The sequence below is a fragment of the Drosophila bipectinata genome, chromosome 2L, assembly GCF_030179905.1.
Source record: "Drosophila bipectinata strain 14024-0381.07 chromosome 2L, DbipHiC1v2, whole genome shotgun sequence".
NCBI lineage: Eukaryota > Metazoa > Arthropoda > Insecta > Diptera > Drosophilidae > Drosophila > Drosophila bipectinata.
The window spans coordinates 8,068,809-8,277,606 of NC_091736.1; the positions used below are offsets into that span (position 1 = coordinate 8,068,809).

Sequence of the window (208,798 nt, forward strand, 5' to 3'; positions counted from 1 at the left end):
TCCATCCACTCCAGACTCTCCATTGAATGGAGAAAATGTTGAAATATGTTACATTATACATATTACAATTAGTTGTATCAATCTTTATCTTTTTTCTTTATCTTCAAGTTTTATAATTTCAAACAATTAAATCAATGATTAATAATGTATAATAATATAATATATTAAGACCAGACGGGTAACTTCCATTTTTACCAAATGAATTAAACTTATTACTTTTGATACAGAAACATTTATTCGTCACATTTTTCATACGGCGAAAGATATAGAAATTCGACACTTTCTGGGCAGGAAATCAGCTAGAAATAAAATAAATAAAAAGCGGAAAAGCAAAAAAAATAGCCACTTCAAAGCCATAGTCGTAATTTGGGGGAATAAAAAATCCGAATTGGACAAAGTTCTTGCGCAATCCGACGATCGAGTGGTTTTGTCTCATTACATAAGATTTAGGGAGAACTGGAGGATATGCGAGTTCTTGGTAGGGCAGGAAACTCATATAAACAAAATAAAAATAATAAATTCAAGATCAGAAACAGACAGAGCCGCAGCCGCAGTACAAACACAATCTGGAATGCAATGAAAATAAACAAAGTTAAAATTTTATTAATGGATAATTTTTACAGAGCAAGAGGGTCCAGCTCAGGCTCGGACCTCAGATGTAGCGACACTATACCGAGTTACGCCACTTGGCTTTAAGCTCAATCCGTCGGATTGCCATGATCTCGATGTTGATCTCCATGTTGGCGACTGTAATTCAATGCTGCAGCTAGCCCGCCTCCTGCTGCTGTAGATTGCTTCGTTACGCGACCGAAGATTATTTTTTGTCGACACAATTCTCTGATCCTCATCGGTCGGGGCGATGTTTGTTTTGATTTTTAAAGTGTTGCTGGCGATGGTGGTCGTCGTCGCTGGAAGCCTATTTATCGATGCCGACAGACCACACAAATAATGCACTTCTCCGAAATCTGGTGGCGTTTTTGTAATCCTAAACATACAACCAAAGATTGTGCTTAGCTGAGATCAAAAATTGTGTAGACCTAAGGGTGTATATTGAAATATATAAATACTAATTAATCAATTTAAGCTGTATAATATTTTTAATATGTCTGTCTATTTGATGTTTCTTCGCCATTAAAATAAATAGTATTTTTAAACCAAGTAAAAAAGCTAGCTTCGGGTGAAGCAGCAAAATCATAAATTTCTGGTATAGTCGGATAATAAGAGGATGTTATTTCAGCTTAGATAGCTTGCAGTGATAATATCTCAGGAGAAGATCCTGATTAATAATATAAGTAAGCTATAAATTAATGTTCTTAGATGATTTCACTTCTTTACTTTTTACACTTGTACACTTAATTTTAAAATACCTATTCTTACCCATTCTTATTTCTAAAACCTACGTAACAGACCCATAGGGTGTCCAATGCTATTTTATATGGAATTATTTTTATGTAAATAATTAATACATTTTTAATTTTACTTACGTGTTTGCCATAATTCTTATAATCGAAACCATCAAACTCGAAATAAAAAGACAACTATTTAACTATTACTTTTAATTTAGATTTATTTATTGCTAAATTGTTTTATGCACACTTATCAACTACTCACAATTGTTTTTATTTAATTCTTTATCATTCGTTTAGTTGCATTCAGGATTCATGATCCTCTTCTGATTTCAGAAAGAGCGATATTTGAATTTGATTTGCAAAAACCTTAAATATATGTGTAGGTGTATGTACATTTGCCATTATCATTCTCATCGAGTGCTCGTTACATAGTATAGGATTTGTTTGCTTTAGTTTACTTCAGAGTTGAGATTTGCTTTATACATACGTTCGGATTCTTAAGTTTGAAATATTTAAACATAATACAACCTTTAGTTTTGGTGATTTTATTGCTTGCTTGACGTTTGACGGCTGATGGCTTGGCAACGGGATTTTAAAGCGGAAACGGAAACACGACCTTTGAGAACAACTCTGCGTGCTACTGTCGCAACTATGATATTTATTATTATTATTCGCTTCTGCTCTCGCTTAATACTAGAAGAGAAACTAAGGCTAGAACTAATTAACAAATAAGCGTGTGTTACTAACTCGTAATTTGTAATAAAGTAGCGATCGTTAATCAGAAGCAGCAAGTGTGTTTCACTTTTCTTGTTTTTGTTTCTTTGTTTTATACAATGTTTGTTCTCTATACATACGAGTTTGAATAAATATTCTCATAATCGGTCCTCGCTTTAGTCAGACTGATAATCAGCAAAAGTTCCATCCAAACGTGCACTCTCTCTCTATCTCAATCTACCTACATGTACATCAATCTCTATCGATCACTTTAAAAGTACGCAAACTTAAATTCAATTGAAATTTATTGTCACAATTAAAATTATACGGAATTGGTAGCTGGGGGTGATTTTCCGGAACTACATTTCTTTCAAAACCCTTATTGTTAATACACATATTTGTAATGGAAATGTTTTTAAATAAATGAATCAAATGATATGCGATTAATTAGGATTAGCGTCAATATTTTTCAAATGATATTGAGAACTGAGAAGTTTTAAAGCCTAGCTTATTGGGAACATGTTTTAAAATAACATATGTGTAAGTTATATAAAATTATAGGAAAAGTTTAAAAGGTTGGACCATTTTGTATTGAAACTAATTTTTCATATTGTCGTTTGTAAGAATAAAAACCTCTAACCAAAGTTCGGCAAACTAAAAAAACTATGTTGCAAGCCTTCGCAAAAAATAACTGTCCTAGGGAAATACCTTCCTACTACCTGAAAGCGCTCTTAGTTGACCAGCTGCTGACTGTTCCATTGCGGTCCCCGATGCTGAAGGTGGAGCTGCTGGTGGTGCGATGCGGAGGAGGATGACGAGGAGCCGCTGGTCGCCGCCAGCTGGCGTCATAGGTAGAACTCCTGGGAACTCTGGCTATCACCAGTGGCGCCTGCGGCGCCATTTCCAGCGGCACCCACCCTCTGCAGACGCTGCATCAGTGCGTCCCGTTCCTGGCACACCCTCGAGTACTCCAACTTCAGCCTATGCAGATCCTGGTTCAGTTGCCGGTTGGCCTTCTCGAGCTCGTGCCGCTGGTGTAGCCGTTTGGATCGGCAATTCTGGGCGTAACCTCGATTCTTTAGGGTACGACGCTTTTGCTTCAGGCGTACCACTTCTTCTCTGGGACACCCGTGAAGTCGTTTGTTCAGTTCCCGCACTGTCAGTGTGGTCAGCATGTCATCATTGATGCAGTCCTCTAGTGTGGCATTGCTGTAAGCTCCGGAACACGTTCGTGGCGACATGTTGTTTGAGGATCTCGTCGAACTGGCGGAGAGCGGTCGGCATGGTTGAAGCGAGGCCCGGGTAATCATACATGATCCACCCCCAACGCTGCCGGAAACGCTGTTACCTTGTCCCGCTCCTCCCCCAACACCGCCTCCGCTGCTGGTGCTACCGCTTCCATTGCTCGGAACCTGAGGCAGGCAAGTGGGCGTGAACGATCCTCCGTTGGAGCCAACGTAGGAATTCGAGTGCATGTTAATGGGCGTCAGTTCCAGGTTGTGGAAGTGGTGATGGTGGTGATGCGGATACTTGGCTTGCTGAAGCACCACCTGGTGCGGATGAGGATGACTGGTGGGTCCGTGCGGATGGTGCTGTGCCTGCATCAGCGGCTGCCCGTGGTGATGGTGGTGAGCCGCCGCCGCCTGTAGAGCTAATTCTCGTTGCCGGTCCCATTCCTCAGCTTCCTCCTGCGAGCCTGGATATGCTAGGGGCCTTAAATCCAACGGCTGTTGGTCCGCACGAATGGAGTTCGTCAGCCACATCATGTCATGGCTCAGGCCGGCACTGACGGCCGCAGCTCCAGAGGCAGCAGCTGCCGCTGAGGCGGCGGATGCAGCAGAGGCGGAAGCGGATGCAGAGGTACCCGGCGTCCGGGAATAATGGTGGGCATATGTTTGAGCCGGACAGCTACTACTGCCCGTGGGAGAGCCTACTACTGGCGGGGTTTCCGGCGGAGTAGACGGCACACCGCCAGGTACACCGGTCGCCGTGTTAGTGCCTGAGGATGTGGCCACTAAAATAGCCTGGCCTGGCAACGGCCCGTACTGTTCGGGCGGTGGGGACAGGGGCTGCAGGCGGCGCTCATCCATATGCCACTGGTGATGACCCGAAAAGGAACGCAGCTTTATGTGCGGCGACGGGGAAACCTCCACGGCCCCGGCGGCTTCTGGTCCTGCCAAAGCCAGCGGCTCCGTTACATCTTCCGGGTTCGCCGGGTCCCCATGAACTGTGGTCCACTTGACCGGCACAGGTTGGGGCGGGCTATGATCCTCCCGCTTTACATGACCGATGGCAGTGATCGTGGCAGCTGAATTCGGGTGGCCGCTTGCAGCTCCATTTCCTGGCCCCCCCGCCACCTCCAGGTGGTGCAGATCAAACTCCTGGACGTACGTGTCGGCTATGGTGGGATCTTCCATTTTCATTGGATCGACCAGGGACCGAAGAAGGTCGATTGGGGGCCTCACATGCAAAGCGTATGCGCGGGATGCGGGCGTAATCGAGGGTCAACTACACGTTCCGGGACACGGACACTTGAAATTTGAAGTTTGTTTTTAAAAACTGTTTGGAATTGATGCTGTCAGAGATAGCTAGTAAATACCTATTTTAATTGTTTTTTTTTCGGGTATTATTATTGTTTTCGTTTTTATGAAAAGTTGTTCATTTGTCTTTAGAGGACTTCTTTCTTTTCTTTTGTGACAATTTCAAATTTTTTTTAGTTAGATTTAATTATGGTTTTATTATTTGATTCTGATAGATGCAACGATCACTATCCGCACTATTATTTCGATGCAATATCCATAGGCAATATCTCGCTTTCGCTCTAACTATTCCTCTCTCGCTCACTAGGCTTGGCTTGTGTCGCGAACGCGCTTTCGCCGCTCGCTGCGTCCAATTTGAAAGAGTTAACGGTGGCGACTGAACTCCGGATCCGGCGCTGGACTGGACTGAAGGGTGGCCGGAGCCCTGTTCCCTGGATTGGGGCTGGCAGAATGACTACGACGCGCGCATCGTCCGACCTCAACGCACACACACAACTTCACGGCAAGTGTCACAAGCCGACACACAAACGTCGGGCCAAAAAACCGACCAACACAACAACAACCAATCCAAGCTCGCACGCCATTCGCTGATGGCTTTTTCCCGGAGGGCTCCTGCTGGAAGTGGAAGCGGAATGGAAAGCTTGTGAGAGCGGAGAGCAATAAGCCAGAGACGAGCTCTCGAGCACCCTTTGAACCATATTGTTGTTGGTTTATTGTGCAAAAAGCAACCAAAGTCAAGCCGAGAAAGCTCTCAGTACTGCACTGCACAGTGTCACTTAAGTCTGGGATCTATTTCTATAAAATATTAAATCTTAAATCTTAAAATGCCTCATAAAAATATTAAATTAGTGAATCTATAGGTAGAGGAAATAATGAGTATAATAATTTTATTGTATTAAAATATTTATTTATAACTGTGTCATTTTAGCCCTCTAATGTAGGCAAGGAATTCGACAAAATATTTTCAGAACGGTTTATTTGCTTAATTAGACTAAATTAATTGGTAAAAAAAATATATACGACAAAGAAATTAAAAAATCATATAGTTTTTAGGCTATTATCCCAAATATTAACAAGCACTCACGAGCTACTGTGCAGAAGCTCATAGTTATGTCCCGGATACCCGTGTTGGCTTTCGTCTCCCCCATCTGAGTTTCGTTGCCTCCTGGGATCTCATTTTGGTGGTTGGTCTGTTTTTTGTTGCAATTGTTGTTGTGGCTGTTGTTGTTCAGTTCATTTTGGCAGAACTCTTGAAGTAGGCGTTTTTGAATTGCCATGGAGCGCATAAAAAATGGCAAACACACACACATACCACCCATAGTTGTACAGATACCCATACACCTTATGCTGTTATCGGCTCCGCCCACTTGTCCATGCTGTCTGCTTGTGTGTGCGTGGCTCTCTTTGTATGTATGTTTGTGAATATTTATGAGTAGCTACCACAGAAATTCCTACATAGCCAAGCGGCATTCGCAACTTCCAGTCTTATTTGGCTGGCCATTGCTTTAAGAAGTTGGCGGTACGGGAAGTGGCAATGGAAACGGATAGGGAGATGGATATGAATACAAAGAATAGCGGAAAACACACTCAGCCATGCTCATGTACTACACCCACACAATCACACGGCCAGACATCCTGTGTGGCCTCGTCCGCTGTTCCATTTTCCAGTGCATAAGTCAATGTGAGATGTTTTAGCCGAGATAAGTCGCTCGATTTGTTTTGGCTCGTATATAATACTCTCCTCACCAGCTGCACGTGTGGTGGGCAGTATCTAAGTATCTGTGTGTTTGCTCTGGGTAAAGGATTCCACAGTGCACAGGTGCACTTACTTGCTGAGCCAGCAAAAACGGACTCGGGACCTTACCAACCTCGATCCCATCTTGGACACGGGGTTCTCTGGTTTTATTGTTTTATTTTAATTTGGAGTATGTTTTCTTAGCCATAGTTTTTTTTCGTTCTTATTTTTTGCATTGTTTTGTGGAAGTGTTTTGGCCTCAATGGGCAAACAGAATTCTCTAATGTAATAAACTCGAGATTGGTGGGCTGTTTGAGCAACAAGTATGGTTTGTCAAGCGGTGGGGGAGGGTAGGGTACCTATCGGAAATATGGACCCCCAAGATTGTTTAGAAACAACATTTAGGTTAAATTTTAACAAGCTCTTGAGAGATTTTGGGCTAAAAAATAGTTTGTACTAAAACAATAAATAAATAAAATTATTTTTTAAAATATTACGAGTAATTATAATTACTAATTATGAACATATTTGGATTTTGTTTGACTAACCAATATTTTGCCACCAAAAAATCTTCAATAACCTAGATATCTCCCCTTCCAATAACTATTCAGATTTGTTTTCTTGTAAGCCCATGGAGTGACCACAAAAACTTTGTTTCACTTTCTGCTCGTGGGGGTAGTGGCACCCCACTCCCGGCACACCCATTCTGCACGCAATTGTTGTGTCGAAAAGAATTGGAAAAAGGGCGGACAAGGGGGCGTTCGAGGAGGATAAAACATGCTGCTTCTTAGGATCTCCGCCAGCAGGAAAACATAAAACAAAATCAAATCAACTGCTGTGGGTGGAAAACTCGTATGACTAAAGCAGTAGCGAGGGAAAATAGGAAAGTACCAGGCTTCATTGAAGCTTGTCAAAATTAAATTGAACACAATCGAATTATCCTCTGTATGCTCCATTTGACAGTCTGCACTGATTTCTAGTCACTCCGGCGGACTGGGGGGATTACAGGGGCAGTGGAAGCATTGAACATCGAAAAGGAAATTGTAGATGAACTTTGGTCAGGTGTGAGAACCACTTCTGCCTATTACAAAAGGGTTAAAGGTGTGCAAATATTTGTTTGAGGCCAATTAAAAATATTTTTAATAATCGACTCGAGAAGTCAGTGTTTGCTTGTAAAGGCCTTTCAGACACGTGCTGGAAAGTTTATTTAAATCGTTTATTTGCACAAAACTCCCAAGCCTAAAAGTATGCAAATAAAAATACCAAAAGTTCAATATTTAGGTTTTTTGCTGTACTTTTTTAGAAAATACTAGGATGCTTGATAGAATAATGGAGTTTTTTTTATTATATAGATTATTATTATAGAAGGTTATTACACATTATTATTACACATGGTTCTGGCCAGAACTTTTATTAATATTTTAATGATGCTATCGGGCTGTGTTTCCCGGTACCTTCCTAAATTTTCATTCATTTTCGCATTATGCACGATGAAAACAAAATAGAAAACAACGAAAAAAAAGATTCGAAAAAATTATACCTTCATATTTTGTTCGCTGTATTATGGATCTTAGCACTCACCGACATTTATCCTTTCTCATTTGCATTCCTTACAAAGGGCCTCCCATTGTCTGTCCCTTAATCCAAGTACAAATATTTGTACGCGATTCTTTTCAATTGCATTTCAATTGTTGACTAAGATGACGATGTGGATTTGTATGTTGACGTCAATAATGGTTTCCTCCCGCATCTATGTGAACGCATTTGACAATGTTTATTACGCCGGATTAGGCAGCATTACAACTTCCCAGCGAAACGCGAATAAAATAAAAAGGCGTTCGAACTTGGTCGCAAGTCTGGCATGTGGTGATGTGATTGATTGCGCCAAGTCTATCATGGTGCCGGCACTTGCCACACGCTTCCTCCATATCATCCCTCAGTCTCTCAATTGAAGTCGTGTTTTATCGCAATAATTTCTGGTAAATCAAAAGCAAAAAATCAATTTTGAAAAATACAAATAAAGGACTAAAGAGGCCGAATCTTTGCATCATTCTAGAGGCTCAACCCGTCACATTTCACTGCACATCACAGCACGAGTGCAGTCTTCCCTGTGGAGGTCGCCAATGACTCGGGGGTATTGACATCAGAAAAGGACTTTTCGACAAAAACAGAGTCAGAATCGATGAAGCCCTCTATTCATGTGACCGCAAATAAAAAGTGGAATCTTCGGCTAGAATATTAAGGGCTTTAAACTATTTTTATTTAATTTACTACATAATTTAAAAAATAACCCTCAATTATTTAACCACACTTTTGCCCGGCTTTGATGTCTCTATCTCACATAATCCACAATGATTTCCTTTGGCGCACCCATTCGCAGATTCTATTGTGTAAGGAAAATATATTTCCCAGCCATTTATCATCTTGGGTGGTCCTTCGCTGAACAAACAGCACGCGTCCTGCCGCAGGACCTGCGGTAATCGGTGTCTGCGCCACAACAACAATGTCCATAACGAGGAGGTATTTATGCGGCTTACACCTTTGCCTCGGGGCCGGATGCGTCTTCCGGAGTCAACAAATTGACAGCAAATATTTCAATTATTCTGCCCTTCATCTTTATTTATGGAATTTAACCTTCCAACTTTGGAGATGGACTGACCCCTCTGGAACCCGTTTAGAGTCGGCCTGGTAGTTGTTTACAAATCGCTGGACATAATTTATTTGCTCCCATTGTTTTGCTTTTTTTGGCTCAGCCTGTCAATCGCTGAATGATAAACTGCTTTCAGTGATAAGACAGTGTAATGTCACTAAGGGGGAAGATCACATTTGGGGTGTGAGTGAGTGAGGGTTGCAGTAGTTGGTCGATCACCCTTGTCGGCTCATTAGGAAGCAATTATTCGTTTAGGGTTGGGAACCCACCCCACTCCTCCTTGCCCTGGCTGGAAAAATTGAAGGTCAGGTACTCTGTCGGATGTCAACGACTGTCAGTTTGACACAGCCAACTGACAGTTGTCACCGAAGAAAAGAAGGAAACGCCCACAAATGTGTCGTCTGGATAATATGGCTAATTTTAGGATGAAGTTGAAGCTGGGTGCGAAGTAAAGGAGTTCTTGAAAATAATATTGATTACAAAATAATAACAGTTGGCCAAAACAAAATGGAAAATTAAATAAATAAAATAATTCAAGTTAATACAATTTTAATTTAAGATATTTTTAAGCAAGATAGATAGAAAGGGTAAAATTTGGTATTATGTTGTACTAAAAAGGAATGCAAACGAATCCCTGTCACACAATAGCCCAATAGATCTCCCCTTTTTTTACTTTTCAATAAAATTCGAATAAATTCAGTTTGTTAGCCATAAATTATGTCCAGTTTGCTATCGACACGGCATCACACGTGTTGCCAGAGGCCAGAAGTCAACTAATAACGGGACAGAGACCGTGCCTCCCAAATGTAGGCTATGGGATATGTATTTTTTGTCTTTCCGCTTTGTTTTTTCTATTTGGCTCTGCCTGCCACTCTTACTGTCCCCCATAAATATTTGTGCAATAAATTTTTTAATCTTGTCGCTTTAATCGCACAAATGTCGCTGCCTTTTATACGCACTCATACACAGCCACCGGACACTGGCAACCCAGAAATCCCCCAGTAGCCACAGTGCCAAAACCTAGACCCCTCGGTAGCAAAATCAATTTCACTATCGTTGAACAGAGGGCGAAGCACGGACGTATGAAAAGGGTAGAAAGCGCGAAACGAAGCTTTAATACCCTGCAAACAAATTTGTTTTAAAAAATACAAAAATCAGTTACCAGATCTAAAAAACTCCTTTGTTATCTTATTAAGGTAGACAATTCTAAATAAAGTTATTTTTTAGAGAGCAAGTGTTTAATTTTCAGATTAATAAGTACGTTTATCTGGTATCCCAAACGTTTTTTAGCGTTTGTTTGCAAACTGGACACAGACGGCAGCGACTTCCGGTGGCAGGGGATGATGGTGGGTCATACGGGATTCAATAAAAAATATCAAACATATTTGTAACGGTCAGAAGAAGTGTCCTGCTCTTGCCTTCTCCGACAGCATGCCATCCCTCTCACATCCTGTCGCCAGACGAGAGTGCAAACATATTTATGGCCGCCAACTGCATTTTATGCGTTGTCCAACACTCAATTACCATAACGACGAATGGATGTTTTGCTCTGGCACCTACACCCACACACATATGTAAATACCACTTTGCATACGAAACGCATAAAACGAACATGGCCAAGATGTTCGAGCTCGCTGTTTCCTTGACCGGAACAAATTTTTCTGTGGGTCCTGTTTTCGCATTTGATTCGGTTAGACAAAATTATTATTGCCCGATTCCATTCGAGCTCGTTCACAGGCGGGCTGAGCTTAAGGGATTATGTGGCCGGCAAATGTGCGAAACGTTAAATTTTATGTCAGATTTAACCTCGAATTGCTATAGCCAAACCTCAAATGGGGAATCAATTTTATAGAGAAAGAACTTAGACAGAGATTTATCTTTTATCGTAAGAATCTCAGGTATTATAACCTCGTGGCTTGAGCACATTTACCTCGTAAACACCATTTAAAGAAAATCAGAGCATGTTTCCCATTCTTCTTATTTATAAAATCTAGTGAGAGACCATCAGTGCCAAATGGAACACAATTTTATAAAAAAATATTAAAATAAATTAAATCTGAGTCCTAGTCAAAAATGAAGCCCAATTGTTCCATATCCTTTTGGACATTGTTCGAAGAACACTGCTCCTTCAACATATCCAGCCAGAGCGTATAAGAGTAATCCTCGTGCAGGCCACCGTAGCTATTAAAGGAGTACAATTTTTTGGCTTGTAAGTCACAGGATACTCGAAGACTTACCGCTTGGGAAGATGCTCCGGATTTATGTGGTTGTGTAGGGAACTCATATCACTTCCATGAATATACAGTTTTTCGCGCATGGCAGCATTGAGAAAAGGCTTAAATATCTTAAAAGCTGCATTAAAAACCCAATTCTGGTTCACAATATGAAGTGCGGATGTACGAATGGGCATGGAGGTCTACAAAAAAGTCTTAATGAAATAAAAACAGTTTTATATGAAAGTTTGAATTATTACCACAAGAAGTGCAATCATTTTCTGGGCCACGCTGGGACTCAAATGAAGTAAGTGCTCAAAGCCCAAATCTTTAAGATCGAATATTCCAACACCACCCACAATCTGAGAGATCGGTTCCAAGCTGCCAAGCTCTTGAAGAATAATTGTAGCCCGAAAAATATCATCGACAGTCACTTGATTGGGTCGCCACAACCCGAACCGGTAAATGAGTATCCTGTGGCCATGTTGATCTCGATACGGCGTCACTGTCAAGATGTCTGATTCTCCAACATGGCGTAAGTCCAAAGGGCGAACCTTTTCGTAGTAGTTTTTATTTTGTTGCCGGAACTTGTAGTAGCTACATAGCTTTAAAAAATTGATAAAGTATATTTTTGTTAAAGTTCTTTTGTTTTTCTTAAATAAACATTCTTACTAATTTATAGCTATTCTCAATTTTCCAGTATCGTGCTCTCAGAAACTTTTCCAGATATTTGTCGTCGTTGCGATGGGGCTGGCACTCATTTCGTTCTACGGGGTTTTTAAGTTTTAAGGGGTTTTCCGTAAATATTTAAAACTTTTAGCTTGGATAACCCACCTAAAATATAGCTGCGGAATTGTTCAATGGTCTGGACCTTAGTACTCTGGCACTCGCCCTGCTCCTGTGCCAGACTGCGGATGTGCTCCGGGACCTCGTCCTCGGTGACGTTTAGCTTGTGCTCTATAGCGGGCATAGTGCGCGGATTACTGCTGATGTTCGTCTGAATAAAACAAAGTAAAGCATTTAACATTATTTTAGCACATATCACTCGCACAATTTTCTCAGGGGTTTTCACACAACACAGGTAATTATTCAAAATTAATAGAGTTTCCATATACGGGACTGCGTTTATAACCGTATGCGACCTCACGTGCCTCATTGTTAGCCACTACTCAACTTTGACATTGCAATTTTTACACTGTATATTATTAATATTAATATTAATATTAATATATGTTCTCTTTTAATGGTCTTATAGAGGTGCTCGATTTTTTGTTTACCATTTGATGAGCTGCGATCCGATCGGATTCAAGTCTGAAACTGAGTCCCCGGACGGAATGAGGCCAAATGTTCCCAGTCCCATGCAAAATGTTGTTTGTCGTTACACATGTATGGGACCATTAAATATTAAGTAGAAATCGAACAACAATGGACAGGACAGAGTTTTGCGATAGCGGGAGGGAGACAGCTAATCAACCGATAACGATGTATGACAAAAATTCAGTTACTTTCTGATACAAAATTCAATTTGAATAAAAATAAATTTCATTTTTATTTAAATTTTATTTTATTTTTTTCACTTTTTTTATTTATAAAAATTTTATTTTATGTGTGCCTGTCAAAATACCACTTATTTTTTAAAAATACGTGTTTTAAGACCCTTTAAGATAGTTTTAGAGTATTTGAAAATAATTGTATTCTGGCTTAAAAATCGTAATTTATAAATCTTTACAAAAAAATAACTTTACAAATATAAGTATTAAGTATAATTAACAGAATAAATGAAGAAACTATTTTTGATTCCTACTGTAATTGTTTGCTTCCGTCCCATCATCCACATCCCAACATTGTTCGAGTCACAGACCCAGCCTCGCCCTCGTCTGATCCCCGCAAACGAAACGATTGCGTCGTACCGGCCCCGGGTCGCTGATAAGCGGGCGAAGCAAATCGTCAATTCCTAATCAGGTTGCTTGGGGTTCGGCGTTGCAGTGTTGCGAATCCAACACGTACTCCGCAGATTACGATGATGACACCCCGATTTCAAAGTGCAACACACTAAATATACAACACGTGGGTAGATGTGCAAAGTGCCTGGGTCAATATTTAATCATATTTACGAATTCCGTCTTACAAAAATGTTTTCACGCTTTTCTGGGGGGTGTAGCCGATATTTTCTAGCGATACAACTTTAAAGTGTCGACTCGCCCACCCTTTGCATGTCTCTTCTCGGGTTCAAATGTTAATGAACCCCCTCGACACAATTCTCCCCCACATAAGCGAAAATACTTTGTAGAATTACTATCTCAATTAATGTGCTAAATAATAAGCAATTATTTGTGAACCCCATCCGTCGGGCAACACCTGATTTATCACCCCATTAGTTCGGGGTCTCCACTTACATTACCAGGTAATATCTCGAACCAAGTTGTGGTTGTTTTTTCTGATCCGAGATTACCGGCTATCACGCTTATTTAGCTTATGGCCCGACGCGTAATCCAAGTCAACAACGATCGCTTTCAGCTGGCACAAGTGGCATCGCAGAAGTTTGCACTAAAACTGAGCCTCAGATACTTTAGAACAAAGCAATTTATGCGCCCCAAGCTCAGGCCAGAACTCTCAATGGATATTTCCGAGCTATAATAACTAGAAACCAGTACGGGGAAAATGAGTAACCAGCATCACTGAGCAGTTTTTTACCCGGTACTCGGGGAAAAAGAGGGTATATTATTTTTGTGTGAATTATGTAATAGTTAGAACCATTTTTTTTATCGGCATCAACAGTCGTTTGAATCAATGATTCAAGGAGAAAATTAGACGTAAAGCTAAAATATTTTGGATTTAGACTTAAATAGTACACTCCAGATCCCAGTTAGTCATCTGTACAAAACAGTAAAAAGATATTGTATTTTTAATTTATAAATAAAACAATAGGTTATAATTAAGCCAGAATTTCTTTCATTTTAATTCTAGACAATCTCTAAACTTAGGGTTAAGTGAAGCCAACGTTCACATGCATTCATTTACAGAATAGGGTACAACTTAGAAAAAAGAGAGATGTTTGTCGAACGAAAAATTATTTGTACTGTGGATGCGGGAGAACACTCTGAACGTGATCTGCTGATGGACAAGTTCAATGAGCCCTGTGACGTCAGACCATGAAGGGTATTCTTGCCCCTACGCTCAAAATGCGTAAATCCAGAATGTTCCTTGAGTAGTTTTTGCAACAATAAAAGACTTGTTTTTCTTTAGCGAGATAATTGTAAGAGGAGAGTGTGGATGAGGGGCCTGCCCATTATGACATCTTGTTGGGCAAGGTCAGGCTGCTGGTTTCAGCAAAACCTAAACCTGTTCACGTTTAGTCATGGATAAAATCAACTGATAATGGTTAATATTACCAGGTGGTTAATTGAAAAGCAATTTGCAGCTATATTATTTATATTATAATTTACATATTAATCTTTCCTCATTGCTTTAAAAATAATATGCGCCTCTTATAGAATACCGAAAAAAGAGAAAGTATTTTCCAACTTCAAACCCGTCTCATCCAGTTTTGAAAATCCATTTAATTTTTAAGAACTGTACAAATAATATAAATAATTTTCAAATCAAACTGCTTTACATCTGTGTTTAGTGGTCACTTCGATATCTGGCAGCGCTGTAAGAATGTAGAAAGATCACACAGATAGTTGAATTTTGTTATTGTCATTGTCGTTTTTTTTCTTTAATTTTTACATAGTGTTTAAATTGTTATTTTTTTAACATCAGCTTAAACTGTAAGGTTAAAACCTTTCCCACTGACTGGGCTGCTGAGCTTTAAGAGGCGATTCCTCTGCGTAAAAGATGTAATGATAGCTATAAGATAATCTAGTAAAAATCAAAAATAAATACAGGAAATTAAAATTTGCGCCAACTATCTGGATTTAAAATTTATTTTAAATCGAAATTCAAATTTGGTATTTTTCCCGCTTAATTCTGACGTTTTTCAACTCTGGTCGACTTATGTAAAAACATGTATGTAACAGAATTCATTTGAATTTAATTTTCAAACTGAACTTAGGTATATATTTAGGGTAAATATTTAATATTTTAATCATGTGGCAAACGTGAATCTTAATCTGTATATGTGGACATTTTAAAATATTGCTTCAAGCCAAACAATATGTAGTAGTAAAATGTAGAAAAACATCTCATTTTCGATACACATAAATATATATTTTTTTCGTTGAATATCGATATATTACAATATTGTACCTTATATTCTGTCGATATTTCGATTTATTCCCTACTGGTCACTCTAATCGTCTGCTTTTTTTGTTGTCGGCTTGCTAATCCTCGGGTGAAGAATATAAATGTTTCAATATAGTAACTTGGTGTAATCGCTAAACATTTTTGTGAGAAATCGGCCAGACGCAGGTAATTAGTGAAAAGCGTGGTGCGTCGACTCATATATCGCCTGCGAATTTCGTCTTTGCCGCCCTTCGTTTGTCGGCGGCACCCAACGAACGCGACTGAAAAAATCGTGCAACTTTTAAATCAGGTAAATAAACTCAATAAAGAAAAATCCACATGGAGTAAAAATTATCCGATTCCCATGTCGGTCAGTTCTCCAGTACCCAACACCTCGTTTCCGCAAGCGTCGTTCGTTGCAAATTAAAAATGGCGCTGCCGGTATAGAGACGCATTGCTGGATTAAGCCAAAGAATATTATTACGCGTCCCCGTAGGCCAGACTTAAGAAGGAACCCGGTCTAGTCCAAAAGGTATAATTGAGAAAATGTCAATGGTTTTGTTTAATTAGGGCCGATACTACCGGAAAATTATAACGCGGCACACACACACACCCATGCTCAAGCGCACACAGACACAAAAGCCGGTCGAAAATGCCGCGAAAGTAGGGGTGTCGTGAAGCAAGGCCATCTATTTAGGGGTACAGTAACAACATGCAAAATATTAGTTTAAAGTTTATAATATATTTTTAAGCTACATATACATATGTACATAAGTGCATTAATAGCGTTTAGATTTTTCAGGCGTCTGCAAGATTCAAATCAATGCGCGCGCGCGCGTCTTTTTTTTATACGTACTGTACTGTAAACAGTAGTCATTCGATAAGGATAATTTTTAAGGAAAATAATTTGATATTTTTTTGTAAGAAACGAGCAACAAATATTTTTTTTTTCAAAAAAGGGATCAAATAAAAAATTTGAGCATCAAAAGAAATCTTTTGAGGGATTTCTACTGTATCATAATAACCAAAAAAGAGGTAAATAATAGACGTGAAAAGACTCGTGAAATCCACTAGTGATTAATAGAACGCCGGAGGTTATGGCTTGGTCTCGATTTCGGAGCATAGACTTACATTTTGTATTCTTTTAGTTCCAGCAAAGGCTCAAGAGCTGCGGCAGCATCATGGAGAACGGCAACAAGGCAATGTCCATCGAACAGATGTACCAGAAAAAGTCCCAGCTGGAACATATCCTGCTGCGGCCGGACTCGTACATCGGGTCTGTGGAGTACACCAAGGAGCTGATGTGGGTGTACGATTTTGAGAAGAGTCGAATGGTGCAGAGAGAGCTCTCTTTCGTGCCGGGTCTGTACAAGATCTTCGACGAGATTCTGGTCAATGCTGCCGACAATAAGCAACGCGACAAATCCATGAATACCATTAAGATCGACATTGATCCGGAGCGTAATGTAGTCTCCATCTGGAACAATGGCCAGGGTATCCCTGTAACTATGCACAAGGAGCAGAAAATGTACGTGCCAACGATGATTTTCGGGCATCTGCTGACCTCTTCAAATTACAACGACGATGAGAAGAAGGTCACTGGTGGCCGAAACGGCTACGGTGCGAAGCTCTGCAACATATTTTCCACCAGCTTCACTGTGGAAACAGCCACGAAGCAGTACAAGAAGAGCTTCAAGCAAACCTGGGGTAACAACATGTCAAAGGCCTCCGAGGCAGCGGTAAGTGTTGGTAAAATCATATTCGTAGAACGAGTGATTTATCTTTTTCGAACCAACAGATTAAGGACTTCAATGGCAGCGACTTCACCCGCATTACATTCAGCCCCGATTTAGCCAAGTTCAAGATGGACCGTCTGGACGAAGATATTGTGGCTTTAATGTCTCGCCGCGCCTTCGACGTAGCAGCTTCTACTAAAGGTGTTGCTGTGTTCCTCAATGGAAATAAGCTGACGGTCAAGAATTTCAAAGACTACATCGATCTACACATTAAGAATCAGGATGACGATGCTGGACAGCCCATCAAGATCGTCCACGAAGTGTCCAACGAGCGCTGGGAGATAGCCTGCTGTCCATCCGATCGCGGGTTCCAGCAGGTCTCATTCGTCAACTCGATTGCCACTACCAAGGGTGGTCGGCATGTGGATCACGTTGTAGACAATGTTATTAAGCAGCTTATCGAGGTCTTGAAGAAGAAAAACAAAGGTGCGTAGATGATCTCCAAGTGTGGTGTTTTTAATTTGGAAAAGTATATTTTTGAATTTCTTATAATTTCTACAGGCGGCATTAACATCAAGCCATTCCAAGTGCGTAACCATCTTTGGATCTTCGTCAATTGTCTGATTGAGAACCCAACATTCGACTCTCAGACTAAGGAAAACATGACGCTGCAGGCGAAGAGCTTTGGTTCCAAATGCACTCTCTCCGAAAAGTTTATCACCGGCATGTCCAAGTCTGGTATTGTTGAGTCGGTCTTGGCGTGGGCCAAATTCAAGGCGCAGAACGACATTGCCAAGACAGGAGGGAGGAAATCAAGCAAAATCAAGGGCATACCCAAGCTGGAGGACGCCAACGAAGCTGGTGGCAAGAACTCGATTAACTGCACTCTCATCTTAACGGAGGGAGACTCGGCCAAATCCTTAGCTGTCTCAGGCCTCGGTGTGATCGGTCGCAATTTCTACGGAGTGTTTCCGCTTAGGGGTAAGCTGCTGAACGTGCGTGAGGCAAACTTCAAGCAGCTCTCCGAGAACGCAGAAATAAACAATCTGTGCAAGATTATCGGGTTGCAGTATAAGAAGAAATACCTAACCGAGGACGATTTGAAGACATTGCGGTACGGCAAGGTAATGATTATGACTGATCAGGATCAAGACGGATCTCACATCAAGGGTCTGTTGATCAACTTTATCCACACCAACTGGCCGGAGCTACTGCGTCTCCCTTTCCTTGAAGAATTTATTACGCCGATCGTCAAGGCTACCAAAAAGAACGAGGAAATCTCGTTCTATTCGCTGCCGGAGTTTGAAGAGTGGAAAATAGATACGCCCAATCACCATACGTACAATATCAAGTACTATAAGGGTTTGGGTACTTCGACCTCCAAGGAGGCAAAGGAGTACTTCCAAGACATGGAGCGCCATCGCATCCTTTTCAAATACGACGGCTCTGTGGACGACGAAAGCATCGTGATGGCCTTTTCGAAGAAGCACATTGAGTCTCGAAAAGTGTGGCTTACCAACCACATGGACGAGGTAAAACGGCGCAAAGAGCTGGGTCTCCCCGAGCGATATCTTTATACCAAAGGCACCAAACACATCACCTACGCGGACTTCATCAACCTGGAGTTGGTTCTCTTCTCTAACGCCGATAACGAGCGCTCCATTCCCAGTCTTGTGGATGGCCTGAAGCCCGGCCAGCGCAAGGTCATGTTCACCTGCTTCAAGAGAAACGATAAGCGAGAAGTGAAGGTAGCCCAGTTGTCCGGTTCAGTGGCCGAGATGTCGGCCTACCACCACGGAGAGGTCTCACTGCAGATGACTATCGTGAATTTGGCACAAAACTATGTGGGCTCCAACAACATTAATCTGCTTGAGCCACGAGGTCAGTTCGGTACTCGCTTGACGGGAGGCAAGGATTGCGCTAGTGCTCGTTACATTTTCACCCTGATGTCCCCACTAACCAGATTGATTTACCATCCTCTTGATGATCCGCTGCTCCAGTACCAAACCGATGACGGGCAGAAGATTGAGCCGTTGTGGTATCTTCCTATTATTCCCATGGTTCTGGTAAACGGTGCCGAGGGTATAGGCACTGGTTGGGCTACTAAGATAGCCAACCACAACCCCCGCGAGATAATGCAGAACTTGAGGCGACTGATAAACAGCGAAGAACCGAAGCTGATGCATCCATGGTACAAGAATTTCACTGGTCGGATGGAGTATGTCTCGGATGGTCGGTACGTGCACTCTGGCAACATCCAAATCCTACCCGGCGATCGAGTAGAGATCACTGAGTTGCCGGTTGGTGTGTGGACACAGAACTATAAGGAGAACGTATTGGAGCCGCTTGCCAACGGCACAGAGAAGGTAAAGGCCGTGGTATCAGAGTATAGGGAGTACCACACAGATACCACAGTGAGATTCGTGGTCAGCTTCGCTCCCGGCGAGTTCAACCGCATTAGATCCGAGGAAGGAGGATTCCATCGCGTGTTCAAGCTGACCTCGTCGCTCTCCACCAACCAGATGCACGCGTTCGACCAAAACAACTGCCTACGTCGCTTCCCATCAACATTGGATGTTCTAAGGGAGTTCTACAAGCTCCGGCTCGAGTACTACTGCCGTCGGAAAGACTATTTGGTCGGACAACTGACAGCGCAGGCCGATCGACTGAGCGACCAGGCCCGCTTCATTCTCGAGAAGTGCGAGAAGACCCTTGTGGTTGAGAACAAGCAAAGGAAGGCCATGTGCGATGAGCTGGTTAAGCGTGGCTATCGGCCCGATCCTGTCAAGGAGTGGCAGCGCCGTATCAAGTTGGAGGATGCCGAGCAAGAAAACGACGATGAAGATGAAGAAACTGAAGAGGCAGCTCCCAGTGCCAGCTCGAAGGTCAAAAAGGAAAAGGATGTGGATCCGGAAAAAGCGTTCAAGAAGCTAACTGATGTAAAGAAGTTCGACTATTTGCTGGGCATGTCCATGTGGATGTTGACCGAGGAGAAGAAGAACGAGTTGTTGAAACAACGCGACGCCAAGCTGGCAGAACTGGAGAATCTTCAAAAAAAGACTCCCGAGCTTCTTTGGTTAGACGATTTGGACGCCTTGGAGCAGAAGCTGAACGAGGTGGAGGAAAAGGAAAGACTCGAAGAGATGGGAATTAATCTCAAAACGGCCAAGTCGCTGAAGAGCCAAAAGGGCGCCACCACAGCTAAGGGGCGTAAAGTAAAAGGATCAGCAGCTCCAGGCGCTGGCGATGTATTCCCTGATCCCGAAGGCGAGCGGGTTGAGTTTAAGGTTACCGAAGAAATTGTCAAGAAGATGGCTGCTGCGACGAAGTTGGCGGTAGCCAAAAAGGAGCCAAAGGAACCCAAAGTTAAAAAGGAGCCCAAAGGGAAGGCCGGTATTAAGGCGGAGCCCGACGCCGAAGAGGTGGATGAATTCGATGCCCTTGTGGAGGGAGGCTCCAAAACTTCCCCCAAAGTCAAGAAGGAAGTGGTCAAGAAGGAACCAGCAGAGAAGAAGCCTCGCCAGAAAAAGGAGAACGGCGGTGCCCTCAAGCAGGCAAAACTTGATTTTAGCAAATCCAAGGTAAGTGACGATTTTGAAAAAAGCTATCCAACAATTTCACATGTACCCTTTTTCAGGCCAAGAAAACCAATACCCCCCCGGATGCGAGCGATGATGAGGTTGCGCCACGTGCAGAGCGTCCTGGACGTCGAGCGGCCAGCAAGAAGATCGATTATAGCTCACTGTTCTCAGATGAAGAAGGTGGCGGCAACGTGGGATCCGACAATGGAGATAACAGCGATGCTGCTGATGACGGCGATGCTAATGAGAGCGAGTCCACCCCCATCAAGCCCCCATCAACTAAAAAGCGGGTTAGGGAAGACGACAGTAGCGGAGGGCCTAAAAAGAAGGCTGCGCCCAAAAAGCGACGTGCCGTCATCGAGAGTGATGAGGATTCCGATGTTGCATTCGTCGATGATGATGATGATTCGGATTTTGAATGCTGAAGATCTAAACTACCAATTACGCATATACATATGTAATTTCTCAACTCATTTCTCGCCTAATTCTAGGAAAAGTATTTAGCAAGAAACGAGCGATCGCAATCGGCATTACAATTAGGAGGCATTAAGACCGAGGAGGCATACACATAAGCACATTCGACCGCTCCAATTGTTAATAATTTCACAGCCCTCAATCACTCTTTTTTTCGTCTGTTTTATTTTTTCGTGTTTCAAGTTTATCTTAGATTTTTACTTCGATACATTCATTTATTGTTTCTGATCTCTGTCCCAGAGCAAAGAGTATATCCACCAACAGGAATTGCTATTTCCGTATTAACATGTTTTATAAAAGTAGTCTTAGGCCCATAACTTCGTGTAAATAAACCAATTTTACCCAATAATATGAAATACATTTTTTTTAGTTTATATAAGACATATTAAATATAAATGGTGGATGCCAAAGTACATTTCCCATCTAAAATTTGGAACTTGAACCGAACTACAATAAATAAACATTACTTGATTTTAAATATATTTATATTCTTCACCAAAAAAGCCAAGATTTGGAACGTTTTTAATATGGACAATAATCAGTTCTCTCTTAAAAGAGCCTAAAAATCATTATTTTTAAGAAAGATTTTAAAGGTGTTCTTTATATTGTCGTTGGCGAACTGCGGCTTTTTGAGGACCTCACCCAGAGCAAAGCGACAGCTCTTGACGTTGTACTCAGACTTGAAGGACTCCTCGCACCGCAGCAGCTCCAGCTGTTTGAGGACATAGTTCAGCACGCGCTTCTCCTGCTTGGTCTTTATAGCATAATCGAAGGTGGCTTGATATAGGGACTCTGCCAGTTCTAGGGCTGGCTTCGACGACTGCGCCAGATGTGCACACTTCAGGGTGGTGAAGACAAGCAGCAGCAAGTGATTATCATCAGTAAATTGCTGAAAAGTAAATGAATTATAATTTAATAAATTGTCATGTATGGAATGGTTTCAATAATTGAAACTATGTAAAAGAAACAAAAGTATTAGCCCATATTTTTGGGATTTTTGACAATTGATTGGAAGAGAAAAAATGTTTAGAACACTCTGCCTCCATTTAAAAATACCAATTGTCAGAGATTAAAGCGAACAGAATTATAGGCAGAATAAAAACAAGCAATAAATATCTTTAAAAAAATTTAAAACATATCAATTACTAAATTATAGACCACTTACGTTAATAACGCCTTGCAAGGCTTGCAGTTTGTTTTCCTCATCTAGCGCGTCAAAATCTTTCTGGGAACAGGGTTTTTGGTTGAGTACGAAATCTTCTGGGGAGCATTTGTTGCTGATAGTCTTGTTGATGGCAAAGGTATCGCCGGCCCGCGAGTTTGTGGTCTCGTTGAAGAGCTACAGAAAGCATTAGAACAAAATCATTTCAATAAATTAATGAAATGAAAATCGAAAAGTCTACCTTAGTTGTGTATGCACTTGTGGTGACATATGCCGTTTCCTCAGCATAATCATCTTCGTTTTCGTCTGCCTCTTCTGTGGTATCGTTGCCATGTTCGTGATCATCGGTTTCCTCTTCCTCTTCTTCATCGTAATCTTCTTCCTGTTCGCCGCCTTCGCCTTCCTCTTCGTCGTCCTCTCCGTCACCGTCCTCCTCATCCTCGGAGTTGTCTTCCTCTATCGGTTGCAGGGCCTGAGCGTTTGGTAATTTAGACATTTCCGCAATGACCTGTTCGCAGCCATCAGCTCCAAAGCAATTGCCGTCCAGGTTTAAGTAACGAAGTTTGGGTTTGTTTTTCATGGCGCCCACCAGTACCAGACCACCATCGCTGTTTATCTCATTAAAGCCTAAATCGATGGACTCCAGTTGTTCATTAGAGTTCTCCAGGGCTTCACCTAAATGATAGGCGCCATTCGTCTTGATGAGGCAGTCACCAAAGTTTATTTCCCGTAGCCTGCAAAAAAGAGTACAAAATCGTACATGGAACTCGAAATAAACTGATAAATTGTAACAACCTACTCACATAGGTAAACTTGGCAGAATTTCGGCAATTTTAGCCGATCCCTTAGGTCGGAGGATATTGTCGTTTAAATTAAGCACGCGAAGGTGAACGTTCTCCTTGAAGGAATCAGCCAGGGATATGATGCCCTCGTAAAATATCGAGTTCTGCATCAGAACAATTTCTTCCAAAGTCTTAAGAGTTTTAAATGCATTTGACATGGCTTTAGCTCCCGTATTCTCGAGACGATTTCGACCGCCAATAAAGCCACGTAACTGCAACGGCGATCCTGCCTTTTGGGCATTGGCGTGTAGGTCGATAAGCGCCTTGGACAGCATAGTGCCGCCCTCTGGACCAAGCCCGCAGTTAAAAAGAAGCAGCTCTTGAAGGGAATAACACACAGGCGAACGCAAAAACTCTTCCAGACCACGCATGCCGTTTGGACCCAATGCATTGTCACTTAGGTCCAGAACCGTGAGCTTGGCTCCGGCTGCAATCAGACCAGCTCCTAGGTGTTTCAGAGCTAGCGGGATCTCTGTTTTGAGGCGCCTTGTGAAGAGGTTCTTCCACTGCGCCTTACGAAATTCCGGGTGTTTTTTTAATGCCTCACCAATCGCCTCGGCCGCATCCACTCCAAGTGTGTTTCCATCCAGATTGAGGTAATGCACTGTGGTCTGCTTGTTCAAGGCGTCCACTACATCCTTAACTATTTGTAATTGCATTATTAGCCATTTTTAAAGATAGCGTCACTCTTCACAACTTACCATCCTCTGCGGTGTTCCAGGTGAGCGCTTTGTCTTGGAAGGAAATTCCCTTTTCCTCGCCCAGCAGGGCTGCCATACTAGCGAAGTTGAAGGTGGTCGCGGCCATGGTCGGTTAGTAATATATTTATGTTACTTTATTTATTTCCTGAGATAATTACAGCCGGTCTCGAAATTTTAACCTCGCAAAATTAGGCGCTAGAATGGCATTTATTGGAATTTCGCCGGGCACACTGCTCTCGATGTATTTCGATATAACTATCGATATATTTGTATAAAACTTTCAAATTTGACCAATAAATAACTTTTTAGTTTTTAAAAACACTTGGGAGTACGAATAAAATTAAACAATTTTAGATAAATTTTTCATAGTGAATCGGTACCTTATTTTTTCGCTAACGGCCAATTTTGAAATAACCGGTACGTTAATAGTGAGACCAGCCTCTTTAAGCAAGCAGCTGTTGAGACCGCCAAAATTTCGCAAAATATACAATCGAAGCCGGCGACGCTGCGCCATTTTCCATTCCCAAAATTTGCAAGTGAGTGTTCAGTGCGTTCATCGAACTGCCCAAGTAACTAGTTAACTTTATTTTCTGTAGATGCCTTCAATCATTACCGACCACATTCCAGCTGCCAAAAAGATGAAGATCGACAAGTGCGTCCTGCGATTCGCCAAGCTTACAGAACATGCTCTGGAGCCGGTCCGTGGATCCGCTAAAGCTGCCGGCGTGGACCTTCGCAGTGCTTACGACCTGGTGGTCCCAGCCCGTGGCAAGGCCATCGTTAAAACTGACCTACAAGTCCAGGTCCCGGAGGGCTCCTATGGACGAGTGGCTCCGCGGTCTGGTTTGGCGGTCAAGAACTTCATTGACGTGGGTGCCGGAGTGGTAGACGAAGACTACCGTGGAAACCTGGGTGTTGTGCTGTTCAATCATTCCGACGTGGACTTCGACGTAAAACGTGGGGACCGCATTGCTCAGTTTATCTGCGAACGCATCTTCTATCCAGAGTTAGAGCAAGTCGATAAGCTGGAGGATACAGAGCGCGGAGAGGGTGGATTTGGTTCTACCGGCGTCAAGGATCTACCGCCGGCCAAGGCCCAAAACGGCAACGGCGAAAAGGCGGCCGATCCTGAGTCTGCGGCCTCCACTCCCATTGCCACCTGAAAGGGAATCTGCTGTTTACCTTTAAAACATCATCCTAGTATTAAGCGCAATGTTCAACATTCGGGTTTCGCATATCAGCGCCCTCCATATATAAAGTTTCATAAGCATTAATAACCATTTCTGTTTTGTATTTTCGTGTTGGTCTTACACAATTGTAGGAATACAAATATCTAATACCATGGCTTGCAAATATGTTACATGGTACATCTGAATCGGAAAGTATTTGTTTTGGGATTACACTGTTTATTGAAACATTTCCTTGATATGCCTCCGTTTAAGATATTTAGTGAAAGCAAATAATTGATGATGAATCGATGAATGAACAGTTTAAGGTACATATTCTGCTTCAAATTTTTATTGTCGAAATAATGATATGATAATGACTACAGCCAAACCCCAGATCCTGGATCTAGATTTGAACCCCAAAACTTCCGAAATTGATGTCTGTGGGACATTGTAGGTCGAATCCAAAAGTCCGAAAGAAGAGGATCCAAAAAAGGATGAACGTGTTTCCAAAGCCTAAATCATTATTAATGGTATCAAAACTAGACATCCTCTATTCATAATAGTTTTATGCAGTTTAAAGGAAGACATTTATATTTTTAATTGAGTGAAAAAGTCTTTATAGATTAACAGGGGATAATTACAAGTAATGCCGCTGCTGTGAATAATAAAAGCAATTATAATTCTGCACAAATAGAAAAAATTGAAAAATAGAGCTATAGGCCTCGCCGCCTGGGTTAGGGATACTTGAACCGAACGGGTGCAGTGAGTTATGACAGAGTAATGAGAGCCAAGAGGCGCCGATGGCCCACAATATCTGTTTGCGTGTCTCAAGTGCATTGCTGCACAATTTACGCGGCCGATTTTAATAAATTCAATGACTCCAATTTGTAATTAGACGCTGGAGGTGCGCTGCGTGCTTTTAATTGTTTTGTAGCCATCCTTGGTTGCCTTTTGGCGCAACGGTTCCGCTCGACCCGCGGCGCATCGAGCACTCCGGAGGTCAGCCGCGTGCCCATAACGCCCTAGAACGCGGCGACTTGGCTTGCATTTAGAGCCACTTGCAACCTGAAAATGTGAAATGCGGTTGCAGAGACAGGTTTTGGTTTTGTTTTGTATGGTAACTGGTATAATTTATTTGCTTCAGCTTGTGAAAAATAGCTATAGTTCGTTAAATGTAAATAATAAATCAAATTTATTTGCATTCCGATTCTGTAGGAATATGCTTCTTTCTTTAAGTCCTTGCATACGGCCAAGGGTATTACAAATTGTTTCTTTCTATTGGACTTACAAATATTTAAATAAACAATATATACATTGAAATTAAAAAATACCTTTGCTTTATCTTGTTTCTGTGTGTTTTTTTCCATTTTGTTTTGTGTTTAAAGTCTTGGAGCTCTTAAAAAGGACTTACTAATAGTTATAAAAGTTGAATTTGGAATTCCTCTGTGCATGGCCGCAGAAAAGTATACATTAATAACTCAAGTTTGAAAGAAAAGCCGGCCCCTGTGGGGAGCGTACTTTAAGGTAACATACAAAATAAATAGCCTTTTACTTTCGATTTGCTAAACAATATGGTAAAATGAATTTTAAGTTCGCTTCACATTTATCGGAATTCTATAAAATATACATTACTGACTAGCAGTTAAAACGAAAAAAGTCATAGAAATAAATAAAATCAATGCAAGTTCACGTTGCACTTAAGTACGTACGTAATCGAAAACGCTCATTAAATTGACTAATTAATTGATTAAAGTTATACAAGTACAAATATGATTTGTATTTTGCCTGTGCATTCAGTGTCTGTGCAGTGGAAGACTTTGCGATTATTGTTGTTGTCACTTATAGTTTCTACAATAAGTTTAGCTAGCCATTACTACTAGTATACTATTTATTATTTAATTTACACAATTTTCTCTCTCTGTCTTCAATCTTCAATCAGTTTTCTTGTGTTCCTTGAATTTATTTTTACCTTTTGTGTATTTCTTTTTTGAAAGCTCTTTTGGTACAACAGTTTTGCAGTTGAAATGCAATTAGTTAGCATTAATATTTATGAAATCAAACATAACTAGCTGGTGTCGTTGCACGGCAGCTCGGGCAGCGCCAAGATGCCACTGGGCGAGTTGGACGCTGCTCGCTGAGCAGCCATATCACTAGCAACGCTCTGATTGCTGTTTCTGCTGCTGCTCCCATTGCTGCCGCCATTGAAAATCTCCGACTTGAAGCTACAGCTAGTTATGGCTGGCGTGGCTCCTGTTGCTGTTGCTTCTGTTCCTCCAGCTGCCGCAGATGACGCAGCTGCTGCTGCTGGTGGTGGTGCTGGTGCTGGTGCCGCCCCACCCGTTTGCAGTGCCAGTATTTGCTGCGCCTGCGCAACGCATGCAACACACGGACACGGCCCGCCCAATTTCTTCGCCAATATGGAGCGCAGCTTGAGAGCCGGCCCAAGCTTCATGCCCAACGAGTTAACCAAATGATCCTCGGTCAAGAGCGGCAGCCCGGTGCCGTCGATGGACTGATCACGAAACGACTGCAACGAGAAGAGAGCGCAGAAAGAGAGAATTAGTGGATGCGAGTGCAGATTTATGTGGCACCTCTGGAGCCTGGTGGCACAGTGGCTTTACTCGTGCCAATAGTGCCATAAAATTTTATGACTAAATTAGCTTGGCGAGCTTATTTTGAATTATTCCATAAATAAAGTAGTAATTATTAAGAAGCAACCTTTTATATCCTTACATACTACTTATAACTTATATCTGCATCTGTTTGGGGGATCTTTGGGGCTTAATTCAACAAAAAAATACTACATTATATTTACATCCATAGGATATAGCTCGCTTGTAATGAATAGTGACCCACCCAGCATTTTTTAAGTAATTGCTCGAAATATTCCCCATTATTCGGAACCATTATTCCTTTTCTTCAGCCACAAGAAAGATTCGTGGTCAGGGCATCCTCCCTTCTTGTTCAGTTTGCTCGGTTTTCCGTTCTCGGATCTGTGTGTGCTTGTGATTAATGCGCGGCTCTTAAAAATTGTTAATGAAAAACGATTTTGGCCAAAGCTGCCTGACTTGGCTGCCGGTCTCCGCCGGCCCCTGCAGTAGCATTTTCATATTTGCAACGCACGATCGATTGAAAGTGGGCAGTAGAGAGTGGGCTTTACGCCTCCTTTGCCGCCGCTTCATGCTTCTTATTTCCTTCCTCCACGCCGATCTGCCACGCCCCCCGCCGCTGCTTCTGCAACCAGCTCCAACTCCAACTCCAGCTCCAGCTCCAACTCCGACTCCCCTTTGGGCAAAGCGAAGCTCGCGCCACATGAGATTTCTATTATAGATTGGCCCTGATTGAATTCCACGTAGCTCTCTTCCACGGGGAACAACCTGTTTCCGCGGCAGCTGCTGCAGTTGCAGTTGCTGATGCCGATGCTGACACTGCCACAGCAGCCTTGCAACTGGATGTAAGGTTAAAAAATGCCACCGTTTTCCCTCCACTTGGACACGCCCTTATCGGGATGCATTTTTGTGTATTAGTTGTGGACGGCAATCGATTCGATTCCCGGGTGCCGGGTCACATCTCTATATATAAGGGACGGGTCACCCAGCCGGGCAGCTCAGCGTTGCAGCGATGTGGCGGATGCGGATGCGGCTACGGCTACTCACTGGCTACCTGGTCCTGCTGGCCCTCGGCCACCTGCCGCAGGAGCGCTACGGCGTTGGGGCCCAAAAGTACTATATGAACTTCGCCTTCAACAACAACAATCCGGACGCGAACGGGGGTTCGAACGAAAAGGACGGCACCACGCACGGCGACGCCGATCACGGAACAGGGCATGATGATGATGGACATGGAGATGGAACGACTGAAGCTGGCAGTGACAGCGGGAACAAAAGCAACGGGGAGGGTCACACCAGTAACGGTGGCGATGGTGGCGGTGATGACGAAGCAACCACTGACGGAGGTGATGGGGGCGATGGAGGCAATGGAAGCGGTGGCAACGCCGACGGAACACACACTGTGTCTAAGCACAATCCTGGCGGGAACGATGACGATAACGACGACAGCGACAGCAAGGACGCCAAGGACCGGCGCCAAAAGCTCCGCGAGCACGAGGAAAACGCGGCAAAGGGCAAGCGCACTGATCACAGCCACCACAGCAGCTACGAGATCAGCATCGACGACAGCTTCGGCGGGCGGTACGTCCGCTCCATCTACGAGAGCAGCGAGAGCCATGGCCACTCCGGCAGCAGGGCAGACTCAAATCGGCACGACAGCGCCAATGGACGCGACAGCAGTCAGGAGAAGGACAAGGATCATGGTTCCGGGGCGGCAACCACTGAAACCCACGCCGGCGACGCCAATGGCACCGTGGCGGATGCCTCGCACGGAGATGTAGCTGCCCGGGCCAAGGACGATGACTACGAGGAAATGTAACACCACAATACACGCAGAGTGAGTGTAACCTTTGTCTTTAAATTCACTCATGATGGGTTCTATCCCTCTAGCTTGACCTGACTGAGGAACCTTTGGGGGATGCAGCCAGCCTCAAATTGAATTTTCGAATAAAATGCCAATGACATTTTTAATGATAGCTTATAGGGTTTTATCTTTACGGGAAAGTGATGTGAAAGTTAAGACAAGGGGCTGAAAATCGGGATGTATTTGGTAGATAAAGCTACTTTTGTATCTATGTATTTTGAGTTAGTTAAGGAGTTGTTTTAACGACAGTGGCGGATTTAAGGAAAAAGGCCCAGTGGGCAAAATTTTATCAGGGTACATTGAAGGGTATTTTGAAGGGTACAGCCCAGAAAATTTGACAAACAATCTTAAAAATATTTTGTTCCCAGATTTTGATGCAGATTTATGGAGAATCGATCCACAAATCGTTTAAGGTATTCCGTTCAAGAATCGGATGAATATTTCCTAAGATATGGCCTTCGCAGTGGGTCATATGGGGCTCCCCATACATTTTGCACATTTTGAAGGGGACAGCCCAAAAAATTTGACAAAAAATCTTAAAAATATTTCGTTCCCAGATTTTGATGCAGATTTATGGAGAATCGATCCACAAATCGTTTAAGGTATTCCGTTCAAGAATCGGATGAATATTTCCTAAGATATGGCCTTCGCAGTGGGTCATATGGGGCTCCCCATGCATTTTGCACATTTTGAAGGGGACAGCCTAGAAAATTTAACAAAAAATCTTTAAAATATTTTGTTCCCACATTTTGATGCAGATTTATGGAGAATCGATCCACAAATCTTTTAAGGTATTCCGTTCAAGAATCGGATGAATATTTCCTAAGATATGGCCTTCGCAGTGGGTCATACGGGGCTCCCCATGCATTTTGCACATTTTGAAGGGGACAGCCCAAAAAATTTGACAAAAAATCTTAAAAATATTTTGTTCCCAGATTTTGCTGCAGATTTATGGAGAATCGATCCACAAATCGTTTAAGGTATTCCGTTCAAGAATCGGATGAATATTTCCTAAGATATGGCCTTCGCAGTGGGTCATACGGGGCTCCCCATGCATTTTGCACATTTTGAAGGGGACAGCCCAGAAAATTTGACAAAAAATCTTAAAAATATTTTATTCCCATATTTTGATGCAGATTTGTGGAAAACCATTTAAAGATGTATAGTTAAGGACAATGACATGGAAGGCACTACCCATTCATATCTACAAACCATTATATTTTATTAAAAAACAGTATGGTGAAAAAACACAGAACGGTTGGAAAATCAATTACCAGCCAATGGAAAGTCACCCGTAACTATCACCGGTTAATTACATTGGCAACGACCCATTGAAGCGAAGGTATATAGGGAACCCACCAATCATCGAGAGACTTCTGCTTTGGGTGTGACGAAGGTGGCTTCCAGGCACCATGCTGATTCCCTGCCTGTGGACAACTCTTCCGTGGATTGTTCTGGGCCAGACCTACTACCTGAGCTTTGTTTTCAACAACTTCCGGTATTCGGACAAGCCGGCTGAAATATACGCACCTGATCTTGGGTTGCCCAACAACAAAAATACCAAAAGCCCGAACAAGGAGGAGAAAACCCTGGAGCTGGTATCGATGGAGCGTTCGGATGAGAGGAAAGTCAGTAAGCCCATTCCAGATAGGGAACCTGAGGACGATGATACTCTAGAACTTAGTTCTGCAGAAAGGTCTCACGATTCTGAGGAAGACGAGTCCATATGGATAGTGGCCACGACACCGAGGAAGCCAAAGAAGACCACTAAAAAGAAGAAGAAAACTTCTAAGAGGCCGACGACTCTCTCAACGGAAAAGGACACCCCAGAGTCTCCCGAGGAGATAACCACAGAGTCCACTAAGGCCACTCCGGCGGTTGGGAAGCCAACTGCTGAGATCCCCAAGGAATCTCGAGAGGATGATGCCAGGGAATCAAACAAAAACTCAACCAGTGCCACTGAAAGCCCCTCAGGCAACCCACAAGGCGAGAGGCCCGAACCCACCCCCAAGGAATCCACTATTAGTCCTGAGGAGTGGAACATTCTTCAAGGCATCAGGTCCCATCCGCCGGAGTTCTTTAGCTATCCCGAGGCCAGATGCCACGAGGATATGGACTTGCACGAAGTGTTCGGCATCAGCCTGGAACGAGACCGGGGCCTGCCCAGCAAGGTCCTGTGCACGTTCAACAACTCCTGGGGAGGACCCTGGCTCCTGACCACCCGCATAGAGCTGCCAGTGCGCCTCCACATGCGTCAGTGGTTCTTTGGCTACCGGCCGGAGGACTACAAGGACTTGAGTGCCAACTTCTTGGCCCTGGCCCACATCATGAACTCGATGCGTACGGCCATGCTTATCCTTGGCCAGGACAACAGCAACAGGCTCGTGTACAATCTTTACGACGACGTCGTCATATCGAGTATCAACGACCTGTTCCTGCTGCGGAAGGCGGAGTTGGTGGAGGCCAATACCCCGGATCTGCTATTCGGCTCCGTGGGCAAGGTGTTCAACCTGTTTTCCGGCCGCAACCGAACGTGTCCTTTGCAGGTTTTGGGCGGCTGGTGGGCATCAGAGGCCCAGTCTGACTGGTAGGGATGAGGATACCTTAAGACCTTAAGGACCATCCGAATAAAATGCTTACACTTTCAGCGTCTTTCCAGTCAACCGAAATGTTACGCTGCCCGGCTACATGGCCTTCTTCATCAAGCCCAGCCTGTTTCCGGTGAACCACACGGCTCTGTACCACAAGCTGATATCCACGCGGCGTCCCTGGATGCCCACGGTGAACGCGGCCCTCTGGTCGAAATCCATAAGAGACAAGGTCCCCTACAAGACCCTCAGGAACAGGGAGTACGAACGGAGCAAGATAGAGGTGGGGTTCCAGCTAATGCATCGCGCCAGCCAACTTCTGGGCATCGACAAGGACAGAAAACTGGAGGCCCTGCGACAAGGGAAGCTGGGAAGATAGCAGAGTTCGGATGTGGGGTCGGAAGTGGGACAGAAGCTGGGGGGCCTTCAATTACTCAAACGGAGACAAGAATTCTAACGTATAGTCTAGGTCTAAGAACTCACTCAATAGCTTAGGGATTAAAAGATCAAAATTGACCATGAATGGCTTTTCTTTTATAATTGAAGGCGAAGTTTTCAACCTCCGCGAGTTGAAGGGAAATAGGAGGAAACGAAAAACTAAGCCAACTAGATGGAAACCAACTATCTAACATTAAGCAAAAAATGTAAGTTCTAACCGGAAACTTGTGGCTTTATTCGAATGGATCCCAGTCATCATTTTGCTCCAACAAGGTAGAAAAAAGTCATAACCGAGAGAGATTCGAGGGCCAGCAACTCTGATTTGGGTGGCTCTGTGGTTACGGTTATGGTCAACCAAGTGCATTCGGAATTCTGTGCCAATAATTGACAGAGTCAACAATTGCAAAAACAATAGAGGCCCCAGAAATGCCAATAGCCGGCCAGAACAATACCGAACCGAAACCGACTTGAATTGTGGCTCGGCTCTTGACTTTGAACTCCTTTTGTGAAAATGAAGCAAAAAACTACGTCCGAGGCAGACACGCAATGTAATTGGAGTCCCCGCTCAGTTAATGGCAATTTAGGCCGAAATGCGAGGGAAATATGGAAATATGCTAGTCATAGCAGGCCCCAGACCTAGGACTCTATTTAATATTTTCGCCCGTAAACCAGATCATCGAAAGCGATTAATTAGGTAAGTCCGTATGCTCCAAAGTTTGATGACTTTGGCAGCTCATATCTATTTGTCCATCACAATAGACACACGATTCTTTATTGAAAATTAGCATATGTCCCAGAGTCTCCGAAAAGCACAAGATAGAACCCAGGAGTACCAGTCAGCAGCGTATGTCGAGATAATCTTTGAACTCCACCCAAATCCAAGACTATTTTTCAATATAATTAAACTTTATAGTTCGAGTTTGAGCAGCTATTTGTTTTGGGCCCAGGCCATGGTGACCCGAGGTAAGCATGGACGGAAGATGGTCAAATATCAATGAACGCCCGGGGATAGATTTGCATACTCAGTCGAATGATTCGTCAAAAGTTGGCCCAAAGTCGAGCCAAAGAACTCGTAAATATTTGTTCGGTTTCTTTATGCGACTCCCAGCTGGGCCAGTTCGCCTTTCTGCCTCGTTAATAGAGCTATAAAGTTTAGGCCCAATAAAGTTAGTTTGTTGCGCAATATTTACATAGAATTCAAGTGGGTTTCAATCATAAAACAGACCCATAAAATTGATTCTTGTTTTGCTTAAAATATTCGGATTAAAAAAGACATCAGTCTGAGCCTTAGAGATAAAACTATCGGTTAGTTTAGAGAGTTATAAGATCTACCAAAAATATCAGATCCATATCTCTAAATATATAAAAGGCCTATAATTTTAAGCCCTTCTAAATTTTGGGGTTATATTGGCAATATTCCCCTCTCGCACCCATCTCTTCGGTGAATACCAATGAACCCAAATTGAAAGACCGAACATGTGGGGATAATCCAAGGCCCTGGAATGTTTTTGCAAAATAAATTAATAGCAGGTTCGGCGTATGGAGCGTCAAATTCGAAACGTGCCAGGTCCTCGTCCTCATCCGTTTGAAGTCCAGAATCCAAAACCAGAATCCCATCTCTTCCAAATCCAAGACGGGCCATTTTTTGCCCAAAAGACACATCACACGCTAATAAGCAGCTACGAAAGTGCTTCTGGCTGCTTCTGGTCACCCCGATGGGTATTTTGTTCTCCTCCTGGAGCCCCTGCACCCTGCACCCGGCACCTGGCAAATACATTTTAATTTCCAAATCCCGGCTGGGTGAACAGCGAAAACAAAATGAATTCTGCCGGCCTGGCCGGGAAAAGAGGTCTTTTCTCTTTCGCGGCCGGTTCGCGAGTTCGGTTCGGTTCGTCTCAATTGTATTTCTGGGCTCAATTTAGTTGTACGGATTTTGACCTGCTTAACCCTACAGCCAGCCGAACAACCGGCCAGAAAATGGTGGGCCCCGGACAGAGAAAGGCGGAGGGGCCAGTGCCCAGGGGAAGACAAGAAGCGAAGACAACAATTTGAATTCTAAATTGAACAGCTTTTTGTGCTACCTATGCCCGGGAGCTCGCCCAGCCGCCAGAGTTGAGTGGAGCGCTGATCGCAGAACGTGGGCCGACCTGCTGCCGACTTGCAGAGGTTGGAGCTGTTGTTTCTTTCTCGATTTTTAGCCGAAGACCAGGCCACGGTAGGGGCTGAGCCACCGTCAATTGCGCCCAACTACCTACTCATTGTAATTCTTCATGTCTGGCCACGTTCCAGCCGGGCCAAAACCCGAACCCAAGCTGGCCGAGAGAGGCTGAGACGGCGACCTGATTGCCGGCAGTGGCAAGTACCAAGTTCCAGTTGCCCATCAGCAACCTTTGGCTTGTATCGGTGTCTGCCCACCAAAAAAAAGCAACCAGCCTACAGAGTCAGAGTCACAATTCAACAAAAAGACTGAACTGTAGACTGAACTGGTTACTATCCATTAAAAAAAAGAATTATAGATAAAAAATATATTATCAATAAATACTAATTGTTAAAATATAAAAAGTGGGAGGATATAATAGTTGGAGGAAAGTGAATAGATCATTCAATTAAAAATTTATAAACTTCCATTCTTGGGATTTAAATGAAATAAATTTTAAAATACAAAGTATTATTATGATACTAATATATACTTATATACACATAATACTATTATATACATTTTTATTTAAGACCTTTCAGTGGATATCAAATGGCTGATATCCCCTGCTCACCCTACACTTGTCTCTTTGGTACCCCAGTACCGAGTATTTAATGATATTTCTCTCTCCTGGCTCAGCCCAGCAAGCCAACAATTACGCTTAATGCCAAACATCCTCCGCTGCGCGACAGCCACCTGTCCGCCTGTCCAAGTGTCCGGCTGGAGCTTCAAGCAGCGTATCCGAGTGCGGTAGCTCTGGTTTGATCTTGTTACGCATTCAGCGCTCCCTGGGTCTCTTGCTCCCTCCGACTAGGTGGCCTTTGGATTGGGTGCTGGGATCTATCCGCAATCTTGTGTAGGATTTGATTGGCATGTGGAGCACAGCGTCTTTGGGGGAAAGGCTTCCTCGCAGAGAAGGATAACCGGGCAGTGGTGTCTTTAAATTGCTGGTCAAGATTCTTCTTGATTGATTCGTTTGCCAAATCCACCTTAATCGGTGCCTGCTTTGGCCAAAACTGTATTCCATCAACTGTTTCGAAAACGGCCGCTTATTATTTTAAAAAATTGTGGAACCGCGGCCCTCGGGTCGGGTAATGCTAAGCTATCTGTCTTGGACAATGTTAAATGAGGTTTATTTTTATTCAAAGCTACATTGCCTCTAGAGCAATAAAAACCATAAAAACAGTGGCCTAATACTAACAAGTATGGGTATTATATTATTTCTTTGTTTTAGAAAGTGTGCTTATTTCTGCCTTATACCTTTAAGAATAAATTAAAAATGTAATTATTTTAATATATTTCTGAATATTTTCTATAGCCTTGTCCTTTTCGTCCCACTGTCCCCATTGAGGCCAGTGCAGATACTGCATCTTAAGGTCAAAATATTAGCAAATTTTATGTGACCCGCTCGCCGATGCCTGCCCCTGGGGAGCAACGAAAAGAGCTCCAACCAATCCAATCCAGCCCAATCCAATCCGATCCGAACCTCGGGGGTCGGAAAGAGGAATCTGCAGCAGCAGCAGCAGCCGCAGAAGCAGTGGAAGCCGTAGAAGGAGAAGCCGGGCTGTTAATTTCGTTGCAGAGCGAGCGGTAGGCACATAATCAGTTTATTTTGTTTGGGGGCTGGAGGGCTGGGGGTCTGGGGGGCGTCGGACTTGAAGCCGAAGCTCAGGAAAATCAAAAAGAAAAAGAAGTAGTGCCTCGGGTTACACGCCAAAGATACAATTTTAGATTATATGGCCAACTGCGCGCATGCGCATAATAATAATGCATGCAACAAGAGGAGGGCGAGGACGAGGATGAGGATGAGGACGATGGCGACGAGTAGCCAATTGCATCCGAGCCCCGAATCCCGAACCCCGAACCCCGGGACCTAAGACTGCAGACCGAAGACTGAAAGACCCAAAAGCCGGGCCGGGTCGTCTTCTGGCTTCCTGTAGGGGCACAAAAAAGGCGTGCAAGTGGGTATAATCATCATCAGCTTTGATAACACACCACAAGCGACGTTGGCTGCAACGACCTGCCGGGGTTCGGAGAAGACTCCCCGACCCCAGACCCCATAGCCGAGACGAGACCCTATACTGCTACACTCCAGACCTGCAGACCCGGCATGATCTCCTGCTTGCCATTTGACTTTCGGGCTGACTTCTCTTAGCTTTACTTTTTTGTGGCACTCTGGCCTTTTTTTCAGCTGTGTGTGAGTGCTTCCAGTCATGCGCCGACTTCAGCTGCATAGTCCGAGTCTTGACTTTGGTCCCTGGTCCGAGGTCTCTGGGGTCTCAGTGGGGCTGCTGCTGCTGCTGCCTGACTTGGCTGCCGACTGTCAGTTAAATGGCGGCTTTGTTGCCGTGGCCACCTTCTAACCTGCGCCTGCTGCACATTTCATCTAACCTCTGCTCCAGTCTGGTATGCACAGTGGAGCATGTTCGCAAATCTGTGGCCTGGAGAGCGCTTAGACCCCAAAACCAGAACTACGAACCACTGTCCCCGCCGAAATTAGAAGCAGGAGGATGGCAGGAGCCTTGCAGATCCCCGTCGATTGCGATCATTTGCTTTCGTGCTGTGATTTCTGCCCCGAAACCTTCGAAGGACAGAACTTTCCTTCAATGTAGGTGCTCGGCCTGGCTGGGCTGGCTGGTTTTTCCTCCAAACTTCAAGGCCCGAGAGCAACATCATCAAACAAACGACATCATTATCGTGCAACATTATCGAAAAAAGACTACAAACCCAAATGCCAAACGCGAGGCAAGAAATGGCTTGTCGTTGGTCAATTTTTCGTCCATCGGAGGCGACTCCGAAATCCCTGCGACGTCCCCGAAATGTATTGAAATATGGTGGTAAACGGGCAATTTAAATGCTGCCCCTGCCGTTGCACGGAATGTGGTTTTAAGTAATTCATGGATTAATGGTAGCATATTGGTCTTGTGGCAAGAAAGGAGGCAAATAGTAGGGCCGGGTCGGGCCAGTGGCAGGGGCAGGGGCAGATCCGAGCCAGTGGCCGCTGTCTCTTGAGTGAATGGTCGTGTCTGGGGCCGAGGCTGCCACTGCTGGCTGCCTGTCTGTCTGTCTGTCTGCCTGTCGTGGAAAGAGTAGGAGTTGCATGTTTAGCACGTGCCTCCAGTTCCTCTTGCTGCACACCCAAATGTTTCTGTTGCTTTTTTTTTCCCTCCGATTTGTTGTTGCCGCTGCTGTTGATAATGCGTTGACCGCCAACGCCGCAAACTAGATTGTTACGTTTATAATCATTAGGCGAGTCGGCGATTTCCTTTCCTTTGGCTCCGCAATTGGTTCTCTGGGCTATGAAAGTTGCCAGTTGTTTTCGCCACGAAAAGCACCGTTAATATGTATGGGCCTTCCAGAGGTGGCCATTTCCAGGAGATGCAGGAATCTATTATAATATCAGAATGGGAAACATCTACAGAGTTACATCACGGCTGAAGTGGCATTGAAGTCTCACCGATTTCTTTCACATTCGATACTCGGCTTGGCCGAAAATTAATTTGTTTTCGGGCCAGTCATACTTCCTGTTGGAAGTTGGAGGAAAGAAAAACCCAACTCAGGGGCCGCATAACAACACACTCGTCGACCAACAAATTGCATTTTAATGCAACTTTCCAAATCAATTTCCGAAAAGCAAACAGCCTCTCTGGCGGCGAGGGGCACGCCAGTTCCCTTTTAGAAAATCAAGGGAGTGGAGGCGAGGTGGAGGGGCGAGAGGTCGGAGTTAGCCACAAGAGTGCCTGGCCAAGAGGCCAATATAAAAATAAATAAAACCCAAGTCAGCCATGTGACAGTTATGGATGAGACTGCAGCCGCACTCTCCGACCGGGATATCCACTTGGAGTGGAGCTCTGGACCCGGTCGGGACCAAAGCCTAAGTAACGAGTTGGCAGTGCGATAAAAAATCTAACTTTAATACGAATTAAGATAAACAAATAACGAGGAGGCGGCAGGGTGGCGGAGGGATCTAATCGAATGTTTGTGGATGGCAATGGAGACCTCCGGGCCCGAGCTCAAGTGACAAGTGCGGGCCTAGCCAGGGCTTTTGACATTTTGCTGAATATGAATATGAAACTGCAACGAAAACGATAGTCGAGATCATGACGGGGACTGGGGGCTGGAGACTGGGGACTGGGGTCTGGGGACTGGGACGATGATGATCATGACTACGTGAATTTTCAGTCAGTTGTTTATGTTTACTCGAACGATGAACGAAACCTTATGCCTAATAATAGGGTCGACTTTGAAATGCATACGAGCTGGAGAAGAAACTGAGGGTCGGAGGAGTATTACTGATGGAAGTGGAACTGGAACCGGGGGATTTAGTTTGCTTCGGTTTATTTCTCGGGGGCGTTAGCCATGGTGCAAAATGTAGAGCTACGAAGCTGATCTCCATGTTGCCGATGCTTGACATTTATGTGAACCCGAACCCAGGCCGCCAACTGCCGCCAACGGAACTGCAAGCCAGCCTAGCCAAGCCAAGCCGGGCCGGTGTCAGAGTCTCGAGCTCTGATCCAGAGACAGCCATCGTGGGCTAGCCGCGCCAAGTCAACTCTTTCGAGTCATGAATCTTATGACGCCTACGTGTACTTTTGGCATTTGGCATGTCAAATACAATAAGTACTAGGGGAGTCGCGCACCGAGATCAGAGCAGTCGGTACTTCGGGTCCAAGATGGAGATGGCGGGTTCAAGATTCTTCTCCCCATCTCGCCGCCTATCTCTCTCTTGAGCAGCTTGGCTCGTTTTTTGGACCTAGACGAACCCGTTTTGGGCCAAGGGGAACATTCCTGGCTTGTCATTAACCGACAGAAACTAATTCGTTCCAAATAAGTTCAAGGTGGAATGCTGATGGATTGACAAAGCCATTGGGGTTTGCAGATGTTTGTTTAGGTTCTTGATCTAAGCACTAAATTAGTCATTTCGAGATTCCTCAGAACTCTGATGGAGATTGCCAACCGAGATAGCTATTTTTGAATCTCTAAACTTTGCTTAGCGTTGAGGTTACTGAAATTAAACTCGGAAATGTAATATTTATTTGTAACTCATCTCCATGCTATCTATCTCCATGCTATAGGCCAGTGATCTGGTCCAGCCATCTTCTATCGATCATGTTACTGGCCTCCCCGGGCACCAACCCACCTGTGCTACCTCAGAACACAATCAGAAAAGCCATTTGGCATTCGGGCGGGCAGCTCCCTCCTGTAGCTCGTGTCGCTGATCACGCATAGAAATTATTATTGTGCCTTAATATAGCCATAAATCTGGAAATTTTAAATGCAGAAAATATTGCATCCTGCTGCGCTGGCAGGGGAGAGAGAGCGGAGTCCAACTTATGACTTCATCTGCATTTTTATGGCGAATCCACTGGCCTGATAATAAACCCTGGCATCGCAGCCGAGATCGAGTGCAGGGATCGAGCCACCCATGCGTGCCCCTCCCAGCGAAGGCGCGGAGGCTCTCCTCCTCTCTGGCACATACCCTGGCAATATCAATAACACTTGCAACGACTGCAACATGATGCGACGACGACGACAACGTTGTCCCCGTCGTCGGACAATGTCACTGAACCAGTTCTCAATGTCTTCATATAGATTTCCACGGCCCGGCTAGAGTCAACCTCTGCACTAAATATTTACAACCTCCACAATATCTCAACGACCGACAACGACCAAGAGCAGAAAAGGCTAAAGCGAAAAAAACCCAACAAAAAATGAAACTAAAATGAGGCTGGTCTTTTCTATTACTGGCCTGGCGGAACAAGTTCATGCAACTGCAACACCACCACTCCACAAAAGGTGTTCAGGCGACCAAGACCGAGCCCAAGACCAACAGCCAACAACCAACAACCGACAGACGATGGCCGACAGCCAACATTCAGCGATCAACGACCGACGACCAAAGCCGGCCAAGTGTCGTTGTGGCCATAAATTCAATTGAATATTACGCCAATTGCCTTTTTGTCTATCGCGGACTCGAACTCGGACTTGGACTTGGACTCGGACTCGGACTCGGGAGGAGTCAAGCACCACGTCAGCCTCCAAACTGGTTCCATCATCGTCGTCATGTGTATGTCGCTTATTTATTTTTCCCCCATTTTTTCTGAAGCAGATTTAGTTCATCTTCGAATGCACGCTAAGCCGCTTTCAGCGCGCTAATTAGACGCCTCTCCAGGCCCACACCCCACACCCCACTCTCTCAATGCCGGCTAATATGCATCAAAATGTGTCATCACCTAGAGCTGAAGTTGTGGATGGGGATGGGGATGGGACTGGGGCTTGGCGTCCTGGCACCGACCGGCTTAATTGTTAACTCCTTGCAATCGAATCGGACTTGGACCATGTTTTCACTCCATTAACGCGTTGCGACGACCGGGCCGGAGGGTGGCGGCATCTGCAGATCCTGAACTGGGTCCGGTAATGATGCCTGACGTTGACCGATCGTCGACCGCAAAAGCCAGTCAGAGGAGTTGCAACAAAAACGCGAGCCTCAGAATCCAGAGCAAGAACTAGAGCTGCAGTGAGTCTCCAGCCAGCACCAGCACCAGCACCAGTTCCAGTCTCAGGCCCTGACCGACCGATCAAAAGTCGTTCAACTTGCCGGAACTGGTCGTAAAGATCACCTGGCCACCATTTCATTCCAGGCCAGGCCGAGCAGGCTATGTGGAGTGCCAGTGCGGAGCTCGCATGGCTGGCATTAATGGCCGTCAGAGAGTTCAGACCCGGCCCCGAGCGGGTTCAAGTCCCAAATCATAGTTAATCTTCTCGTTTTCGGCAGGAAGCCCCACATTTAGACGCAAAAATAAGTGCGATCTGCCGATTGCCTCTGGGTGGATGAACTTTGACAGCCGGGAGAGAGCTCTTCCCATCTAGACTCTGGCCTAATTTAGTTGGTAATCATTAAGGTACGCTATCCTCAATAAAAGACCTGGAAGGTTGGTATTTGTCCCTGCCATTCCAACCATAAAACTCAATTAGTTTACTCCGCGAAAGCTCCTTTCTCCAAATGTAGTCCCCTCCTGGCTTAATTCTCTAAAAGTGGCTTAAAAGGTAGCATGTTTCTGGGGCCTACCTGGACGTATTCGGCGCATATATCAATTCCACCCACAAAGCCGCACACATCGCCCACCGACCAGGAGTTCACCTCCTCACTCTGTGCTTGGCACCTCTTGCGGGATTTTCCAGCTCCCGGTCCCGTTCGCGCTCCCGAGTGGGCCTCGTCGTGCTGGTGGTGCTGCTCCAGCGGTGGCGGGGATGGTGTGGACGTGGACGAGGCTGTGGTGGCCGTTGTGGCCGTGGTGGCAGTGGAGCTGGCACGACGCTCGGCCTTAAAGCGCTTGGCGGCCGGTGGCTGGGAGCTCAGATCCAGTGGCGCCGCCGACGCAATCGAGGAGGGGGCCCCGCCGACCACCGGCGCCACCGCTAAGTTCTCAGTTGCGGAACGAGGACTAGACTGCCGCGAAGCGTGATGCGATTGTTGTTGCTGTCGCTGGTGTTGCTGCTGCTGCTGTTGCTGCAACTGGGCCGAGTAGATGAGAGCGGGTGTTACAAATTGGGCGGCCTGCTGCAGGGCGGCGTTCAGTGTGGAGCTGGAACGGGGGGTGCCCGTCGCACTCGCGTTCGGCGAGGAGGCATTCGACCCCGAGCGCTGCTGCTTGGCGCGCAGTATCTCCTGGATTTGGGCGTCTTTTATAGCGCGTGCCTGGAAAGTGGAATTTAGACAATAGGATTAGGCATTAGAGGGGCTAGGGAGACACTCACCAGAGTCAGCAGCGCCTGGGTGCTGCTCATGTCTATCAGGGGCGGAAAAATGCCGGACGAGAAGGGCAGAAAGTTGCTCATGAACGGGGAGACACTCGCGGCGGCCACCACGGCGGCCATTTGGCTCTTGGCCTGCTCCGTGGGCGACGGTGCGGCCGGAGGCGGGGCCAGTTGAGACAGGGACGAGCCACTGCCCGTGGTCGAGGCACTGCCCACGCCCCCTCCGCCGCTCATCTTGCTCTCCTTGGACTGGCCTCCGGAGGGCGTAGCACTGGCAGAAGCTGCAGCTGCCGAGGAGGCCGATTGCGAGAGCTTCTTGGAGCTGCTCGGGCCACTGGAGCTGCCGCTGGAGCTGCTGCTGGCTGACTTGAGGGCGGAACTGGAGGCAGTGTTTGCGGAGCCCGGCCCGGCTCCTGTCGCGGCCGCTGCCGAGGCTCCGCTGTTGCTGTTGTCGTAGTACGAGTTGCGACGAGTGGCGTTGTGGCTGAGGATAAAATTGTATTTTAAAATTTAAAAAAATAATCAAATTTCTTAGCAAATTATTCAGAAAAGGGCATAGCTTTAGCGACTCACTCATTGGGATTGGAGTTGTTGTACTTGGCCGCCAGACAGCGCATTATGTCAGAGTAGTTGCGGGTGGAGAAGTCCGCGGCACTCGACGCGGCACCTCCACTGTCCGCCTGCCCGGTGCTGTTGGAGCTGCTGCTGCTGGTCCGATGCTGCTGCTGTTGGATGCTGTTCAGCAAATTCGTCGACAAATTGTGGAGCGGCATGTGCGTGGCGGTGGCCGAGGATGTGGCAGCTGCCGACTGGGCACTGGGCGGACTCAGGCGCTGCTGTTGCTGGGACTGTTGCTGGTTGGGTGAGACACCTCCACCACCACCACCACCGCGGAAAGACGATGAGGAGGGCGTGGCGCTGCGAGATCTACAACAGAATTGGAAACCCATTAGTTATGTTAAGTAGAACATTTAGCAGGTTTTGCATAAGTGGAAGATCTATCCGTGGTGTGACATCAGCCCCACATATTTGAGAAAACCAAAGACAGGCCAATCATAAATTTGCATTAAAAATTAATTATCTCGCCCCGAAAGGTGTCGCATACAATTGGATTATTTGTCATTCCCCGGAGTGGTCGGGCCGGCATCTCAGCCAGCTCGGGCTCTCGGCTTTTGACATGCTAATAAGCGGCTTCCGTGAGAGTTCTTCTCGGCTGGAAGAAAGAGTCTAGATCTCTAGGCAGCTGCCCGGGAATGAGCTTGGTTCTTGGCCAAGTGGCAAGGCGATTACGAGTGCGATTTGACGTGAGAACCCCGTTTTCCCAAGGAGCTTGTGCGGCGGAAGCGATTGGCTGGCAGGTTATCACAGCCTGGGACTCGCAGGTGAAAGGCATGGGAGAGTTGGCGCGCTGGGGGATCGCTTCCATCCCATATCCTGCCTGTAGTCTAACAATTCTCGAGTAATCTTTTCAAGGCCTTTGTTGTGGCCTCTTCGTGAACCCCTTCTTGGCTTAGTAATTCATACTTTCCTAACCATCCTGCCTTGTTCTCTAAAAACATTTTCATTTGGGATGCTCTCCGATCGAGTCCTGGACTCATGTTAACCAATGTCGAGCATTTGCGGCCATAACTCATATGCAACTACTGCCCGGACATGCCACCAACCTGGTGCCGCTCCCCCCGACTCTCTGCCACACTATCCGCTTTCGAAATCTCAACCACTGGCTATTCCGCAGAGCTCTCCCGAACACGAGCCAAGCCACGCAAGACTTTGCAAAAAATAAAATAATCAGCATAGATTTCAGGCCAGATCGGCAGTGGCAGTGGCTGCAGCAGCGGCAGCGGTCACCTCCTAGACCAAAATGCTTGTTGCCACAGCCAGTGGCAGCTGCAAGTGCCTGCCTCCATTTCCAATGAGCCCCAAACTTTGGCCACAGCTCTGGCACTTTGGCTATGGGAGGCTGATTTAGCGTTTTGCGGCCAAAAGCTAATAGCTAATGGCCGACAGCACTAGGTGGCTAGGTGGCTAGGTGGTGGTGGCATGCCCCAGCCACCGAAGGGGAAAACTCGTGCTGCACGTCGTCGTTGCAGTCGCTGGTCGTTGGTCATGTCGTGTTGTTCTCTGGAGGCTGCGGCCCAGACTTATATATTTAAGCCGGCCGCCCCGCAGCTCCCCCTGACCTGCCCCACCCTTAACCCACGGCGCCCCCCTCCCTCCACCGGATGGCAACCCTCCTGTGTTGCACTTTTTGTTGCCACTGATTTATCGTGATCGGCTGGATGTCGATTTTTTCGGATGCTGGTATTCTGTTCGCCGTGTTGCCTCCGCTGCTTACAACTTAGTTGCCCCTTTTTGTATCTTTTTGCCAGTTTTTGGGCTTTGCTAAAAATGTTGATTATTGCAAATTGCTTTGGCGATTGGTAGCAGCTACTTAGTTGTGTTTTGTAGCTTGTTCTCGGTCTCGGCGATTGTTTGAACAGCCAACCGATCAGCACAAAAAATGGTTTTATGGTGGCGATTATGCTCACTGCTGCTTACTGCCACTCCGCAGTGAACTCCGCCGAATCGCTCCAATCTCGATCTGTGTGGCCCGTGGTGGGCCCGGAGATCCTAAGATCGGTGGCATGCCTAATTGGTTTTTATTATACAACTCGGCCGGCATACTATACAACATGTGCCAGCCCCGGTATGCAAATGGTGTCTATTGTTACGCCTACACTCGGCCCGGTAAGTCTCCAATAAAAGCCAATCTATCTATCTAGGTTTGGAACTCTTTTTTGGCTTGCAAGCAGATCAAAATATTGTTTTCATCAACAAATTTAAGATTTGAAAATTGGTTTGTCAAATTTAGCTTCAAAATTTTGAAAAGGCCAGTCTGAAGATATCTATCTTGGAAATGTATATGGGACTTTTTCCTCCACTGGCATCCACTGTTAAGGATTGCTAAGAAAATCTGGGATAATGAAAGTGCAACCTTTCAATCAGAAATAAACATCAGATCAGATGCGACCATGATCAAGACTATCACTGCATATATGTATGACCCATATGACCCATAGTTAAAAATAAAATTTACGTAAAAAGGCTAGAAAAATATCAATGACGAAAAAGACAAACGATAGAAAATTCATCATAAAGGTAGAATATTTTTAAGTTAAAGAATGAATGGAGGGAGACACGCATTTTTGTGAATGGAACCAGATATGATAAAGTTATGCATAGATATAGATATAATACCAAACAAACACTTGAGAAGTTGGAATAAATTTCCATTAATGGGCCCGAAATGCCCAAATTTATGATATAAACAAGGCTCCAATCCGAGAGCTATCTTCTCAGTTCCTCCCGAGACATCTGCCCCCTTCTCATCTGTCCCTAATAAGCCTCACTAATTTGTGGATTAACAATTATTAATGGTGGAAATTATGCGTCTAATCCGATGTATTTAATCGGACGCTCTGGGCGGCGAAAGGGAGACGAATATGCCGAGTCCGAATCTACACCTGAATCTGTCGTGACCACTCAGTGTCTACAACTAAGGTGGCGATCGACTGGCGCGGCTCATTAATATTAATATGGCCAGCCGTTTGGCCAAAATGTATCCACCAACTGGCGGCATTGTATCTCGCTGTGTCCATCTAAGCTTCGTCGGAGGCCTAAGGCTGTTTGGCTTCGCATGGGCTGGTGGAAGATAAATTGCTTTTATTTATATTAGTCGGAATATAATCTTTGACGCCATTAATTTAGTTGCGCGTATTAATTGCCGATGATTTTGGCTGTCAAATCGTATTCGGTCTCTATCGCTCTGTCTTATTAGTTTTTGTTTCTATTTGTGCTTAAATTTCAAGTTTTTCAAGCCGTTTTTCATTCCTTTTCATCGGCAGTGGGTTCTTTGTTACTGCCTCTTTCTGACTTCTGACAGCAGAAGTGTGCTCTCGGCCGAGTCGGTTTCCCTTTTTCTTTGTTGGCTTTTGATTAATCTGCTCGGCGCTGAACAGAAGCCAGATCGGTTTGGTTTCTTCTCGGGGCATTCATTTATTAAAATGTTAATTAATTTGTCAGGCGCCGACAGCCATCGAACTGGCTTGACAAATCGCCCAGAAATCGGCCGTTCGCTGGGAAAATGCTGGAAGCTGCTTTCCCCAAAACACACGTGCTTTGCGATCAGTGCGAGTGAACAAAATCCCTGAAATAATAAAAACACAGCTCCCCGAAACATGTCTGACCAGGAAAGGGATGGAGGGGTCTCGGACTCGGACTCTGAGGAGACGGTTGCCCCCACGGAGAGCCTCGACAGCTCCACTGCCGCCATGCCGCTCAGTGGCATTCCCTCTATTCTGCGCTCCAGCCAGTCCAAGACTGTAGAGGTCGCCGACGCCCCCTCGATAACCCTCACCATTCCCGATTCCGACCAATCCCCGCCTAACGAATCCCCCGAGGAGCGAGTCCGGCGCAGACTCCGCTTCCTGGAGCTGCGGCGGGAGCACTACAACCATATGTTCAGCCACAACACCGAGGTCTGCACCATGGCGTCCTCTGAGGAGCTGGAGGACCCGCTCCGAGACGGGGATTCCATGTAACAGGACTGATGTTCAAGGAGCGGACCAACAACTCGCCAGTCGCAGAGCAACGGCACGGGGTTCAGTGTTTAAAATATTTGCATAATAATTTACAAAAATTATTAAGAATTTTTGTTTTAATTGAAGACTATCCTGTCCCAGACCTGGCTACTTCTAATAATTCATGGTTTGGAAACTATAACCCACCTGGCAAATGAACTGACGGTGACTTCGCCGTTGTGGCTGCTGCTGTTGCTCCCCGGACTGAGGCGCTCCCTTTTCACGCTCAGGTGTTGCTGCTGGGAGCTGGAGTGATGGTTGCTGCTGCTGCTGTTGTTGTTGTTGATAGCATTGTTGTTGTTGTTGTTGTGAATGGTCACCATGGGCTTGGCGTCCATCATGAGGGCCTCCTTGTGGTTGTCCATCTGCGACGAGTACTTCTCGTTCTTTACCTTCTCCAGGTAGAGGGCCGCATAGGCGGCGGCCACTGTGGCAGTGTTGCTCGCCGACGCGGCGGACGTGGGAGCCGAGGAGGTGGACGTGGAGGGGGCGGCGGACATGCCCAGGGGTGTGGTGGTGGGCGTGATGGCTGACTGACTAACCATGCCGCCCGCCCCACCACCGGAGCTGGCTTCGCTCAGCTTCTTGGCGCTGCTCTCGATGGCTCCATACCCGCTGAGCAGGCTCGACCGCGCGCTGGGCATGTTGCGGGCGGGCAAGGATTCGAGGTCCGTGTTGTGGCTTCTGTCCTGCCCTTTTCCCTGTCCCAGTTGCCGCAGATCGCTGGCCAGGCGCTCCAGGTGCTTCCGTTTGGTGGAGGCCGCGGTCTGGTGCTCGTCGTGGGTCGCCGTCGGTTGGGCTGCACTACGACCGCCCACAATGGCGGTGGTGGCCTTGGCTGGCTTCTGCTGCAGAATGTCGGTGGGTGCGTTACCTGGTGAGACAAAGAGAAAGCAGGTGTTAGTCTAGAGTTGCGCAATATAAGCTGATTTAAAAGTGCGTAGAGTTCAGAATTTATCGAAACACCACATGGTACCTCACTTCCCTTGTACTGTGCCACAACCCAGCTCGAAAAGCTCGAGTCTCGCGCCAAAGGTTAAAATATGCTAACAAATCATTGACCCGCAGTGCTGAATCTTTAAGCTAATTACCGGGGTGAGCCCGGGTCCGGGAAGTGCACATCGCACCACGTACAGTAGGGCAGGCAGCTACGCATTCCAGCTCAAAAATGTTTCAAAATGGGAAGAGTGAAGAGCTCCATACATTTGCACAAAAGTGGCTTGTTTTTCTGGCCCTCTCCAATTATTTGCCTTTGGTCAGCCATACATAATTAAGTTTTAATTCGAAATCCATGTAGCGGTGACCTGTACTTGCCCGAGGCCGAATGGAATCGTGTCTCCAAATCCCCCGCCTGAAGGTGTAAATTGACGGAAGCCCCGCCAGTCCAATGCCTACAGAGCCGGGGCTAGATCCATTCCGAGCGCCGGCCGCCAGGCGCATGTTCAGCTGCCAAAGCACACAGCATAAATAATTAAATGAAATATTTACAACCAAAATTAACAACAATTTGTAGTTTAACGCTCGTTACCTACAATCGGACCTCGAATCGACTCGAAATTGCAGGTGGTTCTGGCTGAGGCTGAAACACTGCCTCCCTGCCGGCTCGTCCCATATCGGATTTCACCCTCTGGGACTCGACCGGGCGCGTTCAGAATATGCGTATATATATGCTTTTTAATAAGTTGGTCGGGCGTTATCATAAAATTAAGTTTATCATTGGTTAGCATAGAAATTAAGTGTGTGTCTATGGAACCGAAAATAGATAAAACCAAAACCAACCGCCACGGAGTGGTTAGACCGTGGAAGAGAGATCAATAAACCCTTCTTCTACCTCTAACAACTATTAGATTTTAGAATCTATCTCGAGCTGAAACAAAAGTATATAGTTCTTCAAAAATATGCCAAAAACTGGCCACTTCATCCCACGGTGCTGGGCCGTTTAAGTTGGTTTGTTTTTTGTCGCTCGGCCCGGTCAGCTCTCTCCCCAAAGACCTCTGATTGGCATCGCTTGGTGCCAATGGTGCTAAGTGCCGAATGTCGAATGTCGGAGCCGATGATGACGATCATGATGGGAGGCGGATACGGTAGGGCCAAGGGGTTTGTTTATAAAATAGGAAAGAGATAGCCACAGAGCGTTGGAAACAGAGACGGATAGAGAGCGACCCAAGCAACATGTGCCATGCGCGACACTGTTGACTTTTTCCAGTTGGATGTGGATGTGGATGTGGTATGTCTTCTCCCCCGGCGCGGCGTGCCCATACCTGCGAGGTGGTGCGAGTGCGGAACGGGTATCTCTGTGAGTCTCTCTGTGACTGATCTGCACAGTGACAGGCCGCATTTCGGTCACCGCCGCCGGGTCGACAAGTGTCAATAGTACTAATAGACGACGCCGACATCGACATCGACATCGACAGTGGAGCTTAGGACCGAGCACGTTCACACCATTTAGTGGCATGGGAGTGCGGGCATTGGAGGACGGGAAGTTCTGAAAGTTCATTGCCATTCGGTGCAAACACAGCTGCCGACCTGTCATGTGACCATCCATTTTTCAATCATCGGCAGCAAATAAAATATAATACATACTCCGCCAGTAATAATTACTATAAATTGCCTTAGACTTTTTGTCGTTTCTGACCCGAAACAGCTGCCCCTGATAGGTCACATGCACTGTCGACCGTCTGGAGTCTAGACTCTGGGGACCTTGGGGAAAAATACCAGAAAATGGGTGGAAAAAAATCAAGCTTAACCTCTGACGCAAGCAATCATAGATAGTTGATTTCGGCCCTCACATTTGACTTGCATGAACGAGTGTGGATAGCCAGTCCATTGTGGCTTATCAGCTGTATTTTATTATTTCTTTTGACCTCATTTGAAAACCAAATAGCTTCCCCCTTAGCCTTTATGCAAACTCTGCGTGTACCACCGCTGCCACCGCTGCCTCTGCTGCTTTGTGGCCACAAATGACTACAGGGTTCAACCTTTGTTCCCTGGTCTCGAAGAGTACACAACCCGAATGCCTGCCATACACACAAGTATCAGAAAGTCAAGAAGGTATTATTGAAGCACGCTGATAAATAGGGTCTCTGGTTCGGGTTCTGATTCTGATTCGGATTCGTATCAGGGCACTGGGAATGGGAGCGATTGGGTCTATCTTATGGCACAAGACCCTGAACCGATTGAGGTGGCCCCTTCAGTGCTTTGGCCTTTTCCAGTGCCCAGTACTTGTGCGCTGGGGAGTGCGCTGGAGAGCTTCAAGCAGGATCATAATAGTATTATTGCACAACCTTCCCATAGATAAACCCCTAAGGTATCTCTATCTGCATCGCTCTGCTCAGCGCCGGGCAGCGGGTTCGAGTTCGAGTCGGGTGTCGGTGTCGGGTTCAGTTTGGTTCAGTTTCAGTTTTCTTTTTACGTGATTTCTTGTATCTCAAGTGCTGTGCTCTGGCCGCGGCGTCTTATCGCCTTGTTTGTCCAAGTGCCAGTTGAACTATATATGTATGTTTGTAATGATCATGGTGATATACGTATTCCTATATAGGGGGCTTAGTGCGCGTATATGGCCTTCTCATGGTTCACGATGTTTTCGTCGGCGGCATGTGTGCTTTTCCCCCCTTTTGCTCTATTTTGTTGCTCTCGATTCTTTGGGACGTTTTTCTGGGGCTCTGGGCTTTTTTTTTTTGAAAATCATGTCGCATTTATTAGATCATCAAAAGGTGTTAAAGATTGTGGGGAACGTTTCACTGATAATTTCTAGCCTGGCCTTTTGTGTGTTGGGTCTCTGTAACGTCAACTTTGTTCAATTACTGCTTTGCTTCTTTTTGGGTGAAAGTTTACTTCTATAAAAGAAAATACTTTAAAAGAGTATTTTTGTTTTTATTCTATAAGTGCTTATCTCATCACCTAAAACTTTTGGGATTAGCAACGATGGATCTTAACAAAACAAAATTTTTGATAAGATATAAAGAATGTTATGAGAAAAAGATTATAAAATATGAGTGACTTTTGAACTGAGAGTTATTATCCTACTAATCCCCTTGATACAATAACGACAAGGAAGTCTCCATCTTGACATTTATTTTCACTTCCCATCCAGAGTTGTAAAGCTTAAAGTGAATATTTTTAACCTTTACAAATTGGGGTGTAAAAACCAATTTCTTTTTTTAGAGAAATTAAATTTACAACAAAATATTTCATCAGATACAACCTACCAAAATTTATAAACACAATATTATTTATTTTGGCACGAGCACCAGTTTTAATGATTTTAGTTTTTTATAGAATAAAAAATACACCCCCTTTAATTTTTTAATTACTTGACTTTTAAGCTTAATATTAAAAAATTAAGTTTAAAATTTTGAAAGAAAAATATTGACGGACTTCCTCTAACTTTAATAAGATAAACACAAAAAACTGCTTATTTATACATTGTAATTAAAAAATAGCGGTATTTGTACCAAAACAACAAATAAGTGAAAACTTTCGAATTGAAAATAATTAAATATTAAGTCATAGAAACAAATTGAGAACAATTAAAGAGAACATTGTGTGTTTTTATTAGAGGAGGCGAAATTAAGCCCTTGTCACGGTTTAAGGGTTAACCAGTTGTATTAACAACACACTTGTTAGTCAAGACTGTTTCTCTCACAACCTGTCATTTTGATAACAGACTTTATGTAATAATTCCTAATAGTAATTGATCCAAATTTGTATGTCCCAATATCCCAATATTTCAAGTTTTATTCATCTTTCAAGTTTTAGACATCTTTTTTTTTTTAGAAAAACTGACAGCTGATATTAAAAGATGGCGAACTGAAACCAAAACGGCGACCAGCTTTAAGTATTGGGAAACCGCAAAGAGCAGAGCGATCTAACGGTTTATGACACTCTTCCCCGCAGGTCTACGGCAAATTGAAATTTCAAATCAAATCAGAGCGCAGCGCAAGGCGGAAATGGCAAATGGTTTTCATCCAAGATTTTGCAACTTCATAACGGGCATATCCAACGAAATAAAAAAGGAGAAAAAAGTGGAAAAAAGTGGCCGAGAACCGATGAAAAAAAAGTTTCATAAATTATTAACACCTCTGCCATTTGAACTGGACAAACTGGTACTCGGGCTGGGGGCCGCGGTCCGAGCGTGTGTGCCAGTCGCGCCTCTCTTTGCGCTTCTCATTGAGGTAAGCTACTGCTGCGGTCCGTGTCCGCAACCTGCATAATTGCTGTAATGGAATTTGATTCTGCCCAGCCTCTCAACGGCCTGGCTTTGGGCTCAGAGGCAAGTGTCAGAGCTGGCGGTCAAAGCATAAAGTTTAAGTAATGATGAGTAGGGGCGTGACTCACGAGTATCGTCTTAATTGTTGAAAGAAGCTGCTTCCAGAAGAAGACTTTAAGACGTTCCAGTTGAAGCTGCGACTTCTGTTCTGTCCTCAAGTCGTTGTCACATCATCAAAAATGTATTTTTTCCAAAGAATTAATTAGCATACCAAGATCGTGTCACGCTGCCATCACTAGACCCCACCTTGTCGTTTTTTGGTCCATTGCAGATGATGTACAACCACTATTAGCATTAAAGTTTATTATCGACAACGACGCTGGTTCTGAATTCCTGTAAAACAGGTGCATCGCTGCTGCACAAGCACCAGCGCAAGCACAAGCACCTCACTGGCACTCGACTGCACAGTGAGGCCAACAGAAGAGGCCTTTCAACTTTTAGCTATAGATTTCTCCACCTCAAGCCGGGCCAAGCCAACCGATCCAATCCGATCCAAGCCCATACCATGCCACACCGCACTGCACTGCCCCGTGTTGCATGCAAGGCAGGCGCTGCTGCAATGCATTTGGCCGCTAAAAGCGCCTTATTTGGTTAAATTGGTGCAGATTGCTGGCAGGCCAGCTCTAAATAATAATTAGCACAGGTTTTTTCATCTTCTCGTCGTCGCTATCTCACTTCTGGCTGGCTCTGGCTTCTCTGGCTCGCCTCGCCTTGCTGCGCTTTTGGTTTTGGTCATTCACCACCACTCCAGCCACCAGCACCAGCCCCAGCACCACCCGGCGCACCACCACAAACCAAAATCTAAAACAAAAAAAAATTGGACACAAAAAAAAAAGTAAACTAACAGAGAAAATACATCTTGTTGCATGCCACATACGGGGTGAAATTTCCTTAGAAATTTCGTGCTTGCCTGCTCTGGTTTTAATTTGATTTCTGCTCGATTCCCCGCCACTCTCCAGCTGCTCCGTTCTCCTCCGGCCGCATCTGGTGGCCCAGGTTCAGGTTCATAAATTTACTAGATGTTCGCCCGATTTCTGGCTCTGCGTTGCATGTTTAATGTTGCTGCTCCGGTGCATATTCGCGTGGCCGCTATGCCTTTATGGATTGCCCAGACTTGGCTTTGTGGGTAGCACAGCCTCGTCGGTGTTTACAGCCCTTGCCGCTGATCTGCCACTGGGTTGCTTTCGAACCTGCCACCCCTTGAAGTCTGGATAGTATTAGTTTAGTTTTAATAATCAATGAATGCGAATTAATAGATCTTGCATCATAAAACATGGCGTTTTATATCCCACATTCTCGAATTCTTGGTGATAGAGCATTTCTAACCATTTTATTTTATTTGAAAAACTATATAGGTATGTAAAAACAATTTGCCAATTGATGGCGATAAGATAGTTGGAGCGAGAAGTGGGCTCTGGCTGGGCAGCATCTGGCGCGCATGCCCCAAAGGCACCTGCCACGACACACACTGCCAGTCCGGGGCTGAGGCGAGGAAATCAAGTGCAGATTAATTAAATTCGATAATTAAATGAACGGGCCTCTCCGGGACTAACAGATCGTGTCTGCCGCTAGCCTCGGAGCCGTTGCTGTTGGTTTTAGATGATAGCCGGCCAGACAGCCACCGCAGCAGCAGCAGCAGCAGCACCAGCAGCAGTGGTACAATAAAATGAAAAAAATTTGCACATTGGCTGCACATTTGGGATTGAGGTTGAGTCTTTCGCGACGGGTGATGACGATGTCGGCGGACTACCACCGACTTCTCGGAGCGCCCCTGTCTCCAGTCTACAGTCTACAGTCTCCAGTCCCCATCCCGGTCTTCGGCTAATGCACTTCTGTGATTTTAGGCGCTGCGATTTAATGTGCATCGCTCTATAAATTTGTCAGCAATTAAAAGAGTCAGTCGCTCGACTGAGCCACTAATTCGGCCAACTATGGGCATTGGAAGACATCGAGGCTTTCAGTTGCAAGGTGTGTTGAGGTTTATGCACTCTTTCTATTTAATATTTAACATTTTACTCGCATACTTCTGGAATATTATTCACAAATATAAATTTTAATGAAAGTTTACTTCAGCTTCCTGCTTGACTAGCCATTTCCGATCATGGCCAACAATCGGTTCAAGCCCATTTCTGTGCACTGTTTTATGGATTCGGAGTCGATAAAAGCCACAAACTCCCGAACTTTATATAGTCGAGCAACCGAACTCTCCGGGAATGCGCAGCGAATGGCAACTGACTTGATTGATATTTGGCGATAAAGAAAGCCGCTAAGGAGCCTCTAGATTCGAGGCCCCTCCCTCCTATTCTCTATTCTCGTCAGCCCCGTCCATGGGCTTCACTATCTCCGTATAACATGTGTAGCAGTTGTAATGTATAGCTGGCAAAATCGCTGCATGTTGCACATAAATTTCATACGAGTTCAAGCTCAGTTCGGCACAAATTTATGGCCAGAGCGAATGAAGAGTCTTGGACGCGGACGCGGACTTGGACTTGGTTAGAATCCATGGACTGGCAATGTTTTGGGAGGAGAGCTGCCAGTTGGCCAGTTGGGAGGGGTGTTTTTGGGGCGCGTTTCCTTGTGCTCTGTCCTGTTAACATGTTGTGAGTGTGGCAGGAGCATCCGCATCTTGTTTAATGTGTTTTGGGGGCCATATGTAAGGCCGTTGAAAGGCCAGAGATTGATGGGGCAAGGTTACAGGGCAAATAGAATTGAGAATATGTTATCGACAGGCTATAAGAAGTTGAAATAATAGTACTTGATCTGTTTACTGTTCAGTACTATCCAAGTCTGTCTATTTTTCATTCGGCATCTACGACGGCCAACATGGCGTATGCTTAATGTGCAATTATAAAATTTAAACACGATCGCCCAGAAGGCAGTCAATAGTATAGTTTCCTGCTCTCTATGTGCCTGGCTCTGTAAATGGGTTGTAGGAAGCTTACATATAGGCGTTGACGAGCATGTAAGAGCAAAGGTTTAAATATAGAAACAGATACACTTGCTGTCGCTGGCCGCTTCGCACCAGCAAGTTCAAGCAGTTCAGAACCTTTGTACGCGAACTTATCGCCCAAGGCGACAGGAAAGGGGGTCTAAATAGTGTAAAAAATACTAAAACATATACTTAATACAGCAATATAAATAATACTTCCAATATTACTCCCAAAAAGTATTCCAAAGTGTAACATTGCTGGCTGCCTTTTCCGATTCGTGTTGACTGTTCCCATTTTGCCCCCAGCTTGTTGTTGTTGTTGATCTGTATATATTTAAAACAAAATACAACAAAAACACTCAGAGAGACGACCGACCGCAGAGCAAAAAGTCAAAGCAGCGGTCGACGCGTACAAAATTCAGCAACAACAACAGCAACACATAGTAAATATAGTACACAGATCAGTCTCAGCAATAGCAACAACAACAATTGGCACGGCAGAGAGTGTATACAGAAACGTCAAAAAAGTCAACTGCGCCGCTGCCATTTGATAAGAGGCCACAAGTGTAAATATAGACGACGTCGACAACGGGCAGCCACAAAAACAACACGAGTAGCAATGCCCGCGACCGCTGCCTCTCTTCGCGAGAGGGCGCCCGAGAGAGGCCCCTCTTTGCACTTCTCCAAAAGCTCCTGGCGAACGGCAGGCATGGCGACTCGAATTGATTGATATTGCCATTTCGCCTTTGTCGCCATTTCTCTTTTGCTTTCAGCAGTTCACCAGAGTTCACTGCAAGTGTGTGTGTGTGCTGAGTGCGTGCTGTGGGCGGGTAAGAGAGAGAGGGAGGGAATTTATTTATTTTCAACTACGTGCTGCAATGCGACATGCGATGGGGCGGGGAAGGGTGCTATCCAGATGCAGTTCACCAAAAAGGAATCTCCTGCCCTGGGCGTTACCCACGAAATAGGTCAACACACTTGTCCGGGGGTATTGAAACCCCAAAGGGCTTATTCTCGTAGACCGACCGCAACCAACGGGGAAAAATGAGTGAGTCAGGCAAATAAAATCTGAATAAAGTAATTCCGCTTAAAAATAAACAGTAATTCCAAAATAAATGAACCAGCATTCCAGTATTTAAGGAACCAGTACTTCAATACCTTATTATTAATAGTCCTGCCAACGATAACGACTTTCCCAATGCCTTAAAAAAGACCTATGATTGCAGCAGACTCTGCAATTGGAGGCGCTGTAATTTATGCAACGGAATTGGCACATAATGGCGCTGAAGAACATAAACTATCAGCGATTTATATGGTGACTTTAATTCTTCCCAATTTACTCCGCCGTTTGCCTTTCCATACCGCTCCGACAATGAGACCCGAAGTATAAATAACGCATTCGCCATACAATTTACCAGCCCAATATTTGCATAATAGCAGCGCGTGCCGGCAACAAATGGGCGGGAGGACAAAAACAGAGGATGCATTATCGGATCAGACAAAAGATCGGGCGGAATGAGTGTGCGCCCAATAATACAACCAGAAACAAAAGGAAAATTATTGCAAATGTGACATAAACTGCAATTGCTAGCTCGTTTTTATTCGTAATCGATATAATTAAACAAAATAGTAAGTGTAAATTTGTTCATTGAGTTATTAAGATTAATGAGGAGTTTCCACTTAAAGGGTTTTAATTTAAAGGCGCCCAAATAAATATTAGAAACAAGAGAAATTTTATTGCAACTCTGCTATAAGCTGCAATTGTAAAACTTTTTGAAATAGGAACAAAGTAATATGATCGACATAACATTTATTGACAATATTCAACAGTCCCCATAAATGTTTGGGAACAAAAAACAGTCCAATTACTATTTTAAAGTATCTTAAAGTCCTGACCAAAATTATATCAAGATCAATCTAGTTTTATTAAAAAATAAGCTAGATTTAAAAAAAATAATAATAATAAACCGGTCAATCGAAGAAGCACAGTTTATGTAAAATATCTCCGAAAGTATTACTAGAATTAACAAAACTTGTTGAATCATATTCTAAAGATCGGTAGAAACTAATAAGAAACTTTAAAAAATGGTTTTAATGCCAGGACACCCAAATAACCCCTTTAGGAGAGAAACTCCCACGTTCAAGTACTGTCTTAATGTACCCTGAAAAGCTGTCTAAAATTGTACTAAAAGATACTAAACTAATCTTCTAGTTTTTCAAAAAGTTTGGAGTATTACCAGAATCGACGATAGACATTTTAGGCAATTATTCTACAGATTTTTAAGAAACTAAAAGGAAAAATAAATATAATATTTGGAATACCTTAAAGCCCATGTAACTCTTTAAGAGAGCAACTCGCCATAAATTGCGGGGCTAAACAACGGCGCTTCAATGACGGATTGACAAATCACACACAGAAACAGGCAACAAAGCCCAGGCACACAGCGAAGCACCCGGGACTGGGCAAACTTTATGCAAGTATATATATTTTTGTGACAGATTTATGACTGACTGAGGGTCCCCCGTCCGCCTCCCCGCCTTCCGGCCGCCTAGTAGTGCGGCTGAGCCCGATCAGCACAGTAACGAACACAATGATGATGATCGTGGCACGTGAAGACATGCCAAAATGTTTATGGCTTTGGCCAAGGTAATAATTTGCCAACAACAATTTCGCACACGGAGTGCAGATGGCAGGAGGCTGTCCGCCGATGATCATAATGACGATGATGATGATGCCATTTTCGGCTGGCGATGGATATGGGGATGGGTATGGGGATGGGGATGATGAAGGCCCATCATAATGATGATAATTTGCATTTTAAATGCGCGACAAACTGCTTCCCCATCCTCCATCCTCGGCCGGAGTTCATCCGGCCCATTTGAATACACTCGCAGTCGGCTGGCAGTCAGCTCACATATCTAGGCATGGAGTACTCCCAGGCAGGTCTCCCTCGTAGAAGGAGTCCCCATATTTGGAGATCGAAACAAAACGCAAAGAAATCCCATTCCAAGACCCAAAGAAGCCACAAACAGATCGTTCGCCCGAATGGCAGGCGAGCCATACAAATTTGTCACACGAAATTGGTGTTTGTGACAAATAGAGAAAGGGAGGCCCGAGTCTGGAGGCTGGCCCGACTGAGATGAATGCGCCTTGGAGGCGACAAGTGATTGAACTATTATGCTGCAGGTCCAAAACAAATGGGAGAGGATTCAGCCAGCCTTGCCACATATGCCCATTGTACAGTTACGGAGTTTGCATAATGCGCCCCTTGGGTTCCTGACTCGGGCCTGGAATAAGCGGTTTCTCTGGGTTACTCCCGGAAGCCAGTCCTGACAGCCAGCGTGTGTGAACTATTAGTCGGAGGCCTCAAAAGGAGCTGGCAGAGAGGTTCTTTAAAAGGAACTTAGGGTGTATGACCAAAACAGACTACCAGAATAAAATTATCATCACATAATTCACTCAAAACTAGTCCAAGAAAGAGGCCATTTTGCTTCTCGTAATTAGTTCAAGTTAGCTTTCAGATAAGCCAGAGCAGAGATCAGTTACAAGCTCTTGACTGGCAGCCAGATAACCGGAATGTGAACCTAAACAGCGAGGTACGAGGTACGAGTGCTGCTATCATTATTATCTGCTAGATAAATCACTATCCTCGCAATATCCGGCTGCCAGATAACGATCCCCGTGAAATGGCGCTGCTCTTCCAACAACATTTTTTAATAGTTCTACTAACTCTCGGGGCCAGCCGCAAAAATCTACAAGCAACCAACTAATTGAGACGTCAGGAGGTGCCCAAAGGTCGGGGTGGGGGATGCCAGATGCCAGACTAGGGACTGGGAGGAGGCCAGGCAGGCATAAAAAACGAACCTCCGACTGCCACTAAGATGACGGAAGGTAAAAGTGTAAACAGCTCGGAAAGCGCCAGGGGAACAGCAACTACATTGGCAGAAAAGATTGGCTGGAAAACTAAGCAGCCGCAACTGAATAGTTTTCATAAACACTGTTTGCTCAGTGTGCGAGCAGAGAACATAAAAATCAGCAGAACCGGCAACAATTTAATGGCAATTTTATGGCAAGCCAGCCCGGCATCTCCCATCCCCAAATAGCCACCTCCTCAGCCCCTCCAGATGACGAAGATTAGACTCGAAGGTACAAGCCAAAGCCAAAGTGATGGCAGATCGCGGGCCTGTTAATTTTTTGTCATTTGCGGTGGCAAGGACGAGACAGGAAACTGGCTGCGACTCTGGCGGCAACTAATTTGGGGTTACAGACGCTGGGCGTCGTAAAAAGACGGCGGCCCAGAGTGAAAACTTCATTAGAGGCCACATAAAAACATTCAAACAAAAATACAAGAGGCAGCGCCCAAGCCCGAACCCAGCAGATAAATAATGTGTCAGAATTTCAATTTGGTTGAAAACAAGAGATTTTTGGCCAAGCTGACTCGCTGGCTGACTTGCTGGCTGATTGACAACTCGGACCCCGAGCGTTGACCCCTGAGCGGGAAGAGGTTCGAGTGCTGCTGCCGTACATAAGCCGCACTTTGCTTACAGTTCGACCGCTTCGAGTACGTGATCGCATAATGAATAACTTTCAAATTGAATAATCAAACAGTCGGGCTCGAGCTCGGGCTGGGGCTTCAGAGCTGGGTGTCATAAAGCCAAGTCGAGGCCAGCCTGAAAACATGGCCAGCAGTGTTTGCTTGTTTGGGGTCACGCGCATCGTGAAAAGAAGGCAAACAGAATCAGAAACCGAGCCGAACGCACAAAAACTGGAGAAACGGAAAAATTCTAAAAGGCAAGAAGGCAAGGTCTTCGGAGATGGGTTAGAGAGGTTTACAATAAAAGCTTTATCTTTGCGTATTTGGTATCTGAAGGATGTATTTCTCTATTGGACTATCTCTCTCTTTCAAATATCCTATAACCTATGAAGTGATTTTGATGATTTTTGGCATACACCCACCCAGAAGAATTCTAAACGGAAAGTCTTTAATGGTCTTTAATGGTCTTTATGATGGGTCTGAAATAAAACTAAAAAGTTAGGTTTACAATTTATCGTAAGTAAGTATAGTAGTAAGTAGGTATTAAGTCCTTTAGAATAATATTTTACTGAGGCCACTATGGAACTGTATCGATACTACCTATCTGTACTACCCACTAAACCCAAAGTTCGGTCTGATGGGTCTACCAAACTGAGAAGGTTTCAATAAAACCCTCTTGTTATCTGATGGATCTTGTCGACCGATCCTTATAGTATGATCTATCATTGATGCAAGCATCGTATCAAAAGTCCTTTAGAATTTTATTTTAACAGAGTGTACTACCGCTGACTTCTATCTGTATACCCACCTGTCTCCAACTTCCCGATTCCTCGGCCCGATCGACGCTGCCTTTTTGAGGTCGTTTACGGGTGCTTCCCTGCTCCCAGCACCCCTCTCTTGCCGCCCGCCTACAAATCGCTTTAAAATGTTAATAAGCAATGGCATTTTGGGATACACACAACCGGGCCGCTCCGGCCGATCCCCAGCCCGGCCAGGTCCTATACTATATGGGGTCTCGCAGTCGCTCCAATGCCCCCCTGCCTGCCTGCCTGCCTGTTCTTTTGTTTCTGCCAACTCATCAATAATTTGCTCACGTTGCGACATTTTGTCAATATCTGCGCCAATGATCGCCGCTTGGTCTGACCCCAGCCCCCTCCCACTCCCTACCATTTAAGCTGCTGCTTCTTCATAATTTATTTTATTTTTATTTTTATTTTTTTTATTTAACAGGGCGCGAGAGTCGTTCAATGATTTTTTAATTGAATTCTAAAAGCGTTGTCTGTCCTTTGTTGGTGTAGTTGTTGTTGCTTTTGGGGGCTACACTTTGGTATCCACATACATACATACGTGTGTGTGTGTGAGTGCTTATATAAAAAGAGAATCAACCTTGTGGCATGTGAGTTTTCTTGTGTTTGTTGTTACCAAGTTTTGAGTTTTTTTTTTTTTTTTGTGAAATAAAATAAAACGCTGGAAGCCCCTCGAGTTGGCTTCCACTTTAATGGTTTAAGGCGCAAACTTTGCATGCATTTTTTATTATTTTTGTGGTGATTTTATTGAGCAGTAGTTGTGTGTTTTTTTTTTCTTCTCAGTTTCAACTTTTTGCGCGCTCTTGGACTTGACAATTACATGGACATTTTTCATGGCATTTCAATGACGTTCGTTAAATTTGTTACAGTCATGGTTAACACCGACAACCACACACACTTACACACCGACGTAGCTGAAAAGAGACAGAAACACTTCAAAATTTATGGGCGCCTAACATTTTTTAAGGTTTTTTTTTTGCTGTTTTGTTTTTTTGTTTTATGATGTTTTGTTTTTTGAGCCACACGGCAGCTCAGTTCAAGTTCAATTGGTAACGTAAAGGCTGGTCTTCACAACAGCCAAGCACTACAACTCGCTTTTTTTTAATGGGAACTTTAATTATTTGTCACTCTGCTGACCAGAGTGTGTGGGTAGGTTGGTAATTGGTTATCCATAAAATAGAGAACCCCGAAAAAGAGCCAGCCAATGTGAAATGGCCTCATTAAAAGTAGAGACAGCGGAAGGCACTTAATTAATATCAATTACTATGCAATTAGAGATCGGTAAGCTGTCCAGGGGGATGGCTAGCGAGGGCCAAAGGTCGCCGAAATTTATTGAACTTTTGGCATGAAATGTGGGGATCAAGAAAGTACGTTTTTTATAAGTCGTATAGATGGAGGGATATGTATTATGGAGTTAACCATAATAACCAACAATAAACATCATTTAGGTTAAGCAAGTAAGGTGTCTGTTTTTAGAAAAATATTTGTTTTTTAGTAAAAAAGAAAGGATGTCTATGTAAAATATGTATCTATTCACATATTTAATACTATCAGGGGTGCCACGGAGAACTTGCTAGTATTGTCGATGTTTTTAAGATCATTTCTTAAGATCATCAGCTTAAGATCATTTAAGATTCTACAGTGTAGAATCTACACCTTTGTATTTATTTTGAAGATCGGAAGCTTATCAAGGCAGATGTCTGTCTTCATGTCTTCTTACATGAACACGGTGGCGTATGCGTAATATTCTTAACTCTTTAAGTCGCTATATTGCTGAGTCGACATCTTATAACAAATATTAGAAACCTCCACGGCTGTAAAAATACCTCACCAAACTTTGGTATACTTTTTTCTAAGAGAAGAAAGCCCTAATGGATGATCTTTCGCAGCAAAAGCGACTGAAAGCGACTCAGTCTCCTTTGTTGAGGTCGCAGTACCCCAACCCCCAGACTCTACAGAATTGTATTCGCGCGGGTGTGCCGGCATACCCAATGAACCCACTGGATGACAATAGCTGAACTGCGAGCTCGGCTTCGCCCCAACCTGGCTCTGAGTTGAGTGGCAGCCAATAATCAGGCACACACGTCGAGTACACACGAGTGTGTGTGTGTGCCTTCGGTCCTGACTTTGCTTGTGGGTCGCCGCAGTCAGCCGGAATTTTTCGATATTTCTCCTTTTTTTTGTTATTTGCTTTGGGCTGTGACCGCGACGCGTATAATTTACACGTTTTGCTCATTTGCGATTCTAGGCTCGCAGGCTGCGGCCGAAAAAAGAAAGAAACGAGGGAATTAAGGCCCGCACATACTCGGTATGCAAAAGTTACAGTACAGTGGGTACTAGCCAAGTGAAATTTCCCCCAAAATTCTATCTTACTAACTAATCTCTGCAGGGATCATCATGCTGTATTTGGGAATACTGGAAGATCAGTTGGCGAAACAAAGAGTGGAAGCTACCGCGACTGCGCCACAGCTCAGTCGGTCCGGCGAGTGAAATTCCGACAAGTGGCATAATTGCGCCCTGCGGCGGCTACCGTGCCACAAGGCCCATAAGAGCGAGGGGCCCAGCCAAGTGGCCATCGATATGCAGGAAAAAATCGCAAATCATAACCACGGCAACAACAAACAATAAATAAGAGCAGCAGCAACAGCAGAAGCAGCAGCGGCAGAAGAAGCAACTGCAACTTGCAACGTGCAACGTGCTTTTCAGCTTGCATGCCACGTAAGCAATTCCAATGCCAAAGAGCAACAAGTGTGCGTGTCCCAAGTCGTTTTGCCCCTGCTCCGAGTGCAAAGTTGAGCAGCACACATAAAAAATACGAGGATGGATGTGGCCGGAGACGACTTACTGCACGCCATCGACATATAAAGCACAAGGGTCTTGCCGCGATCTCGAAGGTCCAAGGGCAAATGCCCTTTCTTTGGGACTACGACTGATTTCAGAAGCCAGCCATTGGGGTTAAAAAATGAAAATTATTTACTCTTCAAGTCATCAGTTATGACGCTGTTTTAAGGCCCAGTAATGGCCAGTCTTTGGGCCAAATCCCCCTTCAACAAGTGTATTCAGAGATCACTTTAGTGCCGGCTACCTGGTGCCTTATCCGCTGATTTCTGCCTGACTGCGAGTCGCCATTCTTGGCTTTCAGACAGACAGCAAGTCAACATTCCATGGCCACTCGCAGGGCAAAAGTTCGCGTAAAAGGTTTCAGAGTCAAGTCAAGCAAAAGTAAAAAGATCCACCAGCCAGCCAGCCAGGCAGGCCGAGCTGAGTGCCAAAGAGTGAAAAGCGCAAAAGACAAACAAGAACCCAGAGGCTGCATTGTAACCTCTAATATCGGGCGAGTACAGTGGGGCTTGGAGTGTGATTTCATTAATTAAAAAAATATATTAACAGTCTAGTTTATTCAGTGAATCCATTAGTTCCTCTCCCTTGCAGTATCTTTAGTCTGGAAGTACAATTCAATCACAACCTATGAGAACTAGGGGAGCTACTGTATCTGTGTCCTGGCCCGAACGCCTCGCCTCTGCCCTTTTCGCTCCTCAACTTATGGACGGCCAGAGACTGCGACTTCAACTTCGGCGCTGACTCGTTTTGCATTTTAATTTCAGCCGGCGACCGATCTTGTTCATCATTATCATCATCGTCGTCGTCGTCGTCGCTGCTGCCCCGTCTCTGCATCAGTTTATTGTTTATTTTTATTTTTGATTATTTTCATTTTAGCTGCCGCTGGAGCTCCATTCGTTCCTCCTTTTTTATCGCCACTTGTCGGCCATTTGGGCGTTCATTTGTACCTGCCTGCTCGCCCAGCTCGGTACCTTACTGTTTACCTTATTTGGAGGAGCTGCAGCCGGTCAAAGTCAAGAGCCGGGCTCGATCGAAGTAGCGGCCGATGTTTTTTGTTTTTTCGAGGGGCATTTACTCGAATTTAATAAAAATTTGCATGCTGAATGCTTAATTTTCTCACAAATACACTGTCGATGATCGAGTTGATTTTTGGAGAGGCTATCGGTTGGTTTTTTTGGTCAAAAGGTTAACAGTTCAGGTACAGTTGAGACTGCGACTGGGAGTTATTTAATTAATTAATTAATTAAAATGGAAACTTCTTCAACAAGTTTTTCAATTCCAATACCCTTAACTCACTAGAGTCTCTAACAGAATAATAAATCTCTCAGAAAATTAGATAAATGACACACAACTTTTATTTAAAATCCCAGTTCTGCCTTTTACTTTTTACCGATTCTGTGTATACTTGTGTGTGTTGCACTCATGTATGTATAACTTTTTGTGTTTCACAACGTGCAAGTCGAACAAAAATTCTCGATTTTGCATTCTGACTCCGACTGACCGAAGCTAAAGCAAAAGTCAAAGGTGAGCCACGAACACGGCACCATGACATCATGGCTGAGCTACTTGTCTCTGCGAGCCAATGAGACACAGTAAGACCTAAGCGAAAAGCCCCCGAAACATTGGTCAATATAATTAATCCATCACGGAGTAGCACAAAAATGTCACACGCCCATAAATAATGTCTCGAACCAGAGCAGCGGCAAGGATTTGTGTGAAACCTTAGCCCACTCTACTGACTAATTCCATCAAAGATCTATTTAATATCATAGTTTATTAGTAAAGTAGTCAAACTCACCGGAATAACACCAGGCTGGCCATACTACTGACGTCTCCGAGTCAATTTCCTTCATTATGGGGGCTCAACATATTGTCAAACCTCCGAAGTCGTCAACCTCCTCCTTCTGGCGATAAGCTGGTATCTCTCGGGCTCTGCTGGCTGCTGCAAGTGAAGTGAAGGCAGGAAACAAATGGTGAGTAAAATAAAATAGCTAGGAAGACAAATCATGAGATGTGTGAAGCTATTCCAGCACTACGCTCGACTACCTCTTCCATTAGCTGTCAGCAATTGTTGGCCTGGCCATTTATGCTGCTAATTCGTGTGTGTGTGTTTGTATAATTCAAGCCCCGGTAATCGCTGCAGCTTATGTGGCGGTTGTATCTGCGAGTGTATCTCTATTCACCTGTCTGCGGGTTTTTAGTTAATTAATTTGCAACTTGTCAAATATAGCCAAGTGTGCTTGTTGTTGATATTTTTCGCTTCAAGTTTGCCTTTCTTTTCTCAAAGAATGACTATTTTAGCAGCTATTCTTGAGACTGGGTTGTTTTCAAGAGGTCTTTTCCAAAATACATAAACAATTGGAATAATTTAATGAATTTTATTAAACTCGATCCAATTCACCATCAAAATTGACAGCGAAACGGGTTTTGTGATTCCGTCAAAACTGTATCGGAACTTTAACCTTTCAGACAGACTGAACAAAACAAAGAAAAGTTTAAGGTCGTTCCGTGGGCTATCAAATATTGGAACAGCTTTACGATTTTTGATACATCCATTCCCCCTTTTTTTAAACAAGAAAGTATGCATTTCAAATGTATGTTTCTTGTATTCTTTCTTTGTGTTTTTATTGCTATTTTATGGACATCATAACTGACAGATTGGTTACCTTTTGATTCAAAATTACTGCTAGTTGCCTCAAGAACTATTTCACTTTGGAATATAATAGTATTAACACTTGTAGGCCACTTGTTGCACTGCAATGATTTATTTTCGGCCAGGCACTAATTAATTTAAAGCTTAATTCTCGATCTCGGTGGAGATAATATAATTTGCACAATTAACATTTGTGTTTTGTAGCTTTGAACTTTCGAAGCATTGTTTATTTCATTTTGTTTGTGACTTTTGACTTTTAAACTTGATTTTTTGCGTTTCACTTTTGTCGCTCGATTTGCGTAAGATTGGGATTGGGGATTTCTTGGCGTTATCACTTATTTCTCTCGTTTTTTACCACCACTCTCTCTCTTTTGCTAGCCGGGTCGGTCGCTCCTGCCTGATTCATTAATTGGTGGTCACGTGCCCAGCTTCCCAAAGAGACCTGTATGTATCTCGGCGCTGCAAAGTGTCGTTAGACACGTGAGTTTGTGTAAAAAAACATAAAAATATAAATATCCACAAACAACGGTCACAAAAACAATACGCGGAATATCTGTCCGCGTGTGCTTTGAGGGCCGAGTGAGTTTTTATCTCTTCGGGGCTATTTTTAGTCGGGATTAGTTGCGCCGCACTGTGGCCTTTTTCCTCCTTTTTCCCGGCAAAGCTGTTACCGTTACGGTTATGTGATTTACACCCTCGGTGGCCGGGAACTTTCTTTTTTACACAACTCGGACACGAAATTGTCGTCACTCCGAGCAAAGAGCACTGAGCACTTTTTGTCAACCCACTTGGCCTGTGTGGTGCTTAGGCGCGCGCCGCGGGTCGGGGATCGCTGATCGCTACTCGGCCCATTGAGAATCACTGATAAAGCGCCAGCCTATGCTTTTTTCGAATTTGCACGAGTTTTCGAATCTGACCGCCGCAACGACTCGACAACGACCGAATCCATACTGAGCCGAGTGCCGAGAGCGTCCCCAACAAATAAGACAAAACGAGTATGAGAGATATCTCATCAAGTCGAAGTTTGTATACCCTCTCGGTTGGGTTGGGAGACCACTTTGACTCGATATTATCGCTGGCCTTACAATTAGTTATATCAATAAGACTTAGGCGAAAAAAGATGTTAAAATATTACTGCTATTACTCTTAAAATGTTTCACCTTAAATTATGGGTCAAAATTAAAATTTATGTATGTATATTTAATTTTTAAAAATTAAAAAAGCCTTCGAAGTATTGTTAAGTATGGTAAGTATTAAGCTTGTGTAAAGTAAGCTATTGTGTTGGAGTAAAAAAAAATGTTTCAGAAACATTATTTCACCAGATTTGAAGAAAACGTGGTTCAAGACCGAAAATATATGAATTAACGAGAAAAAAAGAGCCTAAAAATGAATCACAGAATCATTTTTCTATAAACTCCCAATTAAAATGGAAAATGTTACTGGAAACTTGACAAAAATTGCTCTTAACATGTTTATATAGTTACATTTAAGAAAATTTAACAAAAAATATAATCTATAAAAGTAGAAAATATAAATCAAAATAATAAATTATAGATATAATAGACTGATCAAGCCTTCTTTCTTAAGCCATTCCTATCTTAAGGAACTATTTACGCTTTATATGCATAATTTGTATTTGTAAAAGCTCCTTTCCACACAACAAGACTCCAAGATAGAGTATTAAGAGAATCGGAGAAACAACAAAACAAACGATACTCCAAGCACACGTGCAGCCAAGAGAGCGAGTATCAAAGAGCCGGAAAACAGCTGTGTAGCAAAACAAACGGCGTGAAGAGATTGGGGCTTAAGAGAGCGTGGGGCTTTATCACTACAGTAAGTGGTCGGGCCAATGACAGGTGTTTAAGGAAATGTATATGTAATATTAACTTGATTGGTTTTTATCTCAATCTGCCAACGTCAAAAAATGTGTACAAGATTTAATAAAGTTTTTGTTAAGATCTAATAAAGGACTATTAATTAAAAAAACATATTTAATCTGTTGACAATTATTTTTAATAAAAGTCACCAAATTCTCCAGGGAAAGAGTCGTAGTTTTTACTTTCTATGAGTACTGAGTTTGCACTGTATTTCTGGCTCCACGGCCGAATGGCTCTCTCGATTTACTCCCGTCTCGCTCTCTCCGATCCCCCACACACTCATACACACACACACTGCAAAGGGTTCACTGAAGGTCAGATGGTCAGAGTTCAAGTGGAAGTGGAAATGAGCTGGCGAGAACGATAAAGTCGTAGAACAGCTAGCTACAACTTCAGAAGACCCCTCTCGTAAAAAAGGTTGGGTGGGTTAGGTCGGACCGGGCGGGGCGGGGAAAGGTGGTCGGCAGGGGGAGGGGGTCCAGGGTTAATGGATAACAAAGTGTAGGCGTATTCTGTAACTGTATTTGTATACGGGGGCATATCTGTGTCGTCGCCGGCCATTTGATACTTTGGCCTCGTCACTCGTCAATCAACACAAAGCTATGTAGTATGTGGGTGGGAGGGGGAGTGGGGTTGGGAGTGGGGGTGGGAGTGGGAGTGGGAGGCAGACATATTGCAGTTGTTCGATTGTTTGCCGCTGTTGTTGTTGCTGCTGCTGTTTGGCGGTGTTGCATTGCACTTTCCTATTTGCCCAGTTGTTGTTCGATTGAACTTCGCAACCAAACCAACAAGCGCTCGAATCGGAAACATATGCATATTAATTGCCCATATCGCATTATTCTAATGAAAAATCGTTGTTTCCCCACTCCCACTCCCGCCCCGACCCCGGCCCAAGGCTTTTCAATCGAAAGACTAAATTCGAAGTAATGGTAATTGATTCGCCTGCTCAGGTAGCCTGGAGATCTTAAAAATATAAGATCCTTTCCAAGCACTACTATCTTTTGAAAAACTTAACTAAGCCTCTCGTACTTTTCCATTGCAAACAAGATGGGAATACGCCAGAGAGATGCCCCGTGCCAGGCTATAATGAAATAAATATATGTATAAATATATACTACATGTACAATATATGGAAGAGGACGTATATATAGCCAGGCTGCCAGTCTACAGATGCCAGATCCGCACACTTAACCCAAAGCGAAGCCAAAAAGACGAGCGCAGGCGACCAGGCCATGACGGGCTGGGATCTCTGCGTCGACCAACGACCAACGACCAACGACCGACGACCGACAATGCGACCTGAGTTGGCGGCGAAATATTTTTAGAACTCTGAAAGCGACGACGACGGCGACGATATCGTCGTCGCGGGGTGACGGCGGGTTGGCATGGGGGGCAAAGGGGACATGCATATATTGTGGCACTGCGGTATCTATATCTCTGGCTGTCCCAACCCGGGTCTGTTGTTTTTTTTTTTTTTGCTCGTATACCTATATTTTTTGCAGGGCGCTCGCAGAGAGAATCGGAGAGGTCAGAAGGTCTGTGATCTTTTGCAAGTTCGCTTGAGCGAAAAAAAACAATTCTCCGAACTGCCAAGAAGAACAAAAGGCAGCGTGCCCCTTTCAAGTATCTCTGAGATACATTTTTGCTGGTTATATGTGCTCTGGGGATATATGTGGGTATCTTATAGATTCAAGCTATATAAGTATTTAATATTTTAGTTAAATGACAGTTCTATTTCTGGTAGATTGGGAGGATATAATAGTTAGGATCTTCTAGATTTACACGCCTTGATTAAGCTTCAAGAGCAAGTGTTACCCGGTTTGTTGTTTTTAACACCTCACAGATTGCATTATTTGTTCAACAATTTGTCAATGAGAAACGGCAATAAATAATTAATCTATCTAGTTTAAACATTTATTGCAAAGTTTACAGATATTATTAAAACATTATACCGGGTATCTCCTCTAATTGCAATTCAAATGATATGAAATACATATGTACATATGTATGTCTGGCTATATCTACTACATCCACGCAGTACTTCAATGAATCAAATAACGAAGAAATATTAAGAGCAGATCGAAGTCTTTGCCTGGCAATGCGAGAGGGCGCAGTGTCACCTGGAGAAGAAAAATAAAACACCTTCGTCTACGGCTGACAACCTGGACGCAGATACCGGAGAATGCCATCAGGCGGCCTCAAGGGGGTGAGGGGCAAGTCAGGGTGTGTTGAAGTATTGCTCGTGTCGCCAAACGTATTTGTGTGGGACGATCACCAAAGATTGCCAAATCGCAGGCCCCAGCAAGAGAAGGCCGAGTGACATAAACTGGTACAGAGACTGATGCCTCTTTTTCCGGCCAGTTCATACTCATTGGAAGGGGAACACGCGCCTCCAGAAACCTCAACGAAAATGAACTGCACATGAACTTGCATGAGTTAAAGGGACGACATGTTCTTGGCTTGTTCCATTGGGGATCTCACTAAGTAATTCCTTATTTCGGTGGTATTGGGTTAGGGGACTACTTATAAGATGACGAACTCAGAGAGATACTGGAGAGATACGACTTGTGTGGGATTTAAAATATGCATCTGACTTTATTTCGTGGCGATATTCTATTTTTTTTGAAGATGGATTGGCACAGTAATGCTCTGTAATATTAACGATTCAAAGATAGTGGTGGCTGGGTAGGTACGACTGACAAAATGTCAAAAATGTGGTAGGATCGTCAGTCAGTCACCTCGAAGCAAAATTGAAGCGTTGGCGCAGCCCCATACACACACAGCACTTGCAGTTTTTTTTTTTTTTTGCTTTTTGCGTGCATCTAAAAATAAAGCAACACTGAAAATGCTAATGCCAAGCAACCAAACCAACCAAGCGACCGACCGACAGGCCGACCGAACGACCGACATCGACCGATGCCCAGACCTCAAAACGAACACCCATTTGCCCTCACACAGATACTCACAGGCGCAGAGCTGCACACATGCAACCATGTCCCCAAAATGACAGCGACATATTGCGCGCCTCGAGTTCACTTCACGAGAGTTGCAACTGATCTGAATATAGTCAAGGGGCGTGAGTGGGTCTGGCACACTCTATGGGTATGGGTGGAAGTGGATATTGAAGCCTGTATTGCAGCTATATAGTGCTTCTTAGAAGAAAATTAATATATTTTTGCCTTTTTTGTTAGGAACATTAAACCCTTATCCAAGCTAACCGAAGTAAGATCACCTTTCACCCACTTTTTGTGCGTCATTCGCTTTGAGGGCCCGTGACCCACCTAAGACAGGCCTAATCCAAATCCAGCCCTACCAAACCTGTAGCCAATAAAAAGGGAAATTAGGCGCTTAGCCGATCCATGACGGCATATAAATATTTATATTAAAAACCAAAACAAAGTCAGAAACTGAAGCAGAAACATAGGCAGCCATTAACACGTTTCTGCTATAAACTCTGGAGGAGACTAGACACAACAGCAAGAGATACGTTAAAAAAACATTAATAAAATGGGGATAAGCTGTAAAGTTCATTAAGATCCTAAAACTTGAATTTATGCGTCTGGAAGACAATCCATTTCATTAGAGCCATTGCCAGGTAAGTGAGCAAACCTTGAATTCTTGCCGTTTAATCCGAATTTTTCATTTCAATTCCAAGCAATTCTTTGAAAAATCTGTGTGACCTTTTTGGAAGTCTTGACTTCCGTTTAGACAAGTGCAGTTTGTGAATGGAATTCGCCAGCTCACGGAAAAAACCGAGGGTGAGAAGCAGATCGGATATCATCATATAATCAGCCGCATAACTGCTTACCCCACAGTCGCTCGAGTCACTTGAAAAACGAACAAAAATACTGTCCCCTATTTAGATATATATGTATTTATATCCATATATGGTGACAGTTTCAAGAGTTTCCTGCGCCCTGACGCTTTTTCTTTTATTCTTGCCGTGTCATTAGCGGACTCCCAAATAAATATTTGAGGAAAACAAAACCTCTGCATCAGAGCACAACTTTATCATCATCCCATAACCCGTTCTGGCCCGAAACGAGGAAAAATAACAATAATAATAATAACGAAAAGACGCTTCTTATTTGCCAAAGATCAGTTCGCTCTTGTTTCGCCTCGAGATGAATTCAAGCGCTGGGTAAACCGATTCGGCTCCCCGTCTGCTGACTCTGACATTTTTGTCACATGAACTTGCCAGATCCTCGGAACGCTACCCTGAAGAGGGGGTAACTCGAAGTTTACTTTATGTACTCGCCGCGTTCTGTCAGCGTTTTTCTGTCGGCTCCCCGATTCGTCGCGAAGATCAGGGCTTACGCTGTGATTCGAGCAGATCGATCGCGTTTTGTTATGCTCTGCGATTTCTTTCGCCTTTTTTGTGTGATCTCCTGACAGATCAACGATAGCTGGCCCGAACTTTAAGGTTAAATGATGACCGCAGCACCGCAAGTGTGTTTTCTTGATTTTTTTCTCTCTGCCTAGGTTCGCCGTTTGTTTGATTTGAACCGCCGCATGAAATCATATTTCTCAACAAAGCATCCATCCACTTAGTCTGTCTCGGCTTCCACAGATGATCGAGTGCCGATCTGAGCGCCCACACTCGATCGCATGTGTGTGTCTGTCGTGTATGCGACGAGATACAAACGTACCAGTACATATCAGTGCGAGTGCCTGTGTTAATGATCGCAAATGTCGTGATTTTAGTCGAGTGGGTTGGGGTTGAGTGAGGTGCTGAACTTTAATTAAACGAGAACCGAAAAGTGTTGCTTTTCTGCTCACATTCTGAACTTTGAGACATCAACTGCAACCGGGCAAATGCATTTCAGGCAGATTGAGATCGTTACTCGTTGCTCAACAGATGGCCTGTTTGTCTCCTCTGGGGGCTGTGCGATTAGAAAAACTCACGAAAAGCCTTCACAGTTAACCAACATACTTATAGAACCCCTATGTACGGTCAATTCTTGCATAAATACATATTTCTCGCCAAGTATTTACATATTTTGGATCATAATGAAGAATAGACTCCAAACTCGAGATTGAAACAAACAAGAAAGCAGAGAAAAATTTATTTTGAGTAAAGTTTGAAAACTTACATCATGACCACGAAAGTTATGATACTTCCCAGCTATCACTTATAGAGCAGCTACAAGGTTAAGTCGACCAATCCTTCTAAAATTTTGTAAATGTGAATATTTGATAAAAAAAAAAACGACCCTAGAAAGTTTCAAATTTATAACTTAAAAAACACCAAAGTTACACCGGAATTTTCAGTTATAAACCACCTTGGGATGTGCCGACTTATATAAGAGGGAAAATAAGGAAGAAAATTTGCACACTAAAAACTAAGTTGAGGCTGATTCTTCACTGCATTACCCACGTTTTGACCAAAGCCATAATACCTTCTTTAAACAAGGGTAATACAAGTGAAAGGGTCCACTTTGAAAACATTTTTCAATTAGTAAATCCCCAAAGAATCAATGAGCCATGGGCCGAAAACAGTTGGTCATTACCACCAACTACTTCACCTGAATCACAAAGGCTCAGAACAATCGTAATCGCTCGAAAGCCAACTACCCTAAACTTTAAAAGACAAGGCCAGCAAATCGAGAAGAGAGCCCAGAACATTGGAAATGCGAATGAAATATGCACCTTCACTTCTCAACTTCACAACTAACCGAAAACAAAAGGGTTAGAGGGGCGGCAGGCGGCTCTGGAGGAGCGATGAAGGTGAGTGCGCTTATCAAGTCCAAAAACAAAGTCAACTGCAGCCACAACAACCAACGCCGGATATGGGCGCCACTTAAACTGTAAAAACAATGAAGAAGAAACAGTACGGGATACAAGAGAGGGGCTGACTCGCACTCGGATTCAGATTCAGATTTGGGTTCGGAGAGTGCTTAATTTTCAGTTGCCGTTTCAAAGAGAGCCCCCAAAACAAACTCAAAGCAACGGCAAGAGACAGGTAGCCTCACGCTGGCCAATTAATAAAGGCGGGCGACACGATGCAAAATAAAGTTCGGAAAAGTGTCCATACAAGTCATGACGAAAGGTGTTTTGAAGTATTTTTGAAAATCTGAACAATTTCTTGTTTTAATAGCGAACTTTTAACAAAAAGAATCATATGAAACATTACTGTATCTTTAAAATACTTTTCTTTTTAAGAAAAACAGAGTTTTATGTTAAAGTTTCTTATAAAACATTATATTATACATAAAAAAACATATCCTTTTTAATTGAAAATCTTAGACAGACCTTGTGTTCTGAAAAATATTATCTCAATAGTTCGAAAAAGAACCACTGGGCATTTTTTTATGAAAAACTCCAATAGGTAAAAAATGCCGCCAAATTTCGAGAAATTTTTGAAGAATATCTTCACCGTTATTTGTGCGTATTCTTAAAAAAATACACTTAGACTTGCGTTGTAGTATATGTATGTATGTACATTACCGATCGCTTTTAGATGAATAACTGGCTTTACTGTACACACCTGCAGCAAAGGGAGTGACTTGGAAACTGCTTAGGGGGCCCTGTGCGTACTACTTTTCTAGTTGCGTCGGCGGCTAAAACAGTTACACACTAATTGCAAGCATTGCGTCGCTCGGCTTTGTCACCCACTGACAGTGGTGAGAGTAATTGTTGTTGTAGTTGTAGTTCAATCAAATGCCATTTACAGTTGCTTGTGGCGGACATTTGCTGAATCATTTGCTTATGGCCAAATCAAAAGTATGTTTGTATTAATTACCGTTTTAAGCTGCAATGGTTTTTTTCCGTCACCTCTCTTTGCGGGAATTTGTGATTATTTGTGTTGTTGTTGTTGTTGTTACTGGTGCTATACACTGCTGTCAAACACTTTGACGAAAAACTTTTATGTGGAGCAATTGATAAAGCCGCTCACGCACACTCTCGCACCATTTCTGAATTCTAGAATCGAGACGCACACTGACACAATCGCTCACTGGTATTTTGTACGTTAAAATTAAGTACAATAATTCACTGGCACTTGTTGTTGCTAAGTTTTTATAGCTGGCATGCAATTAAATAAACATTTCTCTTTCAATAGCCAAACAATTCATCGATCGATCGCCGCGTTTTGATTAATTGTTTGAATTTATTATGATTGCTGTCTCGGAGAATATGATTGCCGTCTCCTTTCCAAAGAAAAGAAGAGCTTCCGCATCGAACGAACCGCACTCGATAGCTTTGCGAAAATAACTGTGCAGCGCGATCGCTGGATCGTCGTTGGGGCTTTTGGGAGCGAAAAGTGGGACCATCTCAAAAACAACAACTGGTTGTTGATGAATGAATTTCGCTTGGCACGCTCTGCTTTAAGAGAGTCTCCCGAGAGCGAAGAGCGCAAGCTTTAGAAGAGATTTTTCGTTTTCCTCTTTTGTGTGCAGCAGGTTATTTTCGTTAAGTGATTATTATCATTATAAAGAGATCTGATTTGCTGGCGATATTAAAGCAAGTCCGGTCAATAATTACACTAGCAAGCAGAGGATGCCAGCTTATTCATTTTTCAGAAGCTGTTTATGCGAAGGCCATATCTTAGGAAATAATCATCCGATTCTTGAACGGAATACTTTAAAAGATTTTTAGATCGATTCTTCATAAATCTGCATCAAAATCTGAGAATAAAATATTTTAAAGATTTTTTGTCAAATTTTCTGGGCTGTCCCCTTCAAAATGTGCAAAATGCATCGGGAGCCCCATATGATCCACTGCGAAGGCCATATCTTAGGAAATATTCATCTGATTCTTGAACGGAATACCTTAAACGATTTGTGGATCGATTCTTCATAAATCTGCATCAAAATCTGGGAACAAAATATTTCTAAGATTTTTTGTCAAATTTTCTGGGCTGTCCCCTTCAAAATGTGCAAAATGCATGGGGAGCCCCATATGACCCACTGCGAAGGCCATATCTTAGGAAATATTCATCCGATTCTTGAACGGAATACTTTAAAGGATTTTTAGATCGATTCTCCATAAATCTGCATCAAAATCTGAGAATAAAATAATTTAAAGATTTTTTGTCAAATTTTCTGGGCTGTCCCCTTCAAAATGTGCAAAATGCATGGGGAGCCCCATATGACCCACTGCGAAGGCCATATCTTAGGAAATATTCATCCGATTCTTGAACGGAATACCTTAAACGATTTGTGGATCAATTCTTCATAAATCTGCATCAAAATCTGGGAAAAAAATATTTTAAAGATTTTTTGTCAGATTTTCTGGGCTGTCCCCTTCAAAATGTGCAAAATGCATGGGGAGCCCCATATGACCCACTGCGAAGGCCATATCTTAGGAAATATTCATCCGATTCTTGAACGGAATACTTTAAAGGATTTTTAGATCGATTCTCCATAAATCTGCATCAAAATCTGAGAATAAAATAATTTAAAGATTTTTTGTCAAATTTTCTGGGCTGTCCCCTTCAAAATGTGCAAAATGCATGGGGAGCCCCATATGACCCACTGCGAAGGCCATATCTTAGGAAATATTCATCCGATTCTTGAACGGAATACCTTAAACGATTTGTGGATCGATTATCCATAAATCTGCATCAAAATCTGGGAACAAAATTTTTTTAAGATTTTTTGTCAAATTTTCTGGGCTGTCCCCTTCAAAATGTGCAAAATGCATGGGGAGCCCCATATGACCCACTGCGAAGGCCATATCTTAGGAAATATTCATCCGATTCTTGAGCGGAATACCTTAAACGATTTGTGGATCGATTCTCAACAAATCTGCATCAAATTCTGGGAACAAAATATTTTTAAGATTTTTTGTCAAATTTTCTAGGCTGTCCCCTTCAAAATGTGCAAAATGCATGGGGAGCCCCGTATGACCCACTGCGTAGCCCATATCTTAGGAAATATTCATCCGATTCTTGAACGGAATACCTTAAACGATTTGTGGATCGATTCTCCATAAATCTGCATCAAAATCTGGGAACAAAATATTTTTAAGATTTTTTGTCAAATTTTCTGGGCTGTCCCCTTCAAAATGTGCAAAATGCATGGGGAGCCCCATATGACCCACTGCGAAGGCCATATCTTAGTAAAAATTCATCCGATTCTTGAACGGAATACCTTAAACGATTTGTGGATCGATTCTTCATAAATCTGCATCAAAATCTGGGAACAAAATATTTTTAAGATTTTTTGTCAAATTTTCTGGGCTGTACCCTTCAAAATACCCTTCAATGTACCCTGAAAAAATTTTGCCTACTGGGCCTTTTTCCTTAAATCCGCCACTGCTTCCTCGTTTTGTAATGATGATGCTGTCCAGAGCAATGATACATTTTCGATCTTATTCCAGCGGAAGGAGTTGGAGTTTTAATAATTACTAGGTTTATGATTAAAACACGGCTTAATTGTGTTCCCGTTGTGGATTCTCATAGCCCCCATTAGACAGACAAGATGGCAATATCTTTTCAAAGTTAAATAATGTATAAGGTGATAATTCACTTGTAACTCACCCGCCTGCATTTGCATATGCCATTGCAACCCATTCGACTCGCCGGTTATCCTCAATCAGCTAATTTATTTCTCCAGAAACTATCGCCTCCATCCCAAAAAAAGCAAACCATTTTCGCTGCCCCAAGCAGACCCACCTCCATTCAAATGGGGAAACCAAACAATTAAGCAAACAAAACGACAGCGGCCACGGTTGCAGTCTGTGGCTGCTGCAACAGCTCCAACTCCAGGCCCAAGTCCAGATCCAACTCCGGCTACGACTCTTGATAGCCCCTCCAGATAGAAACTGTCAAACAAAAGAAACTACACGATAGAAGACAAACAAAGCGAAGCTTCAAAAGCGTGCTGCCTCAACACCGGGCATTTGAGTTATAAAGGGGCTAGTTTCATATTAAATAAAAATAACATAAAATAAAATTTAAATAATTTAAATTGTATAAAAGTTTCAAGAATTATACGGACTATTTTCAGCACTAGTTACTACCAGATACTAGGTATCTATGAGTCGTATTTGAAATCCCCTTTAAGCCTATTTATTTTGGCCCGACCTGGGTCTTTTGTTTCTGCATGGAAGACTGCAGAGTAGCTGCAAGGAGAGGCGTCAATGACGACCGACGAGTCGGCTGACGTCGACCTTCACCAGCGACACCAACACCAACTACACACAACAAAAACGACATCAGAAAGGAAGTAAAAAAACAACCATTAAAAAAGCGTCTCAAGGAAAAAGCAGAAAGATGCATCGAATATAAATTAACTGACATTAAAGAGGTAATGCAGCAACAACAAGCAGGCGTTAGCCCAGAGGTAGGGAGAGAAATATCCTTTAAAATACTAAAGATTTGCCTATTATCCTATTTCTAGGGTTAACCAAGACTTTCCAAGAGAATACCTCCTCCCGAGATAGCTAGATTTTATTGAAAACATATATACTATAGATGGCAAAGTCAAATAGCTCCCTAGTGAATATTTTCGAGTGCAGTGGCAACAATGGAGGCCCAACAAAAAGCAAGAAAGCTAAATGACAAAGCAGCAAGGCAAGTGGGCGTGTACCGCTCCCAAGGCACCTCCCCTGGCCACCCCCGATCTTCTCTATTGACGGTGCAAGCCAAGTGCAATCTATGCCAGTGATCGGCTAAGTACAAATGGTTAGGAGATGCAACCGTAACAGCGAATTCAGCAACAGCCACTGCCACAGAAAAAGCAACTGCAACAGCAACAGCAACAATAGCTGGCGAGGTCAAACAGCAATCAATAAAGGTCAGCGACTACCGCCAGGGCACGCCTGAGTGCCTACCATCAATGCCGAATGCGAACCTGGGGTGGGGAGCCAGAGCCGAGGAGAACCAGCTCCCAGCCCACACCGAGCCAACTACTCCCCTCGGCCTGCCCCTGCCACCCGATGCTGCACCTCCCGGGCACTTGCCCATTCATGCGGCCCACGATGAAGATGCTTTATGTAGCAAATTGAAAGCTGGACATCCAATCGACTGGAGAAGAACAAGACGGACACGCCGCAGAAGAAGAGGTATGGCCAGAACTGCTGGTGGGGCACGGAGGTGGGAAAGAGAAGGCCGGTCGACAAATGCAGACAGTTCCGACTGCGCAGCCTCGCCAGTCTCTGCAGCAGCAGCAGCAGCAGAAGCAGCAGCAACCGCGTCAGAAGCCAAGATTCTGGGGCTGGGGGGAGTTGTGTGAGTGGAGCTCGTCACTGGTGTATGGATTAACCCTCTGGTGCCATGAGCTTTCGCATCATTTTATTTCACTCTTAACATGAGGAAGGTAACACCAGTCAAAAGTGGCTTTCACATTATTTAATTATTTTAATTTTAGTTAATATTTTATCAACTGCACCTGCTCAACCCCTTGGGTTAATTAGCTAAATGGCGGATGTCGATGACTGTGGCATTAGGCGTATGTTTCTTTTCTATACCTTGGCTGCCCACCATCCTTGTACCCATCCTCAGGTATATCCATCCTCCGTCCAGCGACCTCTTCCGCCCCGGCCCCTCCCGGCACCGCCCCCACAGCTGCCGCTTTAGCTGCAGCCTGCAGCTCCCTGCTAGCTGATGAAGATGATGATGGTGGTACTGCAAAGTGGACTTCTCGGGTGCATCTTGTGGCGGCTGCTATCTGGCTAGCTTTGGCATACACAAGATATTTTTAATGGCCCAGCTTCCTTTTTTCAGATGGCTTGCTACTTTGCTCTTGCCTTATTTTTTGTTGGCCAGATTTTTGTGAATGAAGTTGTTTGGGATCGCGCATACACACGGCCATAAAGGCAGGGAAGTAAAGTAGCACCATTATCGCACTGACATGTCTGTTGGATGTCGTGGCAGAGGCCTCCGGATACTCCCCTCCAGAGCCGCCCACTTGGGCTGTGTCACCTGCTGATGGATTTCGTTGTTTGATTAACATGAAATGACATTGCAATCCCCTCCAGACCGATCTTGATTCCTTGAGTGGAGTCGCCGACTCGATGTGCCTCCGGCTCCAAATGCCTGAGATTGATGTGGAGGACGGGCTAAGCGATGGCCCTAAGTGGAAGAGGTAATGGCTCTGATAGATCGGAGAGATCTAACCGATTTGTTTGGTAAATATTTTAGGACAATTATAAGCCAGCTTCTTTTATAATTAACCATAAAAAGAAGACAAGTTTCGTGTTTCTTCCAGCGCTTAGGACCAACACCAATGTAGGTAGCGGATTTTAGCGAGCTAATTCCAACAGATGTTGACATAATTTAAAAGTGCTTAGCGGGTGCTGCTACCTGGACTTCATCCTAGTACGTATAAATTTCCCTGGCTGATCACCCCCTCGGCATAGTCAGATTCCAACTGCCAAGCGGTCAAGATGACAAACTCAAAACTAGCCCTTCTACTTCTGGTCATCGCCTGCGTGATGATCATCGCATGGGCCCGACCTCGGTCACGGTCCTCGATTTTCAATGAGGTCACCTCCCTGCCGGCCGAGCGAAGGATGAGCAACGATATCCTGGACCAGATATCGCCGATGAGGAGGCCCTCCAAGCGGAGCTTCGTGATAAAGCATCCCGCATTCCCGCGCTTGAAGATGCCCCGCAGTTACATTCGCGAAGGTTTATACAACGAGCTTCAACCTGAAATAGCTCCAGGGGGCATGAACTTTTATGGCAACGACGTCCTGCCGCTGTCCACTTTTGAGCTCCTGGAACCAGATACATTGTATTAAAATACCCCTAAAAGTCAGAAAAGTCGTCAAAATTAAATTAAATTTAATTTCTTGTAATAAATATATGAGATAAAAGAGTCCTACTGCTAAAATATTACCAGTATTTTAATGTAGATTAAGACATCAAGGCACCTACTATTCAATCCCTTTTATCCAATCCGCTTACCTCCAAATCAACAACTATCTGAACAAACTACAACATAATCGGATGCAGTCGGACGGATAAAAAAAAACAAAATTTTTAAATACAAACAGAGAGCGATTCGAAAAAATTAAAACCTTAGCGAGCCCGCATACCGAATGCCATGTAGGAATCCTTGTTGGAACATCGCGTTTACATGTATCTGTGAAGTTTCCCTGTGTCCGTGCCCATGCGAGTGCACATATCCCCAAGGAATGAATGTTTCTGGTTGTTCTGCTGGACGGAGGACAAATCTACAAGGCGAGGGGCATTGCGAGAGTCGGCTCGAATGCAACAAGTGTTCCAAATCATATCAGAAGCAAGCAATGCCAAGGCGGCAAGGCAGCAGCTACGGTCAAGTTGCTGGCAGCCGCTCCTTTATGCCACATATGTACATGGCTTTTTGGTTCGACAAGGCAAAAGCATTTGGAAAATGTAATTTACAACGCTCGGCGCAGAGCAGCAGAGACCACTTGGCGGACAGAGGGGCACACCACACCAGACCGTGGGCAACTGGTCAACTTTGGTCGGTCGCATCAAGCCACTCAACCTCAAAGTTGAACGGCATCACCTGCCACCGATCTCACACCGCTTTCACAGCTCTCAGATTGAAAGCCAGTAGCTATAAAAAAAGGGAGCAGGAATTCACAAAAGCAGCGTCGGTTTAAGATTACCTTTTAAGCGGTACTGTGGTGCATCATAAAACTTAACAAACTCTTTATTATTTTTATTATTTAAACAGGAGTCTTCTTCCCACTCAATGAGTGGTAGAATGAAAATATTATAAGAGATTGTTAATTGGACTTAACACAAATGGGTTGTTTGAATACCTGTAGACCACCTAAGTATATTTATTCGCTAAAGCTATCAATGAGGTACATTTATTCACGCATATACTCCTCAGAGACTTTATTCAGGGTATGCCTTTAAAAAATTACCTAACTAAGGAGAACAAGTGAGCGCAGATTTTAATTTTAATCTTTTTATTCTTGTTTTCCACCCAAAAGCCATTTCGACGGCTTCTGTGCACTCGAGTTTCGAGTTTTCCTCGAGTTTATTTTAATACTCTATCAGAGGAGATTATAGTTATGTCCTTAGATGTCCAATGCAGAAGAAAAGACATCTCTTTTAATATCGAAAATAGAGTGTCTGGGATGTACACTAATTATTTATAGAAAGGGTACATCAACTTCGACTCATTCAAAAGCTAGTTCTCCTTTCCGGTTTTTATAATTTTCCTCACCGCTTCATAGAGCATTTTTCATTAAATTCCTGAATTAAGGCATTCCTCTGTGGCCTCCCATCGGACGGTGGTCATGTTCTGAAACAAGAGCAACATTGTACGTTGTCCAGTAGGCCGCTGACACGGCTACAAGTGAGGCTATGCTTGGAATTGGCTTCCAAGTACAGGACTAAGTGGACTTGGCCAAGATGCTACCGGCTAATGGCAAGTTCGAATTTTAACCAAATTTGCTAATTTTCAACTTTCACTGTTGCCAACTCCATTCCACTCGGAGTGCATTAAAGTCGAAAAAATATTTCTGTTGGGTAGGGGACCTCTTTTTGTCCCAGCTGGCATCCGGGCCACTTAAGGCCACAGCGACCCATGGATTCAGAGCGATTTCTAACTACCTTTTACCAATAGAACAAAACCAGAACAAAGCGCTGTGGATAAAGTGGTATGACTGCGGCTGGGGGGCGAGGAGCCAGTAGCCAGTAGATGGCTGGAGAAAGAGCCGGCCAGAGGCGACCCGAAGCTATGCTGGCGAGAGGCACGGGTGCAAGATCAAGCCAGGTGAAGTCAAATTCGAGTCACCAGACTGAGGCTGGAGCTGCAGCAGCAACATCGGCTGCCGGTGGCATTGCTGACCACGACGGCCTCTCCAACCGTCAGAGTTGAGTTCGTGAACCAATGGTGAGGATTAAAGTCCTAGACTACATACAAATATTTAATAATATGAATATTAATAATATAAACAAATATTTTTAAAATTAGTTATGGTTCGTTATGGAGTTTCATGGTAAGTACCCGATACCAAAGAAATTTCATAGACTGCTATCATAAACCCATCATAAACCTATTGAATTTGTATCGCATATTCGTGACACGGTGGCTGCATCTGGGAGGATTGCCAACTAGTAGATACAGATACACGCAGAGACTGCGCAGCAGCGGCGACTGAGGCTGCGCGGTTGCAGATACACTTTAGGGGCATGACATGACTCGCATACGAATTATTATAAACGATCTGGCGCAAAAACTAACAAGCGATGGGGCCGGGACCGGCACCGGGACTGGTCTGGAATGGAATGGACCTCGGTTAGGTGCCCGCTGCTCTGTGGGATGTGGAGCGGAGCCGAGCAGGGTGGAGTAGGTGATGCGATGGATGGAGCGCAGCAGAGGTGGAAGTGGTTGTGGATGCGGTGGCCAAATGGGCGGCAAGGTGACGGCGACGGACGAGTTATGGTGGCCAATTGCAAAGTTAATGGAGTTTGGCTACTCCAGCAGTGAAAGAGCGAATGGGTGGGGGCATCAGGGGTGTTCAGGGATCGGAAAACTTGGACGCAGCGGATGCGGCCGAAGAGATACAGCTACTGGTTCGCGACTCGGCCAAGATTGAACTTAATTTTGCACAAATGCAATTTATAGAAAATTGTTGCCACTTGTTTTCACGTTGATGGCACTCGGAGAAGTACAGAGTAGAGCAGCCGCGTAGATCAGCGGGCGAGATGGGGCCGGGACCGGGCCGAAGACGGTAACCGGGAACCAGGGCCAGATAATAAATGCAGGTAGCCATTGGATTCCTGGATTCTCGCTGCTTTTGCCCGCAGCTCGGCCATTATTTAAATTTCTCCCTCCGCGGACCCGGTTGCCTTTTTGCAAAAATTAACAATTAAAATGTCTAATGGCAGAACAGAAGAACAGGAGGCAGAGGCTCACAGAGATCATAAACGCACGATCCGATCCAGGTAGGTCGACATTGTGCATACTTCTTGGAACTTCCACTCATCAGCCACAGCAATTAGTTTTCCTTTTCGGTATGTTCGACTTCGCCTCGGCTGAGGGGTCCAGAGGAAGTGGAAATTGCCGAATAGATTAGCGAAAAATTGTTTATTGGGGTATAGCCGATCATAAAATTCGATCCTAATCCGTCTCGGGAGGTAATCCTCTCGGGAAACCTCTCGATGCATTCTCAAGTCGATTCTCGAGTCGCCGGCCGTATAGGGTATAAAAGGTCCCACTCGGCTTCCAAACTTTTGCAGTAGCAATCGGCACACGGCATTTGTCACAATATGTTAATTGTTCGCTATTTAATCGCCCTGGTCTTCTCCATTTTTATGGTGGCCACGTCACTGAAGATCGAGGAGCGCTATCGGAAGTGTGGCGGCTTTAAAATATCCACTCCGGATCGGCTGGTCATCCTGATGAAGGAACGTGAGGAGCAGTGCCAATCGCAACACCTGCAGCGGAGACGATTACAAATCTGAGATGGAAAACGTGATAATGCGAATCGTGATATAGGACTCAGAGAACTACACATTACCTGAGGAAAAAGCAGCCCAACGATATATGGCCTCAGAGGCCATCTATAACTAATTTTTTTAAACCCTTTTTAGGCCAAGATAAATATTTTTAAAATATAAAAAAATAATTGATTTTATAATAAATTCCTTGTCAAATATAAAATATAAGCATGTAAGTGTACCGAACATTTAACTTGAATAAAGAGATAAAATAATATGGTTTAGTTGAATCAATTCTTTTGTAAAAAGCATCTAACTCCTACTATGGAAGGACTTCTGTTTTAACCATCTTGCTCCCAGTATTTTTCAACTATGTAAGAGAAAAACTAAAGGGTTCGACAAAGTAAAAATTTAATTTCATAATAAAGACATAAAAAAATGGATGTAGTCGAGTCTTTTAAATATATGACTTTTCAAAGGACCATTTTTTCTCAGCAAAAATGGTGGTTACTTTGCTTTGAAACTTTTCAATGAAACAATACAATGGAGTAGCAAAATAAGAAATCTATAAACTCCCCTAAAAATCTTCCGATTTGGTTGAATTATGTAGTTTTAAATTCACAGCTAAAGAGGGGATAAGTATTGAAAGAAACTTAAACTTTGAGGGTTTCATACATAGGAGTCTACATGGGCAATCTTATAGTTATATTTTTTTCTTAACTATTTCAGTTTCTGAGATCCACTCGTTCTTACAGACTTACAGATACAAATACTCTAGAATTACTTTTTTTTACGAGTTCCTTCATAGGCTGAAAGTCAAAATTAAACACACAAGCCAACACTAAGGTAACATTCTTCTTCAATATATTTGGGCGCATTTATTTTATACGTACATATATTAATTAAATATTATTCTACACACAATAACTTGATTTATCAATGACATTTTGTCCAATAACATCTGGTCTACGGCCATTGAACATTTTATTTATACAAGGGTTGAGACACAAAAATGTACATAAGCAAATCGGTATTCAATATGTGTGTGCATGCAAGGACTTGGATATCCTTGAATTTTTTTACCACACCATATGCCAAGCGAAAATCAAGAAAGTAATGTAACTATACATATTAACTATGTAATTTAATGCAAAGGTGTATTCTTTAAAACCGCAATGAAGCATTTTAATTTTTTGTAGAATATTTAAGTAGCGGATATATTATTGTTGAAGTTATTATTACGGATACAGTGTGAGTCTTAGCTTTATGTTAATTGCACTAATTATTTTGTGGGTTAAACTCTTGTGATCCATTAGGCTAGATTATTTGGTTGGTGGAAATGCTTGAAATGTTTGTTTATCCAAGGAGTTTGGTTTCGGACATTCTCATTTCACTGGCTGTGCGGGAATTTACTTCCTAAAGCAGGAGATGGGATTGAAGTAGCACTGCCGGTACCGCACTTGACGTTTGCTCTCCGGCAACCGGTAGAGTTCATTCATGTTGCCGTAGGTTGGGGTCCTCAAGTAGGCGCTGTAGCTGTAGAATGTATGGGAATTGACATTAATCATTCCCATTCATCATCCCAAATACCTACGTGGGTCTGTACTGGGCAAAGAGCATCTGGAGCCGGTCCATAGGTATGTTCGGGTAGATGGCCTGTGCGGACATGTCGTAGCCTCCTCCATAGGCACCTCGCACGTCCTCTGCCTCCTGTCCGTCCAGGCCGTCAGATTCCTTTAAATACTAAGACTTTAGTGTGGGCTCCTGTTTAATTAAAAAACTACTTACTGGTCCTGATTCGCCTGTTGAGGGTCGTGCGTCGGTAACGGCAAAGAGCAGAGCCACCAGCAGGCCGTAGCACAATATGATTTGCACGAATTTCATCATGTTTAAGATCTGTAAGGAAAAAAATTAAAACTAAATATTAAAAATAAATAAAAACATAGTCCTTCTAAAAACTAATTCCAAACAAATGTCAAAAACTACAGTTCCCCTTTTTGTGAAGAATTTTTTTTGCATGACGTTGACAGGACTGCTGGCAAGGACCTTTGTCAAAGGAAGATGGAAAAGAGCACTTGTTGCCACAAACGTGACCAGCATTCCGGCCTCAGACTCTTGGTTTTCACCTTAGCCAAGCTTAAGTGCATTTCCGCAATTAAAAGCGGATATAGTCCTGCAACTCAGTGGTTGCAACATCCATCCTACAATGCCATTATGCAACGTGTGGCCGCCGCACAATGGCAACGGGATACATGTATGGCTTTGAACGTTGCTAGAAAAAGTTTAATTGATTTCATCTGAAGCTGACAAATAACCTCACCCAGTGACGGACATCAAAGTTTTATATTCCCTTCAGAAAACTCATGATACTTTTTGAATGTAAAAAGATTAGGGATTCAAGTGCGTTGTGAAATAAAGAGAGCTTTCTGTGTAAGAGGGTGTACCCTGGATGTAATTTATCACATCAGTAACCTTCTGGAAAAATATTATTACTAAGCAATTAATTTATGAAACTAACGTAAATATCAACAATCTATATGCTGCATATATCAAAGTGAAAATATATTTATTCTATCACTTCAGGAGCATATCCTTGACCAATTAGAATCATAATTACTATACCATTACAATTATGACATCATGGGCAACTGAAGTGGGTGTGAAATCAAAAGAAAGACCACTCACCCACACGGCATGAATAAATGAACAAGAGCTAGGCAGTGGCGGTGGGAACATAAATCCCCTGGATATGTTCGTTGAGCCGGGGAAATGAGATCATCAAATGACTTTCAGTGCCACCGGGATGCAACAGGTAGACGGGCGGGGATGCGGAATGTTTGGAAGGAGGTTAGCATAAGCCCCAATAATGTGGGGCGTAAATGTTAATGACTTGTCTCATCTGGTTGCTCAGCTCATAAAATCAGGCTCCTTGTTAGCACGGGGATAAGCATTACACTCTTAAATGTAAAGCAGTTTCTTAAAAATGATCCTAAGCTGACAGTGCTTTAAAATGCAATCATTTATAGAATGTATGTTTTTGATATTTTTTTTGTCATAACGCCGATATGCAGATGTTAGTATTTCAAAAAGCAAAACTGCAGGAAAAACTGTTTAAACACTTTCAAAGTTAATGCGAGCAGAGATAGTGTCTGGTGGTGCCGTCGAGCCACCCTTCAACCCTATGAGCTCATAAAATATTTGATAGATTAAGCTCTTGTTGGGGTGATAAATAAAAACTAATGACTAGGAGGTAAATTTTTACCATCCCCCGCGTAAACTTTAGCTAGCTGGCTGGCTAGATCAAATGGAATAATAAAGGCCAAGCCAGACAGAGTTTCCCGCCGGAACCTAAAGCCCAAACATAATCAGGACATTTTTATTGCCTCCGATAAATAATGCTCAAATGTTAATTGGAAATTTAATCTCGTCGCCAGAGCGCTAAAGTAACCAGTAGCTAAAACAAAAAATCCTCGTTAAAAAAAAAGGAAAGGGTTAAATATTTACATGGATTTTTAGTCGCACAGTTTGCCTAATCATAATCCTGATATCGCCCACAAGCAGCTTATTTTTAATTTAAATTTCCACTAAATGGTTTGTAATTGTAAAATTCGCTTTAAAATTAGCCAAAAAGCTCAATTAGCTTCATGAGAATCTGGCCCACGCACCGTTTAAGTGCCCTTGACAGGAGCGGAAAGGATGATTTGGGCTTGGCGTGTCCTTGGCCATGTGATTTATCTGGTCATATGATATTTTCGTGGCGGCAATTTAAGACGGCGTCAATCAGCGGCCAAAATCAGGAAACTTCAGACATCTTCAAATACATATAAGGATGCTTTCCCATTTCGCTCCTTCTGGCGCAAAGTATCGAGCACTTGAAGTTGTATTGGGTTTCGGAAGGTTTTCTTTGCGGTTTTGCTCTGATTGGTGGAAAATGTATATCAAAGAGCCGAACGGAAGAGTTATTAATTTAATTAGTGTTAGCAGAAGCCACGTAAATTCTTTCACTCATTTTTGATCTCCGAATTATGCAAAATATTTTTAAACTGTCGGGTAGGCCAATTCAACTTATTTTCGTAGCATTTTACTCAGTCTTCTATTTTTAAACTACTTAAATATTAAAATTGTTTTTTTTAACGGTAACTTTTCTAAAACAAACAAGATGCTACCTCCATCCCAGAGTCCCAAATTTTAGCTTAATATTATACGCTTGATTGATGCCCTTAAACCATACAGCCAAGGCGAATTCCTATAAATATTAAATGCAATTTGATTGCGGTTTCCGGGGGAGTCAAGTTATTTATTATCAGTTACTCGAATTCAAATTGAAGCCTAAATCAAATGTTTTGGACAGAGTACAAATTAAGTGAAACTTCTGTTGGGGGGCCTGATTTTTCGCCTTCACTAAATAAATAATTCACAAAATTTTAAATGAGTCTACAGTATGCACATTCTATAAGGGATGTGTAGGCTTTATTAGGTGAATCTTTGGTGAACCATAGAGGGCCACGGAGTTTCAAGAATTTATTTAATTGTCGGGAGGATTTTTTAAGACAACGATTTAATATTTTAGATATTAGATATATACCTACTAGACCTGTTCTATACGCTATCTCTTGGCACTAACTCGGATGACTATAATTTACCTGTGCCACAATTTCCGCATCCACAAATTAATTTCGGCAGAATCACAAATACTCATTTCAATTTATGGCTAAACACACAGAAATCCAATACTCACCGATACTCTCGGACTAAATTGTGACTTTGGGAAATGTCGGTAATTAAATGGGCGTCGCGGAAATGGGCAAACTTGGCGCCAGGCTTTGGTAACAAATGTTTTTTCAACCTAAAGGCGTTTCTTAATAATTTTTCGAACGGTTCTCCTTTTCTCTGTGTTAGCGAAACAAACAGAAACGTACTTTGTTACTGAACTGATCCTTTGTGGGGTCGTGGGGTCACTTGTTGCTTTTTCTCTCCGCTCGATGTGAACGCCAAGAAGGGAAATTGGTAACTCGATGTTTGCAGTGCCCGCTACTGGGCTTTATATACAAAATAGGAAACAGCACCAATGGCAGCGACGCCGGCAGCGGCTGAAGCAGACGCAGAAGCATCAGGAGCAGCAGCAGGAAGAACGGGCAGCCAGGAAAAATAGGGATGTGATGTGGGTTGGGGAGCCGACTCGAAGGTGGGGCGCCTGCTTAGGCAAAGCTTAATGCCTCATGTCAAGCGACACTGCAACAAGCACGAGCAACACTTGCTTATGATACCTGGCACTCGACCCAGGGAATTTTGGTGGTGAATATGCGTTTGTCAAAGTAACCCACTTTTATTCAAAAATGAATTTTTGATTATAAATAGTCGCAAAACATCGTCTAGGAAGTTTTAATTTTAAGTATGAATTAAAACTGTTGATAAATTAAATGTAAGTTAAGATTTATGTATGTGTAATACATAACACTTACATATGTACATATGTATATAGGCATATATATACAAAAATACCCTACATTACACATCCTAGAGCATCTCTAATTCGAGAGTCCTCCCAAAACTCCTGTATTCCCAATTGTTGCTGATGTTTCGGCTTGTACAACGGGGCGTATGAAGAATGTGCCCACTTATTAATTCACCACACGGACGTGACGAGCCATTGTACCACCTACAGTGTACAGTGAAATCGCATACCCACCATCCCTCTCTACCATTTACTGTGCGTGGTGAGTAGCAGCGAATAACGGCACCTGTTGCCGATTATCTCTTGAGCGGACCAAACCTGTTGCATACTTACGAGCGGTACGCGAACGATAGTGTATTAATGTTATATATTGTAGTATCTATGACGTGAAGATTACGCAAAACTAACCGAAATGCACTCGGACAGTGAGCTCAGCGAGTGGCTTTACATTCGCCATTGATTTACGACCAATTGATAAAGAAATTGCGCCATTTGTAGAGTCGGGATTATGGCAGGAGTTCGATATAAAAATAGATTTAAATACCCGGAAATGGAATATGTATGATAGAATGTATCATTAGAATTAAGATTTAGTGACATTTTTGAATAGCAATATGAAATGCTTGAAATTAATTGAAACGGTATTGGCCAAGTTTCTTAAATGTTCTTGGTGTGGAGACTTTTCTTCGGAGTCTGTCAATGCCACCAATTAACGTTAGCAATTTAATGTACATAAAAGACTATTAATAGGTGATCCAACAGGCTCATTATTGGCCGCTAAAGCTAATAAAACTTTGCCATTTCACTTGACAACCAAGGTGGCCAAGCCATAAACGTGCGTTGCACACTTAAAACGATCTCCAGCTTAGCTCAACAGTTCATTATTATGGAAAGACAGGTGACCCAATGGTAATATTATGCATTGACTTTTAGTTGGCTACTGGAAGGAATAGTTTTTCCAGGCGTTCAGGCAGATTTGCACAGAACGGGGTAAAAGTCGCTCGAAACTCCTGAAAAATAATCTTCAATTTGCAATTTAAAAGGGCTATTTATTTATATCAAGCCAAATTTGGAAAAATGTCTTACAACCATAAGGATATTACATATAAAGTTTAGAAAGTATAAACGTTCTAGCAGAGGCCCCTAAGCCCACTCATTTATTGATATCAATTACTATTTTTATGCACATAATTACACACCTACATACGTAACAAATGATGTTGGTAAAATATAACCTTTCGATCGATATATATTATATATTATTTACATACATAAATTGAACGAAATATCTATATAATTATGCGGCTGTAAATACACAGAAGTGCAATCTCTATGTTTCCCCAATGATATTACCAACTCATTTAAACATGCCATATATAGATCCGTTTTATCTTCTAAAATTATCTAAGCTACTAAAAATCTTAGATACAATATATATTAATATGAATCATTAAAAAGTCTATTTTTGGAGTCACAATTATAGTTAAAGGTAAAATTCCACCTCCATTACATTTACCATTTAGACACGCGCTGAGGGCATGTAGTGGGCTGGTTGAGAACCAATTTTTATGGCTATGTCAATCAGAATAAAGCAGGACTGGGATTAATGGGCTTCTGTTTGGTGCGAAATTAGCCGCGAATATCTAAAATATTGGACACTCCTCGGCACGTATGTATACGTGAATAAATTAATAAATTTATGAATGCCGTTGGATTTATCGTTTGTGTTTTATTTATAACGCAAGTTCACAGTGAGTTACAAATGCACAGATACAGTTGCTACAGATAGAGTTACAAATACAAATACAGATACTAGATACAGATACGACTACAGATAACAGAATTTGGGAGATTTCAGTTAATTGCGCGAACAACTCTCACAGCAGCCACCAATGAAAAACAAAACCGTTTTGGAACAAATACTTTTGAAGATGGGTTGGGATGCCATTTTTTTAAACCAACTCCAGGCGCGAAAAGTGTTTTTTTTGTCTTTCAAAAGCAGCTGACGGCATTGAAATAGCAACGCCAGTACATACGACCACCGCCGGGTCCGGAAGGATGGAGGCGCCGTGGACCAGCTGGGGAGCCGGATAAGCTGGACGTTCCAGATCGATCTTCTCCGGCCAATTCCGCACCGGCTCTTCTCTGAAAGCTCTTTGCCATTAACTGAAATTTTCTTACACATCGCGCTGCTAATTTTATGTCTTATATTGCAATTCAGGTTTTATATTCCAACTTACTGTTTCGCCGGTGGCGCGATTGATCTGGTTAACGTCTTTGAAATCGTAATCCAACAATACGCTGGGATCATCCTCTGTGTACATTCCTGGAATGGAAATTTATGAATGGTTCGAATTCCTTTTACCCCCAATAGTTATTAATCACCATCCTCCCCGGCTGGCTGTTGTGCTAATCCGTTCTGTGGTTCTCCAAATTTCTCGTTGAGATTGCTCTTGTCCGCGTAGAAGTCACCGATTCGGTGACCGGCTCGTTCCTGTTCTAGAGCGTGATGCAAGGCCACCATTAAACGGTCCAACAGCAAGGCAGCTCTTTTCGGCACAACCATCTGGAAGAACAAAATTTCCTTTCGCACTTTAATACTTAAACCATTAAGTAAACAAAATTAAACAGTATAAAATATTCAATTATATAAAAATGCATTTCTTCTACGAGGGTTACATCGTTATGGTATTACCGAAATTTAATATTTCCCAGACCTCTACTTCAATTGGTGACGGCCCACACATCAAACGGATTCCATAGAGTTTTAAGAATTTGTCAAGTCCGTCTAACGAAGCCCCGGTCTACGGTCAGCACCAACCCTCATTAGTCTGACCACTAATATCCTAGCACCTGGCAGAATCAAAGTGCTGTGACGTAAGCTTTTCAGTTTCCGAGGGGAACACTCGACTTGTCTTTGGGCCAAAAGTCCAAAAAGCAATCAAATGCAAAATATACAATTACAAATTGTGTGTAAGGTGATAGGGATGCCCAACGACGACCCACGCGTACATTTTAATTTTTTTTCGGGGTTTGTTGTTTTTTAGGTTTTATGTGTTTAGTTTTAGCTCCTACCGGATACTCATCGTAGCTGAGGCCACTGTCGTCGGCCGGAGCGCTGAAAATCTCCTCCGGCTGGCTGGGTGCCGACCTTTCCGCCGCACGTTTGTGCTCCTTCGCTTGGGGCAATGTCACCTCATGGGGAGCTCTACCACCGACAGTGGTCGAGAGTGGCTTGTCCTTGGAGCGCTCGTCGCTCGGATGTCTCATCAATTCCCGGCACATATGAGGCTCAAAGCTCTGGATGACGATGAGAAGGACTAATAGAAGGGCGGGCAGGTGATAGGTTCCTTTGGTGGGGGAAATCGAAGGTTTTCGGGTCCTCCATCTGGCGGGATCTCGCCCCCTCAGCCTGACACTATGCAATGGTCTATGGCCAGGTTGGTGCATTCTACGGTGGCTACTCCTGGACTCTGATGACGGAAAATAATTATGGTCTAGCTCTGCCGCGTTCGAGACTTTTCAAAAATTCAACTGAAGCGGTTTCTTTATGCGTCCGATGCTTTTATAGCAGGACATATCCCAGGTTCCTTTTTTACAGTAATGAAGCATTATAAATGCTTGTTAAGCGGTAAAGGAAGCTGCTGCTGGTCCAACAGAGAAATGCTTTTTTCATACTCTGACTTACGATTTATGCCCCCACTTGGCGTTCTCGTTGTAATTATCGGACATCGAAAATCATGTCCAGCCTGCAGCCAAGTTATTAAGCCGTACATGGGTGATATACTACCACATAAGTACTTACATACGAACTTGCCACATTTCGCCAGATGGGTGTGGGCGAGGATGTGGGGGAATTGCAGCCTGTTGCGCTTTTTGGTTGGTCCATCTAATGAGCGAAATGTCAGAGTCCTTTGGCAGGATTTCACTCGACTTGTTGCTTGTTAAGACTGAAAAATTCGAAGGAGGCGTACACACAGTCCTTATTAAAAATGCGGAATGAATGTGCAGGTCCAAAAGCCTTAAGGACATTTTTGAGTGAAGTGAGATGTTTATGTAAGATATAAATAGTTTCGTTCAAGGTAAAAGCTTAACAGCTTAAACAATATAATTTTTAGTAGTTGTTAGTTGAAATTAAACGATTTTGACCTTTTCAGAAATCGACGCTTACCACAAATATTTCATTAAATAAGTCGTATTTTATAATTGAAAGTAAAATTGTATCAGTAGATATTTAATATTTCAGAAAAATTACTTTTTGAAGATTTTTGCTGCCTTGAAGTACTGAAGTAACTTTTGCTGTTTTTATATGAAAAAATTCTTCTGGCGGCTTTAGCTATTTTCTTTTTGGGAGCAGCAGGAGATATTCGAATCGGAGGTCACTGGCCACAAAACATTTCTATGCACAAGGATGCTGTCGATTAATTACCCAGTGTGCGGCCATTGCGACATGCAAATCGTCGTTAAAGCTCGCAAATGCGGCATAAACTAATGGCACAAGTAAAGAGTCACAAAAACCGCAATAAAATTTTGACATTAACAGTCAATTATTTATTTATTTTATTTCATATTATTATAGTAGTAAGCTTATATTAAAATATAAAAAAAAAAATAAATCAATAATATCAATAAACAATACATAAATAATAAACAAATAATTAATAAATAATATAAACAAGTATTTTATTAAGTTTTTATTTGATTATGCAAAGGTCAAGTTAAAGAATTAGTATTTAAGTTTTCTTAAAGAGGCAATTTTATTTGAGAGAAACACATTTGTCTTCTACTTATATAATTCTATAAAATTAATTAATTAAAAAAAATTAATTATTACCAATCATTTTCTTAAAGTGCAATCAAATATTTACAGCATCCCTGGTCCAGCTGCCACAGGACCTGCGCATGTCCGACTCAATGGCAGTCCCGGAACAACTGTCAAAACACAGAGAGGAACTACGAAAGTATCAAAGAGAGAGAGAGGAAAGCCCAGTTAGCTGGAGCCTTCGCAGCCTCCAATAACAGGATGAATTAGTGTGTGATGGGGAGCCAAGTGAATCGGAAATAAATATTGAAAATTAGGACCACATGATGAACGCTAGGAAACTAATAAGACAAGAGGAATCCACAATTATAGAAAATGTGTAGTAATCCTTAAAAGTAAAAGGATATTGACTGGAGAGAGAAAACTAAGGACAATGCCTTTTGAAATGTGTTGTATCGAAAGGTATTAAAATGTGGCACACAAACAATTAGGGAAAAAGGGAAACCCACCAAACACATCAGAGGGATTCCTACTTTCAGCAAATAGGATGTCAAGGACTTAACGGCCACGGGACCAGAACTGAAGACTAAAAAAGCATCAGCATTTACAAGCATTAACTTATTGAATATGCGTTCCTACTATACATCTAAGGATATGCGAAAATACGGTGACTTGAGCTATGAGTAAGTACTCCGCGAAGGATAGCCACCACTCACTCACCTTTACATCTGGCAGGACTCGGAAAGGGGTGGCCGGAGGGGAAAAGGAGTCCCATTGTGCTCCATCGGTTGTTTGCTTGAAGCGCCCAATCCGAATGCCAACAACGCCCCAATCCCCTTTCAGATCCTTTCCAACCTTCATTTTTTTCGTGTGTTGACTCAAGCAAAATGCAATTCAAAGTGTCAATTGAAAATGTAGTTTTTTCTCCACATCCGGATTGATTCGAAAATAAGTTCTTTTCAATAAAGTCAATCGGAATCTAGGCCAAATGGGATTAAAATTATAGAAAGTCTAGAAATAAAGAGAAAAATATTACTTTATTATGATTAGGATGATTGAGATATAACTATTTTGATAAATATCCTCGTATCTAATATTTAACTGCACAATAATTTTTCATATTTAATATGGAATTTTTTATGGAGTATTGTAGGATCCTAAATGAATTCTTGACCCATGAAAGCCACTTGAAGGCGAGTTGGGTGTGCTAACCCGTTACAAGGATTAGAGCGTAGTGGGTAGGAACGGGAAAATTATTCATCTAGGTGGGGGAAAATTAAGGACTTTCGGCTGAGTGGCCACTCTCGACGTCCTTTTGTGGTGTGCTTTTGTTATATTATTTGTCGCCTTCATTAATAGTGGCTAGAAAAAACTTGAAAATACAGTGAACTTAGGATATTATGTCATGGAATACAAAATTAATTTTATTTCGTAATAAAAAGATGAAAAGAAATTTTTTAATTTTAAATCCGGGCTTTTCTAAAAACCTACGATTGATTGGCTAAAAACTTAGGTAAATTGTTGATTATTATTAGTCAACAAATCACAAAAACAGGATGATGAACTTCAAAATTTATTAAATATCAACTGGGTGTATTTCTTTTAGAAATCATAGAAATAAAAAAAGCTAATAAAAACTGTTTGCTTTTTTCAACAGGAGCAAGTACCTTCTGGATCCAAAGTTTATGACCAAGCAGGACCTGCAGCAATACTACTGCTACTACAACATGTCCAAGAGTCGCAGTCAGTTCAAGAAGGTGGTGGTGGTGATCTTTTTCCTCTGCATCTTCTCCTACCTTTGCATGGACTACAACCTGCGGACAAAGTTGCTGCGATTCCGCGATGGCTTCGATTTCATGGCCCGCATCGAGGACCGCTACGGAGGAAACTTAAGTCAGGCGTATTTCATAGATACACCTGGCTGCCGGATGCCGCACTTCGAGGTGGTCGACGACACCATCGCGCAGTTCATGTTCAAGCCACGGCCGTATGAATGCAACAAGGCTCTTCTACGGGCGAGCGACACAGAACCCGGGGTGATGCATCTAAATGTTGACCAAAGTGAACTATGGGCCTTCTTCAACGCGAAAGATATATCTAAGATAAACTGTAACTATACAATCATAACGCGTTATAAAGACTCTAAGAACAACCACACTCTGGTCAAGAACTTCAAGCTGGCGAAAGTCGTACGCGTTCCACCGGACACGGAGTTCCTGTGTCTGCGGTGTTATAGTCAGAACAAAGTCATCTACAAGGACTGTCATTTCTTTGCCCTGGGAAAGGAACCAAAGAAACAGATTTCTCGTGCCAAATCCTTTTCCGAGAGGGAGAACTTAAACCAAAGCAGAGGATCTACTCCTGCCCACGAACGTGTCTCCGTGATGATCCTTGGCTTGGACAGTTTGTCGCACTTAAACTTTAAGCGGCAAATGCGACGCTCTGCAGACTACATTCGTAAGAATATCGCCCACGTTGAAATGTGGGGCTACAACAAGGTAGGAGACAACACCTTTCCCAATATGGTACCCCTGCTGACCGGGTTGGACGACCAAGAGCTTAATCTCTCCTGCTCCCCAAGGTCAAAGCGGGCCTTCGATGGCTGCTCGTTCATTTGGAAACGCTATCAACAACACGGTTACCGCACCATTTTTGCCGAGGATGTTGCCAAGCTTTCTGCTTTCAATTATAATCTATACGGTTTTAAGAAGCAGCCCACGGACTACTATCTACGTCCTATGCTCATGGAAATGGAAGATACGCTGGCCTTTAAAAAAGAGCTTAATATGTACCTCTGTTTGGGCAGCCGGCGAACGCCGGACGTGCTACTGGAGTATATACGGAAGATGGTTCCACTGATGAACCGCAACCTTTTTTTCTCCATGTTTTGGACAGTGGCTATGACTCACGACTTCTTCAACTTCCCCACCCTTCTGGATGAGGCCTTGCTAGATCAGTTAACGCAATTTCAGGAGTCCGGATTACTAAACCGGACCGTGGTGATGCTTCTTTCAGATCATGGACTGAGATGGGGCTCCTTTCGACGCACCTACCAAGGCATGATGGAGGAACGTCAGCCGCTAATGATGGTCTTGTATCCGCCATGGATGAAAAAACTATATCCGGAAGCCATGGCCAATCTGAAGCTCAATGCAAGACGGCTGAGTACTCCTTTTGATGTGCACGCCACCATGTTGGACCTGCTGGATTTGAGGAACCTGGAGGCCGATCAATTGCAGCGTCGAGCAATGGAGATGGAGGACCCAGACAGCCAGCTGCCACGTGGCATCAGTCTGTTCCTGCCACTGCCGATAGAGAGGACATGCGAACAGGCGGGAATCGCCGCCCACTGGTGCACCTGCCACCACCGCCAAGAGCTACAGACCACCGATCCCCGGGTGCAGCGGGCAGCCCGGTATCTGGTCCGGCTAATCAACAATCGGCTGAACCATAAAACGCAATGCCGGACTCTCTACCTGAATGCCATACTCCAGGCCCTGATAGCGGCACCACACTCTAAGATCGTTAAGAACATCTCCACGGACTATGCGGTGGACATTACCCTGCGCCTGCAGACAAAACCAGGCCTGGGTGTCTTTGAGTCGACTGTCCGAATGACTGGATATTCAACTGTGCTCACTGGCACCATCAGCCGGTTAAATTTGTACGGAAGCCAGAGCTACTGCCTTAACGATCCGGCCCTCAAAATGTTTTGTTATTGTCACAGATAAGGTAGCCATCGCGTATGAGGGCCCTTCCACCGAGGGAATTGTGGATAAATCGGTCAAAGACTTAAGATTCGTAGCCTTAATTTCTATGAAATAACTACACGTAAAATAAAAGTGAATTTTATCTTCCCAGACTTATGCACCGGCGTAGAATCCTTTGAATAGCTCAAATACTAGTTAATATAATTATAACTAATTTAGAAGACAATAAACATATAAAACTAATAATCCAACTTTATATAAAACAGCAAAGGAAGAATATTGTAAGTTTTATATAATAGATGTTGTGTGTTAAAGAAAGTTAATGATTCGTGGTTAATTTATTCTAAATGGGGTCTTCTTTCCATCCCGGATAGATAATTAAAAAAGTTTGGCGACGTAAATTTATGGTAGAGGGATACTTAAGTGGGAACAAGTAAACCACCGAAATCCTTTTCAAGGAGCAGCTATTTCCAGAGCTAGTAACGCCAAAGAATCTGGGCTGCGGATCCAGTCAATTATGGTCAATTCTAAAATAAGAGCTGGCAACTATCGTCATCCCATACTTTTAGTAAACTATTTAATTGTATATAATGCTAACGTATGTGAATAAAAATAAAATAAACTTACAGCGCTAATAACAACCAATTTTTATTATTTGCATCCAGTGGCGGATTTAGGAAAAAGGCCCAGTGGGCAAAATTTTTTCAGGGTACATTGAAGGGTATTTTTAAGGGTACAGCCCAGAAAATTTGACAAAAAATCTTAAAAATATTTTGTTCCCAGATTTTGATGCAGATTTATGGAGAATCGATCCACAAATCGTTTAAGGTATTCCGCTCAAGAATCGGATGAATATTTCCTAAGATATGGGCTACGCAGTGGATCTTATGGGGCTCCCCATGCATTTTGCACATTTTGAAGGGGACAGCCCAGAAAATTTGACAAAAAATCTTAAAAATATTTTGTTCCCAGATTTTGATGCAGATTTATGAAGAATCGATCCACAAATCGTTTAAAGTATTCCGCTCAAGAATCGGATGAATATTTCCTAAGATATGGCCTACGCAGAGCCCAGAAAATTTGACAAAAAATCTTAAAAATATTTTGTTCCCAGATTTTGATGCAAATTTATGGAAAATCGATCCACAAATCGTTTAAGGTATTCCGTTCAAGAATCGGATGAATATTTCCTAAGATATGGCCTTCGCAGTGGGTCATATGGGGCTCCCCATGCATTCTGCACATTTTGAAGGGGACAGCCCAGAAAATTTGACAAAAAATCTTAAAAATATTTTGTTCCCAGATTTTGATGCAGACTTGTGGAAAAGAAATCGAAGGTGTAACTTTCAGCATGAGGGGCCCTGAAAGCCTTTCGTCGGGGGGGCCCAGTGGGCAAGCGCGCCTTTGCCCACCTGTTAAATCCGCCACTGTTTGCATCAAATGGAAAATATATCTACACATATTCATTGCTCGAAAATATGACTAACCAACCAATCCTCAATAAAAAAATCATGACATTTTTTTAAGCTTTTCATTCTGTTAGTAGTAAAAAATAAAAAGTAACCAATAATAAAATTAAGAAGTAAATATTAAATCTTTAAAAACAAAATTGTTCGTAATTGTATTGCCTTAATATTTAAAAAATACAAGTTCTTTATAAATTAAAAACAATAAAAATAAATACATTTGAATGAAGCGCCACTTACACAGAAAATGATCAAAAGCTTATCGATGCATCGAAATTGGTGTGGCCAGGAATTTCATTTACCTAGGGTGGTTTGAATACCTGGCCACCCTAAAACTATTAAACCTTTAAAGTTTTCTGTTTTTTAACACTCTTTATTTGACATACTGTTTTGCAACACTGGCACATTTGTTTTTAGTTTTTATTAACATGCAAATTTCTTATCAGTTTGTTTTTGGTTTCACCATTTTTCTATGCAGAAATTTGTTTAATTGATTGATTATTGTGAAAAAGCACAGCTGAAAGGTAGAATGCCGCCCACAGAGACTCTGAGGCCTGGGGAACGTGGGGGATCGTCCGCTGGCGGATCAGGAGCCGCAATCAGTGGCGGCCCTGAACATACATATATTATTAGACAGAGCAACAAAAGTTATGAGCACCGGGACTCCCAGGCCACTGCCATGTCGGTGGATTATTCTGGTCAGTGGGTGCTGTTGGCGGGACGAGGCCACTTAGCCTTGCAGCGACTGGGCCAGGACGACGGTACATTACGCCGCCACGAGCGCCAGTCCAAGTACGAGGTCTCAGTGGCCGAATTTGCCATATGTCCAAGTCGCAAAGAGTACTGCGCAATAGCGGTTTGTATTTGGTATGTTTTAAATAAACAGTATAAACATAAACCTTTACCTTTTTAGACGAGCCAGCACATAGACATCGTACGCTGGGGTACATCAGAGCCTTTCTATGAAAACTCCCTTCGTGGGCATACACGCACTGTGACCGACATCGATTGGCACGGAAAGGATCCTAACCTGCTGGTCAGCTGTTCCATTGATACATTCTCTCACATCTGGGATCTTAGGGAGCCGAGGAAGCCCGCCTTGTCTTTGAATGCCGTCTGCATGTGTAATTTAGTCTACAATTTCTTTATAAAAATTTTGCAGTCTAACGTCCTGTATATATATTTCTAGCGGGTGCCACCCAAGTGGGCTTTAATCGCGTGTCCGGACATCTTTTGGCAGCGGCTCATGATGGCGATCTGCGAATCTGGGATATTCGCAAAGGTAGCTGCCCCACGCACTATATCACGGCGCATTTGAACAGAGTTCACGGCATCAATTGGAGTCACAAAAGAGAGACCTGCTTAGCCACCGCCAGCCAAGACGGAACAGTCAAGTACTTTGATGTATGCAATCCTCGTCGAGCCGAGAAAATAATCACTACCATGTCACCTGTTTGGAGGGCGCGATATACAGTAAATTACATACCAACTCTGACTTAAGTTTCTATTTTATTTTTTAAAACAAATTATTTTCTTCTATAGCCCATAGGAAATGGCCTGGTGAGCATTGTTGTACCCCATTTAGGCCGCGGGGAGAATAGCCTTTTGTTATGGAGTAATAGCAAGCAAACAGATCCTATATGCTCCTTTGTTGGACACACTGATGTCATCCTCGACTTTGCCTGGCGCCCCAATCGCGAGACAACTACAGAAATTGTGAGTATCACGGAACAAAATATTTCCATCCCCATATATGTAACAATTTCTTTGTTAGGAACTGGTCACCTGGTCCAGAGATCGCACACTTCGAGTTTGGAAAATAGATGACAATATGCTGAATCTTTGCGAACCGTCTGCTGAGGAGGAAGAACCTCGATTCGAGCCAGACTTGAGTGAGTTGCGGGCACCCACACCGCCAGAATTTCTGCATCCGCGTTCCACGATGACAGCTGCCTCGCTTCCCATCTCTACTGGCGATGGAGCATCCAACACCCTTCCAATGGCTCGCTCGCCAAGTTTCGGTTACTATCGTCGCGAAGAGCCACACATAGCCAGATCTTTGACAGATCAACCAACTTGTTCCCTGCACCACGAGTTCTCGCTGCTGAACACTAACATGCCGCATGTGGAGGTGGACATGCTGGATGCCATCAAGCGATATGCCTGCTTTAAGATATCCGCCGGTGGTCACACGGTTATACTGCAAGTTACCTTTGCAACCTCGTATCCCAGTCCTAGTGCACCACCCGAATTTCAGCTCTGCCAGGGGACTACGCTATCCAGTGATGTGAGCGGAATTTTGTTGAAAGTGCTCCGCTGCAATGCCCTGCAGCGCGTGAAGAAGTCACGCACCTGCTTAGAGCAGTGCCTGCGAGCCCTAGTGGCAGCCATGAAAAAAAAAATAGCGGCTGTCGCAGGTGAAGGTGGGGCGGATCGCAGCCAGCTTCTTTTGCAGTCTCCTCGTTTGGAAGGAGCACTCTCTAGTGCACTTCACGATGCCTGCATTCCTTATCCGCGCACCTCAGGCGTGCACTTCAACGCGATTGGTCTGCTGACCACCTTCTCCCAGCCGGTAAACAAGCGGCTCACCCTCAGGCAACACTCGGCCCTAGCCCCAAGGACTCTTTCCTCAATCAATGGGAGCTGCTTGTTGGGTAATGTTATGGCAACAGCCCAACGTGATGCGAATGCCTCTTTTTACCTCCAGGAACGGATGATAGCTGGAAAACCAGGCAAGCAGCGTGCCATTCGGCAAATGAACGGCTCTCCAGTTGTCCATGTGTACGATGCCAGCAGCCTCTTGCACATTAATAGATCCATGGCCAGGGAGTTCTCAATCGATAAGCTCGACATTGCGAAAACCTGCCGTAGGAACGGCGAGGTATGTCGCAATCACGGGCGGACTGACTTGGTACCCGTTTGGCTCCTGGCTGAGCTTATAGCAACGCCTCAAGTTCAGCATGATCCTTTTAAAAAGTCCCTTCTAGAGTCGCTGATCATGCACTATGCCATTTCTGGAGACATCCAAACAGCTGTGCTGCTGGCATGCTTATTCGACAAGTGTCCTGCGTCCGGAGGTAGCACAATGGATATAGTTGGAAGGTTGCCGTTACAGCTGAACTCTCAAATTTCTCCGTACCACACCGTGCTTCCGCTGGAAGTGAAGTCCTCATCCTCGCACAACACGTGGCAGCAACTAAAACAACTCCGTAGCAATTCATGGTCGGACTCTTTAGATCTGGAAGTCAGACATCTACAGTCTGATGGCTATACTTGTTCTTTGATTAGACGCGCAAAGGTCCCTCTCTTCGATCAGTTTAAGCGGGCGTACGCTGAGATCCTCTTCGGCTGGCAGCTGCTCTCGAAGCGGGCCCTCATCCTCAAGCACACCCAGAACCCTCCGCCAACTGTACAGGGAGTGGAGTTCGTCACCGAGTGCGGTTCGTGCGCCAAGCCAAAAAGGACACCGAAATGTGAGCCGTGTAAGCGACCCGTCCTATTCTGCGTGCTCTGTCGCCTTCCCGTTCGAGGAGCAGCCAACGCCTGTCTAGCCTGCGGACACGGCGGCCACATTGATCATATGATGCAGTGGTTCGAAGTGAGTTTTATAAAAATTCCTAAACAAAAATATGTGTATTGAGCATTTGAATTAATTTACAGAATCACAAGGTGTGTGCCACGTGCGGATGTAGTTGCTTGGAACGCACCTCGAGTCTCCTTGCCCTTCTGAGCTGATGGCTTCTCTTGTTTTTTTATTATAAAGACAAGAGTTATCTTCAGACTATATGCGGAAGGTTTTTTACGTTGTAAGAACAGAAAAGTGATTGAAAAATAGCTCTTAAAATATGACCAACAATAGTTACTAGTTGTATGTTTTTTAAATACATTTATATATATTCGTTTTATTTTCAGTTTCTCTTTACTTATTCCGTAGTCTTAACATATACGTTTAACTTGTAGTTTCTGCTTTTGCGATCATGTATTTTATCGAAAGTTTTTCTTGTTAGAAATGAGTTTATAAAATAGTTCTACATCTCTGACTTGTAAGGTTTTTATGTTTTTTTAGTAAACGTCAATTTTTTAAAAAAATCAAAAGTATCAAATTAACTAGGCAGCAAAGACTGGCAGAAACGAAATTAAATTATAAAAGATATTGCATTTTGGGAAAATAAGAAGCTAATACAATTTCAATATCGCGACATAAACATAATAAATGAGGCCTTGATTTAAACAACACGCACACATCACAAGTAAATAAAAAAAAATTAAAAGCATAGATAAAACTTCATTCCTTAAAGCGCAGAGCTTGGCCGAGTGCTTTCGAGAAGGGATAACCTGCATTTTGGGCTTAACTACAAGCGTGTATGTGTATGTGAGGGGCGTGGTCCGTGATTAACTATCGTAGATAGGGATCGAGGAAGCTAGGAGTACCAGACGTTGGACAGGCTGGATCGCTCTTGATATCATTTGAGCTGTTCGCGATAGCCCATGATAGCCTTCATCAGGAGACGCACGTTGCTGAACTGCGAGTTTTTGGGGCAGTTCTTGATAAACAGCTGACAGTTGCGGTACAGCTCGGAGAGAACTTTCGGTGCGTGTTCCCGGGTGATCGGATCAGCCATGTTAATGGCCAAAAGTGCCTCATTGAGATACCTGAAACCAAAATATTTATAATTGTACAAATTTCAGGAAAGTATAATAACCCACTTTTGTTTAAGCTCGTTGTGATTGCTCATATCTGCGGAGATTTGCTGGATGAGCGAGAGAAGCACCTTTTGCTCCAGCCTGCATCCTTCGGGAGCGAAGGCCTGGTTGCTATCTGTGTGTCGTAGTGTAAACTCCACTAGGGTGAGGTCGTTGGCCAGCAGAGCCTGGTGAAAGGCCTTGTTGATCTGTCCGGCTAGTAGGAGCTGCTTAATGCTATCTCTTAGATCGTAGGTGGGCGCCGGTGTGGCTGCCTGCGAGCGCATAGCCATGTTCTGGGTCTCCATGTGCTTGCGCAGTTCGGCCCGAATAGTTTCTTGGACCTGACGGGCCAGCAATATCTCCAGGCTCTTCACTTCGCGCTGGGTCTCCAGCATGGCATCCGTGAGTTCAGTGCGGTGCTTGTGCAGGCTGGTTTCTACCAACTGCTTAAGCATTCCAAGCTTGTTGTTCAACTCTTCGGAATTGGCACCCACCGCATGCGGCTGAGGCATGTGCTGCAGGTAGTTATTAAACTGGACCATGACTGAAGACAAATAAATGGGATCTTACAACTTTTAGAGCTTTACAATAATGTTATTAATCCTTACAGTCTTTAATTCCTACACTGAAGGCATCATGCAGCTGCTTGAACATGTTTTGGGAAGATTTCTCGTAGGCGGGAATTAATGTGCTGCTCATGGACTCGATAAAAGCAGTCTGTAGACTAGCCTGAACGCCAATCAGCACGGACTTACCAAAAGCATCCAGGAATGTCTTTGAATAAAAAAAAGGATAACATTACAATGCTTTAGTTATCAAAGTTAAGTTACCTTGCTCTTGCACACTTGTGCAATATTTTCCTTGACCGTCTTATCGAACACACTCAACTTTTGCACAATTTCCACCTGCATTTGGGCCTGAAGTTGATCCATTTTCGCATTTACGCGGGGAACTATCTGCCGCTGCAGTTCCATGTTCAGGACGTTTCCAACTATCTCTGGGAAGTGGTTCATTACATACTGATTGAGCATTTGGAGAACGGAATCTCGCAGATCCCGATTCTGAATTTCTCTGGAGTAGAATGATTGGGGATATAAATGGGTTATGTACAAAAGCAAATATATAAAATGTAATCTCACCGCGCAGCTAAGAACTCGTTCAACTTTTTTTTGTGTTCGTTTTCGTATCTCTTGAGGTACTGTTCCATCAATTTGGACAACTGCATTTCGATTTTGTAGGCCAGCTGGTTGACATTTTTGGGTTCCAGGGACGCGTCTGGCTTTGTAGGCTGCACCATCAAAATTTGTTGCTGCTGTTGCTGCAAGTTGGTAACCTCCTTCTCCAGCTTGTTTATTTGCTTAGATTGCGCCTTTACTAGATCTGTTGTACAACTCATAAAGACATGGTTTCACCAATGTATCGCAGCTAAAACTCACCTATCAACTGGTCGATCTTTGAATTTAGTTCCCCGTTGCCATTGGAACCTTCGCACGCTCCACTGATTGCAGTATTGTCGCTGCTGCTGTTACTAGTATTGAGAGTTGAGGCCGTGTTGTTGTTGGTGCTATTACCAACAACGGCATTGCTATTGCTGTTGGCACTGTTGATGTTCCCTCCACCCAAGGTAGGGGGCACATTGCCATTATTGGTATTCTGCACCGCCTGGGACATAATTTGTGCTGCATTTTGTAGTTCGGCGGAGTTTGTAAGCGGCAATTTCACCATCGGCCATGCCCCGTCAACTGCCTCCAAAAGGGGCGATGAGTTGGCCAGCTCCTCATCATCGTCGTCATCATCCTCCAAATTCTCCAGCTCAGCTTCGTAGGAATCGACGTCTTCCTGGGTGGCCATAATCTCCTGAACTTCACGGCTCGGACTAGAACCGCCGCTGGCCAGATTTTCAGCCAAATTGCGTTCCGGATTGCGGTCAATAGCTATGAAGTTTTTGCGTGCTTCTAGTTTCTTCATCTTTTGCTGTTCGCGATCCTCAATCAAAGTATTGTTCATCAGGTTGAGGAGATTCGCATTGGAATTCTCCACAGTTTTTGCAGTCACCGTGGCCAACATACGCAACGTGTTTAGTACCGCGGAATCAATGGATTCCGTCGTTGCGCCTCCAGTTGACGAGCCATCGGCAGCCGCGCTGGTGGTAGAACTGGTAGCCACCACCACAGCTGTTGCTGTAGATGTTCCGCTGGCACTGAAGGCGTCTGGGGTCATTAGATTAACCTAACAAATAAAAATTGGATATGAATATAATTTTTAAATTAAAATATTATTTTCACCTGTGGATAAGCACTTCCGAACTGCGGCGACTCCGACTTCGATGCCTCCTGGTTAATGACTGTCTCTTGGAGAATAGCCGATGGAGCTGCCGCTGCAGCCGCCGCCACTGCCACGACCGCGGAAGAGCTGCCCGTGGAGGTTCGTTTGGCTGACTTCCCAAACAGAGAATCCAGCGCAGTTGCACTGCCTGGAGATTCCGAGTCCTGCTTTATTATCAGACTGTCGTCTGGTGTCTCTGATCGCTTGCTACTGCTCAGGCTGCGTCGCTCCGCATTTTCTGCTACTGCCATACACGGCTGATATATTATCTGGCACTCTTGTAGACTCTTGGCCTGCACCACAAACATGTGCAACACCAATGCATAGGTTGAGTTGTTATCCTCGTCAAAGTCCTCAGGCTCCTCGAATGGATAGTAGCTTTCTATGGAGCTCTTCACCCGGCGCATTGTGGCATTTACAATTGAGAACGAAAGAATTCCCGAACTCAGCTTAAATTCGGCAATGTTATGAATGCGTTTTCCCTCGCCACCTTCTCCATCACTGTCGCCGGAATCAGATCTGCCTGTGCTGCCGATTTGCAACACATAAACAGCCAAACAATCTATACTAGACAGCACCAAATAATTGGCACTGCGGTCGATTCCGGCTATGAAGTAACCGTGTTGCACCGGTGCCGGAATTGAGGCCTCCAAATTTATCGTCTGTTGGCATTCCCACAATGAACAGTTCCACAACTTGATTTCGGTATTGGCATCACTCGTTGTAATCACATGCTGCCAGTAGGCTCTAAAAAAAAAAAAAATTAGTTAGTTAAACATAATGGCACAGCCCCCGAAACTAAACCTGAATGAGCTTATGCAGATCTATTTTTTACAAGAATATGATAGTTTTGAAAGAATTAAATTATAGACTTACTCTTCCACAGGCTTGTTGATGTTATCCAGGAAAAATAGTGAGGAAACCTTCTTGCCATCGTGTGGCTTCCACTCGTGAAGGCAGCGATGATTGCGTACGTCAAACAGATAAATTTGGTAAAATCGAACCAGTCCGTCAGCACACGCAGCAGCCACTGTCGTGCCATCCGGCGACAAAGCGGCACATGTAATAAGCGAGTCCTCCTCGATTTTTAAATACCCAGTTTCTAGGGCAGCCGGTTGAATCTTGCCACGCTTAAACGAAAAGTATAATACTTAACCGACTTTAAAAGCTATAAACCTTGAATGATTACCCCATGCTCGGAAACTATCATTTTCACGTGGAAACACTGGAACTGAGAGCTACGCGACCAGATTAGCAGCTGGTTTTCATCGTCTTCATCGTGAATCGATGCGTTAGAGTTGTTGCTGCAGACATACGGGCACCAAGATACCATATCGTACTCGGGAGTGTAGTTTGCGATGGGGTCCTCAACTTTCAGCACTAGATTGCACAGCAGGTTGCCTTCGATTAGATCGACCTTGTAGACAAAAAGCGAACTGACATCGATTACAGCCAAGATGCGTTCGCGATCTGTATGGGCAAACTGTAGGTCCAGGACCTCGCCACTCATTCCTTTGATCAGTGCTCGCATACTGGTGCTGATATTGCACACACGTACCATTCCCTCCATGCCGGTGGCTTTATTGTTGACTGACAGAAAAACAATATTTATAAAATTGAAACAAAATTGTCCTCTATAAACCTAGTGCGCCTCACCGTTAATAGCGTACGCCAGGTGCTTTCCATCGCGATGGACGGCCACCAAATGACCGGGATAGTAGTACTTGCGCTCCCACTTATAGTCAACGATGTTCTTTAGCTTGACTTTGGAAGATCCGCGTGTGTGGACGCCGCCGGAAGCCAAGACCTTTGTGTGATTGGTCCTTAGAGGGCGACAGACCTGCTTCTCGTGCGCCAAAAAGTTGCTGCACGTATTATTAATTAAAGAGCATTTAAAATAAATATTAAGGTCTAAATAACTTCAAAAAACAATACATACATGATTTCCACATCCGTTGACTCTGCCGAATTGCCATTAGCGGCAATTGGCTCGTTCTGGTCGACGCCAGAACTCATCCTATTGGCTTCTCGAATGGATCGGGCTCTGATAGAAATATCTTCTTTCGTTTTTAGTGCTCTGCCACACCTTGGATATTTGAGGGAGGGCGGAGGCGTCTTACGAAAAATTGGTAAGTGTGCTAGCGCGAATAGCGCGATTAACATTGACACATCGGCCGACTGCGATACGAATGTGGGTATATGTACATTTATTTCACCAGTTCTTTTGCAGGCAGAAGCGCATCTTCAACTCACCTGCCGTATCAAATTTTAGCAGAGCAGAGGATTCGTTGGATTTGTTCTCCTTCAGCGAAACTCCTTCGGCGAAAACTGGCAAAAACTTTGCGAGTTTCGTCGGGCAAGTTAATTGATTCGGAACTTTCTTGGAACTAAATCCTAAATGGAAGTCCTTTCAATAAACTCGTAGATATTCGCAAAAATTTTTGCTCAATGCCGCAAAGCCCTAGAGATGTGTAGCGGCGTATGAAATGGTAATCGATAACGGAAAGCGTCTGATATCGGTTAGCAAGTCTCAACAGGGATGGAAGCTCAATGGTATTTTTTAAAATCAGTAGCTTGTGGAGTGCTGGAAAACGTCCATTGGTTTAAACTAAACTTTTTGCGAAACGAATATCTACAGGGTCCTGGAAATGACCTAAGCATCCAGCATCCCCACCAAAGGTAATCCATCTTTGTTATACATTTTATATATACACATGATTTTATACTAGTTAAAGAGAGAGGATTTTATACTAGTACTATTATAATTTTTGACCTTATAAAGTTCTTATAGGCTTGTATATTCTTGACCAGGATCACCTCCTGAGTTGATATAATGTATGAAATGCATGACCGCCTGCTTCTACGTGAATTAGTCTCTCAGTTGTAAAGTTTTCGACTTTAAACTTTTCACTCATTTATTAATGGGAAACATGGGAAATTTTTTATTCTTATAAGGATTGCCCAACTATATCCGATATCTGCGATGTATATCCGATTTTAACTGCAAGGGTATTTTAGGACTTTTCTATCTTATTTAAAATAACCTTGGGCTTAAATTAAAAAAAATACGGATGTAATCCGCCAGAAAAAAAAACCCTCGAAGGTTATAACCTTTCCAACAAATATCTCATTTTGGAGGGAAAATAATGACACATTTCCTATTGAATTTTTTTCTTTTTTTATTGCATTTTTTTTTAGCTTTTAACATCAACTTAATATATTATTCATTATTTATAGAGATGTATGTCCATCCAAACAACACATATTATTTACGCGTAGCTCTTCACGCAATAATATGATTTTATAGTGTTTCAATATCACTTTATATTTTTCATTACAATTTTTTCTTTTTTTTTTTTGATTTTGTGAAGATCTTTGAAAGTGTTTAACAATTTAAGAAAAACATAGTGGTTTAAGTAAGAGAATAGATAGATACATGCCGGTATACACATCTGATAAATTCGAAGTTGGCACATATATTCATATATATGTTAGTGGTCCGGGTAAATTAAACTTTTCTGCAGTTTCGATCTATTTTAGAGTTTGATTAGATGTACAAATTTTAATAAATTTACATAATATCAATTAGTTTGTGTTTATGAACCGAAAAATAAACATTTCTTTCAATCTTAACCCTATGCCAAGCTTAGAGAAAAAAATGATTAGTTTCAATGATTTTAGAGTTCAGGTTTCTCATTTGTAATACTTAAATAGTTAAGTGCAGTTTCATATCTTTTCAGTTTTTTTCACTTTCGTTATCAATGCCGGAATGAATAGAAGGGTAAATTTTGGAAAGCGAACACAAAAAATGCATAAATAGTAAGGTGGAAAATAAAATACATCGCTGGCAATGCAGGAGATGTTACAGTTGGGAATTGGACCACTTTGTGGCAATTTCATTATACACTAGGTTGAGGATGAGATTGTGAGGCTTTCGAGCAAAAGATCTGTTTGCCATTTACTAGTAACACTTAGAAAAGCACATTTACACATATGTATCTCTAATTATACATATACTATATGTATAATTTATATATATAATTCGATCTGCATAAATATCTATATAGGCGGCATCATTATTGTTCTCGCATAATTGTAATTGTGTCTATTGTGTGATTAAACAGGCCGAAATATTTAATAAGCAACTGAATGCAATGCCAGCGCCAATTAGGGATTTCTAGGAAGGCTCATTTTAAACTCACATTCGCGTATTCAGTTTAATCAGGTTATGCCTTTAAACTCCGCAAGCTTTTTCATATCTTTGTACAGATATTTCGATATCTGAAAAAAAATGCCGCCTTCCCAAATGTGTGCTAAGCTTTTTCGCGGTGCAAAATTTCAATAAGTTGTGATTGCAACGAATAGAAACAACATAAATAATAGATAAACATCATGGGAGAACCGATTCGTTTAGTTGCCTGTGAAGTCTCTTTCGAAAAAAGACATTTTTTAACGATATAAAACATTTTTTACATTACACAAACACGTAAAACTCGCGTTGGAGATGTAGCGACTTTGAAAATGCTTAGATTATAAAAAAATTAGTTTAGAAAGAAAGAAAAATATGAACGGAATATTCTGAACTTATAAATTAAATCAAACAACTTTTAGTCAAAGGATTGTTAGATATCTTTCTACGACTTGGAAAAAGCTTCCTAAACAAATCGATTCACTCAAAAACCTCAATACATTTTCAAGGTTCACCAGTCCGGTCCACCAGTCACGTTAGCCGTCACAGGGCCCGAGTTTGTGGAGCTTGTTCGGCCAGGAGTGTCAGAACCTGTCAAGCCTTCCAGCTTAAGGCGCATTTCCTCCTTGCGCGTCTGGACACTTAACAATTCGTCACTCAAGTCGTTGCAGAGATGCAGAAGAGAGTTGTTCTGCTCGCGCAGCTTCTGCAGAAGTTCCGTTGTGCTGCCCTGTCCTTTCGTAAAGGTCACATGTCGAAGGGAGTCACTGATGGCAGTCACTCGCTTCTCAAAGCTCTCGGCACTAGGTAGGACCGTTCCTACTGTAGTGGGAGCCCGCGGTGGCGGCTGCTGGGGCGGTGATTGTGGCTTTCGGTACACCTCAAATGCAGAGACACGCGTTTGCTGCAACGTAATCCTCGTAGGCGGAGCAGCCTGTGGGGGCGGTGCTACTGGAGGTAACGAATGCAACTGCTGTTCGTCCGCCTAAAAATGAACAATCCGAGATTATAAATAACTTAAAATTATAAAATAGATTGGTTTGAACGTAAAACTACTGAATTTGGACATATTGCACTAATGGAACTACGGCCAATTTGCATTTAATGCGTTAAGAGTTGCATTAGAGTTAGTGGTTTGGACTTACGATGCTCGCGGCGCTGCCTTCATCGGCAAAGTGCGTGAAATCGGCAAAACCCGTTGAGGTTTGCATATCGAAGCTGGTCTGCGCAGTAATCTTAACAAAGAGTGGGGTCGCATATTTATACACATTCAATAAGTACAGATGAGTAAGTAAAGAAAATAAACAAATAAAGATAGACGTACATTCATGTATGGCGCAAAGAGTATTTTTCTGTCTAAATTAAAATTTATTTAGGAACTAAACAAGTACTTTTCGCTCATTCTTTATCCTATGGAATAAATAACTTTGCCTAAGTAGTAATTTTTATAAAAACCAAAAACGCAATTTCAAAAGAAGGGTTTATGTTCTTAAACTTGTCTAGAAATTAGTGGTCTTATCATGTAAAAGAAACAAATAGAAGGGTAGTTCTAAGGGTAATCTTACCTCTTGCTGAGCACCGCCAGTGGTGACCACTTTGAACTTGTTCAGGTCCAGACTGCTGCTACGTGCATGGCGATGGGGCCTTGGGGGTGGCAAGGGCGGTGGCTCCTTTTTTGGCGCCCCGTAGACAGTCTGTTGCTCCGGCGGTTCGCTCGGTCCGCTAGATCCAATGCTCGCCTCCCGTTGCGGCGGCGGAGGCAGTGCGCTGTTTTTAGCCGGCAGCTTTTTGGCCTGGGGCCTCTGGATGGCACGCAAATCATTGCTATCACGATGGGAACTGGGAACATTACCGCCTGACGACTGACTGGTCACCACGGTAGATGTGATAGCCTTGGGGCTGTCCTCCCGTAAAATCACAACACTTTCGTTGTCGTTAGATGGCTCGGTCGAGGCAGCCGTGGCTGTGCCTAAAAATATAAAAAAACAAGAATTTAGATACCAAAATTTGATCTCTCTCTGAAAAAAAGTAGAACTTGCCAATGGGCGTCACTCTAAGCGGTACTGGGTGAAGGATCTGAGGGTTGGATACTACATCTTGTGCGGAGCGCTTCATATCAAACAGTGCTGGCTTGAGACCGGGACTAGTAACGATAGGAGCAGCAGCGGGAGCCGCCTGCTCCCCAACTGATGACTGCACGGGGGCCACACTCGATGTGGGAGATTCACTAAATTTTGTCCATTGGCTGGCGGGTTCTACAGCGTTTCCTGTGGTGGAAATCGTTCCAGATGCAATCTTCTCAACGTTTGGCGAATTGGAAATGCTGCGGTTCATGGATGGTGTAGCCTCGCGCCTTGAACTATTGCTGGCCTGCGAGGACGTTGAGATGTTGCTCTGATTCATTATATTCTTGTCGCCGGGCACATTTTGACGCGGTTTGCTGGAGGAACTACCTCCACTCAGATTGCCGGCAATAATCGTGTTGTCAGTATGGTCGTCCTCCTCGTCATCATTTAAGTGCAGGAGATCGGCCTCAGGCGGCTCCTGTGGCTGCGACGTCGCCGACGAAGATCCCACTCCACTTCCCCCAGTAACTCCCACCTGCAACACGTTAGGATGCAAGCAGTGAGGTAGGCTGGTGGGCAGAGGAATGTTGTTGCGCCGCAATACTACCAAATGCATTGCGGCAGTGAATTCCGATAAGCTTAGAGCACCATCACGAGTCACATCGCACAATTGCCAAATATGCCGCAGCTCTTCTACAGGAATGCGGCTCTTCTCAAAAAATACCCTTCAGGAGAAAAACAAATAAATCAAAATATATATCACCTTTAAGACTTTAAATCAGAAAATCACCTAGCTGCCTGACCGGAAAGAAGTCCATGTGGATCCCTTTGCACCGCCTTGAACTGCTTATTGTAGTACTCGCGCTGCTCAGGTGTTATTTGATACAGCGTGACCAGTTCATTTTCGTTTTCCTCGTCGTCGCTGCTATGACGGTCCGAAGACTCCTCTTCAGTGCCCAGAAGTTGGCGGTGCTCGTCGCCCAGCAAGCCGTGCCACAAAGTGTCCTGGGCCCATGGTCGTTCGGCCACACTGTTGGTGGGCGTGGGGCTGTCGCTATTGGTGCTCCAGGCCTCCGGGGAGCCACCACCACCGCGACGCCGCTAAAGAAAAAACAACAGATAAGACGAAAAATTTCGGCAAAGCTAATTGATAAGATACGGACCCTGACATTCTCCCGACTGCTACTGCTAACGACTCCGCTACCATCCGTACCGCGTCCATGACCACTAGCCTCATCCACTGATTCGTTCTGCTCTATCTCAGAGTCGGTACTGGGGAGATCAGAGACATCCTGAAACTGTTCCTGCTGTGAGTTACGACGCAAAGAGTTGCTACAATCCCCCGAAACACTTAATCCGTTCTCAACTAGAGAAACAGGAGCCGTGGCCGCCTCCTTCCAACTGAAGTGGGGCAATGGCAACGGCACTGAGGCGGATATTAGTTCCTGACGCAGTGGCATAGCCGCTTGGTGGGCGGCAATGAGCTTGAGGCACGAGTAAAACTGGCACCGCGAGATGTGGAGCGCCGCGGAGGGAATTCCAGCCAGACCAGTGATCTACAATAAAATCACCATTAATTAAAAAAAGAACGTAAAATGAAAGTGCAATGTACATATGTATTTAGCTAGAGAAAATAATTTCTTACGCATTTACTGGTTTATAAAACCTACCTCAATAACCGCTTCATTGCTAATGTCCGCCGAGCGAAATAGTTCCGTGGCTTTTAGAATGGGCACCTTGCCAGTGTTCTCCACGTCGCAGCATTGAAAGAGTTCGCTGTAGAAACGCGACTCCGGCTCTGTAAGCGACACGTCCATTACAGCCGCCTACTTGTTGACAATTTAGTGGGCTTCGAGCGTGAGCAAGCCACGCCCCTTTCCTCCGTTGCCTAGACTCGATATAATCCAATCAACTTCCTTTTTTCTGTCCGATTCTATAAGTTTCGTTTGTTTATTTCCACGCCTATCAAAACCAGCCCCCCCGCTTCCCCCTTTTACAAATAATGCTGATTCTATGTACAAATGAGGGCGAGAAAATATCTTTTGCTTTGCTTTTCAGATAGTTTCACTTGCTCCACAGGCGGATGGGCTTGGCCGCGGTTCTTGGCCCTGTAAGTGGTCAATGGAGCACACCAGCTTCCGCTAACTCCACGGGTTTCAATTAATTTCGATTTTTATTCCGTTTTTTCGCAAACTCTTTTTTTCCTGTGAGCGATTACTCGTGATACGATACTTATCGAATGGTCAGCTGGTAGCCCTGTACCTGTTAACGTGTACTCAGCCCTGTTGCTGAACTTAAGAAGTTAAGGTAAAAATCGAGGATTTTTAAAGCAAACTCGATACAAAAAATAGGAGGTTTTCATTTAAATAATTATTAATTTTAATTGTCATGTGTATTATTATATGTTATGTATGTTATTTAGGATTTAATGAATTATGTGTAATGTATGTTCTTTGTTCTTTAAAAAAAAATATTTTCTGTTTAATATTTTTTAAAATATTAAAATTTAAATTGTTATTTTCAAAATTAATGTGTTTCAAATTTATTTTTGCAGCCCTGCTTTTGTGACGTCACTCAAGCCGCAGGCGATTTCCTGCGTCACCTCCACTCTTATGACCGTGCTCCCTAGAAATAGCCTGTTATTGTTGTCTGAGCGATATTAAAAATTACTTCAACAGCTTTTAAACCTTTTCCAAGATTTCATAGTTCAAATTGTTCCTGCAATGTTTTCCAGAAAGAAGCAGGAGCCAGTTAAACAAAGAAATCATGATTTGTCGCAGGTAAAAAAAGCTTAAATAAGCAACCAGATTCGTCTATTAATTTATTATGACTCATCGCCTCATCTCCAACCTTTTTGTGGCTGCTAGTTTGGTCTGACGGAGATTCCTGACGACTTTGATCCTAGTGCAGGCTATGGAGACGATGATGCTGGTGATAGTGACCTTGAAGCTGAATTGGCTGCCATAGCCGGAGGAGGAGGCTCCAAACCCAAAACGAAACCAAAGCCCAAGCTTGTGTCTGCTACCGACCTAGACAAAATGATTGCGGACAGCTTGCGTGATGTCAGCGACGATGACGACGATGATACTCTTGAAAACGATTCCGATCTGCTGGGTGAACTAAAGGATATCGGCGTTGAGCATGAGGATATTGAAGAGGGGCCGGCCGCCCAAGCCGCTGTTTCTGATGAGCAGCCGACACAAACCTTTCTTCCGACTACCACGGTGGACACATTGGGCATCATAAAGCAACGCCTGGAAATGTATAAGGTAGCTGAGGCACAGGCCAATGCAGCGGGAGATGCTGGCAAAGCAAGACGCTTTGGAAGAGGTCTGAAGACCTTGCAAAACCTCCATGAGCAAGCTTCAGCGGGTAGACCTGTTAACGTAGACGATATCCCACCCGAGGTCAGTGTTAAACCAGCTGCCAGCGTTGATCCTGCGCCTCCAGCAGACGTTGAGCAGGCGACTTCCTCACCTCTGGTTCCCGGTCGTGCCGCTCCGGCGCTACCCTCGGCGACACCAACTGCCACTGCGCCAACGGCATCCAACGATTCCACAGCTCCATCTGCATCATCAAATCCTCTTGTGGAAAAAATGCGTAACCGCCAAAACGAATACAAGGCGGCTGCATTACAATCCAAACGTAGTGGAGATGTGGCAACTGCTCTCCAGTTCCTCAAGGTGGTAAAACAATTTGATGTAGTGGTCAAGATGTGTGAAGAAGGACAGGAAGTTGATCTTAGCGATATGCCTCCACCGCCATCTGAATTTCTTGAGTTTTTGGCAACTATGCAGGGGAAATCTGAGGGCGAGCCTGCTCCGGCACCTCCTGCCGCACCAGCTTCCGCTCCATCGGCACCTGTACCAGCGGCACCAGTGCCAGCAGCACCTCTTAGTATACTGGAAGCACTACAACAGCGCTTAGAAAAGTACCAATCAGTGGAGGCGACTGCCAAAGAGGAAAATAACACCAGCAAGGCGCGTCGATTTGGACGAATTGTAAAACAATATGAAGATGCAATTAAGCTTTGCAAAGCTGGTAAGCCAGTGCCTTATGATGAACTGCCGGTACCCCCCGGCTTTGGACCTTTACCAACTGGTGATGCGGCTCCTACTGCTGAAAGTGTTTCAAGTCCATCACCGCCAACATCTCCGACATCTCCACCAGCGACTGCAACCACTTCATCCGGAGGTACTCCATCTAGCTCCAGTGCAGCCACACCCACACTTACTCGAAAATCGCCATCACCCCAAAAACCAAAAGAATTGACCACACGCATCTCGGGAAACCAACAAAAAAGTAACCTTGCCGAGCAGCAGATGAAGCTGCTGCTGGAACGTCAAAAAGAGTTCAAGATGGCTGCGATAGAGGCCAAGAAAGCAGGAGAGATAGATCAGGCCAAGGAGTATTTGAAGATATACAAGGGTTTCGATTCCCTTTTGAATGCTGCCAGTAGTGGTTTACCTGTGGATCTTACGACAGTGAGTTTTATGTGACCCATTGTTAGGAAATGTTTTCAATTTACAATTCGTTATAGCTTCCTGTTCCACCATCCCAGCGCGATGATCTTGAGGCTTCTTTTGCCATAGTTTCTGCCGAGGAGTGTGATCCCGGCGATACCATCGGCGAAATTGGCATTCGGATGGAGGAGCAACTCGCCAAGCAGTTGATGATGTGCAAAAATACTAGAGACCATCACAAGGCCATGGGTGATGTAGCTGGCATGAATCGGTTTGAGAATTTAGCCTTAACCGTCCAAAAAGATCTTGATTTCGTTCGGTACTCCAAGCGCAAGAATTTGGCACTTCCGAAGTTTCACTACGAGAAACGGAACTTTAACATTGTTCACTGTAACACAGATCTTACTGATGGCGAGTTGGAGATCGTTGTAGTACGTGGAATCAACTATAATGTTCCCAATCCAAAGGAAGTGGACACCTACGTTCGTGTGGAGTTTCCCCTACTTAATGTAAGAATTTATTAATCTTATTTCGTTTCCTCTGGTGACGGCAAACACTTCTTTTTCAGGATGAATCTTTTAAGACTAAAACTAATCTAGTTAGGGATACCAGTAGTCCAGACTATGACGAGCGCTTCAAGGTGGACATTCAGCGCAGCAATCGGCAGTTCCAGAGAATCTTCAAGCGTCATGGAGTGAAGTTTGAAATCTATTCTAGAGGGTGAGTCGTTCGCGATAAATATTTATGTAGCACAGTTGGATAATAACTACACACTCTGTAACCGCTTAACACGCATATTAAGCTTAATAATATCATCTATGGGGATAATTCAAGTTCTTATTAGACTTATTCCATATTTTAGACTATAATTTGATAGCCCTTTTGTAATCAGCATGTCCTGTTGGTCCCGAGTATTGTATGTTTCAGTTATGGCTTCGGTTTTCACTTATATTTTCTGTATTCATACGTGGATCACTAAAACGTCATCGTATTTTCAACGGAACATTTTAACCAAATATATTTTTACGTCTCAATTCCCAACAAACGGATAATTCAATTTCCCATCCAATGCAACGCGTAAAATATTGTGCTAATAAATAGCTGCAGTATAGATTGTTGTGGACTTAGTCGTAAACTGCCCATATGTTGTTTCAGGGGATTTCTGCGATCGGATACATTGATTGGTACCATAAACGTGAAGTTGCAGCCGCTGGAAACCAAGTGCGACATACACGACACCTACGATGTGAGTATTCTATAAGTACCAACACGCAAACTATATTATTAATTAATGTTCTGAAATATTAGCTAATGGATGGTCGCAAACAGGTGGGAGGCAAGCTGGAGGTTAAGATTCGGGTCCGCAATCCCATTCTCACCAAGCAGATCGAACACATCAACGAAAAGTGGTTAGTCCTGGATGCCGAAGGCTGAAACGGTTAAAAACCTTAAAAAGTAAATTGTTTTATTTGGAGACAAAACTCCATGGTTGTTATCGATTTATGTGAGAATTAATTGGGAATTAATTATATTGGCCAATTCCTTTCCAGGATTAAGGCATTTATGTATTACGAACACAACACACATAATATAGTATATATATATATATTTATGTATTTATATGAGATATTGGCGGCTTTAAGGCAAAGGCGCAAGTCCAGAAATATTACGCCATGTAAAGTGAGTCCATTCCAAAATTGACAGACAAAGAAAATATGAACCATAAGCGCCTGGCCTGATTATGTTTGGTTTCATTTGCCTAAATATAGATATGTTTGTTAAACTACAACTCCATATATTCGACTATTTGCGAAAAAGGGCTGGTAGCGTTGAAAACATCGACTCCACGAACTTTATAAAAACCTGTAAACGAAACGGGGGTATTAGTCGGAGAAAAATTTTCATAGGTTTTTATAAATCATGAGATAATGTTCCTCACACCTCAATAATCTTGCAAAGTATCTGACAAATATTAAAAAAAAATTATATCCCACTGACTTACCATTTACGGATCCCCGATCCCCTGGTGCGTAGTGAAAGGATGGATAAGGCAGGTGCCAATCGTTGGAGATCAACACCCAATCGACCGAGAGACCTTGGCTGTCGCGTTCCTTGAACCAGACCTCGTAGCTGAGCAAACACTGGGTTGACTTGGGATGCTCCATCCAGCTAATAAAGACCTCACCATGGGTGACTTCTGCAATGGCGAGTTGCTGTGGCCGGCGCAGTTTTGGCCATGAGGCGGAACACACGCGCAGCAGCATTGCCCAGGGTAGAGGAATATTGGCGGAATTAATCACTACTTCGCTGTTGTACGCCCAAATGGGTCCTGTTTGGTGGAGTTTTGGCGTCTGAACGCGTCGCATCGCTTCCCGCAAAGTAGCATTTGGATAAGCAGGGCTGCCAGCCTGCTTCCATACGTAATAAGGATCCGTAATGTAGGGCACTATTAGTTCGGTAATAAAGGCTGACTCGTTGGCTATGGACATATTCAGGGTATATTTGTGATGGAAGGCTGTCAGTTGAGGACCCGCCTCCACTGGACTTAGAAATATGGTGGCCATATATTGTCCTGGTCCACCTGATCCGCCGGAAACAGATCGTAGAACCTGAACACTGTGCGATGCGTCCATGTTAACTCTTTCAATATTTGCAGCCCGATTACCTAGTTTGGCTAGCATTCCCAAAGCAATGTACACGGGCTTTTGAAAGAACTGGGAATGTGGAGGATGCGTTTCATTCATTTGAAAGTGAGCTAGAAGAGTCCGCTGGGTAAACTCATAGGGATGATAGCTAAGGAAAGCATTGTCATGGCTAATCGACTCCAACCTCCTCAGTGGCCCATCAGCTACTTTCGCCTGCAAGTGATGCATTACCGTGGATATCAGAGTAATTCCATAACGCACATCTGCCTGAAATTCCCGCGGAGTATTCCAACCTGCCACGGGATCAGCCTCACTACGGATGCTAAGTTTGCTAAATGAATCGAAAACGATAATCAAATACTTACTCATTGGCCACCGGAAGAGTTTTGAGATTAGGATACTCCTCATAGATTTTTGCCATCAACGCCAGAGATCCGTTGATGATCTCCGTAGCAGTCCCATTGACTCCCTTGCGGTGAAAAGTGAGTATATCGATTGGGCAGTATTTCACACTTTTGTTGCACTCGTCCAGTAGCTTCCAGCAGAGCGGATGATTTTGCAGGCTTTTGAAGAGACCGGCTGGACCTCGCAGAGCTCGATACATGGGCAGCTGAAATTTGCCCTCGTGGGTTTCCAAACTACCAGCTTTGCTCAGACCACGACGCACGGCTTGAACATAGTCTAGGAAGGATTGGGCGGTCATATTCAGCTTGTTGTAGCTTCGAAGGTCCGGTTCGTTCCAAGTTTCGTACCGCCAGTTAGCAATTTTGGAGGATCCATGTCGAGCTGAGAGTACGAGAATTGTAGAGCATTATTCCTCGTATTACATTTATTTATCTCACCCAACTGATGGTTAATCGTAGTCTTTACAAAATGCTCCCAATAAAAGGGCATTTGTTGGGGGTTTTCTAGAAACACCCCTCCCAGATTACCCATCCATTCTATCACTGGTGAAAGACGTAGCTCATCATGCAAGAAGTCAATGAAGGCATCAAATTCAGAAAAATCGTATATTGGTGTTCCATTAGAATCATACTGCAGAAAATGAATCAGCTCCAGCAACCAGTGAATTCGGATGTGGGTCACTGCACCAACCGGCAGGGCGGCTATTTGGCGAAGATTCATCTGGACCGCAGAGGAACTTAGGGCGGAGCTGATTCCTCGGTGATCGATCCGCCCGGAGGGGCAGAAGCCGACGCCCGTCCAAAAGTGGGGTAGTGGATGATAGACTGGAGCATCGCCGCTGGTATAATGACCGTGGATCTTAGTGAGAGTCGCCAAAATAAACAGAGACACCAGCATTTTTTTTACGTGCGACTAGCTACGAGCAACACGTTCGACTTTCTATGCGGGATTATTTTCGGCTTTGTTTTGTCTGCGATGTAACGGTCCCGCTTCTGATAAGAGTTTTCTCTCCCACTAACTGACCATCTCACCCCCCACTTCGCACTGTCCTGCCCACGACAGGGCATTATTATCTCGCTCTCTCTGCTCTCAGTGTCTGTATCTGTCGTTCTAAGCCGAAAGCTTAAGTCGTGACGTCACGGGAAGAGAATCACAGTGGGACAAACGGAATATTTTAAATCCTGATTTTTTTTTCGGAACCGGACAAAATTAAGCTACATATAAGTATGTTTTCGCACAAATGGTAAGTTTTAAACCAATTGTCTTTTCGAAAATAACAAATATTACAATATTCCAGATGATATATAATAAAAAATCTTAAAAAAAAAAATCTTAAAAAATACAAACTGTGTTTTTTTCCTACTGTGTGGCGGGGCTTCAAAAGCAACAGCGTGCCCGTTAAGCACTCTCCTGCTTTCGCTCAAGTTCTCCTCCCACGGCTTCATGGTGAAGTAAGGAATAGGAAGCATGAATGAGCCGCTTTAAAGTGCAATCCCTCATTAGGGGTGGAAAAATAAAAGAGAAAAAATTACATTTAATATTAGCTTGTTAAGAGGAAGAAAACGGTGTCAAAGATAATATTTCACACATCTTATGTTCATTATATTGTTGCCTGTTATTGCATTCATTGACGTAAATATATACATACATGTATGTATGCAGGGCCGTAGCTGGCATGGGGCAGGTGGGGCGGTGCCCCAGGGCCCCCGAAGGGAAGGGGCCCCGCGGGGCAAAAGACTTTCGTATAGGGGCCCCAAATTTACTTGTTGCCCCAGGGCCCCGAGGCTCTAGCTACGGCCCTGTATGTATGTATGTACATTAATATGTACATTCATCGCATTTATTATTAATCTTTGGGATTCGAATTTTCAATGCATTTTCAGTCATTATGAGTGGATTCAAGGCTTAGATTAAATAAATTTCGACTCGGTCGATACATACATATCTTTCAGTATAAACTTCTTCTTAACGTCAAGGATACTTACATATATGCATCATATGGGCAAATACAAAAAACAATCCACCACTAATTTTAAAAATTATTGTTTTGCTGTTGTTTATTCTTTGGAAAATAAATCATAAAGCTCTAGCTTGAAAAGTTTACAACATTTCACATTGAATGTTCTGAACTGAGGTCAGGGGCGCATCATATCATATTTCCAATACATAAGCCCAACACAACTCAAAAATGATCGTCCAATTATCCTCGACGGATACAAATGAATGTTCAAGGATCACTTTTAGCCCCAACATTGTATAATTTATTTCTATCTGATTAACCTGAGTTTCCAAATACCCGTACAACCCAATTTATGCCTCAATAGCCCATGCACAAAATTCGTCAGTTATGAAAGTTCAAAATAAACCCAAGCAAATACAATAGCATTATCTTTAAAGGACCAACAATTCTCCGCCCGAAGTTAGCTTTCCTTTCTTGTTTTTAATTGAAATAATATTTATTTTAATAAAAGTATCCTATATTCTACCATATTATACGTATATATTTATATATATTCATTCACATATATAAATAAATTGGCCTTTATTGATAAACAATTGTTTTTGCGTCCACTCCGATATCAATATTCAATAACTCGTACTGCAAAGCAATTAATCTAATGGCCTTTAACCCCAGGTAGCTGTACCAACAATCAGATAACTCGAACCGCACGTGGTGTAATCCAGTTGGCCATATCCTTTAGAGTCTAGACCCGTCAGTGCCTCGTTGGCCATGTCACCGAACACTTGGGTCATTGAAATGCCTACGGAAAAGTCGCGTTCACGTCCATATCCGCAAAGAATTACTCCTTACCGGCTACATAATCCTAGTAGGGATGCTTTTACTAGGACCACGGATCCGTCGGCAGCAACTGCCCCAACAAAGATAATAGATCTCCCTGTATTTGAAGATATTCGCACAATAATGTCCGTGCTGAAGGCGAGTGGCTTAATGCCCATTTACGAGCAGGTCTCCGACTATGAAGTGGGCCCTCCTACCAAAACCAATGAATTCTATTCATTTTTTGTGAGGGGCGTGGTACACGCACTAACCCTCTTCAACATATATAGTCTATTTACGCCGATCTCAGCTCAGTTATTTTATTCATATCGCGAAACGGACAATGTAAACCAGTGGATCGAACTTCTGCTCTGCATCCTAACATACACCCTTACCGTTTTCGTTTGCGCTCGGAATACAAAAAGTATGCTCAGGATTATGAACGAGATCCTCCAACTGGACGAGGAGGTCAGGCGTCAGTTTGGAGCCAAATTAAACGAAAATTTTGGATATTCAGTGAAGTTTTTGGTCGGAATCGCGGCTAGTCAGACCTATATTATTGTCCTGAAGATTTATGCGGTGAAGGGAGCAATAACCCCCACCTCCTATGTACTCCTGGCCTTTTATGCCGTTCAAAATGGGCTCACCGCTACGTATATAGTCTTCGCTTCCGCCCTGCTAAGGATCGTGTATATACGATTTAATTTTATAAACCAACTTCTGACCGGATACACCTATGGTCAGCAACAGAAGCCCAAACAAAAACGAAACCACAATGGAAATTTTAGAGCAGCCTTAATGGATAACTTCCCAGAGGATTCGCTTTTCATATATCGCATGCACAACAAATTGCTGCGCATATACAAGGGCATCAATGATTGTTGCAACCTAATCCTAGTGTCCTTCTTGGGTTATTCCTTTTACACGGTCACAACCAATTGCTACAACCTGTTTGTCCAGATAACCGCCAAGGGAATGATATCACCCAATATTTTGCAGTGGTGCTTTGCCTGGCTCTGCATGCACGTTTCCCTTCTGGCGCTTTTGTCCCGGAGCTGTGGTCTAACCACTAGAGAGGTGGGTTTTCGATCAAAGATATGCCCGATGGCAATTATTAAGAGTGGCTCTATTTACAGGCCAACGCGACCGCTCAGATACTGGCTAGAGTCTATGCCAAGGCCAAGGAGTATCAGAACATAGTAATTATAAAGAACATATTCATTTTGTTAAAATTATTGACTACCAAAATAAATAAATTCTTTTTACAGATTGACAAATTTCTCACTAAAAGCATCAAGCAGGAGGTTCAATTTACGGCTTATGGATTTTTTGCTATAGATAACTCGACCTTATTCAAGGTACCCAAAAGTTTTATATATTTTTTTCATTTCTGTCTTTACCACCGCTATAAAATTTCAGATATTTTCAGCCGTTACCACATATTTGGTTATCTTGATTCAATTCAAACAGCTGGAGGATTCGAAAGTAGACGACTCTATTCCAGGACAAACTTAATCTTAAAAAGAAAAAAAAAAAAACAATTTTTAAAAAATATTTTTTTTAATTGTCTATTTTAATTGCATTACAAATTTTACGGCAATTTTACTAGTTGCGATTACGGGTCTCGATCCTTCTTGGCTTTCTTTGTTAATCTTTATAATATATTTTTCCCGATAATATACAGTCCGATAATAAAATTAAATGCATTATACTGTTTTCATCATGCAGAGTTTAAACCTTAAGGAAACCGACCTTATAAATGTCTTAACGTTAGGTATACAAACAAAAAATTGGAACGTTGGGATTTTGAAGCGGCTCCTTGTCTTAAGCATTTATTTTTACATAGGCCTAACAGTTAAGCACTTTGGACTTTCGACGCGTTTCTCCAAACAGAAATGAGCAAATTCGGTCCAATATAAAAGCCCCAAGAATATCCAGAACCAGTACCGTTAGCAAAGTTGTACGGAACTGTAAAGAGTACACAACCTGTAAATGGGCTTAGCTATTAATGGCAGATACTTACCTCAGTTGGGAATTTTATGATTTCAAAAAACTCCGTTAATTCGGGCGCCAGGCCCGTGGATAAGAGCAGCACCAAGGTTGCCGATGCTCCGATAGCATACATTAACATACGATTTGAGCGCAAGCTCTCCATGAACGGATGTCCCTGCAAAAATCGTTTTCAAACTCTGTTTTAGCTGACATATTAGCCTCATTACCTTATAATTGACTGCTATAGTTGCCACTTGCAAAGATAAACAGATGATGTAGACCGTACTGCTTACAATGTTTGGATCATATTTGGTCTTTTCCTCAGCGTCCATGTCAATATACAACTTCACTTTGCCGACTCTGACGATGAACAAAATTGTATTGGGTTCATTGCTCATAAAATAAAATGAAAAACTTACCTAGGAGGTGCCAACTTAGTGGCTTCACTAGTCAAATAGTAGAGCGTTCCGAAATGAACAGCAAATTGTGTGAGAATGGTGGAAATTGTGTAAAAATTGAAAATGTTTGGCAGAGGTGCAACCTTGGAAAGAGTTTTCAGCGGCTAACAAGAAAGGTCCATTTTATCTAGTTACATTAAATTAATAATTTGAATCAACCAACCTTTGCTCGCGTGATAAACAGAAAGCAGGCAGCAATAAAAATTCCCTGCATAGTAGCCTGAGTATCACTAAATTTAACGCCATCAATATATAGCACAGACTGGCAATAGGCCTGTATAAGAGCATTCAGGGCGAGAATCTTAAACATCTGAAGAGTGGTGACCAGAGTGCAGCGACCTTGTTTAATAATGTGATTAACTGAAAGTAAATCTTTGTTAAATTCAACTGTTTTTGGAAATATTCCTAATTGGTTTCCCACCGCAAACTATCGATGATGATTTGCTGGTGAAGGGAGCTGCAATGGAAGCATCACCCAACTTGACCATCGTCTGCTCTTCAATGTCACGCAGAGCACTCTGTAGGCGTGCTTGCGTCTGGTTAAGTTGTTCTTGCCGACGACGAAGGGCTCGCTCCCTTGGGCTCAACTGCTGATTGGCCGCCTGAGTTGCCACTGTTGCTTGTTGTTGCTGCTCTTCTTCAGGGCGCTTCTTTTTCACCGGTGCACTGGTTAGTAACGAGACACCAACATTGGCATGTTTTAGAGCTCCTACGTCGTTTGTACCATCGCCACACATCAAAGTGCAGTATCCTAATTGCTTAAGCTGCGTGATGACAAATTCCTTCTGCTTAGGAGCGAATCGAGCGCAAATTGTGATCTGTGGCAGTATTTGGCGCATGTAGGCTGGTTCAAATTGTTGGAGGTACATCAAAGCCTCGCCTGTAATGCATAAATCATGAGTGGCTAATATCATCGATATGCTCTTCTGGCGGTTCTCCATCTTATACGTTTGGTCCCCATCAATGGACACCCAATTCCATGTGTCCTTCTCTATGTTTTTAGGCGGCGTAAGAATAAGTAGCTTCTTTCGCGTAAAACGCAGCTCACGAGCTACGTGGCAAGCGGTTAAGGGATTGTCTCCCGTAATCATAACCACCTTGTGCGAGGACTGAATCAACTCCTTGATTACCGCCTTGGAGTCGGGCTTCATGGGACAGGATATGATCACAAAGCCAGCGAAGGTCAAGTCACATTCCACTTCATCGCGTTTCAATTCCCGAACTCTCTGCGCGCTTAAAGTGCCTAATTCCTTAATACCAAGGGCCAGGACACGGGCTCCTCGACGGGCATACTCCAAATAAACCTATAAAAAATAATAATAATAAAATAATTAATGCTAAAGCTACTTAATAAACATGTACTATTAAGAAGTTACCTTCTCATAATCCGCCGGCACCTCAGTCAACATCTTTTGAATAACCTCGGGGGCACCTTTGACTGCTCCGATGTGCCTAACCTCGTTTGAATAAGGAACCAAATAACCAGCTAGAACGGACATTCGTTTCAGCGCGGAAGAGAAGTGGTATCGCGCCATAATCTTTAGTGGCTTAAGCTGAGTTCTTTTTGGAATAACACTATCCATCTTGGTAAGATTCCAGTCCACCGCGGCCAGGGTTGCCTTTTCGAGTGGATCACCTACTAAACCATCGTCCAGTAGCGCCAGTGAGTGACAGCAGGCTAGCACCTGAACCGTATTGGACTCCGCCTGGTCGATGGGCACACAGACTCCATTTGGAGCCAATCCTGCTATACCCTCAACCATTAAATTATCTGTGGTCAAGGTGCCGGTCTTGTCGAAGCAGCAGATCTGCACCTTTCCGGCAAAGGGAATCCTAAAGGGTTCCGTACAAAAGATGAAAAACTTCGTCAGCTGAATGAGGGATGTGTTGACAGCTAGTGTTAACTCGATTGGCAGGTCAGGCGGAATGATGGCTGTTAAAATCAGTGTGCATTCCAAAAATAGTTTGTAGCGGTTTCTTTCAGGATCCTCGCTGCCCTTCACCCAGACGTACGATGCGGCAGCTACGGCAAAGACCATGAGAAAAGCAATGAATGCGAAGGTTTCCGAATTGTTTTCCGTGGCCCTATTTGCACCGAATAGGATAGTGCGGAGCAACTTTCCCTGAGAGGTGTTAAATCCAGTGCGGATGACATAGCCAATACAACCACCATCCGGAGCTCGTAGAGATTCCTTTGTCGGAGCGGTGTGCTGAACAACCTTTGTGCCTCCAAAAAGAACAAACAGCTTACCCTCCGCATCGGTATCCAGTTCTGTATCCAAGTTATCCACAGACTCCAACGATTCCTTCATTTGTGGAACCGATTCGCCGGTCAACATTGACTCGTCTACGATGCAGGAGCCACGCAGGATGACCAAATCGCAGGGTACAAGGTTGTCATTTTGGGAACGCGTTACAGAAACCAAGTCTCCAGGCAGCAGTTCGTCCGAGCCAATGTGGCGCCACTTGTTTTGCCGGAAGGCGTAGATCTGGTACGGCTTGTTGCCCATTTTTCGTATCTCAGACATGTTTCGGAGCTGCTGCTTGACAATGGTGCACTCAAAGGCAATCAACATGAACAACGTGAACAAGGAGTAGTACCAGTAATCGTCCATGCACCATAGACCCACGGAAAACACTTGGAATACAAAGAATGGCGCCGTGGCACGTTCGATGAACAGTTCGTGGAACTCTGGCACAACCATATCCATTTCATTGTTACCATATGTCAGGGTAGACGCTTTGATGGCTTCTTCAGTCTCCAGGCCACGAGATGACGCATAGCTGCTTAGTAGTCCGTTCACTGGGAATTCCACAGATCGGAAAGTCTTTCGATCGTGGCACCAGACATACTTTGTCTTCTGGAAAACGAGGTAATACTGTGTAGATCCGTCTTCGAGCTTGGCGGACCGTACAGGCACAATCTTTGAATTTCCATTGTTAGCCGTAGGCACTACCTTGGCCAGAACATTGGGACCAGGCAGCTTCACCCGGCGACAGGTAAGAAAGGCCAGCACATGGACACTCCAATAACAAAAGAGCAGTGTAAGCACATGCAGAAATGCAATTGCCAGAATGCCGATGAATCCCACATCGTTCCACGTTGTCCTTATGTCCGTCGACGTTAAATTTTCACGCGGAGCAAAGTCATCGTCGCCTGGAGAATTGCTTCCGTAAACGTGGATCCACAAGTAAAAGGCACCGAGGTAGAGCGGCAAAAATGGTAAAACCACTCCCGTCAGCGGCGTGGGGATGCGCACGTGCAAGCTTACATACTGCACCAGGTCGTCCAGTTTGGCGGTTGGCAGTGCTCCTTTCCGATTTTCCGCATCCCCGTCAGCACCTCTAGGGCTCCCGACGCCCATCTCTTTTCCTTTGCTCTCTGCTGCTAGCTCGCTCATAAGTTTGCTATAATACTCGTTCCTCGGCTCCTTCTATGGATTTCTGGGAATTCAAGGAGATTCCTAAAGATGTAATGTCATAGCGGCAACAAAAATGTGAAAAAAGCAACGTCGAACGTTTAGAGTTTGATTTGATGTTTGCCAACACTGACTTCTGCGTCAGCTGTTGCTATTAATTAAAAATGATATCGATAATTCGATAGCTAGCTATATTAATCATTTTTTTCAGGAATAAAATATGCTACTATACTAAAACTTCTATAGCTAGATATAAATGCATAGCACTAAAATCGAAAAACATGTTTTACAAGTAAAAACTTTATTCATCAAAGTGTTAACGAATATTTTTAATTTACGCACTACGGTCCCTCCTAAAATTTATTTGAATTTGAATTTAAATTTTAAACATTGACAATGTCGAAAACAACTGATTTAAGAAGTCCTTTAAGGATTTTGAACCTATTTGGATGTAAAAATATTATTTTAAAAGGGCTTTTATTGGCTTTAAATTGTCGCAAAAACACGAATGTTGGGTCATTTCCGATTGTTCAGTTACATATATGGCAGCTATAGGATATAGTCGGCCGATCTCGGCCGTTCCGACTTATATTCTATTCAAAGGAAAGAAGGGTGTGTGCAAAGTGTCAAGTCGATAGCTTTAAAACTGAGAGACTAGTTCGCGTAAAAACAGACAGACAGACGGATTGACGGACATGCTCATATCAACTCAGACGGTGATCCTGATCAAGAATATATATACTTTATAGGGTCGCAAGGGTACCCTCTGCAAGGGTATAATAAAATTGCCATTGTGCATTACGAAGCTATTACTCAGTCACACGATAATCCCTAAATTTTATGAGTAGTCATGGATACGATCAAAGGGTGTATATTTGGAAATAATATTAAAGAAAGAATACGCTTTAAAATTAATATTTTAAAATATTAGGTTTAATTAATTAAACCCTTTTTAAACAAAACAAACTTTGTAAACAGAAAACTTGTGAGTGAAACAGATGGGTTTTGGGTATCATATAGTCGGGAATCTGGAATCGACAGTGAGTTCACATTTACAAAGGAAATTTAAATTTAAAATACAAATCGGATGACTTTTAGCATGCAAAAATTGTAATTAAAAGCTAAATAATTTAAATATTAAAATTAAGCTTTTTAAATTAAATTAATGAGGCTCTACTTTGAATGGCTTAGTAATATGAATATGTATGTAATATATGGTAATATATCAAGTCGAGAAAATGCGACTAGAAGAATATTTTTTTTTTTAACTAGTTTAATTCATAAACACGCAAAGATTTATTATATTAAATAGGAAACATTAGCACTCTATTTTAACATCAACTTATGTATAGCTAATCGTCGAGACTTTCCATGGGCAAGTTACCGGCTGCATTCAGTCCTCCGGCGGCGGCATATGCCGTCTCCATATTGGACTGCGACTCCCGCTTCGGTGTGCTCCGCTTATGTTGAGTAGTGAAGCTTACGTTTATCCTTCCACTACCTCGAATGGCAGACATAGGTGGCCGTACAAGAGGTGTAGCAAGGCGATCGGAAGGGGGGCTGGGATTGGCCTTAACCTCCCTTCGAACATCTACCACAAGGGCGTCGCGAACAGACGTTTCCTGAAACTGCTTCAGCCGTTCTCTCATGGCGGTCTCCCGTTTAATCTCCTTTTCTATTTCTGCGCGCCGTTTCTTATCAAACCTTTCAAGGGCCATTTCATCCCGTTTCTTGTTTCGCTCCACGATTAGATCAGCTATCTCCAGGCGCTTCTGCAGAAGAGTTTCCTTGTCCAGTTTCTGGAACATCTCCGGCCACAAACCCTTTTCCTTCTTTACAAGCACAATTCGAGCTTCGTTTTTAAAGATGCGACAAAAACTGTAAAAAATTAAGTTTCAGTTTTATAATTGCATCATTTTACATTAAAAATTAATATTTATTTACTTTTTTAAATTTAATAAAAATTGTATTTAATTTCATAGTAACTAACCTAGCCATTTCGTCAACTTCCTGAACCAGATGACGCTCGAAAAAAATGGGCGGATTGTTGAATTTTAAATACTGAGGAAGCAGTACCACATCTGGCTTGCGAGTCACAAGTCTATTAAGTTCAATGGATATTTTTATATCGTCTTCCGTCTGAGATATCTGAACCATGATGAGTTGCTTGGCTTCCGTTTCCGGTGGCTAAAGATCTGAATCCAAAAAGGATATGGAGTCCTTTGTTGCTGCACTTCGACCGACAATAAATTGTCAATGGCTTCTAACTTATATTTTTTAACTATCTGAATCTGGCGACGAATCAACGACATCTACGACAGCGCCAACTACCCAGCCGACTGTATATTCCGTCTAGGACTCCGTTTCTATCTGTTTACTTTGAATATAAACCGGGGTTAAAAGTTCGAACAACCAAAACAAGCTGTCGCGTTGGCCATCGACCAAACAATGATTGGCTACGGTACAAATACCCCATTTCGGGAACCAGGAATCATAGCGACTTCCTGCCCATGGACCCACCTGTTAAATTTATGCATTTGACTTTTTTGGGCAAGGCAAGGCACTCTGGCCTAGTCCAGGATCCGAGCTCTTCCTATTACTCCTGCTCATTTGATTGAATTAGTCTCGACTTAAGCACGCAAGGCGAATCGTATTTGCATAGAAATCGCAATCCATCAAGAACAGCTTGTTGTGACATTGATTGGAAAAGGGTTACTGTTTATTTTATAGGGGCTTTACCATTTATAGACATGCTTCCCCTATTCCATGATATTCATTTTTTTTTTTGCCGAATCGTGCAATCTCAGAAATTCTCTTTATAGATTACACGCGTGCATAATCCATTTATTACCACCCGAAGTGAAAACATATTTTTTTTTGTTCACATTAATTTATGTATTTATTGAGCTTTCCGGCAGCACTTTAGCCACTTTTCGGGACTCTTTGATTGTGGTCAGTGGGCACTGCATCTCGCTCCATCCCACGGGAACCATAGGAACTCGGGTCTTACGGACATCGCTGGCGTAGGCGATTACCACCCCCAGTTCATTCTCGGCCGTGGTCAGAAGAAACGATTGTTCCATTTGGTTGATGACACGTGCTAGGATCACATCGCCTGGCTTGAATGATTTATATATGTCGACACGGTCCTTCTCCGTTTCCCGAACATCCTCCTTTCGTAGGAGACCACGGTAGCTGTTTTCCAAAAGTACGTTCCGCACACAGAAAATTGCACACTTGACGAATTTCGGAGTGGTAACTAGGACGCGAGCAGTAACTATATCGCCGGTGGTTGGTATTGTTAGATGGAAGCCAGGTTTGTGTACGTTCACCACCTGACACTGGAATGCTGGTATAAGGCATAAGTTTATCTAAATAAAGAGTGTAACTCACATTTTCTCCCGATTCCTCGATGTTTACAATTCCCGATTTGGAGGCATAAATATATCCATTCTGTTCGTACGTCCCTATACCCAGGACTATGTTATCTTCAATTCTACAAAGCCGCTCTCCCGGAAGACACACTATGGGCTCCTCGCCTGTTGAACTCATGTTTTAACAGATATTTGAAATAAAAAATTTAAAAACAACAAGGCCGCATTTACACAGCGTGCGTTTCGCTAATTTTGTATCGATGACGCTTATCGATAGTTTTTTACCATCACCTTCAAGAATTTCCTTTATCAGTCAAAATTACAGCTAACATTACAATTTACATTACAATACATTTACAATATTCTGCTATAATATTTTTTATAATTATAATTAATTAATTTTAAGCTTATTTTGTTTTAATGTTTTAGGACAGGGGGATTAATAAAACGAATCGCGACGTTTTTGTGAGGTTTCAAAAGCGTGACTTTGCGTTTTTCAACACTACAACTGTTGAGCGTGTTTATGGTGCCGGTGCCGCCAATATTTTACAGTTTTTTTGTAATAATTTTGGAGAGTTTTCAGTATGCCCACAAACAAACTGCGAGCCAACATGAGCTATCGTGAGGTGATCCCAAAAAACCTCAGTCCACCAGAATGGATAGATGTGAAAATCAATACGGGTATGTTCGAAGCCAGCACTCAAGAAGCTTCATCAAAACATTGATTTCTTTGTAAAATAGGCACACAAAGCACGCTGCAGGATCTTAAAACATTTGAATCATCTGGTGGTTATTGCTACAAGAGCAGAGGAAATGCTCAAAATAGAAACCGGTTCATTTATTGGTCTGTACAAAAGTCCAGAATAGAAATTAAATATGAGCCTTCGATATTTATACATGTTTTCCAATAGGCGCACCCATCAAGATGTTTTGGAACTCGTGGAAATTAGCTTGGACATCTCACTACAAAAGAACCATCTACGGCTGCGCTTCACCGACTCTGCCGTTTTGAATGTTTTCCTTAAGGAAGACACAAGCACGTTGAACTTGCTTGTGGTCACCGTCAGCAGTGTTCACCGCTACGCTTTCCCTCTGAAAACCGCTGGTCTTGGAGGATTATCTGAGGATCAAACATCACAGTCCATTTTTTATGATGTCAGCGAAAAGATAAACGATCCGAGCAGTTTTTATGTAACGGATGGCTTTGGAAACCTGCCCAGTGTGGCGGTTTCGTATCTATCGCAAGATTCTCAGACTGCCTATTTTGCGGTGGCTTACCAGGAAAAACTCCTCCTGCACGTGATGAATTGTGCCACTGGCCAAACAATTACTAATGAAATTAAGGAACCGCATTTGATGCCAAGATTTCTTTCTAACCTTAAGGGTGCTTTGATCGGCCGCTCTGAAGCCCTAGAAGCAGCTATTTCGATGGCTTTCAGCGAGATCGAGGGACAATTTTTTCTCCTTGTCCTGTACCGAAACAATGAAATGCGACTATGGTCATTAGACACCATACAGACATTGGCAAGCATTAATTGTTCATCAGGATCTACCCATGGTGGCTCAGCCACTCAAGGACGTAAGCTTTGAACGTAATTATCCTAACCTAATATATTATTTAGATATTCTTACAGCTCAGAGCAATCAGTTACGTAAAATCAATGATCAGGACTTTTGTTTGTTTCTCTCCCACGATATTGGATCCGAGTTCATCTGCGTCAGTATTATGCCTGATGCGGAAGATGTCAGAGGTCTAAAACTCGTTGTGCAGCATTCGCTGTCTGCTCCGCAAATGGACCTGGCTGATTTCGATGCTACGTCCTCGCACATATGGGCTCTTTGGAGCAACGCTGAAGGCGACTATCATGTTTCAGCTATTTATTTGGGCTCAAACGATGCTATCAAGTGGGTTTCAGCCGCCCTGGAGCCACCGCCAGATCGCTACTCCTTAAATTTAGAACGGGGCATTGATCCGCGCCAGGCATACTGTTCCTATATTTTCCATCCAGGTCGATTCGATCGGAATATTATCGCCAAGGCTCTATATGTGACTATGATCAACTCTTCTAGGCTAGAAAGTTATGCTAAATCCGTTTTTTTTTTTTCATTTAGATGTTCCGACGCGTCAATATGCAGTTCGACGTGAAGCAGTTGTCCATGTCGATGCTTAAGGATCAGGTTTGCCAGGCTGTCGAGGACGAAATCCAAAACGAACTAAAAGACTATGTTGTCAGCGACGACGAGTATCTCGAGATAGCAACCCGGTTGTGGGACAAGTTCTATTCGTGCTGCGAGCAATACTATATGAAATTTTCTGAGCCCACAGGGCTTGCAGTTATGGAAGGTATGGATGCAGTCTGCTTGGTCCGTAGGCAATCTTTCTCCCTTCTACGTCCATGTGAGGTTCTCGAACATCTTCTGCTTATCGGCGAGCACAACGAAGAAGTAGCCACCTATGTAGCCCCTTTGTTTAGAAACAACCCCGCGACAGCCAAGGGATTTGTCGATCTTATGAACGTTATTACACTGCTGGATAAGCTAATCTCAGAGGATATAAAAATGGAACTGGATAACCAGCTGTATCAGAGGGCATCGCCGCTCGAAGTGATTTCCAAACTGGTGACCAGAATTACAGTGGGCGACGATAATGGTCCAATGTTGCCATCGAATTGTGTGAAACAAATGAATCAGAAACTGCAGGAAATACCAAACCTTAAGCCAGCTGTTGACGTTCTGCTGGATGTTCTCTGCATGATTGATCCCGATGCCCCACGGAATGGTAATGCCAACTTAAACATTTTTATTTTTATAACAAGTTTTACATTTTTTTGTATTATACTTTATAGATTATTCTGGTTGCACACGCTTTCTCCAGCCAACTGGAGCTTTATTTGGCAGCGAATATGGATTATCTATTTTAGCCGAAACCGTGAGACAAATGGCAATGATACGGTGAGTCTTAGAGACCATTTCTTATTCATTTCTAAAATTATGGATTGATTACAGATTTTCCGTTTGCCGAAACCTCCTGGTATTGCAGTTTATGGTATATGGTGGGGATGGATTGGATAGCGAAAGCATGCAAACAAATATTAACTACTTGAACTCTTACTACACTCTAATGTGGATTTCTGAGACAGCCATTCCTTCAAATACCCCAGCTGGATTGTAATGTTATAGATGATAGATGTTTGGGTAAATTAAAATGATTGTAATGTCTTTCAGTGAGGCTTCCATCCAGCGCTTGAGCCGGGCGCAGCTATTTAACGGATACACCAGGCCTTACGCCAGTCACTTGAGAACCCATGGTCATGACCAAACTACTTTGCTGAGCCTTTTCCTTCAGTCCAAGGGACTTTTCTGTGCTCTGACCGTATTATTAAAAAATTCCGGAATGCAAATGGAAACAGAGCAATTAAATCTTCGTGAGTCGCTGTTGCAGCTTGTGGGATTCATCAACAAAATTCTGTAAGAGAATTTTAAAGAATCTTCATTCATATACAATTTGGTATATTCCTATACATTTTCTAGTTGGCCGGAGTCTCCGGAATACATTTTTCTCGAATGGTTATTTGGTACTTGCCACCACATTATTGTCCAGGATTATGTACGCATTTTGTCCAACTGGTGTAAAGAAAATACTCATTCTAGTAAGTATACAATTTTTTGTTACTTTTATCTCGTATTTTTATTATCTCTTATTTTTAGGACGTTTTATGCTCGCGGTTTCTTTACTGGATTGCGGAGAGGCACATAAAGCCGTTGATCTTTTTCAGCATACGGCAGAAGGAATTTTAATGGAAGATTTTCTATTTGAGCACGTCCTAAAAAACACGCCGATATATTCTAATCTGCAAGAGATTATTAGCCACAAGAAAATCTCGTTGGAAAATGTGAAACTCGCCAAGGTTCACTACTATTTAAAAGTTATTCAGCTGTTTGAACAACATTCCGCCCTTGACTACATCATCCAAATAGCGCACTTGGCCATGAATGTTCTGCGCCGAGATGATCCGCAGTTGCCTATGTTTCAATCGATTGTTTTCAACAATCATCTACAATTGGGCCATTACGAGGAAGCCTACCATGCCCTCGTTTACAATGCTGACATTTCGCGACGGAAGGACTGTTTGCGCCAACTGGTCATTACATTGTTTCAGAGCAAAAGTCTGCATCTGCTTATGCAGTTTCCTTATACAGGTCTCCAAGACGAGTTTGAAAGCATTGTAGAATCCAGAGCTAGATCTATTAGCATTGATCAAAACGAAGTCTATAACTTTTTGTATGCATTTCACACCAATAAAGGAAATATGAGAAAAGGTCGGTGTGAATACAATTTCGCCATAATATTGATATTTATAAAAATACCATTCCAGCCGCAACGGTGATGTTCGAGCAGGCCATGAGGCTTCAAGTCGACAGCGATGCCCCTAATGCATTGGAAAAACGATGTTCTTCGCTGCTTATTGCTATAAACTGTTTGCATTTGGTAGATCATCGATACAGATGGATTGCTAAACCTACAATCGGCGATGAACAAGTGGCTCCGATGAATGAGGATCAAGACAACCAGGATGATGTTCCTAAAGGTCAAGAAGTAGTGGTGCTGGAGCTAGAGGACATTCGACGCGAACTGGTACATGCGGAAGCTCTTTTGGAACTTTCTCACCATCGAAAGGGCGTTGCTTCATTGGAAAGGATCACTCCGGAGGAACTGTCTCGCCTGTTGGTTAGCACCGGCCTCTACACCAGTGCCCTAAAACTTCACCGCGGCCATACGTTCTCAGTGTTGCCGATCTTCGAGGGACTTGCCACAGCCTGTGTTACTGCCACCGAGGAGAAGGATGTGGATGCTTGGGGATGGCTGCAGAACAATGATTTGGCGGGTGATTTTTAAAGTGCTAACCTATGTTTCGGCGTTTTTAAAAAATTGGTTTTTCAGATCTTCCCCATCGTAATAACGCTGCCGATATGGCCTGGACCTTGTTACAAAAGCTTTTAGTAAACCACGAATCAAAAGAATCTACCCTGATAAAAAAGGGTGTGGTGAACAGGCTGCTTACGCTAAACTCCTTTATACCACAGTGGTTGATTGATTTATACAAGTTAGCCAACTCTCGGGAGCTCCTCCATTTATTTGTTAAGCACAATCGCCTCCTGGAAGCAGCCGATCTGGCCTGTGAGATGATAGGCGCAATGTTAGGAGCTGGCTGCGAGTATTTTGAGTTTAAACAATCAGTGGCTGTCACCAACCCCCAGCTCTCCTTCCCAACCAACACAATTGATCTTCTTTTACATGGACTTAAAATTAATATCAACGAAGACATCGAATACGAAATGGTAATTAAAATCCTGAACTCAAAGTCCATTAATAACTACTTATTACTTGACAGGCCTACACCAAACTTGAAGAGGAAGTACAAAGATACATAGAAATCGTAAAGCGCACAACCGAAGACAAAATGAGTTTAGCTATCCTGCATAACCGAGAGGAACTACGACAACAGGCGCAGTTTTAAGAAATAGGCTTTCATTCAATTAAGTTTTATTAATAAAAAAAATATAAATACGCTTTGATCTTTAGAAGTCATCCGTCAATACCAGCTCCGACAGAAACTTTTTGTAAATGTTCATAAACTGTGCTACAAAGGCCTCCAAGTGGAATATGTGCTTCGCTCCGGATTGCATCCTATGCTCGTACTCGGTAGCAAACTCAAGAGTCTTTGCCTTAATCGACATGTCACAGTTATTCACAAGATTCTCCACTAGACCGCGGAAGATGAGGTTGGATGGTACACCTTGAATAAGAAGCTCGTACAGTCGCTCGCGTATCTTTTCTAGCTTTCCAGGGGTCTGTTCGCTGATGATTTGTGATGCAGTGTCCCGCAAAAACGCCTGCCAGTCCAAATCAGGTATTTCTTGGTTAGATGTAAATGGAACCTTGGCAACTTTGGCGGCCTCGAGCATAAGAAGAGCACGTCGAAGATTGCGCTCAGACTTATCGACTATTCGTTTAGCCAATTCGGGAGGCAAGGCGAGTCCCTCGCGCTTGCAGGTGTTCTGCAGGATAGACACGATATCGGGTTCGCTAGGGGCAGACACTCTTATTCCGAGGCAACGTGATCGGATGGCAGGAATGATGCGAGAAGTGGAGTTCACAGAGATTATTATTCGGCATGTAGCCACATACTTTTCCATGGTGCGGCGCAATGCATGCTGGGCATCTTTGGTGAGTTCGTCGCCTTCAGAGATGACGATTACTTTAAACTCGCGCTGTCCGCTGATCTCGATCTGGTGCGTCTGAGCTACCTGTTTGATGAGGTCAACCACCACTGTTCGGTCATATATTCCAGCGTCAGACGGATTCACCTCCAGATGATAGTTACTGCTGACAGTCATCACCTCGACCTTACGGTTGGAAGGTGTGGTAAAAGTCATAGTCTCGCTCCTCAGTCGTTCCACTCCGGATCCGTACATCTCCCGTAGAAGGCACATGATTCGCGTTTTTTTTCCAGCCCCAGACGGTCCATAAAACATTAGGTGCGGAAAATCACTCTGCCGGCAAAGGTTTCGCAAGTTATCCGCCTGGTCCTGTTTCGAGTTTGTATATTAAATGCAATGATTCGAATGTAGTATATTTCTTAGTTTACCTTGTGATAATCTAATTTGGACAACTCCCGCGGCCGGTATTTATCCACCCATAATGCCATGATAACTTGTTCAACTATTTTCTTGACAATTATTAAAGAAAATCTATTTTATCTCAGTTTTAGCATGCGCGCCTTTTTACACAATTGGGCTTCGGAGTTCCAGTGCTGCAAAATGTTTTCAGTAAAATTTGATTATTTTGCCAACAATTTTAGTTGTATAAAAACTGAGGATATCTTAAATTAAATATCTTAAATATATGTACTTTTCAAAAAATAAATGTGATTTTGTTATATTTGGAGTTTTACTATAATACTATCTTAAACATTCGTCCTGATTCTTTGGATAATTTGACTTCTCACAACTGGTCACACTAACCAAACTACATAGGTGAGAATAAATTGATAGACGCGAAAAAAATGTTATAAAGAACGGTGAGTTCACATAAAAAGAAAATGGTAAATCTATTTATTTGCCTACGGTTTCAAGCGTTATAAGAGTTAAAGAAAGCGTGCCGGAAAGCTTAAATTGTACAGATCTATCGCATAGATCTGGATTACTTTCGTGTCTGGTATAAAAAGGCAGCATACATAATTAACTGCATTGGTGGCTCAAAGGGTTGAAAAAATACAATAAACACATATGTATATGTACAACTGACCTTTACTCATATGTAGGAATGTCCTAATCTAATGCGGACTCAATTAAAGCCTTATCCAAAGCATCAATTCAATTTCCTGCAACACGATCCATTATTCAATAAGGATCATGTTTGAGGAAGTAGTAGAGGAAAATGGCTGTGTGAATGAATAAAAAATGTGTCGGCGGTATTCGCTAGGTTGTGAATGGAGCTCCTCTTTGGTCGAATGAAAATCTTAGCCATGCTGTCTCATTAACGCATTTTTAGACGTCACCAGAATACAAACACACCTATGTATGGTCATATACTACACGGAGAGGGGCATATGTATGTATGCATGTACAATGTCCATTAAATCCCTAGTTAATCGCTCTTTGTTGTTGCCCTGCTTGGAGCTCGTCTTTCTTGACAGATTATGCAACTCTCCTGCTCTCCCTATTATCTATGCTTTTCTGTTCCTCCGATTCTCCTACTGCATAAAAAGATGGAATTTCATTGGTTGTCACAAAAAACTTCCGTTCAGAAAATAAACCTTTTTAGTTTAAACATTAAATGTTTATTCTTCCCCTTACTGCTAAGCTGCGGTTGTGCCTCCTTGCTTTTAACACCTAATTTAATTATTGTCTTATATTCGTGTCATTTTTTCGTCACATATAACAAATGGGCGTAAGTGTGCAGTCATTTCTTTGGCTAAGTATTTTAAGGTTTTTATTTAAGTACATATGTAATTTTACATACTTGAATTTGTTTTGGAGTCAGTAATTATTCTAATAATAATTATTACAGTAATAATTATTCTATTATCAATATTTATGCCATTTGAATGATTTAATACCTGTAGTGGTTGTGATTTATAGGATTCGCGTCCTCATTCATCTTAATACATTTGCCGACCCGATGGTTATTGTTATTTCAGTTCTTTGCTTGTTATTGCGATATCTCTTATCAGCTGGGCATTAACACAACACTTTCACATATGTATGTCCATACATATGTACACTTAAGCGTCAATTTACGATGTTTGTTTATATACTTTTCGGGCGTCTCTTCTACTCAGTAAATACTGTCAAGCTCTTAATAGATTCTTTTAAATGGAGTCAAATTAAAAAAAATTATAAATTTATTAATTGAAACGTAATTTTAATTTATAAGCGCCCAATTGTATATAAATTGGACAATCTAATTGCTTCTCTGATTGCCTAGCTTCACTTACTCCACCGGTTCCTATACTCGTATGTACATATATAATAGTTACCAAAACCTATTGATTTTTTGAGAGTGTTTCGACCATTTTACCTTATTACCAAAATCAATTGAATCGGAATGGAAGGTGGTGGTCTCATTTTTTTTCGATACTACTGCTCTTTTATAAATTTTTTGTATACAACAGTTTTTCATGAATTATTTCATGTTTTTCTATATTGTCAATTTTTGTTCTTCCAGGTGTACTATGCTACCTTATAAATACCTGAGATTACATACAGAAAAATGGAAGCAATGTCAAAGATTTCTCTGATATTGTCTGTTTTGTGGTTGCTCAGCAGTGCTGTCGTCGTTAGTGGCGGGAGTAGCAGGCGGAGCTGCCTGGCAACCTTTAGTAATGAATCTCTTCCACAGCAAAATCGGCTTGAGATCAGGCCGAGGACGAGAACTTGGCAAGAGCATGAGTTCTCGCTGTTGGGATACAAGTTCCACCTACCCTTCGTAGGGCACACAGTGGATGCAGATCAAAATGACAGTGACAGTGATGAAGATCTGTGGTTTGACGATCTGTACGTCGGAACTGGATTGGACAGCGTGGAAGTAGAAGAGCACGAGCTTTGGTCTGATACCAATGTGGATCTGTCGAACAAAGTTTTGAAGTTAAGCTGCGACCATGTAAACCTGAGAATGGTAAACAAGGAGCTTCTTTCTCAACGGAGTGTACATATTAACTACCAAAAACTTCTCCTGGATCATGTTTCTGCGGACTCTGGTGATACGCTTCAGTTGCCACAATATGAGAGCGTTCGGGAGTTTTCGTGGGTGGAAAGTGCCCTTAAAGATGAACCACTAGGAAAATTACTTTCTCTTCAGCCGCACTGCTTCGAAAATATGCAGAAGTTGGACCTATCCGAAAATCACTTGGAATGTCTTCACTGGGCCATTCCCCAAGCAATGCGGCGTCTAAAAGTACTTAAGATAAGCGGCAACCGGTTGGCAAATTGCAATTTGATTAATTTGCAAAATATGAACCATTTGGAGGAGCTGCACCTAGACAGGAATGGTCTGAAAGCGTTGCCCCAACGCTTCCTAGGCGGGTTGAGCGAGTTGCGTCTATTAAACATTAGTCAGAATCTGCTGTCCGAGCTACCGCGAGACATTTTCGGTGGAGCTCTGAAGTTAGAGCGTCTTCTGATATCCGGAAATCGTTTAACCGTGCTACCCTTTCAGCTGTTCCAAACGGCCGGCGACCTACAGGTTCTAGATCTTAGCGATAACCGCCTGTTGTCCTTTCCGGACAACTTTTTCGCTCGCAACGGCCACCTTCGGCAGTTGCATTTACACCGAAACCAGTTGAAGTCACTCGGCAAGCAGAGTCTGTACAACTTGCGTGAGCTGCGGCACCTGGATCTTAGCCAAAACTCGATGGCTAGCATCGATCGGAAGGCTTTTGAGTCACTAGGCCAATTGCTCGCTTTAAATATTTCCGGCAACAACCTGACCATGCTCTCCTCGACAATTTTCCAGCCACTTCGATCCCTAAAGCAGCTGGATCTCAGCAAAAACAACTTTAGGCAACTGCCCAGTGGGCTGTTTCAAATGCAGCGCTCGCTGATAATTTTGCGCATCGATGACACGCCTATCGAGCAATTCTCCAACTGGATATCACGGAACGACGAGTCAATGGTGGATCCACAGGTGCTACACCGCCTAAAGTATCTATCAGTGCAGGAAAATCGGCATTTAACTACCCTACCAGCCACATTGTTCGCAAATACACCTAATCTCAAGGAGCTATGGCTGGCCAACAATGGCTTATTGCAGCTTCCATTGCAGATCTCAGGACTTTCGAAGCTGCAGCGTCTGAGTGTCCGAGGAAATCGACTCGGATCACTGCCGGAAGGACTCAAGGATTTGCGACAGCTGCATTACGTCAATATTCTGGGCAATGAGTACCAATGCGACTGCAAAATGTATTGGCTTACCGCTTGGTTGTCAAACACCAATAGCACCCTGAGGCGTTTCTCTTCAATCATAAATGCCAAGAGCCCCAATTCCAGCCAAACCTCACTGGACTCATACGAAAGCATTGACGATCAAATAGATGCCCTTAGTTGTCAGTACGGCTACCCGGGCGATATGTTACAGGTTCTAAGCAATCTCAATTGTTCTGTACCAACGGTGGTGCAGTTCTCCGAGCCCAAGATGCACAAACTGCTCTCCACCGCCAAACTGGAGTGCCAGATATCAGGCAGCCCTGTGCCAGACATTATTTGGGTGAGGATAAAGCTATCTACGTAAAATATACATCTGTAAAAATGTTTAAAAACTTTTTCTTTTAATACAGGTAACGCCACGAAACAAAATTTTGCGGCACCATGCAGATCCAGATAAACGCCCCATTATTATTGACAGCAAGGAGGACCATCAGCCGCCAAGTGCTCAAGAACTGGCCGCCCTAATGGACGAGAGTTATATACAGTCGCTGAACTTGACACGTCAGCAGAATGTTGTGGGTCAGCGTGTGGTTTTGGTGGAAAATGGATCGCTGTTGGTGCACAACATATCTAGAATTGACAGTGGACTGTACACATGCTATGCTTTCAATGTGATGGGCAAAGCCTCGGCCGGTTTGCGGTAACTATATAAATCAACGGTGTAAATAAGTGCAATCAAAATAACATTTATCTCGTTCCAGACTATATATAGACCCCATTGTGTTTTACCGGGTGAAGATCGGCAGTATTCTTTTTGGCACGGCACTAGCTACTGCGTTTCTCTTGCTGACGCTCATTGTGCAGGGATTAAGGCGTTGTCTGTCACATTGGGGAATCTGCGATAAATTTTATTGCTGTGCCAATAGGAACAAAAAATCGCCTAGGGCGAGGCAAATTTATGCAATGCTTGACAGCATAGAGAGTTACAAGAGCCAACAGCTAGAACGATTACGAGAAAACTATGCCCAGCAGGTGCATCGCATTCGTGAGAACTGTGCCCAGCAAGTCGAGTGGATTCAGAGCAGTTATACTACCCAAGCTAAACATGTCCGTGAGTTCCGCGACATGGGCTCCAATCACTTGACCGCACTCAAAGATCAGTACTACGATCAAGTGAAAAAGGTACGGGATTACTCTACCGGCCAGCTGAGCTGGGTGCGCGAGAACTACGTCTTCCAGCGCAATAAGATAAGGAAATTCAGTGCCCATCAGGTGTTGCGTCTACGCGAGGGATATAAATATCAACAGCAGACGCTTAACAAGGTGCTGGAAAACTTGCCAAGCTTTTACTTTGAAAACTGTCGAGGACGGTGCGAAGAGGATATCGTCGAAGGTTTATTAATTTATTATTTTTATTACATAACAAACCGAATCAAGTAATTTTTATCCGCAGATATAGACTGCTACTTTAAAGGCCAAATGGACTTTGCTGGATCCAAGGAGCTTAACATACAAAAAATAAAAGCTCGTTTATCTGCCAATTACTCGGCCAGCAAAGCATCTATCTACTATACTCCGCCAGACGAAGATTTGCTCCGCTGCTCGAACCTCAACCTACAGACCTCACCCATACACATCAACTACATAGATGAGAATCTTGACCAGCAGAAGCAGCTGGAGCACGACTTTAAGATGGATCCGCATCTGCTTCTGTATAACACTCCCCAGCTATATCTGAACCCAGAGGGAGCGTGCAGCAGTGGTCAGGCGGCGGCCATGGCCGCGGTCCTAGCGTTGACACAAGGTGTCAGCATTGAGGACAACAACCAGGAGCAGGAAATGCAGCCCCTGAATGATATTGCTAGTCGATTGGAACTGCCAGAACTGAAGGACTCGAACGATGTAAAGAGCTCTAAATCGTGTCCTGCCATTTACAAGGTGTCTAAAAGGAAAGATGGCAGCACTTTGCATGAGTTGCAGCGCGAAGGCGAGGAACCATACCAAATGTTGCGCCTTAATCCTGTGGAGACAACAACCGTGTTGGAAATGCATAAGGAACGGTCAGAAAAATTGAATATAGTTGTAGATGATGGATCAACGAATGAAACACCCCCATCTGCTTCCAGGTGCGACTCCAACAGCTTAGCTGACAGTTGCAGCAGTATCTGTCGGATTAACGAAATGTCGAACGGTTCATCTTCTTTTCCTGTACCTTCCCCCCCTTCTATCACTGAAAAAACATAGTTTTTTTTTTTATTTAAAATAGTAGAGTATATAAATTGTAAAAATCTAAGCAAATCAAACGCAACTGGAAATTTAATTAAAACTGATGATTATGATGATAATGGTAAGGAATCAAAAATAGTTACGGTTAGTGTTAATTAGAAACAAAAAATTTTATGAAAATGCTGGATGCTTGAGTTTTATAGAGTAAAGGAGTCATTACTGCGGTATGTCCTGCGGTACTAATAATCTGACGAGAATTTAAAATCGAAGTTTTCCCTCGATTCTATCGCTAAGGTATCAAGACCCATTCCCTTCACAGCCACTCTCCCTCATTCATTGTAGTTGCGTCCAACATAAGAACAATCTAAGTTAAAACATTGTCTTTTTAATATGAACAGACATATTTTTTTTATCCTGGAAAAACGATTTTAAATTACATTTAAAATATAACATTCATACTAAATAATGCCGATACCGCCCTGAATTCTTTTTACCACTTGTAATGCTTTAACGAAAATTTATTGACATGCTTCTTGGTGGAAGAAACATGGAAAAGAACTAGAAATAAAAGTTTGTAGATTCAAAGCCCACAGACTAGGGTTCGGGGCATTTTGGTGCTTTGAGAATTTCAATGGCACATGGATTAGCATCGATTTTGCACACTTCACTCTCCGATTCCACCTCGCTAAGATCATACTCGCATTCACAAGGAAAGCACTCCATTTCGCCACCCTCCTCGCCTTCGGCCTCTTCTCCTTCGCCGTACCAGCTGATCTTCTCCTCGCTCCGGATGCTCGGTACGGTGGAAAGTGAGCATACGGATAACTCGGAATCTGAGATGGCCAATGGCACTGGTTCCTGGGGCAACAACGAGTAGTCGTACACGGCAATTTCCTGGGCAAACCACAATGTGGCGGCCATAGGCTTTCCGTTGTCATCTTCCTCCTCACCCAACCGCTCCTCATAGTCTTCGTTCTCTTCCATTGCATCCAAGTTTCCAATAGACTAAATTAAAAGGAGAATTTTAATATTCAATGGTATCTTAAATAGTTTTAAATGGACCTTAAAGTTATAGTTGGCCGGCAGGAAATATCCCAACAGCATGTACCGATTATTGAAGCTGAAAACCGAAGGTCCTGTGGGATATAGAGTATCCCAAGTTCCGTGTAGAATGGTGCATCTATCATCGTTCCCAATATATAGTTCAAAAGGACCCATTCGAATGTTGCTATTCCAGGTGGACTTCAATCGGACTGAAAGACAGCATCCATCTGTGCCGCTATTAAAAGTGTAAATACCTACTCCGTGGCGCTGCCCTTTAAACCAGTCGCCCGAGTAGGTATCTCCGTTGTCATAGTTGTAACGTCCCTTTCCATGTTTTAGGTGCTTGCGCCAGTTGCCCTCATATACGGACCCGTCTGGGTAAATAAAGATACCCCGTCCACAACGTTTCCCACAGCGATACTGACCGTAATATCGCGATCCGTCCCTAAAAACATACAGACCAATTCCATGCCGCCGGCCTTTCCGATAGTTTCCATCGTACTGATCCCCATTGGGTAGGATCGCCCATCCGCGTCCATGCCGCTGGCCGGCTGCATTGCGTCCACCTAAGTAAAGCTGAAAATTTTATATGAAAACTGAGATAGAATACGAGCTTTCGACTTTTTTTGTTACTCCGATGTTGGGTCCCTCATCCTCTTCTTCTGGTGCAGACAAATCCTCCTCCGACAGTTCCGTAGACATTTCTCCGACAATTAAAATTTGTTTGAATCTTTTTTTATTCAAGAGGATTGCATAGATATAAAGGATTTTCTTAAATATTGCTTTTGGGAAATATATATGGTGTCAGCAATAAAACTAGATGTGTCCAGTTTTGTATAGACAACAAAACAACGGCTTGCTCTATTAAAAACCAACATAAAGTTCTTATAAAAATTACGTTTTTTCGTAAAAGTAATTGGCCAGCGGGTAGCGAATGGTCAACGCTATTAATGTACACACCGCCTGGAATCCCATCAGCATCTGGGTGACCACTCGCTCGTGGACTGGACCGAAGATGAACAACACAAAGTTGATCAGAGTAAAGTTGTTGGTCCTGACCAATCCGTCTGCTTTCGCGTGCCAGCTGATCAGCCGCAGTTTACGCAGAATGGTGACCATCAACCGTCCCACGATGTTTAGTTCCTCTATACGGAACTCCGTGGTGCTGATATGCAGCAAATCGGTCTTGCTGTCGTACTTAGGGAGCCGATGACGCGGGCAAGGCACAAAATGAAACAACTGCGGCGTGGAATACAGGAAGTTTAGAACCTGTGGCAGGAAGAACAGCAACAGAGTCTTGCTAAAGTGGCCCAGGATACCCACGACGGCAAAGGTCATTCCAGCAAAGTAGCAATATGTGTCACCAACAAACACCTGAGAAGGATATCTATAAAGAAAAGATTTTGTTAAAAACATATAACATTTAATGCCAATTAAATTTCGTTTTAGCAAAATTGTGTAAATATTTGTTAATTGAATATTTATTTATTTGGATGTTTAATTTCCCAGGAAGGAAGAATTCAAATTTATAAAACAGTGTTGGAAAATTATAAAAAATTATCAATCAGCTGGAAGGGACATTCGCGACAGCTGGGCAGCCGGGGGTAAAAAAAAAATATTTTTGGGCGTTAGTCAATCTACCGAAATCCCAAGAGGAAATACAATACATCTAAATCATGAAGAAATAAATGAAAACTGGCAATTTTCGTGTTGCCCTTCCTAGTATACATATGTGTATAACTGGAATGGCCCGGCGTTCCGTAACCAAAAAATTGGTACTGTGGTCGGTGCTGGTGCTTCAACTATGTTTAATTGGATGCATCTGGTTACTGCAAATAGACTACAGCCAGGAGCAGAACACCCTTGGGAAGATCAGCAGCAGGGTACATTTTGTAACCAGCAAAGATGGCGACGTAAATATAACGCCAGGAAAAGGATCCCCTGGTGGTGGCATACATTGTCCGCGAAGGCAAGACAATGTTAACCGCTATGTGGCAGACTTTTATCGGATGAAATCTGCAGTTCTAAATGAAACTAACCCACCGGACTACAACGTGCCAGCATATGTAGATGCAGAGATGGGCCTCACTGAAAATTTATGGTGCTACCGCGAGGGCACCCTCAACGAAAGCCATCAAAGGAATTATGTTGACTATCTGATGGTGTCTCCACATTGCGACTGTGCCAGTGGCTGGCATGGAAGAGACTGCGGACAGCCAGAGATCATATGGAGAGCTCTTATGACTAACAGCGGAGCGAGTAAACGAGGTGGCACCACCCCCATCCAACTAGTTGAAGCCAGCTCCAACTATCTCCACCGGCTATTCTATATGCTGGATCTTGGCGTCTGGGAGCATATCAGTCTGGAGCTCTTAGAGCTGCAAATTCAATCTTTGTTAGAAGTGGTGGATTACTTTCTCATCTACTATGTGAGTAATACTACGAAACAGCGCAATATTAAAAACGTGATGGGCAGCCAAACAAATTATGCCCTTCTACACTGCTCATCGGCAGCAAAGTGCACAAGTTCCTCGGCCTATAGCTATTTTCGAAGACAACTTTGGCTACAGTGCAGTGTTCAGATGCAACCGCACGACCTGTTGCTCCACGGAGACAGCCAAACGGTTTATGCACCAGCAGCTCTAAAGTTTCTCAAATACTATGCTGGGGATGTACTGCCCCTGAGATTCAGAGTGAAGTACAACGTTTATGGACTGTACTGGCAGCATCCAAATAAGACTCTCCTGAGTGGAGTGATAAGTTCCTTGGGGCACTTGCACAGTGTCCACGCGGATATCAATCGATTGCAGCGGCAGGCTGGCAGCACCCTGGGCGATCTAAACCACTACGGCGGATGGAGTTGCGAGCTATGCCTGTCGCCTGATCAAATAATACTACGTCTGCAAAGCTCCCACCAGCCACAGTTGTCCGTAAGACTCCCCAACGATACGCGAAATGCGCACATTGATGCCACCTACATTCAGAAATTAATTGGAAATGGAGTACATTTGGATAGCTTTACACAGTTGCTTCGACTGCGAGAACAAAGTGAGAAGTACTTTGCCCCAAAGGAGGCACTTCAGCACAGCAGTCGGTATGGGCAACTTTTAGTGAATCTCTACGATGTAGATGTACTGGAGGATCTTCAGGATGAAGACTAACTCTATCCGAGGTCTAACAGGGGCAAAACTTTACTTTTTTCTACAAACTACCATATAAGAAATTATCCGGGAGTCATATCTGTATCTCTTTGAATTAGTTATAGTTTAAACCGATTTATGTAGTTTTTAAGTAAAAATTCAAAGTTTGTCACTGCATAAGTTGGGTGTAGCACTGGGTTATATAATCTTCGTTTGAAACCGGCAATTTAATTATTCGCTTGCCCTTCTCCCTTTTTTGAGCAACCAAAAACCAAATATGCTAATTTATCAGACAGGACAAGCAGACCGTGAAATCTGTGATAAAAAACTACGAAATATGCAAAAAATGTATCAACTAGAAGAGAATTATTCTCAAAATGTAAAATTTCTTTTGAAAAGAATTTATAATTACTTTAAAGAGTAAGCTTTTCAACTTTACTTTAATGTAATTTAAACGAATACAGGAAAGCTAATTTAATTTAAATGTACCAATTAATAAATAATTCTTAAATTAAAATCGTACAACAATTTTTTAACTGGCCAGATCAAATCAATCAATATTTTGAAACAAACAAAAATATATATAATAAAAAACCCGAACTCACTTGTTGAACTTCCAAAGCGCCAAGGTAGTCGCAAGGAACGGTAGCATAAGGTAGATGGAAAAAATATGCGAGTCTACTTGATGACCCAGGTATAGTTCTATGCAGTTAAAAACCAGAATCGACCCAGCAATTATTAAAGACTGGCCTACTTCCAGACCATTAATGCCCGCCAAAATGTTAATTGCATTTGTGCAAAAAACAGCTAGCATGCCCATAAAGATGTAGTACAGCACGCCTGGAATGAAATAAGTCGTGTAAAAATGTTTTTTTGTTTTTTTAACTATTTAGTTATCTAATACCTATGTTCAGTGAGGTTCCAAAAAGGTCCCTAGCAAAGTTCGGCATAATAATTGTTGTTGAATTGTAGTTAACATAGTACACCATAAGCAAAGGAAGCGTTGCAATCGTTGGCAGCAACAACTTGTGGCGCCACCGCAAATCCAAAACGTCGTCGGCAAAGCCTAGGAAGATCATACAGCAAATGGATAGCAAGGCGGCAATCAATTCTACAAACTGTCCCAATAATAAATGATAACGCAACCTTAACAAATTGTATCTGAAGACCTACCTTGTCGTGTGGAAAAGTGTCGGGCTTTCCCCCAGTAACTGCATCCGTGGCAGCCGCCTCATCGAAGGCAAAAGGAATAGGGATGAAAAGAAAAAGTGAGACGAGATACACGCATCCAATGAGCACGCCAAAGGATTCAGGACTGCGGAAGAGATACGATCTTAATATAAAGCAATCAATAGCCAATGAAGTAACTTACACCTGTGGTTTGTCCTTTTTGCAGAGATCGCTGCCAAATAGGTTCGCCTTGATGAACATATCCCGGAAGCGAGGTATCATCCGAACCGCCATGTAGTAAGCAGCTCCCGACACAGCAGCATTGATTGCTATAGCTGCTCCGGACATAATTCCTTTTAAATATGTGCCGATAACCTGCGCTAATTTAATTAGTTTTAAATACTTTTCCTAACAAACCGGCGTCCTGGTACTTAAGTCATCTGGTAGAACTAAATATTTATAGAAAAATAAATATTTTTAATGGGGAATTTAGCAGAAAACTAGTTTTCTAGTTTTTGAAAAATAAATTAAACCTGACGGGGTACACGCAATTTAATGAGCAGACGAAGCGTACGCTGATAACAACACCAGCTGTTCTGAACCACGGATGGCAGTGTTGGTAAGTGCGTCAATAAAAATACTGACATGACTTAAACTTCGGCTTTTTATTAAAATTTATATTTTTAATTTATTATTATTATTTACGATACATCGGTATAACAATATTTTAATACAAATAACGAAATGATATTCAGCGGTTTTGAGTGTAATTAGGTAGTTGGCTACCTTTCTCGAAAAAATGCAAAAGCCTTCTGCAGCTCCGCCTTGGATTTGCAAGCTTCTACCTGCGGCAGCAACTCCACTATATTAAGTAGATAAATCTGAAGCTGTTGACGCCGTTCCTCTACAAACACCAAATTCATGTTGCCGAAATGTTTTTTTGGGGGAAACTCCACTGAATTCACCACTGGATGAGTTCTCAACAACGATTTGTGAAGCTTATCAAATTCACTGTAGCGACGGTAGAGTGTCCAGTGATCTAGTCGTTCCCGCATAGTAATGTGGATTTCATAAGCGTAATGAGACCGGGAACGTTGGCCTTTTTCTAGCTTCACTTGAGGAATGGTGATCAGAAAGTTGGAGGTCAGCGAGGAACTGGGATCAATACCAGTCATTTCAAATTGCTTCGTGAGTCGTCGAATAAGCAGACGGTTTTGCAAACTCAGATCTGCTACACGAGTTTCCAGAAGGGCGCATCTCTCAGAAAGAACGTTAACTTGCTCCTCCAGATCCGTCTGCTCTTGTCTGTTGTTTGGCTGCCAATTAGGCGATGAGGACTTGCTCCACTGAGAGGAAGTATCACTGTGGTCTTCGTACAGTTCGGTCTCGCCAGCAACGTGGATCTCTTCAATAGGTTCAATCTCTGCGTTTTGATCAATAGGTTCAGCGGGTTCCGACGAATCAAAACGACGATGTAATGGGTTATTACGCTGCTCATCTAAAACATCTTTGGAAAGCAATTGTGGAATTTGGATGGAGTCAATAGGGGTTAAGTCACCTAGCAAATCCAATGTGGAGCTAGGTTCCTCAATGTGACGTTCGATAGCGACAACAGGCCGATTTTTATGTCGCGCTACCACAGGTACCGGGTTTGGGGCATATATAACAGGCTCTTCCTTGAGTACAACAGCTCGCGCTGATCTTCGGGGCGCGTTTAAATCCGTCGTGTCCACATTAAGAGAAAAAAAGACATCTTTAAGAGATTCGATAATCTTTGGGAGCTGTTTGGCCACCTCCTCGTTAAGCAACAGCGACCAAGGAGTGTAAAACTTGTGCAGCTGCTCTTCGTCGCTTAACCAAGTCAGGACATGGCTGTAAAGGCGTTTTTCATTTAGACTGGCTCGAACAAACGCTCGTCCCCGGCCAACGTTTGTCCATATTTGTTTCAGATCCAAGTATCTTTGACGTTCATGGGGCGTTAAGTGTGACTGGCAAAAGTCCCAGAAGGTTGTCTCGTTGTTATTGCAGGTAATACTCGAATTTCCAGATACTATCTCATGCATGTTTTGGATGAAACTAGCAGCACTAAAAGTTGTTCCATTTGTAGACTGTCTCAATCCATAGCCAAGAAGCTCTTCAAGGGAATCACATAGCTCTTGTGCGGAATCATTTTGCTCTGTAACAAGTTCCTTTCCCCTGAAATTGTTCGATAATTGGTGCGCACTTTCCTGAAAGCGACGGAAAATGTCCTCGCGACGCTGACCAAAAGTGCTGCCACCCAGTTGGGTGCGTATTCTCCTTACAGAATCTGTTGCCATTACTCCGTCCCCAGGTATTGACATATTTTTCAAGTTCTAATTAACTATTAAATATTAACTATTGCAATATTTTCATTTTGACAACAATACTCAGATTGAGTGTGACCATATGCCAATTAAGATTTTTCCCCAAAATGCATTTGGTCAGCCCTGGAAAAAAAATACATTTTTATCCCAAAGGCTAGTACTCAGTTCAGTTCAGCTCACTATGGGAGATCGAAATAAAATACCATAAATTTACATGGGGATGCCAACCGACACCAAAGAAAGTTTTACAGGTCCCTCGCGAAGAGATTAAAAATTTGAATCTTTTGGCAACATAATACGACCTTCTACCAAATTTCATAAGGATCGTCCGATTATATCCTATAGCTGTCAAACAACTGAACAATCAAAAATAACAGTGCTGTTGGAGGCGACATATAAAACTTGTGACGATGTAAAATTGACATTTTTATTAACAGTGGCGGAAAAGGCCCAGTGGGCAAAATTTTTTCAGGGTACAGCCCAGAAAATTTGACAAAAAATCTTAAAAATATTTTGTTCCCAGATTTTGATGCAGATTTATGGAGAATCGATCGACAAATCGTTTAAAGTATTCCGCTCAAGAATCGGATGAATATTTCCTAAGATATGGCCTACACGGTGGGGCAAAAGGGGCCCCCCATGCATTCTGCACATTTTGAAGGGGACAGCCCAGAAAATTTGACAAAAAATCTTAAAAATATTTTGTTCCCAGATTTTGATGCAGATTTATGGAGAATCGATAGACAAATCGTTTAAGGTATTCCGTTCAAGAATCGGATGAATATTTCCTAAGATATGGCCTACACGGTGGGGCAAAAGGGGCCCCCCATGCATTCTGCACATTTTGAAGGGGACAGCCCAGAAAATTTGACAAAAAATCTTAAAAATATTTTGTTCCCAGATTTTGATGCAGATTTATGGAGAATCGATAGACAAATCGTTTAAGGTATTCCGTTCAAGAATCGGATGAATATTTCCTAAGATATGGCCTACACGGTGGGGCAAAAGGGGCCCCCCATGCATTCTGCACATTTTGAAGGGGACAGCCCAGAAAATTTGACAAAAAATCTTTAAAATATTTTATTCTCAGATTTTGATGCAGATTTATGGAGAATCGATCCACAAATCGTTTAAGGTATTCCGTTCAAGAATCGGATGAATATTTCCTAAGATATGGCCTTCGCAGTGGATCATATGGGGCTCCCCATGCATTTTGCACATTTTGAAGGGGACAGCCCAGAAAATTTGACAAAAAATCTTAAAAATATTTTGTTCCCAGATTTTGATGCAGATTTATGGAGAATCGATCCACAAATCGTTTAAGGTATTCCGTTCAAGAATCGGATGAATATTTCCTAAGATATGGCCTTCGCAGTGGGTCATATGGGGCTCCCCATGCATTTTGCACATTTTGAAGGGGACAGCCCAGAAAATTTGACAAAAAATCTTTAAAATATTTTATTCTCAGATTTTGATGCAGATTTATGGAGAATCGATCCACAAATCGTTTAAGGTATTCCGTTCAAGAATCGGATGAATATTTCCTAAGATATGGCCTTCGCAGTGGATCATATGGGGCTCCCCATGCATTTTGCACATTTTGAAGGGGACAGCCCAGAAAATTTGACAAAAAATCTTAAAAATATTTTGTTCCCAGATTTTGATGCAGATTTATGGAGAATCGATCCACAAATCGTTTAAGGTATTCCGTTCAAGAATCGGATGAATATTTCCTAAGATATTGCCTACGCAGTGGGGCAAAAAGGGCCCCCCATGCATTCTGCACATTTTGAAGGGGACAGCCCAGAAAATTTGACAAAAAATCTTAAAAATATTTTGTTCCCAGATTTTGATGCAGATTTATGGAGAATCGATCCACAAATCGTTTAAGGTATTCCGTTCAAGAATCGGATGAATATTTCCTAAGATATGGCCTTCGCAGTGGGTCATATGGGGCTCCCCATGCATTTTGCACATTTTGAAGGGGACAGCCCAGAAAATTTGACAAAAAATCTTTAAAATATTTTATTCTCAGATTTTGATGCAGATTTATGGAGAATCGATCCACAAATCGTTTAAGGTATTCCGTTCAAGAATCGGATGAATATTTCCTAAGATATGGCCTTCGCAGTGGATCATATGGGGCTCCCCATGCATTTTGCACATTTTGAAGGGGACAGCCCAGAAAATTTGACAAAAAATCTTAAAAATATTTTGTTCCCAGATTTTGATGCAGATTTATGGAGAATCGATCCACAAATCGTTTAAGGTATTCCGTTCAAGAATCGGATGAATATTTCCTAAGATATTGCCTACGCAGTGGGGCAAAAAGGGCCCCCCATGCATTCTGCACATTTTGAAGGGGACAGCCCAGAAAATTTGACAAAAAATCTTAAAAATATTTTGTTCCCAGATTTTGATGCAGATTTATGGAGAATCGATCCACAAATCGTTTAAGGTATTCCGTTCAAGAATCGGATGAATATTTCCTAAGATATGGCCTTCGCAGTGGGTCATATGGGGCTCCCCATGCATTTTGCACATTTTGAAGGGGACAGCCCAGAAAATTTGACAAAAAATCTTTAAAATATTTTATTCTCAGATTTTGATGCAGATTTGTGGAGAATCGATCCACAAATCGTTTAAGGTATTCCTTTCAAGAATCGGATGAATATTTCCTAAGATATGGCCTACGCAGTGGGGCAAAAGGGGCCCCCCATGCATTTTGCACATTTTGAAGGGGACAGCCCAGAAAATTTGACAAAAAATCTTTAAAATATTTTATTCTCAGATTTTGATGCAGAATTATGGAGAATCGATCCACAAATCGTTTAAGGTATTCCGTTCAAGAATCGGATGAATATTTCTTAAGATATGGCCTTCGCAGTGGATCATATGGGGCTCCCCATGCATTTTGCACATTTTGAAGGGGACAGCCCAGAAAATTTGACAAAAAATCTTTAAAATATTTTATTCTCAGATTTTGATGCAGATTTGTGGAGAATCGATCCACAAATCGTTTAAGGTATGCCGTGCAAGAATCGGATGAATATTTCCTAAGATATTGCCTACGCAGTGGGGCAAAAAGGGCCCCCCATGCATTCTGCACATTTTGAAGGGGACAGCCCAGAAAATTTGACAAAAAATCTTAAAAATATTTTGCTCCCAGATTTTGATGCAGATTTATGAAGAATCGATCCACAAATCGTTTAAGGTATTCCGTTCAAGAATCGGATGAATATTTCCTAAGATATGGCCTTCGCAGTGGGTCATATGGGGCTCCCCATGCATTTTGCACATTTTGAAGGGGACAGCCCAGAAAATTTGACAAAAAATCTTTAAAATATTTTATTCTCAGATTTTGATGCAGATTTGTGGAGAATCGATCCCCATATTGTTTAAGGTATTCCTTTCAAGAATCGGATGAATATTTCCTAAGATATGGCCTACGCAGTGGGGCAAAAGGGGCCCCCCATGCATTTTGCACATTTTGAAGGGGACAGCCCAGAAAATTTGACAAAAAATCTTAAAAATATTTTGTTCCCAGATTTTGATGCAGATTTATGAAGAATCGATCCACAAATCGTTTAAGGTATTCCGTTCAAGAATCGGATGAATATTTCCTAAGATATGGCCTTCGCAGTGGGTCATATGGGGCTCCCCATGCATTTTGCACATTTTGAAGGGGACAGCCCAGAAAATTTGACAAAAAATCTTTAAAATATTTTATTCTCAGATTTTGATGCAGATTTGTGGAGAATCGATCCACAAATCGTTTAAGGTATTCCTTTCAAGAATCGGATGAATATTTCCTAAGATATGGCCTTCGCAGTGGGTCATATGGGGCTCCCCATGCATTTTGCACATTTTGAAGGGGACAGCCCAGAAAATTTGACAAAAAATCTTTAAAATATTTTATTCTCAGATTTTGATGCAGATTTGTGGAGAATCGATCCACAAATCGTTTAAGGTATTCCTTTCAAGAATCGGATGAATATTTCCTAAGATATGGCCTTCGCAGTGGGTCATATGGGGCTCCCCATGCATTTTGCACATTTTGAAGGGCACAGCCCAGAAAATTTGACAAAAAATCTTAAAAATATTTTGTTCCCAGATTTTGATGCAGATTTATGGAGAATCGATCCACAAATCGTTTAAGGTATTCCGTTCAAGAATGCCATAAAATGGCATTGAAATGATTTGTGATTGATTTTGATTTTGACCCAGTTTTCTATTTCTTAATCAGCTCCTTAGCGGCGAAATACATGAACAAAACGATTTCGCTAGCGGATTTTCGTCAACTCAGTACTAGGCTTTAAATGTAAAGTTAAATGTCACAAAAAGATGTATGTAAAAATACAACATGATATCGATATCGATATATTGATATTTTAAAAAGCAACCCTGCAGCTCGGCGCAAAAGCGGATAAAAAAACACAAAAAACTGTCATAAAACCTCGGAAAACAATTAGAAATTAAATAAACGTCAAGAAAGGAGTGGAAGCTAAAATTGTACATTGAGCTGGAGGTGTTAAACGTGCAAAATAGTAAGTAATCGACATGGGAAAGAAGTTTTGTGTTTTCTTTTGTGTCTGCGTTCGCCGTCTGTGACTTCGCTTCATTGACTTTTCGAACGACTGCGAGTCGTAGAGCAAAAATATGCCTATAATTTGGATTTATAAAATGTGGATGGTTCTCATTTAATGAATTTATTCATAAAAGTTGTCAGCATATATGTACATACATATCATGTCCCCGCGATGTGCCAGAGTCAGAAGTTATAAAAAAATGTCCACGCCGTGGCTGAAGTCCTCCCCTCTTTCGTAGTACGATTGTGCTCCTTGCGCAGCAGCTGCGTGCAAAAAAAAAGGTGAATGTAGAAAACGATGCTACAAAGAGAACAAGGAGCAAGCGCCAGTTTTCAAGGAATGAAATCCCTGATAAAATTAGTATTTATTGACGTAGTATTTGGCATAGTACATACAACTTTAACACATAAACCATATCGGTTTAATTTTAATTTTAATTTTATTTGCCACGAAGCCTAAGGTATTTAATAATCGTATTTTCGTTTCATTTTATTCCAGTCGGAGACTAGCCCAAAAGGAATACTCCACAAATGATGTTTGAAGAATTCACAAAACATATCCTATAAATGTGTTTACGACTCTGATAAACCAAACAGTTAGCTGAGAGTATGAATCCGGCCGAGCTTCGAATGATGTGGATGAGCAGCCAGTATAATTCTGAGCGCATTACACTAGAAGATGCGGCTACTCTGCTGGGTCATCCCAATGTTGGACTCTCAGTCATGGAGGATATCTCCGCCCACCAACCAACTTTGGTGAGTCATTTTTTGATTAATCAAAATGTGAGCCTCAGAACTCTATATTTGGAGAGTCCTCGAAGTGGCAAGCAAACCCAAATTCTGTAGGTTTACAAATTTACTCTTTGAGGATTGGTAAAGCTTTCAAAATTCCCTTTTTTCTCTTAGTTCAACAAATTTGAATTCGCTTACTTATTTATTCTACTTTCTTTTCTATGATTTATGTATTGGTTACAATTTAAAACGACACATAAACACACATCCAATTTGAAACAACCTCCAACCAACCTCCTACAAAAGGAAATGAATCCAATGATGAGCCTGGTGGGGGGGGATTTCACTGGTCAGGCAGCGGCAGCAGCGGCGGCCCTCGGCGTTCAGCCAGGTACCCTAATAGCAACCAATTCAAACAACCTATATGGATTTGCGCACATGGGCGGCCTGCAGCATCAATTGCTCCAGCAGACGGCGGCGGCGGCTGTTTTTCAAAACTATGCTGAAGTGATGGATAATGAGGTGGGCATGTCCACGGACGCAGCTGGATCAGCGCTTATGAACGTGGGTGTAGGAGTAGATGTGGGTGTGGGCGACTCGATCGTGGATGATGAGGATCCCCAAGTGTATGGCCAGATCGAGGATGCCTATGACGATGGAGGTTCTGAGCTGGAGCCCAAGCAGGAAATCATCAACATTGATGAATTCGTCATGGACAATAATTCATACGATGGCACCGATTTTATGACTTCTTCCGACAAGGACATCTCGCAGTCATCCTCGTCTTGCATGACACAAATGCCCAGTGGATTGGGTGTGCCGGGAGCGGAGCATGATTTGCTAGTTCCACTGGCCGATGGCCTATTGCATCACAAGTTGCTAGGTACCACCTTATCCCCGGCGATGGGTACTCTTAATGGCAATACTTTTGGCAACATAATGGTTAGTTCGGAAGCATCCAGTGTGAACACAATTAAGCAAATGCAGCGAAACTTCACGTTAGCCAAAGGTGGCCCGGTCCCGAGCACCACTACAAGCAGCTCTGGTGGCAGCTCTAGCAATGTAGCATTGCCATCCACATCCTCCTCGTTGCGCACCCAACGGAAGACCAGAAAGATCGAGCCAGTTAATAGGCCAGGTCTGGTGCTAAAGACACCCATCGCGTACAAGGGCAACATAGACCCATCGGTGATCCCTATCCAGAAAGACGGAATGGGTAAGGTTTCTCCAGCAAAGGGTGGGTCGATTTCAGTTAAATGCTAAAATAACGAAATTTTTAAGTGTTGAAAATGAAAGTTATTTAAAAAAAAACACTATTTAATAACAACTATTTGTACTCAATTTTCAATGTTATAAAAAAGGGTTTTGTTAAATGTTTTTAAGAAAATTTAAATGTTAATGTAACTTATATAAATTAACTCCATTTTACCCGAATTATTTGTGTTTCTCGATAAGATTTTGTTATTATTCAAATCGACTCACCTAAGTTTAAGTTTAAATAATGTGTTAGTGTTTGTTAACATTTGTGTTTGAGTTTAAAGAATTTGGGTTTGTATGGCAGGGTAATACTAGAATAACATTTTAATTAAATTAATAGTTTATCGAAAATATACTTATAATTCAATCTTATTTTTTCACAGCGGTATGTAAGCGATGCGGTGCTATTGGAGTAAAGCACACGTTCTACACGAAGTCACGACGCTTTTGCAGCATGGCATGTGCCCGAGGGGAGCTTTACTCCCTGGTTCTCAACAGCAAGGGTGAAGCCGACCAAATGACGGGGAATTCTCCAGTTCCCGGAAATAACCTGGACTCAAGCGAAGATGTATTGGCAAGCGATCAACAGCAAGTTTCGTCCGATATCGAACTGGATCTTCAAGCTGCGCACATAAAGAACGCCAATTATAGGTTCCGCATTACGGACCAGTCGAAAATTACTCAATTAAATAGTTTCGGAGAGCCAATGTCCCTAGGCAGTGATGCAGCTGCCAATAATATTCAAATGTCGGCCGTGGAAACAATATCCGCTTTAAATGGATCGGTGGGTGAAGATGTCGGTCAAGGCGGACTAGAGGGTAGTGGAGCAGCCCATCCGAATACCTATCTCACAGCAGCTCCGACGCCAAAGGCTCTGCGACTATTTAAAGACGTTTACCCGCAGGTATGTTCGAAACACCAAAATGTATTCAGAGTATATATTACTGATACTCTTGCCAATAGGATGACCTTCCTCAAATACCCAAATACGAGCGGCTTCCGGTTCCGTGTCCGCAAATGGAAAAGATCCTTAGCATACGGAGGCGAATGTACGATCCCACACACTCTTATGATTGGCTGCCACGCTTGAGCAAGGAGAACTTCAATGCTGCCCCAGTAACATGCTTCCCCCATGCACCTGGATGCGAGGTTTGGGACAACTTGGGTGTGGGCATGAAGGTGGAAGTAGAGAACACTGATTGCGACAGCATTGAAGTGATCCAACCTGGCCAGACGCCGACTTCTTTTTGGGTGGCAACCATCTTGGAAATAAAAGGCTATAAGGTGAACTCAATTTATAACCATTTTTTTTTAATATTAATTATAATTTGATTTTTTTTCGTTTATCTTAGGCTTTAATGAGCTATGAGGGATTTGACACAGACTCTCATGACTTTTGGGTAAATTTATGTAACGCTGAGGTTCACTCGGTGGGATGGTGCGCCACAAGGGGAAAACCGCTTATTCCGCCGCGTACCATCGAACACAAGTACAAGGACTGGAAGGACTTCCTCGTGGGCCGTCTTTCGGGCGCCCGAACTCTGCCTTCCAACTTCTATAACAAGATCAACGATAGTCTGCAGTCACGCTTTCGATTGGGGCTCAATCTTGAGTGCGTCGACAAAGATCGTATTTCCCAAGTACGCCTAGCCACTGTCACCAAAATCGTAGGAAAACGCCTCTTTCTGCGATACTTTGACTCGGATGACGGTTTCTGGTGCCACGAGGACTCGCCAATTATACACCCTGTGGGTTGGGCTACCACAGTGGGCCACAATTTAGCTGCGCCCCAGGACTACTTGGAAAGAATGCTAGGTAAGGTGAACAGATAGTTTTGAGTTGATGGTTAGTTAGTTAGTTTCTTCCCAACGCTCTTTAGCTGGTCGTGAGGCAATGATCGAGGTGCACGAAGATGACGCCACGATCGAGCTGTTTAAAATGAACTTTACATTTGATGAGTACTTCTTGGATGGAAAGACCAATGGCTTTGTAGAGGGCATGAAAATAGAGGCCGTGGATCCCCTCAACCTCTCTTCCATTTGCCCGGCCACGGTTATGGCGGTTCTGAAATTTGGATATATGATGATTCGTATTGATTCCTATCAGCCGGATGCCTCAGGGTCGGATTGGTGAGCTTTTATTAGCAAAAACCCGTAATAGAACAATTATTTTATATTTTTGTATACTTCAGGTTCTGCTATCATGAGAAAAGTCCGTGCATTTTTCCGGCAGGTTTTTGTTCTGCAAACAATATAACTGTTACACCACCAAACGGCTACGATTCCCGAACGTTCACCTGGGAGGGTTACCTGCGCGACACCGGAGCCCTTGCCGCTGGCCAACATTTGTTCCATCGAGTAGTACCAGACCACGGTTTCGAAATGGGAATGAGCTTGGAGTGCGCTGACCTAATGGACCCTCGACTTGTTTGCGTGGCTACCGTTGCGCGTGTAGTAGGCAGACTTCTTAAAGTCCATTTTGACGGCTGGACGGACGAATATGATCAGTGGCTGGATTGTGAATCGGCGGATATTTACCCTGTGGGATGGTGCGTTTTAGTAGGCCATAAACTAGAGGGACCACCGCGAGTGGCACAGCAGCAGGCGCCGAAAGCTGCGCCCAAGCCCAAGGTTCCACGAAAGCGAAAGACAAAAAAAGGGGCTGCCGGCGGCAAGCACACAAACGAAAATAACACACCATCAGGTAATCATGCTTGAATAAACTTTATTAAGCTGAAACATTAACTAAGTTAAGTTAACTTTTCAGTAAAACCGCGTACAATCGCACTAAAAACCACACCGCACTTGCCTAAGTTGAGCATTAAATTGGAGCTGAAGCCAGAGCATCACAATGCTGCCTTTTACGAGAACAATCAACACGAAGAGGAGGCCGAAGAAGAAGATGCAGATGGGGATGTGGACGGCGATGGCGATGGCGACGGTAGCAACAGCCACATTTCCGAACAGTCAACCACGCAATCTTCCAGTGATCAGGTAGCCGGATCGAGCAGTGGATCTACCTCGATGCTTAACATAGCAACGAGCAACAATAAAATGGTAAAAAAATCCTCTACTACTAAATCACCTGCACCACCAATTGTGGGCCGCAAAGCCACAAGCTATATTGCGGTGAGTACTTAGCGGAATAATAGTGCGTATAGTCATCTACTCATCCAGCCAGCCAATTTGCTTGTTTTACCGACTGTCATACTGCCAGCTGATTATCCTGTTTAAACCGATACCGGTTTCTAGTCTAGGTTTATTTCTAATCAGATAAATCCCCTAATTACTCAAATGATCCCGAATGCGCTTCTTTATACATATATAAGTTGATTTTACGCACTCTTATTTTTAGTACTGAAAACCTTTCAATGACCGATAATTCTTTCATCCATTGATTCCCAAATAACCCAATTGAAACTGAAATACGCCTTTAAATAAAACATAAAATTGATTTTATACACTTCCCAATTTCAGAACTCATCCGCGACGAGTAACAAATACATTCCTCGCTTAGCCGATATAGATTCAAGTGAGATGCAGGTGGAATTAATGCCAGAATTATGGAACGTGTACGATGTGTCCCAGTTCTTAAGGGTCAACGACTGCACCGCTCACTGTGACACTTTTAGCAGGAACAAGATCGATGGGAAACGGTTACTGCAATTGACCAAGGACGATATAATACCTCTGTTGGGAATGAAAGTTGGCCCTGCCCTTAAAATCTCAGATCTTATTGCCCAACTCAAGTGTAAAGTCAATCCAGGCAAGGCCAGATCGCACAAGACCAATAAGTCGCCGTTCTTATAGTGCGCGGATTTCAGTTATTTCAAAGCGAAGCGAAAAATATCACCGATAGAAATATATAATTTTAAAAGATATATATAAGAAGTATATATATGATGTAAGCATATTGAAGTATTTTGTTAGCACGGGAAGTCAAACACAATCGTTGCCTAGAGTGGGTTTAAACACCCATTAAACAATTATATAACTAACTCAAGTCTCAAGCGCGTTATTTCAGATCGATTATATCGTTTATAATATAGAATAGCATAGTCGATAGTCGATAGTCGGTACTCTCATTTTATATAAATCAGAGTTCTATATCAATTGTATAGCAAACGTTGAATTGAGGAAAAAAATACATTTTTTACTACACGCATATTTTGTATAATATTGAAAATAAAATGGCAACATTCAATCAATATATTTACATAGATATATATGCGGAATGCATAAGATTGTTAATGTACATAAACACCGTCAATGACGTTGCCCCTCACGAATGTCATATTTTAAATAGAATAACAAAAAAAAAACCAGTAACCAGTCAAAAAAATAAGGCAGCTGCCATTAGTGAACGTATCGTTAGTCTCTAGTCCGTAACATTATATAAAATAATGATCAGCCAACGGACTCTTCGATATATTGCATCTTTTTTAAATAAAAAGATTGCAGAGCTACTAATTTTGAAATATATTCCTTTGAATACAAACAAAATAAAAATGATGTAATTAGATAACTTTAAGATACCACTCGATGTCAGAATACTTAAAATATCAGAATTAAAAATTGCAAGTATTGAAAGAAGTTCGTCTTTCAAAATAAAACTATGGCTTTTCCTAAACGGCATTTCCAAAAGCGAATTTTTTAAAATAGTTTTAGGTTGCTATATTTTATGATTATTGATACATTTTATGGTATACAGACTAAATTCTTAAAAATAGGTTTACACTGTGTTTGGTGGCTAAATATTTATACTAGATTTTTGTTTTGATTTAACATTTTAACACGCACACCGAATGACAAACATGAGTGAAGATTTTTCATTTTTTTTTTTTTAAGTATAACCACCAATAAATGAACTTGTTGATCAAATCTGAAGTGGGTGCGAGTATATAAATGTTGGAAAAAATTGTTGCCATAACCGATAGATCAAAGATAAATTAAAAGAAAGAGTTAACACAAGTAGAAAAAAGACCATTTACAGAACCACGTTGGGGTTTGCTTATATACAGTGCTTGTGTCTAGTTCTTAATTAAATCTAAAAGGATTTTAGTTGCATATTTTTGAATATTTTATACTTAAAACTAGCTTTAAAGTTGAGGCGCTACTTCTCGTTGAACACAAAGAAGTCCTGCTTTTAAAAGGATTTTCCAATTTTCATCTTATGTGTGCAAGTTTTATCTAAAAAGGCCTCAATAACAACTTAATGTAATAAAATACTAACATTTACAGAGTGTTTTGTTTTAAATAACGCCAAAAATGAACATACAAGAGCTCTTTCAAAATATTTCAATTAGAATTAAGCTGAACGAGGATTGAAGGTTTACACCTAGTTTCCGGTTTGTAGCTGGTCCTATTTTGATGAATTTCCTTGAGTTTAATAAAATATATATGGTCTGTATAGACCTTTTATTAAAATCAAATTGGAAACGGATCCTAATCGTGTGTTATCCGAGCTCAGTAACGTTTTTGTCTTTGCGTTAATTTTTGTTGTTTAAATTGAATTTAAAATAAATACTAAAGTTCTAGCAGGGCTAAATAACATTTACACAGCTTCCAACTGTGCAGAAGGCGGACTCTCTTCCGATCGATCCCCGCTGGGTCGTCTTTTCTTCACGGGAGGAATCCCCGTTTGCGTTTCGGTTTCGATTTTAGATGCAGGGATGCAGCTGGCACGCTTATGCCCCGGACTGCTGTTGCCAGTTGCCACGATTTCTCGATTATTTCCACTGGTTATTTCGGTGACTATATGAGCTTCTAACGAGGGCGGCAGCAACGGCGACAAGGGAACGGCATTCAGATCGCAAGCTTCCTCTGCTTCATCAACATCATCATCATCATAATTCTCTACCATATTTCCAAAAAGGTCTTGGTTTGTTTTGTTAGCTCTAGCCTCATCCTCATCCTCGTCGTCATCGTCGCAGTAGTCATTGTCCCAGAAAACCTGAGCTCCCGGGAACACATACGAATAGTTATTGGTGTGCGAGTAGAAAGTTCCCGGCTGGAGACGTTCTGCTGCGGTCTGACGTTTTCCCCGTTGCTGAGGCGTTGGCGTTAAACTTGGCGCTACCCTCTTAGTTTCTTGCACGAGATTGCTGGGACGCACATTGTAGCTAGAGGAAGCCTCGTTGTCGCACTGTTCAATCCCACTGTCTTTGGAGGAATCGATAGATAGATGCCGATAGCTTTCCACAGTGCTTTGCTGCGTTCCTCCTGCCAACCGATCACAACAAAGTGCTGTTGTTTCGTTTAACTCTACCAGTATGTCGGTTTTAATTCTCTCAATAGCGGCCGCTTCGGCGGCGCTGGAACGCTTTCCTCTTGTAAATATGGAAGATTCGAACCCAGAGTCAGAGCAGGTTCCAGCAGAGCCCAGAATATAATCGGTAGATCCATTAGACTTCACGGATTGTGTATCTGTATCTATTTGCAATTTACTATCGCTCTCAGAGCTGGAGTGTCGATAGTGGTGATGATAGTTGTGATAGTGCTCCGTTGGTATCAGCTCCTTGCTTTCTTCGAGAACGGTTTCATCGCAGCACAGTTTCCGCCAGCAATCCTCCGAATCTTCTGAGAGACGGTGACAAATCTGATTGATAATTACATCGGAGTCGCCCAGCAGCTCCACGTCGAACTTAAGGTGGTGAAGCTGTTCCCGGTTGATTAATATCTGCGGCACATTCGCTGGAATGCTACTGGGGATGTGGGCCACGGGTCGGACTTTAAGTGAAGAACCAATCACAATAAGTAGGTCGCACACATCCTTATCGGTGGCCATAACCGTATGGTACTCATCCGGAAGACCTAAGCAAGTAAAATAAAACCAATCAATGAGAGAGTCCGAATAATGCAATTATTAAGAACTAGAATCACAGAAGCCTCCAACATTTTTCTCAAAATGATTGTAAACTGTGTTTTTAAAAGCTTAACATACAATATTTGAGAGCGTTTACAAGATTCAGTCTAGTAGTGAGCTTGAAAAGTTTGATCAAAATTTCTGATAGACGGTAAGGCGCAATGTTTTTTGAGAAAACCCCCAAAAGAATACAAATATTCCAAATAACTGATATTTACCCTCTCCAAAGAAAACGATGTCCGGCTTCATAATACCGTTCTCGACAAGCTGGCGCAGCTCTTCCTCGGTGACGGCCACAGAGGCATCCACGCTTTGCTTTTTGTTTGGCTGGCACTGGGGACATACAGGTATGCGCTGGGCAAATATGTCCGCCCGCAGAGCGTCGGCATTGCACTTGAACCTGCACTTGGTGCACGAGGCTGTTGAGAACGAGCCGTGGCATTCGATGACCCTTTGAATGCCGGCTACTCTCTCCAAAGTGTCGATGTTCTGTGTATAGTTGCGCAGCAGCTTTCCTTTCGTCTCCAGCATTTTGATGAACCGATGGCATGGAGAAGGTTGAAATTCTCCAGGATATATCTCGCGAGCGAATTTGTAGAAGGGCCGGGGATCCCTCTTAAAATAATTGATATCAAACATGGCTTGCGGATCGGGTAGATCCGGGAAATCATGAGCTAATCTGGCGTATATACCATTCGTGGAACGAAAGTCGGGAATGCCGCAGGATACAGATACGCCAGCTCCTGTGAGCACGATGATTTTTTCCGATTTCTTAACCAAATCTATAACATCGTCGAAGGTATTGACATTTGTAAGTTTATTCCGGCGCTTTGGCTCGTTCAACAGGTGGACCAGGTAGTCCCACAGCACTGAGTCATCTGTGTCCGCAGCTAGTCCTGTGGCAAAGTGTGGTATGATGCTGGCTATCACCTGACGGGGTACCCTTCCGGTTAAAAATTCTCTCTGAAGCCAACGAAGTTTCCAATCGCTAGGTGAGGCGGATGACGAACAATCTGAGCTAGAGTCCTCGTTAGAATCCCCCTCTCCGTCGTCTCCATCGTATATGTCCTCATCCTCTTCATCCTCCTCTTCCTCTTCGCCTTCCGAGTTGGTGACAACAACTCCACCAGATTTAAGGGGGGATGGATTTTTCGGCATATCTTCCGAAATGGCGCCAATTTGGTCTTGTTCTTCTCTGACGGCCAATGTTTTTGTTTTGATTTCAGCATTTGCTTTGCCTGGTACTTCGCTTCTTGTTGCTGTTGGCGCAAGTGTTGTTTCTGTCGCCGTTGCTACGACCGCCGATGTGGACGTTGTTTCCAGAATTTCGGCGCCAAAATCAAAATCTCTGGGTGGAAAAAAGTCTGGGTTACTTTGCCTCTGTACCTCGGCAATGTCGCCTAAATCTTTGGCATTCATGTGGCCCAGGCGAATTTCCTCGTAATTTTCCATCATTTTCCCAACGCGCACGCACACACCACCCTATTAAACACACTCGCAAAGGAAAATCTCTTGACTTGCGCTGTTGCTGGCTTTGCTTCCTCTTCTTGCTCTCTCCGCTTTGCGCTCTCGCGCCGTCCGTTTTCACCGCTCCTTCGTTGATACACACAAAAATTTTTACGTCGTCAGCTTCGCACCCATTTGGCTCAATTGAAAAATATCTTTGGAAACCTTTGGGGGCGAATTTCTTCAGCAAAAAAAGCCTCTTTCACTAATACGCGATAGTAGATAATTTTAAAAAAAATTTCACTTCATTTGATTACGACTTTTTCGTAAATTTCAAGCGTACTTTCTGGAAAATTTTCCGATGAAAAAATCCACACGAAGCTGCGCCTGTGTGTGTAAAAAAAATTTCTTGGGTGGGACCATGCTTTGTTGTGAGATGCGCACTAACGCGTTTTTGTATGGAAAAAGCCACCAGCTGTGACTCATATGACGTAAGTTGATTGAAAATACCATGACGTTCAATAAATTTTCTGGTATTTTAAAAGATTTTTGACTTTCATTACGTGTTGGTACAGTGAAATCCCAAGAGCTCAATTGTTAAGAAAATATGTTGTAAGGGGGTTTAATTAAGACGGCGTTCTATTTGACGGAAATAAATTTTAACAATTTTTTAGGTAACTACCATATTTATGCAGCTTATTAAATAGCTTTAACGGTCGTTAACCAACATACCTTAAAGTAAATTTAGACAACCATTTTATTAAATAATTTAAAAAAATCTATTCTTTGAAGAAGCTTGCAATGCAAGCCAAAGAATTCAAATTACATTACCATCAAAAAAAAATATATTTTCTCAACATGAATTTTAGTTTTTCAAGAAATATGAGAAATGTTGAGAAAAAAATCCTAGCTTGAGTTTACAGTGTAAAATGTACAGTTCGTTACTGCCACTGAGTACTGTCTGAACGGATCGTAAAATTTTTGGTATTATTTTTTAGTATTTGTCAGAAAGATTTTTCGTTAAGTTGCTTTTGGTCACACAGAACAACCAAGATGAACCGAAAATAAAGTCACCCGTACAAATTAAAACACAAATTATTACCCCAAAATAAAAAAATGTTCCACTATTTTTAATTTTTTGGGGTTAGATTACAGTCAAATATGGATCAATTAAATTTATACGAAGTGCTTGGCGTGGCCCCAGACGCAGGAGAAGAGGAAATAAAAAAGGTAAATGGTGTTCCACAATTTCGTTAAATTGATTTAATAATGTTTTTCTATTGATTTCCCGCAAGAATTATCGCAAATTGGCCAAGGAGTTTCATCCAGACAAAAACCCAAATGCTGGCGATAAGTTTAAGGAGATATCGTTTGCCTATGAAGTGCTCTCAGATCCCGAGAAGCGACGAATATACGACCGTTACGGATTGAAAGGCCTACAAGAGGGCGCTGAGGGATTCACCGATGCGTCTGAATTTTTTTCACAGTGGTTCCCCTTTGAACGGGCTTCGCAAGGGGGGCGTGGAAGGCGTGATGGTAAGGTCGTGGTCAAGATGGAGGTGACACTAGAGGAAATATACGTTGGAGGCATGAAGAAGAACCTTGAGTACAAACGCCATAAGCTCTGTGGAAAGTGCAACGGCGACGGTGGTCCCAAGGAGGCTCGTGAAAGCTGTGAGGCATGCGGCGGTGCTGGACGAGCGACCGCATTTACCTTTATGGGCCTTAGTGCGTTCGACGCGGTAATTATTAATATAATATTCTAATTTATACCTATTAGTTTACTGATCGTAACTCCTAAAAAAAATAAAACTGGTTTTTATTAAAATGTTCCTCTATTTTAAACTTAGCTCTTCTTCTTAAAACTGTTAATATTAACCAATTTAATCTTCTTTTTAGCCATGCCCAGCTTGTGATGGACGTGGATTCACCATCAAGGATAACATGAAATGCACTCCGTGTCAGGGTATCGGGTTCGTTGAGCAGAAGATGAAGCGCGATTTGGTCGTGGAACGTGGAGCGCCGCACATGTTGAAGGTTCCGTTCGCCAACGAAGGAAATCAAATGCGTGGCGGAGAGTTTGGAGATTTAATCGTCGTAATTGTTCAACTGGAGCATTCGCTTTTCCAACGTCGACATGCGAATCTTTATATGCGGGATCTAGAGATCAATCTCACCGAGGCGTTGTGCGGCTACACGCACTGTTTTAGGCACTTGGATGGGCGGAATGTGAGTCTGCGAACCAAACCAGGTGAAGTGCTGCAGCACAACCATATCAAGATGGTCCGTGGTTGCGGAATGCCGGTTTTTAATCAAGCCACGGATAATGGAGATCTATATTTGAAATTCCGTGTTACCTTTCCAGACAACGATTTTGCCACAGCTCCTCAACTGGCCATGCTGGAAGACCTTCTGCCTCCGAGGCAAAAGGTTGTGATACCCCAAAATGCTGAGGAGGTCCAATTGATCGACTATAAACCGCAGCCCAGGCAGGCTAATCAAGACGATGACGATGGTAGTTCACCACACTTCGAGGGCGTGCAGTGCCAGACAGCTTAGTGCATGTGGCTATGGTTCCTGCAGGCGCGGTTCCTTTGTCTCGATCTGGTCCATATCGTGGGCACGTTGGGGGTCGATGAGGCCTGCTTTCTGGTGCCATTTCTCGTCCTGATCTGCATAGTATTATTTTTCATACAGGAATGTTTGCTGTGAAAAGCACGTGATCCAAATTGGTAGTATACATACATACGTCGTGTAGGGGCTAAACTACAGCTAAAGCTTAACAAAAGCCGATCTGATCTTCAATTTTAGTGTCGATATATAATACCAATGCTAAATAAAATTTAAGCACTGATTTTTTTTTTTATTTTGTTCCTAACTCTTGCCCTACTTACCAACAATAAACGAAATTGCGCATCTACAAGAATCTTGGAAAATCTCTCGTATTTATTTTTTGAATTTTAAAAAGATTTGGTTTACTAGTTTTAAATATCATGTCGTTTATAAAGCTATTATCGCAAGTACAGTTTTACATTGTAATACAAACTCACAGTAATACAGTAATAATAGTGTATTAAAATTCTTAAGACCCTATTCAATCTGATAGTGATGTATGCTTGAAAACAGTATTTGAAATCCGTCAAATGTCTTTATAACTCGAGCGGAGATTCTTCATTTGCAGCCATTATCTTGAGTGAGCCATTAGCTGGTGAGCCTGCCTCTTCGAAATCAGTTTGCTTTTGCTGCGCTGTCTCCATAGTCGCATCGTTTGTATGTTCATCACAATCGAGTAAATCCACTGGGTCTGCCTGGGGGCACTTTAAGGCACCTAGAAATACCTGAGGGCAGGTGGCAATCGCTTCCTTATCAAACTTTTCGGTTGGTCCACAAATTTGTTCTTCTAGTTTCTCGGGCGGCACCACAATCATATCACCCGTACGCATGGCTTTGGCATCGCCAAACTGATCAACATTCACCTTCATTAAAGTCAGGTATTGGTTGTATTTTGCGTAGTTTCGCCGTCCAGTCTCATCGTTCATTAAAACCTGCGCCTGGTTGTGGGACTTGTCGCGGATAGCCTTTAGGCGAATGTGCTTGGTTATGTCCCAGCGCCAGTTGGAGCGGTAGGCGCATAGGGAACATTCAAAAGGCTTTCTATTCAAATGACCCACGATATGGACGTGGAAACGGGAGGCAGTTGCTGCCCAAAATGTACAATGCGGACACTTGAAAACCTTTTTTAAGGGAGTCATATCATCGGCGTCATCGGGCAGGAATTGGTCTGTAACCTATAAATATATATAAAAAAAATATATTTTTTTAAACGTTTTAATAATGCACTTAGCTTACTTCTCCATATCCTGGAGCTGTTTCCACTCCGCAGTAGCTAAGATCACTGGAAGCACTTGGTAAATCGTCCTCGGTAATATCATTGTCACCGCTCGAAGTGGCGGCAAGATTTTGGCTAGGCCCTTTTATAGCCAGAGAGCACGTCTGAAGATGCTTGAACAGATCAATAGAATTCGCCACACGTTGCTGGCAATAGGTGCAGTTTAGCCCAGTCACCTCTTGCAGTGGCGCTTCGAGAGTTGCAACTGAGGGAGTGACTTTTTCCGTCTCTATCTTTTTGGATATAATTGTTTGCTGGTCTCCTACTTGATATTCTTGTTCTTCGGGGGCCCGGCGTCTGGCGGCCATCTGGTGGCCCACCGTAGGCACGTGATGGTTAAGTTCGTGGATCGTGAGCGACTGTTTTATGTCCGTGCTAAAATCGCAAACCGAGCATTTGAAGTGACCGTGAGCACCGTGGTTCTTGGTGTGCCTGTCTAGATTCCATTTATAAGGGGTGTGGAAATCACAGGAGCTGCACTTTATCAATGGCATGGAGTGGTACTTGACGTGCTTCTTAAATCTAGCTCGGATGGGGGTGCTGTACGAGCACTTGTGACACTGAAATTGCTCTACACCTGGTGGCAACTCCAAAACATCGGGAGTGGGACTTTGGGGGGCCTCCTCCGAGTCGGTGCTGCTATTTCCATCCGACTTTCCGGTTGCGCCTTGTTGCTTGGGCGGCATCAACTTTAGCTGATATTCGAACGCCATTGAGAAGATGTTGTCGTGTCTTTCGAAAATCTGCTGGAGTTTCTGTACTTCCAGTTGACGATTATAAGCTTCGACGTTGCTCAGCAGCAACTGTTCTTGGTGATGTAGCTCGGCCTTGAGTTTCTCCAAAGAAGGTCCATTTTGGAGCATCTTCACCAAATTGGGATCCAGGCCGGGCGCACTGGCAGTAGGTACTTCAATGCTCTCCTCTAATCGCCGCTTGCGCGTCTCCCTGGAAAGATTTCGCTTACCTTTCATCTGGCCACTGGACCCGGAAGTGCCACCATCATCTGAACAGCCATGAACCATTTTCATGTGGCGCACTAGTTTCTGGAAATGCCGAGACGCGTACAAGCATAGCTTGCACTCGTTTATTACAATTCTCTCACCGTGGACATCTCGTAAATGGGAGAGATGACTTCGGGGATTTTGGGTGAAGAACGCACACTGGTTGCAGCTGTAGTTACGCCGAATTTTGCACTGTGGTAAGTCTTCCTCATTGATACCGGCGTTGCTCTCTGTCAGGGTGGCGGAGTCTGGGCTCTCCTTTCCCAGAACTGTGTGGGATGCGGGCAGAGGCACTGACGACAACGGTAGCGAAGGCATAACCATACTGCCCATCTTAAACTGCTCTAGCTGGCGCTCCAAGATGTCAACTTCCATCAGAGGCTGCAATCCATCGCCACTGTCTAGCGGGGCTTGGTACACTGGAGTACCACTTACCAGGCTGCGAATCACCAGATGATCTCCAGAACGTTCCACCATCGAGGGGAACTCCATTTTGAAATCACAGAAACTTTTTTGGCCAAAATGATTTCTGCTATTGTTGCTCGTTCGATAGCTCGTTAAAAACTAAATTTGACTTAGTGTCCCATGCGGCTTCAACTCTTTAAAGGGCTACTGCGTTTAGTGGATTAAATGGTACCATTCTGACAGTTTACCAGAAAGTTCATATTTTACGCACAATTTTATGTTTTTTTTTAGATTTAATAAAATTTAATAAATTATCGACCGAAACTATTAAATTTATTATATATTTATAAAATTCACAAAGATCTTAATGGTTGGGATACCATAAAAGAAGAAATAAAAAAAATTAGTAAGAAACACATAGATAGAATTCATAACCACCAAAATAATTAAGCTTTACTACGATAGTTAACTGTACCAAAACTGAAAAGACATCACCAGTGTTGCAAAATTTTATGGACTCAAATAGCTAAAATAAATATGCTAGAAAAAAAATAAAAAAAAATATAAAATTATTTGATTCTGATACCATTTTTAAATATTTTGTTGGTAATGTGTAGTTGAAACAACACATCCCACTTCTTTTGAGTCCATATCTGTAAATGAACATTAATTTTATAAGTCTAAAATCTAGAATTTTAGTTATTAATGTAGCCTAAAATAGCTAAAATAAATAATGTTGGGAGCAACTGTATTTGAAAAAAAATATTTTAATAAATATAATTCCTTAAATTGTTCCTTAATTATAAAAGTAATTGTACTAGACGCTGAAAACGCACGATTATACGAATATACGAATAAGCTTTAGGCGTATTTATACCCAATTCCTGATAGCAACATTTAAAAACTTTCCAAAACTATTAGGAAGCTATAGGTGTGCATGACAGGTAATTATTTTAACTGGGATCTAGACGTACAAGTATTTAACAAATTTATGATGTAAGGCACAAAATTAAATACCTAAGCGAAAGTTTTGTAAATTAGTGAAAAAAGTTTTAGTTTTAGTAAAAACTATATTAGTCCCATATGATTTTTTATTGATTCAGTCTTTACAAGTTATAGGAAATTTTTTTCAACACAATATTCTCAATAAATTAACTTCTAAAAATTGTTTGTTACGATTAGCGTTTTATCTAGTGCATTCGGGTTTTAGTCCATCAAATAAAGTGGCAGGAGATGCAACCAAAGGTTTTGGTCTATGCCCAATTCCTGATCGCTAAAGTTGAAGAGGGGTGGAAGCTTACGACCGTTAGGCATTCGGCGATCAAGGGTGTCCATGACACGTAGTTCATCGAAACTGGGATGGGCACATGCTACTATGGGTAGTATGCGGCCTGCAGACTCGTAGACCAAACAAGAGTTCAGCAGATCCGACAGATCCTGCGGCACAACCGTATGCAGTAATATATCCCAACTGGGGCGGGTTGAATTTATGTTTCTTATATCACCGCAATGAGAGAGGATTTCCGGAGCTCGTTCCAAGCCCTCTGTGCCTAGAGTATTAATGATATGCCCAAGCTGATTTTCTTCGTGAATGATACTCATAAATAAAGGAGATCCCTTTAGAAGTTCCGCCAAAACGCAGCCCGCACTCCATATATCCACCGAGCAACTATAGAGCTCGCATTTGGCAAACAGTTCAGGGGCACGGTACAGTCTGGAACAAATGTAACTTAAACTAGGTTCCTGAGGTACCAAAAACTTGGCGCTGCCAAAGTCACCCAACTTAAGCACCATTCTTCTGTTGTCCAAAAGGAGATTTTCCGGCTTTATGTCCCTATGGCAGATGCCCAGAGTGTGAAGATGTCCTAATCCTCGAAAGATCTGATATGAAAGAATCCGCACATAGAGAAGTGAGTCGGAGTAGTGCATCTGACTCTGATGACGGTTGATGTAGTCGTGCAGAGTCATAGGCATGAACTCCATGATGAGGATATAGCAGCTTTGCGGAGGGTTGCCTAATTCCACACATGAGTGCATAATAAGTCGAACGATGTTAGAGTGGTCCACCAGCTGGTCCAAGATCTCGGCCTCCCGTTGACAAAACTGCGGATCGTGGGGGATTTGTTTTAGTGCCACTGGTTCCTTTATGCCATCTAAACGAGCCCTGTAAACAAGCCCAAAAGATCCACTGCCAATCTGTTCCATGACCTTAACTCTGGCCTGAATAGGTTCTGTGCTGCCTCGGCTTATTCCACAGGTTTCTATCACAGAATTCTTGGGTATTACCAGGGGCACAGGTACTGATGTTGGCGCTTGGCATTGTACCTTTTTCCGGGAGTCTGATAGGAAGAAAACCAAAGAGTGGATGTCAATGCTTTTTCATGGATTAAAATGTTAATAGACGTATCTCACCCATGCTTCGAATGGACTCAATGAATAAAGTTTAAATTCTTTCAAATTAAATAAAGAAAGGGATTAAAATAGACAATAATAACTTGATTTGCTAGGCTTTCTGTTCACTCTTCAAGTTGCAACTCGCCGCTCCACCTGGGTGGCAAGCTCAAAATTCCGGCAGCACCGATTTTAAAAAATACTGGAAAATACTCAAATGGATATAGGTGAACGAGTCTAATATGTCCAATGGGTCAGATTCTGACAGAGATTGATTCATCAGCTTCTAGACTCTCTAGTTCCCAAACAGTCTATTATATGGACAAAATATATATTCATTTTTTTAATCGTTACTGTTAAGTAGTGGTGCAAAAAACATCGATGAAAACATCGATGCATCGATGTTTTTTACATTTTCAAATACATCGATATTTCTCTTTGAACACGATGTTTTTTTAATGTCACTTTCAAGAGGAAAACCTAAGGAAAGGTACCTTTCTGTAAGTCAGAAAGGGCCTTTAGCAAAGCTGGGCAAATAATTTCTGACCGCAGGACTCGCCTGAATCCCGATCTTGTTTTAAATTATGTTTAATAAAAAAAAACACAGTTTTTGTGACTGTTGACCATTTGACCATTTTTAAGACAGTTTTGATCTCTAATTATCTATATTTTAATTTGGTGCATGAAACACAATAAATATATTTTTTTTTTATTTTTTATGCAACCATGCATGGCCATGTAGTCTAAGCCCATATTCCATATGTACCATACTCACCCCATCTTCTAATCTTCATCTTGTACTTAAATTTTTAAAAACATCGATGTTTTATCATCAATGATTCAAAACATCGAAAACACATCAATGTTTGGGCACCTCTACTGTTAAGCTATCTTTGCAGATAAAGAAGTGCCAGTGCTTGGAAACGGCTGCGGCTGCTTGAAATCGTTGCATCAGTGTTGGACATCGGTTCGAGATGTTTTGAAAGCGTAAACAAAATAAACAAAATAAGTTGGAACCGTGCGGGAAAAGTGTAGAGGAAAGTGGAACAATACAGTGAAGTCAACCAGGATAGGGAACTGGATCAGTAGTTGCGGCAGAACCATACCGTCACTTTTAATTTTATTACTGCTATTTATTTATTTGTTTTCTTCGGGTTTAACCTCATACTTAATTAAACAATTTTAAAAATATAATTTTTATTTTTTGAGCTATTTGTTTCTATTCTGAACACTAGTATTTTACCCTCAACCGGATGAATATATATACATATATGAAAAAATTCTCATATTATTATTTCTTTTGTATAAATTAAATAATATATATATATTTTTATTCAATTTTTCTGATATACAGTCGCAATATTCGCTTAGTGCAGGATAGAACTTAACTGAGTGGCTTCTGGTTTAATGGTTGTGAGGGTAGTCACACCTTTGTGATGCACTGTGGTCTCGGACTCGACCTTGAACTTGGTATTAGATGTGAAGTTGATGCTGTAGCTTAAGCTTACCAAAACCGGTTGACGGAGGAGGGAGGCTCTTTGTAGTAAAAGTTAATGGGCGACAGCGACAAGCCCGAGGCGGGGGCAATAACAAAAATTAGCAGAAAGCTTTATACCTTCGGGAAAAACCGAAGTGTGTTTGCCCTTGCCGTTAAAAGGAAGTTTATATTGTAAGGTATAAAATGTTTGGTATATGTATGTATTTCGAAAGGGGCGATGTAATTGGTAAAAAAAAAGGTGGACTGTTGTTAAGGTTGTTAAAAATGGATGATTCAAAATTTTTATTTATTTTGATTTAAATTTAAAAAAATGGTTGTGCTGCATACTTTTGTGTGCTTTAAATTAAACCCATAAGGAAGCAGATATAAATATAAACATATAGATATAAATGGCTCCTTAGAATAGATTGATACCGAAACTTAAAAAAAAATTAGTTTGCGAGAAGTGACCATTTCATTAAATAAAACGTTCACCAGACAAACAAATTTGTAAACAAACCAAATTTGCGCGAACTTTTAACGAGTTCACTGCAGGTGCCACTTTTGTCGAAATTATAAAAATCTAAAAACAAAACGAAAAGAACTTCAAAATTAAATTAAAAATTTAATTTCATTAAAGTCACGAGCTTTAAAATTATCTTAGCCCGAAGTTAATTATCGGTCCTTGATTCTTCAGACCGTTTGTCACAAGCTTTTTTATATTTTTATGCAGGCGAAGTGCAGGGGAACACTCAATGGTGCAGGATTTTGGCCCATTAATTTACATTTTACAACACCATAGTAACCCTTTTTAGCTTTGTAACTTGCCGGAAAAATGCGTATCTGGCCTGCTGGTGGTATCAAAGTAAAGCCCTGCAAAAATCATGTAATTTCCACAGTGAGAAAAAGATGGGAACCGGTTCGTCTTGCCTACTGCTGGTCTGCTGCATGTGGCTGAGAAATATGTATCTTAAAGCTGCAGTTTGTTGCCGTTGCCATTTGGCTGGCGTTGTGGAGAACCAGGTCAAGGTGACTTTGCCGCTGAAGATCATTATCGTGTTGCATTCATACTTGTTTGAAGCGCTCTGCAATCGAACAAAGTCGTTGCCAGTGGTGTGAAGCCGCAAACGAAAGACTAACCAATATAAACTAAATACCAATAATTATTTTGTTGTTTCTGTTTTGGAATATATAAATTGCTATATATATAAACAATATATATATATTATTTTAAAGTAAGTTTTTAAACCACCAAATTTAACCAAATTTAAATTTAGGGATAACAATTTTAATTGCATTTATCGCTAACGTAAGGCAATATGTATAAAATATTTCTCACTGTCAAAGATGCAAACCTATAGGTATTTTTCGTGTTTATTTTTATGAAACAAATTCTTTGATCCCCCTTTTAATCGTGCAAATCACGGGGGATTGTCAGTTACTCTGTATTTAAAGGCTGTTTTTAATTGTTTTGACTGGTTTACGAGCTGCTCGGGTTCAAGAGCTTGAATCCAGCTGTCTGACAAATGCAATCGCAGACAAAAAGCAACGAAATGCCACAATTAAAAAAAAAATGTAATTAGTCATATGAGATGTGAACCCTGAAATTAGAGCTACATACCTGTTAGGGGTTCAAGTCTTCATAATTTTTGGCAATTTATATGCAACGCTTGGCTGCATTGCGACATGATACAATGGGAGCCACTTGCTCTCTCCATTAGGTCCGGTCGGGTTCAATAAACGCTTACGGAATGCCCCTGGACCTCGGCCCATACCGGGTCATATCGTCGCAAAGAAAAAGAGCGTTGTAGTCTTGTTATATCGCTACCAACACTTCCTGCTTGAACTTAATGGCGATTTAACATGCATTTTAAATTAAGTGCGGTCAACACTTAAGCTTTAATGTCATAGCCCTGTTCACTAAGTGCATTAGTCGTTGGTCGTTGATTAATCATACGCCTTGGAGAACTTTGAACAAAATGAGCACGAAGAAACCAGCAAAGCGAATGAGAGTCGAACCTTTGTACACATTTCCCACTATACGTATTTGTTTCGCATCTATTCCACTATTGAAAAAAAAAAAAAAAAATCTTTGGAGCAAGGCTCGCAATACAACCTGCTGCTATGAACTCTATCGATTTTAATTTAAATTATTAAATATGGCATCATGGAATTTTATTATAAAGAATTTTATTATAAAGAGAATTTCTTAGAATACAAAATTTAAAAAAAGTCCCAAGCTTCTATCCTCAAAAATACCAAAATTGGGTAGTTTTCTCTAATTCAGTTATTTGGCAGCTATAAGATATGGTCGGCCGATCCCTATCCCGATAATTTGTTAGGCTTGATCAGTTGGGTTAAAGTATAACCAATAGAAAAGATCTCAAACACAAAAAATATTAATTATATTGCATTTCCGATCAATGAGTTATAAACAGATGGACAGATAGACGGAGAGACGGGCATACCTTACTAAGGAGTTGGTCCTGATCAAAAATGTGGGGTCGGAGATGTCTTCTTCACTGTATTGCACTTTTGACCAGAATTATAATACCCTCTGCAAGGGTATAATTATCGTTGCAAGTACAACTGATTAAGTATTAATTAGGGCACTCATTTCTTATGATGCGTCAGGAAAAATTGCAATAGGGAGGATTTAACGAATGCCTGTGAGCATTACTTTTACATAAAAACAAAAAAAGGTTTCATAAGGAAAAAACTCCGGACTTACAGCAACGGGAGCATACTGGCATAAATATAAGTATATATGTATGTATGTATGCCCCGGACTTTGGGGCAATGCAATGGACCATTAAAACGTCGCTGACGAGCGCCAGCAAATTTGGACCAAAAATAAATCAATAAGCCCTGAATTTTTCCTCTTTAAAGAAGCCAGGATTTCAAACTGTTTTTGGTTCGTGATATTTTTATTACACCACGCTTTACCTTCAGTGTGGTATTTTTACAGGGGAGAGTCGACGTGGTCACAAACTGGCCGGCATCATTAAAATTTCATTGGGTGTTTACGACTTTAAAACTGCTGTAAAAGTTCGCTTTTAATGTTCGTCCTGTGATTTTCCTGTGGGCAAAATAGGATCTAAACTTTTAAAGTCGGCTCGAAGGCAAAATCTTGAAGAATTCCTGCGGACTGCCTTTTGATGCACATTAGCTACACCACATTGTGCTTACTAATGAGCTTGTTTATGGCAGACATCCGCATCCGTATCTGTTTCCGAGCGATGCAAAAAAACCACCACAGGATTGTGAGCAGAAAAGAGGAAAATAAAATGTCAGTCTCTGATTTCAGTGCACATAGGGAGGATTTAGGCACACCTAAGATTCATGACACACGGTATTTTTTAATGGTTCTTGCCGAAGCACTACGGTTTCTTTCGAGCTTAGTCGGTATTTTGTCTGTTTTGAAATCTTTTCTGGTTTTAAATTTTAATGTCGTCTTAGAATTTTACATACCATAAACTAGATTGTATATTTAAATAAATGAGATTGAAGTTAAGGACTTAGGAGAATGCAAAAACTGGAATATACGATTAGCGCCTCCCAAATATAATTTTAAATTTCCGTCGTTCCGTTTTATTTCTATACTATTTTTATGTTTAAGAGGGTTTTCCTTATCGTACCTTGGCATCTATCATTCGCTATTAACATGAAAATTATGTGTAATCGATGAGACACAAAAAGGTTTCCCTGACAAAAAAAGAGGGGGAAACCGACTACCGGATACTGATTCAACGCTGCTGAGATTGAAATTTACTTTAAGATTAGGAAAAAGAATATTAGTTTTGTTTTTTGTAATTTTGAGTTTACGCCACTGCCTTGGGCCAATAATGTCAGTGACATCTTGTTGACGTTACAAAACTTTGCAATTAAATGCGCCTTTGGAAATGTCAGAAATTTCATGTCAAGACCGAAATCCATTAAAAAGTATCTTAGGTATTTGTTGGCCAGGCTTTGTCGGCCATGCCCAAACATAGTTCAAGATTTCACATTAAGATAATTCCAAGGAAATACCGAAAGCCGCCTCGTTTGGCGCCGAAGACATCAATTGACAGTTTCATTTCGTGGCAAAACAAAAACCCCTATGCGTATACATCTTTACCTGTGTTAGGCCTCCCGAAGGTCTGCAAAATAAGAAGAGGTAAAAATCAAACGCAAAAAATATACATATAATAAATTATTTGTGACCAGGTAAAAATTATCAACACCAAGATTGAACGACCAGACCCTTGAAGAAAGCCACAACCCTCCTTAAAATAATTTTTTTAGGCTCCAGAATGTACAAAATATTTCTTCAGACGCGTTTCGATCACGTCTTCTTCGCCATTTAGGTAGTGAAAATTCAGCCGTCAATTTTTAAGATCTCATTTAGTAAATGCATCCGACAACAATATGGGGCCACCCCATCCTTATATCAAACGTAAATAATCAACTCGGAGAAAAAATCTTTAGCTTCGAAACGTTTTTGGGGTCACTAATTGTCTTTGCACGCGTCTTTATGCCATGGTTATTTTAGGGAGCGGCTCTACATATATATACATATATTTTTGAAACTTTTTCTGTGGGATTGTTTTACCGTAAGCCACTTTTACTTTTTTGTTTTTGGTACATATTTTTTATTCGTTTGGCTTTGCTATACCGCTAACTGCAGACATTTTTATAGGCTTTAAGTGAAGGCTGATTGTACCCTGATTGACAGTTGCTTCAGCTACTTGAAGCTCAATCAGTAAATCACTTGGCCAAAATCCCCCCAGGTCGTTGGCCACCCTGTACTACTTACCGACTCCCATCTTTGCGGCTCATAAATATTTGGAGAACGCGTGCTTGCCTGCGGCTTTTGGGTGTTTTCTGTTACTGAAACTAAGGCTGCTGCTGCTCTCTGATGTCCGCGATAAACAGCCTCAACGTATTCCTTTGGTTTTTGATGTCAGTCAGTCAGTTAATCACTCTGTTCTCCATTGGGTCAGTTGGTAAATAAGCCAGAAAAGCACGGCCTGGAATCCAAAATATTGTTCTGGCAACAATATGTTTTGTCAGATATCTATCTCTAGTGTTTCAGGTCCGTATGCTTCCTTTTGGCTAATAAAATCGATAATACGACGTATTGATGATTCACAGAGAATTTAACTATCTAAAATTATGTTTCTTATGAATAGTTCTATATAAATTAGAATGTATGTATAATTAGAATGTATTAGAATGCGTTTAAGAAGAATAATGAAACGATATTCTAAACATTATGTTTTCTTTCTATCGGACTTCACTAGAAGTCCTAGTATATTTTTCCCTAAATAAATTACACGCATGGTTTGCACGCAATACAAATTTCTGACAATAGTTCTGCAATAGACTGCATTTTTTCAATTGCAGAGCTTGGCTTGTAAAAATGTGCACTTTGCACAAAATATAATAAAACATAACATAATCGATTGATATGGTATTCCATTCGATTATTAAAAAAATTATAATAATTGTCTTTTATCATAATTTTTGCACTTCAAACATATGTAAATTTACATTAATAATAATATAAAATTAAATTTTGTGTCCTTTCTGATTGTTTCTAAGATCTTTTTAACCAATATTTGTAAGTTTACTTTTAAATGTCGAAAGGTAAATCCTTTCACCCCAGAAACCAGTCAAATCAATTTGGCACCCAATTGAACAGTGAACCAAGTACAAGTGACTCATTTTAATGCATTTGGCCCACTGCATTGTCTACATTTATTGGCGAGGGTGGATATTTTTGCAACTGTATTTTAGTTTTAATTGTGCGCACGCAATAATTTTCCTTGATGGCGCATCAACGTCAAGGCGAATCACTTGCCAACGCTTCATCCATCATAAATCGCCGGCTCAGCAGCTGAAGGAGAACGGGATGGATTTGGGGCCAGAGGGAGGGCAAACTCTTTGATTATGGGCGCGTGCGCATAATCAGATATGAGAAGAATCAGAAGGGACCGGGGACCTCAGAGCCACAGAGACACCCAGTTGGGAGCACAGCTCGATTATCATGCACGGAACGCATCGGCCATAAAAACGATTCTGCGATTCCTTCTGTGTGTTGGCTGACGGCGTCTTGTGCCTTGTTTTGCATGCTGCGTTCGTTATGATTGCCACCGAGAACCGAGAACAATGCAGCAACTAAAGCAGTAAGAGTAGCGTCACTGGGAGCAGTACACTCTAAAAGAAACCAGGATGCCATCCAAACAAAAAATGAAAAAATAGGACTTTTGTATCGATTGAATTAAGGCAGTATATATTGTACCATGTAACACATATTATTTAAAAAATATTATTAAAGAGACATTTTTAGGAGTAATTTTGTAAAATTTGGAGTAAAATTTGTCAAGTGCAATACAAAAGCTTCATCGTAAGTAGTTAGCCAACTGGTGACCAGTAATGGGCTTAGCCCCACAGAAACCCCTTCCGATCGAGAATGCTTCGGCTTATAATGAATTGAGTCAAAACCGCGACCTGCATTTTAATTTTTCAGCTTTTCACGGGACAAGTCATATCGCCAAGAATTCACAAGACGTCTTGGCTACTCAAGACTATAAAATTCCATCTTATATAAATATTCAATTCGTATCAATTCTAGTTCTGTTTAGTCGCCAATCGCAGAAACTTGTGACAAAAGTCAAAGTCATATTTTGTTCAAAAGCGTCTTTTAAAATATTAAAATAAAGAACGTGCTTTTCCTGGATAATTTATTTTCATTAAAATGCCGGTCCGGGTTAATTAAATATTTATGTAAAACTTGAATGGCATTATTTTACCCTCAATTTTGTATTGCAGATCTCTTTTAAATGTAAGCTAACTCTTTTGGTCTCTCTTTATAGTATCTCTTAGCAAAAAGCCAAAAAAAATATTAGTATAATACAAAGGCAAGCAAAAACAGAAACCAATTTAATTTGTTTGTTTTACTAATCAGCAGCACGTACTCGCACGTTTTTTGCGTCAAAGTCTTTAGTGCGGTCTTTAACTGAATTCTGTTCGCCGTCGTTGCCAATATCAGAGCTATTTTTTTTTTTGCTTCTATAGCCAGCTAAGACTAGCTTTGGCTTGGAGGGTTGGATGGTCTGTTGTAGCGGCTGCCGTTTGGTTAGGCAGCCCACGTTTAAACTTGGCTCAGAGCGTGCTAATCAAGTGGCTCCAAAAGCTAAATTACGCGACCGATTGAGCAAACGGCTGATTCGGCTTCGTCTCATTTTGTTGTTTATTTGTTTTTGAATTGGCTTTGGTTTTATATGTTATCTGGTCGCGTTGAAGTTGGTCTGGGATTTAGCTTTGGTTTTGGTGTCCAACAGTGCTTCAGACCTGGCGGCTTGGGGCTAGGGTTTGGTACGCTTTGATGGCTTCTAGGTGAAGGTCATTGTGTGACTGAAATGTTAATTTGACTGCTTGTCATACATTTATGGCTGGGTATTACTTTTTTTTTGTTTTCGTTTTTTTGTGTGATATTAAGGTTCTTAGAAACACTTTGTCTTGCGGAAAGATTCTTTAACGATTGATGTACTTGAATATAGTATTATGTTTTAAAAATGGTTTAAAATTCTTATTAATGTTTACCTACTTAGACATGTACATATGTACTTAAAAAAAAAATGAGAAGAAAATGTTAAATTAAATAGCTTTAGCTCAGCCTTCAGCAAAGAGGACAGGTAAGGTAGATGGGTTCGTTTGTTGGGGGGATAATGAACTGCAGCTTCACGAATCTGAAGCATATGGTGGCACCATTTAAAGGTCTTTGCTGCTATTCACCATGGTTTTGCTGATGCAGCACACTCGAAAGCCATAAAAGGGCATTAGCCTCGGGAACAAATTGCATATTCTTAGTCGGGGGTAAAGACCTCATGGGGAAGCCGTGCGAGGGCTTAGAAAATTGAATAACATGAAAATAAAATCAAAAATTGAATATAATTTTGGACAAAAGTGGGCAAAGAAGTGAAAGAGATATTTCCGAAGTTGATGTGAGCATGTCCGTGTGACTTTTAGTTTTAAAGCTATCGAATTGAAACTTTTCACACATCTTTCTTTCTTTTGCATGCAGTATATAAGTCGGAACGGCCGGGATCGGCCGACTATATTCTTTAGCTTTCATAAACCTCAACGATCAGAAATGGTATTTAGTAAAAGTACTTTGGTATTTTTGAAGATACTGCGTGCAAAGGAAAGAAGGGTGTATGCAAAGTTTCAAGTAGATTTCGTTAAAACTGGGAGACTAGTTTGCATAGAAACAGACAGACGGATATGCTCATATCAACTCAGGAGGGGATCCTGATGATAAATATATGTATATACTTTATAGGGTCGCAGATTTCTCCTTCACTGCGTTGCAAACTTTTGACCAAAATTATAATACCATCTGTAAGAGTTCAACAAGAAAGGAAAGATAACTTGGGGCGGAGACGAGGTTGATATACCCTTGCAGTTATGATCAGATATATATCGCTATAAGAACATCATTATAAAACCAATTAATATGAATACATAACAAAGAGCGACAAAAAAAAATTTGGAGGAACTTTTAAAGTGACATAGTAAGAATTGTTTGTTAGTGTATTCAAGTCTACACTTTTTAGTCTCCTTCCCTACTGAATTGGTAGTACGGCCGGTGGTTTGTTGTTGTTGTTTTGTCCAAGAGCAAAAAAGTATGCAACAAAAATTTGTTGCTGAGAATCCACACTGTTAAAGCTTAAACTTTAAAGGTTAGTTAAATTGTGAGTGAAAGAGTTGAGTACCGGGTATAAAGTAGTCGTGTTTTATTTGACAACTTATGAAAAGCAAGCATAAATGGCCTTAGTTCATATGAAAAACATGACTAGAATATAATTAACTTAAAGACTTGTTGATGTCAAGAAGCCAATTTATTTGTTTTCAATATTTACAGCTTCCTTAGAGTTACTTTATAAAGGTCTATTATCCAAACTGTATGAATTGGAATCCTCTTCTCCTTTCTTCTGAATCCCCTCCGAGCTTGTCCGTATCGAATCCAAAGTCCGATGCGTCTGAGTTGCCAAAATTGTTGCTGTTATCACGATTATTATCCAGTTTTCCGAGCTCTCTCAAAATTTTATCGGTGTCGGAATCGTGAACACTATCGCTCCAATCTTCATTATTTCCAGCATGATGAACTAAAGGGGCTCCTCCTCCAGCCCCTCCTTCTCCAAACACATTTATAGTCTGAAACGAAGTCGACGCCGCGATTGTTGAATAGATTATTCCCAACAGCACCAAAAGGCTGATATATGCTTGCATTTTGTTTTCTTGAGCTTTGCATGTAATAGACTGAAGGTGCGCGAGAGATGAACCAGACTTTTATAGACGTGCCCTGGGTTTGAGTTATCAGCAGGTTTCATTCTATATACATATGTACACATGTACATACCTATAGTCGTACATAGTTAGTCACATATGTACCAATTAATGTAAGTGCGGGAAATTCCAATTTATTTACTAATTTAATCTTTACTTGCAAAAAATGGTACTGGCATCGAGTACGTTTAACTAATAAGTTTACATTTTTATATAAATTTGTTTTTATTAATTTTACAAAAATTAGAAATATTACCCTCTCCTAAATATGTTTTCTTTTCCAATTAAATAAATATATTTAGACATTAAGCTGTATGTTAATTATTAGTTCTCTTTATTTGAATGTTTTAAATCAAAAATACTATTTAGGTACATTTCCAGCGGTGTCATTTCTGTGTAGTTTCCATCTTCAAGCTCTTTTTTCTCTAAGGCTAAGGATACTGCCTCCATTTCGTTCATGAACAATTCTGCACTGTTATCACCTTCACTCTTTGATGGTTCGGGAATATCTTCTGGTGAACAGCAAAGATCATGCGAATGGCCAGCAAATGGCGCCGCCAAACTAATTACAAGTAATGCCAGTAGTAAGCTATTAGAGCCCTCCATGCTGTTCACTCATCGAAACACAAATGCGCTTTCCCCTTGCACACTTCTTTGCTTTTATACGGATTAGAATTCTGGAAAATCCAGTCGGGGTTAAGCCCATAAGTTGTTTGGATTTCCTGATTTGTTAAATGCACTGGTCGGCTAGTGTGCTTTTTATCTTACACGTATGAATGTTCATATGTAGTCACCATGCTCGATAAAAATTGTAATATGTATTTAATGTATTCATATTTATGTATTCATTAAATCATTTCTTTCTACATTTATATGGAATTATGTAGCAAAGATATTACAAATTAAGAAGAAGTAAATGTATACTTCCTATTTAAACTAGTCACTCCTTGAAGTGGAAATGGGTTTGACTCCCTTACTCAGTTTTTATACCTTTGCAGAGGGTATTTCGGTCAGGGGTAATTTTCAGGGTAATTTTGGTCAACGTGTGCAACGCAGGGAAGGAGACATCTACGACCCTATAAAGTATATAACTATACTCCTGATAAGGATCACCCTGTTAATATGAGCATGTCCGTCTGTCTGTTTCTACGCAAGCTAAATAGTTTTTCAGTTTTAAAGCTATCGACTTTGCACACACCCTTTTTTTCATTGCAGGCAGTATATAAGTCGGAACGGCGGGGCTCGGCCGACTATACCCTATAGATGCCATATAACTCTTTGATCGGAAATGCTATAAGTATAACTTAATTGCAAGGGTATATCAACTTCAGCTTCGTCCGAAGTTCGTTTTCCTTTCTAGTTTTTATAACTATTATTACATATTTACTTATAATTATTTTAACAAATTATTTTATTTTATAATTATTTTAACGCCCCCACAAATTGCGAATTTCTGTCTTGCCAGTACTGAAAGGTTTTTGAAAATTGTTAGATGCCAAACTATTTTGGACTCAAAAGTAAAAGTATGACTCTGTCAGTCTCTCACGGTATTTGTCTTTACATTTTTCTATTGCTCCACTTATAGGAATATATCTTTTATTGCGTTCTAGAGTTATCCCAGATATAGCGATATATTAAAAGTTGCGGAATATCAACTTTAACCAAATGTCTCAATCAAACAAAACGTAACTTTTTCAAAAAAAAAATTTTTCCTAAAAAAAAATATTTTCTGCGTGATTTTGTGTAGAACAAATGTTGTTTGTATTTAAGTAACTAACATCTCCATTTTTTTCAGGAATGAACAATTTTTTTTTTTTAGGACGACATAGTAAAAACAGACAAACAGAAGGACACATTGGTTTCATTTTTTTGAAGAAAAACTAGTTTTTCTTTAATAACTTCTCAACAAAACGTTGGATTGGGATGATTGAGCCGTCATTCGACGCTTATTTAAAATAAGATTGTTATACGATTACTCCTCCAATGATCCCAATAGCCCCCATTTAGTCAATAAAAGTTATTTAGATTTTACGCAAATTTCTCCCAAACTGATAGATTTTTTTTTTTGTCAATTTGATGTTTCTGTTTCTGTAATTTTCTGTTCTGAATTTCTGTTTCTTTAAATTATGTTTATGTGTGTATTTCTAGGATAGGTTATGGCCGTATACCGCACATGCTTCAAGTGTTGTAGCTCCTAAGTCCCATAATGATGGAGAAGGTATTATTGGCTTAGTTCTCCCTTCGGTCTGTCCTTTATCCCGAAGATTTATTATCGATTTAGGTCAAATTGAATTGGAAATTGTGCCATTTGGATGAGCCAGTTTTGTGCTTAGTCTATTACCAGCCATGTGATATCTAAAATCTCTGCAAATGATAAAAGATATGGCGCCGCTTGTGACAAATATTGCACAGATAACAAAAGTGAAAACACGGACGAGTGTGCCACAAAGGCATAAAAAACTGTAGAGACGTGTCTTGAGGGATTTCGACAGAGCTGAGACAGAGCGAAATTCAACTGAAATGGTCCGGATTAAGCCATATTGTCGCGCTACGTGGGGTTTTCTTCGAAAGTTGTTTAGAGGTTTTTCACAGGTTTGAACTTTATGAGGCACATGGCGAAAAATTAGCTCCTTTAGGCGCTGAAGTGACGTAATGGAATTATATCAACCTTTAATGGAATTATCAACAAGTAACTCCGTTTAATTCTTTTTAATGGCATTACCCCCAGGGTTGGGAATATTCGTTGCTGGCCACAACTAATTACCACATTCGAGCACAAAATAAAATTCTGCATTTACCTGTTTTTCTTCTTTTTCATTCGCCCATACAATTAACAGGCAACGTGCTCATTGTTGTTGTCGCCTCTCTGCGTTTAACAAATGCAAAAATAATTATAATTAATGCAGAGGTTTTGGCCTTGAACTTGCATAACCTGCTGACGTTCGTTCGACGTAATTAATTTTTAGCTGCTGTGGTTCTGCTTCTTAGCCACGCCAACAAATCGTCATCATCGGTGTCATTTTTTTTAGGTGTCCCACCATCTTTGAATTAACATACATATTTGTTTAGTCGGAGTAGCAAAGCCAAAAAACCATATTTTTAAAATTTAAAACTTCATTGAGCTGTGCAGAAATGCTTAAAGCCCCGAAAGAGAGGGCTAACTGAAATGGAATTTATTCAATTCAATTAAAAATGGAATTCAAATAGTTCGATCTGTCCGTCCTATCTATCTATCTCTTTCACTTTCCAACTCTCTCATTTGTCTTTTTCTGTGTCGAGCGGTCTTGCCAAGTTCAAGGTGAATATTAGCCTCAAAACTTTGCAAAATTCTGTGGAAACCATATACGAGTGCCGGCTCGTTATTACTCACCTTTGCCTGACTCACAGCACCAAGGAGGGAAGAAAAACTGCTGAGGGGCGGCGGGTGATCAGACAAGTGCAGCTTAGCTCATCCGAGAACGCTAATTTTAATCTCGGGTGGGTGCTCAGTTAACCAGCTTGCTAATTATTAACCAAGTCGTGCTATACATACACATGCAACAAAAATACATGTAGACAAAAAGATAAAAATTGGTTTGTTTCTTTTTGTAGATTTGTAAATAGATAACTTAGAAAAATGAAATTTAAAAGAAAATATTTGATTTAAAATTTCATTTAAATTCCCCAAAGACGCTTAAAAATGTACTAAAAAATTATTATTTCGTAAAGTTATTTTTAATTCAAAAAAAAAAATAATCCTAAAAATTAATATTCAGTACGGATCGAAAACGTTTTCTTTTGTCTTAGATTAATTCCCATGAAAACATTATGTGCCCTCTAAATGCATCTATGAGCGCTGCTATAATGATAGACATCTATGGTTGAATGTTGCATATACATAGTTCAATTCTATTCCACTAGCTTGGAACACTACTGACCCACTTCTTTCATGAATACGACGCCTTCTTTGACATCATTTGGGGCAAAGAGTCAATCCCCTGCCATGTCGGAAAGTATCTTCCATTATCTGTTCATATGGGTCTCTCTTATGCAAGATTTTCTGCTCAGTTATCGCTTCACAGTTCTCAGTTCTTCGCATGTTTACTGCTAAATTAAGTGATTGGCAAAACCATTCCCTTTGACTGCACTGAATTTGCATTCGCTTTGGATTCTTGCAATCTGAATGCTTGTCTGTTTTTGTCCGTTGCATTTCTCAGCGAGCGCTGGGGTCTGCATCTATTAGACCCCACTCGGCCGCTCATGAGTGTCTGAGGCTATGCATAAGAATAATAAGTTTGCTCTGTACTATTATAACCTTGTAGGGTAGGTTAATTTTGTCCAGATGTTTGGGAGGCATGAGGCATACTCACCGACTCAGTGAACTTTAAATTATATATGAACATATATTCTTCAACATTCAAGTGTATAAGATTATAGTGCTTATAAGAGTTAGTGCTTAACATATTTATTATGTTATTCGTAATACCACAATTACGAACGATTAAAAATTTTACTTTGGGGGCAACATTCAAAACAAACAGAGAATTCAGAGAATATCTATTTAATGTAAAATAGATTTAGTATCTTCATAAAATAGTAAAATGCCGAAGCAAGAGTATTTTAACTTCGACTGAATCCGTATTGCTTTGCATTCCAGCATCCAGCTGTATTTTTGCAGATGCACTAGTTTTGATGGGGGACTACTGGTCGGCAACCAACTGCAAATGAACATCAAAGAAAAGCTATCTTTTGGCGGAGCCGAAGTTTTTATACCCTTTTTATATTTTAAGTTCCCCTACATGGTCCACTGCAATGGCTATATCTTCCCCAATTTTCCTCCGATTCTCAAGCGGAGTACCTTAAACGATTTCTGAATCGATTTTCCACCACTCTGCATCAAAATCCCGAGACAAAATATTTTTTGGATTTTTTGTCCATTTTTCGTGATGGGTTCCCCGAAAATGGGGTTTTCGCCTATAGGGTCCACGGTGATGGCTATATCTTGCCCAATTCTTATCCGATTCTCAAGCGGAGCACCTTAAACGATTTCTGGATCGATTCGCCACCATTCTGCATCAAAATCCTGTGAAACAATATTTTTTGGACTTTTTGCCCGTTTTTCTTGATGGGTTCCCCGAAAGTGGGGTTTTCGCCTATAGGGTCCACGGTGATGGCTATATCTTGCCCAATTCTTATCCGATTCTCAAGCGGAGCACCTTAAACGATTTCTGGATCGATTCGCCACCATTCTGCATAAAAATCCTGAGACAAAATATTTTTTGTCCATTTTTCGTGATGGGTTCCCCGAAAATGGGGATTTCGCCTATAGGGTCCACGGTGATGGCTATATCTTGCCCAATTCTCATCCGATTCTCAAGCGGAGTACTTTAAACGATTTCTGGATCGATTCGCCACCATTCTGCATCAAAATCCTGAGACAAAATATTTTTCAGATTTTTTGTCCATTTTTCTTGATGGGTTCCCCGAAAATGGGGTTTTCGCCAATAGGGTCCACGGTGATGGCTATATCTTGCCCAATTCTCATCCGATTCTCAAGCGGAGTACCTTAAACGATTTCTGGATCGATTCGCCACCATTCTGCATCAAAATCCTGAGACAAAATGTTTTTCAGATTTTTTGTCCAATTTTCGTGATGGGTTCCCCGAAAATGGGGATTTCGCCTATAGGGTCCACGGTGATGGCTATATCTTGCCCAATTCTTATCAAATTCTCAAGCGGAGTACCTTAAACGATTTCTGGATCGATTCGCCACCATTCTGCATCAAAATCCTGAGACAAAATATTTTTCAGATTTTTTGTCCATTTTTTGTGATGGGTTCCCCGAAAATGGGGATTTCGCCTATAGGGTCCACGGTGATGGCTATATCTTGCCCAATTCTCATCCGATTCTCAAGCGGAGTACCTTAAACGATTTCTGGATCGATTCGCCACCATTCTGCATCAAAATCCTGAGACAAAATATTTTTTGAATTTTTTGTCCATTTTTCGTGATGGGTTCCCCGAAAATGGGGTTTTCGCCAATAGGGTCCACGGTGATGGCTATATCTTGCCCAATTCTCATCCGATTCTCAAGCGGAGTACCTTAAACGATTTCTGGATCGATTCGCCACCATTCTGCATCAAAATCCTGAGACAAAATATTTTTCAGATTTTTTGTCCATTTTTTGTGATGGGTTCCCCGAAAATGGGGATTTCGCCTATAGGGTCCACGGTGATGGCTATATCTTGCCCAATTCTCATCCGATTCTCAAGCGGAGTACCTTAAACGATTTCTGGATCGATTCGCCACCATTCTGCATCAAAATCCTGAGACAAAATATTTTTCAGATTTTTTGTCCATTTTTCTTCATGGGTTCCCCGAAAATGGGGTTTTCGCCAATAGGGTCCACGGTGATGGCTATATCTTGCCCAATTCTCATCCGATTCTCAAGCGGAGTACCTTAAACGATTTCTGGATCGATTCGCCACCATTCTGCATCAAAATCCTGAGACAAAATGTTTTTCAGATTTTTTGTCCAATTTTCGTGATGGGTTCCCCGAAAATGGGGATTTCGCCTATAGGGTCCACGGTGATGGCTATATCTTGCCCAATTCTTATCAAATTCTCAAGCGGAGTACCTTAAACGATTTCTGGATCGATTCGCCACCATTCTGCATCAAAATCCTGAGACAAAATATTTTTCAGATTTTTTGTCCATTTTTTGTGATGGGTTCCCCGAAAATGGGGATTTCGCCTCTATAGGCGACCCTATGGTCCACGGTGATGGCTATATCTTGCCCAATTCTCATCCGATTCTCAAGCGGAGTACCTTAAACGATTTCTGGATCGATTCGCCACCATTCTGCATCAAAATCCTGAGACAAAATATTTTTCAGATTGTTTGTCCATTTTTCGTGATGGGTTCCCCGAAAATGGGGTTTTCGCCTATAGGGTCCGCGGTGATGGCTATATCTTGCCCAATTCTTATCCGATTCTCAAGAGGATTGCTTTAAACGATTTCTGGATCGATTCGCCACCATTCTGCATCAAAATCATGAGACAAAATATTTTTCAGATTTTTTGTCCATTTTTCTTGATGGGTTCCCCGAAAATGGGGTTTTCGCCAATAGGGTCCACGGTGATGGCTATATCTTGCCCAATTCTCATCCGATTCTCAAGCGGAGTACCTTAAACGATTTCTGGATCGATTCGCCACCATTCTGCATCAAAATCCTGAGACAAAATGTTTTTCAGATTTTTTGTCCAATTTTCGTGATGGGTTCCCCGAAAATGGGGTTTTCGCCAATAGGGTCCACGTTGATGGCTATATCTTGCCCAATTCTCATCCGATTCTCAAGCGGAGTACCTTAAACGATTTCTGGATCGATTCGCCACCATTCTGCATCAAAATCCTGAGACAAAATATTTTTCAGATTGTTTGTCCATTTTTCGTGATGGGTTCCCCGAAAATGTGGTTTTCGCCTATAGGGTCCGCGGTGATGGCTATATCTTGCCCAATTCTTATCCGATTCTCAAGAGGATTGCTTTAAACGATTTCTGGATCGATTCGCCACCATTCTGCATCAAAATCCTGAGACAAAATATTTTTTGGATTTTTCGCCATTTTTCGTGAAGGAATCCATTGAAAATGGAGGTTTCCCTATGTGGCCCACTGTGGTAGCTATATCTTCCCCAGTTTTTCTCCGATTCTCAAGAGGAGTACCTTAATCGATTTCTGGATCGATTTGCCACCAATCTATATCAAAATCCTGAGACAAAATATTTTTCCGATTTTTTGTCCATATTTTTATATTTTTATATTTTTTTTTTTCCAGACTGAAGCAAAGAGTCAAGCTCCTTATATATAAGGCCATTGTAAAGCCAGTCTGGACCTATGGTATCCAGCTATGGGGGACGGCGTGTCTAAGCAACCGAAGGATCATCCAGATCGCCCAAAACAAGGCCCTAAGAACTTTAACTGGAGCTCATCCGTTCCACGACAATGCGACAATCCACGCCCAACTGAGAGTCCCATATGTGAGCGAAGAAGTTCAGCGATTCGCCAATAGGTACGTGGAAAGGCTGGACCGACATCCTAACCCTGAGGCCATCAATCTTTTGGACAACAGCTACACCACAAGGAGGCTGAAACGGACCCACCCATTGGACCTCTGCCACTCGGGCGAAATAACTTGAATTCTATCGCTAAGGTTTACTGTTAAAATTAGTTTCCTAGGATAAGCAAACATTGTACTACTCAATATTTCATTAAGTTAAGGTCCCATTATAAAATTTAATTATTGTCCATATCTCCGGACAGATTTTAAATATAACTATTGATTGATTGATAATAAAAAAAAAAAAAAAAAAAATATTTTTTTTATAAAAAAGTAGGTTGAAAAAAGTCCCAAGTTGTATTTTCAAAAACAAACAAATTATGGTTTTTTAATAAACTAAATAGTCTATTTAATAAGATTTGTATTGCGTAAGTTTGCTCTTTTTATTTTTTTATTTCTTCCTTAGGGTTTACTTAAAAAAAAAGTAAGTAAAAATAAAATATTTAGAAAACAAACTAATAAAATCTGAAAAAAGGGGAGCAATTTAAGGTTATTATAAAAAAATGAACTCATTTGTTCACATGTGCGTATAAATATTTCCAAAACCCCTTTCGCGGCTCGTCTTGGTTTATTAGAGAAGAATAAGTCTGACGATGAAACTGGATTGCAAAGATTCTCGAGTGGGATCCAAATGGTAGTGAGTTTATTTAAGGTGGGAGAGATTTTGTACAAACGGCAGAGTAGCTTGGCAATGCGACAAAAAAACAAAAAAGGAAAGCTAACTTCGGTCGGAGCCGAAGTTGTTATACCCTAGCGTGTAAGGTCGGATATAAATCACAACTACCGGACTATATCCGATCATTATGAGAATTTTAGTGCAAATTCAATTTATTAGAATACAAAACTTTAAAAAAATCACAAGCATTTATCTTCAAAAATAGCAAAGTTGGTATTTTTAGCATATACCAAATTCCGTTCGTTCACGTCAATGGACGAAATAGGATATAGACGACCGATCTTTCGGGAATTTGGTAGGTCGAATGAATTAGAAACAAATTAAATCTGTAGAAAGTTCAAACGTTTTATCTTTAAAAACACGAAAAAACATTTCCGACCATTCAGTTATATGGCAGCTATAAGATATACATAGTCATATTATTGTTCAAAAAATAGAATCCATAGATTCCGAACTCTCTAACTCTCAAAACACCAAATTTATGGCATTTCCGATTTACATATATACTGCGGGCAAAAAATAGAAGTTTGAAGTAGATGGCTTTAAGACATGCTTATATCAACTAAGGAGGTGATCCTGATCAAGAATATATATACTTTGTGGGGACGAAGATGTCTGGCACTGTGTTGCACACAACTCTCTGCAAGGGTATAAAAAAAGCACCGACGCAAAAGGTTTATTTTCAATGCTAATTAAAGAAGCTGAATCGAAGCCAGCTCACAATCTAAAATTATGTGTGTATATCCGTTAAGATGATTTTTCAACCAAAAAAATATTATTATAGATATATTTTATCTAAATAAACATTGTCGGCGAAGCTTAAAAACATAAAAATATATATACATATTTTGGATATTCAAAACACTAAATACTTAATAAACACAAATTTGTTTTCGGTGCATTGTGTCAAAAGCAATTTATGTGCGCGACTTTCTTTTAATTGCGCAGCAGTCAAGATTTATCCAGAGTTGGGTTATGAGATTGGGTTTGGCTTTTGGGTGCTAGCCTTGACCCCAATGATATCAGCGAGAACGAGCCAGGGAGCACCCGCTTCTTTGGCCAATTCTATCAAATGCAAACACGAAACATCAGTTAAGACTAATTGAATTTGGCTAAAATTGGTCAAAATGCGCAGCAGGCTGTGTCTACTCCACGCCACGAACCAACTGTATTGAATCCAACTCGAGATTCACCTCAATGAACGAATCCATCAACGACCAAACTGCTTGCGACGATGACTGCTGCAAAAGTCACCTCGACCACCTAAATCTACCTGGCTGGATGACATCACCACGTCCGACGACAATTATTCGGAACACAAATAAACTACTGCGATCTTAACTTGGTCGCAACTAAAGTGCAGCGTGAGGCATGACACGGCACCGAAATCAATATCGAAACAGAAAGAAAAGACAAAAAATAATCACACTTACATAAAGACAGAAAATCGTTAAACCGAATTCATTGTCCATGTTGTGGATTCGATGCTGCAGGGGCGCCATAAATGGTTGTCGTTGCGCTGGTTACTCATACACCATGTGTCCAACCAAACATTTTTTTCCACCTATCTGCTTTTAAGAGTGTTGAAATGTTCCTTAAATGAGTAATACCAAAGATTGTAAAATACAATTTATACATTTTGTACAGTATAATTTTAGGTTTTACTTAGGAAAAATAAAAAATAAATATTTATAACAAATTAGACAGTCCTGAAGAGCAGGATTCTCAACACAAAATCTGTATAACTGTAAGAAAACGATTGGGTTAAGAATTTCAAACTTTGCACTCATCCTTCTTTTGCACGCAGTATATAAGTCGAAACACCCAGGATCGCCCAACTATGTCTTATAGTTGCTATATAACTGATTGATTGGGAATGCCATATCATTGGTTTTTTTTAGAGTTAGAGAGTTGGGGTCTACGGATTTCTTTTCTTGTTTATGTAAACTTTGAAAAAAAAAATATAAATTATTTAAAGTAAAACGATCCGTGCTCATTTGAATTGAGACACTACATCATTAGCAATGGTTGGCATCTGTTTTCCTATGATTAATGATCCAACTCGAGTGCTTTACGCGTACTTAATTATTGATATATTTTGTGTTAATTAGTTGAAATATTAAGTTATTTAAGTGACGCACTGGTTCTCACATTCTCTTTAGCTTCTTTCAACATTTTAAAAAAAGGATTGATTATCTTGTTGTATGATAATCAATAATAATAATAAACATTTATAAGGTTTGGATTGACGTTGTAAATTTATACCCTTTGAGAGCGTTTTGGCATTTTCATCAAAAATATGAAACGCAGGATAGAAAACAAGTATAGCGACCAAGTGATGAGTAGTTTTAAGCATGACCGTCTATCTATTTCTATGCAAACTAATCACATCATTTGAGGTTTTCTTTTTTGCTAGGAGTATATGTATAATTTAACTTTAAGGGTATATTAACTTCAGCTCCACCCGAAGTCAGCTTTCCTTTCTTGTCATTATCCTCAGTTTTTTTTAACTTTTTGTTTCAGATCATTTGTAGAAACCGGCCTTTCGCTGTCCCAGCAGCTGAGTGGTGGTACTCAAGTGGCAATTAGTGCTGACATTCATTAGCTACGATTAAAATGAGATCAGATGGTGTCGGGACTGGGAACAAACACCACGTGAGGAGGCATCACCTCCGGAGCGTATGATTCACACGGGCTGATTTGCCTGTCAACTGAATTTGACTGCAGTGATCCGAGGTAGAATGAACAGGGCCAATTAGAAGGCCTTCCATTCCACATGACCGAAAATAGCATATGATTCTGTTGAACAATTTCGATTCAGATAGCGTTTTTATAGATACAGATTTTCCTGAAAAAAGGACTGAAATTTCGAATCCTGAAATTTTTTCTGAAATTTCGAATCCGCCCGAAATTAGTTTTCCGGTCTAGTCTAATTATCCAAAAAATACTCTATTTCTTCCTACCATTGTTTCCTATATAATTATAGTTTAATATTAATTCGTTATTAATTGAATAAAAAAGAAATTGATTGAACAAATCTGTAACCTTAGAAAAAAACACTAATACTGAACAAATATCTTGTATCTGACGCACGTCACTATCCCATCTTCTTATTCTGTTGTTTATTCTTAAAGATACTTTGTTACTGAATATATCTAATTTAGCTGACAAACCAAAAAAATTACAAAACAATTTATTAGCCTTGTCATGGGGTGAAAAACATGAGGGTACAGGCAAACGGCTGTTACTTATGGAACTGAATTTCTGGACAATTGCCACAATTTTCGCCGGATCGATTACCTCCAGTCAGAATGATTACCTCCCTCATCGACTCCAAACTCATTTTGATAGCGTGGCCAAAGCGTCTAGCGTCCACATTGGGATTCGACTTCCAGGCTGAGATGGAGAAAACGATCTTGCCTTCTTGCGGATTATAAGAGCAGCCGTAACCTTGGGCCACTAGTGGTCCAAAGACCATGAAGCTGTCGTTTTCGGTGGCCACGTTCGAGGTAAACAGCTCAAAGGTTACGGAGCGCACAAATCCCTTGGAATGAAAGAATTCCGGCAGCGGCAATTCGTTCTCCATAGCCATCTGCTGCAGTCCGAACAGATGACGATCGATACCTTTCCCATTGATTGCCGCAAGGGTTAACTTTTGGTGGGCATCCAACGCGTTTCGAAGGGCTCCCATTCGTTGCTTGTGGGTTGCGTCCGGTGATGTCATTAACTGGACGAACGCCTTAGATTCGGCACAAGTGGATCGAATTGTCTCTGTGCGTCCCTCAGCAAAGATTCGTAGGTGGGCGGACTCGTACTGAGCGGGCAAAGTAGCATGCATGGAATAGTAAGCCAATTGCAGGGCCATTTGGATATAGCTGTCTACACAGAGTCCTTGCGAGCTGATGAAGTCCTTGCCATGGCAGTCGAAGTGGAATATTTCCAGCTGCAGCTTGTTGACAATCTTCTGGATATTCCGCTTAGCCTCACATAGCCACAAATTAACGCAATCGTCAAGTGGCTGGAAGGCGAGGCAATTGACCGTAATTGGTTCGTCAATATCACAGGACTCGCAACCATAGTTGGGTTCAGGTCTGCCAAAGATATATGAGGAATATGTGTGAAAAAGGTTTTGTGATTGAGTATATAATATATCAAATTTTTTGCAATCGCACTTACAATTTTTGGTTAATAAAGTCCATCAAGGATGCTAGAGGCTGGCAATCGGCAGCCGAATGTTCGTAGCAGAATCCAGCCATTCCGTTTGGATTCACTATTAGTTGTAAAGTCTTGTCCATCCACCGGTTGGCACTATTTTTCTGCATACCCCCGCCATGAAGAAGTTGGTGGGCCTGCACTACATGCATCCTGCCCTTGGGAATCGCCACAAACTCATCCAGGCAGACCACGAACAGGGACTCCTCAATGGTCTTGACGGAATAATCGTTTTCGGGGGGCGCACAGAGGCATGAGTAGCCTTCAGCCCAATTTCCACGGTTGTCGTGTGTTAGTAACCCAAATGGTTCTCCTTTCGCTACAGGACAATTGATAATGCCCTCCAGTTGGTCCCTTAAGATGTGCACATGCAGAGTTTTCCCATCAGCGGTATAAACTGGTAACTTATAATACTAAAAAAAGTTATTTTTAGAATCCTAATTACAACATATTATAACCACTCACATTATTTTTATGGACAACCACAACGTATTTTGAGTCCCTGTGCTGTTCAATTTTGTCACAAAACCGTCCTGGTGTTCGCACAGTACCAAAGATCTTGCCAAACTGACTGTTATCCAAATACTGGCTCCCAAGTTTGGTCGTCGGGATTTTATTGGCATCCACAATCTTCTTGAATTCTACAACACCGTGGATGACTTTAGCAGTGAAAGTGAGAAATTCTGCTTCACTCTTGAATTTTTGAATTGGAAATGACATTCCTGGACTAGAGAAAACCGTCACTGGCGCTTGGTATCTCAAATAGGCGGCAGTTGTCCAGCGTGGGGTTAGCCAGTTGCAGGTGTCCTTAGCAGCATCCTTCAAAAGTCCTTGGAGATCTGCTCCTTCGTTTTCCTCAAATTCCTTAGTCACCTCCACTTCTTTTTCGTATTCTTTCGCAGTAAGTAGCGGCTTGATACTCGCTAAATACCCTTTCAGCGTTTTACTAAGCGATGCTACTGGAAAGGTCTTTATCTTTGGCCTTTCGGAGTCATCGTTTTTACAAATGGACACTTCGAAACTGCAAATCTTAGAACATGTTGGGGTCTTTTGCTTGGCGGATGGTGCTTCACTTTCTCTTATTTTTTGGGATTCTTGTTTCTCACTCGTTTTACTCTTTTGTTCCTCTGCCACACTTACCGGAGCTGACATATTTTCAACGGATTTTCCACGCGTTTCTAAATGTTTTTCCTTTGTATCTCTTTGAGTATTTGTAGCAATTTTTGCCTGTTCCCTGCTTTTTTTGGGGCAGGGAAAAACCTCTTTTAATTTTTCTTTTGGTTGAGGTAGCTTTGATGCTGTCATTTTAGGTGCCTCGGACTGGAAAGTTTGTTCCATATTTTTAGAAGATTTGGATATTTTTTCAGTTTCGGTTTCAAGTGCGCAAGACCCTTGGGATTCATCTGTTTTAGAATTGTCACAGTGTTCGTCGTTATCTTCATTATCTTCGACCTCCTTGCAATCTTCCTCTATGGCGGATTCCCTTGGTCCGTCTCTGCAAGGATTCCTGCCACTGGGAAATGCGTCAAACCGTGGTAAGGCATACTCTGTGAGCCGTTGCGAGTTCGGCTTGGGCTTAAGCTTTGACGCGGTTTCTTGGTGAGCTTTGGGTCTAGCCGAAGGATCAGCCTCAGCGGCGACATTAAATTTATTTTCAAAGTTGACCGACTTTTCAACGTTATAAATTCCACTTTTATCATTCACGGGTACTTCTAAAAGACCTTCTGAATGTTGTGTGTTTACGTAGTCTTTTGTATTGAAAACAGAAGCATCTTTTGTTACGTTTTGACATTTTGGCTCTTCTTGTCCCTCTATCGGTAGAATTGTGTTGAGGGGTTCCTTGCTTTTGTTGGTCTTGGATCTTTCATCTTCCAGCAGCTTACGAAGAGTGCGAATTTCCTTTTGAAGGCTATTGAACCTTTCGCAATCCTCGACCTTATCTTGTGGTTTCTCGAGTGGTTCCACTGCGGGCATGTCTCTTTTTCCGTTTCGGCAGGGGCTTCGACCCCGTAGGAAAGCGCCATAAAGCGGCATACAATCACTAGGTGGGGGAGGCGGCTGATCATCTTCTTGTTTTCGTTTAGGCTGAATAGCAGGTTTTGTTACATCAGCAACTTTTTTGGTTTTAATCGAATTTGACTGATGAGATGGCTGGGTTTTATTTTCCGCCAAATTTTTGGCGTTGTTCGTATTTGCCGTATCGTTTAAAAGAGAGGAAGTAGCATAAATAAATTCAGTGTCCTTTGTCAAGTCATCCATAGTCTTAGCATGTCCAACGGTTTTGCTTAACTCGTCAGATTTAAGAGACACCTCGACTTTGACCGATATTTTCGGCGATTCTAAGATCTGAGAAATTGGAGCGTTACTTGTATTCTCCAGTTTAAGGACTTGAGGTGTTTGATCTTTGGCTGCATTTGCGGGTGAAAGCTCATATGTGCCCATATTCGGGGAGTGTTTATCAAGTAAGCCGCAGGATAGTTTTTCTTCTAGTTTAGAGAGCAAATCCCTAATTTCTTTACTCTGAAGCTCACTGCAAGTAGGTTTGTTTTTTGGTTTTTGACAATCATCTTTTACTTTTTTGATTTTTTTACAAGGGTCTTGTTTTTCAGTTTCTTCACATTTTCCAGCTGTGCGAGGTCCATCTCTGCACGGATTTCTGCCGCGTGGAAAAGCGTCAGCAAGTGGCATAGAAAAACTGGGCGGAGCAGACGGTAATTCTCCGTGTTTGTATTGAGATTTAAATGATTCTTCGGGCTTGGCTGAAAGAACTGATTTTGTAGTATCTTTAACAGGAGCTTTGCTGGCTGTTTTCTTGTCTCTTTTTTGCGCCAAATCAGCTTTAAGAGGCTTCTTGATTTGAATAGATTCTGATTTTTTAACAGGTTTGTTTTTGGTTACGCTGTAATTTCCATGAGGACCGTCAGAGCGACCTTTATCTTTGATTATATTGAGAAGAGCACGAATTTCATTCTTCTCCAGCTTTGAAAGAAGTTGGCACACTTCTTCCTTGTCTAGTTTGTCGCAAGATTCATCTTCTACCTTTGGCGGATCGTCCTCGCAAACTTCCTCAGGGCTCTCCTGGATTTCGGTGCAAGGGTCTTCTTTTACGGTTTCTTCACATTCCCCAGCCGCCTTAGTTCGAGGTCCATCTATGCAAGGATTTCTTCCTCTTGGAAAAGCATTGGCTTGTGGCATAGCATAACTACTTGACGGTTGCTTTATGGACTCGGACGTGGGACTTGGCTTACCCGAAGTCTTGGCCTTACTTTTACGATCAAGATCAGCGTGTTTGTTAGTTTCAGGACTTGGGGGGGCTTTCACAGATTCTTTGTTATGTTGGGCTTGTTTTGAGGGATCTTTTAGGACGGATCCATTGGTGGGTTCTGTTATTTTGGAGGTTAGTTGTAAGTCCGAAACTTTGTCTTCTAATTTGAAAGTCGCTGTTGGCGTTTCTTCGCTTAATTCAGATATGATTTGAGGTGGCATTTGAAAAGAATCCCATTTCGGTTTTTCATTTTTTGATACATCTTTGCCGCCTTTGCGAAGATGAGTTCCAAGGGGAAATGCTGCTGATTTTGCAGGAGGAGCTTTCGAAAAATCTTTTAAGCCACTAGCTGACAATTTTGATGGTAATGATGAATGGTCTGGATCCAAAAATTTAGATGAAGCGCTTAATGGGTTTTCAACGGGAGTTTTTGGTGTTCTTAGTGGGTGGGGTGTTTCTGAATTCAGGAATTGCTCATCCATGCTTCGATTACCAGAAGATTTCTTACTAAATAATTCTCCACCGAATGTTGTTGTAGCGTTAGGGGAAATGCGATGACAATCCTTACAATTGAATAACGTAGGATCCAGTGGTTTTGTTCTATCCAAAATTTGTTCCATTTCAGGATCTGTATCCTGGTCTGAAATGGGTCGAATCGAACCTGAGTTGTGCTTCGAAGTCTGATGTCTGGAATCCAAGCCGTGATCACCATCACCGCCAGCGTGGCTTGGGGATCCAGTTGACTTGAAATTGGATGATTTTAGTGCCCGACATACAGTTTCCAGAGCAGGAGTTTCTGGATTTTTTACTTGCATCGGTCGGCTGCGAGGTGGTACAGTCCCTTTGCGAGCCCTCGCTTCTATGGCTCTTCTCATCATCTCGCAAAGCTCCTTTGTTGGCACATATGACTTATTCTTGCTGTACCAACGTACCCTAAACCTGCACTACGGAGTCGTTTATTTTGGTTGCATTTTGAATTCATATTTCCGTTTGACTTACGATCTTAAAGCAGGTTCCAGCACCGAGGAGGACCCTCATGTTGACACCCAAACAAGGACAAATTTGGATGGGTTCTGGCCAAAATTGTACTCCCTATGAATCCAAAAATGTTCCTATATTCCCATAGTTGTGATAGAATTTGTGACAGAAATGAGAGAGGTAATATAAAAATAAATATTAAAATAAAAATCGTACTACCAACACGGTGTAGATGGAAGTGATGAATATGGGAATCCGCTTTTAAATAAAACTTTTCTTCAAATTTAAAATAGTCTGTATTACTACATTCAAAAAATGTAAGAAACGTTAAGGGGGGGAGGGAGAACATTACATTGGGGAAGGCCAGCGTGCAAATATTAACAAAACCAACACCTACCTCGCAGGCCTCGACTTGATTGCTTTGCCAAGTGAAGTAGCCATATTATGACTATTGCGAACTCGTCAACTCTCCGCCTGTGACGCAAACAAAACTGAGCCCACAGACTGAGAAGTATATGTATATGAAAAGTAAAAAATGCAATAATTGCATATTGACCCATTTTCTTAACAATGCGTTGCGAAGGGCGCAGAAGCCGAGGGAGGGGCACACTGTTTGCAGGTTACGCATGCGTGAGCGTCGCCTTCATTTAATTAGTCGGCGACACCTGCGCGGGGCAAAACTTGGGCCTGTTGATGGAGTCGGAGGCGAAGATGGAGACGAAACTAAAACTGAAACTTCGGACGGAGACGACGTCGAAGTCGCGGTAGTCTCAATTGCAGACGTCGCCATCAATCAGCGAATCAGCAAACGAGGCAACAAGGAGGCCAGTGAGGCGTGAAAACTGCCAACAAAAATGCCTCCCAAAGAAAAACAGCACTAAGTCGCAACGTTGAATACCCTTTAAAAAAACATAGTTTTAATTAAAAATCAATTTACCAATCATTAACATTTTGTGCAAACAGGCCTTAGTAGAACGTTTTGAAGAAATTTCTAAAAATGAAAGCTGAAACAATGCTAAATAAAATGAGAATGAGCCAGCACGTAGCTAATAGTGCTGCGAAAATGGTTACGAGTATTGAGAGGAGCGAAAAGCTGGTGAGGAACTGTGGCAAGGGGCATGGTCGGGCTAGATGGGGGAAAATCAGGGCCGCGGGGTCGAGGGGCGTGTTTGCACTCATTTGACAATGGAGTGCTTTAAGCCTGACGGCTGCGTTTGGGCGCGTTTTTATTATTTGGCTGCCCCACTTTTCCTACGGCGGCGATAATTGACGCCACGGTGGCTGCAACTGCAGCAGGCAGTCATCGTACCACCAGCGCTTAAAACAACAAAACCAAAAACTCCGGTGCTTGGTGGACCTCAATTTGGACTGCACTTTGTTAAAAGTGGCTCATCGGAATAACCAAACCAGGCATCCATTCAATCCCTCGGACGCCCAATCCAAAGTGCGTCGCGTGTTTGCGTGAGTGCTTTTCACTTGAGGCCATAATCAGCTCGGCTCACGGATGCATTATTGCATCTGAATTGCATTTCTTGTGAGGTGTTGCATAACCCAGGTAGGGGTCAAAGGGCGTCCCAGCTTCGTCATAAATTAGTCAAATGACGGATCTGATTTGGCTGGCAGAACGAGAATCTGTTTGGAAAAATTAATTAGCCCATCACTGGTTTATCAATTAACTTTATTTTCATAAAAGTAAGTAACATTTTGAATAAATAATATTTGTACTTTGATTATCCAATATTCTCGGAAAATAATTATAATTTTTAGAATCAAAAGTAAGCCATTTACAACCTTGGTTTTTTATATATTATACGTTTCAAGTTCTATTTAATCTTATATCTGTATACTCTTTTAACCCTATTCTAACCCTTCCTAAACGAAAATAGTATCGGTCTAATATAGTCAAGTAACTATAGAGTCGTTCATGCTCTGTTACAATTATTAAATGCCACTTCGAAAAACCTCGCTGCAGAGAAAAGATACCTACATGGAAAGACAGACAATTGTGAGTTTGTTTCAAAACCTTGACCCAGCTACCATCAATTCTCAACCTAGAGCGTCTATATTCCACTTTTAATTTTTAAAGGAAAATGCTAATGTTAAATAAAATGCTTTGTGGGGTTGTTGTCTCTTCCCTAGCACCGAGTGAATGCGAATTTCCTGTGCATTGTGTAGAGCTGTTGACCACATGATCTGCTGCTGCCCCTCTACCCCATTCCTGGCCATCAAATCCACCTGATGACCTCAGCAGTTCCAGAGTTGCAATTAGTAGAAAAGTAATTTTCGTTTGGCTTCTTTATTGTTGTTTTGCGGTTGTTGGTTATTTCGTTCTCTCTCAAATCTCTGCTCAACGATGCTGAAACAAAAAGTATTCTAACACTCTTTGTTCGTTTAGCTTTTTCAAATATCCATATATATTCAAGACTTTGTTGTGTGGTCTCTGAGTGCATGATTAATGTACGTATTGAGTCATGTCCGAAGAGCGTGGAACCATTTCAGAGCCGAACCAAAGCCAATTGAACTGTGCGCCGTAAACTGAAAACACAGTACAGTACAAACTATATACCCGTAAATATATAGTACGAATGAGCTTTGCACAGGTTTCGTTGATAACCAGCCCAACACATTGGGAAATGGACAGCGCGTGTAAGCATGAGACGTGGATTATAAAAATAACCAGGAACCACCTCGTAAGCTGAACGAGCTAATTTTTATCGCCCTTTGTGACACACAGAATTCGAAGCTAGAGCCCCTCGAAAACCACAAGAACCAATTCGAACAACTCACGTAACTCAAAGAGCCGAGCTGAATGCCCCGGTTGGGCTGTTCTATTCTGAATCCGACTGGAAGTCGACTTTAGAGAAAGTGTCCTCCTCTGCACATTTCCCGCCAGGCACGTACCTGAGTCTCACCTATTCAGATATGTGGTGGGTGACGCTTTTCTTACTTACATAATATTTGTACAACTTTCAGATAAATATAAAAAATATACCTTATGGAAGTTCAAGCTCTTTAGCCCAAAAAGTGTAATGGAATAAATAAAACTTAAAATTATGAGTTACTTGAAATTTACATTATTTTTTTATTAGTTATATGAAAATAATGTACAATTCTTTTCATTTTTTCGGGGGCATTGAATAGAAAATTTATTCAACTGATAAGCAGCATCCTAATTCAATCCAATTTACTCTTCACCGATGGACAGAAAAAGAAAATCTTTCGAATGGTAGGGGAGATTTAGGCAATCGATAGCCCCTCTGTCATTATGGGACTTAAGAGCTGGAAAACAGCTCATGAAAATTGGTTCTTGTGGATGGGGACGGGACCAAAACAATAAGAATAAAAACTAGGGTGACATAATAAATAAATTTAATCAGTTGGCTGCGTAAGAGCTTCCGTTGTTGTCTCTGGTGATTTGAAAGTAAAGTCCGACCCCAAATCCAAATCCAATTTATAGACAGCATTAGTTTTTGGATGAAATCTTAAAGCTAGAATCTGTGGTGTCGCTCTTTGATATGAATGCTGTCTGAACATCAGCCGACAGCTCATTTTTCCACAGTTGTTACTGGCTCTTTTATTTCAATGCTATTTTGCCCTTTTTACGACCTCCTCCATCTTAGCCTCAAAGCTTATCATGCTTGCTGAGTAACTGACTCTTGATGCTCTTTCTGTGTTGTGGCACTTCTCTTTAGCAGTGACAATCGCTGTTTGTGCCTCGCTGCAAATGTTGAACCGTAAGTCAGAGGACAACATCTGTGAGCAAGAAGTGTCTCAAAATCATTTTTAGCTTCTTAAGCTGATAAACCAAGTTTTTGGTTTGGTTGTAAAAGTTGTTCGACTTCATTCATTGACCCAATTCCATAGTTAAGAGTCCCAAATTGGGAGAACCAATCGATGATTCTAGTTAGATGCGATAATTAACTTTTACTTTTCGCCGCACCGGGTCTTCGATTCATTTCATTTCAACTCACTTTTCGCTTTTATTAACGATTTTATTTTCATTACTTCAGTTGTATGGCAAACAAGTCCATTAAACATTCTCGCGATTTATGCAAATGAAATGATGCTTAAATGAATTCAAATTCAAAGCAAAATCGCAAAGTGTTTACTATGAAACTCGACGCCGCGGCACTTGACTAATTAGCATATTTATGCGATTTATGCGAAGCGCCTCTTCATTTAAATATCTTGAATTGAAGTCGAACCGGCGAAACTTCCCTGGATAGATTTTCCTCCAATGTAATGTGCTAATTGGCGCTCACCTGTAGAGGTGCAGCTGCCGTGGTCACTTCATGGGCTCTTCAAGGACTGTTTGTAAATTAAATTTATTGAATTCGCTTCCGCTTTGGGGTCTCTATCTTGTAACACTTTGTTGGCTATGTGTAAGCGTATTGGAAACCAGTTAGGCGGCAACCTGTTGGACAGAGTTCTTAGTATCTATAAATTACATTTAGCACTCGACAATAATGATGATTGGGTGGTGAAAAAAGCCGCCTCCTATTTCATTACAAGGCCGATTTACTTAGCTATCCGTGGAATTTTCATTTAAACTGATGCCTCTGATGAAAAATTCTTTCAAGGCATGATTTCTTCTAATAAAAATTAATTTCATTTACACATTTTTCTCACTGTTATTCCCTGTGTTATTAATATTAACGATTGTTGTGCCAATATTTGGTTCAAAAATTTGGAAAAGAAAATCTCCAAGATCTTAATTATAGTATAAGGATATTTTAAAGCTCAAATCTTCATATTATAGGATCATATATATTTATGATAAAGAATACCTCTATCTATGGACAAAAGGTATAATCCGATGTATACATAGCTTTGGTGGACAGTGCCTTTTATTCACTTGACAACTGCGGTAAAAGCAACAAACTGAGAAAAAGCAGCGCCACTTGCTATAACACAAAAAAAAAATTTTCACAATCCGCCGTGGAAAATATATTGAAAATAAAAGTATATTTCAAAGAACAATACGCAAATTAATCACCACCCACGCGGGACTCGTGGATGCGATCTGCCATCCGTTATCCGTTTTGTCCACAAAAATGCGACAGTCTGAAGCATTTTGCATTAACATAAATTTTATTGCGTATACGCAGCGTTGCAATGGTGGCATGGCTCCGCACAAACAGATGGTCGGCTGGGGCGAAAACGATTTTTATATTTAGTATTTGGCTGGCAATGACTTTGTTCGTTGGTGGACACTTTTTGGCCCTCTGGTTGTG

At 42.2% G+C, this 208,798-nt stretch overlaps 37 protein-coding genes across 65 annotated transcripts; 16 read left to right on the forward strand and 21 right to left on the reverse strand.

Moving 5' to 3' along the window:
- Positions 1 to 1,541: 1,541 nt before the first annotated feature.
- Positions 1,542 to 5,017, reverse strand: tj (traffic jam). Its single transcript, XM_017253384.3, has one exon. It carries the CDS (start codon positions 4,484 to 4,486, stop codon positions 2,909 to 2,911), a length of 1,578 nt encoding a protein of 525 aa, XP_017108873.3. The 5' UTR covers positions 4,487 to 5,017; the 3' UTR covers positions 1,542 to 2,908.
- Positions 5,018 to 10,948: 5,931 nt separating this feature from the next.
- Positions 10,949 to 13,757, reverse strand: LOC108133304 (alpha-tocopherol transfer protein). 3 transcript variants are annotated; one of them, XM_017253157.3, is made up of 6 exons: positions 13,598 to 13,757; positions 12,036 to 12,198; positions 11,874 to 11,968; positions 11,462 to 11,806; positions 11,226 to 11,404; positions 10,949 to 11,169 (listed from the first exon to the last, which is right to left on the reverse strand). In XM_017253157.3, the coding sequence occupies exons 2-6, from the start codon at positions 12,169 to 12,171 to the stop codon at positions 11,052 to 11,054; spliced, it is 873 nt and encodes a 290-aa protein (XP_017108646.3). In that variant the 5' UTR covers positions 12,172 to 12,198; positions 13,598 to 13,757; the 3' UTR covers positions 10,949 to 11,051. The 3 variants fall into 3 exon arrangements, with proteins under 3 accessions (XP_017108646.3, XP_043067363.2, XP_017108645.3); XM_043211428.2 differs by having other exon boundaries at positions 13,603 to 13,756; XM_017253156.3 differs by lacking the exon at positions 13,598 to 13,757 and adding an exon at positions 12,479 to 12,604.
- Positions 13,758 to 15,486: 1,729 nt separating this feature from the next.
- On the forward strand, positions 15,487 to 21,694 carry Top2 (topoisomerase 2). Of its 2 annotated transcripts, none has more exons than XM_017253215.3 (5): positions 15,487 to 15,735; positions 16,574 to 17,164; positions 17,224 to 17,647; positions 17,723 to 20,742; positions 20,799 to 21,694. In XM_017253215.3, the coding sequence occupies exons 2-5, from the start codon at positions 16,607 to 16,609 to the stop codon at positions 21,165 to 21,167; spliced, it is 4,371 nt and encodes a 1,456-aa protein (XP_017108704.3). In that variant the 5' UTR covers positions 15,487 to 15,735; positions 16,574 to 16,606; the 3' UTR covers positions 21,168 to 21,694. The 2 variants fall into 2 exon arrangements, with proteins under 2 accessions (XP_017108704.3, XP_070133902.1); XM_070277801.1 differs by lacking the exon at positions 15,487 to 15,735 and adding an exon at positions 15,809 to 15,957.
- On the reverse strand, positions 21,674 to 24,110 carry RanGAP (Ran GTPase activating protein). The gene is made up of 5 exons (XM_017253222.3): positions 23,922 to 24,110; positions 23,182 to 23,863; positions 22,620 to 23,112; positions 22,382 to 22,555; positions 21,674 to 22,105 (listed from the first exon to the last, which is right to left on the reverse strand). The coding sequence occupies exons 1-5, from the start codon at positions 24,025 to 24,027 to the stop codon at positions 21,776 to 21,778; spliced, it is 1,785 nt and encodes a 594-aa protein (XP_017108711.3). The 5' UTR covers positions 24,028 to 24,110; the 3' UTR covers positions 21,674 to 21,775.
- Positions 24,111 to 24,307: 197 nt separating this feature from the next.
- Positions 24,308 to 25,198, forward strand: dUTPase (Deoxyuridine triphosphatase). The gene is made up of 2 exons (XM_017253225.3): positions 24,308 to 24,457; positions 24,518 to 25,198. Exon 2 carries the CDS (start codon positions 24,518 to 24,520, stop codon positions 25,082 to 25,084), a length of 567 nt encoding a protein of 188 aa, XP_017108714.3. The 5' UTR covers positions 24,308 to 24,457; the 3' UTR covers positions 25,085 to 25,198.
- A 1,067-nt stretch (positions 25,199 to 26,265) lies between these two features.
- Samuel (SAM-motif ubiquitously expressed punctatedly localized protein) lies at positions 26,266 to 75,286 on the reverse strand. 7 transcript variants are annotated; one of them, XM_017253218.3, is made up of 7 exons: positions 74,816 to 75,286; positions 65,342 to 65,482; positions 47,311 to 48,037; positions 43,118 to 43,471; positions 42,545 to 43,028; positions 41,856 to 42,485; positions 26,266 to 27,617 (listed from the first exon to the last, which is right to left on the reverse strand). In XM_017253218.3, exons 2-7 carry the CDS (start codon positions 65,394 to 65,396, stop codon positions 27,156 to 27,158), a joined length of 2,712 nt encoding a protein of 903 aa, XP_017108707.3. In that variant the 5' UTR covers positions 65,397 to 65,482; positions 74,816 to 75,286; the 3' UTR covers positions 26,266 to 27,155. The 7 variants fall into 7 exon arrangements, with proteins under 7 accessions (XP_017108707.3, XP_017108706.3, XP_070132751.1 ...); XM_017253217.3 differs by having other exon boundaries at positions 65,342 to 65,485; XM_070276650.1 differs by lacking the exon at positions 74,816 to 75,286 and adding an exon at positions 66,210 to 67,155.
- Positions 28,693 to 29,675, forward strand: Acp32CD (Accessory gland protein 32CD). Its single transcript, XM_017253224.3, has 2 exons — positions 28,693 to 29,536; positions 29,590 to 29,675. The coding sequence occupies exon 1, from the start codon at positions 28,712 to 28,714 to the stop codon at positions 29,516 to 29,518; it is 807 nt and encodes a 268-aa protein (XP_017108713.2). The 5' UTR covers positions 28,693 to 28,711; the 3' UTR covers positions 29,519 to 29,536; positions 29,590 to 29,675.
- Positions 30,932 to 32,731, forward strand: LOC108133348 (uncharacterized). Its single transcript, XM_070277603.1, has 2 exons — positions 30,932 to 32,150; positions 32,212 to 32,731. Exons 1-2 carry the CDS (start codon positions 30,976 to 30,978, stop codon positions 32,528 to 32,530), a joined length of 1,494 nt encoding a protein of 497 aa, XP_070133704.1. The 5' UTR covers positions 30,932 to 30,975; the 3' UTR covers positions 32,531 to 32,731.
- On the forward strand, positions 46,684 to 47,232 carry LOC108133351 (uncharacterized). The gene has a single exon (XM_017253226.3). It carries the CDS (start codon positions 46,762 to 46,764, stop codon positions 47,122 to 47,124), a length of 363 nt encoding a protein of 120 aa, XP_017108715.3. The 5' UTR covers positions 46,684 to 46,761; the 3' UTR covers positions 47,125 to 47,232.
- A 5,095-nt stretch (positions 75,287 to 80,381) lies between the features above and the next one.
- LOC108133331 (uncharacterized) lies at positions 80,382 to 80,772 on the forward strand. Its single transcript, XM_017253188.3, has one exon. It carries the CDS (start codon positions 80,404 to 80,406, stop codon positions 80,758 to 80,760), a length of 357 nt encoding a protein of 118 aa, XP_017108677.3. The 5' UTR covers positions 80,382 to 80,403; the 3' UTR covers positions 80,761 to 80,772.
- A 3,443-nt stretch (positions 80,773 to 84,215) lies between these two features.
- On the forward strand, positions 84,216 to 84,529 carry LOC108133332 (uncharacterized). Its single transcript, XM_017253189.3, has one exon. The coding sequence runs from the start codon at positions 84,236 to 84,238 to the stop codon at positions 84,428 to 84,430; it is 195 nt and encodes a 64-aa protein (XP_017108678.1). The 5' UTR covers positions 84,216 to 84,235; the 3' UTR covers positions 84,431 to 84,529.
- Positions 84,530 to 85,248: 719 nt separating this feature from the next.
- On the reverse strand, positions 85,249 to 89,407 carry AstC (Allatostatin C). Of its 2 annotated transcripts, none has more exons than XM_017253174.3 (4): positions 89,326 to 89,407; positions 86,195 to 86,302; positions 86,001 to 86,140; positions 85,249 to 85,942 (listed from the first exon to the last, which is right to left on the reverse strand). In XM_017253174.3, the coding sequence occupies exons 2-4, from the start codon at positions 86,291 to 86,293 to the stop codon at positions 85,816 to 85,818; spliced, it is 366 nt and encodes a 121-aa protein (XP_017108663.1). In that variant the 5' UTR covers positions 86,294 to 86,302; positions 89,326 to 89,407; the 3' UTR covers positions 85,249 to 85,815. The 2 variants fall into 2 exon arrangements, with proteins under 2 accessions (XP_017108663.1, XP_017108661.1); XM_017253172.3 differs by having other exon boundaries at positions 89,145 to 89,407.
- A 2,244-nt stretch (positions 89,408 to 91,651) lies between these two features.
- AstCC (Allatostatin double C) lies at positions 91,652 to 99,065 on the reverse strand. 5 transcript variants are annotated; one of them, XM_070277371.1, is made up of 4 exons: positions 98,961 to 99,065; positions 92,247 to 92,427; positions 92,102 to 92,187; positions 91,652 to 92,027 (listed from the first exon to the last, which is right to left on the reverse strand). In XM_070277371.1, the coding sequence occupies exons 2-4, from the start codon at positions 92,425 to 92,427 to the stop codon at positions 91,854 to 91,856; spliced, it is 441 nt and encodes a 146-aa protein (XP_070133472.1). In that variant the 5' UTR covers positions 98,961 to 99,065; the 3' UTR covers positions 91,652 to 91,853. The 5 variants fall into 5 exon arrangements, with proteins under 5 accessions (XP_070133472.1, XP_017108631.2, XP_070133471.1 ...); XM_017253142.3 differs by lacking the exon at positions 98,961 to 99,065 and adding an exon at positions 92,937 to 93,372 and having other exon boundaries at positions 91,652 to 92,006; XM_070277370.1 differs by lacking the exon at positions 98,961 to 99,065 and adding an exon at positions 92,937 to 93,372.
- Positions 95,208 to 98,582, forward strand: LOC108133450 (uncharacterized). 3 transcript variants are annotated; one of them, XM_070277367.1, is made up of 2 exons: positions 95,208 to 95,306; positions 96,281 to 98,582. In XM_070277367.1, exons 1-2 carry the CDS (start codon positions 95,251 to 95,253, stop codon positions 98,352 to 98,354), a joined length of 2,130 nt encoding a protein of 709 aa, XP_070133468.1. In that variant the 5' UTR covers positions 95,208 to 95,250; the 3' UTR covers positions 98,355 to 98,582. The 3 variants fall into 3 exon arrangements, with proteins under 3 accessions (XP_070133468.1, XP_070133469.1, XP_070133470.1); XM_070277368.1 differs by lacking the exon at positions 95,208 to 95,306 and adding an exon at positions 95,986 to 96,136 and having other exon boundaries at positions 96,281 to 98,578; XM_070277369.1 differs by lacking the exon at positions 95,208 to 95,306 and adding an exon at positions 96,199 to 96,214 and having other exon boundaries at positions 96,281 to 98,579.
- A 1,102-nt stretch (positions 99,066 to 100,167) lies between the features above and the next one.
- Positions 100,168 to 103,704, forward strand: Wdr59 (WD repeat domain 59). The gene is made up of 6 exons (XM_017253338.3): positions 100,168 to 100,655; positions 100,713 to 100,923; positions 100,989 to 101,272; positions 101,342 to 101,515; positions 101,574 to 103,397; positions 103,460 to 103,704. Exons 1-6 carry the CDS (start codon positions 100,329 to 100,331, stop codon positions 103,532 to 103,534), a joined length of 2,895 nt encoding a protein of 964 aa, XP_017108827.2. The 5' UTR covers positions 100,168 to 100,328; the 3' UTR covers positions 103,535 to 103,704.
- Position 103,705: 1 nt separating this feature from the next.
- On the reverse strand, positions 103,706 to 109,203 carry Ge-1 (Enhancer of mRNA-decapping protein 4 homolog Ge-1). The gene is made up of 12 exons (XM_017253337.3): positions 109,064 to 109,203; positions 108,750 to 108,988; positions 108,467 to 108,675; positions 108,000 to 108,400; positions 107,687 to 107,940; positions 106,771 to 107,557; positions 105,922 to 106,714; positions 105,625 to 105,865; positions 105,316 to 105,556; positions 105,094 to 105,259; positions 104,507 to 105,029; positions 103,706 to 104,452 (listed from the first exon to the last, which is right to left on the reverse strand). Exons 2-12 carry the CDS (start codon positions 108,971 to 108,973, stop codon positions 104,263 to 104,265), a joined length of 4,029 nt encoding a protein of 1,342 aa, XP_017108826.2. The 5' UTR covers positions 108,974 to 108,988; positions 109,064 to 109,203; the 3' UTR covers positions 103,706 to 104,262.
- A 768-nt stretch (positions 109,204 to 109,971) lies between these two features.
- Positions 109,972 to 115,299, reverse strand: Reps (RALBP1 associated Eps domain containing). Of its 2 annotated transcripts, XM_017253301.3 has the most exons (7): positions 114,736 to 115,299; positions 114,229 to 114,621; positions 113,856 to 114,166; positions 113,039 to 113,790; positions 112,565 to 112,968; positions 112,145 to 112,234; positions 109,972 to 111,984 (listed from the first exon to the last, which is right to left on the reverse strand). In XM_017253301.3, exons 1-7 carry the CDS (start codon positions 114,880 to 114,882, stop codon positions 111,511 to 111,513), a joined length of 2,571 nt encoding a protein of 856 aa, XP_017108790.2. In that variant the 5' UTR covers positions 114,883 to 115,299; the 3' UTR covers positions 109,972 to 111,510. The 2 variants fall into 2 exon arrangements, with proteins under 2 accessions (XP_017108790.2, XP_017108791.2); XM_017253302.3 differs by lacking the exon at positions 112,145 to 112,234 and having other exon boundaries at positions 114,736 to 115,298.
- Positions 115,300 to 115,637: 338 nt separating this feature from the next.
- On the forward strand, positions 115,638 to 119,317 carry l(2)gd1 (lethal (2) giant discs 1). 3 transcript variants are annotated; one of them, XM_070277818.1, is made up of 7 exons: positions 115,638 to 115,845; positions 115,933 to 117,549; positions 117,606 to 118,037; positions 118,097 to 118,248; positions 118,630 to 118,774; positions 118,837 to 118,983; positions 119,079 to 119,317. In XM_070277818.1, exons 1-6 carry the CDS (start codon positions 115,789 to 115,791, stop codon positions 118,960 to 118,962), a joined length of 2,529 nt encoding a protein of 842 aa, XP_070133919.1. In that variant the 5' UTR covers positions 115,638 to 115,788; the 3' UTR covers positions 118,963 to 118,983; positions 119,079 to 119,317. The 3 variants fall into 3 exon arrangements, with proteins under 3 accessions (XP_070133919.1, XP_043067366.1, XP_070133920.1); XM_043211431.2 differs by having other exon boundaries at positions 118,837 to 119,317; XM_070277819.1 differs by having other exon boundaries at positions 115,639 to 115,845; positions 118,684 to 118,774; positions 118,837 to 119,317.
- Positions 119,251 to 121,617, reverse strand: Idua (alpha-L-iduronidase). 2 transcript variants are annotated; one of them, XM_017253304.3, is made up of 4 exons: positions 121,016 to 121,617; positions 120,539 to 120,959; positions 119,531 to 120,495; positions 119,251 to 119,391 (listed from the first exon to the last, which is right to left on the reverse strand). In XM_017253304.3, exons 1-4 carry the CDS (start codon positions 121,473 to 121,475, stop codon positions 119,312 to 119,314), a joined length of 1,926 nt encoding a protein of 641 aa, XP_017108793.2. In that variant the 5' UTR covers positions 121,476 to 121,617; the 3' UTR covers positions 119,251 to 119,311. The 2 variants fall into 2 exon arrangements, with proteins under 2 accessions (XP_017108793.2, XP_017108794.2); XM_017253305.3 differs by having other exon boundaries at positions 119,531 to 120,486; positions 121,016 to 121,616.
- Positions 121,618 to 123,309: 1,692 nt separating this feature from the next.
- On the forward strand, positions 123,310 to 124,883 carry Gr32a (Gustatory receptor 32a). Its single transcript, XM_017253366.3, has 4 exons — positions 123,310 to 124,434; positions 124,494 to 124,556; positions 124,626 to 124,715; positions 124,777 to 124,883. The coding sequence occupies exons 1-4, from the start codon at positions 123,310 to 123,312 to the stop codon at positions 124,870 to 124,872; spliced, it is 1,374 nt and encodes a 457-aa protein (XP_017108855.2). The 3' UTR covers positions 124,873 to 124,883.
- A 28-nt stretch (positions 124,884 to 124,911) lies between these two features.
- On the reverse strand, positions 124,912 to 129,361 carry LOC108133433 (endoplasmic reticulum transmembrane helix translocase). The gene is made up of 7 exons (XM_017253365.3): positions 127,184 to 129,361; positions 126,229 to 127,111; positions 125,971 to 126,167; positions 125,769 to 125,911; positions 125,577 to 125,709; positions 125,381 to 125,524; positions 124,912 to 125,325 (listed from the first exon to the last, which is right to left on the reverse strand). Exons 1-7 carry the CDS (start codon positions 129,206 to 129,208, stop codon positions 125,206 to 125,208), a joined length of 3,645 nt encoding a protein of 1,214 aa, XP_017108854.2. The 5' UTR covers positions 129,209 to 129,361; the 3' UTR covers positions 124,912 to 125,205.
- Positions 129,362 to 130,507: 1,146 nt separating this feature from the next.
- On the reverse strand, positions 130,508 to 131,547 carry Dnaaf4 (Dynein axonemal assembly factor 4). Its single transcript, XM_017253179.3, has 2 exons — positions 131,217 to 131,547; positions 130,508 to 131,104 (listed from the first exon to the last, which is right to left on the reverse strand). The coding sequence occupies exons 1-2, from the start codon at positions 131,381 to 131,383 to the stop codon at positions 130,579 to 130,581; spliced, it is 693 nt and encodes a 230-aa protein (XP_017108668.2). The 5' UTR covers positions 131,384 to 131,547; the 3' UTR covers positions 130,508 to 130,578.
- A 549-nt stretch (positions 131,548 to 132,096) lies between these two features.
- Csl4 (exosome component 1 Csl4) lies at positions 132,097 to 132,861 on the reverse strand. Its single transcript, XM_017253182.3, has 2 exons — positions 132,620 to 132,861; positions 132,097 to 132,567 (listed from the first exon to the last, which is right to left on the reverse strand). Exons 1-2 carry the CDS (start codon positions 132,776 to 132,778, stop codon positions 132,118 to 132,120), a joined length of 609 nt encoding a protein of 202 aa, XP_017108671.2. The 5' UTR covers positions 132,779 to 132,861; the 3' UTR covers positions 132,097 to 132,117.
- Positions 132,862 to 133,005: 144 nt separating this feature from the next.
- On the forward strand, positions 133,006 to 138,152 carry Nup160 (nuclear pore complex protein Nup160). Its single transcript, XM_017253373.3, has 13 exons — positions 133,006 to 133,281; positions 133,342 to 133,444; positions 133,512 to 134,179; positions 134,235 to 134,647; positions 134,713 to 135,379; positions 135,447 to 135,552; positions 135,607 to 135,768; positions 135,826 to 136,068; positions 136,132 to 136,250; positions 136,309 to 136,920; positions 136,977 to 137,486; positions 137,543 to 137,940; positions 137,994 to 138,152. The coding sequence occupies exons 1-13, from the start codon at positions 133,185 to 133,187 to the stop codon at positions 138,117 to 138,119; spliced, it is 4,224 nt and encodes a 1,407-aa protein (XP_017108862.2). The 5' UTR covers positions 133,006 to 133,184; the 3' UTR covers positions 138,120 to 138,152.
- Positions 138,153 to 138,180: 28 nt separating this feature from the next.
- On the reverse strand, positions 138,181 to 141,322 carry RfC38 (replication factor C subunit RfC38). Of its 2 annotated transcripts, none has more exons than XM_070277322.1 (3): positions 141,185 to 141,322; positions 139,251 to 139,415; positions 138,181 to 139,191 (listed from the first exon to the last, which is right to left on the reverse strand). In XM_070277322.1, the coding sequence occupies exons 2-3, from the start codon at positions 139,308 to 139,310 to the stop codon at positions 138,181 to 138,183; spliced, it is 1,071 nt and encodes a 356-aa protein (XP_070133423.1). In that variant the 5' UTR covers positions 139,311 to 139,415; positions 141,185 to 141,322. The 2 variants fall into 2 exon arrangements, with proteins under 2 accessions (XP_070133423.1, XP_017108863.2); XM_017253374.3 differs by having other exon boundaries at positions 140,724 to 141,302.
- On the forward strand, positions 139,597 to 145,680 carry LOC108133394 (uncharacterized). 3 transcript variants are annotated; one of them, XM_070277321.1, is made up of 6 exons: positions 139,597 to 139,682; positions 141,332 to 143,368; positions 143,439 to 143,728; positions 143,790 to 144,421; positions 144,482 to 145,088; positions 145,155 to 145,680. In XM_070277321.1, the coding sequence occupies exons 2-6, from the start codon at positions 141,377 to 141,379 to the stop codon at positions 145,270 to 145,272; spliced, it is 3,639 nt and encodes a 1,212-aa protein (XP_070133422.1). In that variant the 5' UTR covers positions 139,597 to 139,682; positions 141,332 to 141,376; the 3' UTR covers positions 145,273 to 145,680. The 3 variants fall into 3 exon arrangements, with proteins under 3 accessions (XP_070133422.1, XP_070133421.1, XP_017108796.3); XM_070277320.1 differs by having other exon boundaries at positions 144,482 to 145,680; XM_017253307.3 differs by having other exon boundaries at positions 139,620 to 139,638; positions 144,482 to 145,680.
- A 77-nt stretch (positions 145,681 to 145,757) lies between these two features.
- Positions 145,758 to 147,142, reverse strand: Rsph1 (Radial spoke head protein 1). The gene is made up of 3 exons (XM_017253313.3): positions 146,932 to 147,142; positions 146,317 to 146,874; positions 145,758 to 146,259 (listed from the first exon to the last, which is right to left on the reverse strand). Exons 1-3 carry the CDS (start codon positions 146,998 to 147,000, stop codon positions 145,849 to 145,851), a joined length of 1,038 nt encoding a protein of 345 aa, XP_017108802.2. The 5' UTR covers positions 147,001 to 147,142; the 3' UTR covers positions 145,758 to 145,848.
- On the reverse strand, positions 147,022 to 151,194 carry Alg7 (Alg7 dolichyl-phosphate N-acetylglucosaminephosphotransferase). The gene is made up of 5 exons (XM_017253311.3): positions 150,811 to 151,194; positions 150,612 to 150,753; positions 150,343 to 150,556; positions 150,044 to 150,278; positions 147,022 to 147,685 (listed from the first exon to the last, which is right to left on the reverse strand). Exons 1-5 carry the CDS (start codon positions 150,954 to 150,956, stop codon positions 147,193 to 147,195), a joined length of 1,230 nt encoding a protein of 409 aa, XP_017108800.2. The 5' UTR covers positions 150,957 to 151,194; the 3' UTR covers positions 147,022 to 147,192.
- On the forward strand, positions 147,876 to 149,942 carry Mgat3 (beta-1,4-mannosyl-glycoprotein 4-beta-N-acetylglucosaminyltransferase). Its single transcript, XM_017253310.3, has one exon. The coding sequence runs from the start codon at positions 147,987 to 147,989 to the stop codon at positions 149,457 to 149,459; it is 1,473 nt and encodes a 490-aa protein (XP_017108799.2). The 5' UTR covers positions 147,876 to 147,986; the 3' UTR covers positions 149,460 to 149,942.
- Positions 151,195 to 151,295: 101 nt separating the features above from the next.
- On the reverse strand, positions 151,296 to 153,045 carry LOC108133302 (sorting nexin-29). The gene has a single exon (XM_017253154.3). The coding sequence runs from the start codon at positions 152,948 to 152,950 to the stop codon at positions 151,391 to 151,393; it is 1,560 nt and encodes a 519-aa protein (XP_017108643.2). The 5' UTR covers positions 152,951 to 153,045; the 3' UTR covers positions 151,296 to 151,390.
- Positions 153,046 to 157,350: 4,305 nt separating this feature from the next.
- On the forward strand, positions 157,351 to 164,142 carry Sfmbt (Scm-related gene containing four mbt domains). Of its 3 annotated transcripts, none has more exons than XM_017253277.3 (10): positions 157,351 to 157,500; positions 158,041 to 158,297; positions 158,580 to 159,489; positions 159,914 to 160,434; positions 160,494 to 160,814; positions 160,883 to 161,345; positions 161,410 to 161,659; positions 161,722 to 162,233; positions 162,297 to 162,658; positions 163,007 to 164,142. In XM_017253277.3, the coding sequence occupies exons 2-10, from the start codon at positions 158,151 to 158,153 to the stop codon at positions 163,337 to 163,339; spliced, it is 3,819 nt and encodes a 1,272-aa protein (XP_017108766.3). In that variant the 5' UTR covers positions 157,351 to 157,500; positions 158,041 to 158,150; the 3' UTR covers positions 163,340 to 164,142. The 3 variants fall into 3 exon arrangements, with proteins under 3 accessions (XP_017108766.3, XP_070133921.1, XP_070133922.1); XM_070277820.1 differs by having other exon boundaries at positions 162,297 to 162,586; XM_070277821.1 differs by lacking the exons at positions 157,351 to 157,500; positions 158,580 to 159,489 and having other exon boundaries at positions 158,168 to 158,297.
- An 839-nt stretch (positions 164,143 to 164,981) lies between these two features.
- Positions 164,982 to 168,253, reverse strand: Sirt1 (Sirtuin 1). The gene is made up of 2 exons (XM_017253280.3): positions 166,613 to 168,253; positions 164,982 to 166,342 (listed from the first exon to the last, which is right to left on the reverse strand). The coding sequence occupies exons 1-2, from the start codon at positions 167,847 to 167,849 to the stop codon at positions 165,084 to 165,086; spliced, it is 2,496 nt and encodes an 831-aa protein (XP_017108769.2). The 5' UTR covers positions 167,850 to 168,253; the 3' UTR covers positions 164,982 to 165,083.
- A 607-nt stretch (positions 168,254 to 168,860) lies between these two features.
- On the forward strand, positions 168,861 to 170,694 carry DnaJ-H (DnaJ homolog). Of its 2 annotated transcripts, XM_017253284.3 has the most exons (4): positions 168,861 to 169,070; positions 169,136 to 169,582; positions 169,740 to 170,069; positions 170,206 to 170,694. In XM_017253284.3, exons 1-4 carry the CDS (start codon positions 169,002 to 169,004, stop codon positions 170,275 to 170,277), a joined length of 918 nt encoding a protein of 305 aa, XP_017108773.2. In that variant the 5' UTR covers positions 168,861 to 169,001; the 3' UTR covers positions 170,278 to 170,694. The 2 variants fall into 2 exon arrangements, with proteins under 2 accessions (XP_017108773.2, XP_017108772.2); XM_017253283.3 differs by having other exon boundaries at positions 169,740 to 170,694.
- A 127-nt stretch (positions 170,695 to 170,821) lies between these two features.
- Positions 170,822 to 176,066, reverse strand: kmg (kumgang). Of its 2 annotated transcripts, XM_070276969.1 has the most exons (3): positions 176,060 to 176,066; positions 171,690 to 173,238; positions 170,822 to 171,628 (listed from the first exon to the last, which is right to left on the reverse strand). In XM_070276969.1, the coding sequence occupies exons 2-3, from the start codon at positions 173,220 to 173,222 to the stop codon at positions 170,990 to 170,992; spliced, it is 2,172 nt and encodes a 723-aa protein (XP_070133070.1). In that variant the 5' UTR covers positions 173,223 to 173,238; positions 176,060 to 176,066; the 3' UTR covers positions 170,822 to 170,989. The 2 variants fall into 2 exon arrangements, with proteins under 2 accessions (XP_070133070.1, XP_017108770.2); XM_017253281.3 differs by lacking the exon at positions 176,060 to 176,066 and having other exon boundaries at positions 171,690 to 173,395.
- Pk34A (Protein kinase at 34A) lies at positions 174,225 to 175,821 on the reverse strand. Its single transcript, XM_017253143.3, has 2 exons — positions 175,548 to 175,821; positions 174,225 to 175,474 (listed from the first exon to the last, which is right to left on the reverse strand). Exons 1-2 carry the CDS (start codon positions 175,549 to 175,551, stop codon positions 174,342 to 174,344), a joined length of 1,137 nt encoding a protein of 378 aa, XP_017108632.3. The 5' UTR covers positions 175,552 to 175,821; the 3' UTR covers positions 174,225 to 174,341.
- Positions 176,067 to 185,866: 9,800 nt separating the features above from the next.
- On the reverse strand, positions 185,867 to 186,318 carry LOC108133326 (uncharacterized). Its single transcript, XM_017253184.3, has one exon. It carries the CDS (start codon positions 186,277 to 186,279, stop codon positions 185,941 to 185,943), a length of 339 nt encoding a protein of 112 aa, XP_017108673.2. The 5' UTR covers positions 186,280 to 186,318; the 3' UTR covers positions 185,867 to 185,940.
- Positions 186,319 to 198,286: 11,968 nt separating this feature from the next.
- LOC108133310 (uncharacterized) lies at positions 198,287 to 203,746 on the reverse strand. Of its 2 annotated transcripts, none has more exons than XM_017253168.3 (4): positions 203,586 to 203,746; positions 199,787 to 203,530; positions 199,286 to 199,734; positions 198,287 to 199,200 (listed from the first exon to the last, which is right to left on the reverse strand). In XM_017253168.3, exons 1-4 carry the CDS (start codon positions 203,622 to 203,624, stop codon positions 198,354 to 198,356), a joined length of 5,079 nt encoding a protein of 1,692 aa, XP_017108657.3. In that variant the 5' UTR covers positions 203,625 to 203,746; the 3' UTR covers positions 198,287 to 198,353. The 2 variants fall into 2 exon arrangements, with proteins under 2 accessions (XP_017108657.3, XP_070132929.1); XM_070276828.1 differs by having other exon boundaries at positions 199,787 to 203,525; positions 203,586 to 203,735.
- Positions 203,747 to 208,798: the final 5,052 nt, after the last annotated feature.

Bases quoted from the DNA above. Each gene is read 5' to 3' on its own strand.
- tj (XM_017253384.3), bottom strand. From the start codon at position 4,486: ATGAAAATGGAAGATCCCACCATAGCCGACACGTACGTCCAGGAGTTT.
- LOC108133304 (XM_017253156.3), bottom strand. The intron at 11,405-11,461 runs GTAATAATTCAA...ACTTTTTTGTAG, and splicing joins AAATGATTGCACTTCTTGTG to ACCTCCATGCCCATTCGTAC. The intron at 11,170-11,225 runs GTAAGTCTTCGA...CTCCTTTAATAG, and splicing joins CCGGAGCATCTTCCCAAGCG to CTACGGTGGCCTGCACGAGG.
- Top2 (XM_017253215.3), top strand. From the start codon at position 16,607: ATGGAGAACGGCAACAAGGCAATGTCCATCGAACAGATGTACCAGAAA. The intron at 17,165-17,223 runs GTAAGTGTTGGT...TCGAACCAACAG, and splicing joins CAAAGGCCTCCGAGGCAGCG to ATTAAGGACTTCAATGGCAG. The intron at 17,648-17,722 runs GTGCGTAGATGA...TAATTTCTACAG, and splicing joins CTTGAAGAAGAAAAACAAAG to GCGGCATTAACATCAAGCCA.
- RanGAP (XM_017253222.3), bottom strand. From the start codon at position 24,027: ATGGCCGCGACCACCTTCAACTTCGCTAGTATGGCAGCCCTGCTGGGC. The intron at 22,556-22,619 runs GTAGACTTTTCG...TGCTTTCTGTAG, and splicing joins CAAGTGCATACACAACTAAG to CTCTTCAACGAGACCACAAA. The intron at 22,106-22,381 runs GTAAGTGGTCTA...TTTACTTTTCAG, and splicing joins CCTTGCAAGGCGTTATTAAC to CAATTTACTGATGATAATCA.
- dUTPase (XM_017253225.3), top strand. From the start codon at position 24,518: ATGCCTTCAATCATTACCGACCACATTCCAGCTGCCAAAAAGATGAAG.
- Acp32CD (XM_017253224.3), top strand. From the start codon at position 28,712: ATGTGGCGGATGCGGATGCGGCTACGGCTACTCACTGGCTACCTGGTC.
- LOC108133348 (XM_070277603.1), top strand. From the start codon at position 30,976: ATGCTGATTCCCTGCCTGTGGACAACTCTTCCGTGGATTGTTCTGGGC. The intron at 32,151-32,211 runs GTAGGGATGAGG...TTACACTTTCAG, and splicing joins TCAGAGGCCCAGTCTGACTG to CGTCTTTCCAGTCAACCGAA.
- LOC108133351 (XM_017253226.3), top strand. From the start codon at position 46,762: ATGTCTGACCAGGAAAGGGATGGAGGGGTCTCGGACTCGGACTCTGAG.
- Samuel (XM_017253218.3), bottom strand. From the start codon at position 65,396: ATGAAGGAAATTGACTCGGAGACGTCAGTAGTATGGCCAGCCTGGTGT. The intron at 48,038-65,341 runs GTGAGTTTGACT...TTGTCTCACCAG, and splicing joins GCCAGCCTGGTGTTATTCCG to GTAACGCACCCACCGACATT. The intron at 42,486-42,544 runs GTGAGTGTCTCC...TCCACTTTCCAG, and splicing joins CCCAGGCGCTGCTGACTCTG to GCACGCGCTATAAAAGACGC.
- LOC108133331 (XM_017253188.3), top strand. From the start codon at position 80,404: ATGACAAACTCAAAACTAGCCCTTCTACTTCTGGTCATCGCCTGCGTG.
- LOC108133332 (XM_017253189.3), top strand. From the start codon at position 84,236: ATGTTAATTGTTCGCTATTTAATCGCCCTGGTCTTCTCCATTTTTATG.
- AstC (XM_017253174.3), bottom strand. From the start codon at position 86,293: ATGATGAAATTCGTGCAAATCATATTGTGCTACGGCCTGCTGGTGGCT. The intron at 86,141-86,194 runs GTAAGTAGTTTT...TAGTATTTAAAG, and splicing joins CAACAGGCGAATCAGGACCA to GAATCTGACGGCCTGGACGG. The intron at 85,943-86,000 runs GTAGGTATTTGG...TACATTCTACAG, and splicing joins TTTGCCCAGTACAGACCCAC to CTACAGCGCCTACTTGAGGA.
- AstCC (XM_070277370.1), bottom strand. From the start codon at position 93,311: ATGCACCAACCTGGCCATAGACCATTGCATAGTGTCAGGCTGAGGGGG. The intron at 92,428-92,936 runs GTAGGAGCTAAA...TTGTTCTTCCAG, and splicing joins TCAGCTACGATGAGTATCCG to ATGGTTGTGCCGAAAAGAGC. The intron at 92,028-92,101 runs GTAAGTTGGAAT...AGAAAATTTCAG, and splicing joins ATCGCGCCACCGGCGAAACA to TTAATGGCAAAGAGCTTTCA.
- LOC108133450 (XM_070277367.1), top strand. From the start codon at position 95,251: ATGCGTTCCTACTATACATCTAAGGATATGCGAAAATACGGTGACTTG. The intron at 95,307-96,280 runs GTAAGTACTCCG...TTTTTTCAACAG, and splicing joins TACGGTGACTTGAGCTATGA to GAGCAAGTACCTTCTGGATC.
- Wdr59 (XM_017253338.3), top strand. From the start codon at position 100,329: ATGCCGCCCACAGAGACTCTGAGGCCTGGGGAACGTGGGGGATCGTCC. The intron at 100,924-100,988 runs GTAATTTAGTCT...ATATATTTCTAG, and splicing joins TTTGAATGCCGTCTGCATGT to CGGGTGCCACCCAAGTGGGC. The intron at 101,273-101,341 runs GTAAATTACATA...TTTCTTCTATAG, and splicing joins TTTGGAGGGCGCGATATACA to CCCATAGGAAATGGCCTGGT.
- Ge-1 (XM_017253337.3), bottom strand. From the start codon at position 108,973: ATGTTAATCGCGCTATTCGCGCTAGCACACTTACCAATTTTTCGTAAG. The intron at 105,866-105,921 runs GTGAGTTTTAGC...GTTGTACAACAG, and splicing joins AAAGATCGACCAGTTGATAG to ATCTAGTAAAGGCGCAATCT. The intron at 105,557-105,624 runs GTGAGATTACAT...ATTCTACTCCAG, and splicing joins AACGAGTTCTTAGCTGCGCG to AGAAATTCAGAATCGGGATC.
- Reps (XM_017253301.3), bottom strand. From the start codon at position 114,882: ATGGACGTGTCGCTTACAGAGCCGGAGTCGCGTTTCTACAGCGAACTC. The intron at 113,791-113,855 runs GTGATTTTCTGA...TTTCTCCTGAAG, and splicing joins CTTTCCGGTCAGGCAGCTAG to GGTATTTTTTGAGAAGAGCC. The intron at 111,985-112,144 runs GTAAGTCCAAAC...GTTCATTTTTAG, and splicing joins AAGGCAGCGCCGCGAGCATC to GCGGACGAACAGCAGTTGCA.
- Idua (XM_017253304.3), bottom strand. From the start codon at position 121,475: ATGCTGGTGTCTCTGTTTATTTTGGCGACTCTCACTAAGATCCACGGT. The intron at 120,960-121,015 runs GTGAGATAAATA...TCGTACTCTCAG, and splicing joins TACGATTAACCATCAGTTGG to CTCGACATGGATCCTCCAAA. The intron at 120,496-120,538 runs GTAAGTATTTGA...TAGCAAACTTAG, and splicing joins ACTCTTCCGGTGGCCAATGA to CATCCGTAGTGAGGCTGATC.
- Gr32a (XM_017253366.3), top strand. From the start codon at position 123,310: ATGTCACCGAACACTTGGGTCATTGAAATGCCTACGGAAAAGTCGCGT. The intron at 124,557-124,625 runs GTAATTATAAAG...TTCTTTTTACAG, and splicing joins CCAAGGAGTATCAGAACATA to ATTGACAAATTTCTCACTAA. The intron at 124,716-124,776 runs GTACCCAAAAGT...ATAAAATTTCAG, and splicing joins ATAACTCGACCTTATTCAAG to ATATTTTCAGCCGTTACCAC.
- LOC108133433 (XM_017253365.3), bottom strand. From the start codon at position 129,208: ATGAGCGAGCTAGCAGCAGAGAGCAAAGGAAAAGAGATGGGCGTCGGG. The intron at 125,912-125,970 runs GTTGGTTGATTC...CTTTCTTGTTAG, and splicing joins TGTTTATCACGCGAGCAAAG to CCGCTGAAAACTCTTTCCAA. The intron at 125,710-125,768 runs GTAAGTTTTTCA...GTTCATCGTCAG, and splicing joins ACTAAGTTGGCACCTCCTAG to AGTCGGCAAAGTGAAGTTGT.
- Dnaaf4 (XM_017253179.3), bottom strand. From the start codon at position 131,383: ATGGTTCAGATATCTCAGACGGAAGACGATATAAAAATATCCATTGAA. The intron at 131,105-131,216 runs GTTAGTTACTAT...AATTTTTTACAG, and splicing joins GAAGTTGACGAAATGGCTAG to TTTTTGTCGCATCTTTAAAA.
- Csl4 (XM_017253182.3), bottom strand. From the start codon at position 132,778: ATGAGTTCAACAGGCGAGGAGCCCATAGTGTGTCTTCCGGGAGAGCGG. The intron at 132,568-132,619 runs GTGAGTTACACT...CCAGCATTCCAG, and splicing joins TCGAGGAATCGGGAGAAAAT to TGTCAGGTGGTGAACGTACA.
- Nup160 (XM_017253373.3), top strand. From the start codon at position 133,185: ATGCCCACAAACAAACTGCGAGCCAACATGAGCTATCGTGAGGTGATC. The intron at 133,282-133,341 runs GTATGTTCGAAG...TTTGTAAAATAG, and splicing joins AGATGTGAAAATCAATACGG to GCACACAAAGCACGCTGCAG. The intron at 136,921-136,976 runs GTCGGTGTGAAT...ATACCATTCCAG, and splicing joins TAAAGGAAATATGAGAAAAG to CCGCAACGGTGATGTTCGAG.
- RfC38 (XM_070277322.1), bottom strand. From the start codon at position 139,310: ATGGCATTATGGGTGGATAAATACCGGCCGCGGGAGTTGTCCAAATTA. The intron at 139,192-139,250 runs GTAAACTAAGAA...AACTCGAAACAG, and splicing joins CCAAATTAGATTATCACAAG to GACCAGGCGGATAACTTGCG.
- LOC108133394 (XM_070277320.1), top strand. From the start codon at position 141,377: ATGGAAGCAATGTCAAAGATTTCTCTGATATTGTCTGTTTTGTGGTTG. The intron at 143,369-143,438 runs GTGAGGATAAAG...CTTTTAATACAG, and splicing joins CTGTGCCAGACATTATTTGG to GTAACGCCACGAAACAAAAT. The intron at 143,729-143,789 runs GTAACTATATAA...ATCTCGTTCCAG, and splicing joins AAAGCCTCGGCCGGTTTGCG to ACTATATATAGACCCCATTG.
- Rsph1 (XM_017253313.3), bottom strand. From the start codon at position 147,000: ATGTCTACGGAACTGTCGGAGGAGGATTTGTCTGCACCAGAAGAAGAG. The intron at 146,875-146,931 runs GTAACAAAAAAA...TAAAATTTTCAG, and splicing joins ATGAGGGACCCAACATCGGA to CTTTACTTAGGTGGACGCAA. The intron at 146,260-146,316 runs GTCCATTTAAAA...CTTTTAATTTAG, and splicing joins CGGCCAACTATAACTTTAAG to TCTATTGGAAACTTGGATGC.
- Mgat3 (XM_017253310.3), top strand. From the start codon at position 147,987: ATGAAAACTGGCAATTTTCGTGTTGCCCTTCCTAGTATACATATGTGT.
- Alg7 (XM_017253311.3), bottom strand. From the start codon at position 150,956: ATGTCCGGAGCAGCTATAGCAATCAATGCTGCTGTGTCGGGAGCTGCT. The intron at 150,754-150,810 runs GTAAGTTACTTC...TCTCTTCCGCAG, and splicing joins AAAAAGGACAAACCACAGGT to TCCTGAATCCTTTGGCGTGC. The intron at 150,279-150,342 runs GTATTAGATAAC...ATTTCATTCCAG, and splicing joins TGGAACCTCACTGAACATAG to GCGTGCTGTACTACATCTTT.
- LOC108133302 (XM_017253154.3), bottom strand. From the start codon at position 152,950: ATGTCAATACCTGGGGACGGAGTAATGGCAACAGATTCTGTAAGGAGA.
- Sfmbt (XM_017253277.3), top strand. From the start codon at position 158,151: ATGAATCCGGCCGAGCTTCGAATGATGTGGATGAGCAGCCAGTATAAT. The intron at 159,490-159,913 runs GTAAGGTTTCTC...ATTTTTTCACAG, and splicing joins TATCCAGAAAGACGGAATGG to CGGTATGTAAGCGATGCGGT. The intron at 160,435-160,493 runs GTATGTTCGAAA...TCTTGCCAATAG, and splicing joins TTAAAGACGTTTACCCGCAG to GATGACCTTCCTCAAATACC.
- Sirt1 (XM_017253280.3), bottom strand. From the start codon at position 167,849: ATGATGGAAAATTACGAGGAAATTCGCCTGGGCCACATGAATGCCAAA. The intron at 166,343-166,612 runs GTAAATATCAGT...TTACTTGCTTAG, and splicing joins CATCGTTTTCTTTGGAGAGG to GTCTTCCGGATGAGTACCAT.
- DnaJ-H (XM_017253283.3), top strand. From the start codon at position 169,002: ATGGATCAATTAAATTTATACGAAGTGCTTGGCGTGGCCCCAGACGCA. The intron at 169,071-169,135 runs GTAAATGGTGTT...ATTTCCCGCAAG, and splicing joins GAGAAGAGGAAATAAAAAAG to AATTATCGCAAATTGGCCAA. The intron at 169,583-169,739 runs GTAATTATTAAT...TCTTCTTTTTAG, and splicing joins GCCTTAGTGCGTTCGACGCG to CCATGCCCAGCTTGTGATGG.
- kmg (XM_070276969.1), bottom strand. From the start codon at position 173,222: ATGGAGTTCCCCTCGATGGTGGAACGTTCTGGAGATCATCTGGTGATT. The intron at 171,629-171,689 runs GTAAGCTAAGTG...ATATATTTATAG, and splicing joins CAGCTCCAGGATATGGAGAA to GTTACAGACCAATTCCTGCC.
- LOC108133326 (XM_017253184.3), bottom strand. From the start codon at position 186,279: ATGCAAGCATATATCAGCCTTTTGGTGCTGTTGGGAATAATCTATTCA.
- LOC108133310 (XM_017253168.3), bottom strand. From the start codon at position 203,624: ATGAGGGTCCTCCTCGGTGCTGGAACCTGCTTTAAGATC. The intron at 203,531-203,585 runs GTAAGTCAAACG...ACGACTCCGTAG, and splicing joins CTGGAACCTGCTTTAAGATC to TGCAGGTTTAGGGTACGTTG. The intron at 199,201-199,285 runs GTAAGTGCGATT...TATCTTTGGCAG, and splicing joins GACTTTATTAACCAAAAATT to ACCTGAACCCAACTATGGTT.